The sequence below is a fragment of the Halichoerus grypus genome, chromosome 3, assembly GCF_964656455.1.
Source record: "Halichoerus grypus chromosome 3, mHalGry1.hap1.1, whole genome shotgun sequence".
Classification (NCBI taxonomy): Eukaryota; Metazoa; Chordata; class Mammalia; order Carnivora; family Phocidae; genus Halichoerus; species Halichoerus grypus.
Window position 1 is genome coordinate 963,644 of NC_135714.1, and position 237,836 is coordinate 1,201,479.

Sequence of the window (237,836 nt, forward strand, 5' to 3'; positions counted from 1 at the left end):
GCGCCGTCCGTGATGACGGGGCGGGCCTCACGCCATCCACTGCAAGGCAGGGCTCCCCAGCTGGACCCCACAGCCTCCTGGGCCGAGTCCAAGACGGAGCTCCCAGAAGTGGAGTTCGACGCCCCTACCGGCCGCTTCTCTGGAGCACCCTGACCAGAGCGGGCATCTGAGCGGGGACGAAGGCACGGCGCCTCCTAAGTCAGGGGTCTCAACGTGGGTGTCTGAGTCGGCGACCCCTCGGTGGCTATCGGGACCACATCCAGAGGAGGGGCCTGCCGTACACACTTCCTGGACCCTCGGACGCCCCCGAGCACGGTTCTTCCTCCATCTCCTGCTCACTGACCACATGGTACCGGGGACGGGGCCAAGAGGGGGCACTTGCAGGGCAAAGGTGAACCTCTGGGACAGGTGGTTTCTGAACCAGGCAGAAGCGAGGTCCACAGGGACACCAGGGGACCCTGGACGCTGGTCTCCGGGACTCTGATACGTGACCCAGTAGCCAGGAGCCGTGTCCTCACAGTGTGGCCCCTGGGTCCAGGCGTGGGGTCCTTAGAGCCTGACGGGGTCGGTCTGGGCAGGCTGAGGCCCCACACTTGGAACCTGCTCCCAGGCGATGCTGGTCGGTCTGGGCAGGCCCAGAGCTCGCTGTCCTCAAGGAGCGGGCAAAGGGCACCAGCCTCTCCTTAGCCAAGTCCGGGTGCTAAGGAGGAACGGCCGGCAAAAGGGAGCGGGGGATCTGGCACAGAGACCCAAGCCGAGGCCCGCCCAGTTAGGAGGCCTCTGAGCACCCCAGTGCCACTGCACTCAGCTGGGACTCAAGCTGGCGACTGGCCTCCCCAGGACAGACCTGGGGGTGGGCAGCAGTGCCCGACCAGCCACCATCAGGGGGCGCTGCCGGCCGTGGGCCTTGGCACGGGGCAGAGAGGGAGGTGACCGTGGGGCCAGCCAACAGGGCATCCAGGACCCCGGAGGTGGAGGGCATGTTTGCTCTCAGCATTGGAAGGAAAGTGCCTGGTGCTGGGACAAGGGCCAGGCTGGGAGCAGGAACCGTGGGGCCACCCGGGCTCCAGACCCCCCACTCACGACCCTCCTGTCTCCTGTCCCACGGCGTCCGCCATCCCTGGGGCACCTCCTGTCGGGCCTCTTCTCTAGAACTCCAGGGCGTTCCTGTGCTCTAGAACCTGCCCCCAGCCACAGTGGTGGAGCCCAAGCCCGGGCGGGCGGGCCCCCAGGATGCCGCCGTCCAGCCATCAGCCTCTGCTCTAAAGCCACTTCTCCGAGCGGCCTCCCGGACACCCCAAGCCAGCTGTGTCTGGGGGCCCTCGCTAGCCCTGCCCGGGCCCCCTGGAAACGAGGCCCACACAGAAGTGTCCCTCCCACACAGAGGCCACCCCTCGCTGCCCCCCAGCAGGCCCGCCTGACCGCCCCCACCGACCAACAGCCTCCTGCCCAAAGACCTGTGATGCCTCCAGGCCGCTGGCCGCGCCCCCTCCTCCGCCCCATTCTCCTGCGTGAGGCACGGGTTGGGGGCACTTGCCCCTGGAGGACATCCTCCTGGGTGTCCCTGCACCAGGCCCCACGGCACCGGCCAGCAGAGGGTGCGGGCCAGGAACACGGCACCCCCCACGCCCGCCCGGCCCCAGGTCCTGCCACTCGGAAGCAGGGCTCTGGGCCCCTGCTCGGCATGCTGGCCCCTTCCCCAGAATGCCTCGGGCTCCTGCTCTCGACATACAGTCCCCCCCACCCTACTCCAAACCTAGTAACCCCTTCCCCGGCACCCCATCTACCCGCCCCCCCCTCCGCACAGGAACCCCCACCGCACTCTTGGGCAGGTGCTCCACAGCTCACCCCCCACCCAGAGGAGCTTCCAGAGCCGAAGGCCACTGGTGGGGAAGAGGCTGGGCAGGGCACAGGGGACGGGGATGGCAGGGGGACCGGGGCCTGAGTAGACAGGGCCGGGCAGACCTGCAGCCGGCAGGCTTCCCAGCTCCTGGGGCTCAGAGCTGCTGCTCATCCGTGGCCTCACCCACCCACAGGCCCATCCGGCCGAGGGAGCAGGGGCCGTGTGGCCGCAGGGCTCCCGCTCGTCCTGGCAGAGTCAGGGCTGCCCCGAGGGGCCGGCAGTGGCAATCTCCTCACCCAGCTTGGCCTGCCTGCCGGCCGCCAGGGCCCCACCCCCCGTGGGGGCCTCTCTGAGCCAGGCCCGGAGTCTGCCCAGGGAAGGCCACTGGGGGCAACCGGCCATGCTGAGGACACGGCCGCCGGGCCGCCTCCTGGGCCAGGAGCCTCTCTTCAGGACAAAGGGGCCTTGTGCGGCTGAATGGCTGTTTATCCTGGAGCCTGAGTTAACTCGGGGCTGCAAGGCCGGGCAGGCCTGGCACTGGGCTTCCCCCGGGAAACACGGCCAAGCCAGGCATGCCGCCGTGGGGCTGAAGTTCCATGCCCCTGCGTGCCCTGCATGGGACACCCAGCGGCGCCCTGGGGCCTCGGGCCAGGACGGGGGCATGGGGACTCGGGGGCTGTCCTGGGCGCTGCCTCCCATCCCCGGGGCTGAGCAGGGGGGACGTCGTGTCACCAGGGCAGCAGCCGTGGCCACAGAGGCCTTGTGGACAGGACCCCCAGGGGCTGCCCCCACCTTCCTAGAGCGCAGGAGCAGAGGGCCTCCCCAACCTACAGACACTCCCTCTCTTACGGATTGTTTGCGTCCCCCAGACTCCTCCGTGGAAGCCCTAACCCCCCGCGGGATGGCAACCGGGGGGGGGCCCTCAGGCGGGGGTGAGGTGAGGGATCCCCCAGATGGGATCCGTGTCCTCACAGAAGACGGAGGAGAGGGGAGAGGTCGCTGGCCTCCTGGTGAGGACACCGCGAGAAGGTGGCCGTCTGCAGGCCGCCACCTCGATCTCAGACTTCAGCCTCCAGAACCGTGAGAAACAACGGTCTGCCGTTGAAGGCCCGGTCCGCGGGGTTTTGCGACGGCGGCCGAGTGACGGAGACACTCACCGTGACTGGGACTGCCCAGCCCGAGGCCCACCCACCACCCCACCTGTCCTCCCTGCAGCCGTGGCCATCCACACCCCGCTGACAGGGTCCCTGGCCAGGGGCTGCCAGCCACGTGGCTCTGGCCCCATGGGGGAGGAGCAGGATGGGGGTGCAGGGGGACTGGCCACCCTCGGTGCCCCCCAACTCCCTACCCACCTGAAGGTCACTGCGGCTCTCTCCAGCCATGGCCTCCCCCTGAAGTCAGGTGCTGCGTCCCCTCACAGCTGCCCCCAGCCCAGGCTGAGCCCCAAACTCTCCTTGGCCCCTCAGAAGGGAGGGAGGATTTCCGCGTGGCCCAGCGGGTGCCCAGAAGGTCCCATCTGTGCCACTCTGCCCTCTGGGAAGACCAGATAGCGTTTACGCTGCGTGTGCCCGTGGGCCCTGGGTGTGCACACGCGGGCTCTGAGCTCCCTCACTGGCCCCTCAGGCTCCTGTCACCTGAGCCCTGCGGCAGTCCTGGCGGGGTGGAGGCCGACGAGCCACCACACACTTGGGAGCAGGGGCTGGAGACAGGCGGCCACCAGGGCCAGTGGGCTGCACTGGGCCAGAGAAGGGGGTCCTGGCTCAGCGGAGGCTGCCCTGGGGGCCCTGCTGGGGCGTGAGGTGTGCCCATGAGGTGGAGAGCATGCCTGTAGGGGCCGCACGTGTGGGGACAGCCGCACGCACCCTGGCCCTGCTTCCCAGAGGCCTCCCTTCCCAGGACCCCAGAGCCCAGGAGCCGGGTGCTGACCAAGGCTGTTAAGGCTGTGAGGGCGCCATTGGGCCCGGCGGCCTGCAGGGGGCGCCATTGGGCTGACTTGAGCCACCTCCAGCGGAGCAGGGACCTCGCCCGGTGGTCAGACCCAGCCTCCACGCTGGGTCTCCTGGACCCTACCCTAGGGCATCAGGGGGCCACCTCCAGCCATCGGGGGCACCGGTCCTCACCCCCTGCACCTACCCTCTGCCCTGCAGACCCCCATGCACCAACCCGGGCCCCCACAGACTCTGGAGGGCAGGCCCAGGCGCTGCAGGGGGGCCAGGCGGGGCCCGCCAGGCCCAGAGCAGCCGGGGGGCCAGCCATCATCCGCTGTGGGTCCGGGCAAGCCAGAGACGGAGCTGCCAGCAGACGTCTATGGCAGGGCCCAGCCCCGTCCGGCCCTGGCCCGGTCCCTGTCCAGCGGTGTTCTGGGGGGCGGGGCGTGCACCCTGGCCCCCGGCACCACCAGCCAGGCCCCAGGACACAGGGTGTGCTGGGCTCACGGCCCCCACCTCAGTAATACTTCCGGAGTGGGCCGGACTCCGAGAAGCAGCCCTGCCCCGAGCCCAGCCCTGGGCTCCAAGCTGCACAGTTCAGGGGTGTCTGCAGCCGGACCACATGAGTGGGTGAAAGTGTGGACACTAAGAGCTCCCCCGGCCCCGGGCACCCTGCTCTAGGACAGGGCGGGAGGTGAGGGCACCATGCCTCTTGCACACAGTGGGTGGGAAGACAGGGACAGAGCGAGTGAGGGGCTGTGCCAGCATGTCGGGGGCCAGGTTCCCGGAGGCGGTGACCTCTGACCTGACCATCCTGGCCTGCGTCCCCTCCGGGTCCGCTTGCTGCCTGTCCCCCGACCCCCCGCAGATACACCGGGCCCACCCTGGGCTGGGATCCTTGGGACTCAGGTGTCCGCTCGGCGGGGGCAGAGATGGGGCAGACAGGGTGCTCATGCTTCTCTTGACCGGGTGACCTGTGACACTCAGCTTCCCTGAGGAGGGGGCTCTGAGCTGGGCTGCAGACAGGTGGGCGGCCTGTGTGACTCTGGCCTAGGCCTGCTGTCTGCCGATGGGTCTCCAAAGGCGCTGTGTCCGTCCACTCGTGGGAGGGGACCGGGTCCGCCTTGGGGGCTGTTCTGGCAGGACCCGCTGTGTGGGCAGCGTCCCAGGGGGCCTCTGGGATGGCGTTGGGGCTGTTCCTGCACACAGCCAGAGGGAGCCCAGGGGGTCCCACCAGAGGGCGGTCTTTCCCTGGCGTGCCAGGCTGGCAGGGCGCTCGGCGGGTGGGGCCTGGCGAGCCTCTAGGGACCCGGCCTGGGGCTGAAGCACGAGCGTCCCACGGGCAGACAGTGTCTCGGCCCTGTGGCATGCAGGGCAGCCTGCTTGGGGTGTCGACCTCAGGGCTGCCCAGAGCCCATCTGGCCCTCCTCCCTGCCCCTCACACCCTGGCCAGAGCCAGCTGCTGAGGCCATGCCTGGCCCTCTCGGGGGCCCGTGGCTGCAAGTCCTGACGGCGGGGCTGACCAGAAGGCGGTGGATGGTGCCGGGGTGGGGGGGCGCGGGCAGGGCCTGTCAGCTGTGGGTAGCACCCCACCCAGACCCCTAATAGCCCCAAGAGGATGTGGGACCTCAGACCCTAAGACACCGCACACACGCATCGTCCACACACGTAACAAACACGTGCAGAGGGCCTCTGTCGTTCCAAGCACTGTTCCCAGCCTTGGGGGTCCAGTCCCGGCCCTGATGGAGCCCACCTTCTGGTGGGGGGCGGGGGGAGGGGCAGAGAGTGCAGGAATCAGCAAGCAGCTGCAGAACGTGCCTGGAGGTAGCAGGGCTGTGTGGGAGGGGGCAGAAGTGTCCCTCGGGGGTGTCTGAGCCAGCAAGATCGAGCTGCCTCTTCCCGGCCTCCCCGGCCTCCCCCCTACACAGCATGGGCACTAGGCCACTTCCGTGGAGCTTCCCGGGCAAGGGGACTCACTCCCCTCCCATGCCAGCCAGGCAGAAGCTCCAGGGACCCAGAGCAGCAGGGAGCATGGGAGGGGCACCAGGGAGGGCTGGCCCCCGTACCCTGCCAAGACCCCACATTCCCACGACGTGCAGGCAGCCCCCATCCCCGACTGGCCCGGCCGCTCACCAGTGGGCAGGTGGGTGGGGCAGCATCTGTCCTGGGAGACCAAAGATTGGGCTGGCCTGGCTCTGTCCCCTGCTCTTGGGACCCCAGGCAGGGCCCTCACCCTCTCTGGGCTATATAGAGGTCATGGGCCAGGGACCCTCGGGCTCCTCTGAACTTGGAAGGTGGCTTCCCACCAGGGTCCAGACCCATCCCCCTCAGATGGGCTGGGGCTGGGTGGTGTCACCCTGCACCAGGCCAAGCAGCCAAAGCCGCCCCGACACTGGGCAGGCCCGAGGCGGCGGGCACATCTTGCACAAGCACCACGCTGGGGAGGCCTCGAGGAATCAGAAACACATGGCCAGGCCAGCCCAGTGTCCCCGCATCCCTGCATCCAGGCCTCGGGCTGCTCACCCACAGAGCAGAGCCAGGGCGGGATCCACCAGGCCTTCCTGCCCCCACCCGCCCGTCTGCACCAGGACGCGCCATCCCGGCTCAGCCCCTGCACCACCCAGCTCAGTGCGTGTGCTTCCTCCACTCTGAGGCTCGTGCCTCCACGCCTGGCCTTGTCTGTGGAGGGTGGGCCCTCAAAGCTGTAGGTCAGGGTTGCTCCCAGGTGAGTGGCCCTCCCGCCCCGGTAGCCTGGGCCTCCGGGCTTCCCAGGGTCCTCGTGGGCATCCAGTCCTGGACGTGGCAGCACCCCGCCGGGGGCAGGCTCTGGGCTCCCGTCACTGTGGAGGACAGCAAAACGAGCTGACCCTGCAGCCTGCCTCCAGGGCAGTGGGTTGGGCGTCCAGGCCCTGGTCACTCCATGCTGCTGTCAAGGCCCAGGCCTGGGGACCCTGCCATGCTGCTCACCATTCCTCTTCGTGGGGTACAGCACTATGGGCCAGCCCAGCCTTGAGGGGCTTCCTGGAGGAGGGGGCTCCTGAGCTGGGATCTGGACGGAGAGTGGGCATGACCAGCAGAGGGCCCTCTCCAAGAAGAGGCTGAACGCTGGTCAGTGCCTGGCCGCCCAGCTTCTCAGCTGTGTAGGGGGTTGCTGTGTCCCCCTGGGGAGGCCTCACCCAGCCCCAGGGGCACCTGGGCCAGGCAGGCACGGGCCGGATCTGTGCCCGCCCTGACGTGCCCACCATGCCGCCGCTTCCCTCCGGGAGCGCACCCTACATGCCAGGTGCCGGCTCGCCTGCCAGGAGCATGATCTCACTGCACCCCCCTCGGCAGGGCGGGCCGGGCGGTACCCCACCCCACAGGCGACGTGACTTGCCCGAGGTCCCACAGCCATCTCGGCCGCTCCCAGCCCTGCCCTGATCATCGGCTTCCTGGAAAAGCCCAGGGGTTCCCGAGCCTCCGTGCCCTCACATGGACGGCGACGACCCAGAGCAGGGGCGCTGATGGAGCCCAGGACAGCTGGGCAGCTGGTGGGCATGGTGGACCAGAGCACCCGAAGAGGCGGCGACCCCGGGGCTCGGGACGCCCGGGGCTGGGCCTTGTCTGGCCAGGATCCCTGGGAGGGGAGGGCGGGCAAGCAGGGTTGTTGTTGACACGTTTCCTCTGTCCCGTTTCTCCTGGGCTCCTCTCGCCAAGCAGGAAGTGCTGGGGCTCTCCCGCGGGCCACTGGCCAGGCCTTGTTGACGCTTCTGGGAACCCCCTCCCCACATGCTCAGAAAGCAGGAATGTGCCCTCACCCCGAGCCCAGGCTTGTCTGGCCCAAGGTGCCCCACCGGGCCCAGCCTGACGTGCCCCTCCCTCCTGCCAGGGACAGCCGGGCAAGGTCAGCTTCCTGGAGGAGGTGCCCTGGGCCTCGCTGGACACCAGCCCAAGGACTCTAGACAGGGACTTAGCTCGGGCAAGGGAGGAAGCTGAGGGAGACAGAGACCAGGGCACAGGGCTCTGGGGCCCCAGGCGGAGGCTTTTCTCTCTAGCGGTCCCCTCTCTCAGGGCTGGGCTCTGAACCCCATCTTCACAGTAGGGTCCCCAGATTCTAAGACCTGGGCCCAGGGCGGTAAGCAGTGAGGCCATGCCATTCTGCTGGTCACGCCAGCCGTGGTGCCCTTCACCTGGGACCACTCCGTCATGGAGCCCCGCTTGGCAAACCTGGCCAGGGCCTTACCTGCTGGGGGCTAGGGGGCTTCTCAGAGGAGCCCCTCCCCGGAAAAGCTCCTGGAGTCCTCATGTGCCCTTCCAAGAGCTTCTGCTCACAGACCCTGGGCTCCCCCAGCGACCCGGAGGCTCAGGGATGGTCCCACAGCGTGGGGACTTGGGTGGGGATTGAGGGGAGGGAGGCCCTGGCCTCGGGACCCACCTCCAGAGAAGCAGCAGGGCCTCAGGGAGGGCCCAGTGTGTGTGTGGGGGGGAGTTCTCAGAGGGTGGATGGCCAGGACAGTGACCTGTGGGGACTGGCCTGTGGGAGATCTGGGGAGGCAGTGGGGACACTTGGAGGAGCCCCAAGGGGCAGCCGCCGCCAGGGCCCCGGGGGAGGGATCCCCCGAGTGACTGGGGCTCTCTGAGGCAGGGCGTGGGACAATGTGGCCGCAGCAGGACTGGGCAGGCTGCCCCCAGCCCGAAACTGCGGGAGGCGGGTTGTCCTGGCCATGCCCAGGTGCTCTCCCTGCAGTGTGAACTGCGCGCCCCCAGCCCCCAGGGCTTTCTCCTGACGGGGGCAGCAGGGGTGCGTGGCCAGGCCAGGGCTGGTCACCCATTCTGAGGCTGGATAGGTGGGGTGGGGGCCCGGGACCTGTGCCGAAGGTCCCCGGGCCAGGCTGCTGGGGAGCGCTCCGTGGGAGGCCTGGCTCCTCAGGGCCCTCTCTGTCCACCCCCGTCCCGGAGGGGCTGGAATGCTGGAGCCCAGCACAGTGACCGGACAGCAGACGCTTTGAGCAGGACTCTCCCGACGTTCCCAGGCTGGCCCCCGCCCCTGCCCCCGGCCACCAATGCCGGCTCAGGCCAGGGGGAAGCCAGCGGGCTGGGGGCCAGAAGGGAGACAGGGCCTGGGGCTACCTTGGGTCCCTTGGGGGAACCTGAGCCCAGGGGGGGATGAGTGGCCTAGCGCTGCAGCCTGAGGGCTTTCTGAAGGAGGAGGCGGCCGGCCCAGTGCCCTGCCCCTTGGGGCTGCCAGTTCCTGAGGCTTCGGGGGGTGGTTCTCTTCAGCTCCTGGAGCCAGCGGTTTGGCGGAGGAGCCTGGGCTGGGGGAGGGGCTGGCCTCAACCAGGCAGGCACCCATCCAAGGCCCCCTCAAGCCCCAAACCCGTCCTAGGCACTTGAGGCCAGGATGACCCTCGAATCTCACAGACAGGGCTGTGTGGGGAAGGGGGGCCCACTCCACAATGGGGCTGCCAGCTAGGGAGGCTTCCTGGGGGAGGCAAGGCCTGCAGGATAAGGAACCCAGAGATGCAAGGGAGGAGCTCCCAGCTCGGAGGAGCAGGACAAAGCTGTGGGGGTCTCAGTGCCTTCCAGAGGAGGGCAGGCAGGCCGGAGACGCCCCCCAGAATAGGACAGAGACAAGGGGGCAGCGGGCACGGGCCTCAGAGGGCCCCCTGCCGGTGCCCTGACGGACGAGGCCGGGAAGACAGGCTGCCGGGGCCGGGGTCAGAAGCTCCCGTGCCTGGCGTCAGCGCGATCCTGTTTCATAACCAGCCTGGATTCTGCCCCAGCCAAGGAGAGAGCATAAAAACCCAATATATTTTAATTACATCTTTGAGGGCCACGAGCACAATCGTTTCCAGATGGGGACCCCAGTGATGACTGCCCTGTGCTCGGCGTGGGGTGGGGGGAAGGGAGGCCGGTCCGGGCCCCCTCCAGGGTGACAGTGGCTGCAGCCCCTCGGGGCTCACGGCCCAGCTCACTGCCCACGGGGGAGTAGCTCTTACAGCTCATGGTTTCCACTTTACAGATGGGGAAACTGAGGCTCATGCCCGCTGGGCTGCACAGCCTGAGGCAGAGTCAGTACCCTGGCCCGGGGGCCCTTCCAGGCAGGGGGCTCCCGGAAGTGGGCAGGCCCCGGCCCCAGACCAGTGTGTCAGGGACACGGTCAGCAGAGGGCCTGGACCGCACTGCCCGGGGAAGGCCAGCTCCACGGCGACGGCCGAGCCCTTGCTGACGGCTGAATGCAACTCCATCCTGGCTCCCAGGGCGTCCGGCTGCTGCCTGGGACCCAGAGCTCCGGCCTGCCCCTCCAGCTCCCTCTAGGCAGGGACGACCCCGGGGGGCAGCCTCCTTCTCAGCTGCGAGAGAGCTGGGGGCCAGCTGGAGGCCCTGGTCCTACCTGCTCAGGGGGGCCCGGCCCCAGAGGGCAGGGCACGCACAGGGTGGGCGGTGGGAGAGGAGGTCACTAGGCGGTCAGCGAGGAGGCTTCAGGAGCCTGCGAGCTAGTGAGGTTTCCCACTCGGCCCCCCTGGCCCTTCCTGTGGAGATGGCGGCCGGGGTCTGCCCAGCACCCCCCCACACCCCGTTTTGCTGCCCCGCCGCACCCCTCACCCCAGCCCAGCCAGGCTTGAGGAGGCAGGACAGCCACAGGCCCCTGCCCCTTGCATGGCAATCAGAGGACGGGCAGGACAGCGAGGGGCCTCGCGGGGGCCGAGATCCCATTTCTGCCCATGCGCAGGCCTGAGGCCTCCCGCCCCCGTGGAGGAGGCGGGTGGGCCCAGAAGGCATGATGGCAGTAGGGAGGGTTTGGGGAGGGCAGCTGCAGGGTCCACGGTGGGGATGCCCTCACCCTCCAGACGGCTTGCGGATGCTGGCCGGGGCTGGGAACGCCAGCACACCACCTCAGGAGCTCTGAGTCGGCGCCGCCGGCTGTCCCCAGCCCCACGGCCACCTGGCCTCAGTGCCCCACCTATAAAATGGGCACGGGGCAGAGGGTCCCTCCCAGGGTGTCCAGGAAGGTGTGGAGGGGTGGCTGGGTCCTGTGGGACCCCGGCACCCCCGACGACGGCCCTTGCCTCTCCTGGCCCTGTTCTCCAGGGTGGCTCCACCATGACCTCCCACCTTCGGTCACAGCCAGCATCCCAGAGGTGACCCAGCATGGCCTGACTCCTCCAAAGTCCCCACCAGGGGCCGTGGGGGGGGGAGCGGAGAGATGGGCTTGGCCCCGGGCCTGGCTGCCACAGCCAAGACCTGGCGCAGCCGTCCAAGGATGGTGGCAGACGGCCTGTCCCTCCCAGCGCCCTGCCCACCCGATGACCCCAGGGTGACCCTGAGTGAACTGCGGCTGGCAGGGTCAAGGTGGGGACCCGGCCCAGCGCTGGGCAGAGCACCCCTACCTTCTGTGCCCGCTGCCAGGCCCCAGGGCACCCGCGGCAGACGTGATGTCATCCCGCGGCCTCACCTCCACTGGGAACAGGGAAGGTGCTTCAAGGGCCCACCGAGGCAGGTGTGGGTGCTCCTTCACCCGGGCTTCCCGAGGCTGATGACTCACCCCTCCCCACCCACGAGCAGCCCTCAGCTCTGCCCCAAGCAGGGGGAGGCACAGGCCTGCCTCCCCGGACCCTGGCCAATGCTGGTGGGAGTGGGGCTTCCTGGCGCTTCCCCGGGGCCCCCACACCGCTAATGTCGGCAGCCACCTCCCAACCTGAGCCGCCTGGCACCAGCCGGCCCCACAGGGCACGCGCTCTACGCCCCGCATGGAGCAGACCGAGGCCGCCGCGCGGGACCGTCACCACCCCCAGCAGCTCAAAATCCACACTCTCCGGGCGCCAGCTCCCAGGATCCTGGCTGACGCTGACTTCCATTCCCATTCTCTGTCCTGCACACACTGCGCCCTGCACCCCTCCCCACCCCGCACATACTCACTCCTGCACCACCCCCCACCCACCCCCCTGCACATACTCACCCCTGCACCACCTCTCCTCCTCCACCCTGCACATACTCACCCCTCCACCCTTCCCGCCTCCACCCTGCACATACCCCTGCACCACCCCCTCCCCCCCGCACATACTCACCCCTGCACCACCCCCCACCCACTACCCTGCACATACTCACCCCTGCACCACCTCTCCCCCTCCACCCTGCACATACTCACCCCTCCACCCTTCCCGCCTCCACCCTGCACATATCCCTGCACCACCCCCCTTCCCCCCTGCACATAGTCACTCCTGCACCACCCCCACCCACTACCCTGCACATACCCCTGCACCACCCCCCACCCTACACATACTCTCCCCTGCACCAGCCCTCCCCCTGCACATACTCTCCCCTCCACCCTTCCCACCTCCACCACCCCTCCACCCTCCACCCTCCACCCTGCACATACCCCTCTGCCACCCCTCCACCCTCCCACCCACCCTCCATATACTCACCCCTCCACCACCCCTCCACCCTGCATTTACTCACCCCTCCACCACCCCTCCACCCTCCATATACCCCCTCCACACCCTCACCACCCACCCCTCTTCCACGTATCAGAGCCCCGTATGGCCAGCAGCCTTCCCCATCTCTTCACCCTGCAGGCCACATACTGCCCGTGGCCCGACTGGCTCCCCAGACAGCTGTGTGCACTTCTCTGGCACCATTCCATCACTCTGCCTCTCCCGCCCGCCACCGGACCAGTCTCTGATCCATCCATGCGTCCAACAAACATTGACTGACCAGGCACGTGGCCCCCAGCACTGCGGGTGCAAGGCTGTGCTCTCAGGAGCTTCCATGCCGACAGCGAGGGGACTGTCAGCTGAGTGGGGTGGGCACCCAATCTGAGGTAAGGGGGTGTGGTGTGTCGGGAGGTGGGGGGTATGGAAGCTTTTTAGCAGGGCAGGCGGCAAGTGGCAGGTCCTGAGGGAGGTGGGGCAGGAGGCCAAGAGGAGGGCTGAAGGCAGGAGGGGAAATGGTACCAGAGACAGTCCCACAACAGAGCGGATAAGAGCCTGCTGTGTAGCAGGAGCCTGGGACCCCAAGGAAGAAGCCAAGGGCTGCCTTGGGACAGCTGGGTCTGGGGGTGAGGAAGGTCTGCCTCTGCATCCAGCGCTCCTGTCGCCTGCGTCTGCCTCCACCTGGAGGGGTAGGGGCTGCACCAAAGTCTGGAGCTGGAGTGGGGGAGAGGTGGCACGGACACCCCACCCCTCACCCCTCCAGGGCTGCAGCCTAGGGCTCTGGGAGCCTGGACAGGCCTGAGCAGGCATCCTGTTCTACCCGCCCCAGCAGATGGCAGGCCAGGGCTGACATCCTCACCTGGCTCGGCCGTGGCTGCCCAGCCGGACTCTGGCCCCGAGCTAGAGCCCACCCCCCACAGCTGCTTTTCGTGCCTGGCCGTGAAGGAGAGATTCTCGCTGAAGGTGCCCGCCCAACATGGGCCTCAAGGGGTGCTGGCTCAGGAAAGCTCCCTCCCCTCAGGCATCAGCCCCCGCTGCCCTGGGTCCTCCCAGGCTCTGGAACCAGCTCCGGGAAGCTGTGAGGACCAGGAAATGCCGTCCCCTGGGCCAGCCCTGTGCCCCCCTCAACCGGGGGTCTGCGGGCAGTGGGAGGTGGCCCTCGGGCTCAGGAGTCAAGCCAGGCCCTCTCACTGCCAACAGGGTGGGTGAGGGGGGCTCTGTCTCAGCGCCACATCCCCTGGGCAGACATGGTACCTGACCCAGGGTCTTGACTCCTTTCACACCTGAGAACAGAGACCAGGCCCCCACTGGCTCTCAGTCCATGGGGGTCAGTGGCCCTGGCCCCTGAAAGCCACACTCAGAGCTGCGTCAGGTGGAGGGTGGGACACCTGGGTCCTCCCTATGCTGCACCTGGGCTGGAGCTGCAAATTCGCATGACCATGGGAGCACCCTGGTGGCTGCGTAATGGATACCTGGCGGAGTTACTGCTTGTAACCCCAGGTCCTGGGCCCAGCTGGGACGGAGCTGGAAAAATTGGGGTTTAAACCAAGGATGAATCCAGAGCACCATCCTCTGCCCGTGCTGAGACTTGGCCAAGGTCCCCAGGAGAGCAGAGTGAGCCATGAGCCCCTGGGGTAGGAAATGAGGTCCTGGCAAATCCCAGGGGTCCAGCTGAACCCCACCCCTTCATGAGCATGGGGAAGGGGGCAGGAAGGCCTCTCCCTCACTCACATGCTCTCTGGGCATCTCATTCGTGCCCACGAGGTCCCCCAGGCCACAGAGCCGTTTCTTGGGGAGAAGGGGGCCCTGGGACCCTGGGTGGGCTCCCAGGCACCTGACCACCACCCTCCTGGCTATAGAGCACACCAGCCTTTTCACCCCTGGGGAGAGCAGGGCCTGAGAAAGAAGGGTAGGCCACATCAAGGCTCTTGGTGCCCACCCCCATGCCACAGCTGCGCTTGACCCTGGGGCCCCCACCCCAGCCAGAATGCCACCATGCGCCCTTGCCCATGCAGCAGAGACAGTGTGCCACTGAGACACAGATAAACTTGCCCGCCCCAGGACCTGATTAACAGCAAATCCCAGGAAGTCCCCGCCCCATCCTGAAACCCCATCTGCAGCCTGGCTCGGCCTGGGCAGTGATCCCACCCACCCGGGGCAGGCCTGGCCCCGGAGGCCACCACCGCTGGCGCACACCCATTGCCCCTCCCCGGGGCCCCAGCCTTCTCCACCCGCTTTAGTGGGGAGGTGACTGAGGGGTCCTGGAGCTGCCCCTGCCCCCAGGGCCTTCCCCACTTGACTTGTCTGTGCCTGGGCCGGAGCCAGGGAAGCAGCAGGTCCCTGGGTGAGGGGTCAGTGAGGGGGCTGACACGCTTTCTCATGGAGGTGGGACAGGGAAAAACCAGCCCACCCTGGAGGCCACCAAGGAGGAGAGAGGTCCCTGGAGGACCTGTGGGGGGACACTGGGGACAGCAGGAAAGGCAGCTGGGGCATGAGGACCTCCCTACTTCCTTTCCTTAAGCAAGGCGGCCCACCTTCCCACCCTCTGGCCATGTCCTGGGGCCCCATGGCAGCACCTCTGGCTCAGATGGGAGCTCAGGGTAGGAAAAGCCACAGGACATCAGGGTGGGCGGCTGGGAAGAGAGTCAGGCCCCTGGGGCACGCGGGGTCAGCAGCCCGGGCACCAGGGCCTTCAGATGCTCAGCCAGCCTGGAGAACAGATAGGTACACTGAGGCAAAGGGGCCTCGCTGTGGTCGCCTGCAGGTCAGTGGCAGAACTAGAGGCGGCACAGAAGGGTAAGGAGGGTGGAGGTAGACACCCCTGGCCATGGTGGGGGAGGGGGACCGCGAGCCTGGCCCCAGGACAGGAGGCTGGCTGGGCTGCAGTGGCCACGAAGCGGGCAGGAGTGGCCCTCAGTTGGCTGGGGGGGGCAGCGTGGTGCCATCGGGCAGATGACTCAATCACAGGCGGGCTTTGTCGCTGGGCGCTCGCCCGCCTGCCCGGATCCTCCACCCGGCCCGGCCGCAGGCCGCACGCCCCCACCCCCCAGCCAGCTCCTAGCAACCTGCAGCCGAGCGTGGGCAAATGTGAGGAGGGCTGGGGGCTCCTTGCCACAGGGCCTGGGAACAGCGCAGGGGTGGCCGTGGGGTGCGGCTGGGGCGGATCCATCCCAGGCCGGGCTTGGGGGATGCCTGCCCAGCCTGGCCCGTGCCAGCCCCCGGAGGAGCGCATCCTGGGAGTGGCTCCGGGCTGGCACCCTGGCAGAGGAGGCGCCAGGGCTGGGGGCCGGGGGCTTTGTATGCTGCAGGCCCCCTTCTCTTCCTGGGCCCCCACCCGGCCGATCCTGTCAGAGCCTTAGAAAGTGAGACAAAGGCCCGGGAGGCCCCGGGAGGGCCGGGACAACGGCAGGAGATGGGGTTTTAATGACCGACTATAACTGGCGGGAGTGGAGGCAGCTCGTTAACCCTGTCGGGCCCTTGCCCTGGGGCCGCCCACCCCCAGCCAGGCCCCCATCACTGACCCTTTAAGATGGGGAACGAACAGAAACCCTCGTCTCCGAAGACACAGGGCCAGGGGCCGGAGTCCCCAATGCCCCCACCCAGGCAACCTGTGTGCCCCAGGCCCCTGCCAGAGGCGCTGGGCGAGGCTGAGGCCCCGTGCAGCAGCGGGACGCAAGCCGGGAACACGGGTCCCTCATCCCTTCCCCTCTGCGCTTGCAAGCTTCCTGCGTCCTGACCTCAGACTCGGAGCTGAAACCCCGGGAGGAGTCACCTGCAGCGTGGGAACCTGGGGCCTCTGCCACCCCCCCATTCCTTCTCAGAGCTCTTCCTCACACAGAGGGGGGTGTGGAGCCCCTAGTGGGCTGCAGAGTGTGGCAGAAACGCTGGACGTGACGGCCACCTGCTCCCTTCCTCGTTCAGGCCCCCAGTGGAAGGTGCCCCCAGCACCCTGCCCACTGCCCTGCCCTCACTTTCAGTCCCTCCTGCTCCCAGCCCCTGGGGTTCTCAGAGGCACCACCAGCCCTTCTATCCCTTGCCCACCCCATACCCCACAAACCACCTCCCACCCCTGCCTCGAGGTGCAGAATTGGGCCTGAGCCTGTCATCAGCTGTGGCCTTGGACTTGCCATGTGACCTTGGCGAGCCCCTGGGTGCCCTGAGCCTCACTTTTCTGGAGGTCCAGGTGTCCAGGGACCTAGAGCAGAAGTGGAGCCGCAGGGGCGTCTGGGTGGCTCAGCCGTTAAGCATCTGCCTTCGGCTCAGGTCATGATCTCAGGGTCCTGGGATCGAGCCCCGCATCGGGCTCCCTGCTCAGTGGGAAGCCTGCTTCTCCCTCTCCCACTCCCCCTGCTTGTGTTCTCTCTCTCGCTGTGTCTCTCTCTGTCAAATAAATAAATAAAATCTTTAAAAAAAAAAAAAAAAGAAGTGGAGCCGCAGATGGAAGTTTTCAGCCACATAGGACAATCCACAGAGACCGCCGAGGGTGGGGGCCGGGAGTGAGTAGCCCCCCAGGAGCCCGGCAGGCCAGGGTTGTTCTTTTTTTTTTAAAGATTTTATTTATTTATTTGACAGAGAGAGACACAGTGAAGAGAGGGAACACAAGCAGGGGGAGTGGGAGAGGGAGAAGCAGGCTTCCCGCGGAGCAGGGAGCCCGATGCGGGGCTCGATCCCAGGACCCCGGGATCATGACCTGAGCCAAAGTCAGATGCTTAACCAACTGAGCCAGCCAGGCACCCCGCCAGGGTTGTTCCTGAGGGCAGCAGTGGGAGGAGGCATCCCTGGGAGCACCAGACAGGGCCCCCCCACAGGTGCCAGCTCTCTGTGGAGGAGGGCCTGCTTTGTGGCCTGAGCCTGTGCATTCCATCCTGCACCAGCGCCACGCTCCAGGCTGGGGCGGAGACAAGGGGCTGAGGTCACAGACCCCAGCACACGGAGAAGGACATGGTTTCAGCTGCTGCCATAGAGCCAGCTTCTCCCGCTGGGCTCAGGATGGGGTGCACAGCCGGGGGGGGCAGAGGCCAGGCCCCTCTGCAGGGTCACCTCTCCTCCTGGACCTCAGTTCTGACACAGCCCACCACCCACGTCTCTCCAGGACCCCTCCGCTGAACATACTGTGGGGCCAGGTGGACGCAGGGAGACCAGCGAGGGGCACCTGGGATGGCCCACAGAGTGTGGGTGAGGCCAGCCAGTGGGGAGGCCAAGGTCCAGTGGGGTGTCCAGGTGGTTGGAAGGTGGACAGACTCAAAGAGGACTCAGGTATGGGGCCTGAGAGCTGGTCAGGTACAGAGCCGCCAGTGCTTGAGCTGGGCAGTGAATGGGGGTCAGGAACAAGGCGTGACCCCGTCAGGTTCAGGCCACCCGGTCAAGATGCCCATTGGCTGCATCCAAGTACAGACACACATTCGTATGTTCATGGGCGTTCCCTCCGTGTGTGTACCAGTCCAGACTGGGTGGGTGTGCGCGGCGGGTGCTGATGCTGAGGCATGTGGTGTGTGTCCACGCGTGGCGGCGGCAGCCCCGCCACCCCCCAGAGAGGTCAGAGTGCAGGTCCTCCCCGGGAACCCCGAGTTCGGTCCACACCGCGCGCCCGCCCTCGGGACATTGAGCTTCAGATGGGCTCGAGGTCCCCACGCCCTCTTACAGCACCTTCCTTCTCAGGGTGGGGGTCCTGGGAAGGCCACTCAATGAGCGTCCCCTGAATAAAGCCATGTCCTGGCCTTGGGCAAGCCGTCCTCAACCCGGGAGCCTCCAAGTCGGATGGTGTTACTGCGACTTGCCCGCGTCCTGTCTCCTCTGAGCAACCTGTGCTCCCGGGAGGGGAACAGAAAGGAAGAAATGAAACAGCCCCAGCAGGGGCCGCCCCGGCCGGCTCACCTGCGGACCCGGCCGGCCGAGGTGGGGGCGGTGGCCGCGGGCTGCCGCGGCACAAACAGCCCGGCTTGTTTTCACCCACGGGGTGCCAGAGGGTTTCCAAAAGTCTTAATAAGGAACGTGGCCGGGGCGGGAGCGTGGCGGCTGGGCTGTGAATGGCGCCTGTGAGCGCCGGAGAAAGGCCATCCTCCGCGGCCAGCCAGGGGGGCCCGGGATAAATGGCCCCAGTCATGCCGCCGGCCTGGCCCAGCGCGAGTGTGCTAAGTTGAAGCTATAAATTACCCGGCCCAGGCCAGCGCCACCGCAGCGCGGGCGGGGCAGGGGGGGCGCGGGCGTCCGTAAATCGGCCCTTTCACCACTGGAGGCTGCGCACGAAAGAAAAACTTTGTTTTATTAAAGCAACATCAGGGTTGTGGCCGCCCGGCTGGGAGGCGCCAACAGCAGGGCTGGGCACTGGGCAGGCAGGGGGGGCTCCAGCCGCATCCCAGGGCCTCAGAAAAAGGCCCCATCAGGAGGGACCGGCTCCAGCCATGGAGGCCAGGGTCGCTCCTCCACCGTGACTGGCCGGCCGGCACTGCAGTCTCTCTGGGTGGCTCCACCCTGGTGCCCCACACATGGCCTGGGCCCCTACAGACCCCCCAAGCCAGCCTATGTCCACCCCCCAAGCGGGGGTCTTGGGTGAGCCACCTCCATTCCCGAGAGCTGCATCTTCCCTCCCGTGTCTGGCTGGACGATGGACAGTCTGGGAGCAGAGAAGGAGTGGATGTGAAGACCCAGGCCCTGTACTGGCCCCTAGTGGGGTCAGGGCGCTCTCTGCTGTGGGGCGAGAGCCCCAGGCCAGCCCTCAGGAGCAGCGCCCCGCCAAGGCTTCCATTGACTCTGGCTATCCCAGGCTCAGGGTCACAGGAGGCTGGCGGGGGGGGGGGGGTTCTCCCGCACCTGAGCCCCCCAGCAGGGCAGGCGCTCGTAGTAAGACCTCAGGCAGCACATCAGGCAGGCAAGGGCTTGCTTGGGGCACACGGTCATCTGGCTTCTCTGCTGCAGGCGCCATCGGCTTTGGACTACACCCTCTGGACTTTCCAGAAGCCTCAGCTGAAGCTGGGGACTGGCGGTCAGGGTGACGATCCCCTCTGGGCCCAGAGCCCGTCTGCCCCCATGTCCCCATCAGGCTGGAGGGTTGTTCTTCTTCAGCCAGGTGCCCACACTCCTTACTCCCCGTGTGGATTCAGACACGCAGGCTCCCCAGCTGTTGAAAGGGATCCCCAGCGGTCACAAATGACTGATGCCAACCCCTTGGGGCACCAATAACTCACATCTGCCCTCCAACCTGGGTGGGAGGTCCTGCGAACAAGACCGGCCGGGGGCGGGGCTGGCCTCCCGCCTGGACACAGATCGTAGTGCTTGGAACAGACCCAATACTGGGGTCCAGGTAGCAAGGGGATTTCGGAGGCATCAGGCAGGGAGGGCACCGGGAGAAGGGCACTCTTGGGTTGAGACCTGAAGGACAAGAAGGAGCCAGGCCTGAATGGCCCTGAAGTATGGGGTGTCTGGGGGCCCAGTGGCTGGAGCGGATGGAGCCACGGGGGGGTGGGCAGGAAACAGGGGGCCAGGGCACAGGGCACCAGGGGTTCTGGCCTCATGGGCAGAGCAGGTACCTGAGCCTTGACCCAGAAGCCACAGAGCCAATGCAGAAGCAGAGTGGCACCTGGATACAAGAGGGAGGGCAGGGGTGGGCCAGCACAGGCCCCGGGGCGGCGCTGGGGTTGGGGTCAATCCTGGGGGAGGGCTGAAATCCCAGGCCCTTGGACTCAGCTCCTGTCCCCTCAGCCTGCCCTGGGGCTCCTCCTTGCGCGCTGGGCAGACCCCGGCATGGGCCAGGGTGCCTGGGAGGCGGCTGTGCCCCCTGGGATCATCCTGCTCCCAACCCGCCACCCAGGAGATGAAAGGCCCTGCCTTGGCCCTGCCCTGTTCGGGCCCCCACAGTGCCCTTTGAAGGCTGTGGGAATGCCCGCAGGGCAGACGGGGGCCAGGCACCGGGAGGGGGGCTGCTGGTGTTGTGGCGCTGGCCAAAAGGGCCTCCTGGCTCAGCTCAGGCCACCTTCCCAAGGCCACACTGTCGTGGCCTTGCCCTGTCAGAGATGCCAGTGGGCACCATCCTTGACCGGCCACAAAGGGCAAGGCCTGTGACCATGCCTCAGTCTCCCCAGACGTACTGCCAGTAGAGACAGACAGAAGGTGAGGAAGCGAGACTCCCACCCACTCACCCCTGCAGTGTCGGCCTCGTGGAGGACAACGGCCCAAGGAAAAGCAGGCCTCCCGGGCCCTCTGTAACCTCCTCTCAGGCCTACCACCTCCGGAGCCAGGGTGGGGAGCTTGGTCCCTGCCCTCTTGTGGCCAGGACTGACTTCGGAGGAGGTGCGCTGCCCTGGGGTGGGGGTGGAGGGGTGGGCAGCCGCCGCCATCCCCCGGCTCAGCTCAGGCTGGGAACCCCTCTGGCCTGACCCCAGCTGCCATCCGGGAGGGAGGACAGACTTTCGAGAACCTGACGGCGGGGGCAGGGCCTGTTGCTCCCCTGGGCTGGGCTGGGGCTGGAATGTTTGCATTCGCTGTTTGCCTGAGGGGGGTGGTGCCCCCTGGGGGGGCCCTCCTGGGGAGCCCCTCCCGACTCCTAGGGCCCCAGGCCCAGCTGAGTCTACAGCTCAGTCAGCTGGGGTGGGGGAGGGACCCTCTGAGTCGGACGGGGAATTCCAGGGCCGGTCTGGACACAAAAGGGTGCTTCCTGCCTCCAGCCTGCCCCCTCGCCTCTTCAGGGACCCTCTGTCCCCTGGACCGGGAGACCCCAGCCCAAATAGTTGCTCAACCGGCTCCTCCCCCGCCCAGCCCTCCCGGTCCCGGGGCTTCCCAGCCCGGCTCGGAGATTATGCAAATCCCCGGCGGCTCCTTAATTAAATCCCTAACGAGGCGCTGGGGCCGGGCCAGAGGCGGCGCTGAAAGCCGGGGTCACGCTCCGGAGGGGCCCGGCCCGTCTGCGACGTGAGGGCCCCCCGCGCCCCTCCCAGGCCTGGGAACCGCCGCGCAGCCGGAGGGAGCGACTGGGCCGGCCCTCCCTTGCCCTGCCGGCCCCCGACTCCCAACGGGGTGGCTGGACCCCAGCCCCACCCGGCGGCTGCGCCCCGGGCCTCAGTCTCCCCGGCTGGGACGGCCGGCGCCCGCGCACCTGCCCCGGTCCTGCGGGCTCGGGGTCCCGGGGGCGGGGGGCCGCCGGGGTCGGGGGCGTGGCGGATGGGGGCAGCGGCCCCCCGCGCCCCGCGCTCCCCTTTCAGACGCGGGTTGTTGGGCCAACAGCCCGGCCGGCCGCCTGAAAGGCCGGGATTAGCGCACATTAGCGGCCCTTTGAGCGGCGCCCGGGGCGCCCCTTCCGCCGGCCCCGCCCCGCACAGGCCGGACCGCGGGCGGGGAGCAGGGGGAGGGGAGGGCCCGGCCAGCCGCCCGCGGGCCAGATTCCCCCCTCCGGGTGTCAGGCCTCGGGTCAGGGCTTTAGCCCAGTGTGGAGCCCAGGGGCGGCCGGCACCCAGGCGGGCGGGGGGGCCTCTGTTCCGTCGGGTCTGGACGCCCAGCCTGCGGAGTGGCCTCCCGCCCCCAGAGCCGGGGCAGGCCCCGCTGCCGGGAAGCCCTTGCCCCCCGCGCCTCCCACGGCTTCCAGCGGGCGACCTGGGGAGAGCCGCAGCCCCTTTTGGTCCAAAGCGCCCTCCGCGTGGGCAGCGGGGGTGCTGCCCGCTGGACTCGGCTGGCCTGGCGCAGGGTCCCTCAGGCGCCACGCAGCGCCCCCGAGAAGGACGGCAGCGCTGTTCCCACGCCCACCTCCCGCCCTAGCTTCTAACCTCACGGATCCAAGCGTCTCTTCCTCCCAGCAGCCTGCCTGGATTTTCCCAAACTGAGCTCCAGGCCTCTGGGTCTCCAAAACTTTCTTCTTCTCCGGGAACCCCTGGCTCAAAGATCACCTGGAGGTAGCATCCGTCCCCCAGCGCCCAGCTAGAGGCTCACCCTTTTCTCTCAAAATAATCCTTGAGCCCTGGGACCGGAGAGGAGGCCACAGATGGGAGAAGCCCCTGTCCCCACCTGGACTCAGGGACCGGACGGTTGCTGAGTGCAGTCTGCCTGCCACACACTGTCCCAGACACCTGACCCGGACTGAATGGGGACACTGAGGGACCGGGTGGAGAAGCAGTCAGCAGTCGGGGTCAACCCCTACACCCAGGGCCCCCTTCTCACTTCACCTAGCCACCTGCCTGTCCGGGGCTGCCGCTGGCCCTGGGGCCTCTGCCCAGCGTGCCCAGGGCCTGGACGGGGCCCGGCTCACACCCACCTGCCGCCGGGACCCACATGTGTATAGGCGCATGCTCGCACAGACACGCACAGGCACCGCAGCTGGGCCCCCACCCTGGGAAGAGTAAATATCTTCTCCCGAGGAGGCAACTGGCCTGTCTCCCGAGAGAAAAAATGTGGCCAAACCAGACCCAGGAGGCCTGTGGGCCCCTCTCTTGCTACCACCCCGGAGTCACGATGGCCTCTCAAGTCTGGTGGTAAAACATTGACAGCCCCCTCCTGCCCAGACCTGGTTCCCACATGGGCAGGTGTCGTGGGGGAGCGTGGGGCCGGGCAGGTCTGCAGGACACCGCAGGTGCTAGTGTGTGCGAGTGCACCGAGGGGGGGCCCTGGGAGCTGCCCATGCCCCCTGCCCCGAGGCGGGACGCTCAGGGCCTGTAAAGGCCCCCAGGGCTGCCCCCATTTGCTCGTGGGATCCTGCCTAAAAGAAAACGGAGCTGCCTTGCCCATGGGCCCGCAGCTCTGCTGCCTGAGTCTCCTCATGCCCCCCCGCCCCCACCCCGGGGCCCAGATGGCTCAGGACCAACTGCAGACAAGCATGGGGCCTCTGGGCCTTAAGGGAGAGCCCCTGGCTGTTGGGGGCCCAGAACAGAGGCTCCCTGGGTCCTGGGCCCCACTGGGATCACGAGTCCAGGAGTCCTGCCTTTGCTGGCCTTGGGAGGTCGTGACTGCCTCTCACCCCTTTGCCTCTGGAAAGGCAGGAGAGGGGCAGGTCCAGAACCCTCCCCTGCCCAGGGGCCCCCACCCGCCTGGCCGGGACAAGGACTGGCCAGGCCAGATCCTATGACTGGAGAAACCACAAGGAGCCTGGGGTTTGCATCGGGAAACCCGATCAACTAATGACAGGGTTGCGTGGGGGTGAACGGCGGAGAGCCCCACCACGGGCCTATCAGCAGCAGAGGACCCCCATTCCCTCCACGTCCCACTGGCCACAGATGCCAGAAGCCAGGCCTCAAGGCCTCCTGCACCATCCTCCACTGTGTGTTTGCCCTGGTTGGGCCCCAGCCTCTCACTCAGCCTAGCCACCGAACCCCCTTGGCCAGCCCATACCAGGACCCCCTGCCCTGAGGACCTTTGGAGCTTCTGGAGCTGCTCTTCTGGAAGCAACCCCAAGAAGGGTGTCAGGCCAAGGGGAGGCTGTGCCCCCACATTGTCACCTGCACCCTTCCCTGGGCCAGTCTGGCCCCTCTGTCCGAGCCCTCCAGGCTGCAGGGCTCCCAGGTGAAGGCCTGGGAACTCAGGTGAAGTCAGGAGCTACAAAGGGCCGCGAGTGCCCTGCAGCCACTGGACCCCGTGGGCGTGCCCATGGGGACCACCCATGTACATGTGTGGGCTCATCCCAAGCCTCCCGGAGCCCCGTGGGGGCTGCCCCTCTGTTGGGGTCCAGTGTCCAGCACCGAGGCAGGGCTGTAGGCAGCTCCCGGGGGGCCTGAGGTGGCGGCAGGCCTGCGGGGTCCCCAGGGTCCTGGAATGGCCCGCACCCCCGTGCCCCCTCTCAGGAGGAGAGGCTGAGGTGGGCCCCGGCACCTGGCCTGGGCCCTGGGCGCTGCGGCAGGGCGGATGGGAAGCCGGCCGGGTGAGCACAGGTGGCCTCCCAGGACTCCTGGGCGCAGGGCGCACACTGCAGGTCCAGCCAGGGCGGGCACCAGAGCCTCCCTCTGTCGCCACAGCCCAGGCGGGCAGCTTTAATTACCACTCGCTGGGCCCATTGAGCCGAGATAATCTGGGCCCGCTGCGGGCGGCTCAGGGAGGTGCCCCCTCCCCCCGTGGCCCGGGCACAGGGTCCCCAGGTTCTCACGTCCTGCCGGCCCCAATTAAAGCGAGCTCGGCAGGGCTGCCGCCGCACTAATGAGCTCCGTGGGCTGCTGGGCTCCGCGCCAGGGGGGCGCAGGAGCAGCGGGATGGGGGGAGGGGAGAGTTGGCTTGGGTGGGGAGATGGGGACCATTCCAGAGCAGAGACCCAAGGGCCTTCCCCTCTCTGTGTCCACCTGCCCAGTGGAGCTCTGAGACACCCCCCATGAAGGAGAGACACCTGACTGCGGGAAGGCCCCCTCTCTGCGCAAAACCCCCGGCTGCCCGCACTCAGAAGTCAAGACATCCGCACGCCGGCCGGAGCCAGGAAGGGGCCCTGGCTGGAGGGCGAGGGGTGGGCACCGCAGGGGTGGGTGGTGGGGCAGAGGCAGCGGGGAGGTGTGTGTGCAGGCGGCTGGCTTGAGACACAGGGGGCTCCCTCTCAGCCCTTCTCCCTCAGAGCACCAGCCTGGGGCCCTGGGGGAAAGAAGTGAGGGGCTGATGGGGGGAGGCCCTAGGGAGCTCTAGAGGGTGGGTGTGGGACCAAGGGAGTCTGCCAGAAACTTCTGAGGCCGACCTGGGGCGCCCAGGTCACACTGGATGGAGCAGCCCTGGGAGGTCCCTGGGGGGGGCTCTGGGCTTTGCAGACCTCCCCCAACCCAGGGCTTCAGGTCACTTGGGAGCTAGGGTCCGAGCGGGGCACACAGGACTCAGCTGGTGGAGGGGGACGGGGCGGGGCAGGCAGTGATGGCTGGCTGGGGCGTTTGGGGTCAGGGCTACCAGGAGTGGTCCCCACTCTGTTTGCCCATCCTGCACCACCTCTTTTGAGGCCGGGCTGGGTGTGCGGGGTCCCTGAGGGGCTGGGACTGTGGTCCACCAGATGGGGGGCTCTCGGTGCCAGGGCCTCGAGGGTCCACTGGGGCCTCTGGATCTGCCTCGGGATGCAGCTGCCATTCCCATAGCCCACTCTAGTTACGGACTATGTCTGTGAGGCCCCAGCCTTTGAAGGGGGAACAGGGGCCTTGGCAGGCAGACGTCCAGAGATGAGCAACAGTGTGTAGGGGGCTTGGCTGGGAGCTCGGGCCGTGGCTTCCTGGCCAGCCTTGCATGTTGGGCTCCCCACCCTGCTGACCTGACCCCTGAGGAGAACCCCGGGGGGCCAGGGCCTGATCAGCCTGACCCTCCATGGACACCGTGCCCATGCACACAGACGTGAAGCACACACGTGTGCACGTGTGTGTGGACGTGGGGCCCCTGGACAAGCACAGGCCTCAGGCCCGGCCCCCCTCAGGCTCAGGGCTCAGTGAATGTTTGTGGTTGCAGCCGGGGAAGAGGCTGACAGCGCAGAGCGATCTGGAGGCTGTGCGGTGACCCAGTTTACTGGAAAAGCCAGAGCCCGGCGGAGGGTTTGGCCAATGCCAGCTCCAGGTCCTACAAAGGTGTGGGCACTCTGACACATGTTCCCAGAGATCCAGCGAAGGCAAGGGACCCTGGGACAGGCCAGCCCATCTCCCAGGGTGGGAAACAGAGGCTGGAGGAGGGTGCCCATGCCCAGTGCCCACAGGGCCGGGCGGGGGATCCCGGGAGCCAGACTGGGGAGCTGGGCTGGGCCTGGGCTGCGAGCAGGGGCCAAGCCTGTGTCAGTCCGGTGGCCGTGCTCTAGCTGCCAGCCCCCCTTGGCCTCCTGCCACCTTTTCTGCTCTGGTTACTTCATCTGACCCCGGGTTTGAGGCCAGGCGGGTGCAGGGGCAGCTCGTGTTCTCGGAGGCAGGGGACCCCCTTGGCCCCCAAGTCTGCTCCATCCTTGCCCCTCGCCCCTCCCAGGAGCCTGCCCGCTCTGCCGTCCACTTGGGGCACGGGATTTTGGCACTCCGGGCGCAGGGAGGTGCATGGCAGCCCCGCACGAGCCAAGGGCAGTTTGAGCCTCTGAGAGAAGCTGATGGGAAGGGGGGCAGGCTTCTCATTTCCACCCCCCCCCTCCCTTGGGGCCTGCCCCTTCGTGCCCGCCTCCCTGCGCGGCTGGAGCCTGGAGCCAGCCCTTGTCCCCCGCACAGCCGGTGAGCGCCGCAGAGTGAGTCCGTCGCACCCAGGGCAGGTGTTGGCGCCTGGGACGGAGCCAGCTGGAAATCCAACCCCACCCCCCACCCCTACCTGCTGCAGACCTGGCAGGCCTTCCCCTGAGACGAGAGATTAGCGGGACCCTTGTCCCAGCCCCTCCCGGATCGATCTGCCCCGGATAAGGTGGGTTCCAGGACGAGACGGGAGGTGGGGAGAGAGGGGGCAGGACACAGGACAACGGGACAGGAGGGGGCCTTCCTTGCTGGGTCTCCCAGTACCCGAGCTCTGGGAGGCTTAATCTCACATCCCAGCTCCCTTCCTGCTCAGGTGGCAGCTAGATCTGGGTCAGGACGGGGGCCAGGAACAGCGGGGCACACGTGTGGGGGCTTACTGCTCTCACACCACCCTCCCTCGGGCACCCTGGGCCCACGCGGTCCCCAGGGCGTGACCACGACAGGCCAGCTTACACACTGCTTGCAGGCCTCTCCCCACCCGTAGCTCCCCCTGGGGGCCTCCAGGATCCTGCGCTTCTTCACTGAGCACACACGTCCTCATTTCTCGGGCCGTGGCCTGGCTGGGCCTGCTCTGGGAAGCCCCTGGCTCCAGACCCTGCCCCTCCTAGCCCTCACTGCTTGTGAGGGGGGCTCCCAGGGGTTCCATGGGGAGTAGAGGGCTGCGTCCCTGCCGAATTCCCATCTGCTCTGATCCCCCATAGCTGAGCGTGGGCAGTGGGGTGCTGGGCCCTACAAAGGGGGCAAGGTGGACATGGGAGGGACTCATCTTTCTGGAGGCTTAAAACCCACCCAGGGGCTCAGTCTGTTCTCCACCCCCAGGCACAGCCCTCCCTGGGCCAGGCAGCCTGAAGCTCTCTGCGTGTCCTCTAGAACAGCTTTCCGTCCATGCGGCCTCCACAGCCCTCCCACTGGCCTCCAGGTCCAACCACCGTGCTGGTGACCTCGACAACATCAGCACCTTCCTTGCTGCCCTGCCTCCTGCTTCTGTGCGTTGCACAGCTGACGATGACCACCTCCCTCTGCAGCCTCGGTCCAGGCTGGGCTCTCACTGGGGGGCTTTACGCCAGTGAGGCCTTCTGCTTGGGGAGCCTCTCCCTTGCTCCCACTTCATCCCCGCATCCCCACTTGGGGATTTGCCTGTAAGACCTGGGCCATTCACGCACCTGCTACCCTTCTATCCCCCTAGCTGGGCCACATACACAGTGGGCGCTTTCTGGACACCACCCTGGGCAGACCAAAGGCCACTCCTGGACTCGGCTGGCCTTCCCAGACCTGCCCCCTTGGGCTCAGGGCAGCCTCCATGGCCACTGAGTCTGTGCTGTGGGTCCCATTGGCTTTTGTCAGTCATTTCCAGTCCCTGGCATCACCCAGGCCCCAGAATAAGGCCAGAAAGAGGCGGTGTGGGACCCAAAAGTGGCCCACAGTCCAGCTCCAACATCCCCCAGGACCCCATCCCACTTGGACTCTGTCCCCAGGTGCTGGCCTGAGCACATCAAAAACACACAGCTTTGCCTTTAGGAAGGCATGTCCTGGGCCACTCAGAGGGTGGCCTGAGGCCGTGGCCTGTGGTGTCGGGTGGAGCAGTGGGGGCTGGACAGGGGAAGGCTCACGGCAGGACCCTGGGGGCTCCCTGGGGCCCCACGCAGCTCACCCAAGGGACGATGCCTACTTTCCGCCATGGCCTCTCAGCTTGAGGCCTGAGATGGGCTGGCAGTCACCTTGGCTAACAGCCCCACGTGTCAACTTGTCATACAGCAGACGCTCCCCAGGAGGACAGACTGCTGTGCGGTCAGGTCCAGGGACACTGGCCGATGAGGGGCCGCGTGAGGCACCCACAGCCCCAGAGCTCAGCCCCTGCGGGCCTTGGTTAGGTCCGTCAACCTTGGCCTCGGAGGATGTCCCCAGTGGGAGCTGACATTTGGGACTTAATTGCAGGCTCCACGGCCGGTGCCAGTCTGAGTCCTGAGCTGTGTCCGCACCTGGGGCCGTCAGCGCCCTTTGCGAGATGGCCCCCTCCCCTGGGGTGAGTCCAGCCGGGGTCCTGGGGACCCTGTGCGCTGCATGCCCGGCCCCGGGCAGAAGGGCTCCCCCACAGCTTCCTGCCCCAGCTTCGAAGACAGCAATCACCGTGGGAGCCACCCGCAACCAGATGAGCACAGCCAACCACAAGTGGACCAGATTGACAAGCGACCACTGGACAGACAGCCCGGACCAGCGCCGGCTGCCCTCACACTCCGCCAGGCGGGCCGCCGACACCCCCGCCTCCTGACTCTTGGCCTCTTCTGCCCGCGGGTGGGCCGTACGTGGTCTGAGGCCAGCGCCGGCCCGAGCAGCGCCTGAGATGAGGCAGCGGGTGCTGGGTCAGGGCGGCTCGCCAAGGGCCCAGGCCATGCCCAGGAGGGAACGTGCGCCTGCCCCAGCCTACGAGCTGCCCTTCTCTGGCCATTTCTCCCTCCAGCCACAAACGCCTCCACCAGGAAGCCCTCTGGGAAAAAGACCGCCTCCGTGACCCAGCTCGGTGTGGTGGCCTCCAAGGCCCTCCCCCAGTATCGGCCCCGAGGGTAAGCCTCACAGGGCAGGGATGGGGTAGTGTCCTGACCTCGAGGGACCTCAACCCCATGAGGGATTAGACAGCCTAACCCCGAATCCTTCGCCCTCTAAACACGCTCTCCTCTGTGTCCCGCGTGCAGTGAGCCGTCCACAAATCCACGCCGCTGCCTGCGAGACCCACCAGAACTGACCTCTTGCCCCCTCCCGCTGGGACCCTGCGCTCACCCTCCTCCCTCACAGCTTGTGGAAAGCCTTAATCAGGCCCTGTCCCCCCCTTGGCCAGGCCCCCAGGGCTCCCCTTAGTAAGGCTTCACAGCAACCCCCTGGCCGGCCTCCGGCCTCTGCCCCCCTCGGTCTCCTCATGCCCTCAGACTTGCCAGCAGGGCCCAGCCTCAGGGGTCCTGCTGGGGCTGTTCCCTGGGCCCGAGGCACTGTTCCCTGCACATCAGGGTCATGTGGCCTTGGCGGTGTTTGCTCGGTGCCCCCTCTCCCCACCCCCCACTCCGCTCTGTGAGGATGACGTCAGGGATCCTGCTGGCCACAGGAGCTAGAACTTTGCTCTTCTTCATTCCCCCGTAGGGCTTCTACGGCTGGGGGGCTGGGTCTGTGTCCCCTGCCCATGGGTGTCTGTGGCCTGGGGTGAGAATGCTCAGGGTCCCCCCCCCCCGGCTGGCTGTTCCCCCCCCCCCCCCCCCCCCGCCTCTGGCCTGGACCACAACCCCCACCCCCACAGACACACACACTAGACTTTCCTCAAACACAACCCCATTTCCATTTGTACCACACTGATTGTCTGTGCGGACAAAGGCCCCTTTCAGGGACGTCAGAGGTTCAGCAAATAAATAAATGAATGAAGTCTCCCAGAGGAAGAGGTGGTGGGAAGGGGCCGGGCTGGGGGGGGCAGACTGGCATCCTCCCGTCAGCTGTCCTGGCCCCTGGAGGGCACACAGCCTAGGGCCAGAGAGGGTGGCCCGGGGGCCAGGGGACACGCCTGCCCAGCCTGGGGGCATTGAGCTGCCCTGGGGAGGGTTTGGGACAATGAGGCCCAGAATCAGCAGTCTCACACTGAGGGCTCCCACAGAGGCTCACGGGGCTCAGTCTGGCGTTGGGTTTGTCCCCCAGTGCATCATGGGCCCTCCGGGGGGGGACAGGATCAGAGGCCCCAAGCCAGGGTGATGGGAGGCGGCAGGCCTGCCATGTGGTCCCTTGTGCTCCTGCAAGCCAGGTCACACCCTCACTGTGTACCTTCCTGGGCTCCCAGCTTGGACCCACAGTCAACTCAGCCTCCTGGCGGATCTGAGCTCCTTGAAAGGCAGGCAGGATTTGGGGGCCCCCACATGCTGCTTTCCAGGGTCCCCTGATCCTGAGACCCCCAGCTCTGGGAATTCCCTCTGCCCAGGTCAGGCCTCCCCAAGGGCTCTGCGCTCCCCGCAGCCGAGGCCTGAGGAGCCCGCAGAGGTCAGCGAAGCCCCTGCCTCAGCTTCCTCTGTCGGCACCACCAGACTCAAGGATGCAGAGACCACACCAAACCCCAAGGGTATGGCCCTGAGCCCCCCGCGGTCCTACCCTGGCCCTCTGATGCCCCAGCAGTGGGGATCCAGAAAGGGGTAAAGGCTGTGCTTCACAGAGGGACCTGGCCCAGCCCGTCATGGAGACAGCTCAGGGTCCCCCAGGAAAGTAGATTCCAGGCAGGGACCTTGTAGGGGGTCTTGCTGTCTGGCCCTCCAGGACAGACAGAACCAGAGCTGGGCAGCCAGTAGAGAGGGATGGAGGGGTCCAGGAGGGCTGCCTGGAGGAAGGGGCTGGGGGAAATGGCTCCAGGAGAGAAGGGGCTGGCCTGCTTGATTGGCTGCTGCCCCAGTCCAGGCCTGGTCCAGCCCCCAGGGCAGTGCTGACTCCTGGCTATTCTGGGGACAACAATGGCCGGCATTTAAATTCCAATTGAGTCGGCCTGAGTGGCCTCGGGCGTGAGAACGGGAGCCCCCACCCCCAGCCTGAGCCCCGCCCGCCACATTCCTGCCTCCCCGGAGATGGCCATGGCCAGGCCGTCGCCAGGGGGCCGGGAATGCAGCACTCAATGGCCAGGGACAAGGGCCCATTGAGCGGTGACGGGCGGGATTGAGCTGTCATCACCCCTCCGCTCAAGATCCCCCCTCCTCTGTCCTGCCCGCCCCCCAGTGTTTCCAATGTCAGCTGCTAGGGGGACCCTGTTCAGGCCTTCCTGGGCCCAGAGCAGGCACGGGGCGGGCCTGGGTCCTCTGGACTGACCAACTGACCACACGGCCTCTGTCCTCTCACCCTTCCCCGCCACAGCCAAACTGTAATCGGGTCATGTCTCGCTCCTGCCTAGAGCCCTTGGCGCGACCCAGCGCCCACAGGAACTGAAGGCTGTGCTCCTCCCACAGCTGGGCCTGCTGCCCTCGGCCTCCCCTCGCCCACCCCTTCTCTCCACCTCCCTCACCCCGCCCGGTGGCCCCCGCCCTGTCACCTGCTCTCATCCAGACCTACCTTCTCCCCCTGTGCGTTCTTCACCATCCACACCGTCAGCCCCACGGAGGCAGGATCCCGTCTGTCCCATGCCTGGCCATCAGGGGTTCCGCGTGGATGCAAGCAGTCAGGGTTTTAAGGCCAGAAAGCCCGGCCAGGACCTGTCCCCCGCACCCCTGACAGGGCACAGTGCCTTCACGGCAGCCCCGTTGGAGGGATGAAGGTGGTATGGAGGCAGGTCTGTCCTGCCCCATGTGAGTCCCAAAGGCAGAGGCCCATCCCATGAGGCAGCCCGGGGCCCAAGAACTTGACCCCCTCCTTGGATTTCTCCTCTGCCCATGGAGCCAGCCACAGGGCGGTGGCTGGACTACGCGGTGCGCATTGGTGTCTATCCTCACCCAGACGGATCACCTGGATAGGACCCTGGGCTTCGCTGCCCTCTGTGGCCAAGCACAGCCCCTCCTCCCCTCAGGCCATGTCAGTGGCCCTGTCTCGGGCCAGGATGGGAGGATGTCAGGCAGGATGCCAGGGAACCTGAGCCCCGGGAGGGTAGTCCCAGGGGGCAGTGGGTGACTGGGAGGCACAAAGCCCTGGCTGCCAGGGCCCCCACCTGGGAGAGAACTCGGGGAGGGGAGGGGGCTGGCTCAGTGCCCATGGACAGCAGGTTGTCCCCATGAGGACACCTCCTTCCGTCCTGCTTGGGAAGATGAACTCACCCGCCTGTCTCCTGGGTGCACCGGGAGCTGGCTGAGAGGGTGGGAGAGAGGGAGGGGGGCATCCTTGGCCAGGGTGGACAGCCTGCCAGGTCTGCCATACATCCCAAACAGGCATGGCAGCCTATCTCCCGCAGACAGGGGCCAGGGAACCCCAGACAAGTGAGGTGTCGTGGTGCTGAGGGCCAGGTCTGGGCTTACAGGGAGCTTGCAGGGCTGTGCTCTAGAGGGCAGGAGCTCGGTGCGTGGGGTGCCCGTGAGCCCCCGGTGCCATGAGAACGGCCAGGCATACCAGGGGCGCTAGGAAGATAGTTGTGGACTGAATGCATGCATGCACGCTTCGCGATGTGGAGCTGAGGCTCGCTCACCGCAAGGAGTGTCAGGGAGGAGAGGGGACCGCTGAGGCCCCAGGCCTGCCCTCACCCCCACCCCACTGTCCAGAGAACACCCAGGCCTACAGCGGGCTGCCTCCACCTCACCCTGCACAGGCAGTCCAGCGGGGGCCCAGGCCCCTTGAGCAGGGCTCTCCTCGCTGGCCTTGCAGAGGCGGGGACCCCTCATTCATTTCATTTTTGAGGGGAAGCCCTGGGCCAGCTGGCCTAGAGAGTGGGGGGTGTGAAGCCCACAGGAGGCTGGGCCACCAAGAAGTCACCCCCCCAGGGCCCCCCATCTTCCACACTCATCGGGCTGGGTGGGAGCATGGGTGGTGGCTGGGCCTCGGCGGTCGAGGGCCCACACACCCCAAGCCCACCTGCTGCCCAGCTGCCTCAGGGTCCCCCAGGCTCCCCATTGCCAAGCGCTCACTCCTCCTCCCAGACACCTCCAGGCCTGTGTCCAGGCTGGAGCTGGGGTTTAGGGTGCTCTGGGGGGAGGCGGTCCTGAGAGGCCCCTGCCCACGGCCCAGAGTGGTGGCACCTGAGGAGCTGTGAGGGGTACACTGGGGTGCTGGAAGGTAAAGGGGCAGAGCTCCAGAGAGGAAGCCTCCCGCAAAGTCCCCAGGTTAGAGACAAACCCTGTGTCTGAGGACTGGCCAGCAGGAGGGAGGCCTGAGAGCTTGCTCTGTGAGCCCCCGGGGTGCTGAGCCTCAGCCGGGAGCCGCCGGACTCCTGAGCAGACTTCAGCAGGGCCCTCGGCGGCCTGCGGAGGAGGGGCGGAGGGGCGGGCCCGGGCTCAGGCACGAGGAGACTTGCCATGTCTGCGGTAGGTGGCTCTGGGAAGAGACCGTAGCCAACAGGGCTGGGCCCAACCAAGAGGTCCCACCCCAGCCATGGCCCCACCTTACACCCAGGCCTGGGCCAGCTCCTTGCGCCCCGGATGACCCGGCTTGGTGCCCCTCCACTCTCCTTTGCCTGGGGTAAAATCCGGGCCTACAGCAGCAGGCTGGGGGCCACAGGGGCCAAGGGGCACACTGTCTTCCCTGCTGAACCCTCCCGTGCTGTTCTTCCCTGGACTTGGAGAGCCACGGCAGCATCTGCTTTCTCTCTTTGCCCTGGCTTCCAGGGAGCTCAAGAGCACTAACCATCCATCCCTAGGTTTTGGAGTGTTTCTGTTTTCTTGGCCTCAGTAAATCTAGTGTGAAAAAGCTGTGTCTTCTCAGCAGCTTAGAGCTCAAACCTGCACAGCAGAAGTGTCTGGTGCCTACTTCCCAGGGATAGGGATGTGTTTTCCTTCCATCCCTGCCCTGGGGCCCAGATGGGGCAGGGGCCCCAGCAGAGCCCCCTCCTATACCTACAGCCCTGGCCCTCGTCAGAACCGGCCCCTGAGAGGCGGGCTGGGGCCCAGGTTGTCAGGCAAAGCTTGTTCTCAGGCCCCAGGGAGGGCCCAGATCCCATCGGGCCCCCAAGGGCATTGACCCACATAAACACACACCTCTCCCACCTGCACCTCCCTTATCAAGGACCTGAGGACTAACCTGAGCCCCAAGATGCCTCCCAGGTGGAAGGGGCATCCTGAGCAGGGGTGAGTCTCCTGTTCCTCAAGGGCTCGAGCCGACGCCATCCATGTCCAAGACACTGGCAGGGTTGAGATGGCAGGTGCTGGGCTCCATGAAGGGTCACACCCTGAGTGGGGAGTGGGACGGTGGCAAAGCCCCAACACCTGGCATCCCACGTGTCTAACCAAGGTCTGCCTGCCTAGATGCTCCAAGAGGGCAGGGCCCTGGGTTTGGGGGAGCTGGCTGGGGGCTCGGCAGGCCTGGGGCCTGGCAGTCGTCCCTGGGAAGGACGGCTGGGTTTGGGCCAGTGTCAGTGGGCCGCAGTGCTCCTCGAGGGCCACTAATCCTGCCCGCCTGGCAGGACAGATGCGTCCTTGCTGGCAGGTCCGGGCTCCAGCTGGCCGCCGCACATGGCCCGGATGTGGGGTGCCTTGGCCAGGGACTGGTGCACATCTTGGGGCCTCTGGGGGCCCCCCGGAGCAGAGAGTGAGCCGGGCGCTCACCCTGCACCAGCCAGCTGTCCTCAGGACACACTCACTGCCCTGGCAGCTCCCGCGCCGTCCCACGCAGCTGTTCTGAGCCTGGGCAGCCGAGTCCTTTTCTGGGGACGCAGGTCTTGACTCTCAAGGGACAGAATCCTCCCACCCCACCTTGAAACTCCCTCCATTAGCCCCAGAGCCCCTCCATGAATGTGGGCTTGGGCTGGGGCTCGGGGGGCTCAGCCGATCCCCTTGGCTTGGACGAGGGGACCCCAGTGGTCCAGGACTGTGGACAGAACCTTTGGGAGCAGGGCTAGAGACCTGGGGGCTGGAAGGGGGACTGGCTGAGACCTCCACCGCTGAACAGACCCCCTTCCAGGGCCAGCCTTGGTGAACTGAAGCCCGGGACCCAGACTTGGCCAGTCGTGTGGAGAGGGCCACTTCCCTGGCCACAGCAGGAGAGGGAGGGCTGGGGTTGACCAGGGATGTCTGCCACATGACAGGCTGGCACATGGTGGCCTGCACGCCATAGGGGTGACCCCCCAGCTCTAACACCCCTGAGACCTCAAGACCCCGCCCCAGGGAGCCTTGATCTCCTTGGCCCAGCGTCTGTGTGTCAGCTAGGCTGCTGGTGGTGGGTGAGTCCTGCCTGGGCCTCGGGGCCTCGGGCACCGTCCCCTCCAGTGTCTTGGGGGAGGACGGTGGGTAGGGTCTGACTTCATGGGGGTGACTCCTTCAGGGCTGGAGAGAACAGAGTTGAACTGCAGGGGCTGTGGGAAGGGTCTGCGGCTGGCCCCTCCCCTGCATGTCCCAGGCACTCTGATGTAGACCCAGTCTCCAGCCTCATGCATCGAGTGGCACCTTTACTGTCCCCGTTCTACAAACATGCCCGAGACCACGCAGTCAGTGCCAGCCGAGCTGGGACCCCTGCACCCAGTGCCTTCTGGGCTGGGACCGCTCCTGAGCCGGGGAGGGTGGGGTCTGGGCTGGGGCTCTGGGCAGCCAGGGGTGAAGACACCGAAGCCCTGGGGGCACAGTCAGGAAAGCAGAGGGGTCGCAGGAAAGGGGCAGGGGGCTTGCCTCGCTGCCCACTCCTGAGGGTCGTCTTCAGGTGCAGAGGGCCAGGCAGGCTGGGGAGAGCCTGAGCGGGGAGGCCTCCAGGGAGTGGGCCGGCCCCCATCGAGTCTCCACCTGCCCGACCCGCCGGATTTCTGGCGCTACCAGTTCTGTGAGCTCGCGGCAGCGCAGGGCCCCTGAACCCTTTAAGCTCTTTACAAGGAGAACATGCTGTCCGTGTGCGTGCGCGCATGTGCCAGACGGGGTCGGGGCAGGACGGGGACATGGGAATGAAGAAACGGTTACGGCTCTACCAGCTCCTGGTTTCAGAGATTGGCTGTTTCCACCAGCCCTCAGCGGGGTGGACACAGCAAGGGGGCATGAGAGGGGCATGAGAGGGGACGGCCCCGGCCCGGTGTGCTGTGTGAACGGCCCCACTCTTCTGTCCCCCAGCCACTCTTGACTGTGAAGGCAGAAGGCAGCCCACGGATGGCCGGGGAACGGGGGGGATGTCTGGCGGCAGTAGGGGGTACCGCCACAGCCCTTCCTCCTCTGTACCCCCCCCGTGGGCTGGGCCTGCAGGCCCCCACCACCGGTAGGATAAACCCTGAGCACTAATGAGTCCCATTGCTGAACGCCTGGAAGCTTCTCAGAAGCTGCGAAGGGGACGAGGGCACACGGTTGGTGCAAGTCGGGGGTAGGGTGCCTGGGAGGGCAGCTAATGAAGACAGCGGCATGCAGAGAAGGAGCGGCTGTTCTTGATTTGCTGTGTGCCCCAGGGCAGGTGGTTAACCTCTCTGAATCAAAGCAGATTCCTCATCTGTCTACTTGAGGTCATTCATCTCTTCAGCCCCAAAGACCCAAGGGGCTGGGAGAGGGAGCCCTTTCCTAGCTGCCCGGGGTTGGCCAGGATCCCCAGGCGACCCAGCTTTTGTGGGCTAGCCTGGGACATGGACTAGCCTGGAGTCCACACTGGCCAAAGGTTTCCCTCAGTCAGGTCAGGTCCCTGGGGTGGGGGGGAGTGGGGGCCACCCAGAGCCCTGAGCAGAGACTGTCAGCTGAAGCCTCTGACCCTGTTCCTGCCCCCAAGACAGGAACACGTGAGCGCACATGCACACGTGGAAACGTGTGCACCCAGGCTTGGCCTGGGCCCAGGGTGTGCTGGGATCGGAAGCCCCTGTCTTCGCTGGTGCGTGCTGGGGCGGGTGTGGGGAGCCTGCCCAGCCTTGCTCTGACCCAGTTTTCCAGCACTGGCACTGGAGGCTCGTAGAACTTCTCCTCAGCAACGTGGGTGCCCTGGGCCCGTGGCATCTTGTTGGGGGTAGCCAGCTAGCTCGGGGCTGAGGCGCAGGCTGCTCCCTGGGGACACACGTGTGCGCAGACATGGGCTTGTCTCAAAGGTGTGTCCCCATGTGCCCCACCTGCCGGGGGTAAGCGATCCTCCCAGGAGGCAGGCTGCTTCCGGGACCCCCTATATCCTGCCCACCTCCCCTTCTACCTCGGGATGAACCAACACATCATCCGAAGACCAAGCCCTGTGGCCCTCCACTCCCGCCCAACCTGGCGGAGAGCTTCCCTGCTGCCCCTTCCTGGAAATCAGCCGGGGCCTATCTGCAGACCAGAGTCCAGGGAGGTCATAGATTTGGGGCTGCTAAGCCCACGGAGCCACAGGGGGAAGGCCTCAGGAGATGTCCCAGAGGAGGGGCGAGAAGGAGGGTCTGGCGGACAGGGAGGCCGCAAGAGCATTGCCAGGGCAAGGGCTGCTGGGAGGGGGGAGAGGAGTGAGTGTAGAAGGGTGGCATGGAGCCCTGGCCTGAGAAGCCCCCTTGATCTGCACTGAGGCAGCAACCCCCCCCCCCCAGATAACCTGGACCTGGGAGCCGCCCTCCCAGCTGCCCTGCCTCACCCACTGGGCCCGCCGCAGACCGTGGCCCAGGAGGTGGGAGGCTGGGGCAGGGGTGGCACCCCACGAAGCAGGCCTGGTGGCAGGGAGGGGAGCTGGGTGTGCCCTTTCCCGGGGGAACTGCCTGCTCCTCATCCTGGTCCCCCAGCCTGGCTGCATCTGCCCTCTCTGGCCCCGCGGGCCTGGCAGGGGACACCTCTCCTGCCTCCCTGAGAGACTCCCACCGCCTTCACCCCGAGCCTGGGGGCCCCAGGAAACCCCTCCCTGGCTGTGGCCCCTAGACCTGAGTTAGATTCCGGTGTGGGCACAGGTGTGGACACAGCTCTGTGTGGGACGGTAGCCCGCTGCCCGGGCACCCTCTCCGTAACAGCTACCCTCTGCCTGGGTGGTGGTCAGCATCCCCCAGGCCCAGGGGGCTATCCCAACCACGCCCCCGTCCCTGCTGGGCAGGCCAGCTGGACAATAAAGTTGTCAGAAGCCTCGGGCCATGGGGAAGGCAGGCAGGCGTGGCAGGGGAGGGAGACTTGGGGAGGCCCTGCAAAGACATCTCTATTAGGGGTCCGCAAACCCTGCCCCGCCGCAGGGCCTCCCAGGACCGGGAGGAGTGGGCGAGCATGGGCAGAGGTGGCCCTCTGACTCGAGGCAGGCAGGGGACTCGCTGTCCATCAGGGCCCACGGAAAGGGCAGGCCCATTAGGCAGAGGAGCAAACTGAGGCTGGGAGCTGCATGGTGAGGGCAGCCCCTCTGAAAGACCCCCTGAGGCGCTTGTATCCTAGGTCTCCCCCTGAGTGGGAGTGCCCTGAGCACATAGTTGCTGAGATAGGCCCCTTGTGAGGTGCTTCATGATGCTGTGCCTCGGTTTCCCCATCTGTAAAATGGTGCATTGCTGACTGCATTGGGCAACTCTTCAGCTTCAGCAGACAGGCCTCCCACCTGTGTTCAGCATGTGTCCAGGCTGAGCTGCGGCAGCAGGATGGCACACTCACTCCTGTCCCTGGGCTTCCACAGGAGCAAGGTTTCCAGAAGCTCAGGGTCTGGGGGACCCACCCAAGCCCCGATCTCCTGGGAGGTTTCCTGCAGGAGTGTTAGCTTCAGCCATCATCCTGCGGGGACTGGCAAGACCCCACATGAACCATATAGCCTCTCTCCTTCAAGGCCCAACAGCTGGGCATGGGGAGAAGCCCTTGATGGGCGAGCTGCTCCCCATCTCTCCTTCCCCGGGGCTGCGGAGGGTGGGGGTATGCTGCCGTAGGGCCCTGGGTCAGCAGAGGCCAGCCAGGCCTTTCCTCCCAGAATCCCCAGAGCCAGGCCCCCTTCTCCAGGAAGCCTAGGGCCCCCACAGGCCCCCTTCCTCCCATGCCCCCTCTGAGCACTTTCCTAGGGCTGCCTCCTTCCTCCCAACCGGTCTCCACCAAGGTGCTGTCAGAGCCCCTTTACAGATGGGAGACTGAGGCCCGTGCCCAAGACCACAGAACAGGGAGCAGCGGTGCTTGGGCAGATCCAGGACTCTGCCTCAGACGCCCGTCTCTGACCTTCCACCCCTAGCCCAGCCCTGGGCCAAGCATGGTGGCAGCCTCCAGCCCCACTGCCCACAGCGTTGGCGACAGCCGGGGTTCCGAGCCGGCCACTGGGGAAGCCTGGATGGGGGCCGGGCCCCCACGCCTCATTCTCTTGGGCAGAAGGCCTGCTCAGTGGGGCCGGGGTGGGGCTGGGGATCGTGGCTCATGGTGGGCCTGAGTCTGGCTGGGGGGTGTATGAGGAATAGAGGGCTCCTGACAGTGAGCCAGCGGCAGGGGAAGGGCCCGGGGTGGGGGCTGGGGGCAGGCCCTCCTTCCAGCTGCTAGGCGCTTGCCTGAGGCTGGGGGTTCTGACCTGCTCTGTGGGCTCCCTAAATGCCCAGAGAACACCCCACCCTTCCCCAGCTTGGTGGAAGTCTCCCCAGGGCAGGGCAGCTGCGCCCGGTCACTGCATACCAGGCCAGGCCACCTGAGCTTCTGTGCCTCAGTTTCCCCACCTGTCAAAGGGGGCTGGTGATGGAGCCAGTCCCACAGGATGCAAGTTGCCCCAGTGCAAGCTCTGGGGGTCCCCTGGCCCCAGCCTGGGCTGGACCGTGTCTACAGCCTCCAGCTAGCAGAGGTGGAGGCCTCCCCTGCCCACTGGACCCAGCTGGCCACTCTGACCTCGCCGGCTCCGCTGGAAGCATGGCCGAGGTTTGTCCACGGGTGACCTGTGCAGAGACCAGCAGGGGCAAAGGGCCAGGGATGGAGGCCCTGAGGAGGGACTTTGGCTGAGGCTCAGGGCAGAGCTGGAAGAGGCTTCTTAGAGCGGGTGACACTAGCCAGGAAGGGCCAGCAGGACCCAGAGGAAGGGGCATTCCATCGAGGAGGGTAGAGGCCGCCCAGGAGGGAGGAGGGTGTGACGTGGGGTTGGCCCAGCGGCCCCTGAGGCCTGGATTCCTAATTCAGCCGGAGCCTGCGGAGCCGGGCTTGTTTATTCTTGGCAGGAAGGCTGGTGGGGGGGTGGGGGGGGAGTGAAGTCTTTTCAAAAAATAATAATAATAAAAACGCTCATTTAGAAGGCTCCCAAGACGTGCTGAACTCCAAAAGGGTCTTGGAAAAAATGCTGAGAAGGTTTAAGTGTAAATGGACCCAAAACACCATAATTAAATTTCCCTTAAATTTACCAGAGTTTGGGGTCAAAGAAAAAATAAAACTTAGGGAAAATACACTTGAGGTTTCAGGCAAATGCCAAGTGCTTAGAAAAATAGATTTCTGAGCTGCTCAGCGGCTACCGGCCTGGCCCCCACCAGCCCCGGGAGCTGGGGAGGCCTTAACCCGTCCCGGGCCAGCTCTGGCCACTTCTCCCTGGCCCAGCCCCTTGGGGGCCCTCCCCAGCCAGGCCCCCCGCCCACACCAGCTCCCTCCTGCCCCTCACCCCGGCCTGGGTTGGAGCCCAGCAGAAGCTTGAGCTTTCATCTCCCCCTCCCCAGCTCCCTGCCACCGCTTTCCTGCAACTACAGACAGCCCTGGTCTCCTTTCTTTGCTCATCTGGGAGCAACCACACTTTCCAAACCTAAAGTCAGGATTTGAGGTCTAGGGGTCTGAGCGAACCAAGGGGTAAAGAGGCCAAAATGTCTGGACTGGGGCTGTTACAGCACATCCCAGAAGACAGCCTCCCAACAGCGCATGATTATGGTGTTGCCCTCTTTGCTCAGCCTGCCAGGAAGCTCAGAGCTAAAATTAAGGCTCTCGTACAGTAGCTAGTGTTGGCCAATGGATTTTGGAATACTTTCTCTTCTCCATGTTCTTTAGAATTCCATTTCCGTTGTAATGAGCAAATCAACTGTGCTTTTTATTTTAATCCTCCTCAAATTTTCTGAGTACAAATTTAAAAAGCGGAGATTACCCATGACCCAGAGGAGCTGTGACCTCTCTCAAATCTGTTTTTCTTTCTTTGGGGGAAGGAGGTCAGCTCAGCCCAGCTGGACTCTGGAGAGGCACCCCCTGCTCCATCCTGTGGCCCCTGGGGCCCACTTCATGTGTGCCCTGCCGGCAGGCAGGGGTAGCAATGGTTTCCGAGAAGGTGGAGATGTGTGTTGGGAGATGGAGAGCTCCCAGGGGGAGGTCAAGCAGTGCCCCGGGGGGTCCCCTGGGCCTCCCAGAGAAGGTGAACTAGGCTGAGACGTGAAGCTCCCTTGGGGCCTCAGTTTCCCCCATCAAAGCACTCAGCCCGGTGGCAGGGCAGAGAGAAGCTTCCAGCAGCAGCTGCACCTCTAGGCCAGGCACTCGGTCCCAGGGGTAGCCGAGCAGGAGGCTCTGACCAGGGGCTCTCCACGCCCTGGCTTCCAGGCCCAGCGCCGGCCTCGATGGGCATCTAGTGGGTGCTGCGGAAGCCACGGCTTGCCAGGGGCGCTGTGGATAGCAGGCAGGATGTGGGTTCAAGTCCACACTAGGCAGGGCGAGGTGAGGAGGAGTGGCTGCAGGGCCCGCGGCTCACAGCCTGCCACGATCCCTATACCCAGGGCACGCTGCAGCCTGGCCCCCCTGCCACAGCATCCCTCCCTGCTCGCACCCGCACAGGCCCCAGCAAGCCGGGCCACCCGGCTCTGAGTCACTGACCAGGCTGGGCTGGGCCAGGCTGCCCACCAGCCCCCGACTCTCGCCCAAGGCCTCCCACACTCACCTTCACTGGGGACCCCCATGGCTGTGGGCCTTGGGAGAAGGGTGGCTGTGCGGGGGGAAGGGGCAGGGGGTCAGGCAGGGAAGCCTGAAGGGAGTGGAGCCCCCCTAGGACTCCTACAACCCCGCACTGACCCTCTGCAGGCTCTCCACGCCCCCGGCACCTACTCCCCTGCCTGAGGTGCCCCAAGGGGGCCTCCCTCATGGGGTCCAGCAGAAATGGGTCTCAGGGCAAATGCTCCATCAGGAGAGCCGTGGTGACACAGTGGCGACTAATGGCTAATTTTTAGAAAGTGTCGCTGAGATGTTGGGAAACGCGGCCCAGATGGTATCGTGAGTAACAGGCCTGGTGTCAAGGCAAGGCCCTGCAAACCGTTGACTTGGAAAGAACAGTTGTGAACAATACAATTATTTTTTCAATGATAATAAAAGAGGCCTTCAAGCAATGTCCTCCCCTGGTGGCGAGGGTGGGGTGAACGGGCCGATTTCCTTTGGTGCTGGCAACGGGCGGTGCTGGGGCCTTTTGGAAGCAATTTGGCAGAATCCGCCGAGAGCCACAAGGACGTCCTGTTCTTGGACCTAAATGCCACCAGACATTCAGGAGAGGCCATAAGGAGGAGACCCCGTCAGACTGCGTGCCACCGAAGGAACCAGCCACCACAAGGTGTGTAGACAGCAGAATAAGAGACAGATCCACATCCTGACCCCCAGGAACTGGGAACGTGACCTCGTTCTTTGTGGCGTCAGTAAATTAAGCTCTTGGGATGATCTTGGATTACCTGGGTGGGTCCTACATCCAATGGTAAGTGTTCCTCTAAGGGATGGAAGAGGATGGGAGAGGAAAAGGCTGTGTGACCTTGGACGCAGAGCGGGTAGCAGTGACTGTCATGAGCCCAGGAGCACCTGGAGCCTCAGAGGCAGGAAGAGGCAGGATGGACCCTCCCCTGGAGCCTCAGAGGGAGCAGGGCCCTGCCCACACCTTGGTTTCCGACTTCTGGCCTCCAGGACCGTGAGAGACTACATTTCAGCCAACAGGTTTGTGGTCATTTGTTACAGCAGCCTTCGGAAAGGAATACAGAGCATGAAGCACCCAGGGGTCAACCCAAGCCTGGCGCTGGAGGAAGAGGGGGACACACTCCCTCCCGCAGGCCCGAGGAAGAGGGAGCTGGGCGGAGGTGCAAAGGTCCATCCCCCCAGCAACCTCTCCTCTTGCTAGTGCTGCCCAGCGGCCAAATTCACACAGGAGCTGGACAGGATGCCGAGTAGGGTCAGGCTTGTTGGGACAGATAGAAGCGTGTAGAGACCACCAACACGGACCTACAATCCCCGTGGGCACTTCGGCCAAGGGAACAGCCCTGGGAGGCAAAAAGCAAGAACAGTTACTGACAGGAGGATGGAGGGATGCCCACCTCTCAGAGACCAGGGGATGCAGGACATTTTTCTCAGGGGCCCACGGGGGAACTGTGGGCACCCTCCTGGGGGAGGACCTGCAGGGGACAAAACAGACCTTTCCCGGGCCTCGGAAGGGTCCTCTGAGAAGCCACGTGTCAGGCGCCAGCAACCGGTCCTGCCCCTCTGTCCCACTCCGAGCTGACTCCTCCCTCGCCTGCCAGTTCTGTCCACAAAGCAATCTGGAGGAAAACCCAGTGTGATCCACACAGACGAACAGGGCCCACGGGGCCAACAACCCACACCCATCCTTGTATGTCAAGCAACTGATTCATTAAGTAACTGGTTAGGGGCGCCCAGGTGGCTCAGTCGGTTGAGCATCCGACTCTTGGTTTCGGTTCAGGTCATGGTCTCAGGGTCGTGGGGCTCCGCGCTCAGCGCGGAGTCAGCTGGAGATTCCCTCTCCCTCTGCCCCTCCTCCACTCATGCACACTCTCTCTCATATATATAAAATAAATAAATCTTTCAAAAAAAGTAACCTGTTAATTAAGGAACTGGCTAATAGATTAGAGCCATGCCTGCTGCTGCGGCCTCTAGGGTGGTATCCCGGGAGGGGACCCAGGTGGGGGCAGCCTGGGCTGTGCATTGGAGGGGTTAGGGGTTGGACGGCCCCGCTGAGGTTCAGGGGCCCGGGGCCAGCACAGGGGCCGAGGGATTAACTTGAGCAAGCAATGAGAGCAGCACGCAGCGCGGATGCTGATCTGTCAGGTAGGCCCACAGGGGTTTCATGAGGGCTCCCTGGGGGTGGGGCCCTTCTAGGGCCATGAAGTCTGGCCTCAGAGGCTGGGGTGTCTCCAGGTTGGCGTCTTTATTTATTTTAAGATTTTATTTATTTATTTATTTATTTAAAGATTTTATTTATTTTTTGAGAGAGAGAGAGACAGCGAGAGAGGGAACACAAGCAGGAGGAGTGGAAGAGGGAGAAGCAGGCTTCCTGCAGAGCAGGGAGCCCGATGTGGGGCTCAATCCCAGGACCCCGGGATCATGACCTGAGTCGAAGGCAGACGCTCAACGACTGAGCCACCCAGGGGCCCAAAGATTTTATTTATTTATTTGACAGATAGAGACATAGCGAGAGAGGGAACACAAGCAGGGGGAGTGGGAGAGGGAGAAGCAGGCTTCCCGCTGAGCAGGGAGCCCAATGCGGGGCTCGATCCCAGGACCCTGGGATCATGACCCGAGCCGAAGGCAGACGCTTAACCTACTGAGCCCCCCAGGCGCCCCCAGGTTGGCGTCTTTAAAACACAGGCTGCCCCTGGAGCTGGGGGTGGTGCCAGCGCCCAGTCACAGAGGGGCTTTCATTGCCCATTTTCCCGATGAGCATACAGAATTCCAGAAGGGAGGTGGTCCAGAGGCACCTGGGTGAGGCAGGCCAGAGCCATGTGCCCCTCTGGGTTTGCCTGAAAGTGGGAGAAGTGCCTTCTTCCTTGTGAAGGGGGGCACAGAAGGCGTAGTCACCTGGGGTCCTCTCCAGCTCAGATCTGTCCCACCCAGCAGTGCCCCAGGACCTGTCACAACTCCACCAGCTCAAGCTCTGCCACCAGCTACCCTCATCCTTCCCCAGAGCCCGAGGGTTGGTGTCCCCTCTCTGAGGCCCCCACCCTTGCTCTCCACTGTGATGCCTGGCCAGCACCCAATCTCCAAACTTGTCTCCTCCTGGAGGATTGGGAGTACCTCGGGCAGCTTAGCTACAAGCAGCAGGGAGACCCCTGCTTCTGGGATGCAGTTCGCTGGTACTTCAGCCCCAGGCAGACAGGCAGAGACGCCCCTCACTGCCGGGCCTTTGCACACACAGTGCCCCGGCCTTGATGCGCTCCTGGGCTTGTGCACCTGAGGACTGGCTGCTCACACCTCAGGGTTCAGCTTGGGCAGCTCCTTCCCCGTGAAGCCTCTCTGACAGGCTTCACCCACCGAGACGCTCCCCTTCTATGTCCCCGCGTTCCGTGGCCTGCGGCCCTGATCGGAGGCCGGATGGCACCTGGGACTGCGAGGCCCGCAACTAGAGGTCCGCGCTCGGCCCCTCTGCGCGCCCGCCTGGCCCAGCGCTGCGACTGGCGGCCTCGCGCGTCCAGCCCCGGCTCCCACGCCCTCCGAGACCGCCCGGCGCCCCCGCCCGGCCCCGCCCCCTCTAATCCCCTCCGCGGGCGGGGGCCAGGCGAGCCGCGGCCCCGCCTCCGGGCCGCCCCAGGGGAGGGGCGTGTCCCGCGCCCGGCGAGTCGGGGCGGGCGTGGCCGGGCCGGGGCGGGGCCGGGGGCGTGGCGGCCGCGGGCCAGCCCCCACTGGCTGCCGCGCGCCGGGCCGCCCGGGCTCAGTGCGCGCTGGCGGCGGCGGCGGTGGTGCGTACAGCTGGCGCCGCGGAGTCCTGCTCCGCCGGGCGCACGGACGCACCGGCGAGCCGACGCTGGAGACACGGGGCGCAGGCGCTGGGCCGGCGGGCAACGAGCCGGAGCAAGAGCCGCGCGCGGCGAGTGGGCGCCAGCGGCCGCCAGGTCGGTGCGCGGGCGCGGAGGGGTCGAGGCGGGCGCGCGGGGAGGCCAGAGCGCGCGGCGGGCTCACGTCCCGAGCGGTCTCTGCGGCGGGGCCCGGCCGGGGCGCAGGCTTCCCGCTCTGGAAAGTTTGCCGCCGCCGCCGCCGCCCTGGGAGGGCTCTGCAGAAGTCAGGGAGGGAAGGGGGAGGAAGGGAGGGACCGCGGCGGGGAGGAGGCGGCCGGCGCCAGGCGGCCCGGGAGCCCAGGGCGGCGGCGGCGGGCGGGGCGGCCGGGGATCGGCGGAGCCGGGGCGCAGGAGCCCAGCCACCGGGGCTTCCGCCCCTGCGCGCCCCGGCTCCTCCGGGATAACGAACTGCCCGCCTCCTCCCGCAGTCTCCCGAGTGGCGCCCTCTTCCCGCCGGTGCCAGAGCGGGGCCATGGGGGGCAGCATGCCCGCGCGCGTCGCCTGAGGACGTCGTCGCCCTCGCCCCCACTATGGGCGCCCCGGCTCGCGCCCTCGCGTTCTGCGTGGCGCTGGCGGTCGTGACCGGCGCCGCCTCGGGGCCCCCAGGCATGGAGCAGAGCGTCGTGCGGAGAGCGGCAGGTAAGGAAGCACCCGACGGGGTGGGCGTCGGGGCCCAGGAACCGGCTCCTGGGTGGGTGGGGGGCGCCGGATCTGAGTGGGCCCGAGGGCGCGCCCTGGGCTGGCCCTGCGGAACCAGTGCCCGGGTTTCTGCCGCCTCCCTCCCCGGGAATCTCGGCCAGGAGTTTGTGGGGCGCCTGGAGCTTCAGGGCTACCACCCAAGTGCGAGGCCACGGCGGGGAGCTGGACGCGCCCGCGGCGTCCGCAGCCACTGCCCCCGCCGTTCCCTAGTGGGGCGCAGCCTGCCCCCGGGCAGCATCGGGAGAGCGCTGGGGGCTGCGTTTCCCATTCCCATTGTTGTTCTGCGGGTCCTCACTGACGGAAAGTTCCTATTGTTGGTGCCGCAGTCCCAACCCGCCTCCGTCCCGGTTCATGGCTTCGGCCCAAAGCGAAAAGACCGCACTTTGGTGGGAGGGTGTGAGAGTGCGTCAGCCTGCCCCCCGGGCCCTGCCCGCCAGTGGCCTGCGTGACGACGCAACACCCGTCTAGTGCCTCCGCTCCCCAGCCCTGCGGGTGAAAGTGTCTGCTCCCCCAGGGTGCGCGCCCGACGCCAGGCTGGGCGCCGGGAGGCGAGAGGGCGGGTGTCCGAGGGACGTGGAGCCGCGGACCCCAGCTGGCAGTCAAGGTCGGGTGGGCGTCGGGGGTCCGCTAGGGGCCCGCGGGCCGAGCGCCGGGGAGGGGCGGGAGCGCGTCGGTGCGCCAGGCCCCGCCCCGCACACGCGCCGCGGCCCTCGAGGTGTAGCGTGCGCGGCCCCCTGCCGAGCCCGCCGTGCGCTCCGGGCGGTGCCGCCCCGCACACGCGCCGCCGGGCTCCCGGCTGCGCCCCGGGGGGGTGTGGAAACAGCCGGCCCCGAGGAGAGAACCGGCCCGGGGGGGAGCAGCCGGCCCCGAGGAGAGAAACGGCCCGGGGGGGGGAGCAGCCGGCCCCGAGGAGAGAACCGGCCCGGGGGGGAGCAGCCGGCCCCGAGGAGAGAACCGGCCCGGGGGGGGGGGAGCAGCCGGCCCCGAGGAGAGAACCGGCCCGGGGGGGAGCAGCCGGCCCCGAGGAGAGAACCGGCCCGGGGGGGAACAGCCGGCCCCGAGGAGAGAACCGGCTCCGGGGGGAGCAGCCGGCCCCGGGGAGAGAACCGGCCCGGGGGTAACAGCCGGCCCCGAGGAGAGAACCGGCCCGGGGGGGAGCAGCCGGCCCCGAGGAGAGAACCGGCCCGGGGGGGGGACAGCCGGCCCCGAGGAGAGAACCGGCCCCGGGGGGGAACAGCCGGCCCCGAGGAGAGAACCGGCTCCGGGGGGAGCAGCCGGCCCCGGGGAGAGAACCGGCCCGGGGGTAACAGCCGGCCCCGAGGAGAGAACCGGCCCGGGGGGGAGCAGCCGGCCCCGAGGAGAGAACCGGCCCGGGGGGGGGGGACAGCCGGCCCCGAGGAGAGAACCGGCCCGGGGGGGGGACAGCCGGCCCCGAGGAGAGAACCGGCCCCGGGGGGGAACAGCCGGCCCCGAGGAGAGAACCGGCCCGGGGGGGAACAGCCGGCCCCCGGGAGAGAACCGGCCCGGGGGGGGAACAGCCGGCCCCCGGGGAGAGAGCCGGCCCCGGGGGGGAACAGGCGGCCCCGAGGAGAGAGCCCGCCCGGGGGGGGGAACAGCCGGCCCCGAGGAGAGAACCGGCCCGGGGGGGAGCAGCCGGCCCCGAGGAGAGAACCGGCCCGGGGGGGAACAGCCGGCCCCCGGGGAGAGAGCCGGCCCCGGGGGGGAACAGGCGGCCCCGAGGAGAGAGCCGGCCCGGGGGGGGAACAGCCGGCCCCGAGGAGAGAACCGGCCCGGGGGGGAACAGCCGGCCCCCGGGAGACAGCCGGCCCCGGGGGGACAGGCGGCCCCGAGGAGAGAGCCGGCCCGGGGGGGAACAGCCGGCCCCCGGGAGACAGCCGGCCCCGGGGGGACAGGCGGCCCCGAGGAGAGAGCCGGCCCGGGGGACAGCCGGGCGAGGGCGAGGGGGCCGCGCGCACCCCCGCTCCGTCCCGGCGGCCGCGCGGAGGGCGGCCTTCGCCCGGTGAGCTCACGCCCCGCCCGGGCGGGACCCGAACAGCCGCTCCTTTGTACCCGGCGCGGCCACAGACCGCGCATTGATGGCGGCCGCGGCGGCCTCGCAGGGAGGTGTGAGCTGAGCGGCGGCGGGCGCGCCGTGCCAGGGAGGCGGCGGCCGCGGGCAGGACGGAGGCAGATGGCGGCCCGCCCCTCCCCGCGCCCCCGCGCCCCTTTCTGCGGCGGCGGCTGCAGCCTCCCGGAACAATGTCATTTTTTTATGAATGAAGTGGGCCCGGCGCTTGAATGTGTGTGTCATTCAGCGGCGTGACAGAGGCCGTCGCGAGGTCAGCGCGCGCTTTTAGCGCCTGCTCAGGCGGCCCCAGCTTCCAGGGGCGCCGAATAGGCGGTCGCGGGGGGAGCCCCGAATTAGCATTCGCATTCAGATAAAGATATTACTCACTACGGCCGAGGAATGTCAACTAGCCCCGGGGAGGGCGCGGCGGGCGGGGCTCCGGACCCCCTCCGGACCCCCTGCGGCGTGCGGGGGCGGGGATGGTGGGGGGCTCCGTCCTCCCTTTGGGAACGGGCCGCACCCATGAGGCCGGTCCCGGGGCGCAGGCCTGGGGCACAGCAGCAGGAGGGACCCCAGGGCGCGGGGCCTCTTCGCCCCACCAGGGCATAGCTGCCCCGCCGCCCCGAAGTAGAGGGGCTGAGACAGGTAGTGAGTTGCTAGGTCAGTGAGCTTTTAATCCGGTTCGCTAAGGAGATGGACCAGGCCGTAAAAATTCAAAGACCTCGTGAAATTTAGAGTTCCAGCTGACACTGTCCCGGGAAACATAAATTAAAAAGCCAGACTTGCCTGGGGTCAGGGTGGGGAAGGTGCGGGCCACTGGACTGACCTGGGCAGCCTTCATCTGCCCATGGGGCCAGTGTTCTCTGTGAGGGGCCTTGGGGGGGGGCACTCCCCTGCCGCCTGACCCCACCCAGCCAAGAGGGGTCCCCTGGGAGTACAGGGCATTTCCCAGAAAAGCACTGGTTGCAACCTCCCCCACCTCCTGCTCATCAGGGCTGGACTTTGAGCCCCACAGGCCTCTGGGTGGTTCATTAACCTGGCTGAGCCAGAGGCTGGACTTCTGACCTCCGCCCCTGCACTGAACTGAGAAGCACCCCTGCCCCCAGGGCCTCAGGTCCTCCTTGGGGTTGCTCTGGGGCCTGGCTGTGCCCCGTTTCATAACTGGAACTAAAAGGGAACAGGAGCCCCAGCAGGCACGGGCTGGAGGGGCAGCCTGGCAGGTCTGAGTGACTTACAAGTGAGTAAGCAATGAGGGGGGTCTCTTCTGGATGGGAGGGGAGCTTCCTTACTCTACATCCTGCTGGGGGCTCTGGGAGCCCTCCTGGAGCCCCAGTCACCTTACCTTTTTGTGAGGACAGGTAATGGCAGGGTTCTGGGAAGGTCAGGCTGGGTCATCCCGTAAGCCCACATTCACTTGCCTGATCTCCAAACCGCCCCCCCCCCCTTTTTTTCTAACTTTGTTATGAAACTTTTCAGATAGTTTCCAGGTGGGGAGGGAGTAGATCAGATCTTTTCCCTCGGCTTCGGGTCCCTTTGAGAAAACCCATGTCTCTTGGGCTATTTGGAAGCATGTACGACCCATACTCTGGAGGGAAGTGAAAGCTTCATCACACATCCGGAACCAGACCCTTTGTTCTTCATCCCACCCCAAACCCCAGATCCCTTGGGGGCAGCCAGTCCAATGGTTCCTTTGAATCAGGTCTGAATTTGATGCTTGTTCTTTGGAGTCACCCCCAAGGCCCTTCTGAGGAAGGGTTGTCCACTCCCTGTGCACTCCCCGTGCACTGGGGGGCCCTCAACTGTAGTGACCTGAATCTAGGAGTGTGTCCTGCCCGTCAGGGGTCAGGGCCTGGGCGGGAGCCCTCCTAAGCAAGCTAGCTCTGGCTGTGACCTGGTGACATCAAAGGTGATGGCTTGGGTCTCTCACCCCTGCTCTCCCGGGACCCAGCACTTTCACGGCTGGGGTGGCCTCCCGGGGCTTCCAGTGGGATTTCTGCCCTGTGTCCCAGTGGGGGAAATTGAGGCACGAGGCCAGTGAGTAGCAGAGTCAGGGGGACCCTGTGACTGGGAGACAGGCCCGCAAGCCCAGCTGGGCCTTTCCAGGACACAGTACCCCTTGGGTGGTCCCATGGGCTGCCCTTGGCCTACAGCCCCGAATGAGCTCCGCCCCCTGTTGGGGTGGGGATGCAGGTGGGGGCAGGCATTCCACCTGTGCCCACTCCCCTCAGGCACGTGGGCCCCTGCCGTGGCACACAGGACTCGGCCTCCAGCATGTGTGGGCCCCAGCACTTGCGTGGGCGTGGGTAGGGCCCCCTTTTGTTGATCAGGAAAGACTCCCTCCTAGGGCTGCTGGGGGTGGGGGCTGAACGGCATGTGCCCCTGCCGCTCCCCGGGTAGGGCCAGACAGTGGCTGGGTTAGCGCCCACCCATGCCCATCACTTTGGGCCCTGCCCATCCTTCTCTGTCCCCCTGCCTGACCCCATCCCCTCGGCCACTGCTGGGTCACCCCCAGGGTCCTCCGTGGCTCAGGGTGGGCCTGGTGGGTCAGCTCTACTGGAGGCAGAGACTCTGCTGCCCTGGCCCGGGGGTCCCTGGCTTCGGCACCTGGGCAGGTCAAGGGCTGGGCCTCAGCTGAGTGCAGCGTCTGTCCAGCAGCAGATGGCTGGCCTGGGGGCTGCTCTGTGTCTCCTCAGTCCCACGCTGGACGAGGTTGAAGTGAATACTGTGTGGATGGTTGACCTGCCGAGGCTGCCCAGACCAAACCGGAACCAACCACTGTTGCCCTTGGGCCAGGGCCTGGGGCTGAGGCTGCCATGACCAGCCTGTCCTCAGCCTTCTGGGGGGCCTCAGTCAGTGCCCAGCACTGGGTGGTCCCCACAGGATACAGTAGCCAGGACTGGGGGGCTGGAGGTCAGAGCAGGAGGCCCCTGACTGTGGGGCCCCCAGGGATGCAGACTCGGAGGATACTCCAGAGACCCTCCTGGTAGGCACGGGGCTGGTGGGCCCGCCGGAAGTGGGTGGGCAGAATTGGGACTGTCCAGGGAGCCAGGGGCTGGTGTGGCTAGAGTGGGCAGCTGGGCCCTCGAATCTAGGCCACGCGTCGGCAGAATGACAAGTGATGGTGTAACTGACCCAGCCGGGTCTGGGGAAGGAGGTCTGGGCAGCGGGACCACCCACCTCTGTCCCGGGCCCCAAGCCCAGGCTGCCCTCCTGCGCTGGCCATTGTCTGGCCCTGGCAGGGAGGCTTGGGGGTGATAGCCAGCCCCGCCAGGGGTATGTCCCTGGATCTCAGCGAGCTAGGCAGCCGCTGGGCAGGGAGGAGGGCCCTGGGGGCTTACGGGTGGACATCGGCCCTTGGCGAGCGTTTTCTACCCCAACTTAGCATTTGCACGTAAGGTGGGCCAGGTCACCTTAGCCTAGCTCAAGGGTTCCCGCTCTGACCTGCTCACAACCTCCCACCCCTCCCAGCTTGTGTCCTTATCCGTGAAATGGGGGGGGTCCCAGGTCCCCTTAACCCACTGGCCTGTGAGACCGCTGCCCGCAGTATTCTGTCTGTACTTAGGAGTGTTCTGCTGTGTGTTTAGTGTAGTGCTGAGGCGTAGCTCACACACACGACACTCCCTTCTAAGTTGGGGTCCAGGCATTCCATGTCCCCAAGACCCGGGCTGGCCCCCGAGCCCACCAGCCCACAGCAAGTGCTGCCCAGCCGTGGTGGCTTCCTCCTCGAGCTGGGGAGCGTCTGTTCTCTGGTCCGGAAGTGCTTTTGCTGCCAGGATGAGAAATGGGCAGTAAGTGGGACCCCTGCCCCCCACCCCGTCCTTCCTGCCCCGAGCCTCCATTTTAGGCTAGAAGCCAGAGGTCTGTGGAGGACCTCTGCCTGCCGGCTGGTTTTGTGCAGCCCGTAAGCTCAGCATGGATTTTGCATTTCTAAGTGGTTGGAAAAAACCAGAGGAAGAATGATGCTCCGTGACACTCTGCAACTTGAATTCTCAATGTCCACGAGTACGGTCTGGTGAGCGCGCAGCCGACCCCGCTTCCTCGCGCGTCATCCACGGCGGCGCCGCGACGGTGCGGTTGTCCTCAGGGCTCACACCAGTTGGCAGGCCTGGGACACTTTGCAGGACAGCAGGCTCTGGATGCGGTGGCCCTTGCCTAGCCCTCCGGGCCCCAGATGCCCCCGCCACAGCCTTCGCTACATGTCTGGGCGGTGGGCCAGCCGTGGGGCCTCCCGGGGGTGCCGGGCGCCCAGGATTCCTGTTTCGGGGGCACCTGCCTTAGGGTCATCATCTCCTCCACAGAGGCCCTGGGACCTGAGCCTGGCCAGCAGGAACAGCTGGTCTTTGGCAGCGGGGACACCGTGGAGCTGAGCTGCCATGCGCCTGCCGGTGGTCCCACGGGGCCCAGTGTCTGGGTCAAGGACGGTGTGGGGCTAGTGCCCTCCGACCGCATCCTGGTGGGGCCTCAGCGGCTGCAGGTGCTCAACGCCTCCCATGAGGACGCGGGGGCCTACAGCTGCCAGCAGCGGCTCACTCAGCGCGTGCTGTGTTACTTCAGCGTGCGCGTGACCGGTGAGCGTCCCAGGGCCCCGCCGAGCTCACCGTGTGGCCTGCGGCCGCGCTCCACCCCACGTTGAGGGTCTTGGTGGTCGTTGGGGGGGGCACCCCGTAGGAGGTGCTGCGTGAAGGGGCTCCAGCCCTGCCCGTGGGGGGCCCCCACAGACCCGGGAGGAGGTGGAGGTACTGGGGTGTAGGCCCTGGGCATTTGCCTGTCGGGGGGCCGACCCCTGCACACTCCCTGTTGCCTGCATTTCAGATGCTCCGTCCTCCGGAGATGATGAAGACGGGGAGGATGAGGCTGAGGATACAGGTGAGCCCGGGTTCCAGGCATGCAGGGCTGGCCAGGGTTGGGGACCTGCCTTCCCAGGGGTGGGCTTGCTTCCTAGCTGCCAAGCCCTACACTCTGCAGGTACGGGGCCTCCTGCTCATCCGGCAGGTAGGAGACCGAGACCTGGGGGCTGCCCCCCTGGGGTCACACCGAGCGTGGGGTCCCCTCACTGTGGCGGCCCTGAGCTCTGGGTGGCAAGCTGGGGGGGTGGGGGCACTGCACGGCAGGTGAGACAAGGAGGCCGCGGCGGGGGCAGTAAGGTGGCCCAGCCGGGCTGCTGTGGGTCATCGAACTGAGGGGTCAGGGCATGGGAGGTGGGAGTGGAGGGTGGCTGTGGGCTCCAGGGACACCAGCTTTGGGCACGTGTTCATTGTAAAGGGGAGGCTGTGGCATTTGTGGGGAGCAGACCGCAGGTGTGGGGAGCAGGTGGGGTGACAGCACGCAGGTGTGTAAGCCTGGCGCAGTGGCGGGTAGACTTTGCCAATCACGGAGGGACTGGTTAGGGGAGGTGGGGGGCCCCGAGGGGTCCAGTGGGCAAAGAGGTGAGGGGGAACCCTCTAGGGAGGTGGAGCTGGGTGGGGATGTGGGAGAGGAGTGGTCCCGGGAGAGGAGCCAGGCGCCGGGGTGCGTAGGTCGGCTCTACCTTGGGTGTGCGTGCTGACAGAGGTGTGGAAGGGCCCTTCCTGAGGAGCCGCTAGGTCTCCTCCTTTTTCCCTTTTTCCTTTGGCTGCCAGGAGTTCAAAGCCAAGCTCCAGGCCCAGTTGCTCCTGGAGCCCCGGCCACCCTGGCCATGTCAGGCGGTGCGGGCCCCCTCCACTACCACCCCTCCGGCACAACCCGGTGGGCTCAGGGGCTCCAAGGGTCACTGGCAGGCTGTCCTCCACGGACACCGTCCAGCAGGGCTGAGCCACCATGGTCTCAGCCTGCTGGTCCCCCCGGGGTCTCTGCCCCTGGAGGGCTCCCTGCCTGGGCCTCAGCGCCCTCCTCCGCCAGATGGCTGTGTTGAAGGCAGCAGGGCAGGGGTGGGGGTGAGAGGGGCATCTCCCCCCTGTCCTAGGGGATGCCTGTCAGCCTCCCAGGGCAGGAATGCAGCCCCCACCCCAGTAACAAGGAAGGATGGAAACCAATTAGGGTGGAAGATGGGGACAACCCTGAAAACCAGGAGGGGGCAGGGCCCCCCGGATGCCATGTCCCCTCCCCCTGCCCGGCAGGCCCTGGAGTGCTCTAGAGGGTGACTCTGGGTCTCAAGGGTTCTAGCAGGCACCTGGCCACCTTTGAGACTCTGGGCTCTGCAGGGGGCTGGGCCTTACGTCCCGCTCCGTGGCTTCTAGGTCCTGGCCTTGCTTGTCCACCCAGCTGGGCTCTGTGACCTGGGCTGGCCTGGTTCCGCTGCTGGCTGGGTCTCCACCTCAGTGGGCCGGCCCCAAATGTGCCTCCCTGGGTTGGTGGGTGTTCCCCAGGGAGATACCCTTATGTCTCGAAGGCTCCCAGGTCAGGGTGTATTGTTCCGGACCCTCGGGCCCCCTTGGCTGCCGCGGGTGCTTGCGGGAGGCGGACAGGGAGGGGAGGGGTGCGTGCTTAGCTTTGAGAGTGCTGGGAGGCGACACTGGGGCTGTCGGCGGCCTTGTCCAGCCAAGGCAGAGGTCCTCAAAAGTCCCAACACTCCGGGGGCGCCTGGGTGGCTCAGTCGTTAAGCGTTTGCCTTCGGCTCAGGTCATGATCCCAGGGTCCTGGGATGGAGCCCCGCATCGGGCTCCCTGCTCGGCGGGAAGCCTGCTTCTCCCTCTCCCACTCCCCCTGCTTGTGCTCCCTCTCTCGCTGTGTCTCTGTCAAATAAGTAAAATCTTAAAAAAAAAAAAAAAAAAAAAAGAAAAGTCCAACACTCCGTGCACGGAGGGGACACGGAGGCTGGAGGCGTGGGCAGCCCGGCGGCTTCTGGAGCGGGCTCAGGCGGACTGGCCCCGCTGACGGCTGGCGCGCCCCTCTGCCAGCAGGGGCCCCTTACTGGACGCGGCCCGAGCGCATGGACAAGAAGCTGCTGGCGGTTCCGGCCGCCAACACCGTGCGCTTCCGGTGCCCGGCCGCCGGCAACCCCACGCCGTCCATCTCCTGGCTGAAGAACGGCAAGGAGTTCCGAGGCGAGCACCGCATCGGGGGCATCAAGGTGGGCCTGGTGGCGGGCGGTGCTGGCCGGCGGGGTCCTGGGCCGCTGTCCCCTCACGCGCGCCTGCCCACAGCTGAGGCACCAGCAGTGGAGCCTGGTCATGGAGAGCGTGGTGCCCTCGGACCGCGGGAACTACACGTGCGTCGTGCAGAACAAGTTCGGCAGCATCCGGCAGACCTACACCCTGGACGTGCTGGGTGAGGCCCGGGCTGGCGGGGGCGGGCGGGCGGCGCGGGCCCGGGCGGCCCCTAACCCCGTGTGCCCCGCAGAGCGCTCTCCGCACCGGCCCATCCTGCAGGCGGGGCTGCCCGCCAACCAGACGGCCGTGCTGGGCAGCGACGTGGAGTTCCACTGCAAGGTGTACAGCGACGCGCAGCCCCACATCCAGTGGCTCAAGCACGTGGAGGTGAACGGCAGCAAAGTGGGGCCTGACGGCACCCCCTACGTCACCGTCCTCAAGGTGGGTGCCACCCCTGGCCGGGCGCCGGCGGCGGGCTGCTGCTCGGGAGCTGCCGGGCCTGGCCCTGCTGGCCCCCCGTGGCCGGGGACTGGGAAGGCATCCCAGCAGGGAGGCTCGCTGGGTCAGAGGGTGGGCGGGGGGCGGGGGGGAGGGCCGGCATCAGACCGGCCGGGGAGAAGTGCTGGGGGGCTCGGCTCCACACTGGCGGGCTGGGGGGTCGGCTCGGGAGTCTGGGCCCAGTCCCGGCACGTGAGGCAGGCAGCACGTGGTCCTGTGGTGAGTCCTCGGTTTCCCCGTCTGCCCTAAGGGTCGGCCTCAGCCCTGGAGGCAGGCCTGCAGACAGCGCCCTGGGCCGGGGTCGAGCTCAAGGCCCCAGGGCAGGCAGGTGGCAGCTGAGCCCTCCCGGCAGGGCGGGCTCTGGGCCCGAGGTGCAGGCAGCCACGCCTCCGGCCGCCCTGATTCCACACTGTCCGCGTGCGCAGAGCATGGCTCGCGGTCCGCCTGCCTCCCTCGGCCCTCGCTGTGTTCCCACGGCCCCAGGGGCGGGGGCCACCCTAGTTGGGATGGTTGCGACACTCTCAGCCCAAAGAGAAACATCTGTTGCTCACGGGGGTGGGGAGCGGGCGCTTGGGCTGAGGGCGGGAGTGCGGGCCCGACCGGAGAGGGCACCGTGGCCCCGTCGGGTGGGATCTCCACGCTCACGGGAACACACTTACTGAGAGCCGGGCCTGCCGGGCCCCCAGGGCTGGGCAGCGGAGGGCCTCTCAGGGGTGCCTGCCAGGGCCACACTCCGGGCTGAAGTGGGTGGGCGTTCCAGAAGGCGCATCCTGTGAAACCACGGCCCACCACGGGCAGGTGCTTCCGTGGCCGCCTCCAGGCAGACCTCCTGCCCGGCATGGCCTGGCCCACCCCCTCCGTTCCTTGAGGCCCACCCCTGCGCCCGCATGGCCGCTCTGTGCCCAGCCGGGCTGCTGAGGGCGCGCCTAAGCCGGGTCTCTTGTCCCCGCAGTCCTGGATCAGTGAGAGTGTGGAGGCCGACGCACGCCTCCGCCTGGCCAATGTGTCCGAGCGTGATGGGGGCGAGTACCTCTGTCGAGCCTCCAATTTCATAGGCGTGGCTGAGAAGGCCTTTTGGCTGCGTGTTCACGGGCCCCAAGCAGGTAACGACTCTGTCCCACGCTGCCTGGCACGCCGAGCTCCAGCTCCGACACCCCGGCCACGCGCCCACCTGCACGCCCCCGTCCTGCTCGCTCCCCGCCCCGTGGCTCGCGCTGTGCTCCCGGCGGAGCCGCGTCCGCGATGCTGCGCCTCTGGCCTCCACCGTGACCGCCCGCTTCGGGCCGCGGCCTGGGCCCACCCCGCCTGCGCTCCCACCGCACCCCCAGGAGGCCTCCGGCCGGGGCGGCCGTGCCCCCCGCGCGCTTCCGCTTCCGCCTCCGCCTCCGCCCGCCCCGCCGTGCGCGCCTCTCGCGCCCCCGCGCCCCCGCCCGCTCCCGCCCCGGCCCGCGGCCGGCCCCCTGCTGCCGGTGCGCCCCTCGGTGCCCCGCCCCCGCGCCCCGCGCACACTAACCTCGCACGCGCGTCCGTGCAGCACGCCGCTGGCCGCATGCCTGGCGCTCACCTGGGACAGAGGACTCGCCGGTGGAGGGACTGGCTTCGGGCTCTGTGTGGACGCGCGAGGCGGAGGACCCTTGGCGCCGTGGCCGTGGCCGTGGTGGTGGTGGCGGCGGCGTTTTCCTTGCAGCCTGGCTGGACCGTCAGCGCGTGGACTCTGGCTGTGGTGCCCGTGGCAGGTGCTGGTGCTCGCCTATCGCGCTCTGTTCTCTCTTTGTAGACGGCGGGCGCTAACACCACCGACAAGGAGCTAGAGGTGCTGTCCTTGCACAATGTCACCTTTGAGGACGCGGGGGAGTACACGTGTCTGGCGGGCAATTCTATCGGGTTTTCCCATCACTCTGCGTGGCTGGTGGTGCTGCCAGGTACGGGCTCCTGCGGCCTGCTCTGTGCCCGTCCTGCCGGGGTCGCTGGCGTGGGACACTCCACAGCTGCCAGGGACAGGCGGGGGACCCTGCGGCCTGGGGCCACCTCGCTCCCCGGCGCTCCCGCGCCAGGCCGATGGCTGGTAGGGGAACGCGGTCGACAGCCGTGTGTTGGCTCACAGGCCCCCCTGGAGCCCCCCACTCCCGGCCAGGTCCCCGACAGCCTAGGTGGTAGCTCTGGCGTCTCCCCGGGTGGCGGGTGTCAGTGCTGCTGGCTCTGCGGGGCTCCTCCTCTGCTGGGTGTCCCCCTGCTGACCTGGCGTTGCCGACCGCAGGCCCCTCGGTGCGCCCCCACCGGGGCTCCGAGCCCCTTTCCCCGCGCGCCCCGTGCCTCTGGCCCCGGCCCCGGGCGGCCCGTGGGGGCTCGTGCGGCTGGGCCAGGCCTGCAACGCCCGTGTCTTTGCAGCCGAGGAGGAGCTGGTGGAGGCCGGCGAGGCCGGCAGCGTGTACGCGGGCGTCCTCAGCTACGGGGTGGGCTTCCTTCTCTTCATCCTGGTGGTGGGGGCCGTGGCGCTGTGCCGCGTGCGCACGCCCCCGAAGAAGGGCCTGGGCTCGCCCACCGTGCACAAGGTCTCCCGCTTCCCACTCAAGCGACAGGTAACAGAAAGTAGATACCGGGTTCCGAGCCGCATGGCCTCCCGGAGCCCCCACGGCCCCGCCTGCCGGGCTCCTGAGCGCAGGGACACCCCGCGGCATCTGAGGCACGGGGCCTGCCCAGGGGTGCGGGTCTGTGTGGCCCCTGAGCCGACCCCGCCCTCGTCCTTGCGGTGCCCCGGGTCACTTGATCTTCACGTGGCGCTCTGTGGAGGGCAGCCAGACCTCCCAGGCCCCGGCCAGCCCTGCCCACACGGGCAGAGCCACGTCCTCGCCGTCCTTAGCTATCCCCTCCCCCCTCCCCCTGCCGTGGTTTGGCCCCACGACACCAACCTGTTCCTGCTGACCCAAGCAGGTGTCCTTGGAGTCCAACTCGTCCATGAACTCCAACACGCCGCTGGTGCGCATCGCCCGGCTGTCTTCTGGGGAGGGCCCTGCGCTGGCCAACGTCTCTGAGCTGGAGCTGCCCGCTGACCCCAAGTGGGAGCTGTCCAGGGCCCGGTCAGTGGTGGCAGTGTGACCCTGTGCGCTGGGGCCAGGCTCTGACCCGGTGGGGATCGGGGACACGTGGGTGTAGCCCCGTGGCGGGGGAGGAGGCACCACTCCGAAACCTGATAGGACTCCGATCAGAGGCAGGTAGGAATCAGCTCCATGCACAGCGTGGCTACTGCTGGACATGGGGCTGGGGCCAGAGGAGGCTGAGCCAGGGATAGATGCTCCCGGGGGTGGGGGCACCCCTTGCAAAGTGCTCTGTCTGGAGGGCCCCCGCACAGAGTGAGAGGCTGCAGGGTCAACGTCCTTCATCTTCACGAGCAAGGTTGTGGGAGCAAGTACGAAGGGCTTACTGGACACGGTGGTATTGGGCCTCCGAGACTGCCTGGGACAGAGCCCGAAGCAGGCGGGAGTGCTCATTGCCTCTTCGTCTCTGCCACCAGGCTGACCCTGGGCAAGCCTCTTGGGGAGGGCTGCTTCGGCCAGGTGGTCATGGCAGAGGCCATCGGCATCGACAAGGACCGGGCTGCGAAGCCTGTCACTGTGGCCGTGAAGATGCTCAAAGGTGAGGGAGGAGAGGGCTGGGGCGGCGGGGACCTGGGCAGGGCTGGGGCGGCAGGGACCTGGGCAGGGCTGGGGCGGCGGTCCCTGACGCAGCCTCCCTCCTGTGCAGACGACGCCACGGACAAGGACCTCTCGGACCTGGTGTCTGAGATGGAGATGATGAAGATGATCGGCAGGCACAAGAACATCATCAATCTGCTGGGGGCGTGCACCCAGGGCGGTAGGTGCTGCGGGCGGGCGAGCAGCTGGGGCTCCCGGGGCCCCGAGGGTGGGGCCCTCCGCTGAGGCCCCTGCGCTCCTAGGGCCCCTGTATGTGCTGGTGGAGTACGCGGCCAAGGGCAACCTGAGGGAGTACCTGCGGGCCCGGCGGCCCCCGGGCATGGACTACTCCTTTGACACCTGCAAGTTGCCCGAGGAGCAGCTCACCTGCAAGGACCTGGTGTCCTGCGCCTACCAGGTGGCGCGGGGCATGGAGTACCTGGCCTCGCAGAAGGTGAGCGGAGGTGGGAGGAGGGGCGGCAGGTCCCTCAGCCAGCCGGGGCCACGTGGGAGCCTCACTGTCCCCCCCCCCCCGCCCCAGTGCATCCACAGGGACCTGGCCGCCCGCAACGTGCTGGTGACCGAGGACAACGTGATGAAGATCGCGGACTTCGGCCTGGCCCGTGACGTGCACAACCTTGACTACTACAAAAAGACCACCAACGTGAGCCCAGCTGGAGGGGGGTGGTTGATTGGTGGGGGGGAAGGAGAGGGAAGGCCCCCCCCACCAACAAGAGGGCACTGGCCCCAACGTGCCCCATTCCCCCTCCCAGGGCCGGCTGCCCGTGAAGTGGATGGCGCCCGAGGCCTTGTTTGACCGAGTCTACACCCACCAGAGTGACGTGTATGTGGTCTCCCAGATCCTGGCGAGGGCCAGGGGGTTGGGAGCTGCGGGGGACGCGGGACAGAGACGGGCCCCTCCCAGGCCCTGGCCCATCTCCCCTGAGCTCCGGTGGGGGGCACAGGGCAGGCTGACTGTCTTGTGTGCCCCACCAGCTGGTCCTTTGGGGTCCTGCTCTGGGAGATCTTCACCCTGGGGGGCTCACCGTACCCCGGCATCCCCGTGGAGGAGCTCTTCAAGCTGCTGAAGGAAGGTCACCGCATGGACAAGCCGGCCAACTGCACACACGACCTGTGAGTGTCCGCGCCCTGCGGCCACCCTTCCTGACACTGGGCCACGGGGCGGCTCACCTCCCCCCACCCCCCCGTGGCCTGGGAGCTCCCTCAGCAGGGTTCCCGAGGGGGACGGGTGGGAACCCATTGCGGGCTGGGCTCGGGTGGGCGCCGGGCCGGGAGCCTTACTCGAGCGCGCTGCCCACAGGTACATGATCATGCGGGAGTGTTGGCACGCGGTGCCCTCCCAGAGGCCCACCTTCAAGCAGCTGGTGGAGGACCTGGATCGCATCCTCACTGTGACGTCCACGGATGTGAGTGCTGGCCCCCCCCGCCCCCATGCCGCGTGTGGGGGACACAGCACTGACCGCCGCTCACCCACAGGAGTACCTGGACCTGTCCGTGCCTTTCGAGCAGTACTCACCAGGCGGCCAGGACACCCCCAGCTCCAGCTCCTCGGGGGACGACTCTGTGTTTGCCCATGACCTGCTGCCTCCAGCCCCACCCGGCAGTGGGGGCCCGCGGACGTGAAGGGCCATCGGCCTGCAGGCCGAGCCCCCGCCAGTGTGAGAGCGGATGCCAGCTCCCCCCCGCCCCCCTGTGCTGCTGGTGGAGTGCTGTCGACCACTGGGGCCCCCTGGCCCGGGTCTGAGTCCTGGGACAGACGGACAGACAGCTGTGTGTGTGTGTGCGCGCGCCTGTGTGTGGGTGTGAGTGAGTCTTGGGGCCCCGGGCGCAGGGATCCCCGGGTGCCCGCCCTGCTGTACAGTGACCTCCTGGCCACCGGCGCCGGCAGCACCAGGGGGCCGAATGCAGAATGTAAGGGGTTCCTCGCGGGGCCCCTGCCCAGGCTCCCCTCCCCCCACCGGCTGCCTCCCAGGGAGCCCCAGGGCTGGCCTGGCTCTGGCATGCAGTGTAGGGCCTTGGGCTGAGCCTGTGGGGTCGCCCCCATGCGCAGGCCCCCCACCCATGCGACACCTCGTGCCTGGGGGTGAGTGTGAGCACGCAGCCCCCCACCTCCAGCCTCCCCCACGTCCCACCCTGCTCCTTGGAGACGGAATTACGGGTACCTGAAGCCTTTAACTTCTCTCCGAGAGGTTCATTCCAGAAATGAGTGTACATTTATATAAATAGAAGCCGTGTGTAGGATGCACACACGTATATATATATAAATACCTATATGGAAGAAGGGCTGGTGTCGCAGGCACGGGACCCCGGGGGCCCAGGGAGCCTCCCCGAGGGATTTGCTGTGGAGACGAGCACAAACACCAGCAGATGATGGAGGGGCTTTTCTGGCAGTTTTGTTTTAAAAATTGTACCTGGACCTGTATATTTGTAAAGCTATTTATCAACCCCCAGAACCCCTGTCCCTGTGTCGCCGCCCCCCCCACGTTCATAGTGTTGAGACAGCCACATGGCAGAGAGGTTTCAGTTTTAACTTATTAACAGCTGAGAAGGGTCCTGCTTCATTTAGAGGCACCGCGGGGGACGCACATCGCGCCGGGCCTGGCCAGCGGCACCCCAAAGCCCAGCCCGTTCCCGTGCGCCCTTAAGGGCCGTTCATAGTTTGAGGTGATTCTAGTGAGGATATTTTATTTCCTTTGGCCTTCTTTTGCAGGGGAATTAGATTTCTATAGGGTTTTTCTTTAGGAGATTTATTTTTTGGGACTTCAAAGCAAGCTGGTATTTTCCTCCAAGTTCTAATTGCCATGTGTTCCGGGTGGGGAGGCAGCTTCCGGTGGGGGCCAACCCTGCACGCAGGCTCAGATGTTATTAGATGTTACAAGTTTATATATATCTATATATATAATTTATTGAGTTTTTACAAGATGTATTTGCTGTAGATTTAACACTTCTTACGCAATGCTTCTAGACTTTTATAGCCCGGACTGCCACCTTTCAAAGCTTGGGAGAGAAAGCCGTGAATTCAGTTTTGTTACTTTTTGTACTGTTAATGGCCCGAATTTGGGGGGCTGTTTTTTGCTCATCAGCTGGCCAGCCGGGCAGTGGTTCAGGGTGGTCTTTGTTCTCAGGGCCCCCCCCCGCCTTATGGGGGCCGAAGGTGTCGGCCCAAACTAGCAGACATGCTTTCCAAAAAATAAAGAGAGACGACTGGTTCCCATCCCTGCTCTGTGACTCCTTGTTTCCTGCCTTTCTGGAACCCCAGTTCAGTGTCCCCACTGTCTGCCTGGGACAGGTCCTGTCGGCCGCCCTCCCCGCCCTGAGGAGGGAGGGGTCTCCAGCTGCTACGGGCACAGGCTGGGACTGGCGGCCTGCGGTCACAAGCCCAGGTCCCGGCTTGGATAGGACAATCCTGGGCAAAGCCAGGGTGAGGGTGGTCTGCTGTGTCCAGCTGCATGGGGGTCCAACGCGGGCAGGGCACAACCTCAGGGCCATGGGTGGTCTTCATTGCCTCAGTCTGAGGTCCCCAAGGGCAGGGAATGCCAGCAAGGGGGTGTCCAGGGGATGGGCAATGAGAGCATCCTGGGGTGTGGCTGCGCAAGGAGGAAGGAAGGCCCTGCCAAGCCGCCTGGCTGCCCCCTGCTCGTGGGCTCTAGGTGGACTCGGGGGGTCCTGTGCAGGCAGCTGCAGCGGCTTCTGAAGCCTCCCCCTCCACACCCCACCTGCTGGCACCTGCGGTTAGCTGGGGGGGGAGGAGGTGGTTTCTAGCGGGGCTCCCCGCCCACCCCCGCCACAGAGCCCCATGCCAGCAAAACTCTCACCTGGCCCCTGATTCAGACACACCGGGGGGGTTGGGAGGGGGAGAGTGCTGTCCTCTCTGGGAGCCACACTCCGGCTCCTGGACGCTTCCCTTCACCATCCCAGGCCTGGCATCGGCCCCGCCCCGCCCCGCCCCGGGAGCTTCACCCGCAGCCCCTGCTCTCCACCACTCCTGGGACTTTGGGCAGACGCTGCATGCTGACCCTCAGCTAGCTGGGGCACTGAGGACCCAGTGACAGGACCTGGCCCCCTCTGCTCCCGAGTTCTCGGTCTGGGGGAGTGGGGACGCGGACCGGGGCACCCACCCACGCCGCACTGGGGGGGGTAAGTCTGGGAAGGCTTCCTAAAGGAGGCGGTAACGCCCAGGCTGTGCTGAGGCTGGAGAGGATTTGGGGACAGGCGGCCGAGCACAGACTTGCCCAGGTCCTCTCTGAACCCCAGGGCTGTGCAGGGCCGGCTGTCCCTCCTTCCTCTGTCGCTGCTGACACCTAGTCTGGTCTGACCGTAGAGGGCCAGCCACTGCGCTGGGTCCACTTTAACTCTGGCTTCTCAGAAACTCGCTCCCGCTAGAGCTGTGTTCAACTCACTTTCCAAGTCTGGGGCCCCCCTGGAAGGGAGGATCTGAACCCGGTGCCGCCCAATACCGTGACCTCACTGGGGGAAGCACTCCTGGCACCCGGTCCAGCCTGCCAGAGACCCGGTGTTGTGTCCCCAGCGCTCCGGAGAGATGCAGGCCAATGAGGGCGTGAACCACAAGTGTGGGAGTGCAGCCTGGGGCCAGCAGCACCCCGGGCCGGCGGGGAGGTGGAGGGGGCAGCCCAGAGGGGACCCGCGGAGGGGGCCTGGCGGGGAGCCCTGGGGGGGCGGGGAGGGAGCCGGCGGGGGGAGCGGGGGGGAACGGGGCGGGGGGGGAAGCTGGGGGGAGCCCAGGGGGCGGATGGAACCCTGCAGGGGGGAGCCCGGCAGTGGGGGGGCCCAGTGGGGAGCCGGGGGGGGAGGGGAAGCTGGGGGGGAGCCTGGCAGGGGAGAGCCGGGGGGGGAGCCCGGGGGGGGGGGGAAGCCGGCGGGGGAGGGGAAGCTGGGGGGGAGCCTGGCAGGGGAGAGCCGGGGGGGGGGGGGGAAGCCGGCGGGGGAGGGGAAGCTGGGGGGGAGCCTGGCAGGGGAGAGCTGGGGGGGAGCCCGGGGGGGGGGGGGGGAAGCCGGCGGGGGAGGGGAAGCTGGGGGGGAGCCTGGCAGGGGAGAGCCGGGGGGGGGGGGGGGGGAAGCCGGCGGGGGAGGGGAAGCTGGGGGGGAGCCTGGCAGGGGAGAGCCGGGGGGGGGGGAAGCCGGCGGGGGAGGGGAAGCTGGGGGGGAGCCTGGCAGGGGAGAGCCCGGTGGGGAGCCCGGGGGGGGGGGGGGAGGGGAAGCCGGCGGGGGAGGCAGGAAACGGGGAGGCGGGCGGAGTGCGGGCCGGGAGCGCCCTCTAGTGCCCGCCCGCCAGCATCCCCGCCAAGTCCCCGGCCCCTCTCCTGCGCGGCCCCGCGGGGCTCCAGGGGCGCGCTCGGGAACGGGGGTCAGGCCTCCAGGGGAGGGGCCGGTCTTCCGGACGCCGGACCGAGACCCCGGGCGGGCCGCGGGCGGGCAGAGGAACGGGCCAGGCCGGCAGGCTGGGGCACTGGACAGGCAGGCAAGGGCAGCCGGGCCCTCCGCGCGGCCGGGGAGCCTCCCCGCCCCTCACCTGCGGGCCCCACCTTTCCCCGCGGCCCCGCCCCTCACCTGCTGGCCCCACCTACTCCAGGGCCCCGCCCCAGTCAGGCTGCACCTGTCCGGCGGCACCTGCGGCCCCGCCCTTCAAGCCGGGCGGGCGGTCCCCGCGCAGCCTGCGGAGTGTTCTCTGAGCCCCGGGCCGGGTGGGGTTCGCCCCAGCCCCCGGGCCGGCCTCAGTGGCGGCTCAGGGAGAGACGCGTCCACACGCCACCTGCCCTCGGAAGGTCGCGAGCTCCCCCGTTCTTGGACCTCCAGGCCGGCCCTTCACCTTTCCCCATCGCTGCCTGGCTCGGCTCACCTGGGCCGAGCGCCTCCACACCCTTCCCGGACCCCGCAATCTTACTCCTGACCTGTGGGCTGCCGCCCGCCTGTGCTCCTAGGCTGGACCCCGACCGTGCACCCCGCGTCCTCTCCCCGGGCAGGTGGTCGCACAAACGGCCGCAGCCCCCACACTAAACACCCTTGCAGGCCAGCCGCCCCCACCACAGCGGCGCGGTTTTCAATCAGGTCCTCATCTGCTGTCTCTCCCTAGTCCAGAATAGCCCCTGGCCCTCTCCCGTCTTCCCGGAGTTTTTGGGGGCACAGCTGTGTCCTGTTGGAAGGCCCTGCTTTCTGGATATGCCCGTGCTCCCGTGGGGTCGTCGGACTTTGCTGGGTGGGCATCTGGGGCAGGAACGCTGTGGGGGGCAGAGCAAGGGGCACATGGCCAGCAGCCCTCACCCCCAGTTGCCCCAGCTCACTGCCCCCATGACCCCCAGCCCCCAGGGAGTGGTGCCTGGGGCCTGGGAAGCAGCACAGGTAGCTTCCAGGCCCACCAGCAGGAATTCTCCCTCAAGACCCTGCGGGGATGGAACGTCCTCCTGAGAAGACTGGGGAGCGCCTCTCTCTCTCCTGGTGTGAGTCTGTGCCAGCCGGGCAGACAAGACTGAGGACCGCCAGGGGCGGGAGCTTCGTTTACAACCAATTCTCGGTGTTTCATACTCATGCTGTCCTCGTTCTTCTGCTCAGGAGCACCCTTCCCCAGGACTGTAGAGCCACCTGCCCCCCCCCCCCCGCCCTCCCAGATCAGCGTCCCCAGAGCCCTGGTGTCTTTATGTGGCCTTCTGAACTGTGGAGCGAGAAACAGGCTCCCGCCCAGGCCTCATGTCGCCCGCAGACTTACACGGCCCCTGTCCCCACTGTCCCCAGCCACTGACTCCCGCGATGGCGTGTAGGTGCCTGCCAGGGCACCGCAAAGAACCTGGACAGGAGCCGTTGGCTCAGGGCCCAGCCCAGGGGGAAGGCAAGGGCTGAGACCCAGCAGCCCCCCACCCACACCTGCCCCCCCAAAAATAACCTCTCCCACATGGTTCTGGAGCCGCGTCTGAGCTCTCAAGACCTACGGGGCAAAGGGAACGTGGCCAAGGCTGGCCTCAGGGAGAGGTGGGATGCTAGTGAGGGTGGCCCTCAGGCAGGGTGTCAGGACTCAGTAAAGGTGGAGGGATCCCACACAGCGCCCCATGCAGACTGGTGCCAGTGAAGGGGTGAGGCCACCTGAGACAGGGTGGAGGTCCCCGGCTCAGGGTGGGGTGGTCTGTCTGCCGGAGGGAACTGGGAGGACGGTGGGGGGGGGGCATCGTTGTGCCTGTCCTGCCGCCTAGTGGCCCTCCCAGCAGGGGCTCAGCTCTCTACTCTGGGCTAGAGCGCAGGCAGCCCTGAGCTGGCTCTCTGGGCCCTGTCCAGGCTTTGGGGAGCAGTCTGCAGGGTAGGGAGGGCCCCTGCATCATCCGGGACCCCCTCAGTGGAGTGCACAGCCCTTGGGCAGCACCGTCCCCACTCCCAGGAGTTTTCAGAGTCTTTCTCAACAGAATTGGGCCCTCCTAGGTGACCCTTCAGCCGGGATCCCAGTCCTGCCCACCCAGGTCCCAAGGCGTCCACTGAGAACTGGGGTCAGGGGGAGAGCAGGTCAGGCAGCAGCCTCCTTCACCAGTCTGGACAAAGCAACCACCGCACAGTGGACAGGTCATCACGACAGTGCTTTATTAACCCTTCTCCGTACACCACACTGAGTGTCTGGCCACCGCACGGGGGTCAGGCTGGGGGCACAGTCTGACGGGACATGAAGCCAGCGCGCACCTGAGGCCACCCGGGCTTGAGCTCCGCTAGGTGGGACGTCCATCGGGAACCTGGCCTCATGGTGGCACAGCCACGCCCAAGGGCCACGTGCCACCCCCCTCCGCCATGAAGGTGGAAGCGGACCCTGAAGCCCAAAGCAGACACTCCGACAATTCTGTCCGCTTCCACCTTAACTTCTGATGCGCCACATGGTTCAAAAATCTTACTTCGAGTGTTATGGGAACATTAATTTGGCATTTTAATAAAAACACTATTTCTAAAAAAAGACATTTATACACAGCTGGTGGGGGGGGGTTCTCAGGTGGAGGTGGCCCAGGGCACCACTGTGAGAACCGCTGCCTGGAGGTTATTCTGCAAAATTGCAAAGCGCCCTTCATTTTTAAAAAGTCTGGATTTTGATATTCCAAAAGGGCTCCAGAAGCCACACAGTTTTCCCAAATCCCAACTAAAAGAGTGGTGTTTAAAAGGTGGAGCGAAGGATGAAGCACGTGCTAAGAACTCCTGTCTCCTTTCCAAGCAGGTGTCGACATCACAGGCTGCTTCTCCTCAAGAAGCGCAGGAGGGCCGCGGAGCAGCCGCCCGACACCGGCGGTCACGGCCCAGGCGCCTCCGCAAAGCTCGCGGCACAGAACTGACTTCCAGGTCTACCGCCGGCACGCGCGGACACGACCCGCAGCTGCAGCGACCAGCTCAGGACGGGAACATCCCCCGCGCCACCGAGGGGGGGCCTGCAGCAGGGCCACTGCCCACGTGGCCAGCCCCGAAGGTCCTCGCCAAGCCCGGCAGCATCCGGGGGCGAGCGACTCTCCCGGGGGACGCGGACAAGCAGGGGCGCAGCGGGGGCGCACGGCCGTCCCAGTGACCGCGTCGTGGGGATGCCCAGGGCACCTGGGCAGGGCGGCGACGGGCAAGACAGGAGCTGGGCCCAGCTGGTGGGGCGCCGAAGCGCCGCTCGCTACAGAGACAAGCGCCATCCGCGGGGCCCACAGGCGGCCCAAAGCTCACAGACACGCACACTTCCTACGGCTCAACACCCGCCACTAATGGAAGTGTAAGGTAATTCATAAATATTTTAATTAAGCATCTAAAATATATTTCTCAAATAATCGAAATAAAAACCCTTTAGAACCCAACTGTTACTTTACAAAGGTTTACATTTGAGAATACATAATCTTATTCCTATTTTGTCAAGTTTCCTCTTTAACGGCTGAGTAAAAATTTTCAAGTAATTTAGAAGCTGTCCTTTCTGGGCCCCCCTCCTCCTCTCCCGGCTCACCCGGCTCACCCGGCCACCCTGTTCCTAGCTCTTCCAAGCCTGTGCCTGCATTCCGCCGAGAGAACGTTCTTGCCCATAACGGCCCCAGCCTTTGAAGAACGGGTCCGACAGAGCTGAGACCCCAGCACCCCGCCCCCCGAGCACCCCCAACCTGAGCTGCCAGGTGCTGAGGCGGCCAGACGCCAAGCCCACGGAGGCCGCCGCGCTCCAGCCCCGGGTGCGCCAGGTGAGCCCGACCCTCCAGAGCCTGAGTGTTGGACCGGCCCCCGCCAGGGCGCCGCCTCTCTGAAAGCCCCTCAGGACTCCCCGCCCCAGGACCAGTGCGGCCACTGGCCTGCTGGTCCGGAGGAGCTGGGAGCGACGCTATAGCAGGGGGTGTGCGCTCCGAGCGCCCCGCGCCGTCCCTGGACACACAGCGCAATCCGTCCCCATCACCCACGGGGGTGACGGGGCGCTGACAACCCAAAGCGGGAAACTTTCTAAAAGCCACAACAGCATGATCAATCAGTTGAGTGGAAAGGCTTAACTTCCAAGAGCTTCATTAGTACCTCTCCCAGCGTAACTCTCGTCGGCTACCACGGGTCAGACCTGCGGCGGTGTGTGACAAGTCTGCGCTCGTCAACTGCTTCGAGTGTTAGGGGAACACCAGAGGTTAAACCAAGCAAGGGCGGACACATGGCAGGAGACTTGCACAAGGCACCACATTCCTGTCGGGACAACTGTGGTTTTCCAGAGGCTGTGGGATCCCAGTCGTTCCAGAGACGACTTTGGAACTGTGCGTGAACAGGTGCCATTTAGGCTGCCTGACGGTCAGGAATCCAAGTCCGCAGACTAACGGGCACGTCTTCTCCAGAGCCAAGAGGAGGGCTGTGTTTCTCTAACTCCCATCTGCATGCCTCAGGCTCCACGGGCACGGGGAGTCCACACGGCCGGTCCTTTCTTCCCCAGGGACAGGCGCCAGCAGGGTGCGGCCCATGCAGGGAAGGAGGCACCTTACTGCCCCGGTCTGGCCCGGGCCCACCTCTGGAGCCAGGAGGCCCGTGTGCGGCCACGACTCCCCAGCCGTTGGCGGGCTGCACACGTGGCCACCACGGCAGGGCCACTGCAGCACCGTGCCACTGTGTGAGTCCAGACATGATGCCCTGGAAGGGTTCAGGGATTCCAGACTGAATGAATCTTCATGGAATGATGAAATTAAAAATTACTTGATTATGGAAGTTTCTGATTTATTCCAGACAAAATACTAGATTGTCACTAAGAATTACCTCAAAGCCGTCTCGAGCACAGCAGGGCCCGGCAGGCGGCGCTGGGGGGCGGAGGCCGACGCGGAAGGGGCCCCGAGGCGCCCGTGAGCGGGGCGGGCCTAATTCTTCACTTCCGCGGCCTCCTTCCCAGCCTTCTCCTTGGCCTTCTCCTTCTCCTCTACCTTCTCCTCCTTTTCCAACATGGCCACGATCTCGGCCACCTGGCTGGTGGAGATGTGGATGTCTTCTTTGTCCACCAGCTCGATCACCTACGCACACAAGAAAGGGACGAGGGGCTCAGGGGGTGGCCCTGCCCCCACGCAGCGCTTTCCCCACAGAGCACGCAGGGGAGACGGAATGTGGCTCCTTCGTCCCAGCAGGAGGGCCCCTGGGGTCCTGCAGCAGCCCTGGTTCCCCAGTACCAGGCCCCCACCCACCTCCAGGAGGCCAACAGCCTCCAAAGCCCCAGGCCAGGTTAAAGCTAGGAGGCAGGGGCGCCTGGGTGGCTCAGTCGGTGAAGCGTCTGCCTTCAACTCGGGTCATGATCTTGGGGTCCTGGGATCGAGCCCCATGTCGGGCTCCCTGCTCGGCAGGGAGTCTGCTTCTCCCTCTCTGTCTGACCCTCCCTGTTTGTGCGTGTGTGCTCGCGCCCTCTCTCTGTCAAATGAGTAACAAAATCTTAAAAAAAAAAAGCTATGAGGAAGAGGGACTGAGAGAGCAGGAGACATGCAGTGTGTGAGGATGTGGGGGTGGGGGGAGGGGAACGGGAGCGGGTCCCCTGTCGGGTCCCTGGTCGCGGCCTGGGGGCCTGCCCTGGACAGTGGCTCCTCAGGAACATCTCGCCCCCGTGGCTCCACCAGGGCAGAGGATCCAGGCGTGCAGGGCGAGGGCATGCGAGCTGCCATCCACACCACGGAAGGGGCCCCAGGGGAGGGGCGGCTGACGTGGGCTCGGGCCTCCCAGCCTCCGCTGCTGATAAAGGTAATGCCTTGTCTTTCAAGCGGACCACAGTCACTCAGCAGTTACGCTTTGTAAACATGTGAAAAATCACCAACCAGCTGGACAGACTGGAAACTGTTCAAACACCCGTGAAGGTGCTCTCCCCGCAGACACCTCCTCATGAAGGTGGAATCCCATTCCCAGTCTCCTGGGCTGCCCAACTCTTGGCACCAGGGACCCAAGTGCTCCCCTGGATGCCCCCCTCAGGGTTCAGGTGGCCCGGAGGACGGCCGGACACAACTCCTCCCCCCTCCGAGGTCTGCCCCAGGCACCCTGCCGCTGCCGCATCCCCCTGACCACGCCATGGCCCCACCAGAGGCCACAAGAGGCCAAGTGTCCAGTCAAAATGCAGACGGGCTGCTCTAGGTGGACACCCTGACGAAGCCAAGGGTTTAGTGTGAGGGCAGGGACGGGGCCACACGTGGAAAACGTCCACCCCCAGAGACAGCCGTCGGCTGGGCCAGGCAGTCCCGACCCCATCCCACAGCTCACCTTGACGAGGTCGTCGATGTTGATCTTGCCGTCCTTATTTTCATCCAGCGCGGAGGCCAAGCTGATGAGCTTGTTTTCTGGAATGTGCTTGATTTGCTTCATGGCACTGATGAGCTCGGTGATGCTGATGACGGTCTCCCTGGGGCTTGGGGCAGGACACAGCCTGTCTACGGCACCGCCACACCCACACCCTCACCAGGCCTCCTACGGGTCAACCCTGACCCAGGCAACCGCGCCCTCCAGCGCTCCCCGGCCCCTGCCTTTGGGAATGCCCACCCAACCCGGACACAAAACCAGAGATCTCCACTTGGTGCCACGTCTCCCCGTGCGCTGCCCCCCAGCATGCCTCTCCACTGCGGGGCAGCACAGAGTGCGCCATGGTCCCCGGCAGGGGTCCTCAGGCCCGTGTGTGCCGTGGCCTGGGCGGCAAGGGCCAAGTACTGCCTTCTGACCAGCGAGGGCGGGTGGGCTGACACAGCTCAGGAAGGACACTAACCTCGTCTGGGGGAGAAGGCCCCCCAACCCGAGGACAGCAGGAAGCCTGCAGCCAGCCCACCTGCCCCCTTGGAGTTGTGGGCGCTCAGAGCACAGTGCCCAGCCCAGGAGAGCACCATTCACCAGCCTGACAGCTCTTCACTCACACAATGACCTCCAGAGTGGGGGTCGTCACTGAGCGCCTGTGTGCAGGGGGTTCAGGAAGAGAGAGGCGGCAGGGGAGGGCCCAGGGGTTCCCAGGGAAGCTGCAATCCTATGTACGAATGTACGAAGGACCAGCTTGATGGGAGTCTGGAGACAGGTGTGGCCTACGGTGGCTGGGGGGTGAGGGTTGGGGGGGGGGACCAGCCAAGCCACAGGTACGGTCCTGACAGTGGCCAAAGTGTGCGTGTGCGTGTGCGTGCGTGTGCGTGCAGGAGAGAGGACCCTGAGAGCTACTGCAGTAAAACGGTTAGTGACAAGTGGAGACTGAGGTGTGGCTGGGCTTCTGGCTGGAACCGCTGGGTCAAAGGTCAGGGGTTGGGCACCACGGCTGAGAAATGCACCTCAAGGTCAGCACATCCCCGAGTCTCCCTGTGCCCGGCGTCGGCGCCCTACTCACCCCGCAGGCGGCTGCTCGGGGGTGGGGCCCAGCTTGCCAGCCTGCTGGTCCATCTCCAGCTGGGACAGCAGGCTGTCTATCTGCCCGATCATCTGCTGCACCCTCCTCGTCAGCCTCTTGCTGGCTTTAGACTCCTCCACATAGATCTCTTCGCCTGTCTTGGAAAGCTCCTTCTTGATCTCTTGCAAGTCCTAACGAAATTATTCAGCTATAAAAGACTGTCTTAAAAAAAAAATAAAAAGGAACCATACACCTCTGTTTACCTTGTGAAAGTAGTTAAATTAACCCAAAGGTAAAAAGTTCCAGGTCACGAACAGAGCTGCACAGTCGTATCCGCATCTCTCATACAAACTACTCTTATTTTTGCAAACTCAAATATTGATTCTGTAGCAAAGGAAATGGCCTCTATTTGAGTCTCATCTTTCTTCATATTTGTTAAAAGAATAAATAAATGGATGAAAGAATCAAGGAACAGAAAGTGCCTTCGTAATCCCAAATCACGACTGTCCCCATGAGCAAGCGTTACAGGGAGCAACGGAAGGTGGGGCTGGAGACGAGGCAAAGGGCTATTTCTGGTGAACACCTAATTCCCAATGGAGAACCCACCATGGCAACAGGGTTGATATGAAAATGGTTCATTATTTTTACCAATCAATCTCAAAACTAGTCATCTTTTCCCAACGGATCTATGAAAACATAGTTCTTTTATAAAGTAGGCTCCACACCCCACGTGGGGCTTGGGCTCACGACCCTGAGATGGAGTCACACGCTCCAACTGAGCCAGCCGGGCGCCCCAAAACAGCTCTTTTAAATCAGATTCGGAAGTAATATTTATAAAACAGACAGGTTTTCCTTTAAAAAAATAATAATAAATGAAAAGAGCTAGTGTGTAAGAAAGAAGTGTTTCGGGAACTACGACCGCAGCTAGGATTCCATTTACCAAGCGACCAGACACAAGATCTGGTACCTTCATGGCAAGCGGGGGTGGGGCCAGGAGCAAAGGGCCCAGCCGCGCAGAGACCGCCGCCCGGCCCAGAAGAAGGCGGAGGGCACCCCCGAGACGCCGCCGCCCACCTCGCTGTAGTCCTGCACGTCCTCCTTGAGCAGCTCCAGCTCCTCCTTCTCCTTCGTCAGGGACGACTTCTGCTCTTTCAGCTTCGAGCAGGCGTTGCTGAGTATGTCGATTTCCTCTTTTGTTATTTCCTCTTCCTGCAAAGGAAGCACCCCAACGGAAACCCAGCTGGAGGAAGATCATCACTGCCCTCCCACCCACCGAGACTCGGCAGCTCTTCTGTCCACACCATCTGCTCCCGCCATGCGTGGCAGAGGCCAGCAGACACGCGCGCAGTCCCCGTCCTCGCCCCCATGGCACCCAACCCCGCCACGTGTGTATCGGACACACACATAAGCCCGGGAAACCATCACCCCCTGACGGAGACCTGTCGGCCACCCCAAACCTTTGTGTCCCCAGGCCAGCTCCGAGCTGCCCTCCAGCAGGTCACACAAGCACATCCCAGACCAGGAGCTCATGCGTGCAGGACGTCGTCTGCCCCCTCACTCGGAGCCCCACTCGTGTTGTCCTGTGCCTCCAGGGCCCAACAGCACCCCATCCTGAGCACAGACCAAACCTGCTCCTGTACGTGGCTATCCCAGCTCCTCTGAACTTGCACGTACGCTTTAGAATAAGCCTATCAATTTCCACACAAAGCCCGCTGGGACGGGATGGTTTTGAATCTATATACAAGTTGCAGAACGAACACCTCACCAACAAGGACCCCTGGCACCCACGAGGGCAGGACATTCGTCCGAGCTAACTGACCTCAACAGCACCGTAGCATCCGGCGTACAGCGCTGACGTGGCTACTTTCGGACTCACCCCCACGTGGCTCACTCTAGGGGACGGTCAGTGATACGCTGACCTTCCAAGCTGGCTGCTCGTGACCAGCACAGAGAAGCAGCGCTCGTTCTTAGCAGCTCACATGCTCTGCAAACAGGCGGTTTCGCTCCCTCCTTCCGACTGTGTGGTTTTCTTCTCTCTCTCCCCTAACGGTCCTGGCCAGCCCCTCGGCGGCTGCTGAGCAGAAGCAGGCCGTCAGGGGCCCAGCGGCAGCTGTCTGCACAGACGCTCCTCGTCGGGTTGAGAACGTTCTCCTCTCCTGGCTCGCTGAGGAATTTTCTTTTAATCAGGAGCAGATGCTGGGTTCTGTGAAGTGCTTCTTCTGCATTGATCGAGATGCTCATACATGGTTTTTCTCCTCATTCTGTTACTATGCTCGTTACACTGACTGGTGTTCTGTATTCCCTGGACAAGCCCCATGAGATCAAGACGCGTTAGCCTTTTTACAGAATGGCTGCATCTGATTTGCCACGAGTTTGTTAAGAATTTGTGCATCTGTGCTCCTGAAAGAGGCGGTTGTGCAGTTCTCTCCTAGCGGTCTGGCATCAGCTAACGCTCATCTCAGAACAAGCTGGAAATGGTCCCCCCTGGCTTTCTGCAGTCTGCGTTGCATGGAAGGATCTCACCAGAACCTGGCCTGTGACGCCACACGGGCCTGGCTTTCTCTGTGGAAAGGCTTCCAGCCACAGCGCAGGGTCCCTACCAGAGGCGAGCTATTCGGGTTCTCTGTGCACCCCCAGCAGACGCTCAGCACAGCTCAGACCTACAGGGCTGCACTGCAAACGGGGACAGACATCCTCGTTCTTCCCGCCCCTTACGCTGACTTTCCAGGGAACAAAGGCTCTTAGCTGTCAGTTTTGTAAAGGTTTGTGCTTCTTGCTAAGAAATCCCCAGCAATCCTTAGTTCTTCTGACAATTCTTTTTTTTAAGATTTTATTTATTTATTTGACAGAGACACAGCGAGAGAGGGAGCACAAGCAGGGGGAGCAGAGGGAGAGAGAGAAGCAGGCTTCCCGCGGAGCAGGGAGCCCGATGTGGGGCTCGATCCCAGGACCCTGGGATCGTGACCTGAGCTGAACACAGACGCTTAACGACTGAGCCACCCAGGCGCCCCATCTCCTGACACTTCTAAATGTCCTTTCACATCTAGGCCGTTAATCTGTTGGAAATGGGATGCATCTGTTTCCGTGAAGAAAGCCAACTGTCCCAGCCCTATTTAATGACAGGTGCCCTTTCTCCCTGAGCTGCGTTCCATGGGCCCAGCCAGGCTCCATCTCTGCTCAGCTGTGTTCCAGCCTTGCACCCCCTTAAAAATGACCCTGACCCTTCCCTGGGTCACCCTTTGAGCCCAGCGTGGCCCCAGCTTCCTGGGACCCTCTTCCTCCCAGCCTCCTCGATGTGTCCATACCAGCATGTATCTGTTTCCAGGATGGCCCTGGCCTCCCTCCTCACTGTTCCAGCCACTGTCCTCCACCCAAACACACGGCCTCTGAGGATGACAGACCGTCTTCGGCAGCCGCACCAGCTCAGATGTGCTACCCCGAGTCTTCTCACAACAGTCTAGATCCTCCCTGAGACCCAGCTCTCCCTGCCGCCTGCTGCAGTGGGTTCCTTCCTTCCCCATGGGCCTGGAGAAGGCTGGCGTCCCCCCAGCTCCTGGCAGCTCCACCCTAAGACCCCCGCAGGGGAGCTTTTTCTTCCAGTTCTGCCCCACAATTGCTCCTGCCAAGCCACAGACAAGCTCACCCTCCCCATTAGGGATCGGTCTTCAGGCCTCCCCCACCTGGCCCTCAACACCCCTGACAAGGCCCACCCTCCCCTGGACACAACCTCCCACCAGGTGTCGACGTGTTGGGACTGCATGAACTGTCCCTCCACAGCCTCGTCTCTCCTCTGACCTCTGAACGTGGAGGCCACCGTGTTCCAAGCCCTCCGGGACCTCACTTCAAACCACCCCCCCACCCAACATGAATCCGCAGTCCTGGTCTCTCTCCTACTCCAGCTGCCAAACCAACGTTGCCATCCGTCTACAGAGATTTCCCACACCCAACACCTGGGAGTTCCAGACAGAAGGCGCCCTGTGTGGGGAGCGGGCTACACCAGGACAGTGAGGCCCCCCAGGAGAAGTATATGGCTACAGTGCCCAGCACATCAGGCTGCGGGTCACACCAGCTTCCCTCCTTCCCACTGTGCAGCCCAGCCAGGAAGGGGCCTGGAGACCTGCCTTCAGGCGTGGATCCCCGGCCACTGGGAGCACAGAGGGCCCGGGGGGCCAAGCCACGGGCACCTCAGCCTCCTAGGCGCCCAGGCCCAGAGCTCGGAGCGCAGCTTGCTCTTGTCACAGCACACTGGGCCTCCCGAGAGCTTCTCCAAGCTGCGGCCTCGCCCTCCGCACCCCACAACCGCCTGCTGTCACCCTAAGCCTGGCCACGGCACCTCAGGAGTCCCTGCCCCACAAGCCAGCCCCCTCTCCACCCTCCTGCTGGGCTCCAACATGGCCTGCATTCCGGGTGTGCGTGCGCGGTTACCTTCAAGCCTTCCAGGACAGGGGCCGTGTCCTTCAGGGTCTCTGACGGCAGGGTCACCTCGGGCACTTCGGGCTGCAGCTCGGCCGCAGGCCTCCCAGGGGCAGCCTCTGCCGCCACTTCGGGCTCCACTTCCTTCTGAAATGCAAGTCCATTGCCGACTCAGCATCACCTGGCGCCCCGGCCACCGTCCTAGAGCATCGGTGCCGGCACGGACCGAGGGCGCGATGTCAATAGGCCGGCTGTGCGCCAGTGCAGGTTTGAAAGCCCGGCAGCCAGCATGCGGGGGGTGACCCCCGCGAGGCGTCACTGCAGGACTCCGACGGGCGCAGCTGTGCTCCCAGGTCCACGGAGGCCCATCTAACGCGGTACCACCATCAAACCCCAACTTCCGTCCTCCCCTGACAACTGCACGAAGCTGCCCCATGACTTCCAGAGCAAACACACCCACCGCCCGGGCCAAGGGGCCCAAAGAGAACGTGGGCACTGCGCTGCCCCTCTGTCCGTCGGCCGGGCCGGCCGTGCTGGGGGACTGGCACCCGGACCACGGAGAGCCGGCCAAGTCCCGTCCCCCGGGCCTTCCAGGCAGAAAACAGGAGACGGACCGCAGGGAGCCTCTAGACACAGTTCCACAAGCAGTTTCTAGAAAAGCTGGAGCAGACAGCCTTTAGCCTGTCCCAACGCCCTGTGTGGCTCCCGCTCTGCCTGGGCGGGCCCACGGACCTGCCGGCTGCTTACCGCTGCCTCGGAGAGCCTCTGAAGCTCCTTCTCCCGGTGCTCCTGCTGGATGGCCGCCTCCTCCTGCAGCGTGGCCTCCAGCTTCGCCTTGTTGTCCACCTGCTCACCCTCCACTTCGGCCACCTTCATCTGGGCCTCCTTCGCCTACAGACCGGGGACACCTGTGAAGGGGGAGCCTGCGGCCCAAGGGCTCGTGGCGGCACGGCAGGTTTGGCCGCGGCCAGAGAGGCCCCTGCAGCAGCCCCGCCCGCCTGCACTGCCGAGTGGGACCGCCTCCCGGGGTCGCACTCAGGAGCCCCGTCTGCTGGAAAGGCTGCGAGGCAGCCGAGGGGCACCTTCTGCGCCCGTCCCAGGAGCCCTCGGTACTCAGAGAAAGGACCGGTAAAACAGAAGGGGGTGGGGCGCATCCCCAGAAGCGAGAGGGCCCCTTCCAGAGCGAGCTGCAGAAGCGGTCTCCTGGCAACACGTACCACGATCTCCGGGAGTGTCTGCAGCGTGGACTTGAGCTGGTCGGCGGGCGAGAGGGTGTCTGGGAGGTACATGGCCCGGGACAGGATGAGCAGGGACGTCGGGATCTCCTGGTGCAGGTGCAGCTCCAGCCACTGCAGTCGGGGGTTGGACGCACTCACCTGCTGGCCGCGTCCCATCGGCCTCTCCTGGGACCTGGACCCTGGGATTTTCCTCTCTCTTCTGGTTTGATGGGGGAGGGGGACTTGGGTAGATGGGACGCACTAGATCACTCGAGGAAGTTCTCCCCAAAACAAGAGTCCTCAATTTCTACAAGGCCCACCTACTGCCACCTCTTATGACCTGACGCCCGCCTCAGCTGACCGAGCCCGAGATGCCCCAGGGTCGTGAATGAGGACCCGCGGCACGGCCACCAGGCTCGGGAAGCACGGAGCGAGGCGACCACACACTCTGTTAATGAAGCTCTTCACTTACTGATTTTTTATTTAATTTTTCTTTTTTTTGGGTTGGGGGGCAAAAGCAGAGAGAATCTCTAGCAGACTTTCTGCTGAGCACAGAGCCCGACGCGGAACTCGATCTCATGACCCTGAGATCACGAGCTGAGCCAAAACCAAGAGTCGGATGCTCCGCTGACGGCGCCACCAGGCGCCCCTGGAAGCTCCTCACGTCCAAGCGCCACAGACACTGCAAGGGTGGTACCTGTGGGCTCAGAAGGCTCTCAGGGCTCTGCCAGCCTCGTAAGGGCCAGGCGCTGTTTGGGGGGATGTTAGTGACACAAAGACAGTGTTCAAACGACCAGGAAGACACGACAAGGTCTGGACACAAACTGGGCGCGGGACAGAAGTGGAGACGAGACGGAGGACACATGACCAGGGAAACCCAAACACTCTGATTTCCAACAGCGTCCCGCACTCACACGTGCCCAGCTGTGCTCAAAGCAGGCTGCCAACAGTCCCGGGCATGCCTGCGGGAGACACAGGGACCCAGCCTACGGAGAAGGTTCTGCCGGGGGACCGCACAGTAGACAGCACTTGTGTTGAGAGAGGAAAAGCAGGTGTTGACACCCCTTTGTCTGCATGTGGAGGACAAGCCCCGGGGAGGGAGCCGGCCCTGCAGACAGAGCTGGACGGGGGCCAGCGGGCACTGGGCACGCGCTGGGTCTTCCCATGTGGCAGCTCAAGTGCCGTGAATGTCCCCTCTCCAACCTCTAACCTACTCAAACGGATGCAGCTGCCACGCTGGTCTCTGGATGCTGACCAAGGGCCCCTGAGCCGCTGGAGAAAGCAAGGCGCAGCCGACAGAGACACTCAGGATGGGCTGGCCTGGGTCCTATTTACCCAGAGGTCCCTGGCCTCAGTTACAAGACACGCTGGAATTTTAAGGGAAGTTCACCTCATCCTCATCTGTCCACACAGGACCAGAATGGGACAGTAAGGATGTTAACATCCGCCAAGAGCAGGTGAGAAAGGTCAGAGCCGCGAACACGGGCTAAGTGAGCACACGACAGAACCAGGTCACCATGCACCCTCGTCCAGGCCTGGCTGCCACCAGGGTTTGAGGAGAGTTTTTCCACAAGCAGCCCATCTATGCTGGTCGGATGGTGGGGAAGCCCCTGAGCCACACACCTGCTTCAGCTGGTCCTTCAGCCGATCCTCCGTGACACCGAGGGCCCGCATGCCTCGCGCCCGACACGCTGACTGCAATTCCTTCACATTCAGGCTGTCCACCCCTTCCTCAGCGATCAGCTGTAAAAGAAAGTCAACTAAGTACACGTGCGAAGGTCATTCCAGGATTACAGTGTCTCACTGTCAGACACTTTCCTAACACGCCTTGCCAAGCGCAAGACAAACCAGCACCACCAAGGCCTCAGCTTCGGGTCTGCAGTGACCAGAACCGTCTGACAGAAGGTGCGGACCTCGGGGAGGCTCACAGCAGCCAGGATCCCACCTCAGCCCAGGCCCTGCTCCCTGCGCTTGACGGCCCCTTCCTCCTCCTCCTCCTCCTCACGGTCACCCCAGCGTCTCTCCCCACCCCCCACGGCCCTCCAGCCACCCAGGGGTTCTCAGTATCCGCAGGACGGGAGGAAGGATGGAGAGCAGCGCGATCCCGACCTTCTGAAGAGGTCTCCTGGCCTCCGCCCGAGGTCACAGGGACCCAAGGGAGAAGAGCGAACCAGAGTTCCCGTGCCAGAGGCCCCCTCGGCCGGCCCCACTCGAGCCTCACAGTGACCCTGTGAGGCAGACAGCACCGCGACTCCCCGTCTCTGAAGTAAGCTTTCCATTTTGAGATGACTGTAGATCAACATGCAGACATGACAGACGGGGTTTCTCCCCAGGGTAACGCCGTACAGACGATGCTGACAGTCGTAGCCAGCACGGCGACGGCACCAAGCAGGAAACCCTCCTGTCCCCACGAGGACCTCGTGCTTCACAGACACACTCCCACCTCCTGAGCCCCTGGCAACCACTCCTCTGCTCCTCGTTTCCACTGGGCGGGGAGCTACGACTTTGGGGTCTCCCGGGAAACCCGTGCACCTGCTCTTCCCTAACCAGGCAGCGCTGCGCCGGAAGCCCATCCCGCTTTAACCGTTCTCCCACTCAAGGGCAGCTGGGTCTTTCCAGTTTGGGGTTGTTATGAAAAAGCTGGGTTTTTGTTTTCGTTTCCCCATCTTCCTGTGGGTTCCGTGGTTCCACGTGGACTTGTGTCCCATGCTTCTGAGTCCGTCTCCTTGCGTGGTACGTGCAGTGGTTGCTCACCGTCCACATCCTCGTCCCAGTCCCAGCAACGTGTCGACACCTCGGCCCCCAGACGCCCCTTGACCTGTCCCCCTCACGGCACGCTCGTCTCAGCGTCTCCTGCTTCCACGGACAGCCACCCCAGCAGCCCGTTTCTGCTGCGACCACGGCACTTGGTGTAGAGGCGGATGAGAAGGAGGTCTGCTGGATTTACCACGCTCTTTTGTCTTCATGGTCCAGGCCTCCTAGCACCGCTGACCCGTGAACAACACCGGCTTCAAGTGCGCAGGTCCACGCACGCTCGGGGTTTCTCCACACAGGACGGCCCTGGAAATGTCTTTTCTCCTCCTTACGGTTTTAGTAACATTTTCTTTTGTCTAGCCTACTCTGTTGTAGGAATACAGCCTATAACACATATTATACACAAAACAGGTGTTCGAGAACTGTATGTCATCGGTAAGGCTTCTGGTCAACAGCAGGCTCTTAGCAGGTAGGTTTTTGGGGGTCAAATGTCACACACAGAGGGCCCGGCTGTGCCACCTGCTTGCTGACCCCTGAGAGACACAGAGGGAGGAGCTCCCTCCAGTTGTGTTTTTAATGGAGTCAAATCCTGTCTTGGGCATTTTGTTTCTTTCTGAGAACGTAACCTGAAACACTACAGAGCCGAGGGTCATATAAAAGGTGGGCCTGTGAACCTCACACAGCTCTGCACACATCCCCAGTGTACTTCTACTGCCTTCTAGATAATCCCCTTCCCAACACATCACCGCACTTGTAAATACCTTCTCTACTCTAACACCGCTTCAGTTATGGATAAAGAGACTAAAAAGGAAAGTCATATGCAGGTTTTCGTGTGCGTTGGGGGAGACGCGGGGCCCAGCGTCTCTAACCCCCACATCGTTCAAGGGTCAACTATGTCCTTTCCGAGTACAGATCCTCCTCTAGGTTGAGGCAGATCTGCTGGTGGCAAGTTCTCTTAGTTTTCCTTCTTCTGACAATGTCCTGACTCCCCCCACTTTCTTAGAGAATATTTTCAATGGGAATAGGACTCGGAGCTGACAGGGCTTTTCAGCACGTGAGGAACACCGTTCCTTCCTTCCGGCCTCTAAGTTCTGAGGAGCATCTTCGCTGTGGGCCAGACGCCGTTCTCACGCACCGCTGGCAAAATCAGCTATCTTCAGCGTTGTTCCGTTTGATGATGATGTGTCTTCATGTGGATTTCTTTGGGTGGATCCCACCTGAGGTTCACTCAGCTTCTAAAATTTGCTGATTCAGGTCTTTTACTCATGAGAAGAGTTCAGCTGTCATTTCTTCCAGCACTTTCCCAGCTCTGCCCTCCCTCCTCTCTTTCCAGAACTCTGACAAGTATGTGAGATGCTTTCCTTTAATGCCACAGGCAGCGGAAGCCCTGCTCACTTTTTTTTTAAGATTTTATTTATTCCTTTGTGAGAAAGCGAGCGAGCACAAGCAGGGGCGAGAGGCAGAGGGAGAAGCAGACTCCCCACTGAGCAGGGACATGGGGCTCGAGCCCAGGACCCTGGGATCATGACCTGAGCAGCCACCCAGACGTCCCTTTGTTCATTTTTTTAAACTATTTCCTCAGGTGTTCAGATGGGTGATTTCTACTGTTTTACCTTAAAAGTTCACTGAGCCTGTCCTTCTGTCCTCTCCCTTTCTGCTATAGAGCTCATCCATTAAGCTTTTTATTTTGGATTTTATTTTTCACTTCTCTACATTTCCATTTGTGGGGCACGTGGGTGGCTCAGTCGGTTGAGCATCTGACTCTTGGTTTCGTCTCAGGTCGTGATCTCAGGGTCACAGGATCAAGCCCCAGGTTGGGCTCTGTGCTCAGGGTGGAGTCTGCTTCAGATTCTTTCTCCTTCCCTTCTCCTCCCTGCTCACGCTCTAAAATAAATAAATAAAATTTTCAAATAAAAAAAGATTCCCATTTGGTTTTTCTTCGTTTTCTCTGCCAGGACCATGCTTCCTTGTGGCTACCCAAGGGCTGCTTCACAACCGTCCTCTGGGTCTCACGTCTCTGCTATCTCCATCAGCTGCCTTTGCTTATCCACTTTGAGAACGTTCTGTTCTTCTTCTTTTTTTTTTTTAAAGCTTCACATGGAGCCCAGAGCGGGGCTTGAACTCACAACCCTGAGATCAAGACCTGAGCTGAGGAGTCAAACGCTCAACCGACTGAGCCACCCAGGTGTCCCAAGAGCCTTCTGATTCTTAACATAAGGAGTAATTTTTCAATTTAAACCCGGACGTTTTGGGTGTTAAAAATGAGATTCTGGATCTTGTTTCAATATTCGATCTTAGCTGGCTCCCTTGGACAGCACTCTGGCATGGGAGTGGTGAGTAATGTTCTAACCAACTTCTACAGATTTTGCAATTGATGATCTGGCATCTATTGATCCAAACCAACAAGCCTACATGGCTTAGATTCCCCCCCCGTGGCCTGGCTTTCATGGGAATGCAAGAATCCGGTTTCAAACCCTCCAACCACAAAGCCTGAGCCTTGTGTCACTTCCTGCAGCCAGCCACTCCTAACTCCTACTGCACGAGTAATACAGGCCAGGTCCCAGGTCCTCCCTTGCTCCTGCTTTCTGGTTCCCAGGTGTGTCAAGGTCTCATCTGGCCCTCAATGGGGGCTGTGCCCCCATTTCTAGGGCAAATGTGAGTCATAAGCTCCCTTCAATGGTTGACTTCTCTGTGTTATCTCTTGGTTATACCCAAAAACGACATCCGTGGCACAGTTTGGAATAGGTAGGGTGCCGGCTCGTTGCTGCCAGGCCCCCATTCAGCCTCCACTGAGCCCCGGAGGAGGCACTTCTGTTTCTGCTGGGGTAGTGGGGATTCGAGTTCTAATTTTCCGCCAGGGCTCCCCATACCTCCTGGGCTAGGTGGGGTAGGCAGCCCACCTGGCTCTGGACACCACCCCAGTGGGGCGCAGGGCAAGGCCTGGGAGCGGTTAGGTGAAGTGAAGGCCCTGGCCCCTGCTGGTCTATGGACACTGCGCCCCGGGGAAGGAGGGCAGCTCGGCACCATCGGCCGGCCTTCCTGGACACCGTCCCAGCTGTGACATCCGGAAGAGGGTGGCGGCCTCAGACCTCAGCCAGCAGTGCACATGGAGGGGTGACGGCATCCCCCTAGTGTCTGCTGGGGTAGAGCGGTCACTGTCCCAAGTCCTCTGTCTTGCGAAGCAGCCCCTTTCCTGTCCTCTGGCCAGAGAGAGCAGGCTTTTGTTAGGGTGTTTTCTGCTTGCTTTTTAAAAAAGATCTCAATTTTAAGTAATCTCTACACCGCACGTGGGGCTCGAACTTACAGCCCTGAGATCAAGAGTCACAGGCTCCAGCGACGGAGCCAGTGAGCGCCCCCATCAGGCTCTGGAAGTCTGCACACATCAGCACCTCTTCGTTGCCGTCTCTTCAGCCCCAAGGCACAAAGACCCACCGGGTTGGTCCTGGGGTCCCAGGGTCTTCTCCCAGGCTTCACAATCTTGTCACTTAACGTCAACGTCCAGGGGAAAGGAAGCCCACTCCACCTTCCCGACGGTGGAGGTCTGGCCACTGTGGCGCTGAGCAGCAGGACGACTTGTCCAAGATCACAGAGCAGGCGAGTGGCCAGGACTCAACCCCAGGCGACCTGCCCTCAAGCTGCCTCTCTGCAGGTGGGGCGGGTGGGGGCAGCCACACGGCAGCCCCCCTCACTCTCCTGCAGTGCGTGCCCGGAGTACGCTCCCAGACGACCTGTACCGCGCTGGAGAAAAGGTTTCTTTTCATCCTTTCAGAAACACAGTGATGCTCTGCTACTTCAAGCTACGACGAGGAGCCACTCTCATCCGACCCACTCCCCGGCTGAGAACTCCCAGAAAGGCAGTAAAACACACACAATACACACCAGGCAGCGTCTGAAAGCTAACGCAACCAGGGCTCGTGCACGGCGAGAGCATGTGGACGGAAAGGCCAGGCAACCACGGAGGTGTGGGCTGTCCGTCTGTGAGCCACTGGGACACGGCAACTTCGACCAACTTTTAGGGCAGGCTGAGAGTCCAGGCCTGGGGCCACGGCTGAGAGGCAGAGACATCTCGCCGGGCTAAGACGATGACAGCCGGAGTCGAGGGGCTGCTCGAGCAGACAGGCCTCGAGGGCCGCCGCCCAGGGAGGAGGACGGGCGGGAAACAACCCCGTCCTCAGGCACCCCAACTGAGCAGCACAGAACCGAGGAGCGGGGCAGAAAATCTGCACAAAGCGGAGGGGCCTCCGGGGCCCAGCTACGCAGGCAGCACTGTGGGGGAGGGCCTCGGCCAGGCTGCGGGCCCAGCCCTGACTGCGGCTGTGATCCCCAGATGACCGGGCCCTCGACAGCAGAGCAGACTCGGGTGGGCCCCTCCCGGAGGAAGACGGCGACACCCGGAAGCCCAGAAACTTCCCACAGACATGTCTGCATTCGGGCACAACTAGATACTGCAAACACACAAACCCAAGAAAACAAAACAAAGACCTCCAGACCACAGTTGTCGGAATAATCGGACAGGAGCTACGACGAGCTGTTCAAGAAAGCGGAGCTCGAGCGGTCTGGGACGGAGACTGAGCACCTCCGAGGTGTGCCTGGAGAGCTATGAGAACACCAGACACCGGAGACCATACGGCGAGAAGCGCCAGTGGAGGACACGAAGGCGGTTTTAGGAGCTCCTCCCAGGAAAAGTGCCCTGGCGTGTGGGCAGGCGGGAGGACACAGCGCTCAGTGCAGCCCTGGGAGTAATCTGCTTGTGGGCCGGCACTTGCTTTGGTCCTCCTGCCCTTTCCCTTGGGAGCCCCAATTGTAGCCACTCTCTTTATGAAAACTATCAAAGATCTGGAACAAAAATCCATGTTAAAAGATGTTTATTACAGCACTGTCTAGAGTAGGAAAATATCAGCGAAAGTGATGGTTAGGAAGTTATGATGCATCCACGTAACAGTTATGACATGTCCATGTAATGAAACAGGCAATCGCTGCCAGTCATCCTTCCAACAAATACTCAGCGACGTGGGCAGGTCTCCTAATGTCCTGCCAACTGACCACCTGTCGGGACGGTTCCAGTGTTACTGCAGCAGACGCGCGCACGCATCCAGTGTGCACACACGGGGCACAGAGTGGGCAAAGAGCCATGATCTGGGAACGACAGGGCCACCAGAGCTTTAGAGTGAGGACACTGCTGCTTCTGCAACCAGAAACCTAAGCACCTGGAGAGGCAGAGCCGCGACCGCAGGCCGCTCACCTTGTCGTCAGCCTTGATGGACCGCAGCCTCATCGTGAGCTGGAAGCGCAGGAAGTTGTTGGTGCCGATGGACTGGAGCTCCAGCAGCTTGCACAGGGCCACCAGCTGCGGCCGCGTCAGGTTATCCAGGGTCAGCTCGTCCTCAAACAACTTGGAGAAACGCAAGATCTCCTCATTGCTGGGTCTCTCGCCTGTCTCTCGGATCTGTGGGAGCAATCACGTGGGTGAGCCACTGGGCGGGGCGCGCGCGCGCGCGCGCGCGTGTGTGTGTGTGTGTGCGCGCGCGCTCCCCGGCACCACCCACGCACTTGGGCCACAAGCCTCAAGTGAAGAAACAAAGGAGGATCAGCTGAAGGGCCCCGGACCATCCACACCCTCCGTCGGATCTGCCTTGTCATTACGCTCCTGCTGGGGAGCCGCCCTGAGCAAGCCTGCGCTGGCTCCCTGTGGAGGACGCCTCCATGCAGCACGCGGCCACCTGCTGCCCCCCTCCCGCCCGCGCAGAGCCGCGGCTGCCGGCTGGCAAGAGGCTCCCCACTGTGGACATAGCTGGGGAGCAGCCCCCAAGCCTGGCCCCCGAGCCTGGCCCCCCAGCATGTCACCACTGCAGGGTCTTAGTTCCTCATCTGCCAAACTCTACCTCCCCTGGGGCTGCTGCGAAGTCTGGAGACACAGGCAAACAATGGTGAATGTCAGCGAGGTTCAAGTTCTCAGGAGAGCAGGCCTGACCTCACCGAGTACGGGGCCGGGGTGGGGCTCCCGGTTACACCCCCTACAGCACTAGTCCACGCCTGTCGGGGAGCCCCACTCTTGCCGTGTGCGTAGAGCAGAGAGAAGAAAGAAGTGAGGCAGTGAGGCATGCCCCCAAATAAGATGGGGCGGCCCTGAGGCTCTAACCAACACTTGGGACCCGTGGGCTGAGGCCACCAGGGCCCCAGAGCATCACAGCACCTTCTGGAAAAACACGGAGAAGTCTTTGGTGGCGTTCCCCTTGGCTGCCTTGTTCTTCAGGGCCATCTCCTCAATGGTGTCCTGCAGGAACTTGGCCAGCTCCAGCTTGACGCGCAGCTCCTTCTTCAGCCTCTCCTCCTGTGAGGTCAAAGAGGGGGTGCTGCACTCCCCTGGCCCGCACCCCGGCTCCCCACGGCTTCCCTGGCTGGCACCAGTCAGAGCAGTTGCTCCTAGTCCTCCGATGGGAACCACAGCACGGAGTTCACGGTAGCCCTCAACCCAGTGCCGCCACATCTCCCTGAACGGCACTCACTCCCACCCAGGACCCAGGTGCTACGCATTCTGAGACTTTCTCTTCCATTTCATGGTTTTAAAAAACACTTGTGTGGCCTCTTGGAGCAGGGCCGCCCAGTGACGCTTCTAAGCTCTGTGTGTGGTGTGGAGTCCATGGCTCTTACCCCCGCGCACAGCCTCAACCTGTGGCCTGAAGAGCTGGGCCAGAGAAACCGTATTCTAAAACACGTTTACAGAGAAGCATGTCCGAAGCACGGCTGAGTCACGAAGGTGACACGGGACACCTGAACGTCAGCCGCCAACAGTGCAGACGCCCTAACTGCATCCGCGTCCGCCCTGCCCTGAGCTCGCCGCCCCCGACGCCCCGTCACCTTGATGGACTGGGTCTCGAACGTGGACGGCAACATATTGGGGAAGAGCTTCACAGCGACAGGAAGCAGGAACTCCATGAACGGCACCACCACGAAGACCAGGAAGGGGACCAGGCGAAAGAGGTCAGCGCAGATCCGGAGAAACTGGGAAAAGGCCGAAGGGGTCAGAGGGTGAGGCGACAACACTGCTCACGTGACCCTCAGAGGCGCGACCACGGGCAGCACCTGGCAGGGGTCGGCGAGAGCACGACGTCCCAGATGGCTCCGCCGCCTGCTCCCAAAGGCGGCTCTTCCTCCCGTGTCTAAACCACGGAAGACAGCCTTCAGAGAGGAGGGCGGACGCTCGCCCTAGCCGTGGCCCCGTCCCCTCATGCCCCGCCCACTGCGGGGCCCTGCTCTGCAGGGACGGCCTGACACAGCCACGGCGCTGCCCACCGGGCCTGGGCGCCCCGGGACGGGAGCAGCAGGCCGACGACTGGCCGTAGCTGGCACCGGCCATGCTGCCCACCCCAAACGGTCAGCACAAAGGAAGAGTGTTGGCTGTGTGTTTCTCAGGATGGCCTGACTTAACCCTGCACTGCAGAGCAATGACTGACAAACATCCAAGTGCTCCATCAATAGAATCAACTACCGCTGAAGCCATTAAAGAAATGCGCAGGTTGCAATCATCCAAAATCCCTGAGAGTGGACACTCCCTGCCACACCCCCAGGCAGCTCAGCTTTCTCTTCTCTCACGACCAGTCAACTACGGCTTGCACTCACAACTGCCTACGCTCACAGGCACCAAAGGCACTCCCATGCACGTCCACGTGTCTGTGTCCATGGTCACGAACTAGACGTGCTTTGGAAGAGCCACGTCAGTCCTAGAAACGGCTTCGTTTCGGCCTCATCTGACATTTATGATTGGGCTCGTGGTCCATCCCCGCTGGAGCCTGGCTCCCTAAGTGCTGGCGACCCCTCTCGTCTGTCAGGAGCCACCTGGCCCTCGATGGTGTGTGCCCTGAGTTTGTGGATGACGCACCTGAGGCTTTTCTCCCTAGATGGCACTCATCTGGCTCTTCTCAAACCAGTCTGTACTCTGCGGGGCACCGAGCAGGGACCCCCAACCTGAACCTATCTCCTCATTTACAAACCTCGCATGTTCACTTTCCTATTTATTGTCAAAACAGATTCACGGATTCCTATATTTCTTCATTTGTTTACAATTCATTACTATTTTTATTTTTATATTCAAATGGTCCAGGATTCGACCATGGAAAGTCCCTTCAAGTTGATGTGGTTTTTGACATTCGTCCATTAATTTTTTTGTTAGTAGTTCTATTGAGGTTTAATTTACTTCCATAACATTCACCACTAAGTGTGTAATTCAATGATTTTTGGTAAATTTACAGATTGTGAAACTATCACCATAACCCATTTTTAGAACATTTTTGTCATGCCATAAAGTTCCCCATGTCCATCTGTAGTCAACCTGCGTTTCTACCCTCAGCTCGAGGCAAATAGCAAATTGATTTGTTTCTGTAAATTTGCTTTATTTGGACATTTCCCATATGTGGAGCCATACAATATATTCTTTGGCATCTGGCTTCTGTCATTAGGTACATAAATGTTTAGGAATGTTTTATCCTTCTGCCGACTTGACCCCTTTAGCATCATGAAATGCTGGACACCAGGATGACCTTCTCATCTTTGCTCCGCCGTCACCACAGTCCGGCACTCAGAAGGCCTGGCCAGCCTTCTTCTGTCAGCACCACTTCCCTTTTCCTATTGTTTCACTTGGAATCTATTTGTCTCTACATTTAAGGTGTGTTTCTTGTAGAATGCATACAGTTGGGTCTTGTTTTTAATCATATAATCTCAACCATTTAATCAATAAAACTAAAAAAAGGAAAACCATATGACCATCTAAACAGATGCAGGGGCGCCTGGGTGGCGCAGTCGGTTAAGCAGCTGACTCATGATCTCAGCTCAGGGGGTGATCTCAGGGCCGTGAGATCGAGCCCCACGTCAGGCTCCGCAGCGGAGCCTGCCCAAGACTCGCTCTCTCTCTCCCTCTGCCCCCCCCCCCAACAAAACAAAACAGCACAACCCACCACAGCAAAAGATACCAAAATAATGGACTTCGGTAAATCTGTAAGACACAAGATCAATATATAAAAATCAGTTGTACTCCTGGGGCGCCTGGGTGGCACAGTCAGTTGAGCATCTGACTCTTGGTTTCGGCTCAGGTCCTGATCTCAGGGTGGTGAGATGGAGCCCCGGGTCGGGCTCTGTGCTGGGCGGGGAGTCTGCTTGGGATTCTCTCTCTTTGCATCCCCCACTCATGCACACACGCACGCTCTTTCTCTTTCAAATAAATAAATCTTTTTTTTTTAAGATTTTATTTATTTATTTGACAGAGAGAGAGAAAGTGAGAAAGGGAACACAAGCAGGGGGAGTGGGAGAGGGAGAAGCAGGTCCCCCGCCGAGCAGGGAGCCCGATGCGGGGCTCGATCCCAGGATGCTGGGAAGGCAGACGCTTAACGACTGAGCCACCCAGGCGCCCCTCAAATAAATAAATCTTTAAAAAAAAAACAGTTGTACTTCTCTATATAGTAGACCCTTGAACACCACAGAGGTTAGGGGCAGTGACCCTCCCACCCAGTCAAAAATCCACGTATAAATTTTGACTCCCCCCAAAAGGTAATTGCTAAGAGTCTCCTGTTGACAGGAAGCCTCAGTGAGGACAAGAACAGTCGATGAACACGCATTTTCTGTGCTGTAGGTATCATATGCTGTATTCTTACAATAAAGCCAAACCCCCCCCCCAAAAAATACTAAGAGAATCATAAGAGAAAGTACATTTATAGTGTGTATGTTTTTTATGTTTATACATTTATTAAAAAATCTGCACATAAGTGGATCCACACAGTTCAAACTTGTGTTGTTCAAGGGTCAACTGTACTAGCAATTGACAACTGGAAACTGAAATTTCAAAGACTCCATTTACCTACAAGAGCCAAAAGATGGAAGAACCCAAGTGTCCATGGAAGGACGGACGGATGGATAAACAAAAAGGACGCACAACCCACATGGTGGAGTGTCGTTCAGCCTTAAACAGGAAGGAGACTGACACCTGCCGCCACCTGCGTGGGCACTGAGGACACTGTGCTGAGTGAAGGGAGCCAGCCACCAAGGGACGGATGCTGTGTGACATGAGGCCCGCAGAGGAGTCCCATCATAGGGACAGGAAGTAGATGGTGGGTGTCGGGGGGCCGGGGAGAGTGTGGGGAGCTAGTGTTTCGTGAGGGGCAGAGTGTCGGCTTGGTAAGATGGAAGAGTTCTGGAGGTGGAGGGTGGGGACGTTCACAACAATGTGAAGGTATTCAGTGCCACAGGAGCATATACATAAAAATGGTAATTTTAGATTGTGTATTTTACCACAATAAAAAATTCCATTTGTAATAGCATCAAAAAATATGACACCGTACAATATTGCTAAAAGAAATGAAAAAAAAATTGTTTTATTCCACATTGACAACCCCCAGAAGTGCCCCCCTTGTTTATTTTCGAGTCCTTCCTTACTTCCCGACACAGGCCCATCCAACGTGGTGTACAAGCTCATCTCGTAGCACTGCTGGTGAGCGCTGTCTCTGAGGAGCCCTGGTTAGAAGCCGAGGGCTGGGGGCCAAGTGTCACGCCCGCCACACCTGGTCACCACACCGAAGGGAGCAGAGGCTGCAGCGGGTAACAGTCTAACAAAGCCAGAGACTCAGGAAATAACGCCTCAGAGAGAAACCGCGCTAACTCTCGATCACGCGCCTGGCGTCAAAGGATGGACCAGCAATTTCACCATCCTAAGAGCATCACCAATGGTGAGCATCAGCACTCTAACATGCTCCACCTGAAGTCAGCACTTGGAGGGAAAGCTCTGGAAGGAGGAGCCATGAGCATACTGGGGAGGCAGAGAATCAAACCCCCGCCAGCTCTCCAGAGACCCCGGGAGCCCACCAAGCAGGCCCTAACTGCACCTCTCCACGGACAGCTGCGTCCGATGTCAGCTGCACATTGTCCCGGCTGGAAAACCAGGACCCGGAAGCATCCAGAGTGCACGCAGCTAATTCGAGCACGAACGGAGGCCCATGACGGCACCGTCTCTGCCCACACGGCCACATGACACACCGTCAACAGACATGCACTGTGACCCTGGGCACCGGGCGCTGCCGCTGAGCCATCTCCGTGGCTAAGCCACGTCTCCTGCGACAGGGCACAGAAGCACCCCCCCCAGCAAACACTGCAGGCCCACGGGGCCCAGAGTCAGAGGACAAAGCTACCCTCCGGGTCATCGTACCCCACAGGAGTCCCACACAGTCCTGTCATTCTCTACTTAACACCATCAGCAAGCATCCAGCAGTTGCGTGACCTTAAATTCACACTTCAAATGTACCTCCCGCTTACACAATACTTACACAAATTATTTTACAATCTCTTTGCCTTTGTAAACATAATTTAACAGTCACTTTTCTATAATTATCAGGACTGCCAAGTTTTGTTCAAATTCGAAGTACCTGCAAGGCCCTAAACCGAGGGAAAAAAGCATTGCTCCACAAGCCCCCTCCTTAAAGCTGGCAACACGGATACGCGGCCTCAGCCAAGCCCGTGTCCACACTGGGACGTCGCCCTGGGATGGGCTCATCTGCTCCAACTCTGTTTTTTCTTAAAGTTTCACTGTCTTCAATGAAGTAGCAAACACATGCACCTTTCAAGGCAGAATGGGATGGGGGAGGAGCAGAAGGGAGTCCAGGTCATAAAGCATTAACTTGTGTGCTGTAATCAACACCCAGCGAGCGCTAAGAGCATGATTCTGAAATCCCAACGCCACTGCTCCTTCCTCCAATCCTCAACCTGCTCCCTCCTAAAACAGCATCTCAGGGGACACTCCAGCCAGTTAAAACAATGACCCATGTTTTCCATGAAGTTCCTGAGAACTAGCATAAAATCAGAAGCCAAAGTAACTCTCATACATGACAGCCAATTCCTAAGATCCTCTGAAGGTCAACTTCAAGAGAACAGACATCACTGCACCTCTCCTTGGGGAATCTGAGGGTGCTGAGAATGTTAAAGCTGCCCCTTGCCCCTGGGGACTCACCAAAAAAAAAAAAGAGCAAGAGGGGAAGAAAGAAAGGTCAACAGTGTAACCATCAGTTATTTCAGACAAAATAAGAGACCTAAAAGGTCTGGGCTCCTGGAAAAACAGGAAGACTTTTTTAAGAGCTGGGGGATGGCATGGGGCACCTGGGTGGCTCAGTCGGTGAAGCGTCTGCCTTCTGGCTCAGGTCACGATCCCGGGGTCCTGGGATGGCGCCCGTGTTACTGGGCTTCCTGCTCGGCGGGAAGCCTGCTTCTCCTTCGGCCTCTGCCCCTCCCCCCAAATCGTGCTCTCTCTCGCTCTCGCTCCTCTCTCTAATAAATAAAATCTTAAAAAAAAAAAAGAGCTGGTGGACGGCAGAGAGCGCTGGTGCGCCCCACGCGGAGCCACAAGCTCGGGCAGGTTCTGGGGCTGAGGACACACGTCCGGGAGCTCCGGCAGAGGGCGGTGCCGCCGTCAGCGTGGCTCACAGGGAGGGTCGAAGGCTGGTTTTTCTGTGGTTTTTTTTGTTTTTTGTTTTTAAAAACCAAAAGTGGCAGAAAAAAGCTCTAAACGTATTTTAAAGCTCCTAGAAGGGGAATGGACCAGGAAGTCTCGCGTGCCCATTACCTGCCTGCGCTCTCTGCGGGTCAGGCTGTGGCCGTGGAGGATTCGCCAGAGCATCCGCGCGGCGATCTTGGTGTCAATCCAGAGCAGGCGGAAGCCATGGTAGTAGTGCTTCAGCTCGTCCAGGACCCTCTGCCCCAGCGACTTCTTCACGGCCACCTCCGGCGGGGGGCTGTACACGGGGCCTCCCTCCTCCAGCTTCTTGTTCTTGTCCTTTAGGGACTTGAGGGACTTCTCCACCACAGAGTCATCGCCCAGTGGGGGCGACGAGTGCCAGCAGCGCAAGGGAAGGAACGGTGGCCCTGGGACAACCAGACTGGCGGAGGTGGGGGCCCACGGCACTCCAGCCGCCGAGCACACGCGCTCGGGCCTCAGAGTCCAATAGCCACGGGGATCGGTTCTGAAGGAAAGGTGCACGGGGTGGACGGGAGTGCAGCAGCGAAATGGCATGTTCCTTGAAAAGGGAAAAAGGAAAACAGCGATGAGGAGCCAGCCACTGTCTACGACCTCCCAGCACCACATACCGACGAGAACAACACAAACCAGAGCCGTATCACAACTACACGCACACTCAACGTTCCTGGCACGTGAAACAGACTCCCCACCGCTTCCTGATGCTCAGAAAACACATCAGGAAGAGGAGAAGCTGCTTGCAAGGGGCTTGTGCAAGAGACCAAGGGCAGCCAGTCCCCATGGGCTCATGGAGGACACCAGGACACCAAGGAGCCTGGGCAGGGGCTAGGGCCTGGGGTTAAGGGACAGGCTGGACACAAACAGCAGAAGCCTGACCTCTGGACTAGAGAGACCCAACCTTGGGGCAGATCTCCCATGTGGGTTCCCAGACTTGGGGAATTTGGGGTGGGGCAGGGTCGAGGGCGGGGTCCTTTCCCCTACCAGGTGACTTTCTACGAAGACCTGCAGCTCTTGAGCAAGTCCTGGAAGTCAGTGAGGACACTCGAATCAATGGTGACCCAACCCTGTGTGCAGTCCAGCAAAGATGTTTGTGCAAAATGGCAAAAACCCAACAAATCACATCCAGAGCCCACTCCTCCCTCTCTTCCCTGTGCTGCTCCCTCTGCTCAGCCCAGAGCCTCAATTACAGCCCAGTGCTGGAGCAATTTACCTGCACGATTCTCAGAACCCCACCATCTTCTATGTACCTCACCTGTCCTACCGGAAACCTCCTCCCTCCCTGGTGCACAAACCCGCTTCTGGGAGGCCACAGGCTCCCAACTTAACCTCAGAGGCAACACGCCCCAGCCTCTTCCCATCTGCTGGATCATCTCACTGCACCTGGCCCAACACCAGCAGTGAGGACCTGAGCTCTACAGCTGCCTGTCCCAGTTCAAATTCCAATCCACTACTTATTGCTGTGAGACCTTGGGCCACTTAATTAACCCCTCTGTGCTTCGGGAGCGTCCTCTGTAAGTGGGTGTGGTAATATATATGAAGTACCCAGAACAGTGTCTGGCACGAGCAACACCGACCAGAAAGGTGGCAGCTATGATTACTCTCCCATCAGAGCAGCTGAGGGCTGGAAGGAAGCTAGTGAGTGTCCAGTTCAGCTGCACCTTTTACGGATGGGGAATACCGAAGGACAAACAGGGACGTGCCCACCTCAGGCACGGGGCACCGCCGGCCTCCCGTCGATCAACCCCGTGCTGGCCTCCGGCCTGTCTGCAAGGGCAGGGTCAGTCCTGTGCCATGAACCCCAGGTCCCCACAGTCAACACCTGAGCGGGAAGGTGGTGGCCTTGAGCTCACCCTGCTGGGTCACAGCTGGAAGGGGCAGGCTGCACGGAGCACAGCAGAGCTGCTCAGCCACGTGGGGCTGTGAGACCGTGGCCACAGCCTGGGCCCTCCGCGCCTCGGCCTCACCTCCCAGTGCGGGCGATGACAATGCCCACACACAGGAAAAAACCTTACCTCCTAACCCTGTCAAACTTAATTATCCCATTTTCCAACCCTCAATTAGCAAAAGGAAGCAAGTGGCTTCCCTGAGAAGGCATGATGTCAGCAGCTGCAGGGGGCGGCCCACAGGCACAGACAGACTCGTGAGAACAGAGCAAGCAGAAGAGCACCTGGTGTATCCAGCTGGGCCCAGTGACGCTCCAAGATCTGGCTATCTTCACGCACACTAGAGACTAGCATTACTAGCAATCTAGCCAGAAAGGTTTAGCTATTTTCAAAAAGCATAAAATTGCATAATCTGTTATTTTAAAAATATTTGTCAAAATAACACTAATCTGCGCACGGCTGCTTTCCCATGGGCAGCTGGGGCCCTGCTCTGCCCCAGCTCACGAGAGCCCCTGGCTCGGCCTTGCTCCCGAGAAGCGCACACCCGCCCCACCCACACAGGGTCAGTAGGCCCCTGCCCTTCTCCTGCTTTTCCTCTTTTTTCCCTTCAAAGTGGGGAAAACCCACTCCGGGCAAAAGCAACGTGTCAACAAGAAATTCGCAGTCACTAGAGGACAGGCTATTGGCATTAAAGCTTGGGGGCTCCTATCCAAGGTGCCCGTTTTACTTTAGGGTGCTGATGCCTACGTCCACCTCAACACACACAACTTGCTGCCACCTTCAAGAAAAGAAAAACCAAGGACACCCTGGCTGGCTCAGTAGGTAGAACATGTGACTCTTGATCTCGGGCTTGTGAGTTTGAGCCCCACACTGGGTGGAGAGAGGACTTAAAAATAAAATCTTAAAAAAAAAAAGAGAAAAACTAAGTCGTGGGGCCCCTGGGTGGCTCAGCCAGTTAAGCGTCTGCCTTCGGCTCAGGTCATGATCTCAGGGTCCTGGGATCGAGCCCCACATCGGGCTCCCTGGTCAGCGGGGAGCCTGCTTCTCCCTCTCCCTCTGCTACTCCCCCTGCTTGTGCTCTTTCTCTGTCAAATAAGTAAATAAAATCTTTAAAAAAAAGAAAAACTAAGTCATGCCTGGCAAAAGAACGCATTCACGGGGTCAGCACGTCCCGTGCCTTGTGGCGTCAGCCGCACAACCACAGGGTGGCACGGCAGGCAAAGGGACCCACACCGGCTCTCCCCGTGGCACCTCCCTAACTCTTGTCAACGGCAGAACTCCTGTGCCCACTCGACTCCTAACACGTCCCGTTCCTGAGGGGACAGCTCACCCAGACGATGGCCTGAGGCTGGGCCAGGGAGGATAGCAAGCCTCCACGTGCCACCCTCCATTCTTCAGGGACACGATACCGGCAAGGGCAAAGTGACGCCAGCAACAAGAAGGGAAGCAAAGACTGACAACAGAGCAACACGTACCAGGACCGAGAGGAATGATGCCCGAAGTGCAGGCCATCTCTCTGCCCAGAGACAAGAGGTGAAACGGCGCTTGCCTACAGGACAAGGGGCCCCTCCGCCTGCAACATCCCAACACCTGTCAGAGCCCTCGAGGCCCCAGGACAGCACACCCTGTGCCGGGAGCACTCCAGGGACCGGGGAAGCAGCTAGCACCACCATTTTCGCATTTCGGCAGCCCGTCTTATGAGCACTCGCACTGCACCAGACTCTGGAAAGAGCCTCACGGCAGCCCCACTCTTCCTACGGAATGAGCTCCAGGACTAATGAGTTAGTTTGCTTATTCCCAATTTTAGGTGCTCCCTTGCTGTCTTTATTTTTATGATAAAGGAGGTCAAGAGCAGCCAGACAATGCCCATGACATTGTCTTGGATCAGAAACTCCCCACCTGCTCACCGTTTGGGGTCTGGACCATTTTAGCTGAAGACTGAGATCGCAAAAGAACCAACAGAGAGAATCACACTGGCCTCAGGACAACGTGGACTTCTGTGGCTGGACCCACTTACACATGGAGGTTTTCTGATAAAGGCAGGACAGTCCTGTAAGTACATTTTCCTTACGACTTTTTGTCTAGCTTGCTTTCTTGTAAGAACGCAGCACATGATACATGAGATATGTGCGAATTGACCGTTATGTTCAGCAAGGCTTCTGGTCAACAGCTGGCTAGCAGCAGTTCAGCTTGGGGAAGTCAAGTCGTATGTGCATCTTCCACTGCCCAGGGGTCGGCGCCAGACCCCTCCCTGCATTGTTCAAGGGTCACCTGTCCTTATCCATGTGGCTCAGTATTTCTTTTTTTTTTTTTTTTAATTTTTTATTGTTATGTTAATTCCCATACATTACATCATTAGTTTTAGATTTAGTGTTCCATGATTCATTGTTTGTGCATAACACCCAGTGCTCCATGCAGAACGTGCCCTCCTCAATACCCATCACCAGGCTAACCCATCCTCCCAACCCCCTCCCCTCTAGAACCCTCAGTTTGTTTTTCAGAGTCCATCGTCTCTCATAGTTCTTCTCCCCCTCCGATTTCCCCCCCTTCATTCTTCCCCTCCTGCTACATTCTTCTTCTTCTTTTTTTCTTTCTTAACATATATTGCATTATTTGTTTCAGAGGTACAGATCTGAGATTCAACAGTCTTGCACAATTCACAGCGCTTACCAGAACACATACCCTCCCCAGTGTCCATCACCCAGTCACCCCATCCCTCCCACCCCACCCCCCACTCCAGCAACCCTCAGTTTGTTTCCTGAGATTAAGAATTCCTCATATCAGTGAGGTCATATGATACATGTCTTTCTCTGTTTGACTTATTTCGCTCAGCATAATACCCTCCAGTTCCATCCATGTCGTTGCAAATGGCAAGATCTTATTCCTTTTGATGGCTGCATAATATTCCATTGTATATATATACCACATCTTCTTTATCCATTCATCTGTTGATGGACATCTTGGCTCTTTCCACAGTTTGGCTATTGTGGACATTGCTGCTATAAACATCGGGGTGCACGTAGCCTTTCGGGTCCCTACTTTTGTATCTTTGGGGTAAATACCCAGTAGTGCAATTGCTGGATCATATGGTAGCTCTATTTTCAACTTTTTGAGGAACCTCCATACTGTTTTCCAGAGTGGCTGCACCAGCTTGCATTCCCACCAACAGTGTAGGAGGGTTCCCCTTTCTCTGCATCCCCGCCAACATCTGTCATTTCCTGACTTGTTAATTTTAGCCATTCTGACTGGTGTGAGGTGGTATCTCATTGAGGTTTTGATTTGGATTTCCCTGATGCCGAGCGATATTCATGTGGCTCAGTATTTCTTATACTGAGTCATCAAAAGGAAAAGCAACATATCCAGGATGCTGAGACTGATAAAGACTTCAACTCTCACCTGTAATCTCTCATTTGAAATGTAGGCGTTCAGCCAAACAGCTTTATAGTTCCCATTGCTCAACATTTTTTTTTCCCTATAGTCTTCTTTTGTTTATTTTTAAGTAAGCTCCGCAGACAACTTGGGGCTTGAGCTCACAACCCTGACAGCAAGAGTCACCCGCTCCACCAACTGAGCCAGCGGGTGCCCCGCATTGCTTCACTTTCTAAAGAAAGCGCTTAACTTTCTAAAAATTATTAGTTATAAAAAATTTGTATTAATAAAGCCATTTTTGTATTTTAATATGAATCTTAAATGCAGGTACATTTGACTCTTAAAGGTGCTTGAAAAATTCGACGTCCATCCCTAATAAAAACATTTTAGTACAGTAAGAATAAAAAGACAGGGCAGAGAGTACTGAAAACAAAAGCTAACATTACACAGACCAAACACTGGACGTTCCCAATCGGCTGCGGTGACGACGCAGGAGGGCCGCAGCCGCTCTGACGCCAGGCCCGGCAGCGGATGGAGCGGCCAAGTGGCAGGAGCACGGGCACCAGGAGCCTCACAGGGCGCTGTGCCCCCGCAGGCCCCGCCACCGAGGACAGGTGGTACCATGTGAGCGAGAGTATGAGAAACGAGCTGTGAGAAGTGGTTGGACACAAGAAGACTGGTGATTTACATGCCAGCAATAATCACTTAGAAAAAGAATGAGAAAGGAGGTCCATCGACACCAAACCCAACACGTCTGGGCGCTTCTTAAAGGTAGCGGGTGTGGCCCAGATAAAGAAAATGACAGACCTCTTCCTGAAACAGAGAGAAGGTCTTACTAAAGAAAACAGCTTACCCTCTGGGAAACTGTGGGTGCCTTTAAGTTAATATTCCCAAATAATTTTATGTTGTTTTTTTTTTTAAAGATTTTATTTATTTGACAGAGAGAGAGAGACAGTGAGAGAGGGAACATAAGCAGGGGGAGTGGGAGAGGGAGAAGCAGACTTCCCACTGAGCAGGGAGCCTGATGTGGGGCTCGATCCCAGGACCCTGAGGTCATGACCTGAGCCAAAGTCAGATGCTTAACAGACTGAGCCACCCAGGTGCCCCGATTTTATTGTTTTGAGGACACTCCAGTTACAATCCCAAAAAGACCACTTTAAAACTGAAATAATTCAAAAGTAAACCCAGAAAGACTGTCCAGAAAGGAGGTGTTCCAGGCCTGGTCCCCTGCAGGTAAAAGCCAGCAGGACTCACCAGGGTAAACGTCAGGTGCAGGCCACCCAGACACGACGAGCACCCCCATGTAAGAGGAAAAGGTGCAGAAGGCTCTGCAGGCTCCCCTACCCCGCCCCCGTGGTGGCTCATGCAGGTGAACCAGTCCACATGGCAGTCCTCTAATCTGCCTTAGAGGTCAGTACCTAGAAACCAGAGACTTCACACAAAAACCCAGACCTCCAGCTTGTCTTGAAAAAAACCCAAGAGCTGGCCTTACGAGGCTACATCCTTTATGGCAAGCATGAGTTGCACCCCGGGATCACCAGCCAGTTTCCAGCCTCACACTGGGCCCCATGCCCCTGAAAGGCTACCCGCGGATTACAGAGTTTGCTTTAGAATTATCTAGAAATGCACACTTTGGCAAGAGTAAAGATGTTCTATGCACATTCATCAATGGCTCCACATCATAAAGAGTTCATGACAACATCTTACACTGGTCAAAAGATAAATCTAATTAAAATCAAACCCGGGGGGGGCACCTGAGGGGCTCAGTTGGTTAAGCGGCTGCCTTCGGCTCAGGTCATGATCCCCGGGTCCTGGGACTGAGCCCCGTGTCGGCCTCCCTGCTCAGCAAGAGCCTGCTTCTCCCTCTCCCACTCCCCCTGCTTGTGTTCCCTCTCTTGCTGTGTCTCTCCCTGTCAAGTAAATAAATAAAATCTTTAAAAAATCAAATCAAATCAAATCAAACCCATGATTGGGGCCCCTGGGTGGCTCAGTCAGTTAAGCGTCTGCCTTCGGCTCAGGCCATGATCCCAGGGTCCTGGGATGGAGCCCCACATCGGGCTTCTTGCTCAGCGGGGAGTCTGCCTCTCCCTGCTGCTCCCCCTGCTTGTGCTCTCTCTCAAATAAATAAAAATTTTTTTTTTTAAGATTTTTAAAAATTTATTTATTCATTCGAGACACAGAGATATATATAGAGAGAACATGAGCAGGGGGGAGAAGCAGAGGGAGGGGGAGAAGCGACGCGGGGCTCGATCCCAGGACCCTGGGATCATGACCGGAGCCGAAGGCAGACGCTTAACCATCTGAGCCACCCAGGCGCCCCTCAAATAAATAAAATCTTAAAAAAAAAAAAAAATCAAACCCAAGAGCCAGGTGGGAGTACTCCTGCAACAGGCAGGGGCCAGGGACTGCTGCTGGGAGGGGGTTTGAAACAGACTCTGTTGTGTCCCCACCATACCCTGCATGTATGTCAACCCCACTCCACAGAGACACTCACACATGCAAGAAAAGCCTCGCAAGCCCGCTGTGTTTAAGCACAATTTTGCTTTACCATCAACCAAGTTTTCGTGTATGACTTACATAGTTTTTATTTTAGGGAATTAAATCTGTTCCAGGAAGGCATTCTCCAGAAAAGTGTTATAGCCAAGATGAGGTGACAAATGAACCATCTCAAATGAGTAAGAAAACTCAGAAGACCCCATGGCTCCGTGGTTGTGAGGGGCACTTGGGAAGAGGTCTGCACTCTCCAGTTGGAAGAATCAGAGATGTCCGTAGGGAGAGACGGGCTCTACTCTGGGTTTCTGGGGCAAGAGGACAAGGGCCTGGGAGTCAGGAGAGAGGTCGGGGCATCTGACCACGCAGGTCGGGGAGGGCATCACAAGGAAACTATGCTCGGGGATGCTGGGTAGAGGGAATGGTGGGTGGGAGAGCACAGGAACCAAGGGAAGTTCGAGTCCATGTGCGACAGTGCACAGGGAAGTATGGATGCCACTTCCTCCAGGAAGCCCTCCAGCCTTGCAAAAGCACCACTATGGGGAAGGGCTAAGTCTACCACATTCCAGGCATGTCCCCAGAACCAGGTGGGGCAGAGCCCTGTGGCCAGCAGTCACTCAACATGATGCTCTGCGAAGGACCAAATGGGGTTCAAGGGAGGGTCTAATGTGTTCACTGACAGAGTCCAACACCTACAATGCTGCCTGGCGGCGCATCCTATGTCTCTTTGCACAAGTACATGAAAAGCCACCGACAACAACAGACGTGGGAGCGTGGAAAAGCACACAGTGCATGGTAAGTACACAGCACTGTCTGTTTTGAAAAACAGACATATGAAAAAAAGACCAGAATAAAATACACTGAAATGTAGAAATATTTACAACAAGTACTGGAATTATGAATGTTTATTTTCCAAGGATCTACTAACATATGAGGTTATGTACTTCAAAATGCAAAGATAAAGGCTAAAAAGAAATAAAAACAAAGAACAGGAAGGTAAAATATACCGTCTCCCCAAAATCAGGAGTCACACATCAGTCAAGCATTTCAAGCTCCCACTTCCACTGCACATACGGTAACGTTGTTGACTTACAGGTGGCTTATCAGCCCCACGGTGCTGGCACAGCCGAGACAGGCACGATCTCCCAGACTACCTACGACAAAGACGAGGAGAAAACAAGATGTAAGTCTCAAACCACGAGCTGTAGACGGATACCACCTTTTAGACTCTCCTTTGCAGAGTAAGTTTCTAGAAGCCTGTTCTGAGTGTTGGAAGGTTTCAGAGTGTTGCAAGTGAAGGGTCTGTCCAGTTAGGAACACGGGGTCTTGGGGTAGCCTTAGGAAAGAAGGGGAATGTGAGGCAGCCCCCAGCTTCAAACACCCCAACCAGGGACACCAGGTTCCACCAGCCAAGGGTCCACAGAGCCCAGGCCTGGGGGTCTCCCCAGGCAGGACCACTCCTTACTCGCTCCAGCTGATGCCAGGTTGCACGGGACCCCCAACGCACAGACAGCCCCATAGAGCAAGCAAGGGCCCCACCCAAACAACCAAACACCTTCTCTGCCCACAGGAGGGGGCGAGGGCTATGAGAATTATTGGTAAAATAAATGCCAAGAGCAAGCTATTTCTTGGATAAACACTATTGATGAATGTACAGCACACTTTTAGGATTTTGATATATTTTCTGACACTTTTTCTAACTCAACGCGGCTTCCGTAGCATCAACTCAGAGTCCGTTCTCATGACCAATACTCAGGCTTACCTGTGATCAAGCCCTGTGCTGTGGAAACACCCGTGGAGGGAACGAGACACATACTAGGGGCAGTGGGGCCAGAGGCACCGTGCTGAGAGGATGCCAGGCAGCAAGGCTGGAAAGGCAGGCTGGCATCCTAAGACCCTCCGGCAGCAGGAGAGCACAGAGCAGGTGCAGAGTGCCGAGGGCTCACTCCGACAGCCAGCGTGAGAAGGGAGGAGAGAAGACGGGCACAGCAGGGGACAGGTGCCAGCTCCAAGACACCCTCCAAGCAGGCCAGGCAGGGGAGACCCGAGCTGCTCCCAGCGGACCCTCTGGAGACAAAGACTTCCACTTGTCACTTCATGTATCTCAAGTGGAGCCCAGGGTCATCACAGGCAACTTCTCCTGTGTAGAAGGCTATTCCCATCAAATGTAGGACCTTGTAGGACAGGTGACAGCCTTGTTTAAAGCTGGGGTCTGGGCTCCCAAGTGGTGACCATGATTCATCATCTTTTATATTTCAAACATTACATTTTTAGTCACACCAAGCCCTTCTCACCCCAGCTGAGGACCAAACAGAAGTGTCCCAGACCTGCGCCAGCCCCGCACCCCAAGAACATAGCTCAGCAATGGCTCCTGGTCCTGCACCTGCCCCCCAGCAAGGAGACAAGCTGTCACAGCTCCCACAGCTCCCTGGCCTGCCCTCCTATCACTATGTTGTGTAAACTGCACATACCCTGTCCTACCTGGCCCCTTCCCACAATCTCCCCACTCTGAAGGCTTCCCCAGCCCTCTAAGGAGCCCACTCCAGGGGGACGGGGTGGGGAGAAGACTCCGGGATATGGGCCACAGATGGACCATTCCCTCCTTCTAGAAGTCCCTTTAATTTTTTTCCCCCCAACAGCCAATTCTACAACTCTCTGGCCCCAGCTGGGCAGCCTACCAATAGGTTCTGTCTGACCCTACCCGGAGTTAGTGCATACCCACAGGTTATTAAGGGCTCGGTCCCACAAGACTGCTCCGCTTCGGACACCAGTTGCAAGTAGGGTTCTCAGGTCACCCACACTTCTGCCAGCTACAAATATGAGGGTTCCCACCACCACTTTCAGTTTTATTAATTCTCTGGAACAACACAGAACTCAGGAAAATTCTCTATTTCCTATTACAGTTTATTATAAAGGACATGAGCAACAGCCAGATGGTGAGGTACATAGTGCAAGGTGTAGAAGACTCCTGAGTGCAGGAGCCTCTGTCCCTGTGGGGTCAGCATCTACAGATGCCACCAATTCCAAAGCTCCCCAAGCCTCCCTATTCAAGAGTTCTTTTCTTATCTTCATTACCTAGACATGACTGACTATACCCTAGGCCACGGGCAATCGATTTCAATCCCCAGACCCCCTCCCCTCCCTGAAGGCTGGGATTCTACAATAGAGCGGAACAGTCCTCAAAACTGTCAAGGAAAGCCTGAGAAACGTATCACAGCCAAGACTAAAGAGAAATAACAACTACATGTAATGCGGTGTCCTGGATAAGGTCCTGGGATACAGCAAGACATCAGAATTAAAATGTGCACAATAAAGGAAAGGTACTAATAAAAAAACAAATGCGAATAGAGAGTATGTAAATAACAAAGTAAAAAAAATCAGAATAAAGTGTGGGGCAGAATAAAAGAAATCTGGATACAGTATGGAGCTCAGATAATAACAATGTAACAATGTTGGTTTACTAATTGTGACAATAAGCCACACTGACAGAAAAGGTTAATACTGAGGAAATGTGCTGCAGAAAAGGGCCCCTGTGCCCAGATCGGAGTGTTTTGGAGGGTCCAAGACTGGACTCGAAGTCCAGTCCTGGGTCTCCAGGACTCTGCATTCCCTGTTGGTCCTACAGCAAACCCAATTCTGAGCCACTCTCAGCCCCTTCCTGTATAATAAAGAACAGTGCTAACTACAAGAAACATTTGTGCTCCCAGAATGATACAACCACAAAAACAAATTCAGCTCACTTTTTTTTTTTTTTTAAAGATTTTATTTATTTATTTATGAGAGAGAGAGAGAGGCAGAGGGAGAAGCAGGCCTCCCGCAGAGCAGGGAGCCTGATGCGGGGCTTGATCCCAGGACCCTGGGATCATGACCTGAGCCGAAGGCAGACGCTTAACGACTGAGCCACCCAGGCGCCCCGTAATTCCGCTCACTTTTAAACCGTGAACTACTACAGAAACCTGAAGTGGCCAAAGCATTTTTATTACCATGCTTAGAAGAGATACAAGGAGAACTCTAACAACAGAGGGACCTGGACACCCAGACTATTCACAACGTCACTTCCTGCTGCTCAGTGCCCTTCCCATGGCTCCAAAGTTCTAAGCAGCCAACCAGCCATTATGTTAAAAATTACAAGAATTATATTTCTTGGGGGTGTTTTTGTGAATCGTAAAGTACTTTGAAATATATTTCACTTGAGTCTCTAATATTCATAAGAGAAGTCCTAATCTTAACAGATAAGGAACAAACTCAGAAAGGTTAATATATAAGAAGAATCAGAAAGGAAGCCTGGGCTACTGACATGTGGCCCCTAAGAGCCCCGAGTTAGGTGTGATCTCTGCGTAGACAGTATGGTCACTGAGGCTGGGGATACCAAGAGACCTGCCTGGGACCACGCCCAGCAAGGCCTGGGGCCCCTCTACAGACACCCAAGAGTCCTAGAAGGATATGGGCCCCACGGATGTCCTACAGGTCCGCAGATCCAGCTCGTTCGTGTCTGCCAGACCCTGGCCATTTCTCAAGAGTCCTAAACGTGGCCCAAGGGCACGACTGTCCTCGTGAGTGAACACGAGGTGGAACCACGTTCCACCAAGCTTAACCACAACAGGAGCGCCCAGACAGTCCTAGGGCTGACGGTCAGCGCGCTCCCTTCAAAAAACTTTCCAAACCCCGCTCAGGACGCCGGGCCAGCAGCCGGGCGGCTAAGGTCACAGCGCGAGTGAGTCACAGGCCGCCGCCCCGCCCGCGGCACCCACACCCCGACAACCGGCTGGCCAGGGCGGGGCTGAGGGGCGAGGCGGCCCAAGGTCCCAGCACGGCGTGACCCCAGCTCCGGGCCGCGTCCGAGCGCCCCGACCCACCCACCCACCCACCCGAGCGCCGCCGGGCGCTGGGGTGCCGCCCGGCAGCCGGGGCCCGAAGCCCTCGGCCGCCCGCCCGGACATCCGGCCCCCTGCTCCTGTCCTCCCAACGCCCCTGGTCCGGGCTCCAGGCCTCAGCCCCGGTCCCGACCCCAGGCCCCGGCGCCCCGCCGCCGCCGGCCCCAGCCCCTGTCCCAGCCCCCACCCGGCCCCCGCCGGCCCCGGCTCCCGGCCCCCAGCCCCGCGCTGTCGGCGGAGCGCCGGCTGCTTACCCCTCGGGGCGGCGGCGCGGGGCGGCGGGAGGCGGGTGGGCCCCCGGCCGCGGCAGCTCCTCAGTAAGATGGACGCCATGTGCCCGGTCGCGGCGGCCGCTCCGGCCTCCTGCTGCTGCCTCCTCCTGCGCGGAGGCCGCGGCTGCTCGCCGGCCCGCCGGCGCCTCGGCCCGCCCGCGCGGACGGTTGAAAGCGGCGGTTGGCTACCGGCGGCGGACGCTCAGCTCAAGGACCCGGCACCGGCGGCAGCCATGTCCCCTCACAGCGTCCGGCGGCGCGGGGCGGGGCGGCCGGGCCTCCGCTCCCATTGGGCCCCTCGGGCGCCCGCCGCCCGCCAAGTGCGGGGCGGACTCGCGCCGCCGCGAACTACGGGTCCCGGCGTGCCCCGCGACGGCCAGCCCCCGAGGCCGCGCGGCATTCTGGGGCCCGTCGCGCCGGCCGCGCACGCGTGCTGGGCCCTTCCGTGTAGCAGCGGTGGCGGGTCGACGCGGAGAGGCACGGGCGTCCTGGGGCCCTCGGGGGAGGGCCCCGCGGAGGGACGCCGACGGACCGGCTTGTGTGGCCGAGCTCCTGCTAGCTGTCGGTCCCGTTCCGAGCCAGCGCACGCAGTCTCGAAGGGCCCTCCCCGGGTCCAGGCCCAGGGCGGTGCCCCCGCCTCGCGGCCTGAGCCGCCCAGCCGAGCGCTCACACGCCTGCTCCCAGAAGGCCCTCCACCCAGCCCGGACCTTTGAGCCCACACCCCCTCTTTCCTAAGATGGGGTCATGTTCGCAATGGTCGTGCAGGGACGGATGAGGTGACGCAGGGAAAGCAGGCCGGGGGAAATGGGGTGGGCGGCCCCTGGGGCCCAGTGGACATGGTCTCCCCAGGCAGGCCACTCCCACCAGCCTGCACTCCCAGCCCAGGGGCCCCAGGCTCCTCCTCGGGACTAGCCACCCTGCTTTCCCCGTCCCATGCTTTGCTTGGAAGGCCTTTTGCCTCCTGGCCTCGTCTGCTTGTCTCTTGTTCACTGATGTAATTAATCCCAGGGTACCGCTTAGGGAAGGTCCGGCAGTGCATACTCAGTGCAAATCTGTTCTCCGGGCTGCGGAGTGTGGAACTCCTAATCTTAGCAGGCTCCCCGCTCTTGAGAGACTGAATTTGGTTGTATGGCATGTCTCCCTAGGAGGCTCAGCCCTCGCCATCAGGAAGAAATAGCCTGCCCGCAGTGGTTTTCCTTTCCAGGACTGCCAGATGCTGAGCTGGGATGGGCCTGGAGTCCCCAGCTGAGGTGGGAGAAGATGGAGCTAGTTAGTGCGGGGCACTTGGGAGATAGAAGTGCTTGTATTAGCACTGGGCAGTGAGCGCTACAGACGTCATACGCAGAGTTAACCCAAGCAGGTCGATGCCTGCAACTGAGGCCTCCAAGGTCAAAAAAACATAAAGCCAGGCTCCTTTCCTGTACGTCCCCCAGGAGGCAATGGTGGAATGAGGAAGGACAGTTCTTGTCCCCCATCCCAGGATCAGGTCTGAGTCAGGGCAAATAGGTGCTCAGGATCAGACAGGACTGGCCTTCCAACGCCCAAAGTGTAGGAGAACGCTTGTGTTAGTGCTCGTAGCTGAGTAGCTGACATTGGCCCTCAGCTCCCAAAGGCTCTGTTCCAAAGCCGTCAAGGGGCAGGGAGGGAGGCTCCACAGAGTGGGTGAGAATCAAAGCTGGTCCCTAACAATGCTGTTAGTGTCTGCAGGACTTTGAAGGACAATGGATGGGGGGAAGGCCCCATCTGCCTCTGTATTGCCCAGGGGGCCAGGTGTGAGGAAATAAGGCAACAATGCTCACTCGCCCTTGGCACGATTCACCTGTGACCCAGCTAGGTTGCATGAGAAAGAGAAGAAAAAATAGGGTCTCTATAGAGGGGGCGCTTCTGAACACCCGTCTGTGATGCTTTCTGCAGGTCCACTGCCAGGGTGGAATTTTGGAGAAAGTCATTTTTAACAATACCTTTATTGGTTTTTCTTTTTTCTTTTGTTTTTAAGATTTTATTTATTTGAGAGAAAGTCAAGCATGGGGAAGGGCAGAGGGAGAAGCAGGCTTCCCGCTGAGCAGGGAGCCGGATGCGCGGCTCCATCCCAGGACCCTGGGACCATGACCTGAGCCGAAGGCAGATACTTAACGACTGAACCACCCAGGCGCCCCCCCTTTATTGGTTTTTCTAATTAGCTAAAGAACATGTGCTTGTTATAAGCATTTTAAGTTTATAAAAATAAATAAAAAGCGGCGCCTGGATGGCTCAGTTGGTTGAGCATCTGCTTTCAGCTCAGGTCATGGTCCCAGGGTTCTGGGATCGAGCCCCACCTCGGGCTCCCTGCTCAGCAGGGAGTCTGCTTCTCCCTCTGCCTCTCGCCCCTGCTTGTGCACTCGCGCGCTCTCTCTCTCTCTCAAATAAATAAGTAAAATCTTTAAAAATAAAAGAAATATAAAGAAACAAGTAGAGGGGTGCCTGGTTGGCTCAATCCATAGAGTATGCAACGCTTGATCTTGGGGGTCACAAGTTCAAGTCCTACATTGGGCATAGAGCTTACTTAAAAATAATAATTAAAAAACAAGTAAAAATCTGGGATCCTGCCAGCTTGCTATCCATACCCTTAATGCCACGTGAATGGCCACCTTCCTGCCCCCCACCTACTCATGCAGCAGTCCAAGTGCACAGAATCCTGGCACAGTGGGTCTGTTTTTATATCATGGACTCTGGTTTTTTTCTTCTCTTTTTTTACGGGCCTTTCTTCTGTGCTCCCCACAAATTGAACATAATCTTCCATAGTCGGTCCATGTTTACACAAGTGACAAGAGTCCAGAGAAACAGAGTGGAATATTCAGGCAGCACAAATGCCCCAGCTAGGGAGGATAGAGAATCTGCCTAGGGGTGAGGTCAGGAGTCAGGTTAGGGATCTGGTGTGGGGGGGAGGGCCATGTTAGACATCGGGTTAGGGAATCAGGTTAGGGGTCAGGTTACGGATCAGGGTATCAGAGGAAGACTCAGCTGTGTGCCGTACTGCAGCCAGGATCAGTCTCAGCAGGTGAAACTGGATTTGACAGGGTTGGAGTTTTGCTCAGAAGTGTGATGAAGGAAGAGAGGGACAGTGGAGTTTAAGATGTGTGCAAAAGAGTGGCCATAAGGCTTGACTGGGAAATTTAAACTGGGGACGAGGGGAAGAGAGGAAAAGGGAGCAGCTGAGGACAGCGGAAAGTGGCCGGACCACTGGCCTGTGGGGGCTGCTGGTCCTGGAGGGCGTTGAGTCCGGTACCACAGCAAGTGAGCTGGCAAGAGAGGGATGCTCACAGTGGGTGGTGGGTGGCTTGCATTTACTGGCCATGGCAAAGCTAGAATGTGAGCCCATGAGAAGGGCCTGAAGTGACGCTGGAGGGCAAGGCCCTTGGGGTGGAAGAGCCAGACACCTTTGAGCGCCATGGGGAAAGGCAGGCCTTCCTCCAATTGAAAGCAGCCTTAGCCAGGCACACAGCAGAAGGAGCGGGTACTGGCCTCCAGCCCTCTCTTGCTGTTGGAACAACCTACACAACCAAGGTGGTGGCCCGGACTAGAGTATGGAAGAGACATTCATTTGAGTCCTTGAGTACACAGGAATGATGTCTATGGGGCTGAGACTAAGCCTACTCGCTCCCCACAGCAGCACCCATTCTCTGTCTCCATAACAAAGCCTTGAGTTTCTGGGTTTCCTGGAAAACACCATTCAGCAGCCTCCCTTGACCCTTCTGCTTCTGCCTGCCAAGCACTGTGGGTGATGGGATGGAAAGGACGGACCCTGGACTGCCGACCTTGGACTTGTTTTACCTAAGAGCGAGAAAACATCTATCTTTTCTCAGCCACTGTTATTTGAAGGGGTTTCTGTATATAAAGCTGAACTTAATCATAATGGATTCAAGGACAGATCCCTAGAAGCTAGATTGCTTGAGGCAGTGTGACTGCCAATGTATATTTTTGTAAACCTTTAAAATTAAAGGTTTTATTTTTTAAAATTTTATTTATTCATTAGAGAGAGAGAGAGCACAAGTAGGGGAAGCGGCAGGCAGAGGGAGAAGCAGGCTCGCTGTTGAGCAGGGAGCCTGATGCAGGACTCAATGCCAGGACCCTGAGATCATGACCTGAGCTTAAGGTAGATGCTTAACCGAACAAGCCACCCAAGTGCCCCTCATTTGGTGCTTTTTAACAGCTTCTATTTTTTCTATTGAAGTTTCTCTTCATTCACTAGACCATATTTTCCTTTAATTATTGAATATCTTCAAACACCTGCCTTAAAGTTTTTCTCCGTCAGACCTAAAACTGGGCTTATGGTTGGTTTCTATTAATTGCTTTTTTCCCTTGATAATGGCCACATCTCTTTTCTTTGCATGCTGAGTAACTTTATTGTTCATTAATTGCTGTGGATGATATGCTGTAGTCTCTAGATTCTTTTATTTTCCTTTGACAGTGACAATGTTGCTTTCCGATCATTGAACACTCTGCAGCTTCTGCCTTCCTCCCTTTGGATTCCCACTCTAGGGAAGCCAGCCCGTGTTGGAAGGATACTCAAGCAGCCTGTGGAGAGGCCCACATGGGGAGGAACTGAAGCCTCCTGCCAATGGCCAGCACCACCTGAGTAAAGCTGTTTCTGTAGCCTATCTGCAGCTCCAGCTAAGGTTTCGGATGATGGCTGCTCTGGGCATCATCTTGTCTGCGACCACAGAACTAGCTGTCTCGCCCATTCCCAATTCCTGACCAAAGCAACTGTGTGTGGTAATATTTACTATTGTTTTGAACCACTAAGTTTTGGGGTAACATGATACACAGCAATAAATAACAGACAAGATGTGTCTAGAGGATGTTTTGCTGTAGGATGAGGCTCCAGTTCCCAGGGCATGGATCCTAGTGTCTCAGCCGCATGCCAGGGACATTCATGGGCTTGAACAAGGTGTCCACTCTAGCTAGCCCAGAGCTCCCACAACAGTTGTTCTCTGGGAAGTCTGGGGGCCTCACCCCAAGTATATGCAGCCCCGTCCTCAGCCAAGGACAGTGGGACATCTTAGACTCCCTGGACACACTTGCCGGTCCTCCAGTGCCCTCTCCACAGATTCCAGCAGCAGCACTGGCCCCTCAGCTCGGTCATATGGTGTGCCCTGGCTGGACCCCATCTCCCTGTGCCATGGTAGGAGACTGCCACAAGTACAGAGCTGGGTAGGCGAGGTGTACCTTGCGAATGTCCCTTCACTGGGGATTGCAGTCCTGCATTTCCTGTTTTTCACACCTGAAAACAGCTGCCTCATCTGTTTTGTCCATGTTAATGGTTGTTGACAGTGGGAGGGCCAGTCGGCTCCAGGATTCTCTGTTCTAGCCTCAATCAAATTTGTTTTTAAAGACAAATCTTTCTACATTTGTGGGAAAACTGGTGAGCTCTGAATCAAGCCTAGAATTTAGTTAGTGGTAATGGACTGATGTTGGTTTCTTAGTTTTGATAAAGCTACCATGGAAATGTAAGCTGTCGAGACGAGGGGAAACAGGTGGGGAAACTGTTATCTGTGCATCTTTTCTGTAAATATAAACTTATTACAATAAAAAAATGATCCATCTGGCGGGGGGCCGGAGTGAGGGAAAGAGAGGCCAGGCTCTCTGTGTGGCTGCCCACCAGGCTGGCTCTGAGCGGCAGCTCCTGCTGTCTCTGGTCAGTCCCCACCTTAGGCTGGTGAGGCCAGTCACTCGTCCAGGACACAAGTGGTCCAAAGCGTTCCGCAAGCTTTAACCAGTAGTCACACCTAGCGGCACGCCCAGAGCTTGGGAAGAACTTTCATTTTCCTCTCTTTGCTGTTTTGGGTTTTAATTTCTTGCAATCGTCATAATTAGAAAAAGAAGCGCTACTTCAGCACAAGACAATGTTTCTTTAGCCAAAGCCTGAGTGAGTGGGCAGCGCTGGCCGCGGCGCCCTGACTGGTGGTCTTCGACCTGAGGAGGATGGGGGTGCAGGGGCCACCGGAGGGGTGGGCGCGGCATGGCGAAGGTCGCCCGTCTTCTTATCACTGCCCTCGCTTCTCAGGCATCGCTGCCTTCCCTCTCCTGGAGCCGCGAGACTCACCCAGCCAGCGGCCAAGCCAGCGGCACCCGGGCGGCGGAGAGTCGGAGGCAGGAAGAGGAGCCCGGGAGCGGGCGGCGGGCGGGGCCAGAGCGGTGGGCGGGGCCTCGCGGCGCGTGGCCAATGGGGCGGGGCCAGGACGGCGGGAGCTCTGCGTTCCCCGCTGGGGCAGGTCCCTAACCTCCGCCGGGCCGGAAGCCGCCTCCCTATCCCTCGGCCAGAACGTGCGAGCTTGCCTGCCCAGCTGCACCCGCCCCGCTCGGTTTCCACCGCCCACGCGGCGACTGCCCGGACCATCACTCGGGCCAGGCGTGCCCCGCGCTTTCTCGAGGGAAGGCAGCGGGGCAGATGGGAGCACGTGCCCTTAGGGAAGCAGCCATTCCTTCTTCCCAGCCGCTCCGGCAGGGGGGTACTGCACTACTGCTACACTGTGCACACGGAAGCCTCACACCCTTGCCCAAGGTCGTGCAGCTAGTAAAAGAGATGTTGTGGGTTCAACTGTGTCCCCCCAAAAACATGTTCAAGTCCTAACTCCCCTGCCTGTGAATGCGACCTTGTTTGGAAACAGGGTCTTCGCAGATGTAATCAAATTAAGAGAAGTCCATTAAGTGGACCCTAATCCAATGACTGGCATCCTTAGGAGAAGGGAAAACAGGGGCCCCTGGCTGGCTCAGTCTGTGGAGCATGCGACTCTTGATCTCAGGGTTGTAAGTTCCAGCCCCACTTTAGGTGTAGAGATGACTTAAAGTCTTTAAAAAAGAGAGAGAGAAGAGAAAATAGGTGGACACACAGGGAGGAGGCCATGTGAAGACAGAGCCTGGGAGTGGAGTGATGCTGATAGGAGCCCAGGAAAACCAAGCCTTGCCCACCATCAACAGAAGCTGGGAAGAGGCCAGGAAAGATTCTCCCTGAGAGCCTCAGAGGGAGAATAGCCCTGCATGGGCCTCAGCTTCAGGCTTCCAGCCTTCAAAACTGTGACACAATAACTTTGTGTTGTTTTGTGGCACTTTAGTGGGGCCCTAAGGAACATGTTCTAGGGGAACCAGGACTAGAAGACTGGCTGTCCAGCCTCAGGAAGCAGTGCCACCTGGAGATAAACAGAGCTGTGCATACCCTCCAGGAGGACTTAGCCAGCCTGGGAGGAGTCAGAGAAGGCTTCTGGAGAAAGGACTATCCCAGGTAAGATCTGGCATGGGGACAGAGGGAGAAGTTCAATTTGATACCTGCCTAGGGTGGATGTGTGTGGCTGTCCAAGGGGTGACATCCAGTGGGGAGTCATCTTCAGACTAGGAGCTCTGGGGAGAGGGCTGGGCTGGACAGGCAGAGCTAGACGTCCTTCCTGTTCCTGAAAGTCCAACACAAGGCTGGCTGAGGAGTGGGTTTTTTGTGAGGGGAACTGGGGAGCCATAGCACGATTTTAAACAGTTGAGTGACACAGTCGGTTTAGAAAAATTCTGGTTGAATGCAGAGAATGGACTGGAGGGGGAGAAAGCTGCCTCCTACTGGAGAGAGGCTGGATTAGAGGGGATGTAGGAAGTGGAATTCCTGGGGGGTGGGGGTGGAGTTCTAGGCTAGCTCAGGTGGAATCTCCAGGAAGCAGCTTTTGGGGGCAAGATGGGTGGAGGCTCCTCAGCCAGGGTTCAGTCTGCATGTCCATCTTCCCTGCCTGACAGGGACCCCCATGCAATGGAGGGTTGGTCAATGTGACCTAAGGAGCCTTGCAGTGCTGCCTGCTGGCCCCTGCTCCTGGGGGCTGTCCCCGTGGACTGAAGTGGCCCGTGGCCAGGTGGGAGATGAGGCAGAGCCAGGCTTTGGAAAAGGCAAGTTTCCAGTCTGGAGAGCAGAGTGGGCAGGGCTGGGAAGGGGCTTCTGGGAAGGTGGGGTGGGGGGAGGCCCTCTGCCCCTACTGCTCTGCCTGGGCTGGGGGAAGGGCCTTTATTCCTTCCCCTCCTTGGAGGCAGGGGCCACCTGGGGCATGGGAGGAGGGGTGGCTTAAGACTGCCAGTTTCCACTTGGAAGCCCTCTTTATTTGGCCAGGGATGGAGAAAGGCTGGGGTCAGAGTGCATGCATCCCCATGGAAACAGCAATGAGCCTGGCCCCTCAGGGACCCTGGCCCTGGCAGGGGTTGGGGCTCCTTTGGCTAAGAGGACTGGGCCTTGCCTTTGGCAGCAGCTCCTACAGGGAGGTCAGGCCATGAGCTGCAGGACCTGTGGCAAGGAGGAGCAGGGAGGCAGAGAGCGCTTCAGCCAAGGCTGCACTGAGAACAAGGAGGGGAGCTTGCACTGTGCCTTCTGGAGCTCTATGCCCGGAATGGGTGGTTAATGGAAGGCAGGCCGCCAGCGGCGGCACAGCTGCACACCTCGTGGCCAGGGGACTCCCCACGAATCTTGACCTCTTGTTCTGTTGCTGTGGGCCTTGTCCCAGGTCCAGCAGGCAGGCCTGGAGTCCTCTGGTCCTAAAGGCCTTGCCCAGCTTGGCCTTGGCCTGAGAGCTGGGGTGGGGGGTGGTGCTGTGAGAGCTGAGATGGAGGGCAGCTGAACTCCCCAAAAAGGCCAGAGCAGGACAGCCCTCCATCATCTGTAATCACCCGCCTTTGAGTCCAGAATTTTCATCCAGAGAAATGACAGGAGTCTCAAAGAGACCCAAACAAGGTTCAGTCCCTGCTGCTGCCATCCTTGGGTGGCCAGGATCCCTCTGGGCCCACCGGGCTTGGGGCTTTGCCTCTCAGGGCCCTCACCCACCTGCCTGAGTCCTGTTTTCCAAGAGCATGCTTTCTCAGCCTGTAGTGCCAGGGAACTACCCAGGCTCTATGAATTTCCAAGCTCTGTATGCACTGGAATCATTACCCCAGGGACAACAGCCCACCTTTGAGAGCCTCACATGTGAGCACCTGTGGAGGGCCCAGTAATCGGAAATATGGTCCCCACAGGGCCAGGGCCCTGGAGTGTGCAGGGCTGGGGGCTGTCCTGCTGGCCAGACTTGCTGAAAAGGGCTCAAGACCTCCATGAGCCAGGCGAGGCTTGCACTGGGCGGGAAAAGACCAGCCAGCCCCAAATAAGTTTCTTAAGAAAAATCTAAACAGGCATTTGCATGTTTTGAATAAATTTGCATATGGATCACACTATTCTAAATGCGTTTTTTTTTCCAGAAGACGAGATTTAATTTCAAATCTGTGAAATCAGAGGAGATGTGGTATTTGCCCTGTACTGCAGGATTTAGAAGGTGCAGTTTTCAAGTTTGTGCCTTAGGATCCAGGGCCCGGAGAGGGCACCTATTCTTCCCACAGCCAGAGGGATAATATGGCAAAATGCAAATGTGAATAAGCCACTGCCCAGATAGATGCCTTTCCAGGAGCTCCCTGTGAGTTCTGGCAGTGACTGCTGGGGGAAGGGTCTCTTCTGGTTTCTCAGGATCTCCAGCACCCTGCTAGGGCACAGCACACATTAGGACCTCACATATAGTTCTTGGCTGAAAGTGAGCAATTCCATAATTCCTTTTAGTTGAGACACTGGGGAGGGTCTCATCCTTGCCCCGGCTTGCCCCATGCTAGTTCCTGGTGGGAAGCAGCTTGTGGCTGGCTCAAGATGGGGAGTTTGAAGTGCCAACTTCTCTGTAGTGTCTCCTATCAGAGTCCTGCATTGGAGGAACTGACCATGCCTTTGTACCTCCCTCCCCTCAGTCACTGGATGTGGCTGCCCTGGGAAAGGAGACCCGTGGTGAGATGGCTCTTTGCAGCTGAGGCCGCCCGTAGAAGGTGGCAGCTGAAGGCTGAGCAGGAAGACCCTGTTTGGAAGGGGATCTGAGTGGCACATCTCCGTGTCCACCCTACCAGCCCACCATCCTTACCACAGTCAGAGTGATCTTTCCGAAGGTGTAGCATTCCTGGAGGGCCTCCCTGGTAGCCTTTTCTGCCCTGCCCCTTTGCCCCACGGCAGCCTCACTGGAATGGCACATCCCCCAACTGACCACAGATTCCCCACTCCACCCAGCTCCAGGCCAGACTCGAGTCTGCGGGGTGAGGGCCATGTCTGAATCCACACCCTGCAGAGAGTCTGCAAGAAGACTCCCAACACCATCGTGCTGGCCAATCCTCCTCCGGCCTGTTTTCCACGCTCCTTCCCATTGTTTGGGACCATCTAAGCCAAGTCTGTAATGCAGGTTCCAGGAGCAAAGGCGTGCGTGTGTGTGGGTGGGTGTGTATGTGTGTCTGTGGGGGGGCTCCTCTGGGGCTTCCAGCTGGCTTTCCGTGTGCAGGGGCAGTTGGAACTTGACCTCCGCCTTCCCCGCGCCACCGCGCTTCCTGTCCCGGGCGCCTTCTTCCTGGCCCCGAGGTAGGGGCGTGGGTGACCACCTGGGTGCCGGGTTGGCGGTCCTCGTGAGCTGACCCCGCGGTGCCGCACGCACCGGCCCCACCGGCCGGCTGTCCGAGGGGCACGTGCGAGCGCAGGACGCGCCGACTGACGGGGAACGAGCGGCGCCAGGACCCCACGTCCCCGCTCCACCGCCGCGCGCCCCGGCTGGGGCCGCGATCGCGCGGGGCCGGCTCGTGGGCGGCGATTGGGCGCGCGGCCGTGACGTCACCTCGCGCCCGCTGGCTCCGGCCTCGGGCTCCCGGCTCCGGGCTTTGGGTTTAGCCGCCGCCTGGCGCGCGCCCGGCCGAGTAGCGGGAGCGGGACGCGCGCTCGGCGCTGGTCTGAGGCGGCTCGCGGGGTCCCGCGGCCCCGGCCCCGCGCCCCCCCCACCGCCCGGTCCCCGCCCCGCGCCCCCCGCCGGTCTCCGCCCGCCCCGCGCCCCGCCCGCCCGCGCGCCCCGCCCGGCGCGGATTTGAAAAGCCCGGCCGCAGCCCCGCGAGCGCGGCAGCCAATCAGCGACGCGCACTTTCCCGCGGCTTCTGCGAGGCGGCGGCGGCCCGGCGGCGGCGGCGGCGGGCGGGAGGCGCGGGGGCGGGGTCGGCGCCGCGCGCGGAGAGCCTCGGCCTGGCCGCGCTGCGCCCGCCGCCGCCGCCGCCCCCTCCCCTCCCTCGGCCCTCCCTCCCCCGCGGCCCCGGCCCCCTCCCCGGCCCGCCGCCGCCGGAGCCGCCGCGCCCGGAGAGCCGCCGCCGCCGGAGGATGCGACGCACAACAGGTCACTGGAGCCGCCGGCCCAACCGCCGCCGCGGGCCTGAGGGGCTGAGGGGCCGAGGGGCCGAAGGGCCCGGGGGCCGAAGGGCTGAGGGGCCGAGGGGCCGACGGGCCGAGGGGCCGGCGGGCCGGGGGTGAGGGGGGGCCGGGAGGACCGGGGAGGCCGGCGGGGCGGGGGCGGCCGCGGCTAACGGGGCCGGGCGGCGGGCGACCGCGGCCATGTTGGGCCCGGCCGCCGGCGGCTGCACCTGTGCCGGCCTGCGGGCCGGGCGGCCTTTGTTCGCGGCGGCGCCGAGCGGGCCGGGCCGGCCTTTGTGAGGCGCGGGCCCGGGTCGGGGCCGGCGGTGGGAGGGGCGCGCCGGGCCGCCGGGGAGGCGCTTTTTTGTCTGCGGAGGGTCCGCGGGTGACACTCGCGGACGCCGGCCGTTGGTCAGCGCGGGCGCCCTGGAGCCGGGCCGGGCCTTGGCAGGTGGAGGCGCGGGGCGGGTTTGGGGACCCCGCCCGTGGCTGTCGGCGCGCGCTGCCCCGGCCCCCAGCGCCGCCGAGGAGCCCCGAGGCCTCCGGACGCGCACAAACGCGTCCCCCCGGCCGCACGGCTGGCTGGCTCCACTGGCGAGCAGGGCGGTTGGAAATCTCGGCATTTGCAGAAGGCTGGTCTTGAGTTTCGGGGAGAAGGACCGTGGGCCCGCTGCGGCGTCGGCCGGCTCTCTCCGTGCCCAGGGCGGCAGTCGCCCCAGGTTTGACATTCAGGTGGAAACTTAGTATCACGGCCGCACTTCCGCCGCTCGCCGGCCCGGTGGGCTGCGAGCGGACCGCCGCACCTGGGGGAGAGGCCGGCTTGCCAAGGCGTGGACTCGGGGCCCCGTTAGGGAAGTTGTGCGGCGCTGACAGCCCACGCTTGGATTTTCCAGGCCCCGACTTTTAAGTGAGTTACACACCGCGGTGCCTAATCGCTGAACAGCTTACGTACCTCCCGTAGGCACCACGCACCCACTCTCTTGACTACGTTCTGTGTATTTTTAAACAAGGTTATCGAGATGTTAGGTAAGAAGCCGTCCCATTTATGCGGCTGGGATCTTAACTTTCCTTTTTTCAAATGTTGGAAATGTCCTAGTTCCATATTGAAGTGGGAAGAGAGCAGCACTACTAAAAAAGCACAACTCCAGACAATAACGCGAGGGGAGCGAGCCGTGTGCGCACAGCCCCTTCCTTGTGTGCCTGATGTGTGCTCTTCTACCCACAGCCGGCCATAGTTCAAATCTGAACTACCGACTGGAAGTGAAGAGGACTCATGCCTTAAGCACGATTACTTTGAGTCATTTCCTTTTCTTTTCTTCCATTTTCTCAGACGCCCAGCAGCCTTCAGTTTGGGGCTGATGGTTGGTAAAGTGAGGGCCTGCTGCGTGGTTGTGAGTTTGTGAGAGCTTTTGTGAAGAGCTCTGATCTATTCAGCACAAAATTCCTCCCCCCCGCCCCCCCCCCCCCGCATTACCACCAGTTAGACTGGCCGCTGCTTCCAGCCGTGAACTGTCCAGTTTAAGAGTTTCAGATAAGTAACTGAATTTTGAAGAACGAGAGGCAGTTCATTCGTGTGTGCCACGTATTTGTGGAAACACTAGAGTGCAACAATGAGGTAAGCAGGCTACCAGGTATGGCAGCTGATGGTTTTCTGCAAGTGATTTATGTGGAACTGTTAAAACAGTGAGTACCTGCTGAAGTGTGAGGAGCCCAACGAAGAGTAAGTCAGAACTGCAGGAACTGGATGTCAGAAGGGAGAGGCTCTGTGGCTTCAGTTAAGAGTGGGTTGAGCCTCCTACCTACTCGGATGTCCTTTCCTCCCATAAGTAGTCCCAGCTTTTACAAGTTTACTCCTATGGCAGAATGTAAACTAATTAGTTACTTCCTTTTTTATGGCTTGACACTTTAGTGTAAAACATGTAAAAGTAGGTGGGATAGACTTACTGAAAAGTGCTAGAAGAGGATGGACACCAATAAAATGTGTGCCACACGAGATAGAGGGTTTTTTGTCACCAAGCGCATGTAAAAGAATGTGCTAAGATGATGCTGAAGTTTATCATCTAAATTTATTTTGCTCTGCCCCTTTTTAATGGGGGCAAATAACCTTTCTAAGTAAACACTTCAATCAGCAGGAACTGAAAATATGAGCTTTATACTCCATATTCTGGTGTACACTTTTGTTGTTGTTCTGGCTTGCCTTAGAATGTATGCAGTTTTGGGTAAGCATCTTAGTTTCCTGAGCCTCACTCTTCTCCTCTGGTGGACTTCAATAAGTGTCTTTGTTCCCCAAATATGTGGTGCCCTGTCCTGACTTCAGACCTTTGCGTGGACTACTGGTGGATGTGGAGCACTGCTTGTCCTTCCTTTTGGAGCACAGAGTACCTAGACTTTCAATGGCCATATATGACCTTTCTCCCCTGTTGGATGAGCTGTTGGAGATAGGACCCTCATAGCCTTGGGTAGCCCAGGCTCTGTTGGTGCCTCCTCATGGCAGGCACTCAGTAAATGCTGAATAAATGGGCATATGACTTAGGATAAACAAACAACCCATTTTAATGTCAGCATCTGGCCTGTTTGCCTCTTTTTTGTAAGTCACGTTGGAGCAGAAGGGGATCCTCTGGAAGAAGCGGAGTATGGAAAGTAAGGGGCTGGCCTAAGGTCACCCTGCTTTATTTTTATATTATTTTTTAATCAAGATTTTATTTATTTGTCAGAGAGAGAGAGCGAGAGCGCGCACAAGCAGGGGGAGTGGCAGGCAGAGGGAGAAGCAGACTCCCCTCGGAGCAAGGAACTGGCTGTGGGACTCGATCCCAGGATCCTGGGATCACGACTCCAGTCTAAGGCAGACTCTTAACCGACTGAGCCACCCAGGCATCCCGGTCACCCTGCTTTAATTGGGGAGCCAAGACCATGTTTGCCAGACAGGGCTGTTTTCTTTTCCTTTTCTCATCATAGCTAACTCAAAATGTTAAATAAAAAGTTAATAATGAAACATTGCAAGTGTGTAAGTATAATGAGTAATAGAACAGACCTGTACCAACCACCAAAGTGAAGCAAGCAGCGATGTTTCTACTGTACCTCTCTGTATTGCTGGGCAAGGTAAAAAGAATGTAAAGTGTACAAAATACAAAAGCAAGAGGTGACATGAAAGGAAGGTAGGCTGGTACTTTACACCCTGTCTTTTTTTTTTTTTTTTTTTTAAGATTTTATTTGTTTGACAGACAGAGACACAGCGAAAGAGGGAACACAAGCAGAGGGAGTGGGAGAGAGAGAAGCAGGCTTCCTGCTGAGCAGGGAGCCCGATGCAGGGCTCGATCCCAGGACCCTGGGATCATGACCTGAGCCGAAGGCAGACACTTAACGACTGAGCCACCCAGACGCCCCTACACCCTGTCTTTATATGATTTGTTAATTTCTTTTTCAGGAATGGTTGTTTACACTAAGCTCTTGGGGGAGAAAAAGACTTAATGTTGGTTACCCCCAGGGACTTGTCAGCATTTTGCATTTGTCTCTTGGTTGCAGTATAGTTTTTGAAGGAGCTGATTGATTTGATGAAATTTGGATTGCTAGGTAAAAAAATCAAGACAGACCACAGAGTAGTTTTGTCCTTGAGTCTGCCTTCCAAAAAGCAAATGGCCACATATGAGTCTCAAAGCATCTTATTTCTGTAATACTTCAATGGTTTCAACAAAACAGACAAGTATAGACATTGCAAAGTATTGGTTAAGCTGAGTGCTGGCCCATAGCTCAAAAACCTCAGTAGTGAGACTTCCCTGGCAGGTGTATAGAGAAACAATGTTTATTACTGGAAGGAGTTGGGATCTCCATTTTTAAGTTGTCATTGAAAGAGTTGATGTGAATTAAGTCTGTTAGGCTGTTAAAGGATGTATTTATATCAGCAGTGTCTTAGGTTTCAATTAATTTTTCACTTATGTTTTTGCTGCTGTATGCTGGAGGCCAGCAGATTAGAAAGTATGTTTCTGACTCCAGTTTTACTACCCTTGGTCAGATCTCTACATCCTGCCTGGACTTTCCAAAATGCACACATGAGCATGTGAGGCCCTACTCTCCAAGGATCTCCATTGCCCTTCGAGGTTTAAGACCAGTGTCTCCCTGGCTTTCTAACTCTCACTGCATTTCTTATTTCTCCCTCCAGTCCATCTCTTGCTGCTGTGCTTTCAGACATTTGCATGATCAGTGTTTGCCACCCCCACCCCCCAGTGTATATGTGGGCCCAGTTGGCTCTTCCTGTTAATTACCTCTCATTCAACTCTCAGCTTGGACCTCACTCCTAGAAAGCCACCCAAGTCCTTGCCTGTTTTGAGAGGCTCTCATAATTATGCCTTGATCAGTTTGTGCTTGCTTCACCCACCTTTGCCCACTCTCCATTCTCACTCTGCTGTAGCCACCCTGGCCTCTCGGCCATCTCAAGGACCATAGCCATGCTTGGTCTCAGGCTGTTGCACTTGCTGTTTCTTCTGCCTGGAGTGCTCTTCCCTGGACACTGCATGGCTTGCTCTTTGCCTGCCTTTAGGTCTTTGCTCACTGATTTAAAAGACCCTGTTGCCACCTGGCACTCCCCATCTGCTTTAGCTTTTCCTCCATAGCACTTATCCTTTGACATTCTGTGTGTTTTACTTATTTGTTCATCTACCTGACTACACTGAGATGTCTGTAAGGTTGGGAACTTTTTTTCCTTCTGGCTTTGATTACTGTCATACCCCCCAAGTGCCTAGAATTGTGCCTGAGTGACTGTCAGTGATTGTTTGAATGAATGGACCCTCAGTTCTTTGATGTCGAGCATATAATATGTCTCAGAAGTGATGTAGATGAAGGGGAGTGATGTGAGCATGCTTGCCTTGCTGTGAGGTTGGAAAGGCGGAGGGCCGTTTGCAGGTAATAGATGTCAGAGAGTCAGCTCATGGACCAGTGCTAGAGAATGGTGGCCCTCCAAGGCACAAGAGGTAGGAGTAGGAAGAGTGGATAGATACAAGAAAGGGGGCTGGCGGCGCCTGGGTGGTTCAGTTGTCAGGCGTCTGCCTTCGGTTCTGGTCATGATCCCGGGGTCCTGGGATTGAGCCCCGCATGGGGCTCCTTGGTCAGCGGGAAGCCTGCTTCTCCCTCTCCCACTCCCTCTGCTGGTGTTCCCTCTCTCGCTGTGTCTCTCTCTGTCAAATAAATACATAAAAAATCTTTAAAAAAAAGGAAAAAGAAAGGGGGCTGAAGTGGCATTGATGGGCTTGGGCACAGCATAGGGCTCAAAATAAGAGGACAGATCAGATTTAGCCCAGGTGATTCATGTACACAATTTGAAAGATTGGGTGGATGGGGCACCATTTTTATCTCCCTGTGAGCTAGTGAAAGAGCAGGTGGGCCCAGTTTCTGATCTACCTCTGTTCCTTCCAGAAGGAAGCTCTGATCTTATCTACCAGTCAAAAATGTATCCCTGGTGCCTCACTGTTCACTCAGTAGAGGAAGTCCTAGATCTTGAGTGTGGTGTGTGGCCCCTGCATGTTTTTCTGGCATCTTTGTTGGTCATTCCTTTGTGGCTGTTCTGAGATCTCATTGTCCTGATGCTTCGGCTCTGGTGATGAGTGGGGCTCGATCTCGTGCTCTTTGCGTGTCCTGTTGCTTCTTCCTCAGTTGTCCTGTGTGGTGCTGCTGTGCTCCTCTCAGGGCCCAGCCTTCATATCTGTCGCCACTGGTGTTGCCCACCCTGCACCTAGAGCACTAGATACGGGGTTTTGGGTTTTTTTTTTTTTTTTTCCCCTTCCCAAGTTTGTCATTTCTTTATGAGTGTTGGGCCCTGTTATGACAGCACATCATGTGGGTTTTGCCCCTCCCGCTGCTCTGGGTTGTGAGTTTTTTGTTTTTGTTTTTTTTTTAAGATTTTATTTATTTATTTGACACAGAGAGAGAGAGATCACAAGTAGGCAGACAGGCAGGCAGAGGGAGAGGGCGAAGCAGGCTCCCCGCCAAACAGGGAGCCCGATGCAGGGCTCGATCCCAGGATGCTGGGATCATGACCTGAGCCGAAGGCAGATGCTCAACTGACTGAGCCCCCCAGACACCCCTGGGTTGTGAGTTTTTCAAGGAGAGGACCCTCTGACTTGTCTTCTGGTCTTCGAACAGTGCCCAAAAGTACTCTCTTAACAAGCAGAGATAGCTTTTGAGTCTTCTGTTTTCCTAAAGTTTTTTGTTTCATAAAAATGTGAATTCCTAGATTTTAAAAATTCAAATATATGTTAGAAATGAGAGGCTTCTGTGTCGCCTCCCCCAAAAGATTTGAAGTTGGTGCCATCTGGGTAGAGCTTTTCTCTACACGGCTTTGAGCCTTGAATATTCTTTACCTCTTATTGAATCCTCACAGCAGGAAACTGAATCTCAAAGATATTAAGTAATGACCCAAAGTCACAAGGCTGTAAGTGATTAGAACTCCTGCAAGGCCTGACCTTTGATTCTGTACTCTGGGAACTTACTGTTCTGCCTCTCGGGGGACATTTTAACATAAGGCTGTCTATACATGATTAGGAGGGGGGGCTTATGTTTCTGTTAGTCGGTATGGTGGGTGGTGTACTTCTTCCTAACATTTCTTCACTCGCTGAGTGTCAGCTGTGCTCCAGTGATGAGCCAGAGCCTATGTCCTTCATCCCATGGAGTTTACAGACCGGTGAGGGCGATGCAACCAGGGAGACAGTGGACAAAGATCACATCTTTGAAAACCCTGTGAAATAGTCTTGCCAAATAATTGAACCTTATTCTGATCAAGGTTCTATGTCCAACAACCAATTTACGAGAAGTAATAGGGGGAAAGGAACACGTTAAACTATACCACAGGATCGTCATTGGCAGAACTCAAAACTTGGGAAACCTACAAGTTCAGTAACCTGATCTCTTCAACAAGGAACAAAATTGTACTGTGGAGGGCTTATTTGTGTCCCAGACAGGCCAGTTAGAGACATGGCTAAACATCACGTATGATATTTGAGACACTTAGGAATTGGAACACTGACTAGATTTGTCATTAAGGAACTTTTTTTTTTTTTTAGCTGCCATAATGGTTCTGTTATGTTAAAAGAATTTGAGGGGCCACTGGCTGGCCCAGGTGGTGGAGCATGGGACTCTTGATCTCTGGGTCCTGAGTTTAAGCCCCACATTGGGTATAGAGTTTACTTAAAAAAAAAAAAAAAAAAAGAATTTGTACCTTTTAGAGACACATACAGCTACTTACCTATGAAATGATACACCATCTGGGATTTGCTTCACAATTCTATGAAGAGGGGGTAGTGAGTGTGTGGCTGGGTCAGGACTGGCCTAGGTTGATGGGTACCTGGGACGGTACCTATTCTGTCTACTTTTATGTGTATTTGGAATTCTCCATAACAAAAAGGAAAAAAATGTCATGAAGGAAAGATTGAATGCATCTAGTAGCATCTGTAGGGAGATTGTATGTAACTGGGGACTCGCTTTCAGGGAAGACTTCCTGATGGGATTGCCGCTGGAGCAGAGGGCAGAAGGGAGCTTGGTAGAGGGTACACTTGGTAGAGGTAGGCAAGAGTACTCCAGAGGAGGGAGCAGTCTGTGCAAACACCCTGGGATAGGAGCAGAAAGGGGCCAGTTTGGCTGGAGCAGAGGATGAAGGGAACTGTACAAAACGAGGCTGTAGAGGTAGGGAAGGGTGCAGGTGTTTTGGGGTTGTAATAAGGATTTTCATCCTAAGATCAATGTGAGGCCCTTGAAGGGTTTTAAGGAGAGGCAAGCTGTGTGTGAGAGATACGCATCCATTAGCTTTGGAAAGTGCCTTTCTCAGAGTCCTCTGTAGAGTCGGTGATGAGAGAATCAGGGGAACGAAGAGTTGGGTACAGGAGACCACGCTGCGGTTACTGTCTGTTTGCACTGGGAGCTTTCCAGTCACCCTTGCTTTGGGTGCCCTGTAGGATTAATCAGTTCTGCCCCCTTGGAGTGTGGTATGGCTATGTAATTCGCTTTGGACAATGAAAAGTGACCTGTCACTTCTGACTGGAAGATCTGAGAGATGTGTGCTTTATTGTATTTTCTTTTTCTGACTCTAATTGTAGAAGCACACAGATACATGCTGTAAGCAGGAAAGAGACCTTTGGGTTGGCCAAGAACAAGTGACTGCTTTGGGGCTTGTTATTGCCCCATAGCCTAGTCCAGTGGGTCTCAAAGTCTAGTCCCCAGACTGGCAGCATCAATCACTTGGGAACTTGTTAGAAATGCAGAGTTGCAGGCCTGCCCTTGACCCACTGAGTCATAAGCTCTGGAGTGGGGTCCAACAGTCTGTGTGCAAATGAGCTTTTCATGTGATTCTGATGCGTTCTACTTTGAGAAGAACTGCCTGTGAGTTTGCTGATTGATAAGCCGGTTAGGAGTTTGTGGGTTTGGCTGGTGGAAAGATGGTGGTGGCAGGCTAGCACTGAGATTGTGGGTGTGGAGGAAAGTAGGTAGGCAGGATTCCGGCTGGAATAAAACTGGTAAGGCTTGTTGTTTGGGATATGAGAGATGGTGTGGGGAGAGATGTTAGGGATGGTCCCTAAGTTTTTATCTGACAAAACTGGATGGCTGGAGGTACCATTTGCTGTCTAGAGAAAGTATTCTTTTGTAAGCATTTATATATACTTCAGTTTCAGGGCTCAGAAACAGAGAAAAGCCTATTAAGGAATCTTTAAAAATTTTTACTGATTTCTTCACTCAAATGTCAGTTTCTCAGTGAAGCCCACATTGCTCCCCCATTTGAAATTGCTCCCTGTCTGCTCCCCTGATCCCCTCTATTTTTATCCACAACAGTCATTACTTTGTTTACTGTCCCCCACCCAGCCTCCCTCCTTGAGTGGAAGCTTCTTGAAGGCAGGACACTGGTCTCTGGTTCCCTTCTGTATCCCTAGAATCATGTTGCACCTACAAGTGCTCAGTGTATTTGAGCTGAATGGACAGTTGCCCGTTAAGGTATCAGCACTGAATGCTGTCCCTGTGGCCGGATCAGAGAGTGGCGGCACACTCTGGATATGTGGGTGATAAGGAGGGCATGCGGCTGACTTAGAAGTGCTCAGGTTTTGGTCTGTGTGTGATTGGGATGTTGCTGGGCACTGTCCGGTGTCTGCTGATGAGGCCCCTTTACTCTCATCTGTTCAGATTCTTCCATGTGATGGTCTGGGGTGGAGGCCTGAGCCAGCTCAAGAGCATGGAGAAGCTGCCTGACGTCGGGCAGCCTGGTCTTCCTCAAGTGGGAGAACAAAGCATGTTGTGTTGGAAGGAGCAGTAGCCAGAATGAAAGCTGCATGTTAGGTCTTTCTCTCTTGTTCTGTATCTGAAATTGTATATTTTATTTGTGGAACATGAGTTGGGATTATGCATCATGCTAACAGTTTATTGGGTTCTTTTCTGTTTAGTTCTGAAATATGTGTAAAAGGGTATTTGTTTCTTTAAAATTCAACTGCTTATAACTTCTTTGAAAAAAAAAATAATAGTGGTTATTGTTTGTCCACTGTCTACCTTTGGAGGCTAAGCTTCTGTGCATTTCTCAGATACCAGACTGCTCCTGGCTGCTTTAGGGATCTGTGTGAATTAGCAGATTATATCAGTAAAAGGCAGAAATAGGGTGGCGCCCATTGCCCCACTGTCAGGCCCCTGCCATGGGCCGGTGGAGTGTTGTTGAAGGCAATCTACTGGTTCAGAAGAAAGCATAGGTCATTACCCTCGCTACTTACTTTGGAGAGGGACCCTGATTATTTTTGTAGGTTGATAAACTTCTGAGATAGAGGAAATCTGTGTCTTGATGGGCCCATTAAAAGTGAACATATGTTTTAATAGGAACTTGCTCTTCACATTCTGCTTCTCCAGGACTCCAAGGTATGCACCTGGTGTTGGAGTGGAGCTGGTGGCCTCTCAAGCCTGGCTTTTTCCTTGGTTGAGCCCTCTTTGTGGGCTGTCCTTCATCCATAGAGGCCATTGTTGCTTCCCTTAGTCTTCACCAGTTACTTTTCTTGTTCTGTAGTATAGGCCGAGATCTCGGAGCTGGTTCTTTGTAGCTGCCCAAATTCTGGCACCACCTCACCTCTCCCCTCTGTGAGTTTCTGGCACAGGAATGATGGGCAGGGTATGATGTAGCAGAAACTGAGTTGTGAGTTCCAGTCTAGAGTTTATAGTAATCTTTATTTTCAAGGATGTACAAATTCTTGACATCATTAAGGCAAAATGGAAAGCTTAATTCTTATTACAAATAATTTTTAAATCAGAAAATACATTCTATGAAAAACTCGTATGATACAGAAATGTGGAAGGAAACATAATTATAACATCACCAACCAAAATGTTTATGGATATTTCTGATTTATCTTTTCCTTTATCAAACTGAACCATGTACCCTAAAAACAACATGTTCTGTGAGGGTCATAACATAAGATAATATTCCTCTGCTTTGCTTCACTCTGCTTCCCTCTTCCACGAGGCAACTGCCCTACTCTAATTTTAGCTATTTCTTGTATCTATCTGTACTTAAAAAAAAAATGACTTGCTTATTTTGCTGAGTTGAGAACTTTCTGATTTATATATTGCGTCAGGTTCCGTCGTTGGGAGATAAGGATTTACTTTCTTATTCCCCTGTCCTCCTGCTTCACCTTCCCTGCTTCTTCCCGATATTGTGTTTTGGTCATCTATTTATACATGATAAGCTGTTATAGAACTCAGTGGCTGAAAACATAGCATTTATTTGTTTGCAGTTTTGCAGTCTGGACATAGTATGCCAGGGTTATCTTGTTTCTGCTCTAGGGAGTGTCAACTTGTTTCATTCATGGGGCTGGCCTCAGGCCTCAATTCTCCCCAGAAGCTGTGAGGCTGCTTGGGCTTCCTCACAGCATGGTGGAAGGAGGTGAACCCTGCCAGTCCTTTCAAGGGTTAGGCTGGCCCTGGCATGGCATTGCTTTTATCATATTCTCTTGGTGAAAGTAGTCACAGGCCCAGGCCAGATGAAAGAGTGTGGAAACATAGACATTTCTTTGTTGGGGGCAGGGGAGTGAGAGAGAATTTTTGGCTATTTTTAATCCACCACAGTTTTAGAGCAATTTTTGGTTTAAATGAATATTTACCAGCTGTTATATTGTTCAGCTAAATCATACACTGTGATCGATAATACTTATTTTTTTATATGACTTATTGTTTTCCTAGTGGAAATAATTACGTTGTTTTTCTGTTTGCTTAGTTTTCCATGCATCTATTGGTAATTCAGTCCCGAGCTTTCTAAATGAACCATATAAAAAGCCTTTTGTGATGGTCAGTTACACTCTGTCACTTCCATGTTTTTCTCTTGGTGACCTTGGAGCTGTTTGTCTTCCTGCTGCAGACTGGACTCCTCCATAGGCCTGTGGCACAGCTGCACATTTTTTTTTCCTTTTTTTAAAAAGATTATTTATTTTAGAGAGACGGGGTGGGGAGGGGCAGAGGAAGAGGGAGAGAGAAACTCAAGCAGACTCCGTGCTGAGCATGGAGCTTGATGCAGGGCTCGATCTCACGAACCTAAGATCAGACCTGAGCCGATCCCAAGAGTTGGATGCTTCACTGACTGTGCCACCCACGCGCCCCACAGCTGCACGTTCTTACCCTCTGAGGCGGACCACCCATTTCTTGGATGTCATGTCTCCTGTGATTTACTTTCATGTTCTGGTGATAGACCTTCTGGTGGTTCCCTTAGAATGTGTGGGAGGCAACATTTTTTGAGACTTAGCATGCCAAAACAATCTATTGTATTGGTTGATAGCTTGGCTAGGTATATAATTTGGATTGGAAATAATTTTCTCAAAAATATGAATGCATTGCTTCAGTATTTTTGGGTTTTCCATGTGTATTTTCTCTTTTAGGAAAGCTGATGCTGTCGGGGTTTCTGATTCTTTGCATGTGACCTGTTGTTCCCCCACCCCAAACCAGGTGGGTCTCCTTTGCATTTATGATGCTGGCACTTGATGGGTCTTTTCAACTTTCTGATTCTGGGACATTTTGAGTTATTTCTTTCATAATTAAAAAATCTTTTTTTTTTAAGATTTTATTTATTCATTTGAGAGAGTGAGCGAGCACAGAGGGAGAGTGAGAGAGAGAAGCAGACTCCCTGCTGAGCAGGGAGCCAGACTCGGGGCTTCATCCTGGGACCCTGAGATCATGACCTGAGCCGAAAATCAAGTCAGACACTTAACCGACTAAGCCACCCAGGTGCGCCCCCCTCAACCCTTTTCTTTCTTTTTAAAAATCTTGACAATAGTGGTGCCTGGGTGGTTCAGTCAGTTAAGTGTCTGACTCTTGATTTTGGCTCAGGTCATGATCTCAGGGTCCTGGGATCAAGCCCCCAATCAGGCTCTGTGCTCAGCTTGGAGTCTGCTTGAGATTCTCTCTCTCTCCCTCTGCCCCTGCCCCCGCTTGCATGTGTGCTCTCTCTCTGTCAATAAATAAAATCTTTATTTTATTATTATTATTATTATTATTTTTTAAGATTTTATTTATTTATTTGACAGAGACAGCGAGAGAGGGAACACAAGCAGAGGGAGTGGGAGAGGGAGAAGCAGGCTTCCCGCTGAGCAGGGAGCCCGATGCGGGGCTCGATCCCAGGACCCTGGGACCATGACCTGAGCCGAAGGCAGACGCTTAACGACTGAGCCACCCAGGCGCCCCTATTTTATTATTTTTTTAAGATTTTATTTATTTATTTGACGGAATGAGAGAGCGAGCGAGCAAGCAGGGGGAGTGGCAGAGGGAGAGGGAGAAACAGGTTCCCCAGGGAGCAGAGAACCTGACTTGGGGCTTGATCCTAGGACCCGGGGATCATGACCTGAGCTGAAGGCAGACGCTTAACTGATTGAGCCACCCAGGTGCCCCTAAATAAAATCTTAAAAAAAAAAATCTTGACTATATTTTTCTCCAGTTTTGTTGAGGTATATACAATTGGCAAAATTGTATATATTTAAAGTGTACAATGTGATGGTGATTTTTTATATATGTATACATTGTGAAATGATTACCATAATCAAGTTAATTTACATATCCATCACCTCATAGTTACCTTTTTTGTTTGTTTTTTTTCATAGTTACCTTTTTTAAAAAAAATTTAATTCTGGTGTAGCTAATATACAGTGTTACATTAATTTCAAGTGTACAATATAAACTTTGTGTGGTAAGTATGCTTAAGATTTGCTTTCTTAGCAAATTTCAAGTATGATACAGTATTATTAACTGTAGTCACCGTGCTGTATATTACATCTTCAGAACTTCTAATTGAAAGTTTGTATTCTCTGGCCATTGACCTTCCATTTCCCCCACCCCCAGCCCCTGGCAACTACTGTTACACTCTTTTTTTTTTTTTTCCTATGAGTTTGACTTTTTCTTCTTTTATTCTTCTTTAGATTCCATATATAAATGGGATCATACAGTATTTGCCTTTCTCTGTCTAGCTTATTGCAGTTAGCATGATGTCTTCTGGGTTGCAAATGGCAGAATTTCCTTTTTTTTTTTTTAAGTTGGTTGAGTAATATTCCATTGTATGTATCTGCCATATTTTCTTCATCCACCCATCCATTGATGGATGCAGCGGTTGTCTCCATGTCTTGGCTATATAATGTAAACACAGGGATGTAGTTACCTCTGAGATAGCAATTTTGTTTCCTTCAGATAAATGCATAGAAGTGGGATTGCTGGATCATATGGTACTTCTGTTTTTAATAATAAAAAAAAAGATTTATTTATTTATTTATTTGAGAGAGGTAGAACATGTGTGCATGAGCATACGAGTGGGGGAGGGGCAGAGGGAGAGAGTCCCCGGGCAGAGTCCTGGCTGAACATAGAGCCTGAAACGGGGCTGGAACTCACAACCCATGAGATCACGACCTGAGCCGAAACCAAGAGTCGGATGCTCAACCAACTGAGCCACCCAGGTGCCCCTGTTTTTAATTTTTTGAGGAACCTCCATACTGTTTCCACAGCGGCTGCACCAACTTACCTTCCTACCAACAGTGCACAGGGTCCCCTTTTCTCCACATCCTCCACATCCTCGCCAACACCTGTTGTTTGTCTCTTTAATGAGGGCCATCCTAATAGAGGTGAGGGGATTCCTCACTGTGGTTTTGACTTGCATTTCCCTGATGATGAGGGATGTTGAGGATCTTTTCACGTGCCTGTTGGCCATCTGCATGTCTTCTTCGGAAAACTCTGTTCAGAGCTCTTTCATAATTTTTAGTCTTCTGTTTCTTTTTGGAACTCTTATCACGTGACTGTATTGTCAGCATGATCTTCAGATTTTCCCTTTTCTCTCCTGTTTCTCCTTTCCTTTCCTTGCCTCTTTTCTTTTCTTGCATCCTTACTCTTCCCCGTCCCTGCTTTCCTCCCTCCCCTCTTCCACTCCCTCGCTGCTCCCTCTCCTTTCTTCTCCTCCCTTCTCCCTTCCTGTCTCCCTCCCTCCATCCTTCCTCTCCTCCCTTTGGCAAGACTGTAGGATGTCTTGTCTCTTTTTGTCCCCTTAGCAGTTGTGGAATGTGACTACAGAGAGTGCTGTCATTTTTAATTATTTTGGAAATATTTTTAATTTTCATAATGTTCCTTTAAAAATCTAAAGAAGAACTTAGATAATATATTCTCATGCTTCAGAATTAAAAAGTACGGTGTGAAAATCTCTCTACCGCTCCATTCCCTAGCTGTCTGATTCACCTCCCTAGAGGCAACAGTGTAGCCAGAGGTAGGCAGAGCATGCCTAAGTGGGAGGGAGTGTGTCTGATTGAACTACCATGGGAATGTGTGTTGAGGTTGCTCTCATTGCCTGTATTATATGTTCCTCTGAGTTCCTAGTTTTCTTTTGCTTTTTAAAATTCTTGTTTCTCATAGTGAGTTTTCTCGAATGCCTGATTGCCCTCCTCAATGAAAGCCCATTGTTAAGATGGAGGTCCAGGAGCTGAAGGAAGGTCTCTGGGTGGGGGGCTTCATTGAGGGCTGATTGGTCAGGACCCCACTGTCAGTCTCAGTAGGTGTCTCCCCCTGAGTCCTGGCAGGTGTCCTCTGGCTGGCTGCCTCTTAGAATTCACTGCTGGACTTCCATGGAGCCCTGCTGCTTTGAGTGCCCCTCCCCCATGGGTTATGATCCCCTGATGTACCCTGTCCCTAGTCTAAACTTCAGTCTTCCTCCAGCTGGGGCAGGGTTAGGACTGCATGTTACCTGACCTTGAAGCCAGTTCTTCCCAGTTTTTGTAGCAGATGCCCCTGCTCTATGCAGTGAATTATCATTATGCTTTAAGTATATTTTAGAAGGAAAATAGGAAAATATTTTACAGATATATGAGCGATACAACTTAATATGTTTAATATCTTTCCCATTCAACAAAAATTTGATATTTAGAAAACTGAGATAAAATTCACATACCATAAAATTCAGCATTTAAACCATTTTAAGGTTTATACTTCGGTGGGGCTTTTTTGCTTTTTTGTTTGTTTAGTATGTTCTCAGTGTTACACAACCATCACCACTGTCTATTCTTGAATATTTTCATCATCCTACTGTGGAGGCCCGTACCCGTTAGCAGTCCCTCCCTGTTCACTCTCATCCCCTAGCCCCTGGCAACCCCCATTGTACTTTATGTCTCTGCAGATGTGCCTGTTCTGGACATTTCATAGAAACAGAATCCTGTGAAACGTGGCCTTTTGTGACTGGCTTCTCTCATTCAGCATTCAGGAGTTCATTCCTTTTTATGGCCGAGTATTACATTGTATGGGCAAAGCACATTTCTTTCATCAGTTTATCAGTTGTTGGACATTTGGGTTTTTTCTTGCTTTTATGAGTAATGCTGCTATGAAGATTTTTTTTAAGCTTTTATTTGAGAGAGAGAGCATGAGTGGGGAGAAGGGGGAGAGGGAGAGACAGACTTCCCATTGAGCAGGGAGCCCAATGCGGGGTTCGAATCCAGGACCCGGGGATCATGACCTAAGCCGAAGGCTTAACCGACTGAGCCACCCACGCGTCCCCTGCTATGAAGATTCTTGTACAAGGTTTTGTATAAATACATGTTTTCAATTCTCTCTTGGGTAGATACCTAGGATTGGAATTGCTGGGTCATGGGAACCCTATCTATAACTTTTTGAGGATCTGCTGGACTGTTTTCTACAGCAGCTATACCATTTTTAATCCCCACTAGCAGTATACGAGGGATCCAAAGATATGACATATTACATTTAGAATATATAGAGTAAAAACCAGTAATGGGACCAAGGAAGATACCAACTTACGTATCATCGTAAGGTTAGGATTGGGGTTGTAGGGGAGAGAAGTAGCACCGATGAGTAGGCCCAAGGCTAACATAGAGACCGGCCTCTGGCTCTAAGCTTCTTGGCAGCCAAAACAAAACAAGAAACAGGTCAGTTATAAAGTCCTTACTGTCATAGATGCATTTCTGCAGGAGAAACAGAACTTTTCCTGTAAATTGTAAATTCTATATAATCTCTTTCATAAGAGAATTCTTAGGGAGTCATGGAGTGGCTGGTGCCCTCAGCCCCTGTTTTATAGCAAACTATACTGATTTCATTGTTCTTCACATAGAGTTCTTTGATAGAAGGATGGAGGTCTTGTCATCATTCAGTGAAGGCAGGACCAAAATATATTCCAGGTAGGTGAGTGCGACATGTTAGAAGACAAGGGAGCATGGAGGGAGGTGCATATGTCCATGCAAATCTTATTTATAAACTTGGGTTTTCCAGTTAAGTCTCTCTTCTGCCCCTAGAGGAGTGACTCAAGAGCTTGGTCCCTCTCCTGGCTTGGCTCTGGGGACTGTCCTGAGGCCTCATTGCTGTCCCAGCATTCAGATCTCTCCACAGTGGCTCTCTGCTCAGTTAGATTCACAGAATGAACAGAGCAGGCTGCAGCCGCACATTCAAGCAACTGGGAGTGGGGCCTGGTATGCCTCAGGCAGTCGGTGCCCCAGGGAAATGAGCTTTGGGGATTGCTTAGCTCTGGTCTAGGAATGACATTCTTCCTGCCATCTTCTGCCCTTTCACCCCATCTTTCTCCTTCCTTTATTGCCTAACATACTTTATCTGTATTGTGAAACCTCTCTCTCCTCTAGAATATTAGCTCCACAAGAATAAGGAATGTGCTTTATTTGCTGCTCTGTTTCCAGATGCCGGAGCAGGGCCTGGTGTTCAGTAAATAGTTTTGAATGGTGATTGTTGTTTTCTGCGTAACCTTCCCCTTTCTTCTTAGAGCAGTGCCCCTTCCTTCACACTGGCGACCCCTCCTCTATTCCATGTGGCCTTGAAGGGGCTGCCGAGCCTTCCCAGCTGTCCAGTGTATCAGGTCATGTTAAATGTATTCTGTGAAATGTAAGGAGTTAATTACATAATTCTTGAGAGCTTATTGCAAACGGCAGCGATATGATGCTTAGCTCTCCACTTGGAAAGCCACCGATAGCTCTCAGCTGCTCATTTTTGTTTTAACCTCCATATTTTCGTTTTTCACTCTGTTTTCGTGTTTTCTTTCCTTCTTACAGTGATCACATGCTACATTTGGTATTGAAAGACATTTTGACAGGGAAAATGTTTTCGAACAAGAGAACTGAAGCTCTTAGCCTCCCTCTCACCGCAGCGTGCCTCTGAGGTGGCTTTGGTTCCTCCCATGAGCCCCCCCACGCCAGCACCTCCGACTCGCTTTCCTCTGTTGCCTTTGTCCCCGTGGATTTACACTGTTTTTGTAATTCCTTTACTGTCCTTTTAATTGGGGTTTCTGGAAGGAGTGTAGATAAATGTGAGAAAGGAAGCCTCACATTCTTTTTAAATACAAAAATTGTTTTAGAATTACCACTCTCTCCTTACTTTTTGCATCCTGTTCTTCTGGGTTTATGTTCTTGCTACTGTGCCTCTTTTAGCATTTCTTTTGTGAAAGTGATATGTATATCAAACTCCCTTAGTCTTTGTGTGTCTGAAAATATATTTGACCCCACGTTTGAATGATAATTTCCATGGGAAATTATTTTCCATTAACACTTTAAAGAGACCCTACCGTCTGCACCTGTCTGTTGAGGCCAGACAGGGGTCTGTGCTGTTTCTCTTCTGATGCTCAAGTCTGGCAGTTAGCTTATTCTTTATGGGTTTTAAGATTTTCTTCTTATCCTTCATGTTCTGTCGTTTCAGTATGACGTATCTAAATATTGATTTTTTTTTTTTTTCAATTTATCTTGCTCAGAACCCTGCTCTTTTAAACTGAATACATGATTTCCTTTCATCTCTGGAAAAATTTCCATCATTATCCCTTTGAAATTGCCTTTCCCCCAACCTCCTTAGTCTCTCCTAGAACTCCACTGGAATGTAAGCTCCCCGAGGACAGAGTATCATTGCTTTTTTTGGTGGCAACATATACATAACATAAAATTTACTATTTTAACCATTTTTAGGTGTGCAGTTCAGTGTATTAAGTACATTCACACTGTTGTGTAAGCATTTCCATCATCTATCTGCAGAACTTTTTCATCTTCCCAAACGGAAACTCTGTCCTCATTAAACGCTAACTCCCCATTCCTCCTCCCAGTGTCTTGAAACCACCATTCTACTTTTTGTCTCTATGAACTTGGTTACTCTAGGTACTTCATATGGGTGGAATCATACAGTATTTGTCCTTTTGGCTTCTTTTACCTAGCATAATGTTTTCAAGGTCCATCCATGTTGTAGCATGTAGGAATTTATTACTCTTTAAGGCCAATAATTTCTTTTGTATGTATATACCACATTTTGTTTGTCCATTCCTCTTTTGACGGACACTTGATTTGCTTCCATCTTTTGGGTATTATGAATAGTGCTGCTGTGATTGTTGGGCTACAAATACCTGTTTGAATCTCTGCTTTAAATTCTTTTGGATGGGCAGAATTTATTTTTTTTGGAGCAGTTTTAGATTCACAGCAAGATTGAGGGGAAGGTACAGAGATTTCCTGTATATCGTCTGCCCCCACACATGCAGAGCGTCCCCTGTGTTCGGCGTTTTCCCCCGGAGTGGTACCTCCGTACAGCTGATGAACCTGCACTGACAGGGCATAATGCCCAGAGTTCATAGTTTACATCAGGTTCACTTTTGTACGTTCTGTGGTTTGGGACAAATGTCTAATGACAGGTATCCACCATTGTAGTATCATACAAAGTAGTTTCCCTGCTGTAAAGATCCTCTGTGTTCTGCCTTTTCATCCCTCTCTCCTTCTAGCAACTACTGATCTTTTTACTGTTTCTGTAGTTTTGCCTTTTCCAGAATGTCCTGTAGTTGGAATCATACAGTGTATAGTCTTTTCTTTCGCTAAGTAATATGCATTTAAGGTTCTTCCATATCTTTTCATGGCTTGATAGCTCATTTCTTTTTTTAAGATTTTATTTATTTGAGAGAGAGAGGGTGAGAGAGAGAGAGATTGCGAGCAGGGAGAAGGGTATAGGGAGAAGCAGACTCTCCGCTGAGCGGGAAGCCCGATACGGGACTCGATCCCAGGACCCTGGGATCATGACCTGAGCCAAAGGCAGACGCCCAACCGATTGAGCCACCCAGGCACCCCGATAGCTCATTACAGTTTATCCATTCATCTACTGAAGGACATCTTGGTTGCTTCCAAGTTTTGGCAATTATGAATAAAAGCTGGTATAAACATCCATGTGCAGGTTTTTATGTGGATGTAAGTTTTTAACTCCTTTGGGTAAAAGCCAAGGAATGGGATTGTTAGATCTTATGGTAAGAGTATGTTTAGTTTTGTAAGAAACCACCAAATTATCTTCCAAGGTGGCTGAACCATTTTGCATTCCCACCAGCAGTGAATGAGAGTTCTTCTTGCTCCACATCCTCACCAGCATTTGGTGTTGTCAGTGTTCTGGATTTTGGCCATTCTGATAGGTGTGGAGTTATATCTCATTTTAATTTGCATTTTCCTGATGACCTGTGATGTGGCACATATTTTCATATGCTTATTTGGCATGTATATTTCTTCTTTGATGTCAGGATCTTTGGCCCATGTTTTCGTTGGGTGCTTTATTATTGATGAGGTTTTTTTTAAAGATTTTATTTATTTATTTGAGAGAGAGAGAGCATGAACGGAGAGTGGGAGAAGCAGACTCCCCACTGAGCAGGGAGCCCAATGCAGGGCTCGATCCCAGGACCCCAAGATCACGGCCTGAGCCTAAGGTAGATGATCAACCGACTGAGCCACCCAGGCGCCCCTTATTGTTGAGTTTTAAGAGTTCTTTTTATATTTTGGATAACAGTCTTTTATCAGATGTGTCACTTGCAAACCTTTTCTCTCGGTCTGTGGTTTGTCTTCACATTCTCTTGACGTTGTTCACGGAAGATAATTTTTTTTTTTTAAATGAGGTACAGCTTATCAATTATCTCTTTCATGGATTGTGCCTTTAGTGTTATATATAAAAGGTCACTGCCAAACTCAAGGTCATCTAGGTTTTCTCCTGTGTTATCTTCTAGAAGTTTTATAGTTTTTTAATTTCACATTTAGGTCTATGATCCATTTTGGGTTAATTTCTGTGAAGGTTATAAGGTCTGTGTCTAGATTGACTTTTTTTTTTTTTTTTAAAGATTTTATTTATTTGTCAGAGGGGGGGAGGGAGAGAGCACGCACAAGCAGGGTGACTGGCAGGCAGAGGGAGAAGCAGGCTCCCCACTGAGCAAGGAGCCCGATGCGGGACTCGATCCCAGGACCCTGAGATCATGACCTGAGCAGAAATCAAGAATTGGATGCCCAACCAACTGAGCCACCCAGGCGCCCCTAGATTCATTTTTTTTGCATGTGGATGTCCTGTTATTCCAGCCCCATTTGTAGAAAAGGCTGTCTTTGCTTCATTGTATTGTCTTCCCTCTTTTGTCAAAGACTGGTTGACTAGGCTGACTATATTTATGAGGGTCTGTTTCTGGTCTATCCTGTTGAACATTTTTCTATTATTTTGGCAATATGACACTACCTTCATTAGAGTACCTTCTTCATAGTAAGCCTAGAAGTCAGGTAGTGTCAGTTCTTGAACTTTGTTCTTCTCCTTCAATATTGTGTTGGCTATTCTGAGTCTTTTGCTTCCCCATATAAACTTTAGAATCGGTTTGTCCATATCCACAAAATAACTTACTGGGATTTTGAGTGGGATTGCATTTAGCCTATAGATCGAGTTGGGAAGAATTGACATCTTGCTAATATTGAGGCCTCCTATTCATGAACATGGAATATCTTTCCATTTATTTAGTTCTTCTTTGATTTTATTCATCAGAGTTTTGTAGTTTTTCTTCTGTAGGTGTTGTACGTATTTTGTTAGATTTATTCCTAAGTATTTAATTTTTTGGAGTGCTAATGTGAATGGTGGTTTTAATTCCAAATTCTACTTGTTTATTGCTGTAGGGGAAGTGATCGACTTTTGTATATTAGCGTGGTATCCTGTAACCTTGCTATGAACACTTATTAGTTCCAGGAACTTTTTTGATTCTTTTAGATTTTCTGCATAGATGATCATGTCATCTGTGAACAAAAGTTCTGTATCTTCCTTCCCAGTCTGTATCCTTGTATTTCCTATTGTCTTTTTGCACTAGCTAGGATGGCAGAATGTTTTTAATCCTCTGTTGTTCACTGCTATAACCCCAGTACCTAAGATTTCAGTGTCTGGCACATCATAGGCACTCTATAAATTTTTGAAAGAATGAAACATGCATGTTACGTCTCTTAATCCCTCTTAAGTATTTTTCATCTCTTTATCAGCCGTATGCCTTGGTGATTTGTTCAGATTTATCTTCTAATTTATTAACTTATGTTTAGTTGTGGTTAGTCTGCTATATTCAACTCAGCTATTTTAATTTCATTGCCTATTTTTCTTTTCCAAACCTGCAAATTATGAGAAAGATAATTTCCTTTTCTTATTCTGTGGAAGACCTTCCATATTACCCTATGCCTAGCTCCTCGGGTATTCCTCTATATCGGTGATGGGTTTGCGTGCTCTGTAATCTCTGTCTTACAGTTCACCTCAGCAGGGAGGTCTTCCAGGCATGCTCTGGATTGTAGAAGCTCCCCCTGAGCAGTTTGCAGCTTGCCTTTGCAGGGCCCTACCAGCATCATTCATTCTAGACCCATTTTTACGTAAATTTCTTGGCTCAGGATTTGAGGCATCACAGCCCCTGAGGCAGATTTCTCGAGAGTGATTCTGTGTCCCCAGTCTTCTGTGGTGGGTATTTGCTGAGGGCTGTGGCCTGGGCTTGCCGTTGGCTCAGATGGTGATGGCACTGTGACTATAGACGCTCTGGGTGATACCTGCTCTTCCTCCTCAGCATTTAGAACTACCCTATGAAGTCGGTCGGTCCTCTGTCCCCAGAACGTGGAGTGTGGATGAGAGGGTGTTGTCATTGCACAGTTGATAAGCATTAGAGCCCAGATTCCCGCTGAGGCAGTAGCCTCTACGCTGTGCCCCAAGCCACTCTGGTGGGCTGCCCTCCACACCCTTCTTATCTGCTATAGGCTCTGTGTGGGGTGCCAGGAGGCCCAAGCCCTTGCTTTGTGCCTCAGCTCTATATTCCAACTGCCAAGCCCAGCTCTGGAAGTGTGGAGTTCTGCCCCGGCAGCCTCTGCCCTATGAGGCTGATTGCTGTTTCCTTTTCATTTCTGGGCCTGGAGAATTGCTTTGAATTAGGTGGTATAGCTAACTTTTTTCTTTAAAAAACATTTGACCGCCTTCATCAGAAATCTCCTGTAATGTGTTAACGTGGTGATGTAACGTTAGTAGAGGTCCTGATACTGAATCATAATTTTTGGGTAAATCCTTTTTGGTATCTTATTTTAGTATAGTAACGACTGGGTTTGATTTACTTCTGTTTTGTAATATTTACAGTATTTTTTAATGCTCTTGTTCCATAGCTCTTTTTTGCACTCATTTTTCTGGTTTTGGTATAAGAGTTATACCAGCCTTCTATAATGTTTTGGGAAACTTTTCATCATTTTCTATGTCTTGGAGTAATTTAAAGTTTTTGTTTGTTTTTTATTTAAGTAATCTCTATACCCTGTGTGGGACTTGAATGCACAACCCCTAGATCAAGAGTCACATGCTTCTCCAACTGAGCCACCCAGGCGCCCTGTTCTGGAGTAATTTAAACAATAGGAATGATATATTTGTGTGATGCATAATATACAGCAATTGAAAAGACAGCTTGACTCGTATATATCAACATGAGGAAGTAAAGATATATTGATTGATCAAATTGCAGAGCAAAGGTATAATATGATAGCATTTATAGAAACACAAACCCCGTGAAACAATTCTCTGTTAATGCATATATGCCATAGACTGGAGGGATGCATAGTGAATTTGTGATGGGGATTGTCTCTGAGGGAGAGTGAATGGAACTTATACTTCGAGAACAGGCAGACTTCATCTTTGTTTTATTTGTTCACTCCTCAAACCCAGCCCTGTGGGAGGCAGTACCTGGGGCTGGACTGCTGCTGCCCGTCTGCCTTCCAACTTTATGGCTTGGGTGTCATAGTCCCTGCACCTGTGAAATGGAATACTGACGCCTGCCTCACAGTGTTGTGAGAACACAGAACCCCGGCAAGCTGCTGAGGGCATTTTGTTGGTGGTAGGCCGTCTGATTAGAGGAGCCTGCTATCCCACTCCCGGAAGCCCACGAGGGGCCACATGCATTTCCTTCTCTAGTTCTCAGGTATGGAGGAACACCACACAGTAAGCATTAAATACTTAATCTGTAGTTGCTGTTATCTGGAGTTCTTACCCCCTCCCCCCCATATAAAACAGACTTGAAGCAAATGTGGCAAAATGCTAACATACAGTCATTTTGGAGTGATGGGCTTTATCCTGTTGTGCTTTGTACTTTTCTACTTTTAAAAACTTACCTCCCCTCTGCAGCATAAGAATGATTGCTAAGAGTAGCCAGTGAAATTCTCTGGGCTTTTCTTCTGTGGTCACTGGGCTTGGTTAGGTTTTGTGTTTTTCTTGAAATGCTAGACAAAGTGAAAGATTTTCTAATTTATTGGTATAACTTTGGTAACAACAAAACTCTTAGAAAGATAAAACTAAGTGGTCAGTGACTTGCACTGCTATGGAGGAAGTAAAGGCCAATCCTGCCTGGAGAGCCCCCTGCCTTAAAGAGTTCTCACAGGTAGAATCCTGGGAAATAAGCAGCCCACAGTCAGATTAGTAGGAAAAAGTGATAAAACACACAAAGAAACAAGCACCACAAATGAAAACAAACAAAACCTAACAGTAAAAACAGACTTGTAAAGTCCACATATTTAAAACAATAATATTTAATATATTTAAGGATTTAAAAGAACTTGAAAATACCAATAGGAACAAGCAATCTTTAAAGTGTGGTTCACACGCAGGTTGTGATTCACATGAACCTAAGCTTGGGATCAAATCCTGGCCCCATGACGTATAGCCTTGTGACCCTGGGTACATTCTAAGAGAAGCCAGAAATCTGAATTTTTGTGTAAAATATCCCAAACTTTAACTCTTGGCAGCTAAACTCTTACCTATTGGCTCTGCTTCTTAGAATTATTATTTTTTTTTAACATTTTTTTTTTAAGATTTTTTAATTTATTCATTTGACAGAGAGAGAGAGAAAGCATAAGCAGGCGGAGTAGCAGACAGAAGCAGAGAGAGAAGCAGGCTTCCCGCTGAGCGAGGAGCCTGATGCGGGGCTCGATTCCAGGACCCCAGGATCATGACCTGAGCCGAAGGCAGATGCTCAACCGACTGAGCTACCCAGGCGCCCCTAGAATTATTTTCTTAGTGGTTACTCTAACTAGGATTGCAGTTTGCACACCTAACTCATCATAGTCTACTTAGAGTTAATATTATACTACTTCATTGAAAATTTAAGATTCTTGGGCGCCTGGGTGGCTCAGTTGGTTGGGCAACTGCCTTTGGCTCAGGTCATGGTCCCAGGGTCCTGGGATCGAGTCCCACATTGGGCTCCCCCTGCTCTGCGGGGAGCCTGCTTCTCCCTCTCCCTCTGCTTGCCACTCCCCCTGCTTGTACTCTCTCTCTCTCTGTCAAATAATAAAATCTTAGGGAAAAAAAGGAAAATTTAAGATTCTTTTTCTTTCTTTTTTTTTTTTAAGATTTTTATTTATTTATTTGACAGAGAGAGACACAGCGAGAGAGGGAACACAAGCAGGGGGAGTGGGAGCGGGAGAAGCAGGCTTCCCGCTGAGCAGGGAGCTAGATGCGGGGCTTGATCCCAGGACCCTGGGATCATGACCTGAGCCGAAGGCAGACGCTTAACGACTGAGCCACCCAGGTGCCCCGAAAATTTAAGATTCTTGCAACTGTCTAGATTTATTTACTTCCTTTCCCATGCTACAGTTGTCATATATATTATATCAAGTTATAATCCCTATAATCTTATAAATTTTGCTTTAGTTACATGAATTTTAAAATTAAGAATAGTCTTTTATATTTACTAATATATTCAACATTTCTGGTGCCTTCCATTTCTTCTTAAAGATCCAAGTTTCAGGGTCGTCTCATTTCTCTTCAACCTGAAGAACTTCCTTTAGCATGTCTTGTAGTGTAGATCTGCTGATAACTTATTAGTTTGTATTTCTTTTAAAATGTATTTTGCTGGGGCGCCTGGTTGGCTCAGTTGGTTAACTGTCTGACTTCGGCTCAGGTCATGATCTTGGGGTCCTGGGATGAAGCCCCATGTCGGGTTCCCCACTCAGTGGGGAGTCTGCTTCTCCCTCTCCCTTGGCTCCTCCCCCTGCTCGTGCTCTCTGTCTCTCTCAAATAAATAAAATCTTTTTTTTTTTTTTTAAGATTTTATTTATTTATTTGACAGAGACAGACATCGCAAGAGAGGGAACACAAGCAGGGGGAGTGGGAGAGGGAGAAGCAGGCTCCCTGCCCAGCAGGGAGCCCGACGCGAGGCTTGATCCCAGGACCCTGAGATCATGACCTGAGCCGAAGGCAGATGCCTAACGACTGAGCCACCCAGGCGCCCCAAGATTCAAATAAATAAAATCTTTTTCAAAAAATGTATTTTGCCTTCATTTTTTTTTTTTTTTAAGATTTTATTTATTTATTTGAGAGAAAGTGAGAGAGAGAAAGCACGAGCAGGGGAGAGAGGCAGAGGAAGAGGGTGAAGCAGACTCCCCGCTGAGCAGGGAGCCCAGTGCAGGACCCCGAGATCATGACCCGAGCCAAAGGTAGATGCCCAACTGACTGAGCCACCCAGGTGCCATTTTGCCTTCATTCTTGAAGGATATTTTCTGGATTTCAAGTTCGACATGGACAGGTTTTTTTTCCTTCCATTACTCAAAACATGTCATGTCACTGTCTTGTGGCCTCTGTTTTTTATGAGAAGTGAGTGATCATCCATATCATTGTTTTTATATGTAATAGGTCTTTTTTTCTTTTGACTGCTTTTAAGGTTTTCTCTCTACCTTTCTTTTTCAGCATTTTGACTGAGGTGCACTTGGGTGTGTGTTCTTTTATATTTAGCATGCTACATTTCTTGGATCTGTAAATTTATGTATCACCAAATTTGGGAAATATTTCTAGCTCCTTTTTTCCCCATTCTTTCCCGTGTCTCCTTTTGGGTGGGAGTGGGAATCCAGACCTTTAGATTCTGGATTCTATAGATTGCTGAGGCTGGCTGGCTTTCTTTCTTTCATGATTTTTTCTGTTTTTTAGACAAGATAATTTTTACCAATCTATTTTCAAGTTTCCTGACTTATGTCTAATATGTTATCATGCCCATCCAAAGACTTTCTGATTTCAGGTATAGTATTTTTCAGTTATAGAATTTCCATTTGGCTCTTTTTTTTTATGGTTTTGATTTCTTTGTTACTATTTCCAATTTATTTTATTATGAGCATATTTTTCTTTATGTTCTCGAGCATGGTTAAAATAGACGCTTTAAAATTCTTATCTGCTGAATTTTAATATTTGGGTCATCTCAGGGTTGCTTTGTGTGGCTCGCTTCCCTGTTTCTTCATATGTTTAGTAAGTTTGGTTGAATCCTGGATATTGTAATGATATGCTGTAGACACTCTGGAATCTGTTATGTTCCCCTTAAGGGTGGTCTTTTTTTTTTAAATCTGTTAAACTACACATAATATAAAATTTATCTTAAGTATTTTTAAGTGTATGGTTCAGTGGTGTTAAGTACATTCACATTGTTAGGCAGCCATCCCCACCATCTATCCCCAGAACTCCTCGTCTTGTGAATCTGAAACTCTTATACCTGTTAAACACTAACTGCCTATTCCTCCCCACCCTCCCACCCCGGCCCCTGGTTTCTACCATCTACTTTCTGACTCCTCTAGGGACCTCATGTAAGTGGGATCCTACAGTATTTGACCTTTGTTGACTGGCTTCTCCCACTGAGCACTGTGTCCTCCAGGTTCATCCATGTGGTGCAGGTGTCAGAATCTCCTTCCTGTTTAAGGATGAATGACATTCCATCCTGTGACGGATCACGTTTTGCTTCTCCATTCATTGGTTGATTGACACTTGGGTGCTTCCCTGTCTTAGCTGCTGTGAATAATGCTACCGTGAACATGGGTGTACAAACATCTCTTTGAGACCCTGCTTTCAGTTCTTTTAGGTACATACCCAGATGTGGAATTGCTGGGTCATATGGTAGTTCTATTTTTAATTTTGTGAGGGACTTTCGTACTATTTTCCACAGCGGCTGCACCATTTTGTGCTCCTGCCAACACTGCACAGGGTTCCAGTTTCTCCACATCCTCACCAACACTTGTTATTTCATGTTATTTTTTTGAGAGTAGCCATTCTACTGGATGTGAGGTAGGATCTCATTGTGGTTTTGATCTTAAAGTGGTGTTTTGGTTTGTTTTTTGTCCAGCAGCTGGAATCTTGTTTCAGTTATTTTATAAACTGGGCTACGTGGACTCTGTCCCTATATATATATGTCAGCCTGGAATTTGGGCATGGTTTATATGCAGAATTTGGGGCTCCTCTTCCATGGCTCTCTTCTGTTGAAAGTTTTACTTCTTTTTTTTATTGTTAAAGATTTTATTTATTTACTTGAGATAGAAAGTGAGAGAGAGAGCATGAGCGGGGAATAGAAGGAGCAAGAAACGGGCTCCCAGCTGAGTAAGGAGCCTGACGTGGGGCTCTCTATCCCAGAACCCTGGGATCATGACCGGAGCCGACTGAGCCACCCAGGGGTCCCTAGAAGTCTTACTTCTTGTACAGCTATTCCCATTGCCTCAAACTCTCCTTAAGCACAAAACTGAAAGCCGAGATGTTCTCCCAGTACTGCTCCTTTCTTTAAGGAGCTGACTCCAGTATATTTTCTTCCTGCTTTTGGTCTCTCTTTGTGTCTTCAAGTAGTTTTTTATATTTTTGCCCAGTTAATCTGACATGAGTTGGAATAATTTACCTTTATTTTATTTTATTTTATTTTATTTTATTTTATTTTATTTTATGACAGAGAGAGGCACAGCGAGAGAGGGAACACAAGCAGGGGGAGTGGGAGAGGGAGAAGCAGGCTTCCCGCGGAGCAGGGAGCCCAATGCGGGGCTCGATCCCAGGACCCCGGGATCATGACCTGAGCTGAAGGCAGATACTTAAAGACTGAGCCACCCAGGCGCCCCTGGAAAAATTTACCTTAAAAAAAATATTGTGTGAGTGAAACCACGTGCTCTTCTACATATTCTGGTGCTAGAAGGCCATTTAGTTCGCGTGAAGCTAAACTGGAACTCGGGTTGTTGAGTTTGCTCTTTTTTCCTGTCTCTCCAATGAGGTCCCGTCTCTCCAATGAGGTCCTGTCTCTCCAATGAGGTCCATGTGGAAACTGCAGCTGCCACAGTCAGTCCCTCATTGCTGCACTTGAGATTTCTCCACCTCCGCACCATTGGCATTTTCAGCCAGATAACTCTTTGTTGTGGGAGCTGTCCTGTGTGTAGAGGGTATTGAACAAGCTTCTTGACCCTCCACAGTAGATGTTAGTAGCAGCTCCCCAGTGGTAACAATCAAAAAATGTTTCCAGTGCTGTGTCCCTGGGGAGCAAAATCTTCCTCAGCTGAGAACTACTCCTGTACGTGTGTGGACCTCTCTGCTCTGTACTCTCAGCTTCTCGCTGGTGTCCGATGCTGCTGGGGCTGCCTTCTTGGTGCCCGTCATAGTGCAGGCTGGGTGAATGTCTTCCCAGCTGGAGTGGAATGGGTGTCTGCCTGTTCCTAGCTTGTTCCTAGCTGACCTTTGGGTTTTGGTGCCTTCACTGGGTGTCCCCAGGTGGGGACTATAGCTATGCAGTAAAGCCCCTGATCATCCCATGTAGCCTGAGGTCTTCCTAAAACTGCCCCCCTCTGCCCTTGGGCCTCAAGTGGCCAGCAGGGCACATTGCAAGTACTACATGTTAAGGCTCAGCAGTGTTGACCTTGCTAGTTAATCTTCAGGAGGTAGCTAAATAAAATTTGCGGTTACTACAGCGCTTCTTGTCTTAAGCATTTAATTTGGGCCGGGGCAAGGAGGGGTGGATGACAGAGGTTAGCCTGAGCATGAACCAGAACTGACTCGGGTTGTTTTCTCACTTGTAACTCCCCCCACCATCAATCTGGAACTAATGGTGTGCTAGGCTTTGGGAGATCTGGTTTTCAACTGTGCTGATCAGTAACTTTGGGCATGTTGATGAACCTCTGCCTGGGAGTCCGCCTCAGCTGCGACCAGGGGAACTTTGGTTTTGAGCTCTTCCCTCTTGTCCTTTTACAAAGGCCTGTCTTTGTTTTTTTTTTAAATGATTTTATTTATTTGAGAGAGAGTGAGTGAGCGAGAGAGAGAGCACAAGCCGGGGGAGAGGGAGAAGCAGGCTCCCCGCTGAGCAGGGAGCCCGATGTGGGGCTCAATCCCAGGACCCCGGGACCATGACCTGAGCTGAAGGCAGACACTTAACCATCTGAGCCACCCAGGCGCCCCCAAAGGCCTGTCTTTGTGTGAGCTGCCTCAGGCACACGTACTAATGGTGAGCTCCCCATTGAACAGTGATTGAGCCGACTGAAGCAAGTGTCCACAGCCACATTGCTGGTTGGTGGTGGTGGCACGACTTGTGTCTCCGTGCCTGACTTTTGTGTCCCCTCCCCCCCTTAAAAATTGTCCCTGTTCCTTTCCTTTCAGCTTTATCATTTTGTGATTCTGTCTCATTTTTATGGCATTAGAACTCCCTCCTGTTTATGATGGAAGTATCATAAATGCCTCAAAACAACCACACAAAGGTGTAGAGGTGTTGGCATATTTGTGTTAGGTTTTAAACATAATGTTTCTTTTTATTTTTGTTTTTCTAATACTGTAGTGTTCTAAGAACGGAAGCATCTGGGCTGAATGGAATTTAGCATCAAAAAAGTCCTCTTTCTGTTCAGAAAGTTGTAAAGTACATAAAGATGAAGCAGGCACCAGAAATCCTTGGCAATACAAATGGAAAGACTCAGAACTGTGAAGTGAATCGTGAATGCTCTGTATTCCTCAGCAAAGCCCACCTCTCTACCAGTCTGCAGGAGGGGGTCATGCAAAAATTTAATGGCCATGATGCCCTTCCCTTTATTCCATCTGAGAAGCTGAAAGACCTAACTTCCCGTGTATTTAATGGAGAACCTGGTGCTCATGATGCCAAATTACGTTTTGAGTCCCAAGAAGGGAAAGGACTTGGGACACCGCCTAACACCACCCCTATCAAAAATGGCTCTCCGGAAATTAAGCTGAAGATCACCAAAACATACATGAATGGGAAACCTCTCTTTGAATCTTCAATTTGTGGTGACGGTGCTGCTGCTGTGTCCCAGTCAGAAGAAAATGGACAAAAACCAGAAAATAAGGCAAGAAGGAGCAGGAAGAGAAGCATAAAATATGACTCCTTACTGGAGCAGGGTCTTGTTGAAGCAGCACTGGTGTCCAAGATCTCAAGTCCCTCAGATAAAAAGGTACCTGTGAGGAGTTGTGGCCAGGGTAGGGTCGAGTGCAGCAGCTAGTTACCGTGAACTAAACCACGCGAGGGTGCCTCTGCGTGCGGGGTGGGGTGGAGGGGAGGAGAGGCCACCGTGCGTCTGCTCTCCAACTCTCCCTGTGTGCACACGGCCGACCGTGGGGCCTGGGCTGTGCCTGGGGCCCCACTTCAGGAAGCCCTGGCATTGCTTCCCTCAAGCCTCACGGCAGCCGGTTGAGCCAGTTGTGAGGCCTGGAGAGATTAACTAAGTGTTCAAGATTAAAATGGCTAAAGAGAGGTAAGACCAGTTTCTAAACCCCCGTCTGGCCAGTTCCAGAGCCCTTGACCTTTAGGCTGTGCTGTTTTCATGGATCTTCTCTCCGGAGACATTCTTTAGCCTAATTATGGAGGTGTGTTGGGATCTAGCATGGGGCTTCTTCAGTTTATACCATCTGAGGAGTGGGAAGCAGAGCTGTGTTGTACAAGTGCTCTTGTCCTTCCACTTGGTTCACTGTCCACTTGTCTCCTCTACCAGGTGGTCCAGCACGTGGTCTGCCCCCTTGATGGCTGGGGCTGTGTCTTACACCTTCACACGCTTGGTTCCTAGTGCAGAGCCCAGCACTTGAACACATCTGAGCAAGTGTTCACTCATCTAGCACTGGGTGGAAACCTCTAACTTATAATGAAGGAATGTAGTGGTTTATGTTCCTGTGTCTTTTTTTTTTTTTAAGATTTTATTTATTTATTTGACAGAGAGAGAGAGAGAGAGAGAGGGAACACAAGCAGGGGGAGTGGGAGAGGGAGAAGCAGGCTTCTCGCGGAGCAGGGAGCCCGATGGAGGGCTCGATCCCAGGACCCTGGGATCGTGACCTGAGCCGAAGGCAGATGCTTAACGACTGAGCCACCCTGGCGCCCCAATGTCCCTGTGTCTTAAAGTGGCACTCAGGATGGCGCACTACTTAAATGAGTATTAGCCATAGAAGAGAGCCGGGCAGCTTTGGCCTTGGCAGAAGGAGGTAGGGAGGGTGCCAGGAGCTGACGACAGTCTATATAGTCTGTATGAACAGAATCTGGAAGGTGCCTGGTGCCCACTGGTATTTAGTTGAAGCTCCAGGCTCACTTGCAGGGGTGGACAAAGGGAACCTGGAACTAGTTTGGGTTGGAATATTTAATCATCACCAAGGTTGGAATATTTAGTTTAAAATTACTGTTGAGGAATTTTCTTTACAATTTCCACAGATAAGAGGGGAAATGGCCACAGTTTCCTTGAAATCGTTAAAATAAAGATTTTTTAAAGGTTTAAAAAAAGTGTTTTAAGTGCTCAGGAGCTGTTTAGCTTTTGCTAATATAATTACAAGAGTGAATTTTTTATTTTTAAGTTTTATTTTTAAAATATTTTATTTATTTATTTGACAGAGTAAGAGAGAGGGAGAGAGAGAGAGCACAAGTAGGCAGAGCAGCAGCAGAGGCAGAGGGAGAAAGAGAAGCAGGCTCCCCACCGAGCAGGGAGCCCGATGCGGGACTCCATCCCAGGACCCTGGGACCATGACCTGAGCCGAAGGCAGACGCTTCACCGGCTGAGCCGCCCAGCCACCCCTACGACAGTGAATTTTTTAAAAGATCAGTTTAGTGAGCTGGGCTGCTACAGGGGTTTTTTGAAGTGCCCATGGTTGTGGGGGACCTCACTCTTTCATTGGGGAAGAGGCCGGTGCAAGTGATTCCTAGCTCTGCTGCTTGGTTTTATGAAAACATGGGTAAAATATCTGAATTTTGACTCTCCCTCTTCAGCGTGGGGGCGGTACTACTCATCCTCATGGGGCCGCCGTGTTGCTTAGATGACACAGGAATGTAAAGCTGGGCGCTTGCTGTGGGGGAGCCAGCTGGCATTTTTTTGAAAGTGTGTATGTGGCAGCTCTGGGCCCTTCCGACCATGCACACTGATCTTTTTAACAGCTAGTGAGATTTCAAAGCTGCTGTCCTTGGTTTACAGACAAGGAAACTGAAGCCCAACAAGTTCAGCAACTTGCCCAAGTATGTAGAGCTCTTATGGGAAAGCTCAGGAATTCACTCACACTCACGAGGAGACCAGGAGTCAAACTGACTGTGTGTGGGCTGTCAGTGGCCCTGGTCAGGTCTCCAGCTTCCTAAGTAACCTGTGTTCTGAGGTGGAGAAACTGAGGCTTAGAGCCCCAGGACTCAGATCACAAATGGAGCTGAGACTTGCTGCCAAGCCCTCCTGATGTCCTTGCCACTCTGGGTCCTTTCCTGCTGGGTGATGAACGTGCTCCAGAGAACTGACAAACACGTGGCTCGGGAGCGGGAGGGTGAGGATATGGATTTGATCCATGAACATTTTCCTTGACCAGGTGAATAAAGCACCATTAAAGACCATCAACCAGGCCATGGAAGTAGATTTATGTAGGGCTCTTCATAATGTTGAGTACCTACTGTGTGTGCTAGGCACTATGCTGATTCTTTAGCTAGGGCAAGGGACAATTTTGATGAAGTGATAGCAGGGGGAGCATGCTCCTTTTTTTTTTTTTTAAGATTTTATTTATTTGAGAGAAAGAGACTGAGAGCACAAGTTGGGGGGAAGGGGCAGAGGGAGAGGGAGAAGCAGACTCCCCGCTGAGCAGGGAGCCCAATGTGGGGTTTGATCCCAGGACTCTGAGGTCATGACCTGAGCTAAAGGCATATGCTTAAATCAACTGAGCCACCCAGGCGCCCCAAGCATGCTCTTTTTTTAGGTGCGTGTGTGTGTGTGTGTGTGTGTGTGTGTGTTTTAAACCTCTAGCCTGATTAATCTTTGGATAGAAGGCTGGATTTAGGGGTACTTATTGGATGTGTTAGTATGTCTTTTGTTGTTCATTTTCAGATTGCAGCTAAGAAAGAGTCCTGTCCAAATACTGGCAGAGACAAAGACCACCTGTTGAAATATAATGTCGGTGATTTGGTGTGGTCCAAAGTGTCCGGTTACCCTTGGTGGCCATGCATGGTTTCTGCTGATCCACTCCTTCACAACTATACCAAACTTAAAGGTATTGTGTTTTTGCACTGTTGTTTCATCTTTCTCTTTCTGCACTTAATCTTTCTAATGTCCAAACTTTTTTCTTACTCTTCCATAGCCCTACTATGGTTCTTTTTTATTTAAAAAAATTGTGCAAAAATACACATAACATAAACTCTACCATCTTGACCATTTTTAAGTGCACAGCTCAGTGGTATTAAACACATTCACATTGCTGAGTGGTCATCACCACCATCCATCCCAGGACTCACTCATCTTGTGAATCTGAACCTCGGTGTCCATTCAGGAATAACTCCCCGTTCTCGCTCCTCCCAGCACCTGGCACCCACTGTTCTATAGTCTGTCTACTTTCTGTAGTTTGGTTTGCAATTCCCTAAGGATTAGTGATGCTGAGCATCTTTTCTTGTGCTTATTGGCCATTTGTATGTCTCTGAAGAAATGTCTATCTAGTCCTTTGCCCATATGTGAATTGGATTTTGTTTTTTTGTTGTTGAATTTACAGTGGGTGGTTCATTTTTGCAACTTTAAAGTTAATAATTGGTTCAGATGTAACACACTGCCATTTCTTTTTATATCCAACTCAGATATGTACTTTATCTGATTGAATTAATATTAATATAGAAGTAGTCTTGGCTTTGTATTGCTTTTTAGGTTTTATGATAATTTATTGTTTAGATAAACAGTGATTGCTTATTTCAGCATGATTTTCAGAAATTATATTTTATACTAAGTTTGGGTTATAAAAATGTCCCAGTTTATTTTTTAGGCCTGTGGGAAGAAGGAAAAAACTAGAAATGATCTTCTTTGGCATCATGAAACTTGGGAATATAAATTGGTCTATGGAGCAGTTGAAGAACACATTAGGGATATAATATGTTATGATACAGATTAGAGCAGATGCAAATTTAAATATTAATTGGGGAGCTCACAAAACATAAAAGCTCGTGTGTTTTTGGAGGGAAAAATGAGTTCAGGTGGTTTGAGATTCTTCTAGAAAGTTCTTCCAGAGTAAAGTTTGAATTTAGTTTGAGGAAGGTGATAAATGGTGAGCACAGTGTTGGAGTTGAGCCAGGGTAGTGCCCAACTGACCTGTGCACCCTTCAGAATTGTGGGTGACTGGAGCTGTGGGCTGGGCCAGGCGGGCTTCCTGGCCTCTTGGTACTGCTGATCAGTCAGCCTTATATGGCTTCTTAGTGGTACGTGAGTACATGTCCCCTCCTGTTCTTTGGCTGGAGGCCTGAGCTCTCACAGGAGTGGCATTGCTGCTCCCACTACGAGTTGGGGTGCTGTTGGCTTGCTGTGTGAAGCAGATGGCTGCTGGGGATGGGGCACAGGGGTGCCTACCTGGCAAACAGACATGAGAGGGGGTGGGTTCAGAACAGAGAGGACCATGCTCGAGTCCTGAGTGCCTCTGAGTCCTGTCTAGCCTTCTTCCCCCGGGGGCTGGTTGGACTTTGCTTTGAGGCTCAGGAAAGCACATCTGCTTAGGACTTGTAGTGGCCAGAGAAGAACCTTTGGGCCGGCTTCAGCTCTGACTCCATGGAGGACCTTTGGCATCCTCAGCTTGCCAGAATTGGGGAGTCCCTTCCATGAGGCTTCAGGGACCCCAGGATGTACCCCAGAGGCATCTAGACTTGGTAGAGTATGAAAAAAACTATCAGTTGAGACAGAGGCTGGGCAGGCACACAGGTGTGCGCCTGAGGTGTTGCTGGTTCCTTCCCAGCTCTCTAAAACCACGCAGCAAAGCGAAGTAGAAGTCACGGTGGGCTTTATGACTTCACGCCACTGGTCTGCCTAGCACATCACAAGCAATTCCTTTTTAATGTCTGGGGGTTTTGACTTTGTTTATATGAAGCTCCCGGCATCTCAGACCTATGTGATTGAAGGGGTCTTTCGAATGTCTCTTGGTTCCGGCTCCTGGGATTAATTAATCTTAATTTCATTACATCTTTCCCCTGATTTAGAGCAAAATAATTCCTATAGTCTACAACAGCCTGTCTGAATGACATTCACTCCAGCACCATTTTTATTATCTCTCACTTCCTCCTCCTTTATTCTCTGGCCCTTACTCTTGCTTACAACATTGGAGCAGAGCATTATGCTCCCAGTGGAGGCATGGGCTCTGGAGTCAGCTTGCCAGGGTCTAACTCAACTGGTTGGTCTAGTAATGAACCGCTTAATTTCCTTAAGCCCCAATTTCCCTACATATGAAAAAGGAGGGTAATGATAATAACACTTGTTTGGAAAGGTCTTTGCGTGGTGAGTAGTGAGCATTCAGATGTTAGCACATGTTACTGTCCTCTTTTTTACTTGTAAACCGTGAATTTTTATCGTATCTATCCCCTTTCCCCTGGTCACCTCTAGGGCTCTTTCCTGAAAGCATTCCAGTTTGACCAGTTATTTCCCCTGCAGGATCCCAGTGTTGGATCATTTAATTTAGATAATTTTGTACCCATTCTTAGTGCCTTTATGTCGCCAGACATGCCCCAGCTTTCCCAGCAGTGCCAAGGGTTCACACTTCAGTTCCATCTTGTTGCTTGTTTGTTTGCTTTGTGAAAGCTTTTATTTATTGTTTGCTTATTTGTTTTTTACTTAAAAACTGTCCAAGCCCATGGTTCACAGTGGAACAGTACAGTGGACACCCATGAACCCTCACCTGTATTTGCAAACTTTAGCCTGCTCCATCTCTTTCTGAGTATGAACACTCCTTTGCCGACCCATGTGAATGGAGGCTGTAGGCCTCATGGTGCCTCACCCCTAGATGCGTTGGCAGGGATCTTCTGAGAACCAGGACAGCTTCCTGCCCAACTCAACACCCAGACACATGTAAGGAAACACTGCATCAGTGACACTGCCCCATCCTCGGGACCCTTGCTTAGACTTCCCCAGCAATCTTCAGTGTTTTCCCTGTGCCTGTTTTTTCTTCGCTCTGGATTGAAAAGGGTGCTTGCATTGCAGTTAGCTGTTCACTGTCCTATCTCTTTAGGCTCCTGCAGTCTAGACTGGCACTCCCTGCCCCCAGCACTCACTGCTCTAGTCTCTTGTGATCAGACTCAGGTCCGTAAGACCAGCCAGGTGTACCATGTAGGTGTTCTTGAGGGAAGGGGCTTGAGCTTGGCCCTTCACTGAATACCTGCCATCTTGCAGTGTGTTTCTGTAGGCAGTGTTTGGGGATGTAGGGGAGGGAGCACTTGTAATCACAAGCAAATCAACTTCAGAAGACTGGTAATGTGCATTTGATAAGTAGTTCAAAAGGAAGGGAACCAGGGTGAACACCCTCCAGCTGATAGGACATTCACGTGACCTTTGAAAAGAAAAGGGGTCAGAGGAAACTGTGAGAATGGGGGGTAGGGGGATGACAGAAGGACACATGTCTCAGTTGAATTTTATCAGGAGCTCTTGGTGTCAGCTGTCCCACTTCCCAGTAGGTGGTGGCCAACAAAACTCTCCAGTGGAAAATACAGTCCTTTTTTTTTTGTCATTAGTGAGTGATCTGTGGCCATGTTTGGAGATTAGTTTCCCCTGCCAGTCTTTCCTCATGGTCTTAGCATTCCTTTATGATCCAGTGGCTTATAAAATGGTAACTGTCCATTTTTATCATGCTTTCTGTGTTTAATTAACTGGCATTTTTCTGTGTAAATGAGCTTCCTCTTAAAAATTTAGTTATATAGTATAGTCCTTACTCTTTAAAAATTTTTTTTTATTTAAATTCAATTTAATTAATATGGTAATATATTATTAGTTTCAGAGGTAGAATTTAGTAATTCATCAGTTGCATATAACACTCAGTGCTCATTACATCAAGCGCCTTCCTTAATGCCCATCACCCAGTTACCCCCTTCCCCCAGTCCTTTTCCTCCCTCCCCCCCCACTCCCTCCCTCCCTCCCTTCCTTCTTTCCTTTCTTTCTTTAGATTTCATTTATTTATGAGAGAGAGAGAGAGAGGGAGCACAAGCGAGGTGAGGGGCAAAGGGAGAAACAGACTCCCCGCTGAGCAGGGAGCCTGATGCAGGACTCAATCCCAGGACTCCAGGATCATGATCCGAGCCGAAGGCAGGTGCTTAACCTGCTGAGCCACCCAGGTGCCCCAGTTCTTACTCTTTCTAATGCTCAAATTGCCCCAAATTTAACCAGCAGGAGTCCCATTAAGTCCCTTTCAGCAGTGTCCTTTTGACATGTCTCAGTCAGCCTTTGAGCACTTCTTACATGTGGCCCAACAAGATGTTCCATGCTCATTTTATACTTTGTTTGCCCTAGTCATGGAATCAGCCAGTTTCTTGAAGAAAACTTGGGTCTTTTTAGAAGACAGTGGTGTAGGGGCGCCTGGGTGGCTTAGATGGTTAAGTGTCTGCCTTCAGCTCAGGTCATAATCCCAGGGGCCTGCTCAGTGGAGAGCCTGCTTCTCCCTCTCCTTCTACTGCTCCCCCTGCTTGTGCTCTCTTGCTCTCTCTGTCAATTAAATAAATAAAATCTTAAAAAAAAAAAAAAAAAGACAGTGGTGTGTAGAAGCCCAGATCTGGGTGCCAGTTGTGTTCAGTGCTATGAGAGACAGAGAATTCACCAGGGATGTGTGAGGTAGGACTCCAGGCAGTACTGAGATCTGGCTCCAAGTAGAACTTTGGGTCCATTTATGATTCCTGAACACTTGGCATGCAGAAACTCCATGGTGGGAGTAACATGGTGAGTAATGGGTATACTTTGGGGGTTTAGGCGTCCTTGTTGGGGAAGGACTAGGGACCTGAAGAAGGGGTGGCTTCTGGCATGGATCTGGCTGAGCATGGGGGTCTTGTGAAGCAGGTTTTTCTTTCTTTTTTTTTTTTCCTGTGAGATGCAACTCCCTCACCTTACCCCCATCCCCATGCCAAATTTTATTTCCTTCTTTATTTTTGTGTATGTAAACCTTTTTCTCCCACTTACCGTGCTTGGATTTATAGATGTGCTTGAATTTGGATCTTAGTAATGCACTCAGATTTTAAAAATTGAAGTATAATGTACGTGCAGAAGGGAATACAACTCATAAGCTGCAGCTCAGTCCACACTCTTTTGAAAGTTCAAATTTCCTTTGAAAAGCTAAATGAATGAAAGTTTTAGTAGCATTTTTGTGATATATGGCAGTATAACTTGTCTTGCCTACTATCTACAAGGGCATCCAGATCGATGAGCAGCTTTGAGGCCTGACTCTTTAAGTTGGGAACAGAAAATAAATGTTTGTCTTAGACACTGTACTGTGAAGAGAACGGAATTCTGTCGCACCCAGAGCTGCGCCATCTTCTCGGCACACCTCTACCCCACTAGCCTTCTCATCAGATAACTGGGGTCAGGAGTCGAGTGATTATCTGTTGTGGAGAATTCTGTTGTCAACTTTTTCTGTTATGGAAGGGAAACCTCACTGCTTTATTTCTAAATTCCAGCATTTTCTAAAAATATAGGTAATCTGGCTTTCTCGTATCTTGGGTTATTTTATAGTATAATCTCCTTACTGATTTTTTCTTTTTTGCTTGTTCTCTCAGTTACTAAGAGAGGTGTGTTAAAATCATCCACTGTGATAGTGAATGTGCCTTTTTTTATTTGCAATTTTGTCAGTTTCTGCTTTACCTATTTTGGTGCTCCAGTGCCCCCCAGGGACTAAACCAGGAAATTCAGGCATGGTGATGCTTGTCCTTTATTTCCTGTAGAATTTTGTGGTGTCATGTCCTTGTGATTTTGTCCCTGTGCTCTATTCTTGCTTCTGTAGGCACTTGTCTGCATTTTTTTTTATGGCTTCTCTTCCTCCCTAGAGCTTCAGTTCCAAAGCAGCCTGTCTCTTTGTGGAGTCCATTCTGCATGCATGGGTGACTGCTGTTAATTCAAAGGATTCTATAGAATCTGGAGAGACTCCGGCTCAGTCTGGCCCAGAGGGTCAGGGACCACCTTAAGTCCACTGGGCCATTATGGGGAGGAAAGGATTGTAATGCAAAATTAGGTACCTGGGCTATTGGTGGAGGACAGGTTCTCTTAGAAGGGATTCTAGGTAGGGGGAGTCAATGACAGGTGTTTTTGTACCAACCATGATTGATGAACATCAGAAATCACAGGAAGAAATAATTACTAATAAATGGTGGGACAACTGGTAGATATTCACCTCTCAACTTGAACCAGAGAAATTCATATGGATTAAAGAAACCCATAAAAAAGGGGAAAATTTGGGTTATATTGTTACCAAGTTTCTAGATAGGAAAGAACTTCGAAACTAATTACATTTATTTTACAAACTTGGGATCAGACTATAGTATTCTTCTCTGCTTTTTTTCACCTGACCTGTAAAGAGCATTTTTTCTGTGTAATTATTTATAAAAAATAATGTAAGTTCATATTATTTCATCATATGCACTGTGACAGATTTTCTTCATTATGCAAATGCTGTGACATATGTTTATAGTCCTTTTCATGACCAAGGAAAGTTCTTTCAGAGTATTAAAGTAATGGAAGAAGTCACAAATCCCTTAACATATTTTTGAATCTCACCTATTGTAAAATCAAAGAAGTATACACACTTAAAAACAGCCCGAATTCTATTGAGAGGCTAGTAGTGAACTTAGAGCTAATTATTTTTAACTCTTTCAACATTTTCTTCTAGTTTTAATTACTATCTTTTGATTTATCATTTAGATATTTTCTGTTGATTTTCTATTATGGAAAATGAAGACTGCTCTCTTCAGTCATTTCTTCTTTTCTTCCCATCCTCTGTTCTTTGGTGTTTTTTGTTTTAATTTTTAGCCTACCAGCCACTGCAGGGGGCAAATTAACTCACTGTTTTTATTACATCAAACATAAATGTTTACATAATTTTGACTATGTAAATATCATTCAGTGAAAAGCAAATTGTGTTCTGTAATTGCATTTTCTTTTTTGTACAACTTTTTGTTTTTCTTGGAGTTAATTATTGCCTTTCTTTCTTTCTTTCTTCTTCTTTTTTTTAATAGGCTCTACACCCAATGTGGGGCTTGGACCCACGACCCCGAGATCAAGAGTCCCATGCTCCACTGATGAGCCAGGCAGGCACCCCTGCTTTTCTTTTTAAAATCATATACTTTGCTATATAAGGCTATACAGCCTTATTATTATTATTTTTTTTTTTTTTTTTCAAATATTCATTTCTCTGTCCCTGAAACTCATCCTATTATATAGTTTCTCCTTTTGGGGGAAAAAGTGAAAACCTGTGTGTGATTATCATTTTCCTTTTCTGCTCCTTAGATCTCATCTTTAAAAAAAAAAAAAAGATTACTTATTTATTTAGAGTGTGTGTGTGCGTGAGCAGGGGGAGGGGTAGGAGTAGAGGGAGAGAGAATCTCAAGCAGCTTCTGTGCTGAGCCTCTGAGCGCAGAGCATGGAGCTCGCTGTAGAGCTTGATCCCAGGACCCCAAGATCATGACCTAAGCTGAAATCAAGAGTCAGACATTTAACCAACTGAGCCACCCAGGCACCCTTTGGATCTCATCTTTTAATCCGCTTTCCCTGCTGCTCAGATTTTCTTTTGGTATGGAAGAGTTCTTTTATCTTTTCTTCCCCTGGAGTTCTCTCCTGGAATCTTCCATTTTCATGCTTCAATCTGTATTGCTGGCACTCTTAACCTTTTGCATAGTAGTAATCTTAGACTTTATTTTAAGATGCTTTCCTGAGTTATATGCGTTGTTTTCTGTGGCTCCACACTGTGCTCACTTTTGGTCAGTTTTCCTTTTTTGCTAGAGTATATTTTTGGGGTTCTAAGAAAGTGTGTATGAGAGGTAAATTTGATTCCCTGTCATTCGGAGGATGCTACTTCTGTGTTTTCACACTTGATTGATGGTTTGGCTCAGTATAGAATTTTATGTTGAAAATAATTCTTTTCAGAATTTTGAAGGTATTACAGCATTTCCCTCTAGCATCCGGGGCTGCTCTTGAAGTACCTTGTTATTCTACTTTTTATTCCATTAACGCGGAAGCTGCCCTTGTCCCCTCCCCCAACACCTTAAATGTCAGAAAGATGTGCATTGGTATGGGTATTGGATGAGGCACTTAGGATTGTTTTAGTTCTGAGATATGGTCTTGTGTTCATTCTTTGACAGCTTTCTCTGTTTCTCTCTCTAGAAGAACAGTTATTTGGGTATGGTACTTCCTGGATTGATCCTATAGGTTTCTTATGGGAGTAGATGTTTTTCACCTTATTTTTCTTTCTGGGAGATTTCTTAACTTACCTTCCAAGCTTTCTTGCTGATTTTTTTTTCGTAATTGTATTTTAAAGTTTCCAGTAGCTCTTTTTCTTCTCTTTTCATAGCAAACTAGACTTTTTCTTTGTCAGGTGTCCTCTCTTCCTGGTGTTTTGTGTGTGTGGCCTTGCAGAGACTGCTTATTTCTATGTGTCTTGGACTCATTTTTGCTGGGGGCTTCCCTGGGTCCTGGGGGTCCTTGACGCTGCATTTGTGTTTGAGAGGGTACCACTCAGAGCTGCTGCAGCCTGTATGTGGGGAGACTGTTAGCTTATTTTAGAGGGGCCAGCTGGTCGTTGTCCATTTAGTTGGGAGGATCTCCAGAAGACTCAATGGAGAGGTTTTTCCTCTTGGATGTGTTGGTTCTTTAGGAAGTGTTCTTGGATTTCTTGTGACCGGCATTCTCTATGAAGGAGCAGGGGCTGGTAGTCCTCCTATGGAGATCCCCTTTTCTTGTTCCACTTGGTACAGAGATCTGACTTCTAACGCGGGGCTTGAACTCATGCCCTGAGATCAAGACCTGAGCTGAGCTCAGGAGTCGGATGCTTAACTGACTGAGCCACCCAGGCATACCGAAATCTGACCTTTTAACCAGCTTGCTTGTTTTCAACCTCACTCTTCCTCAGCCGAAAATGGCATCTCCTCTCTTGGATTTTGGGATCAAGTGTCTCTTTCCTCACCCACCTCCCTTCTGGCTGCACTGTAGGATGTGGCTTCTTCCTTTATTCTAAGAAGAACAGCAGTAGACATCTGAGGGGTTACCCTGTGACCTCATGGCTGCCCTCAGGGGTCAGTGGTGCCCTAATTCCCCCTGTGAACATTGTGAGTGAGTAGCCAGCCCAAGGTTGCCCAGCTGGTAGGTGGTGAGGTTGGGATTTGAACTCAGGCTGTCTGACACCAGTCTCTGTCCCTTCATTGCTGCACAGGCCCCTCTCTGTTGAATGGCCCTTTTGCTGCTGTTGTCTCTTGGCCTTCTCTATTTGGTAATCTTTTTAAGTGGATCTTGGAAGGAAGGAGATGTCCACTTTCTTTCCTAGTTTAATTTGAATCTTATCTGAGTCCCTCATAAATGCGTTTCCTTTCTCTTTGACATGGAGCATGGTGGGGATGAAGAGAGTGGGACTGTTTTCGAGGTTAGCAGACTCAAGCAGCACCAGATAAAACGACCTCAAAGCAGCTTCCAGCTTCATATCAGTAATTATTAATAGACTTGCCTAATTTCATCCGAAATTCTAACTTTCAAGTTCTAACATTTTATTTTAAAAACTAGGTCAGAAAAAGAGTGCACGCCAGTATCACGTACAGTTCTTTGGTGATGCCCCAGAAAGAGCTTGGATATTTGAGAAGAGCCTTGTAGCTTTTGAAGGAGAAGGACAGTTTGAAAAATTATGCCAGGAAAGTGCCAAGCAGGCACCCACGAAAGCTGAGAAGATTAAGGTGATAGATGTTCCTTAAGTATAATTTTAGACCAAAACTTTAATTTTTATTCTTATTTATCTTTTTTGAAATTACGGTTGCTTGATTTATTATAATGGCTTATGTCTGTCGTTGTTTAACTTTGCCCAAGTACACTCTGTTACAAAACATGACAAGTTTCCTTAGGAACAGTTTATTCGTTTTACCCATTTGATGATAGAGATAATTTGTTTTATAACTTTTATTCTTTCTGTATATATAAAAATATAAAAAATGTTATATATAATATATATTATGTGATATACATATTACATTAGTTAAATGTGATTGGAATTGACTTCCTGTTTAAAGAAATAGTAGTTATTATATTGGGCTGATTTCTGTCTAAAACCTTCAAGTTAATTGGTTTTTATAGTTTTTGATTTCTAAATTTATCTGGAATTATAAAAGTATCCTTTTTTTAAAGTGGGTTACTTTTTTGTTTGTATAATGAAACTTACAATGTCTTATGTTTTTCTTTTCAGCTGTTGAAACCTATTTCAGGGAAATTGAGGGCCCAGTGGGAAATGGGCATCGTTCAAGCAGAAGAAGCTGCAAGCATGTCGGTAGAGGAGCGGAGAGCTAAGTTCACTTTCCTCTACGTGGGGGACCAGCTTCATCTCAACCCTCACGTAGCTAAGGAGGCAAGCATTGCTGTGGAGTCTCCGGGACAAATGGTAGAATCCTCAGGAGTCATTGAAGAAGCTGCTGATAACCCCAAGTCCATGAGAGAAGAGGGCGTTCCCATCAAGAGAAGGCGGAGAGCCAAGCTGTCTAGCTCTGCCGAAAACCAAGAAAGTGACCCTGGGACGGTAAAGAGTACTCCTCAGAAGATGGCAGAAGCCGATCCCAAGAGAGGAGTAGGGTCTCCTCCTGGAAGGAAGAAGACCACGGCCTCTGCTCCACGAAGCAGGAAGGGAGATGCGGCATCCCAGTTTTTGGTTTTCTGTCAGAAGCACAGGGATGAGGTGGGTACTGTGATGGGTTCTCAGGTGTTGTGTATTTATTCTGGGGAGTTCCTGAATTTGAGGAACATCCCTTCAATGCTCTTTCTCTGTTTCTCAGCATTATCAGCAGTCTGTAGTGAGCCTGGCAGAGTTTTTCGATCTAATAGATAAGTATTGTTAGAGAGCAGCCATTTTCACCCTTGGGGGCAAAGATGCTTGCCTCTGCACTCTTGGTTACGAAAATGTCTCTCCCATTGTGGGTGAGAAGATACCAGGGACAGGGATATATCAACGATGAAAGCATTTGAACACTTTCCTTAATTGTCATCGTAGAATATGGCATCTGTTAGTACGTTGTAAAGCTTGATTGTAAAGAACTGAAGGGATTAAGCGCCTGTTTTTTTTGTTATGTTCAATAGTACTTGAAGTGAGTGGGTCGGTAGGGCTTTTCTCAGTAATGTAAAGTTGGTGTAATGTGAGAAAATCTAGTATGTGATTCACTGTGTTGCAGATTAAATGATCCTCTCAGTAGATGAAGAAAAGGCAATTTGATAAATTTCATTGCTCTTTGATACGAAGTTAGCAAGCCAGAATTGGAAGGTGACTTCCTTAATCTCTTGAAGAATATCAATCAGAAACTTTCAGTAAGCATCATACTAGTTTACTAATAAAACTTTAGAAGCATTCTCTTTAAAATTGTGAACAAGACTAGATGCCTTTCTTTAACTGCTTACCTTAAGTGTTGTAGAGAAAATACTAGCCAGTACAGTAAGGTAAGGGAAAGGAATGAAAAAGGCATAATTGTAAAGGAAGAAATAAAGCTGCCGTTGTTTGCAGAGGTCTGTGTGGAAAACTTAAGAGAATCTACAGAAAATATTTAGAATTAATAAGAGTTCACTAGGACTGGTGGATGTAAGATCAGTATACAAGAACAGCAGCAAAGAGGAAACGTAGTATTAAGACAGATACCATTTGGGGCGCCTGGCTGGCTCAGTTGGTAGAGCATGTGACTCTTGATCTCGGAGTTATGAGTTTGAGCCCCACTTAAAAATAAAATCTTAAGGAAAAAAAAAAAGACATACCATTTATGAGTGCAGCAAAAAATAAGGTACCAAGAAATAAATATAACACAATATGTATAACTTTGGAGAAAAATAATGCTTGGTGCTTTAGCGGACCTAAATAAACAGACATGTTAATGGATAGGAAGGTTCAGTATTCTGAAGTTGAAGTTGTCAATTCTCCTTATATTAAACTATAAATTTTGTATAATCCTAATAAAGCTCCCAATAGGAATTTCTTTGCACTTTTTAAGTGGATGATAAACAGCCTCATTCTGAAGACTTGCCCTGTCCCATAGGAAGTTCTGTTGCTAGAAGCAGGGATGTTTGTGCCTCGGATGTTCAGGGCAGTGGCAGCACCCCGAGTAGAGCCCGGAAGCAGACTCTGGAGCATGTGGAAGCGATGGGAAAGGGGTGCAGACAGCTGGACAGGCTGGCTGCTCAGGATGGGCACTGGGACCACCCCAGTGGTTTCACAGCTCAGCTCCTGTGGAACAGCTTTGTGCTTTGGGAGAGGGGAGGATTTCTTAAGCCAAACTGCTCATAGATGGTTGAGGAGCTATGAAAGTGTATGTGCCAAGGACACCATGAACACGATGAAAGGATGAATGGTGTGTACAAGCTCAAATGATCCTGAAGGCTGTGAAAATGGCAATTTCTAGAAAAGTCTGGACAGCCAGTGCATCCGTGAAGAGATGCTGCTCAGCCCATTGGCAGCCAGGGTGCTGCAGATGATAATTGTGATGAGGGTGGTCTCCCCAGCCCCCAGGTGAGCAGCACAAGCCAGTGCCTCAGGAATGCTGAGCAGCAGTGAGAACCCCCATCCTTTCTTCCACCTGGTTTCAAGAGAAATTAGGCAACATATAGTGGAATTGAAGATGCGTGTTTTTTATGTATTATGATGTCACGCCCAGGTATTTGGCCCTTGGCGCCCAAGGAGACGGCACAGTGCTCGAAGCTGGAAGGCTGTGAAAGGAGCGATAGCGGTGCTGTGCCCCTACAGCAGGACTCCGGGCACCAGTGCCGTGAGCCCACTGGCGGTCCGGGGGAGGGCAGTGTGCTGACGGCTGTGCACACCCCATCCCGTTCTGTGAAGTGTGAGAAGTGTAGCATGGCCACCTGTTTACCACCTGTCTACCTACATCCATCCCAGAAGAGTAGACGTGTAGCTGTGAACGTGTGTCCTCTGTTTCAGAGCTGAGACGTCTTCCCAGGGAAGGTGGAGGAGCCGTGGCCACTGCCGGGTTTGAAACCATGCAGAGCACTGAGCAGTGTGAGCAGCTACCACACCGGGCCTGCTGCCGGCCAGGGGCTCCAGTGGCACGCTCTGAATGTGCACTCCCATGTCGACAGCGGATGCCTATCGTGGTTGCTGGAGAGCTGCATGCTCTGGGACAGCCAGCTGCGCTCCAGCCTGTTCCTAGTCTGTTTCTCCATGGTCTCTCCACTCATTTGAAATTATGAGAGAAAAGTGGGTGCCTGAGAATTCAAGCCACTTTACAAAGACCACCCTTTTTGCTTTTGGGGACCCAAATCGCTCTCAGATGGCCTTTCTAGTACTAAGAAATGTGCCAAGAACAAACAGAAGCCTGTCACTCCGGACACTGCTGACAGGCTGTGGCCTGAAGGCTGACACATGGGTGAGGTGCTCTGCCCTCAAGGAGCCGTGCCTCTGCTCTGGAGCTCTCTGGCCCTGAGCGCCCTCCAGAGCCCGTTCTGTACAGCGTGGCCATTGGCATCCTGCTACATGCAACAACCAAACTGAAGGTGTACAGTTAAAATTCAGTTCTGCATTAAAGACAGGTGCTCTGCCCTGCTCTTCCCTGCTTGTACCCAGTCTCTGTAGGGCTGAGGGGCAGTGTGAGGCCCATGGGCCCCCTCCCTCCCAGCTGGGCTCAGGTGCTAGTTGATTTTGAGTAATTATGTGTTGTCAGAAGAGTGATGATGGCAGGATGCTCTTTAACTGGTTCAGTTACTTTGTTTTTATTACAAGTGTGTATGTGCTGGTTCTGTAATAAGTAATCCTAGACTCCAGTTGAGAATAATCTGGGTCTTTCTAGGTTGTATTTTCCTTTTGGGAGGTAGTGGTGACTCCGAGGATGTTTTTGTTTGGTTGATTGATTAATCAATGCCCAACTCTTGAGGAACAGCATTGGATGGAGACTTCCCTCTGCTTTCTGGACCCCCCTTTTCTAGGGTCACTAGATAGAAGACTATGACTATCAAGGACATTTGGCTGCCACTTGACTTTTTTTTGAGGTCCAGCTTCTTGCAAATGAAGGAAAGTGTTATGCTTTGTGAAATGTATTGAGTTCTTCATTAACATGTTTTGCTTGTTCATCTTTGTCCATCGGGCTCAGCTTAGATGTGCAGCTCACAAGTGTGTTCTGTGGTGTTCTGGAATATAGTTAGAGGGGCTGCAGGTGGGGCAATGAGTTTGCTGGAAGACAATGTCCACAGTGGGATGTAGGCCCACTGATGAGGACCTGGGTGGGACGAGGGTGGGGGGGGACTCTGTTTGCAGGCAAGGAGACGAGAGCAGCAGCTGGGGGATCCCCACTGTGATGAACAGCGCAGGAAGAATTTACTGAAGGCTTCAAGCGTCAGTAGCAATGTCATTGACTACTGATGTGTGTGGTCTCCGTTTCCCATTTTTAAAGAATCTTTTCCACCTTCTCTGATCCTAATTTTTACAGATGCATTAGAGTTGAACCATGCAATATGTCTCCATTCTTTGTATATATATTCGTGTCAGTTATGTAGTGTTGCATAACACATGACCTCAAAACTAAGTGCCTTAAAACAACAACACACATGGACTCTTGGACAGTTTCTGTGGGTCAGGAATTGGGGAGCAGCTTAGCTGGGTGGTTCTGACTCAGAATGTCCCATGAGGTCCCAGTTGAGATGTTGGCTGGGGCTGCATCGTCTAAAAGCTTGACTGGGGCTGGAGGGTCTTCTTCCGAGGTGCTGTCCTGCTGTTGCCTGTGGGAGGCCTCATCGTGTGGTCCTCTGCATGGGGTGGCTGGGTGTCCTCATAGCACAGAGGCTGGCTTCTCATGGAGCAGGTGATCCGAGAGAGGGCAGGATGAGGTCTTACGAAGTCTTAGACCTGACAAACTGTATGCCACCGCTTCTACACTGTGCATTGGCTACACTGGCCAGTGCTGTTCAGTAGGGAGGCAGGAGTACCAGGAGTTGAGGTGTGAGCTGTAGGGGACTGTAGCCATCTCAGAAGTCTAAAAGGCGCACAGAGCTCTCAAAGGATGTGTGAGGCGACAGGTGGGCTGAGGGCAGGGAGTGCAATCTCTGAGGAGCGCTCTGAATCTTTGTAGTGGTAACAGTTCAATCAGCACAGTGTGTGAGCTTGTGGGTATTTGGTTTTCCATATTTTTTTGTATGTCTGAGATAGTTTATTAAAAATCGGGGCACCTGGGTGGCTCAGTCGGTTAAGCGCCCGCCTTTGGCTCAGGTCGTGATCTCAGGGTCCTGGGATCGAGCCCTGCATCGGGCTCTCTGCTCAGCGGGAAGTCTGCTTCTCCCTCTCCCTCTGTGCTCATGCGCTCTCTCTCTCTCTCTCTCTCTTTTTCTCTTTCTCAAATAAATAAAATCTTAAAAAAATATATATGGTTGGGGCGCCTGGGTGACTCAGTCAGTTGAGTGTCCCAATCCCAACTCTTGGATTTGGCTTAGGTCAGGATCTCAGGGTCCTGAGATGGAGTCCCGCGTCGGGCTCTGCACTCAGTGAGGGGTCTACTTGAAGATTCTCTCTCCTTCTCCCTCTACCCCCGCCCCTGCTTGCACACATGCTCTCTTTCTCTGTCTCTCAAATAAATAAATCTTTTTTAAAAAAAGATTTATTTATTTATTCATTTATGTATTTATTTATTTATTTGACAGAACAAGCGAGAGCACAAGTCGGGTCCGGGAGGGACAGAGGGAGAAGCCAACTCCCTGCTGAGCAGGGAGCCTGACGCGGGGCTCCATCCCAGGACCCTGGGATCATGACCTGAGCTGAAGGCAGACGCTTAACAACTGAGCCACCCAGGCGCCCCACAAATAAATAAATTTTTAAAAAAATATGGAAGTAGCCACTACTGAGTGCTTACCATCTGTAAGATACATTGCAGTATGTTACTGTGAAAAATTATATTCAATTCTCATAAAGGCCTTTTGAGGTTGGCGTAAACTATCCCTGTCTTACAGCTAGCCACCCTGAACTCAGATATGTAAAGTGACTCTCCTTTACCAGTAGGAGGACACAGGCAGGAAGAAGGACTGGGACTTGGCCCGAATAATCACGTGTGTGTGCGTGGTCACGCACGAGCACACACAGAACATGTAAGCATTGTACTGCACTGCTTCGCTGATGAAACCCATCAACTTCAGTGAGCAGCCAGTGCCTTATTAACCTAAAATGAAGATGGAGATACTCTGCGCCCCCACTGGAGTACACAGTATATGGTTAGGGATGAAAAATAAGCAGATGGTCCTCCAGAAGGTGAGCACTGTGGGTGGGATGGTGACTGCTGTGACCTTTTTATTTTCTGTCCCTAGCACAGAATGTTCCTTGAATGAATGAGTGAGTGAGTAAATATAGCATTGTAGCTGAAATTAAAAGGGTGATCTGAAGTCAGCCTGGTGGAAGAGAATGTTTCAGGGGGAGATGGAGCCTGCTGCCATTGTGCCCCTGAGTGCAGAGTTGTTCCGGGAGTGATGAAAGTGGGGTGAGGATGGGTTCCAGGTTATGGGGGGCCATGGAAGATATTGCCAAGTGGCAGGGACCCTACCCTACATGTGGGCTGGGCTGTGGTCCCTCTGGTTGCAAGGAGGGAGACCTTTTAGGATGCGAATGTCAGCAGGTAAATGGATAGGACTGAAAGCCAGCAGACTGGTTGCTGAAACCATAGCCATCTCGATGGGGTGGATACAAAGATGTTCAGGAGTGGAGCTGGCCAGCCTGGCATGGATTTAGGTGCAAGGGGAAGGGGGCTTCAAGGAGGATTCAGGAGTCCTGTTTGATGAAGCAGCTGTGAACACTGCTGGGATTCATTCTGTTTGAGGATATTGTACTCAGGGGTGGGTGACCAAGGAGGGTGGTGGGTCCACAGATGCATGTGCTAATCTTGAGGAATCTTTAAGTGGAGAGTTCCAGAAGGCAATTGTCCTGTGACTTTGAACTCTGCACAGAAACCTTTGTTGCATGAACGTCTGAGACCTTTGATGCTTGAAATGTTGGAGCTGCTGAGCTCACCCTCCTGAAGGATGGGCAGGCAGGACAGAATCCTGCTGGGCCAAGAGGTGAGGATGCCCTGCCCCAAGATGAGAGGAGGAAGCAGGTGTGTGTGGGGCTGGGACTGCCGAGGCAGGGGCAAGGTGGGAATGGTGACAGTTCACAAGGGACACCGAGGAGAACACCTGGTGGAACTCTGGAGCCCAGAGCTGGACTTTGAATTGCAGAAGGCGTTCTCGGGCTGTGAGGACACCGAAGGGCAGGATGATTGGGTAGGTGGTTGTTGATCCACATCTGAAAATGCACATGCTCTGAGATGCGAGGGTGGGTGGAAGTTGGTGGTGTGCCAGCGTCCATCAGGGCCAGGGAGGACACGATGAGGTGTGGGGGACACGGGAGGCTGTAGGAAGCCGTCTGCAGTGACCCATGTTGTGAGTGGGGGTTTGCATTTTGGGGCAGAGGTTACCTCCGTTTGTTGGGCAGGTGGTGGATCTAGGTGGTAATAGTGACCAGCAGGATTAACTCGTTGATCCCTTATCACTGCCAGGTGAAGTGTTAGCAGCCCCACATCACAGAGGGGGAGACACCTTCACTTACCCAAGTTCACAGAGCTGCCACGTGGGGGAGCCGCATGCGAATCTGGGGTCTGGCTCCAAAGCGTGCTGGCTAGTGCTCAGAATGAGGCAGCAGACCTTTCCGAGAGGGCCTCCGGGGCAGTTGAGGCCTGTGTCCGCTCAGCTCTGCTCTTGTAGCAGGAGAGCAGCCCCAGAAGACAGCTGAAGGGGTGCCTGTGGCTGCTTCCCGTAAACTCTCTGCGAACGCGGAGGCTTGAATTTCCTGTAATTTGTATGTGCTAGGAAATATTCTTCTGACTTTTTTTTTCAACCGTTTAAGAATGTAAAATCAATTCTTAGTTCATGGACCATATAAAAACAGGAGGTGGGGCGGGTTTGGCTTGCCAGCCATCGTTTGTCCACCTCTGTGCCCCTGGTGTTGATAGCTCTCAGGCTTGGTGCACATGAGAGCCCCCGAGAGTCTTGAAAACACTGATGCCAGACCCAGAGAATGAACTGGCCTTGGGTGGGACCTGAACACCAGAGGCTTTAAAACTTCTCTGGTTGTTAGTGTGCAGACAAGGCTGTGGGCCCGTGGATCATCTGCAGACCTTGGGAAAATGCAGGTTCCTGGTTGGCAAGTCTGGGGTGGGGCCTGAGGTCCTCGTTTCTAGCATGCTTCCGGGGTGCTCATGCTGGCAGTCCCAGCATGGCTGGAGGGCCATGCAGGGGGCTTGTCTCTGCGTGCTGGCCTGCACCGTGAGGCATCATGGTGTGCTCCTTGGCCTGCCATCTATGCCATCCTTCCAGAGCATGTACCTGAGAGCTGCAGGGTGTATGCTATAGCAAATGAGAAAGCCAAGCTAAGACTTCACCCCTGTGTTGACAGGTAGTGTTTCCATGGCACTTGTCCTACCACTGATTTTTCAAGGATGTCTAGATAATTGTAACTTACTAGTAATAATTTAGTGATTTTGGAAAAGTGTATTTTTTCCTCTTACCATTTATTGTTTCCTCCCTTGACATAAATACAGTTGAATTCTTTTCACCAGCACTGCTTTTATTTATGAGCTTTCAATGGGTTATAGCATCAGATAATCACTAATTTTCTTTGAAGCTTTTGTGGGGCATTGTCCCGTGATGGAATAAATACACCACATGCTGAGTTCCCAAGGGCTGTGCATTGGATTTTGTGCAAAACAAAACCCAGGTGAGTTGTAGGTATGTGGCCTTCTGACCCCACCTTTCCTGTGTCCACAGGTTGTTGCTGAGCACCCAGACGCCTCAGGTGAGGAGATTGAAGAGCTGCTTGGATCCCAGTGGGACATGCTCAACGAGAAACAGAAAGCGCGCTATAACACAAAGTTTGCCCTAGTGGCCTCTTCCCAGTCTGAAGAAGACTCTGGTAAACGTAAAGCTGTACTAGTGTACTCTGCTTAGTTGTGATGTGTGTGTCGTGTAGCCAGCTGAGCTCCGGTCTGGGAACTGTAGGGAAGCGTGGCCGCTCCCCCCAGCTCTGACCCCTGGTGCTCGTGCCAGCAACCAGAGTGCGTGTGGTCACAATAAAGCAACCTCTGCTGTCTGCATTTTCTCCCTCGTTGTCATGAGAGCTGCTCAGTGTGATCCTCTGTCTGGCCTGTGAGCCCAAGTGGAGCGGGCACTCTAGCCTTTGCAGCCGATGGGGTGGTGTGAGGGGGGACACAAGAAGGAAAGGAGCCTAGGCGGTCTCTAGGACTCCAGGCTTACATGATGTGGTCGGGTCAGACTGCAGGCACGTGGCCCCGCGGGGATGCCCTCCCGGCAGGAACTATGCCTGCACCTCAGGAGGTTCTCACCTCTGCAGGTGGGGGGCTCTGGACCTGGGAGCAGGGAGGGCGTTCCTGGCCTGTTTGCTTGAGAGCTCACAGGGTGAGGAAGGTGACTGTGGACTGACCTTAAATGTGGCTGTCCTCTGGTTCTTCTTAGGCCTTCAGTTTAAAAAACAAAAAATGCAACTTTGCTTTGGTCATTGGAAAGAGAAGGGAGGCTTAACACTATTAAGCTTGGAGAGAACCTGTAACAGCGGTCAGATCTGTCATCCGAGCATGGTTGGACACATGTCATGGAAAACCGACATTTCTAACATAAAAAATATATGGTTATCAATTTAAAATACAAAACAATTCTGTATCTCTCAAGGTTCATGACTGAAGAGTTTTGGAGAGGTCAAATATAAAGTGTTTCAAGACTCACCTAAAAGGAGACCAAGACCCAGAAGTCATTGCACTAGTCACTGTGTGCACTGGCATGTGCTTCTAGACCACTTCTAGACCAGCACCGCGTGCATCCGACTCTTTCTGCGCACGCACTTAGGCGACCTTCCTGTTTGTTCACAGATGCTGTTGATGTTAGGCCTTTCTAGATCTCCACATCAACTGTCTCTTATATTAATATTGAATTTTGTTCAATTTGTTCAGCGTTTGTTGCAAATACTATAATTTAGAATAGCGAGGATGTTCTGGATTTGTGCATTTTCTTTAAAAGGCAGACGTTCGCTTGACTCTTCATCAGTACACTAGATCTAGAAGAGTGGGCCTTTTCAATGACTGGCTTATTTAAGAATGAGTTAGGCTTTCCTGAAGCCAGATTTAACTATAACCCTTCAAGAGTTAAGTGTGACTGTGATTGTGTGTACTGAGTACTTGGCAGACAGGAGGACAGGGTTGCTTTCCACTCTCAGTGTATGTCAGGTGTGTGCTTGTCCTGGAGGCCCTCTAGCCTCCCTTTTGGGGGCCCCCAATGCCAATAACCAAGATGATGGGCTGTGTCGGTGGCATCAGCTGTCCCATGGCCTCAGTGTGAGGAGTTCAAACAGATGCCCACATTGCCTACGTCTGTATGAAACGCCTGCTTTCTTACTTCGGGTGCAGGGGGAGGGTCTTAGGTAAAGGACGGTGACATCATCTCACCTGTGTGAAGGTGAGGTGGCAGTTGCTGCTCACAGATATCTGTAGCTCAGTGGACACATGTTGATGAGGTTGGGCAAACCGGATTGAGGAGGTTCCGGCAGGTCAGGCTGGCTCTGCCCTATGCTGGTTGTGCTTGGTGAGCCGCGGAGCAGACCCCACTGCTCGGCAGGCCTCTTCCCGGTGGGCCTCTAGGGCCAGCCCATAGTGCTGGGGGCTCACTGGTCTAGGACTGGCAGTACCCTCACCACCTCCGCCTGTGCTGAGGCCCTGGGCAGAGTGACCAGGGTGTGGCCAGCTGCACGTCCTCCTGAGGCACTCTTGGATGCCACACTCCTGGCTGTGCTACTCTGTCCCACCTGGTAGTAAGGTTTGAGGATGACACCGCCCTCCCATCAGATGTCTGACGAACAGTCCAGGGATAAACCCGGAACCTCTGTAAAACAGTCATGCAAATGGAAATACTGGATTTGTGCTTGAAATAAACATTGGTGTGTTCAAATTAATCACCTCTCTAGAATTTGCGCTCTTACCTTATTACATCTTATTTTTCTAGGTCAGGACCTTAAATCTTGAATTAGTTGATATTCCTGGAAATACCTAATAACTGGCATAGTTAACATGGAGAAAGCCCTTAATTTGCAGATACAAAAGGAGTGTTGCTACTTAACATACTTCTTTCAGGAAATGTATAAAAAGTAACAAGTTGTGTACTTTTTAAAGTTACATTTAAATTCCACTAGTCTTTGAATGTTAGTAATCTAGTGGGTTATATTTAAATTTAATGCTATAGTACATTAAAATGTAATTATAACAAATACCAATATAATAATCTATAGATTAGATAAGGATTTTCCAGAATTTGATGTTACAGGAAATGGTCCCTTGCAATTTGCAAAATGCAAAGAGATTTGGTCTGTAATACTTAGGCCCTGGAAACCGACAGGATTACAGGAAGCCCATCAGGGGCTGGATTTGCACATGAATGCCCTGGCTAGGTGATCATTGCTTTGGAGGGTGGCTTGTGGAGTGTTTTTCATGTAAGTTTCCCCCATCCCCCATTCCAAGGTAATGTAAATGGGAAAAAAAGAAACCACACGAAGAGGACACAGGACCCTACTGAAGACGCTGAAGTTGAAGATGGACCCAGGAAAAGACTCAGGACCGACAAGCACGGTCTTCGGAAGGTAATTATGCCCCAGGTCTGCCTCGGCTGGAGGAGTGTGTACTGTGTGACTCTTTAGTGGCTTTGTTTCCCTTAGGGGAGGCCGATGGCCTTCCTCTGAGGATGGTGCTCAGCGGGTTTTGTTTTAGAGGCAGTAGGGCTTGCTTCTCTCCTGAAACCCCTTTGAGAAGGCTGCTGAAGAGAGCAAGTTCTTATCTGCCAGGGACTTTAACACAAACTTCTGATACTTGGCTATCAAAGAAAAAATCCAAACACTTTGAATAATACTTGATGTTTAGATTTGATGGAATTGTATATACTAAAGATTGCCCTTGTCTATAGGGTTATTATTCAATGTGTAAATAATGGGTTGGCATGAAAACATCAAAATCTACTAGAGATATGTTATACTTCAATAAAAAAAGTTTTTCAAAATCCATTAAAGGCATTGAAAATAGATTTTATGAATTCATTCAGTTTATTAGTAATTCATGTTACTATTTATCTAATGGGACCACTAAGCAGGCTGTGTGACCACATAGATACAGAGATCCAGCCCCAGGGCCGTCTAGTTCTAGTGTAGTCCACCAGGCGTCAAGGGGCAAAGTTTGCCTGGTACCTGAAGGAGTGTGAATCTGGCTTATGGTGCTCATACGTGCGGAGAGTGTGAGCCCTTTCCAGTGAGCCTTTGTGGCCCAGTGCCGTTTATTCATGAACTGAGAGAGTTGAAACAGACTTTGTATCTTATGCTTGAGTTTATACAGAGTTGTCATGTATCTATGGTTTTGAGAAAAGCTTCATACTATCTTTTACTAATCTAAATTAAGAAGTTCCTTTCTTTATTGTTTTATTTTGAAGAATGGAAAAATAAATTCCACATATTGTTGAAGTGTAAATATGTGGCCACCGCATCATCTATCTTGCTTCTTTTTTTTTTAAGATTTTTTAATTTATCTATTTGACAGAGAGAGATACAGCGAGAGCGGGAACACAAGCAGGGGGAGCGGGAGAAGCAGGCTTCCCGCGGAGCAGGGAGCCCGATGCGGGGCTCCATCCCAGGGCCCTGGGATCATGACCTGAGCCGAAGGCAGACGCTTAACAACTGAGCCCCCCCAGGCGCCCCGTCTTGCTTCTTTAAGGCCATTGTTGTAGTTCAGGGCAGCAGGGAGGCCCTGCCCTATTTTTCTGGCCAAGAGAACATTCTTCCAGACACCTGTCAGGTGAAGTTGTTAGTGATCAAGTATCCAGCCCCGAGATAGGTAAAATTGACCTGCGTGACATCTGTGTTACCTGGCAGCTCACACTCCGAGTATCCCCTCTGGCCATCCGTTATTAAAGCAGCCCTGTGCTGCAGTCAGACTGACATCGGCTGCCTTGACAGATTTGTATTTCATACTTACCTTAAAAAATGTGTGGTCCTGGACATTTGAAATACCAAATTCACATTAAGTAGATAGGTAGAAATGTTTTATTAACCAAGAGCTCAGGAAGTAGCACATAATAAAAGAGAAGTGGCGTCTCCCCCTGGTTGAGTTTTTATCAACCTGAGTAGGCCATATCTTGTACATCACTGCCTGTGCCCGTGACCTTGTCCACAGTCTTGTGGCTGCTTCCATCGGCCCCCGGCAGGCTGGGGAGTGGGGTTGGGGTGCAGGAACCGGCCTGGCCTTGGCACTGCGAAGGGGCAGGTGGCCGTGGGGCAGTGCTGCTTCAGGGCTGTCAAGAGAGGTTATTTTCAACTCCTTCAGATTCTGAACACTGGACAAAATGTTCCTGAGCCCTTCGTGTGTGTGTGTGTGTGTATGTGTGTGTGTGTGTGTATGTGGTTTTTCTCAGTTGTGAAACGTGCTTTATTGATGATCTTTGTGAGGTTTGTCTGGACCTTGTCTCCAAATTGGGAATTGTCAGTGTAGGGATTTAGAGCAGTGATGTTGGCACTGACTTGAGGCCCCACTTCAGGTTGATTGGGCAGCCTCTGGAGCAGAAGGGTTGTTTTCTTCTCCTTCACACTCTGCTTTGAGTTCAGAGGGAAATTTGAGTAGCATATGGAATGCAGCTCACGTGAAGAGTCTCTGCAACGTGACTCTACCATGGCCCGCCAGCCCCTCTATCCCAGCAGATGGTGGGGCAGGCGCAGGGGAGAGCCTCCCGGCTGTGGAAGAGGCGTGAGCCTGGGTCCCCGCTCATGGAGTGTGCGGAGCACATTTCCAAAGGAAGACGTTTCTGTTGCACAACGTTTCAGCAACCTGTGTTAGTTCACATTAGATTTTACCCCCCTTCCTTTTCTTCTTCTTTTTCTTTTTATTTAATAACAGAGAGAGACGATCAATGACAAGACAGCCCGAACAAGCTCTTGCAAGGCCATTGAGGCAGCCTCCTCACTGAAGAGCCAGGCAGGTAATGTGGTTAGCGCTTCTTCCTTGTCAGCTCTCCCAGGCACCTGGGCCGGGCTGGAGGCGAACAGGAAGCTGGGCCGGGAAGGGTACGGGGTGGCCTCCAAGGGGTCTGACGGCTAATAAGGGGGAAGGGAGGTTCTCGTGCAACTGAATGTGTAAGTGGTCGCAGCCCTCCAGCTACATTTTATTGAAGTTGTTTTTCTACTGGTTTCTACTGGGCTTTATTTTCAGTTTAAAATTACACTGAAGAAGTTATTTAAACCAGGAATGTCCAGGTTTCTTACTTGACAGTGTGCCAGTTGTTGCTGTAAATTACACCACTTCTGAGTATCTGCTCGTCTATGTGTATTCGCTAAAAGTAAAAGTAATGACTAGTTATTTCTCTTTCACATGTTGAAGAAACTAGCTTCAAATGTTTGTGAAAAATAAGTCAAAGCAATGAAAGGGGAAGCAGGCTCCCTTTCCCTTACTATCTTTTTGAAGTGTCTGTCTGACAGTTTATTACAGAGAGCTTATCATCTCCAACTCTTTTTTGTTTTTTTTGTTTTTTTTTTTTTAAGAGGGTGGGAGGGGGCAGAGGGTGAGGGAGAGAGAGAGAACCTCAAGCAGACGCGCCCCTCCCCCCCCGAATACGGAGCCCAACGCAGGGCTCCATCTCATGACCCTGAGATCATGACCTGAGCTGAAATCACGAGTCGGATGCTTAACCGACTGAGCCACCCAGGCACCCTCCAACTCTTCTTACATCTCAGGTTGAATTCCTAGGTGTTCAGAATAATTGATAGTTATCTAGCTAAATTCAAGGGACCACATGAAACAAGGTCCCCTACTCTTCCACCATCTTGCCTCCCAGCCTATCACCAACTCTTAATTAGAAAGGAAAACAACATTCAGGGGAGAAAGGAGCGAGAGTTGAAATGGATGTGTTTTCCTTATTTTGCATGAGGTGCTGTGCTGGTTTTCAAAAATCAATTAAATAGACTATGAAAAGAAGGACATTTGTGGGCAGTTTGAATATTGAGTGGATATTTGATGATACGAAGGGATTGTTACTTTAAAAAATGGTATAGTGGTCTTGTGGTTATATTTAAAACTTTATGTTTCAGAGACATGTACTGAACTTTTTACAGGTGAAATGATGTTTGTAATTTGCTCCAGAAGAATGCGGCAGGGGATGTGAAGCTAGGTGTGGATGGAGTGTGTTGGCCCCAGGTTGATGGATTGGGGGGCAGGCCAGGCAGGGGGACATTAAAGTTCACTGGACAATTTGCCTTTGTTTCTGTTCAGATTTTTTCACAGTAAAAAGTTAAGCCTTTACTATGACAAAGGAGCCCAGACAATTTATCTTTAGAACTTCATTTATTACAGGGCTAATTTTGAAGCAGTTAAGAGATTGAAGGTTTAAGATTTCAAACTTTACTTTATAAACCAAAATTGTTTTACAGCAACGAAACATCTGTCAGATGCATGCAAACCACTGAAGAAGCGAAATCGGGCGTCCACAGCAGCGTCTTCCACTCCTTTTAGCAAAAGTTCGTCTCCTTCTGCATCCTTAACTGAGAATGAGGTAAAATACTAATGATAGTGATGACCGTGGTGTTCGTATGAAGGCCATTTAGTTTCCCAAGTTGAAGTGTGAGCAAAAGTCAGACTTAACAAGCATAACACTGGTGTCCTCTCCACAAATGTAGGTGAGTTTCAGATTCTTTAAACTATGTATAAGTCATGGAATGGAAAAAAAAAATCAACTATTTTAGTCTATTTGAGCACCACAGATATACACACATGCACACAGTGTATGTATAAATGTACGTGCATCTACTTTAGTCTGGATGTAGTTTAATTGTTCTTGAAATCTGTCTTAAAATGTTGTGTTCCCTATAGCCCTCACATTGTAATTAATTTTCCACATCCCAGCAAGTCTGCTCTGGTCCTCACATGACACTGTCACTCGAGCTGACTAGTCGCTGTGCACTCACCCCAGGTGGGATGGAGGGTGGGTTACCTGCTGGGTTGGATTCCAGCGGTCTTCAGACCTGGGCTCATGGAGGAATGTCCTCATGCATTCCAGGGTTGTAGTCCTTTAAATCCTGGCGTATTCGTAGATACTTGAGTGTGGAGGTGAGTCAGAACCACCATGGTAATACGACTCCTCTATCTTCTGGATTTGCAGAATATACAATAGCAGAATAATAGCTGCTTGAGGCTATTACCCTCATTGTATCATGACATCTGGACTTCATCACCAAATTTAAAGTCTTTGCTGTTCTCAAAACAAAACAAAACAAAAAACAGCCTCAGAATGCAAGTCTGACACTTTTTTTGTCCAGAGGGAGTTTTGGATTCCCGATTTTAGTGACTACCCAAGGAGTTTATATTCAAGTTTTAATTCCTTACTGTTTTGTTCCCTGTGATCCTCTTTTTCTCATTGTAGACATGAGTTCTGTTTTTAGAGTATTTATGAGATGCTAACCTTGGGCTTTTTTTGAACAAGGCAGTAAGGCAGGGAGTGGATAGACCCCTCGCCCTGTTGGGCAAGAAGGTGGCACTTCTGACCTGGTCTCTGCCACGGTCACTGGTGGGGCCTGGCCGTTCTCCTACTGTCTCTCAGCCTTGGCTGCTTCCTCGCCTTAGATGAGGCGCGGGCCTTCCTGCATCGGGTGTCTTCTAGGGACCTAAGCCATCTGAGGGGGCGCAGACACAGCTGCTCTGAGCGGGGTCTTTGGGGATTCACACCAGTAGTGGGGGGAAGCTGCTCATGTGTGTGGGAACCGGGGCTTTCTCATAGTTTGCTATGTGTGTAGGTGACTGAACATTTCTCATATCTGGGCACATTCAAGAAAATGCAGTATGAATTCTTCACTGAAATTCCAGGGACTTATTGAAACATGGAAAAGAAAAATTCTATACAAAATTTTTTCCTTTTTTCTTGTCTGAATTATGATTAGTATCCTGAAAAATGATGATTCTAATTCTAAAGAAGAATACTAAAAATAAAGAGTTTCAGGTCCATAGACCCTTCCGCTTAAAGTCGGCTTTTTTATTTAAGAAGATTTTTAAATAAGTTTTTCTTTCATTGCACTTTGATCCACTGTCCGATTGAATTTTTACTTCGTTGTCAGATACAGTTGCAAGAAAAACGCTGAGGCTGAAAACAAATCTTTTCTGTCATTCCTGGTCAGAAGCTGTGCCAGCCAAAGGCTTGGATTCAGGGCAGCACAGCCCAGGGTGGACACAGCCGGGGTGGGGTTAGAGCAGGTGGGTCAGGCTTGGTGGTCTGACGTTCACTGGGACCAGGGTGAGTGTGATCTTTGTTTTGAACTTGGGAAGACTTCGATGAAGCATTTTATAATCATTAGATTTCATTGATTTTTTAATTCTTTAGAACTTCAGAAGTGGATAGTTTATTAAATATGTTTATATTATATATTAAATACATTAAAATCATACACTGTCCTGCATTTTGAAGGTGATACATAGATCCCATAGTATGCATTCTGTTGCTTATATAAAAACATATAAATTACTAGGCCTTTCCATCAGGCCACTTTCGTGTGGCTTATATGAATCTTTCATTAGCGTTCATTTTTATAGAATTATATTGTTCATTAAAACCACTTCAGGTGAACAAAAAGCCTTGTCTGTTATGTATTAACACTACTGAACTACAGTACGCGTTTACAACGCTGAACGCCTTTTAGCACGGGAGGCAAAATGTAGTGTTACAAAACAACGTCCTATAAACCACTGGTCCCGTTCTGGTGGGAGTTAGGCAGCCATGAGAGTTGCTGTTTGGGGTTCATACTGGCCCCTTATTCAGGTCACATGCCCACTGCATGTTTGTGTGTCCTGCTTTTATCACCCTTGATTGAAATGGTTTTCACAGAGTTGGTATTTCAAGACATTTGAGGTCACTTGTGGTTTAAATTCTTCTCAAAAAAGGTATATGTGAGAAATAAAATTGATATTGGAATAATTATTACATAGTACTACAGCACCCTAATGAAGAGAATAGATTAAAATTACACACTTGCATGACAAAGGCCTGTGAAGGAATTAATGTGATTTAAGTGTTTTGTAACTTCATTTCTTATTCCCTTAGTAGAGCAAATTCTTATTTTTTTCGCCTTCACTGGTAACAGCTTTTATGGGAGCCCACATCAGCCAAGTTGGATTTGAACTCAGCTGCCCTGTGCTGCACTTAAAATGCTGTAATATTCCAGGATGTCTGCTGCAGGTGGTGTATCATCGTACACACTAAGGGACATCCCTGTCACAATCACTTTATGGAAGATGTGTGATAATCTGTTTTTACTGGTATTACTAACACATACAATGAAGAAAACAGATAACAAATTTTAAGACCAAGGTAAGATACCTAATCAAGGCCATTTACCTGATCACATTCATCTCATGATAGAAACACACTCATATTGCAATGATCCATGTAGATTTCACGTTGAGGGGACGCCCTTCACCTGGGGCTGCCCTGGGCCTGTGACAAGGACTCTGCGCCGAAGGGGCTGGTCTTGCTAGAGGCCACACTTGTCTGCTAGTTCATGACTTGCTGAGTTTTTATTGAAAAATGCTGGCATCTGCACCTTCAGAAACAGAAAACAAGCAGCACACACTAAAAGGAGTCCTCGTCAGCTAATTCCCATTGCCAATGGAATGTACTCAGTACTGTACATATTAAACTAATTTCCAACATAAAAGGCAGGAGGAGTTTTGATTCTGTCTTTTTTTTACTAAGCAGTTTTACTATGACACTGTATACAGCAAATTTGTAGGAAAAATACCATTTACAGTATCATTATGAGCCATTTCACTCTACTCTTCTGATTCAGTGACCGGTATCTCGGGGATACCATGATCAGGTTATTTACAACAACCGCTTCATCAGTTGCTTTTGTAGGACATCCACCATCATACTAAACGTCTAAGTCTTGGGTGACCACCTGGCGTCCTGCCCCTGGGTGTCCGCATGTTTGCATGGTGAGGCACAGGGCTCGCTTGCCCCTTCAGCTCGTGGAGGCGGAAGGAGTGCTGTTCATGTTACCATGTTAACAGCACCCGGCTCATTCCCAGCGCACTCTGCAGATGTGTTCTACCTTTAATGAAAGTTTCTGACTAATACTTGTGTTCTAAACCGTTAAGTAATGTAACGCATGTTAAACACTTAGGGTGCCTGGCGCCTTGCAAGGACTCAGTGGTTCGCTGTTGTGACAATAATGGTTATAACAATAAAAATAATAAAATCACCATCATTCCATTTTTATCCAAAAGTATAACTTTTGCTTTGGCATGAAAAGCGATCCTCTTGACTGCATTATGCACGTGGGGGTAAAATAAACCTAGAAGTGGCAGACACTGGGTTGGTTTGAATAGCACTTGAGGGTACTAGCCTGTGGCTGGGGGTCAGTGGGGGTGGCTCTGCCCAGAGCTGGTGGGATACATGGCCTCCAAGGTGGCCTGAGTCATGCTGTTCCTAAAGGACATGAAAAAGCTCAGGAGTAAATGTAGGGTTCACAGAAAACTAATTATTAAATTTAAAAATGTGAAAAAAGGTCATGTAAAAGTGGTCCAGTTCAAGAAACGATCACCCCAAGTAAAGACTAGCCTGAAAGGCTTTTGACAAGAATTCATTTGAAATTATAGCATGATGAATTTTGAATGGGCAGCCAGTCAGCCACCAACATGTGTTAGGTGCATTAGAAGTTAGCCAGAGAGTAGGCGCTTTCCTCTTTAGGCAGAACTGTCAAAATGGCTGAATAGCATGTCCACTAGGCAGCATAAAATTAGCATCAGCTGAGTACATAGGAGGGCATGGGGTGGGGACAAGGATAGGGGAGTATGCAGTGTTGCTGGGGATATTGGGAAGGTGGCCAGGTGCAGGCAGTGAGAAGGACAGTCCCACAGGTGGCAGAACTGCCCTGCTCCAAATGCCAGCAGCGGTCTTGCTGGGGAATGCCAGTGGATGAGCGGAGCTCCCGCGAGGGCCCACCCATGGCTTCCTGAAGGTGAGTGGAAAGGGCTCCTGTTTTGAAAGAGCTTAGCGGCAAGTAAGTTTGTCTGCCAAGAGCACAAAAATTCATTATGCTACTAATTTAACATGAATTCCCTCATTTCCTAGAGAGATCAGAATAACACTGATACATTCTAGTCTTGTCATCTGAACTGCCTGTTGGTGAGATGACTTTTGCTCATACTGACATAGAACCGTTGTAACGGTCCCATTTACTTGCTTCGAACCGTCTGCCATACACCGCATTTGTGCCTGGTGAGGGGAGGTAGGTACGAGAAGGAACTCCCTAGTATAAAATGTGAGGCATTCGCAAGAGGTAAAAACTTGTCTGAATATACAACAGTTTAGATTGTAGCTGTTTTAAAACTGAAAATTCCCCACCGTGATAGGGCGGTACGTTAAGTAAGTGCACCTGCTGGCAGTCGGGGTTCTGTATTGTTTACCCACCTGCTGTGCGCTTCTGTCTCCCCTGCGGGCCTTTCTTGAGAGTTCATACAGAAGTTAAATGCCTCTGACGGTGATGCATTCAGGTGTACTAGCATCTCCGTGCTCTCTTCATGCACTTCTATCTGTATAAAGACACCTGTTGTAGCTCTGTCTCCCAACTGAAAATAACCCGTGTTTTTTAAGAGGATGCTCCTAAAAACTACCAAGAAATCTAGGCCAAATCTCATGGCACGGAAGCACAGCTTCATGAACATAAGGCCAAGGGTGGCTCTGCACCGTGCGTGGAGGAGTCTTGTCTGTCTCACCTCCTCCGAGAAGGGTTATCCTGCTTCGTAGGTGTTCTCTGGGAGGTTCCCCCAGCTTAGGTGTGTCTGAGTCCAAGGCTTTCTCTGGAAGTTCAGGCAGAAGCACAGAAAGGTTTAAGATGAAGCGTTCAGGGTTTGGGGAGCGGGATAAAGGTGGTGGGGATGTTTCCAGCTGCTTGCACCAGAGGAAAGGATGCAGAAGACTATGCGGAACCTGAACCGTTAGTGACAAGGTCGGCGTTCCCTGGGGTCTCTTTGGCCCTGACCTGCTTGCCCGAGACTTGAGACCAGAGGCGTGCGAGGGCCAGCGTTGCGGGCAGAGCAGAGCCAGTGTTTGCCCAGGGGTGGTGACTCGAAAACCACTGAGGGTCTGTCTTAGCAGTGTCCCCCAAAAAAGAATAAAACTAAGATTGTAGATCAGCATCTTTTAGTTCCCAAAACAGAAAGTGCACCCATGTATGGGTACAAAATTAAAATGATAAAGAAATGCCTTTGAAGAGGGTTCTTGGCCAAACCTGACGTGAGCGGGTGTGGGGCCCTGCTGTGGCAGACAGCTGTGAGTCCGTGCAGTATTTCAGTGATAGTACAAGCGTGTTTCAGTCAAGTCCCCCATTCATTTGTTCCGGCCCAGCAGAAAGGGGAGGCTCGGCGAGGGGTTCCTTGGTGACTTAGCAGCCCCGTGTGTGGTCAGGCTGGTGAGGAGGCTGGGCTCCTGTCTGAGAGGGCAGACACCTGTACTCTGGCAAGTGGACTGGGTTCCTTTCTCGCTTGATCTCTGACCTAACGCTTCTTAATCATGTCTAGCCCTTAGATGATTAACTCGTTCTGGTCCAGGTAGACTTCTGTGTGTGACCTGGCGAGGGCTCTTTCTACTTGGTGCCAGGCCGTCGCACTGCAGGCTTATTAAAGTCAGTACTGTCCTCCCGGTTTTAAAAATCTCTCAACAGAGAGAGTGATTGCTGAGGCCTGCTCTTTATCTTTCAGAATATGAATCTGAATGAGAGTCTTTTTCTAAGAGAATTGAATCTGGTTAGAAAAGGTTTCACAAAATGCTCCCCAATCTGTTACTGTCTTCTTACCGACTCTTAAAGGTTCTTTTTCCCTTTTTCTCTTCTTTTCTTTTTTAAGAAATATACTGACTTCTATATGTTTTAGGATTTTTGGTCGGTGACCTCGATTTTGATCCCTTTAAATACTATTTTTGCTGTTTTACCTAGAATATTAGAAATTACCACTAATTTACTTGCCATTGATGGAAAATCAACCATCCTTAGCAGGTAGGAGATGGTATGTACCATATTCATCATTCTCCTTGTACTGCCTGGGGGAGGGGCATGCTCCCTTCCAGGCATTTTCACCAGCGAGGGCGGGTGTCCCTCAGTGTCAGGCCCTGTCGTCGTGTTAGAGACCTTTGTGACTAGCAGGTTACATATTAGATCCACTTTATAACTTTTTCTGGCCTACATGTAGCTGTTGAGTTTTGGCATATAATTCTTTGGTATAGATTTTAAAGCGTGCTAACCATTCAGGCATGTTGTACCTTTAAGGAATGACTGAAGTAGGGGTGGGGTGGCCCAGCCTGGCGGTGGGGGTGGGGGGTTTGCTCAGCTGCAGGCAGGGGCTTCATTGCTGTTTTCAGGTTGCCACAGGGAGGGCACAATGTGTTGCTCGCAGCAGGCCAGCCCACGCCCCTCCCCAGCCCACTCTCCACGGGACGGCCACTACGGAGGGATATAGTTGGGGCAAAGTGGGGCTGATAGGACATTTTAGAGACTCGTTTTACCCCTGATCAGGGCCAGCCTTGAATCTGGACCAGTGGCTGCATGGCCTGATGCCGCCGTGGCCAGCACTTGGCTCTCACTGGCACCTTCTGGGGCTGTCGGACGACACAGAAGCACCCAGGTTAGAAGGTGAAGCACAAAGACCGTGTGTGAGCTGGAGATCTGTGTGTTCAATGACTCAGACCTAACCCTAGAATGTAGGGGCAGCTAGGATGGTTCTAGTCGATGTCATCTAGAAGGGTCGCTTTAATAAAAGTTATTCTGAACTGTAGTATTTTAGGTGATGAATGACTGATTTAAAAATTATTTTAATTCCACTTTTAATATTTCACTGTGATGTTAACTTGGAGGACCTGTCTGAGATTAGTCTTTTGATTTTAAGCTCATTAAATCTGCTGAGCACAGGATATTTATCATGTGTAAATCCAAAATACTGTGTGAAAGTACTTATAGTTATTTCTTCCTTTACAAAAGCGTAACTTAAACATGAAAATAATGTTGGTTTATAGAAATATTTATTGTTCAAGGTCTGTAATTGTATTTCAAAAATGATGTGGTATTCAACTTGTGAAGGGATTTGTTTTGTCAAAAAATTTTACAATCACTGTGTATACCACCGTCCGAGGCATAGGGGCCCTTTCCCATCACAGCAGAGAGGACTGGGATCTGCATAAGTCACCCTAAATGGCTACATTGTTTCTAGAAGTTGGTTCAAATGTGTTCACTAGGTTACCTTATGTTCATCAATACCATCTTGAAAAATTCCTGTGATACATGTTAAGGAGACAGCCTTCCCTGCCCATAAAGTAATGTATTTCTAAGGCAAATAGGCAATTGGATACTATCACATACTGAGTGGGGAGTAGAGGAAGTATTTTCAGACTCAAGAAAACTTTGAAAAGTCAGGAACTAAGCTGCTTGGAGATCTGTGCTGCCAGCGTGGCTTTGGTGGCGTCGGGAAGCGCCGGGAAAGTCTTGACAGAGTCTGTGTCCGTTCAGTTCCTCCGTTGTTCTTTTTCCAAATGCATCCTACTGGATATGGAATAGACCGTAGATGTCGTAGACTGAGATTTGGGACTGTGTTGGGACCACTCAGGTGAATGTGTCGCTTTCACAAACAGCATCTCCGAGTAAGTGCCGTCACCTGGTGCACGTGGAGCCTGCAGCTGGAGTGAGGCGTGCTGGTGTGGTGCCCTGCGCACTGTGTTCTTCTTGCGGGTGGTTTGCTGAGCACAGAGCCGTTGGACCCCTCCGACCGTGTGCTAGTTGTCTGTCCGGTCGCTGGGAAGGGGCTGGGTGGGACGAAAGTCGCCATCTCCTGCAATCTGTGTCATGGACTGTAATATTGTAAGGTCTGTATTCTGTATGTGTATCTTAGACCCCAATCAGGAAACAAGCCTCATGTGTGTCTTTAACATTTATATTTCCATTCAAAATATGTATTCAGTGTTTATTTCCTCAAAACAGACTTTGTTAATTTAGGAAATATCTCCAAGTGGAAACGTGCTAACTTTTTCTGTAAATCTTAAATAAAAGGTGCTGTTCCTTTCTTTGACCCAGGACTGGTCTGTGTTTTCTGTCTTTCTCTCCATGCAGTTTTTCTTTTTTTTTTTTTTTTTTTCTTTTTTTCTTTTAAAGCTTTCAATTTGTTCCAGCCACAATGAGGGAAGAACATGGGTTGGTGGGTAGGGCACCGGGGCTCTCTCCCCTGGGCCCATGTTGACGGCTCTTTCTTTGGGCCTCGGTTCCTCCGTCAGACGGTTCAGCCTTGGGCTGCTCTTTGAGTGGGGCTGGGCCAGGAGGTGTGGCTACTCTTCCTGATGCCCCCGGGGGCCCCCCAGCGCCCAGTGGCGTCTTGCCTCAGCTCAGCACCCCGTCCCCCTCCCGTCTGTGACTCCGGATCCGATGGACATGTTAAAAATTGGGGTTTGAATGCAGAGTTTTTTTTCGAGTTGCCTTCTTTCTGAATGTTAAATGTTAAAGAAGTAGGGGGTGAGCTGATAGGGAGGGGCTCCCTCTGGCCAGCTTGGGGGGGGATCCTTGCTGTGCGAGGACCCCTGTAATGTAGTATACATTCACGCCGCTATTTCCATCTTCCTGGAAAAGGTGAGGAAATGAAACTTAAGAGGCTGCTTTCTCCGAAAACTGTGTTGTTAAGGGATGTGTCAGGTGTAGAGTAGTGAGGCAGGGACGGTGGGCCCACTCACCTGTCGGCCCTGCTGCAGAGGCCGGTCAGAGCCAGCACGTCCCTCACACGTCTGCCCACTCACCCGTTCTAAGTCCGTGTTTACTGGGTATTTTCCTTCTACTGCTCCCTGTCCCGTCAGTGAGCTCACTCTGGAAAATGTTCATTGATAAGACTACAGAATTGGGTGGATTGGCTGATGGGGTTTGTTCTGTTCTGTTTTGTTTCAGTGTGGCCCGACTTTAATTTCTAGCTTTGTGTTCACTAGCAAACAGCAGGCCGATAACATGATTACTTGTGATTATCAAGGTGTATAGGAAATGTAGTTTATACTTCTGTTGTGTTGAAAAATTCAGTTTTCAACATTCATTTACCTAACAGCAAATGAACACTAAATGTGTTTTTAGTTTGTTTTTTTTTTTTAATTTGAATTTGGTATATGAGAAAATTTTCTTACTAAAGATTTATGGATTTCTATGTAGAGATTTATTATTGCTGCTCAGACACGGGCAGTGTTGTGTGCCATGAGGAGGGAGAGGGTTAGCTCGGGCTGGGTGATTTCTGATGATGAAGAGGGTGGATGAAATACAACTGGGGGGATGGTCCTTTGGTTTGCTCAAAGATCCCACATTTTTCTCCCGGGCCTTTCTCTCAGACTCACCTGTTAACAGTCGGCAGGTTTTACCCTGCCTTTGTCCACTTTGAACCTTCCGGGGAGAGTAGCCCACAGGAGGAGAGCAGGACGGCCAGTTAGTCACGGGGTGAGACTTCTGGGGCACTGGTGTTGGGCCGGCACTCTGGGACACAGACACACTTCCAGAGTAGCCCACGGGCTCCAGAGGCAAGACCACGGTACAGAGGCTTACCCTTTGACGCTGCACTTTGATCCTTTAAAAAATTCATTCGGTATTAATCTGTTTCTCTTACTTTAAAATAGTTGGAACTTAAAGAGATTGATTGGGTAAGAAAGGTCAAGACTCTCAGTCCCAGAGCGCATCTTAGGTCACCTACTGGAGCAAATTGGGTTTTCGTCAGAGTTCCTCTGTCGGGAACACAGAGAGATGTGAAATTTTGTGCCTTTTCTACAGAAATGTAACTAAATGTCGAGGAGGGTAAAGTCCCTTTCTGAGTTTCTACACAGTTCAGTGGCCAGGTTGTGCCGTCACAAGGAACAGCTGACTCCGTATGTTTGCGACAAGTAGCTGGCAGCTGGGGACGGGTGCTGAGAAGGCCTGTGTGTGAGGTGACGCGGGTGGGCCGTGTGACGCCACCACTCTCCGCGACTAGTGAACTGTCGTCCGCCTCCTTCACCTCCAGGTGTCAGACGGCCCGGGAGACGAGCCCTTGGAATCCCCGGACGAGAGCGCAGATGAAACTCAGACCGAAGTGTCCGTCTCATCGAAGAAGTCTGAGCGAGGAGTAACCGCCAAAAAGGAGTACGTGTGTCAGGTGAGGGGAAGGCGGTCGTTTGATTTGTCCCTGGACCTGGTCCCAGGCCACATCTTCACTCTTTCCTTGAACCCCACCCAGCATCCCACTGATTTTTGTTTTGAAGGCGTGGGGTTGCCAGCAGAATCCTGGATAAAGTGCCCCGGGGAGGGTCCTGCCGCCACGCGCAGGGTCTGTCTTTTCTGTTACTGAGTCACAGCCGTCCTGTGTGAGGGACACGCGTTTGTACGTGCGTGCTTTCTGAAGCGTCGGAAGCCGGGGGCCTCACCACCAGCTCCGTGGCCCGTTGGGGCAGGTCACTTACCCGCTCTGTGACCGGGCCTCCTCTGGGAGGTGGAGGCCGCGGGGAACCCCCTGGATGAGTTTGATTTATGATGATAGAAATGTGTGTGAGTTTCCTCGATTTTCACATCTGACTCTAAAGCTCCCGAGTGTAACCTGGAGGTCTGGGTGCTGGGTGTGGCCTTATCGCTGTCCCCTTTCTGCCCCACAGCTGTGTGAGAAGACAGGCAGCCTCGTGCTCTGTGAGGGCCCCTGCTGCGGAGCTTTCCACCTCGCTTGCCTCGGGCTCTCCCAGCGGCCAGAAGGGAGGTTCACTTGCAGCGAATGCGCTTCAGGCAAGTTCTCCTGTATCTTTTCAGCCGTGCGTCCCGCCGCGGGCAGGCCTGTGAGCGTCCTGCGGGCCCTGGAGCCTTCCTCCGAGGCTCCTGCACAGAGCGCTGGTGCGCTTCCACACGTGCGTCCTGGCGCGGTGTTCGTGTCGGAGACCCCGGCGGAGGACAGCTGCTTCCCTGCCGGGCTCTGTGGCCCCCCACCCCCGCAGGCCGGCCCGAGCCCTGCTCTGTGAGGTGGCTGGCGTGGGGTGCCACGGTGCCGTAGGGCCCGCACTGCTAGCACAGGTGACCTAGTCGGTCACGGAACACGGGCTGCTTTAGAGACACAGCGGGAACCCGAGCTGCAGTTTGAACAGAAAGAACAGCTCCGTGCTCTTGCCTGAGCGGCCGTCGGGACTCGGCGGCACGGTCTGGGGGCTGCTGGGGAGACAGGCCGTTCCGAGGCAGCCCCTCCTGTCCACGGCCAGACCTGAGGGTCTCCTGGCTCTCGTGGGAGCATGTCCTAGCTTGGGAAGACACCCGGAGTCTTCCAGAGAGTTCCTCTGACGCCAAGCCAAGGCCGTCCGATGCAACAGTACCCCGCTTCTGGAGGCATATGCCTGCCTATGATTATAAGTGATTCCTCACCGTACTTGGTTAACTGCTCTCAAAAGGGAGAGTAAAAGCCTTTCTTCAGAGGAGTGCCTCCTTTTACGCTTCTGGCTAGTTCGAGTGGGTGTTCCTACCTAGGCTGCCTCCTACTCGGACTTTCTTGTCCTCCAGGGGAAGCTGGAGCCTAGTTCATAGCGAGGTAACCCCTGATGGCTGGACTTTTTTGAAGCATGCTGGGACTAGTCAGCAAGGTCAGAAACAGAGCCAGAGACGTCAGCGGCACGGGCTGCCTCTGACAGAGCTGCTGGAGTTTAGTGGCCCAGGAACGACAATTTAATTCTTGTTCTTTGCACCTTTTTCTGCCCCTTTCTTTAACCGTTTGTTAGGGATTCACTCATGTTTTGTGTGTAAGGAGAGCAAGACAGATGTGAAGCGCTGTGTCGTGTCGCAGTGTGGGAAGTTTTACCACGAAGCTTGCGTGAGGAAGTACCCTCTGACCGTGTTTGAGAGCCGAGGCTTCCGCTGCCCCCTCCACAGCTGTGTGAGCTGCCACGCTTCCAACCCTTCCAACCCGAGGCCATCGAAAGGTACAGGTGCACCCCGGAGCTTCGCCGTGGCTTCGGTGTGCTCACGGGGACGCAGGGAAGGGGCAGGCCGGCGGCCGGCCCAGCTGTCCTTCTGTCACTGACTCGACACGCGCCGGGTTAGGGCTTTTCTTGAGAGAGGATCTGCCTCATGCTGCATTTTCCCTTCTTCCTGCCCTAAGTGTCTTCTTGAAGATTCTTAATTTTAGGAGGGGGAAACCTTTGAACCATTTTGATTCTATTTGTTCTGGCTTTAGTGCTCTTTCATGTATAAGAAAATTTTTTAAGATTTTATTTATTTATTTGAGAGAGACAGAAAGAGCATGAGCCGGCGTTGGGGGGAGAGACAGAGGGAGAAGAAGGCTTCCCGCTGAGCAGGGAGCCCGATGCGGGACTCGATCCCGGGACCCTGGGACCGTGACCTGAGCCAAAGGCCGACGCTTAACTGACTGAGCCACCCAGGCGCCCCTATCCTAGTTATTTTTTTCCATCAAATACTTCAAGTTTATTTCAGCATTAATTTTCTTAATGTGTGGGGGCTTGGTCATTTCAAGTTGCCCTGTTCACTGTTGGGTCTTCAGTGCATGTCTCTGCCTTCAGGTAAAATGATGCGGTGTGTCCGCTGCCCGGTCGCCTATCATGGAGGGGATGCTTGTCTGGCAGCCGGCTGCTCGGTGATCGCTTCCAACAGCATAATCTGCACGGGCCATTTCACTGCTCGCAAGGGGAAGAGGCACCACGCTCATGTCAACGTGAGCTGGTGTTTTGTGTGCTCCAAAGGTGAGGGCCGTGCCGCTGGGGGCTGCTCGACACTGTTACTCTGTTGGAGTCATGTGAGTGGGTGGGGAGCGCTGCTTCTCATGGCTTCTCGGCACTCAGCTCCGGCAGGTAACCCCAGGGGCCGCGTGCAGAGGCGGGGCTTCAGCGCTCCTCCAGCTTTGGGTACTGACGTTCGTGATGTCCCCTGTCACATGCAGTCATACACCGTGATGTTTCTGAATTAACTGTGACTGGTGCACAGACTGAGGGGAAGTTATTCATGGTGGTAGTAAAATGTGCTTTAAAAAAAAAAGATTTCAGGGAGAGAGCGTGCGCTTGCATGGGCTGGGGTGGGCCAGGGGGAGAGAGAGAATCTCAGCAGGGAGCCCAATGCGGGGCTTGACCCGAGGACCCCGGGACCATGACCTGAGCTGAAATCCAGAGTCGGAGGCTTAACCGACTGAGCCCCCCAGGCGCCCCTGAAATGTGCTTTTGAGTCTGTCGCCAGGCGGCTGTTGTTAAGCTGATGTCTTAGCTCGAGGTGTGGAGCTGCCAGACCGCAGGAGGCGGCCTGAGCCAGCTCGTCCTCCCTTGCAGGGGGAAGCCTCCTGTGCTGCGAGTCCTGCCCGGCCGCCTTCCACCCTGACTGCCTGAACATCGACATGCCCGACGGCAGCTGGTTCTGCAACGACTGTCGGGCCGGCAAGAAGCTGCACTTCCAGGACATCGTCTGGGTGAAGCTCGGGAACTACAGGTGCGAGAAGCAGAGCGCCGCGCTGCCCGCCTCCTCGTTCACGTGTGTTCTTTTCCCTTTGCAGGACTGAAAGCACTGAATGATTGTCACTCTGTCTGAAGAGTCTGTGAATCCTCTTTTTAATATTTATAATAGATGGTGGCCGGCAGAAGTTTGCCATCCCAAAAATGTCCCCCCAAATATTCAGAAACTGAAGCACGAGATTGGAGAATTCCCTGTGTTTTTCTTTGGGTCTAAAGATTATTACTGGACGCATCAGGCGCGAGTGTTCCCGTACATGGAGGGGGACCGGGGCAGCCGCTACCAGGGGGTCAGAGGGATCGGAAGAGTCTTCAAAAACGGTACGGAGATTTCCAGATGCAGTGAAACTACACTCTGGGGTACTTTTTGCTAATCCTGATTTCTGCTGTTGGAAAGTTTGGTTTCTGTAGAAAACACTGGGCTAAGTGTTCTAGCTATACTTTAAATTAGAAAAAAGTAGGTTTGCAGACTGATTTGTTGAGGTACAGGATAAAATATGCCGTTCAGTAACTTTTATTATAACATCGGTTTGTGATTAATTTCACTAAAATGCATTGGCGCTACTGTTAAGTTAGTTTCAGTAATGATTTACAGAAGTTTCTTATAGCTTGCCTTTGCATAAGATGGAGATGTGGAGGGAACTTGGCTGCCGTCTAGACCAGGTGCCCCCGAAGTGTCAGGTGTGGGCAGGTAGACAGGTGCCCGCCCTCTGGTTCCACAGCCAAGGTGGGGGACAGAGAGGGACAAGAGCAGGGTGTCGTTCAGCTGACCGGTTGGGAATGCGACCACTTGACTGGAGTGAGTGGGACAGAAGGGAGACTCGGGGTGCATGCACGGCGAGTCCAGGGAAAGCAGGCCTTTCCCGGCCGATCGCACGTAGGAGGCTCGGTGGGCCGCCTGTCTCCTCTCCTGCGGATCCTCTCACGCCGTGGGCACGCAGAGACCTTCTGACAAAGGGGGAGGCATCGCAAGGGTATCGGTAGTCACCATTGAACAGGAAAGATGTTGGAATTGCGAGGCAGCTCAACATGGCCAGTGTTAGAGGCAGCCGGTGATGGTGAAGTCAGGGTCTCACCATCCTGACTTACTGCTGGGGTCCTGCAGGTCAGGGTGGCCCCAGCGCACACGGTGTCCTCCAGGCAAACCTCAGTGGTCAGTCTCCTCTGCTCTCCCTGAGCCTGGCGCTCACTCCTCAGAGTGTGTGTGCTCGAGAGGAGCAAAATTCCATTTTCATTTTCTGTCTTAGGACAGTGAGTCCCCAGGAGTGATGCCTGTACGGTGCATCAGATCCCAGTGGAGGGTGGGGAGCCGTAGCAGCATCGGCCCGGAGAAGCCGGCCCTGGGGCCTTCCTTGTGGCGAGGTGGCACAATACTGTACCGCCCAGGGCCCTTGAGCCGGATGTGCTGCGAGCACCCTTCACTCGACGGCGTCTGCGGTGTGGCGGGACCTGCCCCACGCGGTCCGCCGTGGCCCGCAGTTCCGTGCACGCTGGAGACGGCGTCTAGCAGGGAGCTGGAGGCCCGCGGCCAGCCGTTGAGATGCGGAGCTGGAAGGGTAGAGGGATGAGTTCACTAAAACAAAACCTCTTCCTCACACTCATATCTCATTGACTTTTTAGCACTGCAGGAAGCTGAAGCTCGTTTTCGTGAAATCAAACTTCAAAGGGAAGCCAGAGAATCGCAGGAGAATGAGCGCAAGCCCCCGCCATACAAGCACATCAAGGTGACGTGCAGATGGCTCAGGTGTCACTGAGGGGACTGTGGGTGGTCCTCAGGCGTCAGACTCTCAGACCGCTGGCTGCAGTGGCTAAGGGGGTCACCACGAGCAGGCGTCTGTGGCCCCGGCCCGGACAGCTGCTGGAGAAGTCGCAGGCAGAAGCAGATGCTGTCAGTGCCGAGCATGTGTCCTTTCACGGGAGGGTGACGGGGCGCAGGGCTGCGGCTGGGGTCTCTGCATGTGAGGTTTCAGTTCTGCCTTTGTGTGAGGCTCCAGCTGAGAGCCAGCGAGGGGCTGGAGTAACAGTCCTGGCCGGGCTGCCTGGAGCAGGAGGGGCTGAAGGCAGGCCGACCTCCTGGAGCACGCCGTCACCAGGTGCCAGGGACATGCTCGGATGAGAGGTGGCTCGGTCAGCTGGAGCCCTGGAGACAACATGACCTTCCCATCTCAGAGGGTGTGGACAGCAAGGAAGGACGGTGGGGGCGCTCCTGAATGTGGCCCCCGTGTTGACTGCGGGGAGCCTGGGCTCTGGAAGAGATGAGGAGTGCTCCTCACAGCCGCAGCACTTGGGGGGCCAGGGCCACCGTGTCCTGTTGCCCGGGGCGCGGGAGCCTCTCAGCGCGTGTGTCAGCTGGCTGCTCGGGGGCTGCGGACCCTGTGTGTAGGAAGGAAGCATTGTCTGCAGTGACCTGTGCTTAGTGTTTTCTCTGGCGAATTCGCAGAAATGGAGCTCCTGGGTTGGAGAGCTCGGGACTTTTAGATACTTTTTTTTTTTTTTAAGATTTATTTCTTTATTTGAGAGAGAGCGAGAGCGTGAGCGGAGGGAAGGGGAGAGGGAGGAGAATCTCCCGCAGAGCCCGACGTGGGGCTTGGTCCCACTGTCCCCGAGACTGTGACCTGAGCCAAAATCAAGAGTCGGACGCTCAAGCGACCGAGCCGCCCAGGCGCCCCATGGGGCTTTTAGGTTCTGAAGGCGTGTTTTCAGCTTGCTCTTCGGTGTTGTGCTGTCTGTCACCCCACAGCAGGGCAAAGCGTCTTCTACCACGTTTCCCGTTGAATTGTTAGTTTCTGCTTTAGTTTCTCTTCCCTTCTCTCTGTGGCTTTTTTGTTGGGTTGCTCTTGTTCCGTCGTTACAAACTGCGAGTTCAGGAGGGCAGAGACCGTGTGTCCTCCTGCTCACCGCCACTGCCCTGGCCGCCTGCCTGCCGGTCATCAGATCCAGGTGCTGGAAGGCCAGCTGCCCCGCACTGTGCTCAGCACCTGCTCGTGTTCCTCCCTCAGAGCAGCCAGGCTGCAGAAGTGTCTGCTCTCTCCTGTAGATGAGGAACATGGAATAGTTGGGGTGGGATAAGGGCTCCGCTCCAGCCCACCTTCTAGAGCTCCCAGGTCAAGGCTGGCCTGTGCTGGGAGGTGGGATATGCCCCCTGCCATCCCTGCCGGCCTCTGAAGCTCAGACCTTCAGGAGGCTGGGCAGGTGGGGACGGGAGTAGGGGACGGGGCGTCGGATGCTTGTTCTATTGGCGCATCAGCTCGTAAGACGCCAGTTTTCTCCCCTGCAGGTGAATAAACCCTATGGGAAAGTCCAGATCTATACAGCGGACATCTCTGAGGTCCCGAAGTGCAACTGTAAGCCCACAGACGAGAATCCCTGTGGCTTTGATTCGGAGTGTTTGAACAGGATGCTGATGTTCGAGTGCCACCCGCAGGTGTGTCCTGCAGGCGAGTACTGCCAGAACCAGTGTTTCACCAAGCGCCAGTACCCCGAGACCAAGATCATCAAGACAGACGGCAAAGGATGGGGCCTGGTCGCCAAGCGGGACATTAGAAAGGTGTGTGTCATGCCCCCCCTTGCTTTTAAGAAATTAGGGTTCATTTGGTGGCTCAAACTTGGATTCGCTTATTGGGCTTTTGCACTCATGAAAGAATGGTATTTTTAAAAAAGGTTTTGAGTTATTATAATGGAATATTGTAAAATGTTACATGAAAGCTGCCTATCCAAGTAAAACTCAAAAATCCCCTTAGAGCATGCCTCCTGTTGGCATTTCGGTGGTTGCTTTAGGATGTGAAAGACTGTGAAGGAGCCCTTCGCTGGGTAAGTGGACAGGACGCTCCAGGGGGTCACGAATGGGTGGCAGGAGGCTGTGCTCTCTGGGGCAGTGCAGGGCCAGGTCGTCCGTGCCGTAGGGGACAACTGGAATTGGCTTGTTGTCCTCTGTCTAGCCAAGCCAGGGCACGGCCTGGGGGCTGCGGCCTCAGACCCGAGGTCTGATGTCGGCCTGATCCTGGGCAAAAAAGGCTGCCTTGAAACATGCAAAACCCCTGTGGTCGTGTTCCCCTGCCTGCCTTGGCGGCCAGTTCTGGCCTCCTGTTGGGTGGACTCTGCCGGTGAAGGGGCGGAGCTGCAGCGGGAAGTCCGGCAGGAGCTCACGGTCCCCCCGTAGTGTCCCCACGGGCAGTTTGCTTCAGGGAGCGAGAGTTAGGGTGTTGCTGCTTTGGGAAGGATGCTTGGATGAATTCTCTCTTGACAGCCTGTGTGAAATACGTCTAGAGTCATGTGAGTTGACTCGGACTAACTGGGGCTCTGACAGACCCCACCCCCGAGGGCGTGATGGCACGTGCATGGTGCCCCGCTCTGGTTCTCCGGCTCTGGGCTCCTGCACAATGGAATTGAGAGCTGGTTCGTCTGTTCTTTGTCATCATCACGCTCTTCTGGTTTCCAGGGAGAATTTGTGAACGAGTATGTTGGCGAGCTGATTGACGAGGAGGAGTGCATGGCGAGAATCAAATATGCACACGAGAACGACATCACCCACTTCTACATGCTCACCATAGACAAGGTAGTGCTAACTGAGCTTCACGGCTTACGTCTGCAGCGTGCCGCCGCCCGTAACAGCGGACCTTGTCTTGTGGTGACGATACCGTGTTGTCCACGTGTCGCTCTTCAGATGCGTGTACATTTTCTCCTGAAGTGTACGGTGTCTTCCGACAGCTGCCTGAGGGCCGGAGCGGGCTGTCTGTGTGCGTGAGTGTGTTCTGGGAGCCCCACGTGTCCCACCGGTGCATGAAGAGTGTACTGGACAGTCGGGCTAAGGGTCAGTGAAAAGAGGAGAAAAGCACAGATTAGGAGAGTTACACATGTGTTCAGTTACACGGCGGGGCTTCCTGTTTGTTCATCGCTTGTCTGAAGCCCAGATGTGCAAAAGCAGTCTGGAACATAGGTGTGCTAGAGGGAGGGTGGGTGAGAATGCTTGTTTACGAGTCGGGGTGAGTGAGAGAAAGCGCAGGCGGGCCCTTCGCGGGTTGGTGGCAGGTGCCCGACGGGGACAGGCCCCTTCCAGGGTAGCATCGCGGTGGGCTGGTCTGGCCCCAGGGGCAGCCTGCTTGCTGCCTGAATGTTGCTTGAGGGGAAGGCAGACACAATGCATGTTTCTGCTACTTCTTGCCCTTAATCTCATAATTTAGCAGGAAGATGTGGCTATTTTTAGGAATGCTTGAAAACAAGATAGAAAATGATCACACCACATGATTTGAATAACTCAGGGAAATGACAGAAAGACGATGTGATGAGGTCTGGAAAGCAGCCTGTTGTGGAGATTAGGATGGTCCCAGAGACCTTGCAGGGTCGTCCCCCGGGAGGCTGTGGCCCCGGGAGCACTGGGCTCTTGGTCATTGGCTGCAACTTGACCAGTCATGGGGCCTAGACCCTGCAACGAGGATTGTGCTTCCTCCCGAGACCCTAAATCTTGGGGCTGGGGTGCTGGACAGGACGTCGTGGAGACAGTGAGGGAAGCCCTGCGGTGGACACGCTGCTGCTCCCGATGTTACGTTTCTCAGGTGCTGATAGTGATGCCTGGACAGGGTTGCTCCTTGTGAGGAGAAAGTGGTGATGTGTTTCAGGCTCAAGCAGCTGAGTTTGGTAACTCGCAGAGGGAAGGAGGAGTGAGTGCGCGTGAGTGCACACGCACATCTGTGTAATAGATGACACAGCGAACGTGGAAAACGTCAGCAGTCGGTGTATCTAAGTGAAGGCTGTACTGGTGGTCCTGCTGGTAGTATTCCATTTTTTTCCTGTAAATTTGAAATTTCTTAAAAAGAATTGGTTAGGGCGCCTGGGTGGCTCAGTTGGTTAAGCGACTGCCTTCGGCTCAGGTCATGATCCTGGAGTCCCGGGATCGAGTCCCGCATCGGGCTCCCTGCTCAGCGGGAAGCCTGCTTCTCCCTCTGACCCTCTTCCCTCTCGTGCTCTCTCTCTCTCTCTCAAATAAATAAATAAAATCTTAAAAAAAAAGAAAGGAGAAAGAAAAGACGAAGAAGAAGAAACTTTAAAAAAAAAAGAATTGGTTAGAGGGGCGCCTGGGTGGCTCAGTTGGTTAAGCGTCCAACTTTTGATTTCGGCTCAGGTCATGAGAGTCTGCTTAAGATTCTCTCCTCCCGGGGCGCCGGGGTGGCTCAGTCGTTGGGCATCTGCCTTCAGCTCAGGTCATGATCCCGGGGTCCTGGGATCGAGCCCCGCATCGGGCTCCCTGCTCAGCGGGAAGCCTGCTTCTCCCTCTCCCACTCCCCTTGCTTGTGTTCCCTCTCTCGCTGTGTCTCTCTCTGTCAAATAAATAAATAAATAAAATCTTTAAAAAAAAAAAAAGAAAAAGAATTGGTTAGAAAGGTGAGCATCCTGGACTAGAGAGGAGGCTGCTTTTCCTCCCTTGGGCCTGTCAGGAGCACAGCACCTCTGTCCACGCAGGCTTCTGTAAGAGGCAGGCCTGCAGATCGCATAGGCTGGCAAACAGGAATTCTGTAATACAGAATGAACAGAAAACTAAGAATAACCAGCCACTGATGAAGGAGGACCGTCTGTCCCGCCCCCTTGAAACTCTCACCACACCTGTGCAGGACGGCAGGTTAGGGGCAGAGTTCTACCGTGCTGGAGCCAGACCCGTGGAGGCAAGGGTCTGCAAGCACAGCTTCCCGGGGGCCATGGGGCATGGAACAGGTGGTGCTCGAGTTTGAACCCTTGTGTGGGGACCACCGCCAGAGCCTGCTCGGAGGCCTGCTGTGCGGCCGGGCCCGAGGGGCCTGCGTGGACCCCACGGAGGGCTGTAGTCCCAGGGGAGGGGCCAGTAAACTTGGCCCAGGGGGTGGCCAATGTGTGCTTCCCTCTGCCATCCCCTGCCCTTGGGGAGCGGCAAGGGAGGTCATTTTATTAGAAATTCAACCCCTAGGCCTGTATCTTACCATGTTTTGTAGTCTAAATTTAAACTACTTGTGTGTTGTAAGAAATGACAAGTTGACCATTTAACACACAAATTGGTCTCTGAAATAATTCACCGAGGGCACCTGACTGAAGCAAAGTTAAAACCCATGACACACGAGGGACACGTAAACAATTCATACCTCGTATCCTTGCTATAAAAACAACATGGACAAGCCCTGCCGAAGCGTTTACAGAGCACAACGGAGCAAGAGCTCCCTAAGCAGACCTTCAAAAAGTCTTAGCTTTTCGTGAGAACCGGAAGTAACACGACCTCCGTTAGAAGTGGTGGGAGCCACTGAAGGAGACGTGGGCATCACGAGAGAAGAGCAGGACGCAGACGTGAACGGCTCAGACGCGCAGCCGTGGGAATGAGCCCAGAAGGCAGCTGTGGGGGTGCTAGGCAGCCGCGGGGAAGGCGGCTGGAGAGGAAGCTCTGGGGCCGTGGACCGCAGTGCCGGAGGGTGGAAGGTGAAAACTTCGTCAGAGCGGCCCGGGGATGCTCCAGAAGCAGAGACTGGGGGGTGGGGGGAAAGGCCATATGAAAAAAGGATTTTCTGGAAGCTGATGAAACTGACCAAGGTTTGAACAGAATGAATAAAAATAAGTCTATACCTAGATAGGTTATTAAAAAACAACAACAACAACAACAACAACCCAAACCTGTAGGGTAGCAAAGACGGCAAAGATTGAAAGCCCCAGAGAGAAGAGGAGCACGTTCCGGGGAGCAGCTGTCCCAGGGGTGCGTGGGTAGGCTCATCGGTTAAGCGTCCGACTCTTGATTTTGGCCCGGGTCACGATCTCAGGGTCGTGAGACGGAGCGCCCGGTGCTGGGCTCCGCACTGGGCATGGAGCCTGCTTGAGATTCTCTCCCTCCGCCCCTCCCACTTGTGCACTCGCTCTTTCTAAAATAAAAAATAAAACATTTAAAGTAAAAGAATCAGAAAGGTTGTAAGAGTACTAGGAAAGAAAAACTTGGCAAACGCTAGTCCAGAGAAGGCCGCTCTTGGTACGCTAACGTCCGATCAGGTCGACTTCGGAGAGAGCGTCGTGGAGCGGCTGCAGCAGGCCGCGGCGGTGGGGGGTCTCCTGACTGGGCAGGGGGCCCAGGGAGGCAGCAGTGGGGGCGGGCTCCATGTGTATCTGATAGCTTGGGGAGATCTTAGAAGCAGTTGGATGAAAAAAAAAAATGGAGATCCACAGTCAGCAGCATTAATCTCTAAAAATTAAAATAAAGAATCTACACATAGGATTCTGGTAGGAGAGGGCGGCAGCTCACTTCCAAAGCAACTACAACAAGGAGTACATACAAAGCACATCTGGAGCGGAACTGAGGACAGACAGACCCATCAACCTGAGAGCGCTGAGTTCCCACTGAGTTTCCAAAGAGGACAGCGGAGACTGGGGGCACGGGGGGGCTCCTGGAAGGCGCGGGTGACGGGCCTTGGGAAGGACCATCTTCCGAGAGTGAGACAGAGAAGGGACCCGTGGTGGGGGCGGCGGTGGGGACCAGGGCTGACCAGGGCTGTCCCGCTACTGGCAGGCATCGCAGGCTGTGTTCTGGAAAGGGTTTGTGGGAACACCGGCGCGGGTGCATGAGAGTGCAGACGGCAGCGTCGTCCTTGGGGGGATGGCACCCCCGGCGCCGGGGTGGGCGGTTAGCGGGGCCCTTGGGCCGTGGGAGAGCGTGCTGCGGAGCAAGCCCGTTGTGGTGCCATTTCTCTATGTAAGGAACACGTGGCGTGGGTGTGGCTGAGGTGGGAAGTGTCGGAGCCAGCCTGTCCTGGACACGGGGGACCCTGTGGGGCGGCATCGCCAGGCAGGGGGGCCCAGCACAGGGCTCCTGGAGCCGCAGGGGAGACATGCCACAGACATGTGTGTTTACACGTTTGTGTGCCCCGTTCAGACACAACTTTGCACAAACTCATGACTTCCATACTTTGCCTGATTTTAAGTGTCCTCCTGCCTGCTGGGACATTTCTTACCTTGCCTGCTCCCTGTGGCATGGGGACCCCTTGTGCAGTCCAGCCAGTGACCTTTAGGCTCCAGTCTCCCCATTGCTGGCGACGAACACATCCTCCTATGCACGGGCACCAGGGCAGGGCCGCCGTGGGCCTGTGTGTCTTCGGCGGTGGCGGCTTGCTCTCTCAAAACTGTCCCTGCCGGCCTATGGCCGGCCCCGGTGTCTTGGCCAACGCTCCCGTTGCAGCGTGAGGTCAGATTGCATTGTTGTTGGAGTTTGTACTTCGTCAGCTGCTTAGGGATGCGGACACCTTCCCAAATGCGCGTCTGTCTGGATCTCATCTTTGGGCATTGCTTGTTCATATCCTTTGTCCATTTTGGAACTGGGCTCCTCTTGTTCTTGTCCGTGAATGTTGAGTTTCCACCGGCCGTTAGTGTTGACCTTCCCGTGTCTCCTGGCTTCTTGTTTGTCATCCGATGGGTGGTGTTGGGGAGCACCAGCTGCTGCCCCATCCTCACCAACACTCACTGGGGCTTGGTCCTCTCCATGTGGTCGTGACCCGCCCCCTCCGTGAGTGAGAGAAACAGGACTGGTTTGGGGGTGTCCTGTCCGAGTGGACACGGGAGACCACGGTTTCCAGCACAACATCGTTGTCCAGCAGGTGTTAAGATGGTGAAAATTCCCTTTAAACAAGGACGTGATGGCTAAGCGCTGCCCGCGTATTCCAGTGCTGCTTGAAACATAAGTTGTGCCTTGCAGGACCGTATAATTGATGCCGGCCCCAAAGGAAACTATTCCCGATTTATGAACCACAGCTGCCAGCCCAACTGTGAGACCCTCAAGTGGACAGTGAATGGTGACACTCGCGTGGGACTGTTTGCAGTGTGTGACATTCCGGCAGGTATGACACCTCCAGGGTCACAGCACGGGGCCTGGGCTGCGCGGCAGGCGGCAGCGGTCACAGCTCCCGCGCGAGGCCAGGCTGGAGCAGCCCGGGGGGCGGGCGCGGGGCGGGGGCGCTGCAGGGGGTTCTCCTCGGAGCGCACGTGGAGAGCCGTGAGGGGGCGGGAGTGTGTTCTGGGGACCTGGCGGAGGCTCTCGCCTTGACAAAGAGGCCAGTATTTCTAGTGCTGTGTCTCTTGTCACCCAGGGACAGAGCTGACCTTCAACTACAACCTCGATTGTTTGGGTAACGAGAAAACAGTCTGTCGGTGTGGGGCCTCCAACTGCAGCGGGTTCCTCGGGGACAGACCAAAGGTAAAGGCATGGCTCCCACTGTCCCCAGCTGACATCAGCAGTTCCGACGTCTGCGAGCACGTCCCTCGTAGTGGAAAGTGGCTTCTCCTGAGTTGACTTGTAGCTGTGACAGGCGGGAGGGGGTCTTCTGCAGGGTGTGGGTGAGGATGGCCGCAGGGAGGCGAGGCTCCTCCCGGGGGACTGCCGGGGCCGCTGTCGCAAAGTACCACAGGCTGAGGCATGAACAACAGAACTTCTCGAGGCCAGAAACCCGCAATCAGGGCGTAGTCAGGGCTGCACTCCCTCCCAGCGCTCTCCCAGCTTCTGGTGGTTTCCGGCAACCTTTGGCGTTCCTCGGGCTTGTAGACGCTTTCCTCGTCTCTGCCATGATCTTCACGGGGTCCGCTCCCTGTTCTGGGTCTCTTCCTCTTCCTCTAAGGACCCTGGTCATACAGGATTAAGGGCCCCCTACCCCAGTGTGACCTCATCCTTAGTTACAGGTAAGGTCCAATTCTGAGATGCTGGGAAGGTCCCAAATTTGGGACACAATTACCTGCCTCCTTGTGCCACATAACCTGGGCCCTGAAACACTGGCAGATCCCAGGCATCCGGCCCTGAGTTGGGGGTCCATGTTGGCGTCTGCTGCTTCAACCGGAGAATGATTTTCTCTCATTCACAATGAAATTCTTACTAGAAAGAGCCAAGGATGCACCGCGGCCCGGCAGGAGCCACTCTGTGGCCTGAGCATCCCGTCAGCAGATTTGGGGGCCACTATGAGGTGCCACTGCGGGAGACTTTCGGCAAAGCCGGTCCTACTTTCTGTGCTCAACGCTGTTCCATTTAGCGAGATGGGTGGCCCTCCCTGGGCATGTGTCCTGTCCCCGTCTTCTGTCCTTTCGGTGTAAGAGCGTCTCCATGGGCCTCTGAAGCCCCTGCACCCCGACTCTGGCTCTTCGTAGTTTCTTACTGCTTCCGTCCATGAGATTCTTTCAAGTGAACTGCACTTTTTTTTCTAGACCTCAACATCCCTTTCTTCAGAGGAAAAGGGCAAAAAGACCAAGAAAAGAACCAGGAGGCGGAGAACCAGAGGTGAAGGGAAGAAGGAGTCGGAGGACGAGTGTTTCCGCTGTGGGGATGGCGGCCAGCTGGTGCTGTGTGACCGCAAGTCCTGTACCAAGGCCTACCACCTGTCGTGCCTGGGCCTGGGCAAGCGGCCCTTCGGTGGGTGAGCGGGCCCCCTGGCAGCCTTTGGGGGGTCCCTGTCGATGGCTCTCCTCTCCCGGTCACAGATTCGCTGGTGACTCAGGTAGTGAGGCCCAGCCTGGGGACGTCTGCACATGGAGTCAGCGTCCGTGGCGCGAATGGTCGTGGAACCTCTGAGGCTGCCCCGAGCGGAGGCCACACTAGAGCTGATGGCATGGGAGGAGGGGACAGGCCAGGAGGGGACAAGCAGTGGGCTCTACCTTGCGCTTTCAACCTTGTTTCGGAGAGATTATAGGCGCCACTGTGAAAACGTCCACTGGGGTCTCAGAAGAAAAACAGGCCTTTAGCCAAGGGAAACTGAAAAGCTATAAAAGGAAAAGTCCAACACGTTTGAGTGTAAAAAAAAGGAATTATGACAGAGCACGATTTCATAGGCAAATGGGAAAGCCATCCGCAGGAGGTGTGATGCTGCCCCCTGCACACTAACGTCAGGAGGACCGCGGGTCCAGGCCACGGCGGGGTCACAGGAGAGGAGTCGGCGTGTCAGCGGGGCGCGCCCTCCGCCAGGCCCTCCGCCGGGCCTGCCCGCCTTCGCTTCCCTTTACGTTTTCACAGCTCGGCAGGAAGCAGTGTCTTGTCTTAATTTGTGTCTATCTCACTGGATGGTTTTAAAATTGGTTTTCAACCATGAAGAGGTTAGAAGTTGTTCGGTTCTGTCACTTCTGCTAATTTGTCATGTTTCATTGCAGGGAAGTGGGAATGTCCTTGGCATCATTGTGACGTGTGTGGCAAACCTTCCACTTTGTTTTGCCACTTTTGCCCCAATTCGTTTTGCAAGGAACACCAGGACGGGACAGCCTTCAGCTCCACCCAGGACGGGCGGTCCTACTGCTGCGAGCACGACTTGGGGGCAGAGTCGGCTCGAAGCGCCAAGACTGAGAAACCCTTTCTGGAACCCACCAAGTCCAAGGGGAAGAGGAAGAGAAGAAGGTGCTGGCGGAGAGTCATGGAAGGCAAATAGCGCCAGGCAGCGGCTTGGCCAGATCCAAGGGTAGAGGGCCACGCGGGGGACTGGCCTGGAGGACCCAGCCGTGTAGGCCTCCTGGGGGGGGGAGCGCCTGTCCACCACTGAGCCATCCTCAGCAGCGCCCGCTGCGTCTGCACTGACGACCCGTCTGGGCCGCGAGGTTCAGAAGGTTCCCGGACACACAAGCCTTACTACACAGCATTACAGCTACACTTGAATTTCTGAGAATGTCAAGGTCCCCTCCCACTCTATTTTTGTAGGTTAAAGTTATAATTGAAAATTAATTGGCATATGAAATGTTTCTATCTCACCCGAAATGTAGAGTAGTATTTTTCTAAAGGATCACTATTATCTCTTTAATCTTAACAATGTTACTTGGCCTGCTTACCTGTCTTCATCACTCAGGAGAGACCAGGGTGGGGCCTGGGCAAGGACTCAGACCCTGGATTCCCTGGAAACCATGATTTTGATCATTATTTTGCTCTTATGAAACAGCTGTATGATTTTTTTTTTTTTGTACTAATGTGAAATTTTTCCTCAAAATGCTTCTTTTCCATCCTAGTGAGAAGCCGGCCCCAGGAGCGGTGATAGTGGTAGCGTTGTTGTAAGATGCCCCCGTAGTTTGTTCTGACGTGGATCTGGACTGAGTGGCGCCACCGCGTCGGCCTCCCAAGTGTGGGGTCTGCGCGGCCCAGTCCCTCCCGAGCGGGCGGGGGCTGGCGCTTCTCACCTGCCTGCCTCCTGAACGCACTCGGTTCTTGCCAACATTTGGGGGAAGACTTTGTATATTTTTTTCATTTGGCTTTTCTCTACCAGTTTCTGGCTTTTATTCTCAATATATTTTTGCTAAACTTGTTTCACAAATTACCACCGACTGAAATGTGTATTTACTGATGCGGCCCTGAGTTGTCCCAGCGAAAGGAGCGGAACTCGGTAGTGAGTTTGTGTCGAGAGAGGAGTTCGTGAAAATGGCTCTGTAGAAGCTGTGTTGTGCCCTGTGGTGACAGTTGGGTGCAGGGCAGGTGCTCGCCACCCTGGGGACCCAGAGCACGTGGGAGACGTGCATTTCCAAAAAATGTTCCCTCAGGGTCTGAGGAGAGACCCAGAGTTTAGAACTATCCCATCTAGTTACTTCCACTGAGTCACACGTGTGGGTCTGTTCGTGGAAAACGTGCTCGGCCGGGACGCCGCGGAGAAGCGCTCGCGCCGGGGCTGTGGGCCTGTGCCGTGGGCACGGTGGCGGGCGGGCGCCCGGCCTGAGTTTCCCGGGAGACAGCCACTAACTTCCACTTATTAGAAGGCCCAGCCCCACAAAGTGAGAAGCTGCTGGGAATGTGAAGTTGTCTTCTCTCTCGAAGTTCCTCTTGACTGTGGGGAGCCCGGAGCGCCCCGAGGGCAGGGGTCCTGTCAGACGACCCGCGTGCCCTCCGTGGGGCCTGCAGTCCCCGTGCTCGCAATGGGAGGGAAGGGGATACTCAGCGGCAGGTGCTGTTTTCTGCTCTTTCTTCTTAAGATAACCTAAGGAGGACATGTATCCTGCAGAGACGTATACACAGCCCTTCTTGAAAACTGCTCCTGAGGTCTCCTGCTCCTTGCACAATTGCAGGATGTCCTTGGACCCAGAGCCCTGGTCACGGCTTCTCCGTGGTTCTGTGACGTGAGCTCTTGGGGGCGCTGGTCTCTGCCAGGTTCTGACCACAGGGAAGAATCTGCTCCTGGTGTGAGGCTCCCTGGTGTCTGCAGGCCCGCGCCTCCCCCAGCACTCAGAGCAGAGTTTTACCGACTGTGGCGGTCCCTTTGGTGCCTCTCCTACCGCCGTCCTGGAGAAAGGAGCCATACACGGCGACCCAGGAGATACGGGACCTTGGTCATCAGTTGACTCCTGCATGTGGCTCAGGTGACCTCCGGAAATGCACTTGCTTTGGTAAGACGGGGACTGGGGGGGGGGAGGGGTTCAGTTTAGAACTCTAATTTCTCTCAAATCGTCCTAAGAAAATACTGGATTGATGTATAGATCTATGCTCCTTATTCCCTGAACAACTTGGGAGGTTGTTCCAGCAACGGGTCCGGCGGCGCTCTGGGCCAGAGCCCGAGGCCGTGGGGGCCCTGCAGGAGTCCGCTCTTCAGAGCCCGGGGCCTGGGGTGCGGGCCACACACCTCGCTTGTCCTTTCCCACCAGCGAAGGGACTTCTGCAGAAGTCAGACCATCAGACTGGGCTTGCAGTGCACTTTGGGGAGCAGATTAACTTATTTTTGTATTTGACGTAGTAAAAATCTTGTGATTTCTTGAGTCACTTTGATATTTTCAAATTCTACGATCTTTCTGAAGGAAATACTGGAAAAATTATTTTAAATATGGTTATCCTCTTTCCAAAAACTGTTGAACTAATGAGCAAATAACACTAACTTTGAAAAACCTCTAGAAAACTGGTTTATAAACCTGAGTACAACCAGGCTGCAGCGTGGCGGCTGAGCCCGAGGGCCCTCCCACGGCGGCCAACGCGCTTCGCTCGAGTCAGAGGCAGAGCTCGCGTAGGGGGCGTCGGTCTTTCTGAACATCAGCTTCAGTCCTTTGTCATGAACGTGAAGCAGAAACAAAGCGAAAATTGCCCCATCTCCGGATTCCTCAGCATCAGGAATGGCCGGCACCGTGGCCCCGGCGGGTGAGGTCGCGCCTGCCCGTGCCAGCACCGGTCTCCGGGTGTGGGGCCCGGGGACGTGTCCACCCCGGCACTCATGACATGGGACCACTAGGGGAGTCGAGTGTGGCGCCCACGGCGCGCGGGGGAGACACCGTCTGCCCCGTCACGCAAGGAGCCGCGCACGACACCCCGCCTCCCGGGCCTCCCACACGCTCAGGTCCGCGCTTCGGATGCCTCTCAAGTTGTGATCCTGACCACACAAACCACAGGGTGCGTAGTGCCCACCTTCCAGAACTACCGTATTTCCGGGAATTAAAGATAAGCCTGTTTTGATGAAAATTAACACAAATGACTGTTGCCAAATTCTCGATCCTCCGAGCAGCATGGTGTTGGGTGTTTGTCAGTCACTAGAGCGAACTGCTCACGGGCGTCGTGGTGTCCGCCGTACCCTGTTGAGATGTGAAACGCCCTGTCAGAAATTAAATACGAACTGAAATGGTCTGTCGGCGTCGGAGCTTCCTACGGGATGAGGTCAGGCTCCTTTTAGGAACACTCGGTGCTCTCACCGGGCCGGATAGACTTAAAAACTTGAAGTTCCTTCGGGGGGGTAACAGACTGAACTGTAGACGTGAGAACTTCCAGTCAGGGGAAAATAGCATTTAAAGTGGGACGTTGTGTTTGGAAAACTGTATATGAGTATTTTTGTATTAAAATTTTTTTAAAGGCTTTTTTTCTTATTTTATATGGGATTGCATTTTGAAGTTTGGGACTTTTTCCCACTTTTCCAGTTCCTTTGGCACCTGGCACAGCCCTGACATGCCCCCGTCCCGCTCGTGACTTGCCAGGGAGAGGCTGACGGGGCCTCGGGAGGTTCAGCCAATACCAGACACAGTAAGTGGGGCTCTCCTTCTAGAAAAATGCCCACCCCCTTCTTGGGGTAAATAATTTGATTACCAAAAATCCCCATTAAAGGAGAAACGGTCAGGAGAGGAGCTGCCGACTTCTCAGCTGGCGCTCGCTCAGCTCCAGGTCCTCTGTCTTCTCCGATAGAGAGCCTCTGGCCGTGTCCGCGGGGGGTGACCGTCCTGCGGCCCCCACCCGCCCCCCACCCCGAGAGGGCTTTGTGGCCCTGGAGCAGAGAGGCCAGGCTGGCCCGAAACACAGCTCCGGAGCTTTCTTTAGAAAAGCTATACTTTAATTACTCGGATCGTTTGTACAATGAAAACAGGCACCAGAAGACTGGTCTCAATGCTCACAACCGTACAAAAGACAAATACAAAACCTGCGCGTGGCGTGTGCGGCCCGGCGTCTCCCGCTCCGGGGCACGTGGCAGGCCGTCCCCACCCCGTTCTCAACTGTGCTGGGCCTCACTTTGGTCCCCTCAACCTCGTGGGACGGGAAGAGCGGCGCACTAGCAAGGAAGAGCCCTCCCTCACGGTCAGTGGAATTTAAGAAAAAATAAAAAAAAGATAAAAGTCTAACAGGCAGAGCTGTCGCTAAAATTAGGAAGTTATAACTTTTTTGGTTAACTTTAACATTCAAAAATGCAATATTGAATCCAAAAAAGTATCTGAAATCACACAAAAGGTAACCCATATTAAAATTTAAAAAATAAGTCCAGAACACCCCCGAGAAATGAACCTAAAAGCTTCCGTGGGCTGGGGCTCGGCAGCAGTCATGGGCCGGTCACAGGTCGTCCCTCAGCCCCGCAGTGAAGGCGGGCGGGGGCGGGGGGCCCCTAGGACACATTGGCCATGGGCTTGTACTTCTTGAAGCGCGTCCACTGGCCCGTGGCATAGTTCATCTCGAACACGGTGTCCACCAGCATGGTGGTGCTGCCCTGGCCGTCCGACTTGGGCAGGTCCTCCGTGTGCTCGCTGAGCTTGATCTGGATCACGTCGCCCTGCTCCTGGCACGGGTTCTCTGTGGAGGGCAGGGGCTGCTGGGCGGGGCACTGGGGGGGGTGGCGGGGAGCCCGTTTCCCCCACCCTGCGGGGGGGCCCTCACCCCCCACCCCCTCGGGGCCGGCCGCGCACACCCACCTCGGGAGCCGGCCATGAAGCCCAGGATGAGGGCCTTCTCGGGCCGCGTGACTTTGTTGGCCGTCTTGAACATCTCCTGCGCGGCGAACATCTGCTCCCTCTGCAGGCGTGGGGAGGGGGGGTGTGGGTACCCAGGCCCAGCCAGCGCCCCGCCCGTGTCCACCTGGAGGCCCCTGCCAGGCGCTCTGCAGGTGTGGGTGGCTGAGGCCGCACGCCCTTCCTGCTGGCTGTCGCCTGTCACCTAAGGCACACCTACCGTGAGCGACAGGTTCTTCTTGGGCTGCTGCTGGGCAGGGGGCTGGGTCTGTGGGGTGACCATGGCCACCGGAGGTGTCTGGGCGGCCGGGGTGACGGCTGGAGGCGTGGTGGGCGTCAGCGGGGAGGTGGGCGTCGAAGGCGCAGATGCGGCCGGGCTCGGGCCGCTGTTGTACATGGGGGCCCTCTGCTTGAACTGCGCCGGCAGCGCGGGGCTGGGGGCACTGGGCTCCTCGGGCGGCCGGCTGGCCTGCAGGCCGGCTTCCCGAGAAGACGGTGCTGTGAGCACAGCAAGATCTGGTGAGGGGGCCGGCCGGGCCCGGGGACCCCCGCCCCCACCGCCCCGCTCGGGAAAGTGGGCAGGCTCTGCCCCACCTCCCAGGCCCCGACCACTCGACCCTGCTCACCCTGAGACCTCGGCTCCGGGTCCCCACGGCGGGGGACAGAGACCCCCACCTTGGAGCCAAAGGTCTCCGGCTGCCCCAGGCCCGCAGATGAGCTGCGAGGCCCGGGGCCCTCGCCCCCACCCACGGCCCTGGTAAGACAGGGAGGCCGCTGGCCCCCGCGGCCCTTCTCTGGCCACTTGCGCTGCCGGGACCAAGCCCTGGTGGGCAAAGCCAAGCCCAGTGGAGTGAGAGCCCCAGAGGCGAGGCCATTACCCTGGGTCCTCCTCTTCTTCAGAGAGGCCGGGACCGTGAGGGGACCCCTGAGCCCCGAGGCACGGTCAGCCAGGCCACCCCCGCCCCCAGCAGAACGTGCTCCCACCGCACGATGCAAAGGGGCCGCTGCCTGTTTGCTCCCAGAAAAGGCAGAGCAGGTGAAAACTTTGGGTTCGTTCCTGGAAACTCGTGCCAGCAGGTCAGCAGCAGCGACGGCTCAGGAAGGAGGACACGGCAGCCCCGTGGCAGCGAGTCCGAGGCAGATGCCGCTTCGCCCCATCCCCAGCGGGCGGGCAGGGAGCTCACCTGCCGGGCTCTCGGAGCTGGGGACGTAGGACGAGGCCGGGACCGCGCTGGGGGTGGCAGGCAGGTAGCTCGTGGAGGGCAGGGCCGGCTCGCTGTTCAAGGACCCGAGTTTCTGGAACACAGAGTTTACGGTCCCTCCTGGAGGCGGGGGGGCGGGCCGGCTCCGGCGTGAACCTCCGTCCCCAACCCTGCGGCAGGACAGCGGGCTCCGCGCTCCTCGGGAGCTTCCCAAAGCAGCCGCCGCTCAGGAGAGGAGGAGGTGGTTCGAGGTGTCCTCTTACCACAAAGCAAGCGACGACGGGAAGACTCCCTCGTTGCAGGAAATAAGGGAACAGCCCCGCGACAGGAAGAAGCTAAGCCACTGCCCAGAAACAGCCGTGGCCCCGGGGCCTCCCTCCAGCCCTCGCCCGTGGCCTTGAACCCACGCGCGGCACGCGCACGGCCCGCGGGGACCAGACTCCCAAGCAGCAGGCCGTGTGGCCGCTGACCTCCCCAGTGACGGGCCGACGGCCAGCGCGCGCCCTCTCCCCCTCCCTCCCACCCGCAAGGCCAGCACTGCCACCTCCACCGGACAGAGGGGAAACCGAGGCACAGCAGTGAGGAGACTCGCCAAGGAGCCCCCCAGAGAGCACACGCGATGCCCCCCGTCAGGGCCTCCGGCCGGCGCCGCCACCCACAGGGCACGTTGTGTGGCTACCCCCGGGACGAGAGGGAGCGCGCATGACGGCGCGTGAGGGGCCGGGAGGCAGACGGGCCATCGGGGACGCAGCCCCACCTGTGTGGACACCAGGCCAGCCGCGTAATCCGGGGTGGCGTTCTCCACGACGGTCTCCTCCTTGGCCGGCTTTTCCACCACCTCCGCATCTGCCGACAAAGCAGAGTCCTCGCCGGTGCCCCCACCAGCGCGGCAGCCCACGTGCGGGTCCCCGGGGTGCAGGAGGGGCCCCGCCAGCCGCGCAGCCCCAGCCAGCGGCCCGCAACGCCTCGCCGAGCGCGCGCTTCAAACCCAGTCTCCGGGCAGAGCGCGCGGGGAGCTCGTTTCGGCAAAGGTCTGCCACGTGTGATCGCGGCTCCCCCGTTAAGGACCATCTGGTCCCGACACGAAGGCCGCCGGCGGCGCGAGACACAGAAGAGGGAGCGGTCGGGGGCGCGGGCCCGAGCCGCACGAGCCTGCAGGGAGCCCCGCGTACATACCCAGCGTCTTCCTCCTCCTCTTCGCCTCCCGGCCGGCGCCCACCATGTCCAGCTCGGAGATGTCGAGCAGCTGCCGAAACAGACAGAGGCCCGCCCGTGACCGCCGTGGGAGGGGCGCCGGGCCGCGCTGCCGGGGCCGCGGACGCCAGCGGGGAAGTGCCCACCTTCACTCCCCTCTCCTTCCGCAGCGGCGTCCTCGAAGGCGGGATGGGGGTCCGGTTCCCGGCAGGGCTGAAGACACTGGGGGCCGTGGGACTTCGGAAGGGCGCCTGCTTCGGGATGCCTTTGAGCGGGGCTGCGGAGAGGACAGCGCCCGTCGGTGGCCGCCTGGGACGGGGCTGCCCCGCACAGCAGGACTCTGGGGAGTGGCTTGTCCCCTGCCACTTCCACACTGTTCCACAAGAAGCAGAGGCCGCTCCGCCAGCCCCCTGGACGGGAGCGAGGCCCAGGGCCCCCCCCGCCCCCCGCGAGCCCGTCAGATGCTCAGCAGGCATGACCCCGATTCCCACGGACTGGCTGGGTCTCTGAGGTGCTGCAAGTGATGTCACCAGGGCACCGGTGACCCCGGGCCTTAGGGGGTGAGGGGCCACCTCTCCAGGGAGCCCAGCACTCAGGCGTCAAGTCAAAGAGCGAGGTCATGGGTAGTGATGACATCACAGCCGATCTATGACATTTTTGCCAAAAACACCAAAAAACAAAGCTGCCACGCCCACACCCACCCACCACCCCGGGACTCAGCCTGGCTTCCTTCTCGCACCTCCCGGTGATCAGGTCCATCCACGGCTAGGTGCCCAAACGCCCTGCAGACAGAATCCCCCCCCGCCACCGAGTCTGGTCCCCAGTCTGTCGAAACGGACTCGCCTGGCACACAGGGACGGTGCCTCCCGAACAGGGCCCGCCCCCGTCCCCGGGCATCTGGCGCCTCCCCCCCGCCGCCTCCAGGCCCCCATCTCAGCGCTCGAACACAGAGCCACGCTCCCATCTCACACTGTGATGCGGGCGCCGCCGGCAGGACCGGGGAAGCACGCTGGACCTTGAACTGGACGCTGTGTCAAGGGCACAGTGACCACGCCGCTGCCCTCAGGACCTCGCTGGGCCAGGCCCTACAGAACGGGACCTCCCCCGCCAAGGCTTCCCTCTGGGCTCCAACAGGTGCGTGCATCTCAGGTGACCCAGCTTCCCTGCTGTTCGGTCGGCCCTGGGCCCCGGGACGCGGGAGAATGGCCGTTCTGCCCTCTTGCCCTTTGGGTTTTCTGTCCAGTGCCTTCTGGGGACAAGGCCCAGGGCAACCGGGCTTTCTCGTCACAGCGTCTGTTCTGTTTGTGTGCAGGGCTGTTTCCAACCCTGAGGGAGGCGGGAGGTGCGGCCTGACAACACGACCTGGGGCCACCACCTCCATCTGCGGGGGCGCCCCCTCCGTCCCCCCACAGAGCAGGTCCGGCAGCGACCCACACCGACCCACACCCGCCTGTGCTCGCGACACAGAGAGGCGGGCAAACCAGCGTTTCCCTCAAATTCTGGTCAGGCTCCTCTTAGCGTGTTCACACATGAACTTCCAGGTCCTTCTGCAAGTGGAAAACCTGAACTCAACCCTGGGCTCTCTCCTCATTTCACGTGTTCCCTTCACCAGCACACAAGGCGCCTTCGGGGCCTGTGGCCCGCGCAGATCTCAACACTTAAACGACGCTGCTAACAAGGAAGGACCGGGATTCAGGCCGAGCCCCAGGCTCCGACAGGCCAGGGACAGCTCAGACCTGGGCCTGCCCCGGAGCGCGCGCCTTACTTGTGGTGTCCATCTTCCGGAGCAGCCCCCGGCCCTTGGCGTGGAAGGGCACCCCCGCGCTCCTCTTCAGCTGCTGGGCCGTCTCGGTGGCTGTAAGAGGGTTGCGTCAGGTGAGCCCCGCGCCCGTCACCGCAGGGGCGCGACGCCTCACTGAATCTGCTCCCGAAGAAGCCAGATCTGTACGCGCTGGTATAGACACAGGGCCCTCTTTTCCTAAATAAGCATCACGCGTTCCCGAGGAGCCCAGCCCCGCTTCCAACGTCCTGTTCTCTGCTTAGCAAACCCTACTCTCAAGGAAGCAGAGCCAGGGGGCAGAAAGAACCGCACTCCAGACGCCCCAAAAGGGGCTTTCTGTCTCGCCGGTGGGCCGGAGGGAGGCCCCACGGGCCCGGTGGAGCATCCTCACCGGCGGTCACCGGGCAAGGTATGCTGTTTCTCCTCACAGATGCATACATACGAGGAAGGAAACGAGAATTTCCTGAGATGGCTCGGTGGGGACGGGAGAAGGGGAAGGTGGACCGCCAGGCGGGGGGGGGGCATCGGGGCCTGAGCCTGCGCCCCGTCCTGCTGGCTCCGTGAAGCCACAGAGCAGCCCTGGACCCAGGACGCCAGGTTCTTGGCAATCAGGGCATTTATGTACATGGTTCATACCAAGTCCATGGCCGTTCAAAATAAAAGCTAACTGAAATCTGAGTTTTGCCATTTGGTTGAAGGACTCCATTTCCTTGCCTTTTTATCTGGCAAATATCTTCCACACGCATTTGATACGCCACTATTTGAGAAAACATTAAATAAAATGGCCAAACATCTTTAAGGTCAAAGGGACATCATCTGCTACTCCAGAAAAACACAAAATTACAAGAGTGAAGGCCCAGCCTTTCAGAAAGCCCTCAGAGGCCGCCTTTCTCACTGCCCAGGTGACTCGGTTTGTAGATTTCATTTTTGTAACAAAGATTACAGACACTTTAACCTAAAAATTCTGTTCTAAAGCAGACTTCAGAACACAGTTTAGCATAGCAGTAATAAATTTCTAAAAAAAGAAAACAACCCAAAACTTTATGTAGCCACTGTCTTGAACGAAGTTTCTTAAGATCTAAAGGAACTCTAGAAATCACCACCACGGAGGAAGACAGAAGCGCGATCTGAGCTGTGGAGTCCCTAGCGCTGCTGGGCCTCCGAGGCCGGGGGGGGGGGGGGGGGGGGGCACTCACATTTCTGCAGGAGCTCTGCCCTCAGCGTAGCGCTCTTCGGTTTCCTTTTTAACTGAAAGTGTTTCACTGGGGGAGTGAGGGGTCCGGCGAGGGTCGTCAGGGCGTTTTTATTCAAGTACTGGCACTCCAGGGGCAGCATGGCGGATGCTTCACACTCGTTCACTGCTCATTCGAGAACCAACACGACACGTTAGGAGCTGCGTCCCCCTCACCCGGCCACAGCTAGCACAGCTCACGTGAACACGTGAACCAAAATGCAGTCTCCTATTTATGGTCCTGGACCTTCCGCTTTGTTTTCAACACAGAAAACAAGTGCATGGCCTCCCCAGAGGCTCCTCTCCACCATCACCCGACAGTCAAGGCCGCCAGCGCGGCTGCTGGTCAGATGGGTGGCCCAGCCGCTACATCCTGGGCTTGCCTGCGCTCAGCCTGGCACCCCAGACGAACGTCAATACAACCATTTTTGGAAGGTGCTGGAAGCATCCCAAGGGCATCAGAAATGCTGAGACACGCCCCCAGCAGTAGGAAGGGAAAGTCTGTGGTGGTGACAGCCTGTGGTCGCTCCCGGCCCCTGCTGAATCCTGGCCCTCAGAAGCAGCACCCAGGCAGCTATCTGGCTCTGGGTGTTCACCCAGGAGTCCGAGCTCAGGAGAAACCCTGGGGGAAGGAGCTCAAAGCCAGCCCCTACTCTTCCTATGTACCCCTCCCCCATGCCAGCCCCTCTAGGACCAGGCCCCCCAGGGGCCAAGGAGCCCACCTGCAACTGAAGACAGAGCAGGCCCTTCCCACCCAAGAGATGTCACCCAGGTGGGCATGGACCTCACGTGGACCCTTGTCAAGCTAAGCACCAGGACAGAGACGTCTTGGGTCTACTTCCCGGTGCTCCCGCAGCCATCAGAGGTCCAGTGAAAACTGACAGTGTGACGGGGTGGTCCCCTCGTCAGGGGCCACCTGCCGGGGATGACGGTCCAGCCACTCGGCCTGCGGCAGCAGGGGCTCCGTCTCTAAGGGGCACGCCAGATCCAGTTCTCCAAACGAGGAGAGGAACCTGGGGAGGAGCAGCCTGCCTCCTCCTCTGTGTTCCTTCTGACCGTTTGAGAATATTTCCTAAATGGTTTTCAGCTCACTTTCAAAACAACTGAACTGGTGATATTTTCAAGACACATTTCTGAGCACCTACTCTGTGCCAAGGAATGTTCTAGGCTCTGAAGTTGCAACCTGAAGGGGCAGAACCCATGGCCTCAATGAGCTGAGCAGGGAGAGCGTGCACGTGAACGCGAAAACAGTAATAAATCTCAGATACAGCAAGCGCGGTGAGCAGCGGCCTGTCCCAAGCTTGTTTCTCAAAGACTCTGTGCAGCTAGAAGCTGGGGGGCAGCGTCCGGGGCGGCAGGGGCGGGCTGGGTACACAGCGCGCAGCACAAAATGCCACGCTCTAGACGCCAAATTCACTCCAGAAAAGAGGTTGAAAGGAAGACCTGTTTCCCTCCTCCCAGCATAAAACACACACACAAATACCCTTTTCTCTAAGTTCTCCTAAAATATCTTGAACGTTGGGATTCTGCTCTTCGAGGTCAAGGTTAAGCGAGCCTGTGTCGGGAAAGGACTTCAGGATGTCAGCTACCATGAGAACCCAGGGGTCCGAGTCCAGGGTGGCCAGCTGGATAATCTCCGCCAGGGCGCCCTTCATCTGCCGAGAAAGGAGAGACAGTAGTCCTGAGCGGGGGCCCCCAAGAGACGCACCCCCTGCCCGCCCCTCCCGGGAACGCCCCCCCCCCACTCTGACACGCGCCCCGCCTTGCTCCGGACGGGAGGACGGAGTTGGGCAGAAGCCAGCGTCCCTGCACCTTTGTTTTTAAACAGAGGGGAGGGGCGCCTGGGTGGCTCAGTTGGTTGAGCGTCTGCCTTCGGCTCAGGTCATGATCCTGGAGTCCCGGGATCGAGCCCCACATCGGGCTCCCTGCTCAGCGGGAAGCCTGCTTCTCCCTCTGACCCTCCCCCCTCTCATGCTCTCTCTCTCTGTCTCATTCTCTCTCTCAAATAAATAAATAAAATCTTTAAAAAAAAAAAATTAAAAAAAATTAAAAAAAATAAACAGAGGGGAGCCCCCTCCGCATCCCGCTGTAGCTTCTGCGGGGCACACGAAAGCATCCCACCTCTACAGCAACTGCCTCCAGCCCGGCCCCGTCCTCTCGGGAACCTGCGGGCTCTCCTCCCTCTGTGCCCCCCACCCACGGCCATCCCGCTTCCCCGGGCTGCCACAGCCTCTGCCGGCTTGCGACGCCCACTCACACTGATGCCCCCACCTGGGCCTGTTGCCCGCCCACCCTCCCCTGGGGGCCGCATCTCCCCACAGCCTCCGAGATGGCTCCCAGCGGCACCCAGGCCCCTCGTGTGCCCACGCAACAGCAGACGGGAAGGCTGTCCAAAGACGGGCACTGCCTTTGAGTGCACGCTACCCAGAACCTACGGCAGGCTGCCAACACCCCTGCTTAGGAAACCTGCGGAGGGGGCACCTCCGGGATGGGGAGGCCGGCCCACGGTCCTGGGAGCACTGACAGAGGCGGCCTGGCCACGCGCAGCAGAACAGAGGGCTGGGGAAGGGGCAGAAGGCGGCGCAGAGCTCCTGCTGCGTGACCCCCCGGCCCTGTCACGCCGCCGCTCCGAACAGGCCAGAGCCCGGGGAGGCCCAGACGGAGCTCCTTTCCATTCCTCAGTTGTGAGATTCGTCACTCCTGGCCTGACGGAGTCACCACACCCAAGTGCATGTCGGGTCCCACCCACCAGGGGAGAGGCACCCCTGCCCCGACCTCAAAGCTCCAAGGTGTTCGATTCGGACACTGGGCGCCCCCTATCGGCCACACACAGGACCGGGCACCAGCTGACAGGTTCTAAAGGCCATCTCTTGAAAGATGCAGAAGTATGTTCTTTTCATGGCAAAAACTGTAAACATTTATTTTTTAACATCTGTGGTGGGGGGCGTTTTATTGTTACAGAAGAATGGCCCCACCCACCACCTTCCCCCTTTCCTTTAGCTAAGCTATAAGCTCTGTCCTACATTAAAAACAAAAAGGCACAAAATGAAAATTTAAACAATTTTGCTTGTCTCTTACTACAAAGAGTTAAGGATAAAAACAGGTCTCAGGCAAACTAAAATTATATATAAAAAAATTACTCCTATCTAAATGTGTCTTCAGTGGCTCAGTAAGATGGCAGGTTCCACCGTCAACGATCACCCCCAAAGCACTGGGAACAAGAAACACAGACTGTGTATGTGAGCAAAGTCCTGAGCGCCCATACTCGCAGAGGACAATGCAGGGAGGGGAGAGGCCGCAAAGGTGATGTGGGCCCCACGGGCCGGCACACCTCACACACCCGGAGACGAGCATCAGAAACATGGGCGACGGTCAATGCTGGCAAAGGGGCAGAGAGACTGGAGCCCTCTGGACACACTGCTGGGCACATGGCACTGGGAGCCGGGCTGGCGGTTCCTCAAAGAGACGAGCATGGAGACCAACCAGCTACAGTGTATCCTACGGGGCAGGGGAAAGAATGAGGCCCCCACACGCGCACCACTGATACAGAAGCCTCACAAGATGAGGTTTACCATGAACCAGACCCCCCTAATGACCTACCCATTCTACAGACCCCGAGTCTCTCCCGAGAGCCACAAAAGGTGGGGTATGTTAGGAACACAGACACAAGCAAGACATAAGACCTGGTCTCAAGACGCTCACAAGTGAGCACAAGATAAACAGAGAATCCACTTGTGTTCATGAAAGCCTAGTGTTCTGGGGCGCCTGGGTGGCTCAGTCGTTAAGCGTCTGCCTTCGGCTCAGGTCGTGATCCCGGGGTCCTGGGATCGAGCCTCATTTTGGGCTCCCAGCTCCGCGGGAAGCCTGCTTCTCCCTCTCCCACTCCCCCTGCTTGTGTTCCCTCTCTTGCTGTGTATCTCTCTGTCAAATAAATAAAATCTAAAACAAACAAACAAACACACAAAAAAAAAACCCCACTAAATCTTCACCAAGAATCCTACCTTCAGCCATGTTCTCATGGTAGGCTTTCACTGGGTTTCTGGGGGAGACAGATGCTTGAATAAGAAGCTTCCAGTTCTTGTAGGAGGGCAACCTGGCATGGGCCACTGGGACGTCGCATGCCCTCACGCGTGCGTGTGCTCACAGGCTCTCCCTCTCTCTCTCTCTCTCTCACACACACACACAAATCCATGAGAAAGAAAGCTGGCCTGCATCTAAATGCATGGTTGGAGACAGATCCGGGACTCAGAGGAAAATAAAACTGGCTTCCAATCTCACAGCATTAAAGACCCATTAGTGAATGGAAGGACTACAAAGTGAAGAGAAATGAGAGAGGCACATATAACGGTTTCTTAAAAAAAAGCACAAACCATAAACCAAAAAATTTATTACTGTGTATTAAAATGAAAGATTTCTGTTCCGTGAAGGGCAAATGAAAAGGTTCACAGACAGGTAACAGAATGGCAGATGCCATCTGTAATGTTCAAAACCAGCAGTGTTTACGATCTAAAGTATATACAGTCCCTGCAAATCAACAAGACAGCAACCCCAATAGAAACAAAGGCAGATGCTATTCCTTTTAAGATTTTATTTATTTATTTGTCAGAGAGAGAGGGAACACAAGCAGGGGCAGAGGCAGAGGGAGAAGCAGGCTCCCCACCGAGCAGGGAGCCCGATGCGGGGCTCCATCCCAGGACCCTGGGATCATGACCTGAGCCGAAGGCAGACGCTTCACCGACTGAGCCACCCAGGCGCCCCCAAGGCAGATGCTATTCACAGGCAATGAATAAGGCAGAAATTTGAGAAGGCAGTGAACACAGGAATAGCCGCCTCAAATGAACACAAGGTAGCACTTTCCAACCATCTGATCCACAAAAACAGAAAAGTGGACAAACCCGAGGGGGAAGGGTGGGGGGACACAAGTGCCATCAGGCATTGCAGGTGGGAGTGTGGATGGTACAGTGTCACCACTTAAGCAGATGTGTTCTATGACCCAACACTTCCACCCCTGAGCATAGATTCCAAAGAAACCTTCACAGTGACCCCTGGGTCAGAAGCTCTATGCTGTGGCACAGCTTGTCATAGCCGGGCTGGAGGCAGGAGGAGGAGGAGACGTGCACAGGGACGCCAAGCATGGGGCACAGCAGAGCAGGCCCGGAGTCTGCCCGTCTTTCTGTGGAGGGCCTGACAGTGCCTATTTAGGGCTTGTGGGCCACGTCAAAAAAAAAAAGGAGTGACACAGCTTGGAACGATCCCTTCACTAACATGCCAACGTTCTTAGCTCACGGGCCTTACGAACACGTCACAGCCAGTTTGCCAACCCCGGGATTAGATGAAGAGCAACACGAGTGAATCTTAAAAATAATGTTTTGTTTAAACACTCTGACTGAAGTACATAAGACAATATAATTTACATCAACTAAAAATAATATGCCCTGAAGGATGTGAACAGGTTCTTTATCAAAGAAGATTTGCGATACGAGACTGACGAGAGAAGATGCTCGGCGTCACTAGTGACTATGGAAACACTGAGCCCTAGGAGCATGCCTGAGAGGACAAGGACACTACCAAACGGAGAGCCCGGCAGCTGGAGCCCCGGCCACTGCCAGAGGGAAGGTAACACGAGACGGCCACCTTGGAGGGCAGCCTGCCAGTTTCTTTAGAAGTGAAATACAGAGGGGCGCCTGGGGGACGCAGTCGGTTAAGCATCTCTTGGTTGCGGCTCAGGTCCAGATCTCAGGGTCATGAGATCCAGGCCCGAGGCAAGCTCTGAGCTCAGCAGGGAGTCTGCCGGAGATTCTCTCTCTTCCCCTCCCCAAGTGCTCTCTCTCAAATAAATAAATCTTTAAAAAAAAAGGGGGGGGGGAAGTGAAACACACACCTAGCACCTAGCTACCCACCTCCTGTGTGCTTCCCCTGGAGAATGACAGTCCACACAAGGAGATACCCGTTTCTGGAGCGTGTCCATACGGAGGCAGCCTACTCAGCAGTCAGAGTTAAGAACTATAGGGGGCGCCTGGCTGGCTCCGTCAGAGCATGCAGCTCTTGATCTCAGGGTCATGAGTCTGAGCCCAGGCTGAATGTAGAGATTATTTAAATAAACTTGAAAAAAAAAAGTTAAGAGCTAGGGCACCTGGGTGGCTCAGCCAGGTAAGTGGCTACCTTTGGCTCAGGTCATGATCACAGGGTCCTGGGATCGAGTACCCTTATCGGGCTCCCCGCTCGGCAGGGAGTCTACTTCTCTCTCTGCCTCTCCCCCTGCTTGTGTTTGTTCTCTCTCTCTGATCAATAAATAAATAAAAATCTTTTTTTTTTTAAGATTTTTATTTATTTATTTAACAGAAATAGCATAAGTAGGCAGAGCAGCAGACAGAGGGAGAGGGAGAAGCAGGCCCCCTGCTGAGCAGAGAGTCGGAGGTGGGGCTCAATCCCAGGATTCTGTGATCATGACCTGAGCCGAAGGCAGCCACTTAACCAACTGAGCCACCCAGGCGCCCCAATAAATAAAAATCTTAAAAAAAAAACTTAAAAAAAAGTTACGAGCTATTAGTATACATGGACACATGGGTTAATCTTAAAATTATGATGTTAAGTGAAAGAAGCCAGACCAAAAACATCACTCTGTATGATTCCATGTAAATAATATTCTAGGAAATGCAAGCTAATCTATAGTGACAGAAAGCAGTTGCCCGGGAGAGGGACAGGAGACCCAGACTGGGATCCATCTGTTATTTCCTCCGTGCTAGTTTACCAGTGTGCAGAGGTCACATTACGCGCATTAAATACAGGCAGTTTAGGTCAATTACACCTAAAAGCAATACACGCACTTTTAAAGGACACATACAAAAAGACACATATTAAATAGAACAGAACTGCGGTGCCTGGGTGGCTCAGTGAAGTGTCTGCCTTCGGCTCAGATGGCTCAGGTCATGATCCCGGGCTCCTGCTCAGCAGGGAGCCTGCTTTTCCCTCTCCCTCTGCCCCCACTCTCTGTCCCCTCCCCCGCCTGTGCACGCACGCTCTCTCTCAAATAAATAAATAAAATCTTTAAAATAAATAACGAGAATAGAACGGTTGGTGCCTGCGGAAATGTGGGAGCAGGGTGTGGGGGTAAAAGTAAGTGCCACAGCACAGGCTCTGTAGGAAGGAAGGAGGAGTCAGTAAACAGTTTAACCACAGACGAAGGAAGGGACGGGGTGGTAAGCTAGACACGATCCAGACCGTAAGAAAGAAAGGAAACCACTAGAAACTACAGAAGGGAGGCATTCGGCTCAGGAGACAGAGGGAAATCCCATACGCACCTCCCTGGAGAAGCAGACAACACGGGAGAGAAACTGAGGCAGAGGCAATCATGTGAAGGGATAACTGCTGAGATTTTCTAGAACAGACGGAAGATACCTGTAATTTCAAAAAGCCCACCAAAACACGCCATAGGAAAATGCAGGACTATAGAGTGACCCAGTGTCCTGGGCCGACGGTCTGAGGCCATCAGGGGGAAGCCTACAACCTGATGCGGGCTCCTGCTCGCTGTGGGACGGAGCTGCACCCCACAGGCAGAAAAGAAACAACAGAGGTGCTGGATGGGGGCGGGGGGGCAGGGCAGCAGAGTTTAGGTAAAATGTTAATGACATGGTGAGTCCGTGTCAGAAGGTCTGTGTCAGAACCGTGATGTGGACCTGGGTGCAGCGTCCTTGAACACAACACAGGTGAGAAGTGAGGGTGTCACGTTCACACATTCCTATCTGACTCTCTGCCCCTGACTTGGAAAGTGAGGCTGTTCCTCTGTGTCTAAGTGTCAGATCCTCCAAGTAAAAGTGGGACATCTCATTCTCGTGGAGATGACTTCAAACAGCAAAGTTTCCGAGCCGTCATTTTGGACAGTGGGTTCTCGGTGAATGAGAGCCGCAGCGAGTAAAGGGTGCACAACGACCACCCTCCCAGCGGCATGCAGCGTGGCCGTGGGAGAAACCGCCTCGGGCTCACTCTGCAGCTGGCCTTATCCTTCTGATAGTCCAGCTGAGGAGTCTACAGCTCCCCAGTCCCTGAGCACCGGCATCCCTAGGACTCCCCCTGGTCATCTCATGAGTTGGTTAATTCTGCATAATAAACAGTACCTCACGGCCACCTCTGCTTCCCCGAAACTTCCACTGGTGCCAATGTCAACGTCTTAGACCAAAGTGATCACCGGTTTTATCCAGTACCAGCATTTATTATTTCCTAAACACCCTTTCAAATACAGCCAAAACATCAAGTCACTATTTACCTTTTAAGACACTTTGTAGTTTAGCAAAACACCTCATGTACATTGTCTCCCAAAATCATTAGCCTACATTTTCAAGACATCATTCTTACTTCCCTAACTAGATAAAAATTCTTAAGAGCAGGAGCCTCAACTGAATTCTGTACCCCTCACTAAATAAACCAAAGCAATGGATCATTCAAATCTCCCTTACTCCTCCCAGGTATTAGCTAAGAACTGTTGTTTACTTAGCTTTTGAGAGGAACAGATACATCACAAAACAAGTAAACTGGTTTCAGGATTCCATTAAGAAACACACGCTGTAGCAAATGCTATCTATGATGGTTAATTTGATTGGGCCAGGGGTGACCAGACATCTGCTCAAACAGAAGTTCTAAGTGTGTCTGGATGGGATTAACATCTGAATTGGTAGACTCAGTAAAGCAGATTGCCCTCCCTAATGTGGGTGAGCCTCATTCATCCACTGAAGACACAACTCCAGCTTGACTGAGCTGGGACACTGGTCTTTCCCAGTCTTCAGATTTGGACGAAACACTCAATTCTTCTTGGGACTCCAGCTTGCTGGCTTTCTGACTAGCACTACACAGCAGCTCTCTTGGGTCTCAAGCATGCTGGCTGCAGATCTCAGGACTTCTTAAATTCCATAATCATGTGAGCCAATTCCTTTCAATAAAAGCCACCCCCCATATATGGCATATATACGTATTTATAGGGCGCACACACACACACACACACACACACGCGCGCACGTGGACACACCCTACGGGTTCTGTTTCTCTGGAGAACTCTGCCTAATACAGTGTGGAACACATCTAGCCCAGTCATCTAGTCCCCCTGTATCTATGGTCCTATGTAGAAAACCTTAATCTTGAGAATAACATCCCAAAAGTATCAGACCCTTAAATAACTTAAGAATGATAACTAAGATAGCTAAGTGAATTAAGATGTTTTAGAAAATTTTCTTGGGGCACCTCACTGGCTCAGTTGGTAGAGCATGTGACTCTCAATCTTGCGGTGGTGAGTTTGAGTCCCACACTGGGTGCAGAGATTACTTAAAAATAAAATATAGGGGCTCCCGGGTGGCTTAATCGGTTAAGTGTCTGCCTTCAGCTCAGGTCATGATCCCAGAGCCCTGGCATCGAGCCCCACATTGGGCTCTCTGCTCAGCAGGGAGCCTGCTTCTCCCTCTCCCTCTGCCTGCTGTTCCGTCTGCCTGCTGTTCTGCCTGCCTGCTGTTCCGCCTGCCTGTGCTCTCTCTCTCTGTCAAATAAATAAAATCTAAAAAAATAAAAAATATTAAAAAAAGAAAAAATTTTCTTAACCCCAAGAAAATAAAAATGCTTTTCAGAAAAGTAAACTACCCAGAATTGCCTAATTGTTTTTCAATCCAGCTAGTAAGTTCTTAATTATAACTTCTTATTAATACAGAGGTGCCTGGCTGGCTCAGTTGGTAGAGCACGTAACTCTTGATCTCGGGGTCACTGAGTTCAAGCCCCATGTTTGGTATAGAGCTTACTTAAAAGAAAATAAAAAATTCTTGTAATATGGACAAAGTCCCAGAACTACATATATTGATATATATCAATGAAAAAAGCTGATATATCTATATTAAAGCTGGACAAAAAAAGACTTTAAGGACAAAACATTACCACATACAGAAATCTCTATATAAAGATCTATGGTTCAGTTTACCAGGCAACTATAACAGTTCTAAATTTGCATATACCTAATAACATAGCCTCAAAATACATAAAACAAAAGTTGATAAAACTATAAGGATATCATAATAGAGATCAACATACCCCCCCTCTGATAAAATAGTTTTTTAAAAATCAGTAAGACTACAGTAGACCTATATAATACAATAAACAAATTGACCTAATGAACATATACTGGGTAGCGGATCTCAAAACTAGAGAATAAACATGCTTCTCAAGTTCAATCACAATGTTTACAACAACTGGCTATATATTTCGCCATTAAACAAATCTTAAATTTCAAACAACTAAAATAACGTAGACTGTATTCTCTGACAAGTACTCAATACAGCTAGAATTCACTAACAAAAACATAACTATAATCTCTCCCTCTCCAATGTATGGAAACTAAGAAACAATTCTAAACTACACAGGATCAGTGAAGAAATCATCATAGAAATTAGGAAATACTGTGACTTAGTAACAAAAACGCTATTTATCAAAACTTGCAGGATGCAGCTAATGCTGGGAGTAGAAGAAAATTTATGGCTTTACACATATATTTTAGGAGAAAAGCTAAAAAATGAGGTCGCACTCAATCTCCAATTTAAGAGATTAGAAAAAGAACAAAATAAAAAAGAAAGTAGAAGGAAGAAAATAATGAAAGTGAAAAAAAGTGGTGAAACAGAAAACAATACATAACAGAGAATATCAACAAAGCCAAAAGTTGGTACTTTGAAGTCTTAGAAAATTGACAAATATCGGATGAATCAAGAAAAAGAAAAATGAGAGGAAAAAAAAAGAAAAATGAAAAAGGGAACATCACTGCACATGCTTCTGATATTAAAAAGATAAAAGGATATTAACTATGTCATGCTAATAAATTTGGACTTTAAGTAGAAATGGCTAATCCTTTAAAAATATATATAACATTTAACCTTTACTTAAGAAGATTATAAAACCAAAAATCAATACTCAAAAATCTTCCCACAAAGAAAATCCAGGTCCCCCATATGGTTTTATTACTAAGTTCTACCAAACATTTAGGAAGAAATAATTTGATTATTAAACTTTCCAAAGAAAAGGAAAACAGAGGATACATTACAATCCCTTTTATAAGGGTAGCATTAACTTCATGCCAAAATCTGACAAGACAATATGAAAAAGTAAAATTAGAGGGGTGCCTGGCTGGTGCAGTCAGTTAAGCACCCTACTCTTGGTTTTGGCTCAGGTTATGATCTCAGGGTCATGAGACCAAGCCCCACAATGGGCTCTGTGCTCAGCACAGAGTCTGCTTGAGATTCTTTCTCCCTCTTTGTCTGCCCCTCCTGCTCATGCTCTCTCTCTCTAAAATAGATAAATAAATCTTAAAACAAAAAAAGATAAAGTAAAATTAGAGGTAAATTTCCCCCATGAACATAAATATACAATTCCTATACAAAATATCAGGACAACATAATCCAACAATATAAAATGGCTAAATTGGGGGCACCTGGGTGGCACAGTTGGTTGAGCCTCTGTAAGTTTCAGCTCAGGTCAGGATCTTGGGGTCCTGGGATCAAGCCCCACGTTGGGTTCTACACTCTGTGCAGAGTCTACTTCAAAGTGTCTCTCCCTCTGCCCCTTCCAGCCCATGGTGTTCTCGCTCACTCTCTCTCAAATAAATAAATAAACATTAATAAATAAATAAAAATAAAATGACTAAATTAGGTTTATACCTCAGGGATGCAAAGCTGGTTTACAACTAATGCTACTCCATAAATATGGTGAATTACATGCCAATTGTAACAAATTAACCATTTTTTAAAACTCAAAACCCATTCATGTTCACACCACAGGATGGCTACATCAAAAAGACTGATGATAACAAAGGATGGGAAGGTCTGAGAAACTGGAACACTCAAAAATCACTCGTGTAAAATGTAAACATGCTGAAGCCACTGTGGAAAACAGTATGGCAGTTCCTCAAAATAGTTATAATATGATCCAAGCAATTCTTCTTCTGGGCATATACCTGAGAATTGAAATCCAATGTCCACACTGAAAACATAGGTCTATAAAAACTTGTTATGAATTTTCACAGCAGCATTATTCATAAGAGTTAAAAAGAGTAAACAACCCAAATGTCCATCAACTGACAAATAATTGATGAATAAAATGTGGTCTATCAATACAGTGGAATATCATTCAGTTATAAAAAAGGAATGAAATAGAAACATACTATAACTTCAATGAGCCCCGAAAGTATTACACAAGTAAAAGAAGCCAGTCACAAGGACCACATATTATATGATTCCATTCACACAGATGTCCAGAATAGATAAATCCCTAGACACAGCAGATTAGTGGTTGCCTCAGGCTGGAGAAGGTGGGAGTAGTGGTGGAGGGGGAGACTGCTAACAGGTATGGGTTTATTTTGGGGCTGATGAAAATGTTCTAAAATTGACTAGGATAATGGTTACACAACTCTGAATATACTAAAAACCACTGAATTATACATTTCAAATGAGTGAATTGTATGATATGTGAATTGTATCTCAATAGAACTCTTAAGAAAACTCATTCATGATTACAACTTTAAAAAAAATTTAGGAGCTCCTGGGTGGCTCAGTTGGTTAAGTGTCTGCTTTCGGCTCAGATCATGATCCTGGAGCCCCCGGATCGAGCCCCATATCCCATGTCGGGCTCCCTGCTCAGCGGGAAGTCTACTTTTCCCTCTTCCTCTGCTCCTCCCCCTACTCGTGCTCTCTTGCTCGCTCACTCTCTCAAAATCTTAAAAAAAAAAACAAAATTAAAAAAAATTTAGAAGTAGGGGCACCTGGGTGGCTCAGTTGGTTGAGTGTCTGCCTTCCGCTCAGGTCATGATCACAGGGTCCTGGGATTGAGCTAGCACCCGGCTCTCTGCTCAGCAGCAAGTCTGCTTCTCCCTCTCCCTCTGTGATCTCTCTCGCTCTCTCTCTCAAATAAATAAATAAAATCTTTTAAAAAAAAGATAGGGGCGCCTCAGTGCTCAGTCGGTTAAGCATCTGCTTTCAGCTCCGGTCATGATCCCCACTGCTCAGCGGGAAGTCTGCTTGTGCCTCTCCCTCTGCCCCTCCCCCCCAATTCATGTGCTCTCTCTCTTTCTCTCTCTCAAATAAATAAAATCTTAATGGGGCGCCTGGGCGGCTGAATCCATTAAGCATCTGCCTTCGGCTTAGGTCATGATCCCCGGATCCTGGGATGGAGTCCCCCATCCAGCTCCTTGCTCAGCAGGGAGCCTGCTTCTCCCTCTCCCTGCCGCTCCCCGCTCCCTTGCTTCTTTCTGTGTCAAATGGATTAAAAAAAAAATCTTAAAAAAAAAGATAAATAAAAAATATATTAAAAATCTAGAAACAGAAGAGAATTTCCTTAACCAGATAAAATCTATCTACCAAAAATAATAGGAAACGTAATATTTATCAGCAAAACGGTCAAAGTTCTCATTGTGTGATGAGAAAAAAGACAATGTACTGGAGGGGTCCTGGTGGGTGCAGTAAGGCAAGAAAAAGTAGTAAAAAGTAATTGGAAAGAAATTAGTAAGTACACAGAAAAATAAAGAGTCAACAGGAAAATTATTGCAACTGGTAAGCTTTTAACAGAAGCTATTCACAAACTCATCTAAAAAAATGTATTTAACAGATACCATTTATGACAGCATGAAAAATATGAAATGTCTAATAACACATCTAACAGAAGATGGAAGATCTCTATGAAGAAAATCATAAAATTTTACAACAAATATTAAAGGAGATCTAAATAGAGAGGTATGCCCATATTCACAATTTTTCAGATTCAATATTATTAAGATGATTTCACCCGAGAATGCACTATAAACTCAACTCAGTCTTAATCAAAATCTCAACATGATGTATGTGTAACCTGAGGAGTGAAGATTAAATATATATAGAAGTAGAAACAACTCAGAATAGCCAAAGATGCTGCTAAAGAATAAAGTGGGAGGGTCTGCGGTGAGCTGGCAAGACATTTGTATACAGTGGCAGTAACAGGACTTAGTGGGTTATTGGCACAGTGATATAGAAATAGCCTGAAGGAACAGAGCAGAGCCCAGGCACAAACCCACAGAAGTGACAGTGCACATCAACAGGGAAAGACAGCTGCTTCAATAAATGGTGCTGGACTAATTAGACATCCATGTGGAAAACAAAATTGGACTCCCAGCTCCACACACTGGTCAATTCCAGGTAGACTGAAGACTCCAAAGTGAAAGGCAAACTGAGCTGCTCAAACAGCACAGCAGGAGCGCCCTCCCTCCAGGCAAGGCACCACCACATCCTCAAGACAAACTCGGCCCCAATCACAGAGGAAGGCAAGACTGGCACGGGCACCCGGTTACAGCTGAGAGCGTCTGTACCTCCGAAGAGTCTGTGAAAAAGCCTACGTGAGGCTTAAAACTGGAAAAGAGCTGTAAAATATATAACTGAAAAAGAACTGCTAGCCAACATTTATATATATGTGTGTGTATATATGTGTGTGTATATATATATATATTATGGAAATTTAAAAAACTACATAGCAAAAAAAAAAAGACTGTCAGGAAAAAAACCCACAAATGTGAAGAGGTAACTCACAAAAAAGAAAATCAGTGAATAAATACACGAAAGGATGCTCAACCATGTTAGTATTAAGGCGAACACAAATCAAAACCACCCAACGTGGTGACTGTACTTACTAATACTGTACTGCATATTTGAAAGCTGCTAAGAGAAGTCTTCAGAGTTCTCATCCCCCCCCCCCCCCCCCCCCGCCAAATTCTGCATGTATGGTAGACTTACCGTGCTGATCATAAGCAATATATGCAAACATTGTGTCATTATGTCGCATGTCTGAAACTAACACTGTATGTCAGTTACACCAGGGGCACCTGGGTGGGACCAATTCTTGGTTTTGGTCAGGTCCTGATCTGAGGGTCCTGTGGTTGAGCCCCAGGAGGGGCTTCCTGCTCAGAGGGGAGTCTGCTTCTCCCTCTGCCCTCCTCCCTCACGTGCGTGCTCTCTTTCTCTCAAAAAATGGTGCAGGTACTTTGGGCAAAAACAAACAAGAGAAGCCACCGAACACCTTTATGCACCCAGCAAGCCGGCAAGTGTGGGTGAGGAGTTTAGTCTGATAACAACCACTCTGAAAAGCAAGGCGATCATCGCATCATAATGCGATGACCCCACAACCCCGAAGTTAGATACCGTACCCTAGAGAAGTCCGCGCTTCCTGACACCCTGATGCAAACACAATAACGCTGGCAACAGCATTACTCACAACAGCCAAAAGCTGTCCACACCCATTGTGTCCCCGGGACAGGATGGATCAAGCGCTGCCCGCTCAGGGAAGGGAACACTATTCAGCACGGAAAATTAAGCGGGAGCCGCGGCAGCGCGGCCGCATCCAGCCGGCACCCCACGCGCCCAGCCCGGCCAGCCCCACAATGTGCACCTGTGCACGGGCTCCACCCGCCGCGGCGACGCAGAAACGACAGCAGTGTCCTCGCAAAAACTGCAACGGCCGTGGCACAAAGTTGAAGCAACCACGGGGCTTCAGTATCTGGAAAAGCTACTTTACCTCGCACGAAAAACGACACAATATGCCGTATGGAAAAAAGCAGAAAACAAATCTCACACACCCACTCATTCGAACAACGTGAAGTGTTCGTGCGTGGAGAGAATCCAAAGAATACGGGGCCCTGAACAAGCGGCTATTCCGTAAGATGCCCAGAACAGAACCCGGATCCGCCGCGCTCCCCGGCCCGGATCCCGGCTCCGGCGGCTCCCCAGCCTCCTCTCCCGGCCGGTGGGCTCCAGCCCCTCCCCACCAGCAAGCCGGGCGCGGGGACGGTGAGGCCTGTGGGGCAGACGGTCCGGAGACAGGCAGGCCTGACCCGGGAGGAGAGAAAGAGGATCCGTGGGCAGGGGGCGTGAGGGTCGGGGCCGAGGGTCCCGGGGCGGGAATGAGGGTCCGCGGGCAGGGGCAGTGAGGGTCGGGGACGAGGGTCCCGGGGCGGGAATGAGGGTCCGCGGGCAGGGGCAGTGAGGGTCGGGGACGAGGGTCCGCGGGCAGGGGGAGTGAGGGTCGGGGACGAGGGTCCCGGGGCGGGAATGAGGGTCCGCGGGCCGGGGGAGTGAGGGTCGGGGCCGAGGGTCCGCGGGCAGGGGGAGTGAGGGTCGGGGACGAGGGTCCCGGGGCGGGAATGAGGGTCCGCGGGCAGGGGCAGTGAGGGTCGGGGACGAGGGTCCGCGGGCAGGGGGAGTGAGGGTCGGGGACGAGGGTCCCGGGGCGGGAATGAGGGTCCGCGGGCCGGGGGAGTGAGGGTCGGGGCCGAGGGTCCGCGGGCAGGGGGAGTGAGGGTCGGGGACGAGGGTCCCGGGGCGGGAATGAGGGTCCGCGGGCAGGGGCAGTGAGGGTCGGGGACGAGGGTCCGCGGGCAGGGGGAGTGAGGGTCGGGGACGAGGGTCCCGGGGCGGGAATGAGGGTCCGCGGGCCGGGGGAGTGAGGGTCGGGGCCGAGGGTCCGCGGGCAGGGGGAGTGAGGGTCGGGGCCGAGGGTCCGCGGGCAGGGGGAGTGAGGGTCGGGGCCGAGGGTCCGCGGGCAGGGGGAGTGAGGGTCGGGGCCGAGGGTCCGCGGGCAGGGGGAGTGAGGGTCGGGGCCGAGGGTCCGCGGGCAGGGGGAGTGAGGGTCGGGGCCGAGGGTCCGCGGGCAGGGGGAGTGAGGGTCGGGGCCGAGGGTCCGCGGGCAGGGGGAGTGAGGGTCGGGGCCGAGGGTCCGCGGGCAGGGGGAGTGAGGGTCGGGCCGAGGGTCCGCGGGCAGGGGGCGTGAGGGTGGGAGGGGTTCCGGGTGACGGCGAAGGTCCAGGGCAGGGCTGCGAGGGGTACGCAGGAACCGTCGGAGAGGAGGGGGCAGGGCCCGGGTCTCGGGTCACTGGAAGGGGCGGCCCCGCGCCCCCACCGCCGCCCGCCTCACCTCGTCCACGGTGCGGCGCGGGAGGTGCAGCGTCCCGAGCAGCAGCTTGAGCTTCACGGCCGAGGAGAGGCCGTGGAAGCAAAGGCGGATGTTGTCGATGACCGCGGCGGTGAGCAGGGACGCGATGCTGGGCGGCGCCCACAGCTCGTCCGTGGCCCCCAGCTTGTTGTGCAGCCACAGGCCCGTGTCGCTCTCCCGCATGGACGCCATCTTGGGGGGAGAAAGCCGGGTGCCGCCGAGCCGGCATCTTATGAAGACACCTACGCGCCCGCGGCGAGGACCCCCAACATGGCGGCGCCCGCCGGGGCGGGCCGCGGTGACGTCTCTGGAGGGGCGGGGCCTCGGCGAGACGCTTCGTGGCGACGCCGAGGAAGGCCCTCCGGCCGCCGTAACGTGGCATGGCTGCGTCCGCGGCCGGCTCTCCGGACGGCCGTGGAAGATGACGTCAGGAGAGGGGGTGTCGCGCCCCTGTGGCGGGTGGGCGCGGCCGCTGGGGGCGCGGGCTGGCGGCTGTCCCTGCGCGCTTGCGGGGTTGGCCGACGCCCGGAGGCGCCTGCCCCGCAGCCCGCGCTCGCTCTGTCCCCGTTCGGCCGGGCGTCCAGGGTGGCCGGGAGGCAGGCGCACGTGTGCTCCCGTTGCGCGGGGCTCCCAGGCAGACGGCCCAGGCCTTCTCGCCCACCCTTCCGAGGGAGCACCCTCCGTGCGGGCCTGCTGGAGGGAGGTGTCCGAGGTCAGCAGGACGTTCATGACAGTCTGCCAGGCGGGGCCCGGATGCTTGCCGGCGTGCTGCCACTCGTTCTGTGAGCGGAGCGCGCTGAGCACTTGCTTTGTGCCTGGTGTCCCTCTGCGATCCAGAGGTGTGGGCCGTGTAGCACGGTACACCAGTGAGGGTGGTGGGGACAGGGCTGGGCAGGGGGCCAGGAGTGGCGGGAGGGCGAAGCCTGGCCAGCCTCCCTGGCCCCCAGTGCCGCTGGGTTTGCCATTTGCCGGGCAGCTGTCCCAAGAAAGGACGGAGTCGCTCTGCGTGAGGCCGTTCCCTGTGCTCAGGGTCAGCTGCAGGCAGCCTTCCTGGGGCTTGTCCCCGACACCCACGCCTGCCAGACTTGGGCCTGCCCTTCCAGATGCCCAGAGTGGGCGAGAGTCAAGGGTCAAGCCCCTTTGAAAGGAAGTCAGCCCTGCCTTGCCGGGTGTGTGTGTGGGTGGGGGGCTGGTTTACCGCTCCCGGGCTTCAGCCAGCCTTGGGAATAATCAAGGAAAGCACAAAATTGAGTGAGTGCCCCTTTGCCTGGAGGGGGCCATCTCCACCATGGCCAACCCTCTGCTTGCACCAGGCCAGCTTCCTCGCCTGCTTCCGGAGGTCTCTGCTGGAGACATGGCTCAGTCGGGATGGGCCTCTGGTGGACCAGGAGGTGCTCTGGAGTATGGCCACAGACCGAGAGCGGTGGGGACTTGTTTACCATGGTGGGCCCGGCTGGTGCCACCTCTCTGAGGAGGGGAGGTTGAAAGAGACTGCAGGCAGTGAGCAGGAGCGAGGGCGACCTGCACAGGGAGCACCTCAGTGGCTCAGGAAGGTACCCCCTTCCCAGGTCCTCCCCTCCCCTCACACACATACTTTGCCCCTCCCCCATCATCTCCAAGAGTGCCCGTTCCCAAATCTCCCCTTCAGACCTAGTCCCTCCACACCCATAGGCTCCATCTTTCCAGTTCATCAAGACCACTGTGGGGAGGGAGGTGGGATGGACCCACTGCCTCACCCCTCTGCCCCTGCGCAGGGGAGAGGTCTGCAATCCAGACCCCCCAGATCAAATCCCACAGCTCACCTCTCTCCCCAGGCACCTCCCCCCCACTCAGTCTAGTGTGTTCGGGATACCTACTGCTGTGTGTATATCATTAACAAACCTTAAATGTTGTGTGTACATTTGTGCCTTCAGTGGATAGATGAGATTATGCCAGATCTTGTATCCACCATGTTTAAGCTTTCCATGCCCTAGGAACAAACCCTTACACTGCTTCCAGTTGCCCACCCTGCAGACAACCCTCCTCCGAGTCCCTCCAGGACTGTGTATAAGGGTCTGGGAGTTGCCTGCCCGGGAGCGGAGGTGTTGACCGAAGGGCGTACAGGTAAGGTTACAAAGGGCTGCCAGAAGGTTCCTAGGGGACCGCGCTAGTTAACCACACGCCCCCCCCCCCCCCCCCCCGCCATGTGCTGTTCCAGCTCATATAGGCTGACAAGAGCCAATTGTTTTATCTTCAGCAATTCTATAAGCTTGTCGTTAAACATAGCATTATTAAAAATTAAACTTCATTTAATTGTATTCATTTTACTACTTTATCTTTTACAAGGTATCTTACTTCAGGGGTGCCTAACTGGCTCGGTCTCTGGAGCCTGCGACTCTTGATCTCGGGGTTGTAAGTTCAAACCCCACGTTGGGTGTAGAGATTACTTAAAAAAATAAAATCTTAGGGCTGCCTGGGTGGCTCAGTGGGTTAGGTGTCTGCCTTTGGCTCAGGTCATGATCACGGGGTCCTGGGATGGAGCCCCGCATCTGGCTCCCTGCTCATTGGGAAGTCTGCTTCTCTCTCTGCCTCTCCCCTTTTCGTGCTCTCTCTCTCTTTCAAATAAATAAATAAAATCTTAAAATAAAATAAAATAAAATCTTTTAAAAAAAACAACTGAGATATCTTTCTTCATTTCACATTACCCATGCTCTAGGTGTTATTCACATCTGCTATCAGAATGGTGGAAGCACTGTAACCTACTACTGCCTGGCTCATCCCAGCCTCATTTCATTGACCTAATACTGGCAGCCTGAACTCAGCAAGGATGGGATTATTTACACCATGGATATCGCAAATTCTACAAATCAGGGCTTGATTGATAGTTTTGTTGATTGTCTTAGACTTAAGAAAGCTATAGAAAAAGAGCTAACAGTGAAGATTAAACTTAAAAGTGTGTTTTGTCTTTTGCCCTTACACTGTAAATAGCACACCCACACACCAGTGCAATATTTCTTCCAGTACTCAAAAATCATTGTCTAATTTAGCAAAGAAGGCCCTAATGTCACCGACTAATGGGTGAAGTTCTGAAGTAAGTATGCTGGTGCTAAAAGAAGTTACAGTTTAATCATGATAATTTGAGGGTAAGAGAGAGTTTCACAGTTGATTACATATCAAATTTAATGGCAACACATTTATTGGGACAAGAGCAGAGTGGGATGCAACTTCATGTGTCAAATAATGACTGAATTATAACTACTGGTCGACCAAAATGAAAATCTTTGTTCACTGTGTGCAAATGTTCATGGCAGCTTTATTCATAATAGCCAAAAACTTGAAATAATCCAGATAACTGACCCTGTTTGTAGCTTTCTATAGAATATGTTTTGGTGTATTTGAGTCCTCTGTTTTATGCCCTTGAAACCAATTCTGGGTCCTTAGGAAAAATTCTACTTAACCACTGGCTCAACAAAGAAAGAAGACAGACAACTAGGAGGTGGTATTTGCAATATCAAAAAGCAACAGTGGATTAACAGGAAATTCCACAGATGAATGGGAGAGAAGAATCACCTGTCCATAGAAGAGAAACCCAATCACTTGAGAATCACTCCAAGAGATGCTTAACTGATCAGTAACCTGAAAAGTCCAAATTAACATAACAAGATACCTCATTACACCCATTAGATGGCAGAATTAGAAAGTCAAAGTTTTGTTGTTTTTAGGTAATCTCCCCACCGTGGGGCTTGAACTCATGACCCTGAGGTCAAGAGTCACATGCTCTATAGACCAAGCCACCCAGGCACCCAAAAGTCCCAACACCATTTGCTGAAAAGATTATTTCTCGAATGAACCACCCTTGAATCTTTGTTAAATATCTGTTGTCTACATTTGTGTGGCTCTATTTCTGGCCACTTTTCTATCCTGATTTATTCATCTATCTTTACACTATGATGTAGGAAAGAAAGTTAGGTTTCAAAGCTGACAGCCAAAAAAGAATTCTTGAGATATCTTTGGTGTAAAAAGGTGATTTTATTAAAGCACGGGGACAGGATCCATGGGCAAAAAGAGCTGCACCGGGGTCATGAAGAGTGGCCCATTATATACTTTCAAATTGGGAGAGGGTTAGGGACAGCTTCAGTCTCTAAGGAATTTGGAAGCAAGGTTTCCAGGACTTTGAGGGGGCTAGCTATTGTTGGGAAAAGGTCGTTTATTACTGTCTAATAAAACCTGAGTCATGAGACCCTTCAGATGTGTATCTGTGGGACATATGCTTAGGGGATGATTGCCAACATGTATCTTAGGAGATAGAAATAAAGGAAGTTTCCAAAGGAATTTTTCTTTATTTTTTCGTTTAACAAATATATATACATATTTTTTTATTAACATATAATGTATTTGTTTCAGGGGTACAGGTCTGTGATTCATCAGTCTTAACACAATTCACAGCACCCACCATAGCACACACCCTCCCCAATATCTATCACCCAGCCACCCCATCCCTCCAACCCTCCTCCACTCCAGCAACCCTCAGTTTGTTTCCTGAGATTAAGAGTCTCTATGGTTTGTCTCCCTCTCTGGTTTCGTCTTGTTTCATTTTTCCCTCCCTTCCCCTATGATCCTCTGTCTTGTTTCTCAAATTCCACATATCAGTGAAATCATATGATACATGTCTTTCTCTGATTGACTTATTTCACTTAGCATATTACCCTCTACTTCCATCCACATCGTTGCAAATGGCAAGATTGCATTTTTTTGATGGCTGAGTAATATTCCATTGTGTATATATACACCACATCTTCTTTATCCATTCATCTGTTGATGGACATCTTGGCTCTTTCCATAGTTGGGCTATTGTGGACATTGCTGCTATAAACATTGGGGTGCACGTGCCCCTTTGGATCACTACATTTGTATCTTTGGGGTAAATACTCAGTAGTGCAATTGCTGGGTCATAGGGTAACTCTATTTTCAACTTTTTGAGGAACCTCCATACTGTTTTCCAGAGTGGCTGCACCAGCTTGCATTCCCACCAACAGTGTGGGAGGGTTCCCCTTTCTCCACATCCTCGCCAACATCTGTCGTTTCCTGACTTGTTAATTTTAGCCATTCTGACTGGTGTGAGGTGGTATCTCATTGTGGTTTTGATTTGGATTTCCCTGATGCCGAGTGATGTTGAGCACTTTTTCATGTGTCTTTTGGCCATTTGTATGTCTTCTTTGCAGAAATGTCTGTTCATGTCTTCTGCCCATTTCTTGATGGGATAATTTGTTCTCTGGGTGTTGAGTTTGATAAGTTCCTTAAAGATTTTGGATACTAGCCCTTTATCTGATAAAATGTTTGCAAATATCTTCTCCCATTCTGTCGGTTGTCTTTTGGTTTTGTTGACTGTTCCCTTTGCTGTGCAAAAGTTTTTCCACTTGATGAAGTCCCAATAGTTCATTTTTGCCCTTGCTTCCCTTGCCTTTGGAGACCTGTCTAGGAAGAAGTTGCTGTGGTTGAGGTCGAAGAGGTTGCTGCCTGTGTTCTCCTCAAGGATTTCGATGGACTCCTGTCTCACATTTAGGTCTTTCATCCTTCTGGAGTCTATTTTTGTGTGTGGTGTAAGGAAATGGTCCAGTTTCATTCTTCTGCATGTGGCTGTCCAATTTTCCCAACATCATTTGTTGAAGAGACTGTCTTTTTCCCATTGGGTATTCTTTCCTGCTTTGTCGGAGATGAGTTGACCATAAAGTTGAGGGTCCATTTCTGGGCTCTCTATTCTGTTCCATTGATCTGTGTGTCTGTTTTTGTGCCAGTACCATACTGTCTTGATGATGACAGCTTTGTAATAGAGCTGGAAGTCTGGGATTGTGATGCCACCAGCTTTGCTTTACTTTTTCAACATTCCTCTGGCTATTCGGGGTCTTTTCTGGTTCCGTACAAATGTTAGGATTATTTGTTACATTTCTTTGAAAAAACTTGATGGTATTTTGATAGGGATTGCATTAAATGTGTAGATTGCTCTAGGTAGCATAGATATTTTAACAATATTTGTTCTTCCAATCCATGAGCATGGAACGTTTTTCCATTTCTTTGTGTCTTCCTTGATTTCTTTCATGAGTATTCTATAATTTTCTGAGTACAGATTCTTTGCCTCCTTGGTTAGATTTATTCCTAGGTATCATGGTTTTGGGTGCAATTGTAAATGGGATTGACTCCTTAATTTCTCTTTCTTCTGTCTTGTTGGTGTATAAAAATGCAACTGATTTCTGTGCATTGATTTTATACCCTGCCACTTTACTGAATTCCTGTATGAGTTCTAGCGGTTTTGGGGTGGAGTCTTTTCGGTTTTCCACATAAAGTATCATATCATCTGCAAAGAGTGAGAGTTTGACTTCTTTGCTGATTTGGATGCCTTTTATTTCTTTTTGTTGTCTGATTGCTGAGGCTAGGACTTCTAATACTATGTTGAATAGCAGTGGTGATAGTGGACATCCCTGCCATGTTCCTGACCTTAAGGGAAAGGCTCTCAGTTTTTCCCCATTGAGAATGATATTCGCTGTGGGTTTTTCATAGATGGCTTTTATGATATTGAGGTATGTACCTTCTATCCCTACACTGTGGAGAGTTTTAATCAAGAAAGGATGTTGGACTTTGTCAAATGCTTTTTCTGCATCTATTGAGAGTATCGTATGGTTCTTGTTCTTTCTTTATTAATGTATTGTATCACATTGATTGATTTGCAGATGTTGAACCAATCTTGCAGCCCAGGGATAAATCCCACTTGGTCGTGGTGAATAATCCTTTTAATGTACTGTTGGACTCCATTGGCTAGTATTTTGGTAAGAATTTGACATCCATGTTCATCAGGGATATTGGTCTGTAATTCTCCTTTTTGATGGGGTCTTTGTCTGGTTTTGGGATCAAGGTAATGCTGGCCTCATAAAATGAATTTGGAAGTTTTCCTTCCATTTCTATTTTTTGAAACAGCTTCAGAAGAATAGGTATTAATTCTTCTTTAAATGTTTGGTAGAAGTCCCCTGGGAAGCCATCTGGCCCTGGGCTGTTGTTTGTTGGGAGATTTTTGATGACTGCTTCAATTTCCTTGCTGGTTATGGGTCTGTTCAGGTTTTCTATTTCTTCCTGGTTCAGTTTTGGTAGTTGATACGTCTCTAGGAATGCATCCATTTCTTCCAGATTGTCTAATTTGCTGGCATATAGTTGCTCATAATGTGTTCTTATAATTGTTTGTATTTCTTTGGTGTTGGTTGTGATCTCTCCTCTTTCATTCATGATTTTATTTATTTGGGTCCTTTCTCTTTTCTTTTTGATAAGTCTGGCCAGGGATTTATCAATCTTATTAATTCTTCCAAAGAACCAGCTCCTAGTTTCGTTGATCTGTTTTACTGTTTTGTTGGTTTCTGTTTCATTGATTTCTGCTCTTATCTTTATTATTTCTCTTCTCCTGCTGGGTTTAGGCTTTATTTGCTGTTCTTTCTCCAGTTCCTTCAGGTGTAGGGTTAGGTTGTGTATTTGAGATCTTTCTTGTTTCTTGAGAAAGGCTTGTATTGCTATATACTTTCCTCTTAGGACCGCCTTTGCTGCATCCCAAAGGTTTTGAACCGTTGTGTTTTCATTTTCATTTGTTTCCA

At 55.2% G+C, this 237,836-nt stretch overlaps 4 protein-coding genes, 1 long non-coding RNA gene and 1 other non-coding gene across 19 annotated transcripts; 4 read left to right on the plus strand and 2 right to left on the minus strand.

Annotated features, from left to right (window-relative positions):
* The first annotated feature begins 45,344 nt into the window (after window positions 1-45,344).
* On the plus strand, window positions 45,345-62,720 carry FGFR3 (fibroblast growth factor receptor 3). Of its 8 annotated transcripts, none has more exons than XM_036070185.2 (18): window positions 45,345-45,539; window positions 45,911-46,121; window positions 52,548-52,817; window positions 53,062-53,115; window positions 55,125-55,297; window positions 55,371-55,494; window positions 55,567-55,757; window positions 56,767-56,917; window positions 58,203-58,393; window positions 58,743-58,891; window positions 59,326-59,447; window positions 59,556-59,666; window positions 59,749-59,939; window positions 60,027-60,149; window positions 60,259-60,329; window positions 60,482-60,619; window positions 60,807-60,912; window positions 60,983-62,720. In XM_036070185.2, the coding sequence occupies exons 2-18, from the start codon at window positions 46,013-46,015 to the stop codon at window positions 61,127-61,129; spliced, it is 2,421 nt and encodes an 806-aa protein (XP_035926078.1). In that variant the 5' UTR covers window positions 45,345-45,539; window positions 45,911-46,012; the 3' UTR covers window positions 61,130-62,720. The 8 variants fall into 8 exon arrangements, with proteins under 8 accessions (XP_035926078.1, XP_035926081.1, XP_077924419.1 ...); XM_036070188.2 differs by having other exon boundaries at window positions 58,746-58,891; XM_078068293.1 differs by having other exon boundaries at window positions 55,128-55,297.
* A 4,341-nt stretch (window positions 62,721-67,061) lies between these two features.
* Window positions 67,062-106,317, minus strand: LETM1 (leucine zipper and EF-hand containing transmembrane protein 1). Of its 3 annotated transcripts, none has more exons than XM_036070195.2 (14): window positions 106,047-106,317; window positions 102,012-102,072; window positions 93,267-93,717; window positions 87,530-87,673; window positions 86,865-87,002; window positions 85,914-86,117; window positions 79,541-79,660; window positions 77,918-78,049; window positions 77,448-77,591; window positions 76,713-76,844; window positions 73,362-73,496; window positions 72,288-72,478; window positions 71,192-71,336; window positions 67,062-69,969 (listed from the first exon to the last, which is right to left on the minus strand). In XM_036070195.2, exons 1-14 carry the CDS (start codon window positions 106,123-106,125, stop codon window positions 69,820-69,822), a joined length of 2,226 nt encoding a protein of 741 aa, XP_035926088.1. In that variant the 5' UTR covers window positions 106,126-106,317; the 3' UTR covers window positions 67,062-69,819. The 3 variants fall into 3 exon arrangements, with proteins under 3 accessions (XP_035926088.1, XP_035926087.1, XP_077924420.1); XM_036070194.2 differs by having other exon boundaries at window positions 76,713-76,847; window positions 106,047-106,315; XM_078068294.1 differs by lacking the exons at window positions 93,267-93,717; window positions 102,012-102,072; window positions 106,047-106,317 and adding an exon at window positions 87,755-87,776 and having other exon boundaries at window positions 76,713-76,847.
* A 181-nt stretch (window positions 106,318-106,498) lies between these two features.
* Window positions 106,499-110,889, plus strand: LOC118521576 (uncharacterized). The gene is made up of 2 exons (XR_004910201.2): window positions 106,499-106,840; window positions 110,512-110,889. It is a non-coding gene; the product is annotated as an uncharacterized LOC118521576 (long non-coding RNA).
* Window positions 110,890-117,109: 6,220 nt separating this feature from the next.
* NSD2 (nuclear receptor binding SET domain protein 2) lies at window positions 117,110-204,004 on the plus strand. 4 transcript variants are annotated; one of them, XM_078068298.1, is made up of 25 exons: window positions 117,126-117,268; window positions 129,156-129,222; window positions 140,722-140,974; window positions 147,596-148,220; window positions 151,098-151,260; window positions 158,213-158,284; window positions 160,746-160,912; window positions 161,416-161,898; window positions 169,986-170,130; window positions 172,739-172,857; window positions 175,151-175,232; window positions 176,677-176,798; window positions 187,292-187,423; window positions 187,917-188,040; window positions 189,015-189,215; window positions 189,813-189,992; window positions 190,569-190,725; window positions 190,861-191,066; window positions 192,366-192,469; window positions 194,023-194,292; window positions 195,184-195,300; window positions 200,431-200,572; window positions 200,822-200,928; window positions 201,924-202,128; window positions 202,860-204,004. In XM_078068298.1, exons 4-25 carry the CDS (start codon window positions 147,684-147,686, stop codon window positions 203,129-203,131), a joined length of 4,107 nt encoding a protein of 1,368 aa, XP_077924424.1. In that variant the 5' UTR covers window positions 117,126-117,268; window positions 129,156-129,222; window positions 140,722-140,974; window positions 147,596-147,683; the 3' UTR covers window positions 203,132-204,004. The 4 variants fall into 4 exon arrangements, with proteins under 4 accessions (XP_077924422.1, XP_077924424.1, XP_077924421.1 ...); XM_078068295.1 differs by lacking the exon at window positions 140,722-140,974; XM_078068297.1 differs by lacking the exons at window positions 117,126-117,268; window positions 140,722-140,974 and adding an exon at window positions 118,172-118,189.
* NELFA (negative elongation factor complex member A) lies at window positions 191,244-230,552 on the minus strand. Of its 2 annotated transcripts, XR_013446230.1 has the most exons (12): window positions 230,209-230,552; window positions 214,748-214,919; window positions 213,230-213,391; window positions 212,019-212,108; window positions 210,400-210,530; window positions 210,236-210,305; window positions 209,817-209,905; window positions 209,042-209,153; window positions 208,078-208,355; window positions 207,822-207,921; window positions 207,421-207,702; window positions 191,244-206,228 (listed from the first exon to the last, which is right to left on the minus strand). XR_013446230.1 is itself a non-coding variant. In XM_036070146.2 (11 exons), the coding sequence occupies exons 1-11, from the start codon at window positions 230,416-230,418 to the stop codon at window positions 207,518-207,520; spliced, it is 1,599 nt and encodes a 532-aa protein (XP_035926039.1). In that variant the 5' UTR covers window positions 230,419-230,552; the 3' UTR covers window positions 206,953-207,517. The 2 variants fall into 2 exon arrangements, 1 of the variants encoding a protein (XP_035926039.1); XM_036070146.2 differs by lacking the exon at window positions 191,244-206,228 and having other exon boundaries at window positions 206,953-207,702.
* Window positions 200,192-200,318, plus strand: LOC118521580 (small Cajal body-specific RNA 23). The gene has a single exon (XR_004910202.1).
* Window positions 230,553-237,836: the final 7,284 nt, after the last annotated feature.

Coding starts and splice junctions, on each gene's coding strand:
- FGFR3 (XM_036070185.2), top strand. CDS start 46,013: ATGGGCGCCCCGGCTCGCGCCCTCGCGTTCTGCGTGGCGCTGGCGGTC. Junction 58,892..59,325: donor TGGGAGCTGTCCAGGGCCCG/GTCAGTGGTGGC, acceptor CTCTGCCACCAG/GCTGACCCTGGGCAAGCCTC. Junction 59,667..59,748: donor GGGGGCGTGCACCCAGGGCG/GTAGGTGCTGCG, acceptor CTGCGCTCCTAG/GGCCCCTGTATGTGCTGGTG.
- LETM1 (XM_036070194.2), bottom strand. CDS start 106,125: ATGGCGTCCATCTTACTGAGGAGCTGCCGCGGCCGGGGGCCCACCCGC. Junction 86,118..86,864: donor TCTCCGTGTTTTTCCAGAAG/GTGCTGTGATGC, acceptor TTGCTCCCACAG/ATCCGAGAGACAGGCGAGAG. Junction 71,337..72,287: donor CCCGAGCAGCCGCCTGCGGG/GTGAGTAGGGCG, acceptor TCCTGCCCCAAG/CCCCAGGGAGACCGTCATCA.
- NSD2 (XM_078068296.1), top strand. CDS start 147,684: ATGAAGCAGGCACCAGAAATCCTTGGCAATACAAATGGAAAGACTCAG. Junction 160,913..161,415: donor CGAAAGCTGAGAAGATTAAG/GTGATAGATGTT, acceptor TTTTCTTTTCAG/CTGTTGAAACCTATTTCAGG. Junction 190,726..190,860: donor GTGAAGCTCGGGAACTACAG/GTGCGAGAAGCA, acceptor TATTTATAATAG/ATGGTGGCCGGCAGAAGTTT.
- NELFA (XM_036070146.2), bottom strand. CDS start 230,418: ATGGCGTCCATGCGGGAGAGCGACACGGGCCTGTGGCTGCACAACAAG. Junction 210,306..210,399: donor GGAAGGAGAGGGGAGTGAAG/GTGGGCACTTCC, acceptor CTGTTTCGGCAG/CTGCTCGACATCTCCGAGCT. Junction 209,154..209,816: donor CTGGCCTGGTGTCCACACAG/GTGGGGCTGCGT, acceptor TCTGTGTTCCAG/AAACTCGGGTCCTTGAACAG.